This window comes from Suncus etruscus, chromosome 3 (assembly GCF_024139225.1).
Source record: "Suncus etruscus isolate mSunEtr1 chromosome 3, mSunEtr1.pri.cur, whole genome shotgun sequence".
Taxonomy (NCBI): Eukaryota; Metazoa; Chordata; class Mammalia; order Eulipotyphla; family Soricidae; genus Suncus; species Suncus etruscus.
Window position 1 is genome coordinate 82664255 of NC_064850.1, and position 288358 is coordinate 82952612.

Below are 288358 nucleotides of genomic sequence, written 5' to 3' on the forward strand. Positions count from 1 at the left end.
CCTTACCTGCTGTACTATCTAGCCCCATTTTACTAGGCTCAGTATCAGCTGTTCATGTTGAGAATAGGCAGCTTCTATAAATTGTTCAACACATTTACAAAAAATAGCATACCAAGAATAAGCAAAACATTGAAAGAAGTATAGTTACAATTGACTAGGTTTTTAGTATTGCTTTGGTTGAAAACAGCCACATACTCAAATACTGTGATATGTTGCATCCTGATAATGTATCACCCATCCCAAATCTCCAGGATCTAAAAATGAAATTTACACAAATGATATTTGGGATAATTTTTAAGTTAACTATTATAAGGTAAATGGACTTAACTATTTTATTTCTCCTTATAGGCCATAATACCAAATGAAGAATGCATTGTTAGCTAGGGATAATAGCCTAGTGGTAGAATGCATTTCTTGCATGTTTTAAAAACTTTACTGCTAGGAGTGAGTTCTGAGCACAGAATCAGATGTAAGCTCTGAGCACAGCCACATGTGGCCCAAATATGTAAACAAAGCAAGACAAAAGATGAGCTGGTGAGATAGTCCAATAGGTAAGGCATGTAATCTGCACATGGCTGACCTAGGTTTGATCCTAGACATCTCATGGTTCCCCTAAGCACTGCCAGGAGTGATTCCTGACTACAAAATCAAGAATAACCCCTGATATTGGCAGGTGTGTCCAAAAGAAAAATTTTTTTACTGCTTAACTTAAAGCTAAAAAAATAGTTCAAAGTGCTGGAACACTTTGGTTTTAATCATCCAGGAAGATTCAAGTTTGGTCCTTGGTACCATATTTTACCCAGAGCACTACCAAGAGTGATCCCAGTGTCCTCCAAGCTTTGAACCATATGACTCACCACAAATAATATTCAGACCTTCTGAGCACTATTTGGGAAACAAACAAACAAACAAAAACTAAAACTATGTCGAAACTTATGGCTATTAAAAAACAAAAACATCTTCTAAATTACACAAAGTATGATGAATTCAATGATCATGTATAAAAATTCCTCATTAATGTAACAAGCTTTTTGGAGTATTTGTTGTAATACAAAATGGGGAAAAAAAAGTATGAATGATTATACAGGCATAATTGAAAATGCCAGACTAGGGTCTGGTACCACATACATTCCCCTGAGCACAACTAGGGGTCATTCCTGAACACCTGGGTGTAGTCCAGACCCACATGCAGAAGAGAATACTCATGGACTCAATAAATATAACGCATAAATGGATTCAATAAATGAATGCATTGAAGTTATATGTAGGTAATACTTAACTTTTTTAAGGAAAGGTGTCTTTTATCATTGAAGTTCTTAGGTTTCATTGGTGCCTGCTTTTATTTATTTGAAAGGGTGTTGGGTTATACCTGGCAGTACTTAGGGCTCCTTTTGGCTATGGGGTTTGGGATATCCTCCTGCTGGTGCCACATGGGAGAGAAAGACAGGATAAACAATTTTTCAGTAGGTTACTTTCTGGGGATAAATTTTCAGCCACTCAAACACCTGCTACTCCCATTTTCACTCTTAAATCTCCAGGGGACAATTGAGCAAAGTAATTCTGGTAGTATCATTGCTGGCATTTGAAGGGCCTGTTCTTAGTGAATTTACAGTGGTTGGGTAGAGACAGATCCTAGGTATATGGACAATCTTGGACAAAGAAGCAAAAATGCATGAAATAAAAGTGCTGCCAGGAAATCCGTTTGGCCACACGCAAAAACAACTCAAAATCAAAACTCAAATTTCTTTATAACACAAAAGTCAAATAAAAACAGATTTAAAAGTCTGGGCTGCAGCAGTGTTGCTAGGGGTAAGATGTTTGCCTTGCAAGCACTAGCCTAGGATGGACCATGGTTCGATCCTCAGTCGTCCCATATGATCTTTCCAAGACAGGAGCGATTTCTGAGCGCATAGCCGGGAGTAACCCCTGAGCGTCAATGGGTGTGGCCCAAAAACAAACTAAAAAAAGTAAAAGGATTAAAAACCTTTGACTGGCCAAGCAAGTGGAAGCAAAGATAAACACATGGAATTACATCAAATTAAGTTTCTACACCGCCAACAAAACAATTGACCAGAATATAAAGAGACACCAAAGAGAGAGAAAATACTTTTCACCAGTCATCTAACAAAGGGTTAATATCAAAGATATATATTGCACTTGTAGAAACCAACAAGAAGAAAGCATCCAACCCTATTAAAAAATGGAGAGAAAAAAATAAACAGAAAACTCCCTAAAAGAAGACATACAAATAACCAAAGTATGTATGAGAAATAATCTGCAATTCTAACCATTAGGAAAATGCAAGTCAAAACAACATTAAAATCACACCACAAAAGCACATCAAAAAGAATGAAAACGGTGGGGATGCACCTTCACTGCTGGTGGGAATGTTGACTGGTTCTGGTTCAGCTTTTTAGAAAACGCTTTTGAAAACAGTTTTAAGAAAACTAGGAATTGGCCTTTCATATGATCCAGCAAATTCACTTTTTTTAATATATCCCAAGGGCCCAAGATATATAAATAGCACGATATATTATTAATAAAATATTAATTACAATACAATAATTTAGTGCTCTCAAATTTATAGAAGTGATCATCTGGACTGATCAGGTATAGGCCAAAATCATATAGTTAGTGTTAAGGTAACAGTTTTTTTTTTTTTTTCTTTCTTGGTGCGTGGGGTTGGGGGAGGGTTTTTGTTAGACACATAGAGCAGTAATCTGGAACTATCCCTGGTGTTCTGTTCCAGGAACCATATTCAATGCTGAAGATGAAATTTTGCTTAGCACTGAGTCAGCGGCATAAAAGGCCAGCACCTTAACTCCAGTACTATTATCTGACCCAATGCAACAACTCTTTTAAGTTTTCTGACTCAAAGGAATAGTTGAGAAGACAGAGTTACACAAAAGTTTTTTTACTTATTCTTTTGGAAAATTTGGATATATAACATAATTTGATCCTTCCTTTTCGTTCTTAAACTTTGCATTCTGGATTAAGAAACTTTGATTCCCATACATAGTGGAATACTACTTGGTAATAAGAAAAGGTGAGATCATTCAATTTGCTGCTACATGGGATGGACCTGGAGGCTATCATATTAATTGAAGTCAGCCAGAAAGAGAAGAAAATGATTTCCCTCATAAGCAGGAAATGAAGAAATGTAAGTGAATAACAAATGCCAAAGACAACTGAACTTGTAGAACTTCAATTATACAGAACTGAATGACAAAGGGCTGAAATGGGGGCGGGTTGCGGCAGGGTGTGGATTTGGGGTCTGATACAGTAGTGAAGAGAAACATTCATTCTGGTGGAGGTTGTGCAGTTGGATGATTGTACACACTAAAGCCTACTGTGAACAGGGAAGGAAGGGACGGAGGGAGGGAGGGAGGAAAACACCTTTGCGTTTTAATAAACATAGAACTGTTAATTGGATAAATAAAAATGAAATAAAAAGATACTGGGCATTGCTTAAAGATCAGTTCGGGAATTTAATGGAAAAGGCATGACTTGGAGCATTCAGTGATGCACATGACTTAATATATCGTTCTGTTGTCCATTTTGAACTCCCAACAGTTTAAAAAAATGCCTGGCAAGATTCCTAAAAATAAAACAATCTCTTCTCACAGGCCCATATGAGCTGGCACAGGCTGACTCCAGAGCACACTTCATGCGAAATACTTGGCATGTTGTAAGTCGTAGATTAATATTAGCTGCCTTCTAGATCTCATGAGACACTGGTTCTTCCTGTCATTTCATTTAACTATTGTTTTAAAGAACACAACCTCTTTGAGCACACCAGGATGAGTAGACAGTCATAGTAGTAGTATTCTATGTAAATAAAATGAACTCTCATTGTGAAGGTGCAGGCCTAAATATTTGGTGGTGTATTTGAAATGCTCTTTTCAATTCACTATATGTGAAGTGCCAGAAATTCACCTCTCAAGAACTTTGTGACTTGCCACAGAGGTGAGTTGACCTTGTGTAAAGCAATGACATGGGAAAAATTCAAGCATATGGAGATTTTAAAGCAAAGAAAGATGATTACAGGTAAGAATATAGAATGAAAACCGATGATTCTAATCATTGTTAATTTTTTTCCTCATATAAGCAACTCTATTTGGGTTTTTTGTTGTTGTTGTTTTGGTTTTTGGGCCACACCCATTTGATGCTCAGGGGTTACTCCTGGCTAAGCGCTCAGAAATTGCCCCTGGCTTGGGGGGACCATATTGGACGCCGGGGGATCAAACCGCGGTCCTTCCTTGGCTAGTGCTTGCAAGGCAGACACCTTACCTCTAGTGCCACCTCTCCAGCCCCAAACAACTCTATTTGTATATGCCAATGTCAGAAGAAATTACAAAAGTGTCACTTTGCAATGGGGAGCATGGGGGAAGCACAGAGAAAGCACGGGGCTAAGGCTTTTAAGCAGCTGATCCAAGTTTGATTTCCAGCTCCACATTTGTAGCCACAAAATAAGACCTAAACACTGCTGGGTGTGACTCAAATCATCACCAAAGCAAACAAACAAACAAACATGTGCTCTACCCTATGTAGTAGTATCTCCAAAAGATTTTTCTAGATCATTATAGAAAGAAGAACTACCTACGGGCCCAAGAGATACTCAATAGGATGAGCACAGGCTTTACTTGCAGGAGGCTCAGTTTTGATCCCCAGCACTATGTGGTCCCCTCAGCCGTGCTGGGACCAGCTCCAGAGCCCCGATCCGAGTGTGCCTCCCCTACCCCCAATAAGCTACCCTATTTAGTTTTGTTTTAAGATTCTTGCCTGTTTGTATGATCTACATACAGATTTACAATGGAGTTCTACTTCTTTTTTTTTTTTTTTAGCCTCCCCGGAGTTCTTCTTCTAACCAAGAAGTAACTCATACAGAATGTCTCCCACCGTGAAAAACTAGAAAACCAGAGAATATTCCAGAGTACAGTCTCCTAGAGAAGAAAAATAGTAGAAATGAATTAAGAAGTGTTCTTGACGTTCTTTTCTTTTCTTTCGTTTTTTCTTTTCTTTTGGGCCACTTCCAACTTGGGTTACTCCTGGCTCTATGCTCAGGAATTCTTCCTGGCAGAGCTTGCAGGTACCATATGGAATGCCGGCAGTCAAACCCAGGTTAACCACGTGCAAGGCAAAAGCCCTACACACTGTGTTATCACGCCAATCATTTTCTGGCTTTTGATTTAGGAGAGTTGCTAAATGAAATAAAAGATGTCTAGTTAATGTGAATTTCAGCTATATAACAAACAATAGCTTTAGAGTTATATGGTTAATACTACTATAATCGATTTGTGTGTGTGTCATTTCAGCCCTTCTTTACATACCTAATACATTAAGGCACTTTTTTACATACTTAATTTTTACTTAGATGTGGGATAGTTTTGTGTTTGCTTTTTGGGGGAGCCACTTCTAGTCCTACAGAATTGACTGTATAGTGCAGAAATTGAATCCAAGACTACTGCTCCAGCCTTTTTTTTTGGGGGGGGGGCACACCCGGTAACGCTCAGGGGTTACTCCTGGCTATGCGCTCAGAAGTCGCTCCTGGCTTGAGGGACCATATGAGACACCTGGGGATCGAACCATGGTCCAGCCAAGTGTAGCTCAGGCAAGGCAGGCACCTTACCTCTAGCACCATTGCCCAGCCCCTGCTCCAGCCTTTTGATCCATCTCCCTAACCATTCCTGAAGGCAGTTTTAATTTGATAGTTATTAATTATTTTACTTATGAGTCATACCACTCAATAGCTACTCTCAATTCTGTGCTCTGGGGTTGCCCTGGTCGCTGGGGAGACCAGGTATGCTAAGAATCAAACCTGTGCCTCCTGTTTGCAAAGCAGCATTCAAATCATTGATCCGATGTTTTTTATAGAGTTACCATGAAATTAAAGTTACTCATGATTGGGTTTCATGCATACAATGTTCTCACACCAATCCCTTTACTAGTGTCCACTTTCATCCACCATTGCTCCTCTCACCCCTTATTGCCTCCTACCCACCAGTCTGCTTTTTTTTTTTTTAATAAGTTTTTGCACTGTGGTTTACAGTACTGTTACTGATAGGATTTACACATAAGACTTTACCACCTTTTTGCACCTCCTCTTCCCAAATGAACACTTCCCTCCACCATAGGTATTTCCTATTTTCTGCCCCATCAATCTTCCAAGTGGCATGTTTTCTATTGAAGTCTAGTTCTCATATCTTTGTTCCTACCTGTTATTCCACTATATTTCTTTTGTATGCTGCATATGAGAGAGATAATTCTGTGTTTACCTCACTCTGACTAACTCAGCATGATACCCTCCAGATCCATCCATGTAATAGAAAATTGTTTGATTTTTTTCCCCCAGCAAAATTGCTTGATTTTATTTTTCCTATGACCAAGTAATATTGCATTGTGTATATGTGCCACAGTTTCTTTTATCCAGTCATCTCTTCTTAGACACTTGAGTCATTTCCAGATTTTGGCTATGGTGGAGAGTGCTGCAAGGAACAAAGAGGTGCAATTTTTAAATTGCAACCAGGATCTGGAATGTGACTCAGAAATAGAGTACTTGCTTAGATTGTGTAAAGCTCTGGGTTTGATCCAGAAAAAAAAAAAAATAGAAAAGAAAGGAAATTAACTGCAACCAAGGGAGAGAAAATGAATCTGGCCCATTCTAATTTCATCAGTATGAGGAGACCGAATGATGGTTTGGTGGGTCTATAATGACTGCAATTTGCAATGTAGAATAGTGTAAGAGATGGGGCAAGCTGCAGAGAATTAGAATCCAGAAATTCTCACAAGGGTCTCTTAGATCCCTTGACAGTTACTCTTTAGATGAAGGAGGTGAAATTCAGACAAACCACGAAAAGAACAAAGAATGAAGAGTTCATACATAACTGTGGAAACGATTGTATTTGATTTATTCACATCAAAGAGACATTTTTGCTTATGTGGGGCTTTCAAAAGAGACATGAGAAAGGACATCTTCATAGATGGCACTAGTCCTAGAATAGAAAAAGTGACACTAAATTGACTGTAACAAAACTACAAACTATGCTGAAGATCTATCTGCTAATAATCTCCCACAGAAACCAGCTTCAATACCACGAAGAAAGAAAAAAAACTGTCAGCACACAAAACTAACAATTTTAGCATTGATCAAAATACTAGACATTAGCTAGGTATACAAGAAAACAGCAAATACTGGCCCATAACTATGTCAATATCAGACCAAGATTGATAAAAATGAGAATTAGAGAGGCATGCAAAAATTATAATTATGTTTAAGGCTTTAAAGAAAATTAAATAAAATAGAAAAAAACTAAAAAGATGGAATGGGGAGATGGTTCAAGTAGTAGAGCACATATCTCTCACAAACTAAGATGCTGTTTGGTCCACGGCTTCATGTGGCCCCACTACATACAACTGACCTGATAACCTCTTGGCATTATTGGTCTGAACACCAAAATTTCCATTTGTTTGCATTGAACCAAACACAGTTGAGAGGGGCCTTGTAACCCCCAGAGCACTTCTGAGTGTGTTCACTTTTTAAAACAGAAAGCCATACTACTATAAGAGGGATGGAATGAAGGGGTGTCACTGAGACAATATGGAACAGGCCATGTGGAGGATATGGTGTTGGAATGTTGTGTCATGAAACCTTACCATGCACAGTATTGTAGAGCATGATGGCTCAAATTAAATTTAAAACATTAAAAGATGCTTTAAGAAGATATCTGGAGGAGCTTGAACAAGAGTTTGCCTGCATGCAGGCAAACCAGGTTTGATCCTCAGCATCCCTTATGGCTCCTGAACCCTCAGGAGTGACTCCTAAGTACAGAAACCTCAGCACTGCGGAATGTGTCCCTAAAACCAAAAAGAGAAAGAGAGAGATAGGGGAGGGCGAGATGGGAAGAGAGAGAGACAGAGAGAGGGAGAGGGGGAGAGAGAGAGAGAGAGAGAGAGAGAGAGAGAGAGAGAGAGAGAGAGAGAGAGAGATGTTATAGGAATTAAGGCACTTTGCATGTGGCCAATCCTGGTTTGGTCCCTAATACTGCATATGGTACCCCCAAGCACCTCCAGGAGTAAGCACTGAGCACTTCTGGTTGTTGACCCCAAACCCCAAAAATAACAAAAGTAAGTTTCAATGAAATAAATAGATAAGAACAGAACATTGGATAAAGATACACACACACACACACACACACACACACACACACACACACACACACGGGAATACTCCCTGGTTACAAGAAAAGCTAAAGTCATATAGTTTGCTACTCTAAATGAAGCTGGAGGGCATTATACTGAGTAAAGTTAGAAGGAGAGGGGCAGACACAGAATGATCTCTCATATGTGGGATGTGGGATATGAACAAACATACTAAGGGAATAGAAATTTAATTTATTTGTTGACTTTTGAGTCCATAATACCCAGGCAGTACTCAGGGGACCACTGAACCAGGTACCAGGATCACTGAACCAGGGTCTGCCGTGAACAAAGCATGTACTCAGCCCATTACACTGTCTCTCTGTCCCTCCATAGTATTTTCTATGACTGTCATTCCACATTTCCCCTGTGCCACATGAAACAACAACATCTGTGTCCTCTTTAATTTCTCAATTTCACCTCTTAACTCTTCCTTTTCTTCCCTCTTTTCTTTCAGTTGAGTTTCATTCTAAATCAACAATAGGTCATTTTAGCAAGATGTTATATTACACTAACCTGTAAGTAAAAATGAACAGTAGCCACATAAGCACCCAGGCTTATGCCTCATGATAAAATGGGAAGTTTCTGATATTAGGAAATTAACTAAGTGGTTTTCTAATTTGTTGTGAGTGTCCAACAGTGTGATAAAGTTGGGAAGAGGTATAGAACAGGTTCTACTTTTTTATTTATTTAAATTGACAGAATTTTATCATACATAAAATTCCTTCCTGCCCTTCCCAGTTACCAAACTTTGTTCTAAGAAGCTTGGATAGACACTGTCATGAGACTACATTTCATGCGAAACTGCAATGAGTTTGATAAATAAAGAGGGCATTCAAGGACATTCTCTTCACTATTATGCTCTGTTTGTTTGTTTGTTTGTTTGTTTTGGGGGTCACACCCAACTATGCTCAGGGGTTACTCCTGGCTCTGCACTCAGAAGTTGCTCCTGGCAGGGGCCGAGAGATAGCACAGCGGTAAGGCATTGCGGTAAGGCATTTTTGCCTTGCAAGCAACCAATCCAGGATGGATGATGGTTCAAATCTCGGCATCCCTGTGCCTGCCAGGAAGGATTTCTGAGTGCAGAGCCAGGAGTAACCCCTGAGTGCCACTGGGTGTGACCCAAAAACCAAAACCAAAATAAAAAAATAATTAATTAATTAAAAAGAAGAAGTCGTTCCTGGCAGGCTCAGGGGACCATATGAGATGCTAGGGATCAAACCTGGATCTGTGGTGTGCAAGGCAAATGCCTTACGGCTGTGCTATCACTGTGGCCCCTCACTATTATGTTCAACATAACACTAAATACAGCACATTTAGTCCAAGTATTCACCTTTCAGGATTCAGAGAACTTGTGTTTTATTGGCGATGGTGTGTGTTGGTGGTTCTATGTGTATGTTTTGCCTGGAATTAAACTCTGAGACTTATACACACACAAGCCGACCAAGTGCTATATCTCTGAGCTACGTTTTAAAACACAACCTTAGGGCCAGAATGATAATACAGCAGGTAGTGCAATTGCCTTGCATGCAACTGACCCAGTTTCAGGTTTCATCCCTGGCATCCCATATGGTCCCCGATCACCTCCAGGAATAATTACTAAACAAAGAGCCAGAAGTAATTCTTGAGCACTGCCAGCTATAGCCCAACCTTGAAAACAAACTAAACAAAACTGAAACCCCGACTTTAAAAAATGAGAAGATTAAGAAATAGACACCATAAATAAAATTAAATTCAAATTCAATAGCCCAAGACATTGGACAATAGCCCAAGACATTTGAGTTGCACCGTCTTGAAAGGAACAGAAGTTTCTCCCTAATTAACCTCTTCTAAATTAGAAGAAATTAGCTGATTGTGAGCTGAAAGATTTTACATATATTCTAAGGATTATAGTCTGTTTACTGCAATTCCTGTGATCAAATAGAGCAAAGAAAACATCAAAGAATATTAAATGGCAACACTAATTAGGATGGGAGAAGAGTCAAGGATAAAGTCTCAGAAAGGAACAGACTTATAGTAAGAATACAGTATACTGTTCATGGTTTAAGCTTTACAGTTTAAGTTTTGATTTTTTAATTATTGGAGGAGGAATGGATAATGGGTAGATACATTCTTTTTTTTTTTTTTTGGTTTTGGTTTTTGGGCCACACCCAGCAGTGCTCAGGGGTTACTCCTACTCAACCTCTAGACCTGCTCCTAAAACTAACTGGCAAAGGCAAGAGTGAGATTTCACAACACATGTACAAAGACTTATTAGGGTTTTGGACTATTTGCCAGGCTTCCGGTTAAAATTGTTTAGGAGTAAATATTTTGGATACTGAACAGAGTTGATTTCTAATGGCTTGAGATGAAAAGATGAATAAACTGTAATTCATAAATCTCCAGTCAAGACTTGAAATACTGAGGCTATATTAGATTAAATTGGATTGCATTCCCAGAAATAATACAAAAGCATGCCCTTGTCCTCCCAAATTGTTAGTTTCCTCAAGGACAAAGACAATTCAGTGTCCACATGTGAGAATCTCACATAAATAAGTGAAATAGTTAAATAAATTAATTAAATATAATTGAGCTAAGAAGACATATTCTGGAACAGTAAATAGTCTCATTATTGTCATTCAATAAGATTTAGTTTGAATAAAATGTAATGAGGTAACATTTACCCCACATATTAGCTGTGAAGTGCTTATAATAAGATGAAGTTTGTAGTTTTAGGATGTTGCAGAATGGTCAGTTGAAAAGATATATCATTTGTGTGGTTTCTCCAGGCAGGAGGGGTCTTACACAAATATTAATCTTTTAAAATCTCTTTGATTGATGCTTTCCTGTGTTGTAATTATGTAGAATTAAGGAAATAAGGAAATTTATAATGGATAGGGAGATGGTGTTGGGATTGAGAAAGCCTGGTCTTATATGTATGAGGCCTATATTTCACCGCTGAACTATACTCCTAGCGCAAAGAAATCATGTTTGGGTTTTTTGTTTGTTTGGTTGGTTTTGGTTTGGGGGCCACACCCAGTAGCACTCAGGGGTTACTCCTGACTCTGCACTCAGATATTACTCCTGACAGGCTCAGGGGGCCATATGGGATGCCAGAGATTGAACCTGAGTCAGCTACTGCTGATTTCATTTGGGAATCCATGTGTTGTTGGTAATTGAACACAGCTTCCTATATGCAAAGCAGGGTCTCAGTCAATTGAGCTCTCTAGCCAAAGTATATAAATGATATGAGTTTTTAGGGCATCATGTACCACATCACAACCACAAGCAACCAGTATTCTTCCATCGCTATCCTTGGCACCATCTCTACCTTTTGGAATCTTCTTATGTTTGATTTTGTTATAATAATCAGAAACAGGGGCTAAAGAGATAGCACATCAGTAGGGCATTTACCTTGCATGCAGCCAATTCGGTTGGTGGTTCAAATTCCAGCATCCCATAGGGTTCCCGGTGCCTGCCAGTAGCGATTTCTGAGCACAGAGCCAGGAGTAACCCCTGAACGCTGCTGGGTGTAACCCAAAAACAAAAACAAAAACAAAAAAAAATTAATCAGGAACCTTAATTGTGTTTAGTCCAGAATCTAGGGAGGTATGTGTCTATTTCTACCTTGTTGTAGATCTGTGGTTCTAGTCTCCCTCTCCTAGTACCTCACAGGACAGTGGTTCCAGGAAGGAAAATGGGTATTCAAGTCCATATACTTTTTATTTTAGTTTGGTTGGTTTGTTTGGTTGGTTTGGGGCCCAAACTTGATGATGCTGGGGCCTTAATTAGCTCTGTTTTTAGGGATCACTCCTGGCTTGCTGGGTAAGTATCTAGGGTGCCAGGAATCAAACCAGGATTGGCCACGTGCAAGGCAAGTGCCCTGCCCACTTTACTATAACCCCAGCCCTATCAGATCTATACATTTTAGTGCTGATACCTTATTACCTATACCTTATTATTGCCTGTATCATATTATAAACAATACCATCCCTCAAATCCTGTCTATCTGATGTATGTAAAGGATTTTTACTCCACACCAATACAATATGGATTTTGCCTATCAATGCAGACTATAAAGACCTAAATTTTTCTTGTGTTTATTCTGGTTTAGGAAATCTGGCTTGCAGGTGATTCTTCATAAAACACACCTGTAGAAACAAACTCTCTCATCTCTCATTAAGGCACTACCTGCTTTCATGACATTTTGGAACTGAACTGGCCTTTTCTTTCTTGCAGCTACATTCTACCCTAGGGAAGAAAAGAAGCCGTGCTTGCACATATTTTAGATGTACTCTCTCACAGCCAGCATAGGCACAGCAAGCCTTAAAGACCTTTTTGCTGGCAAACATTTTAAATAGCAATGGGGACTGCCACTTAGGAAAGTGCAGTTTGTATATTGCTCAAAGGCACCCAGCCAACAGGACAAAGGGGAGTTAAAATCCTGCCCAAACTCTGCTAGCCAAATCTGGCATGCACAGGTCTGCATCGCCCAGAGGGAGTGCCTTTTCCAAGCTGCACAAAGGCTCCCTAGAAGCAATCAGCTGGACTCTAAACCTAACAATAGCAGCATTGCAGCATCTCCAAAGAAATACCCTCTTGTATTCCATAGAGGCATTACACTTGAATATTCAATTGATACTCATGCATAATTCATATAATCGCTTCAAAATCATTTATTTTCAGACTTCTAGGCCCATGCAAATGAGCTCTAAATCACATAAGGTAGACACATTGCAAATTTTGGCCAGGGTCAAATTGATTTCTTAAAGGGATTTCACCTTCTTCCCCTGGGTCTGCACCTTCCTATTAGTGAAGATCTTTAATTATCAGATGCTGGAGGATAAGACAGGGTTCCTGCTTTGTGCAATTCCTGCCCTTCTATGTGAAAGAAACTATACTGACTGTCCTGAAGAGATGGCTGGCAATGTGAAGAAAATTCTCTGCCATGTTGAAATGACTGCACCCTTTAAATCTTGTAACTGAAAGCTGAAATAAGTACCGTATTTTTCATACCATAAGACGCACTTTATTTCCCCAAAAGATGTGTGGTAATGTCTGTGTGTCTTATGGAACGAATGCCACCTGGTGCTGAAGCCTGAGTGCAGTGGACTTGAATTATATATATGTGTGTGTGTGTGTGTGTGTGTGCACGCACACACACACACACACAAGGTTCTTTAAAAATGGAGCTGGAGAAATAGCATGGAGGTAAAGCGTTTGCCTTGCATGCAGAAGGACATTTGAATTCCGGCATCCCATATGGTCCCCAGAGCCTGCCAGGAGCAATTTCTGAGCATAGAGCCAGGAGTAACCCCTGAGCTGCCAGGTCTAAAACAAAACAAAAAAAAGTCTTCAAAAATGATTTTATTTTCTGTTTTGTTTTTTTGGTTTTTTTTTTGGCCACACCTGGTGATGCTCAGGGGTTACTCCTGGCTGTCTACTCAGAAATAGCTCCTGACAGGCACAGGAAACCATATGGGACACCAGGATTCGAACCAACCACCTTTAGTCCTGGATCGGCTGCTTGCAAGGCAAACGCCGCTGTGCTATCTCTCCGGGCCCAATTTTTTTTATTTTCTGATATGAAAAAGAGTCAGGTAAATGTGTTTAACCAGTTGTGGATCAGCATATTGTAACTATACTTTAGTCTTGCAGGCTGGTTTTTTTCAGCTACTGTTTCCTGACGTTTCTTGTTTTCCTTGTCTAAAAATTATGTGTGTCTTATGGTCAAGTAGACCATAGAGTGAAAAATACGGTAAGTAAACTTTTGTCAGAAGAGGTTCTTTCCCAGTCTCTTTATCAGATCTTGGTCATTTAGTGAATAGATATACCCAAAACAAGAGCATTGAATTCTCTCCAAAAAGATAGAAATTGGAATTGCTCAAAGTCAAAAATGAAGTGAAATGAAGTCCATCAAAAGGGCAAGAGATATAGCACAAGGAGTAAGGCACTTGTGTTGCACAAAACCTATCCAGATTTGACCTTGAGCATTCCAGGAGAGATCCTTGAGGAAATAGCTAGGTATGGTCACTCAAAAGAGAAGAAAGAAGAAAGAAAAGAAAAAGAAAGAAAAGAAGAAGGAAGGAAGAAGGAAGGAAGGAAGGAAGGAAGGAAGGAAGGAAGGAAGGAAGGAAGGAAGGAAGGAAGGAAGGAAGGAAGGAAGGAAGAAGTTCAAGGAAGGAGAATGTCAAACAGCCAGAAAAAAATAGAGAAAGAACAAAGAGAGAAGAAAGAAGAAAGAGAGAAGAAAGAGAGAAAAGAAAGAAAGAAAGAAAGAAAGAAAGAAAGAAAGAAAGAAAGAAAGAAAGAAAGAAAGAAAGAAAAGAAAGAAAGAAAGAAAGAGAAAGAAAGAAAGAAAGAAAGAAAGAAAGAAAGAAAGAAAGAAAGAAAGAAAGAAAGAAAGAAAGAAAGAAAGAAAGAAAGAAAGAAAGAAAGAAAGAAAGAAAGAAAGAAAGAAAGAAAGAAAGAAAAGAAAGAAGGAAGGAAGGAAGAAAGAAGGAAGGAAGGAAGGAAGAACGAAAGAGAGAGAAAGAAAGAAAGGAAGGAAGGAAGGAAGGAAGGAAGGAAGGAAGGAAGGAAGGAAGAAAAAGAAAGAAAAAAAGAAAGAAAGAAGGGCCCGGAGAATCATAGCACAGCGGCGTTTGCCTTGCTAGCAGCCGATCCAGGACCTAAGGTGGTTGGTTTGAATCCCGGTGTCCCATATGGTCCCCCGTGCCTGCCAGGAGCTATTTCTGAGCAGACAGCCAGGAATAACCCCTGAGCGCCGCCAGGTGTGGCAGAAAGGAAGGAAGGAAGGAAGGAAGGAAGGAAGGAAGGAAGGAAGGAAGGAAGGAAGGAAGGAAGGAAGGAAGGAAGGAAGGAAGGAAGGAAGGAAGGAAGGAAGGAAGGAAGGAAGGAAGGAAGGAAGGAAGGAAGGAAGGAAGGAAGGAGGGAGGGAGGGAGGGAGGGAGGGAAGGAAGGAAGGAAGGAAGGAAGGAGGGAAGGAGGGAAGGAGGGAAGGAGGGAAGGAGGGAGGGAGGGAGGGAGGAAGGAAGGAAGGAAGGAAGGAAGGAAGGAAGGAAGGAAGGAAGGAAGGAAGGAAGGAAGGAAGGAAGAAAGAAAGAAAGAAAGAAAGAAAGGAAGAAAGAAAGAAAAGAAAGAAAGAAAGAAAGAAAGAAAGAAAGAAAGAAGAAAGAAAAGAAAGAAAGAAAGAAAGAAAGAAAGAAAAGAAAGAAAGAAAGAAAGAAAGAAAGAAAGAAAGAAAGAAGGAAGAAAGAAAGAAAGAAAGAAAAAGAAAAAGAAAAAAGAAAGAAAGAAAGAAAGAAAGAAAGAAAGAAAGAAAGAAGAAGAAGAAAGAAAAGAAAGAAAGAAGAAATAAAGAAAGAAAGAAAAGAAAGAAAGAAAGAAAGAAAGAAAGGAAAGAAAGAAAGAAGAGAAAGAAAGAAAGAAAGAAAGAAAGAAAGAAAGAAAGAAAGAAAGAAAGAAAGAAAGAAAGAAAGAAAGAAAGAAAGAAAGAAAGAAAAAGGTAGAAAAAAAGAAAAGTGGGAGTGGGAGAATTTTTTTTTCCTGAGGCACAATGTCCTACCAGTTTAAGATCTGGGTGGGTTTCTTGCCATACATGTCAATGAAGTTAGAATGAGTTATACCAGAGCCTTTTTGTCTCTTTCATATTTACCAATAAATATTTTTGTGGGCTTGAAGAGACAGTACAGCAAGTAGGGTGCTTGCTTTGATGAAGCTGGTCCCAACTCTATCCTTGTCACCACTTAGGGCCCCTGAGCACTGCCAGGAGTGATCCCTGAGCGCAGACCTAGAGTAAACTCTAGCATCATATCTGCAGGTGTGGCCCTAAAATTCTAAAAGATAAAAGTAAAATATGAGGTGTATCAGGCCCCTTTCCTAGGTTTGCCTGATTCCAAAGCTCATGCTTTTTCTCTAACTTTAATAATTTCTCCTATTCCAGGAAGTTCAGAGAAAAAACCCTACTAGAGTAAACATGCAAATACAACATGTTTAATTTTACCATTATATCTATACCTTAGAACGAACTCCTTGAAAAAAATACTGACTTTTTTTTTGTCTGTGTCTGAACTCTATATAATCAGTATATATTAATTAAGAAGTACTTTTTTTTTTCTGGCTTTTGGTTTTTGGGTCACACCGGGCAGTGCTCAAGGGTTACTCCTGGTTCTATGCTCAGAAATCGGTCCTGGAAGTCTCGGGGGACCATATGGGATGCCAGAATTTGAACCGCTGACCTTCTGCATGCAAGGTAAACACCTTACCTACATGCTATTTCTCCGGCCCCTAAGAAGTGAATTTCAAGTTAAGAAGTAAATATACAAACCAGAAGCATTTCTAGCACTCAAACATTTACAAGAAATGCATATTCTTAGTCCCACCCCTTAGAATTTGAATCAAAAACTTGGGGCTGAAGCAGTGATACAACGGGAAGGTGTTTGACTTGCACACACTAACACTATCAAACCGCGGTTTGATCTCCAGCATCCCATATGATCCCCCAAACCGAGGAGCAATTTCTGAGTGCATAGCCAGGAGTAACCCTTGTGCATCCCCGGGTGTGGCCCAAAATTCAAAACAACAACAACAACAACAACAACAAAACTCTGGGAATCAGACCCAGTAATCTGTGTTTCAAAAAGCTCCGCAAGGAGGGGAGGAGCAGTGGCACAGCGGTAGGGTGTTTGCCTTGCATGCGGCTAACCTAGAAGGGACCACAGTTTGATCCCCAGCATCCCATATGGTCCCCCAAACCAGGAGCAATTTCTGAGCACATAGTCAGGAGTAACCCCTGAGCATCACCGGGTGTGGCCCAAAAACAAACAAACAAAACAAAACAAAGCAAAAAAAAAAAAGTGCTCTCCAAGGGATGGGAATCTAGCTCAAAAGATTAATGTACATGCTTTGTAGGCTAGAGGTCTTAATTTCATTCCCTGGCACTTCAAGTTCTACAAGTACCAAGTTGGATGGAGATAGCTCCCAAGCACCTCTAGGTGTGGCCCCAAAACCAAACTAAAAATAAGCAATAAAAATAAAAAGCCTTCCAAGTGACTCAGATATTTACTAAACTTCAAGAAATAACTATGCTAAACTATGTGACCTTGGAAATAATTGCAGGAATTCTGAGCTATAGCTATCAGCTCCAAGATCCTCTAGCTTTTCTATGATCTAATATCTGAATTATTTATGGAGGACAGATCAATCCCTAATTCTGAGAAATGATACATAGTAAAGCAAAGAAGCAGGCTGCAGGTGGAAGGACACAAAGGATGGACAAAATTTCATAGGCTCACAATTAGTCAAAGCAAAACAATGTATGGCAGTGATGTTGGTGACATCCCAAATTAGAACATCTTTTCTGGAGTCCTGTGAATGCAACTAGCTCTTTGGGAATTTAAAAATTTATTAGGCAATTCAGCACACAGCTCAAGTAAAGAAAGAGAATCAATTAAAAATATGCATTCTGCTTCCTCAGCTCTGCTCTAAGTCATTCAGGAGACAGTTTCTGGGAATGGAGTCTGATAGATCTTTCTTGCAAACTGGAACAAAGTAATATTTCACTTCCCAGGAGTTTACCTCTCTGCTCCCCTCCACCAGGAGATGACACATATTTCAGGATCCATTTCAACTAGAGATGATTTAATCAGCCTTCCAGGTAGCGTCAGGAACTCCAGTTCCCCGGATTAGCAATGACTCAGCGGATGACAGGGAATATGAATGGCCTTTAAGTACAGACTGGCGCCAAGGGTCATATTTTCATTATTTATTGAAAACATTTTACTTGTCCACTGTCTGTCTCAGCAACTTCATTCTTACATAGTATAAGACTGAGAGCAGAAATCTCTTCCTTCAGTCATGAGGTTAGAAAATACACGGTTTCTTAGTGATGTCATAGAAGCAACCAAATCTATTCTCAAAATGTCAAATGCAGAGTAGCCCTTTAAGAAAGAGCTTTTGAGATTAGACTGGATAAGGCACTTGCTTGTCTGTGGCCAACATGGCTTCTATCCCTGGCACTACATATGGTACCTTGAGCCTACCAACAGTAATTCCTGAACAAATTCAGGAGTAGGACCTGAACACAGATGGGTATGATGCAAAACCAAACACACACAAAAGAAACAGCTGTGGAGTGAAATGGGAAGTAATGGAAGCAGCTTTGCTTGGTTTAAAACTCACATCTGGGCCGGAGATATAGCATGGAAGTAAGGCGTTTGCCTTGCATGCAGAATGATGGTGGTTCAAATCCTGGCATCCCATATGGTCCCCTGAGCCTTCCAGGAGCAATTTCTGAGCATAGAGCCAGGAGTAACCCCTGAGCGCTGCCAGGTGTGACCCTCCAAAACAAAACAAAACAAAACAAAAAACTCACATCTATGGTGTCATGCCATCTTGAATTCATATTTTGTCTCCTCAGTGCTAGGAATTAAACTCCCTCCTGCAAGGTATGCAGTACTTCCTCCACAGCCTGGCCCCCCAATGTGCAGTCCTCATTTTTTTCCTTTCATGATGGAGAACAAAATGAACATGTTCTAAACCGTCTTAGAACCAAGCACATTCTGCACGTGTTTTGTTTTCTCTCTGAATCATCCCACCAGCCTGTGAACTGTTCCTCTCAGTTTGTGAGGACAAAACAGGCTATGATTCTTATGACAGTACTATACAGCTGGTACATGGCATAGAGTACACAGGATACAGCTCATCTTCTCCCAGTCTCCGGGCTTGCTCATATCAAATTTAGAGAGTGGGAAAAATGGCTTCTCAGAATTGGACCTCGGTCTGTGGACTAGGAATAAAATGATGTTCAAGAATCAGAGGTTAATAGGTAGAAGAGATCAAATAGGAAACTTGCCTTGCGTGCATCTAATCTGCATCTGGTGCCACACGTCCCACATGCTACCCTGAGTATTGGCAAGAGTAATTCCTAGGAATAGAGCCAGGAGTAACCCCTAAGCACTGCCAGGTGTGAACCCCTCCAAAACAAATAAGCAAACAAAAAAAAAAATAATCAAAGTTTCAAGGCCTAGGCCTGGCTTAGTGATGAAAAGCACCACCTTCTAAACCGAAGGCTGCAACTGTGATCCCCAATGATGTTCACATATGCCAAGTGTGGTCCTACAGCTCTGTTATCTAGGATCTCCATTGCTATAACAGAGTGATTGAGCCCCAACACAAATAAAGTGTGCAACCATTAGGTAGCACAACTAAAGCTGTGCAAGCAGCATAGCCTGCTGTGTGAACACCATAGTGATCACTATAACCACATGAGTGAGACCCTAGCAAGTACGGTGATTGAGTGTGAGACCAACAACTATATGTGGGGATCTTGGTCAGCACAACAAAGATAGAGGAAGGGAAACTGTTTTTTTTTTTTTTTTTTTTTTTCTGGGCAACAAATGGCTGTTTTTATGGCTTACTCTGGCTCTGCACTCAAACATCATTCCTGGCAGTGATCAGGAAACATATGAGGTGCTGAGCATAAGCCCCAGGTCAACTATGTTTAAGCTTTCCCTGCTCTACTATTTGTCTAGACCTAGATAAGCAATTTCAAGTAAAAGCGTTGTTTGTTTGCTTGAGCTTTTTATGAGGGAAACACCTGAGAGTGAGCTCAGAGCTTATTCTTGGCTCTACATTCTGTGATCATTCCTGGGAATGCTCAGAGGACTATTCAGGGCCAGGAATTAAACCTGAGTAAGCCACATGCAAGGGAAATGTACTACTGGCTATACAATCTCTCTGGCCAAGAATAAGTGTTTTTAATCTAATGGAAGTGGGGAGAACTCAAAGGGCTAATGCACATAAGGGTTCTTTCTCAAGCACTACTAGGGCCCTGAAAACCACTGGGAGTGACTCCAAGCATTAAACAGGCAGTAGCTTCTGAGTAACTCCCAAGAAAAATCCAAACAAATCATAGGTCCTACCTTGAAATAACAAAGACCACGATTATTGCAGATAAAGAGAGAAATAGGTAAACCTATTTTGTTCATTTATTATAGAAAATGCTTCGTTCGGGGCTGGGCGGTGGCGCTGGAGGTAAGGTGCCTGCCTTGCCTGCGCTAGCCTAGGACGGACCGCGGTTCGATCCCCCGGCGTCCCATATGGTCCCCCAAGAAGCCAGGAGCAACTTCTGAGCGCATAGCCAGGAGTAACCCCTGAGCGTCAGAGGGTGTGGCCCAAAAACCAAAAAAAAAAAAAAAAAAAAAAAAAAGAAAATGCTTCGTTCATATAAAATTAATTATAGTGATTTAGTTCATATCTGTAAAAGATGAGACATCACATTTGAGAGTCCAGAAGTCAACAAGAATGAGAGAAGTCTCAGAAATAAAAAATAATACTTATAGGCCATGATGTAAAAATGGAAGCTTTGACTTTAAGGTAAAAGTGAACTGAAACTATCTTTTTCTTCTTTCATTCTTTCATTCATTCATTCTTTCTTTCTTTCTCTTTCTTTCTCTCATTCTTTTGTTCTTTTTGTTCTTTTTCTTTCTTTTTAGTAATTATTACAATGATTTTGTTCCTAATTTTTTTTCCTTTCTCTTTCTTGTTTGTCTTCTTTCTTTCTCTTTTCTGTCTTTCTTTCTTTCTTTTTCTTTCTTTAGTAATTATTACAATGATTTTATTCCCAATTTTTCTTTTTCTTTCTCTTTCTGTCTTTCTTTCTCCTTTCTGTCTTTCTTTCTTTATTCTTTCTTTTCCATTTTTTTCTTTTTCTTTTTTAGTAATTATTACAATGATTTTGTTTCTAATTTTTTTCCTTTCTTTCTTCTTTCTTTCTTTTCCTTTCTTTTTAGTAATGATTACAATGATTTTATTCCTATTTTTTTTACTTCCTTTTTATCTATTTTCCCTTCCTTCCTTCCTTTCTTCCTTCCTTTCTTGTTTTTGTTGTTTTTTTTTTTTGATTTTTGTTTTTGGGCCACACCCAGCAGCGCTCAGGGGTTACTCCTGGCTGTCTGCTCAGAAATAGCTCCTGGCAGGCACGGGGGACCATATGGGACACCAGGATTCGAACCAACCACCTTTGGTCCTGGATCGGCTGCTTGCAAGGCAAACGCCACTGTGTTATCTCTCCGGGCCCTCTTCTTTCCTTCCTTCTCTTCCTTCCTTCCTTCCTTCCTTCCTTCCTTCCTTCCTTCCTTCCTTCCTTCCTTCCTTCCTTCCTTCCTTCCTTTCTTTCATCTATCTTCTTTCATTTCTTTCCAGCTGTTTGTCATTCTTTCTTTCTCCTCTGAACTTCTTCCTTCCTTCCTTTCTTCCTTCCTACCTTCCTACCTTTCTTCCTTCCTTCCCCCCCTTTCCCTTCCCTTCCTCCTTTCTCTTCCCTCCATCCCTCCCTCCTTCCTTCTTTCCTTCTACAGACAGATTATACTAGGCAAATTTTGTTGCTTGATTCTTTCTCAGGAGCCATACTGGAGTTAGTTCTAGCTCTATGCTTTGGGTTACTTCTAGTAGACCTTAGAGAGCAGCAGATAGTGTCAGAGATCAAATATGGGTCTTGCATGCAAAAAATGTGTTTAGCCCACTGAGCTCTTTCTCTCCAACCCCATATTAGTACTTTCAATATAAATATTTGGACACTGGTAATATGATTCTAAATCACAATCCCTTATCCATGTTAAAATATTAAATGTCTGGTTGGGTAGAAATGAAATAATGATTTGTGTAGATGATTATTAGAGCAATATTTCTTAAGGAATCATGAAATTTAGACTGGAGTGAGAAATTGCTCTTTGAATCGAAGGAAAGGTAGTCCTAAATTTTACCCAGGCTTCCCAGTCCTTTGCTGTTCCCTCACAGTAAAGAATTTCTGGAGGAGACAAAGAATAAATAAAATGCATTTGTTTGGGAAATATGTGGATAAAAAAAAAAAGTGTGCTCAAGAGAGAATAGCAGTTTCTTCAGAGTGAAAAAACAAAGCCCACATGCAGGGATGTGTGTGGTACATTTCCCCTCACCCTAAAGTAAGAAAGAATATAGACATCTTAGGGATATGTGGGTGGAAGTGTCTTTGTCCCTCTGCTAATTTTTATCAAATTTTTTCTCAAACTGACCCCCAAAGTCTATTGCTAGGGTGATTGCCAAGGGGGAGAGTTTGGAACTGTTAATGATCTTCTTTGATGTGTCCCTAGTTTCTCTCTCCCTTCCCTTCCTCTCCCCCTTTCCCTGCCCACATCATTTCTCTCATTCTCTCTTTCTTTCCTGGACCAAACCTTGTAATGCTCAGAGGTTATTCCTGGCTGTGCTCAGGGATCACTCCTGACAGCTTCGGGATCACTATGTGCTGCTGCACTTCAAGTAATAGTACTTGCTCCAGCTCCTGTATTTTCTTTCTTTGGGGAGCATTTGCCTACCCTGAGGAAAGTGCTGTACACTTCTGCTTGGGAAGCATATTTAGCTCTTTCCATTTCAGAGAAATCCCGCTAGGAAAAATTCAAGGAATAGAGATTAAAGTCCAAACTGAGTGGAAAATACAAAAATTTATTTGTGCCAATCAAGAGTTCAGGTAGCCCTGTCAACTTTGACCCCAACAGAGGATCCACTCCATTTTTACGTCTTTAATCCTGGAAGCAAGCAAAAGGGCTTCCACAGCAAAATTGCAGTTAAGGCTGATATGACTTGGAAGAACTAAACTAAGTTTCTATGCCTGGTGATTTGGGCCTCTCTTTTGTTCAGAATTCTTCATCACCATCCTTTTCTTATGCCCATAAATCTCCATCAGTTTCCCTCATATTCCCAGATTTCATCAATTTCCCTCACAGAGTCTGTGTTCTCTCTTGTGCTCTTCTCTCTTTCACTCCCCATATTTCTTTAGTAAAGAAGAGTAAAAAATTGGTTTTTCTTGTTTGTTTTTGTTTTTTTGTAAGCGAAGACAGCAGGTCTGGGTGAAAAGGGAAGTCATCACTATCCCGCCCCCACCAACCTTGGCAGATGTCCCGCCCGTAAGGAAGTCATCACTACCGCCCCCACCAAATAACTCATATTACCTTGGTGGATGTCCCACCCTTAAGGAAGTCATCACTACCCCTTCCTTCCCCCTCCCCCTTCTTATGGAATATAAGAAGGAACGTAGAATGCCACGTGGTCTTTTGCCTCTGTCCTGTTATAGACATGCATTAGACCCTGACCGGCCAGAATAAAGAACCCCACTTGAGCTTTTGCCTGAGTAATTGTCTCTTCATTTTTCCGCGTCGGAGTGTTATTTGGACTGCCGGACCTTTCATTGGTGAGCCAGCCAGGAGTCCTTGATATGCCCAGAGTGGAGTGGTGAATAGACGACTCGGTGGATTCTAAGCAGTGTGTCCTGTGTTGTTGGTTGTAATTTAATGTGTGTTAAAAACTAGCAGTATATCGTGTGCTGTTGGTTGTGATTTGATGTGTATTGGAAATAGAAATAGGGGAATGATGGTAGTTTGACTGAGGGCTTGAAAGTCCCCACTCAACGTGGATTCCGGGTGGTAGTGAACTGCCGTGGTGAGCTCTATTTCTTTTACTTGATGTGTGTTGGAAATAGAAATAGGGGATTGGTGGAAGTGTGACCGAGGGCTTGAAAGTCCCCACTCGAAGTGGTTTCCAGGTGGTAGTGAACTGACGGGTTCAAAAACTATAGATCACGACCCTGGAGGTGCCTCAGGAGCTCGATTTTGTCACAGCGGGAAGACATTCCCGGGCTGCTGTGGTGAACCCTATTTCTTTTAATTGGAGATCTTTGTTTGTGGTTCTGTGTTCCGTGTTTTCTTTGTCTGATTTAAACATGGAGGGAAACTCTAAGGGAAAAAAAAATGCTACCTCTCCTTAGGCCAGAACAATTGTGTGTTAAACCAGCTTTGTTATTCTAGGGACATGGCGGAGGGTGACAGAGATTGTAAACTCCAGATTTCTCAATGGCTATCAGGGAAAAATTTTCCCTGGAGAATTTCTGGACTTTGCAGTCACCCAACTTTCCTGCCATGTGTTAAGGCCAGAAAGAAACGGGGCTAATTGGCCGCTTTTTTTTAGCTGAAGAAAAAAAAAGTGCTTTTTAAACTCTCCAGCCAGAAGGAATTCACCGAGCCCCCAAGGCAATGGCTATTGTCCTCCTGGACTCACCTGGCTGGGAAATGTGGGTGTAGGCAAAGTAATCCCAGTGGGTCTTTTACATAACAAAGAAAAATTTAGCTAATGGTTTGGAAGTCAGGAAAAAAAATTTGAGCATTTAAATTTCTAACTTAAAGGTTTCTTAAAATGAACAATTGGAAAAAAAGTGTTGCAAATTATTGTGGTTGGCCTTTTTTTAAACAATATTGTTAACTTTGTGAATGCATGTATTGTTACAGTATTTCAATTCAATGTCTAATTTATGTCACCAAACTTAGTGGTGGATTTTAAGGTAGCTTAATGTGAAAATCTTGATGGTACTAGGTTGTAAATACCTAAAGAAAAAGGAATCTATAAAATCTGGTCCTACTAGGTGCAAAAATATTCAGCAAAGTAATTCTAAACTGGCAGCAGACAATTTAAAACTCTGTTCCTAGGGCCCTAAATGTTAAGTTCTAGTCTGAGTTTGGTGCACTTGGCGGTTTTTAGCAGCAAGACCGCTCCCAGAGGATGAGTGGAGAAGTTAAAAGAAAAGGAGCCAGAGAAATGGCATGGAGATAGGGCATTTACCTTTCATGCAAATTCCGGCATCCTATATGGTCCCAAGCACTGCTGGGCATGGTGGCACATGCACGTAATTCAAGCTACTTGGGAGGCTGAGGCCAGAGGATCGCTTGAGTCCAAGAGTTCTGGGCTTCAGTGTGCTATGTTGATCAGGTGTTCACACTAAGTTCATCATCAATATGGTGACCTCCGTGGGAGTGGGGGACCACCAGGTTGCCTAAGGAGGGGCGAACTGGCCCAGGTCGGAAATGGAGCAGGTCAAAGCTCCCATGCTGATCAGTCGTGGCTGAATGCAGAAAGTTTAAGAATGTGCAAAAGGGACTGAGAATCAAACTAGATGATTAAACCTTGGTTAAATTAGTTTATGTGTTGCATTAAAAGGAGTTTAAATATTTCAAAACATGTTATAGTGTTCTCATGTTATTGGGTAAAAATGGGCTAATAAGAAATCTTATGAACATCTAAAAGATAAAAGCTATTTTTAAGGAAAATAGTCAAGAACTTAGAAAAATCATTGGTTCAGTTTAAAAGTTTTTGAAAATTGGTGATTGTTAATTATTACCAGAAGTAGTGAGCATTCCTCCTGGTATTCAGAATTTATTTGTGTAATGTGAATTGCTGGTGCCTTCTGCCTATAAACTGAGGCCAGAAAACTAAGTAAAATACTATTTTTTATATGGTTAAGTAATATTTGCCTTTTCTCTTTTCCTAGAACCTTTCAATATCATTTTATGTCACGGCATCATGTTGCTTTGCACAAGATACAAGCAGATAGCTTTCCTCTATGCATGAGGAGTGATCCCCATGCAGACAGAAAATCCTAAAATTAGTGAGGGGACCCCAAAGCCCTCTTTTAGAGGAATAATTGGAGTTGAGGTGGTGTGGCAAGCAGGCACCCTTAAGCAGTTGGCTGTAAAGACTGGAAAGATACCAAGATGAATGGCCTGAGTAAGGAAATTGAAGATTTCCTAGAAGATTCTGGAGCAACACTAACTGACCACAGCCTGTGGGCCCTGCTCACACCCTCCACCCTCAGTCTCAAGAGAAAGAGGATTCGAGGTCAGTCTCTTCCAAACCTGAAGAGGAGTGGAACAGACAGATCACCTCTGAAAATTCCTACAGAGGGTGAGATGCCCACGGCCAGCCACAAGATCCTCATGTTGAACTGACTAACTCATCAGCCAAACCTGAGTGACTGTGACGTGATAAACCTGATGTGTCTACAACCTATCCTCAGAAAAGCTCTGTAAGTAATGGGGGTGCCCCAGATGGAGATTTCTCCAACAGAGCTGTATATGTGCAAAGGAAAAAGCCAAGTTATTCAAATACCTGGTAAGGTACAAGGTAGGTATAGCTGGAGAGAAAAGCTATTTTTGTAGCTAATTAAAATTCTAGTAGGCCTAACTTAAAACCCACTTCTTTGAAGTAACTTATGTGAAAATGTTCTTACTAGTTGTACTGAACCAGATCATAAACTGTAAATACAAACGTTAGTCTGGCTAAAGTAACTCAGAGCTCTGTTTATTGATAATGCTATACTGCTTTGTTTTCTGTTGTTTAATTTGTGCTATCATTACAGATAATAAGGACAGCTGTGCCATTCAAGTTGTACTATTTACTGCTCCAAGGCCTGATTGGGTTAAGTAATATTCCCCTGTCTCATTGATCTGATCCTTTTCAGGTGTTAAGACTGCAAAAGTGAACCAGTTAACTGCTCCTTTAGGGAAATATGAGATTTCACCCTATCTAGAGATTGAGACTGCAGTTTCTTGCCAGCCTGAAGTAGCTACAGAAAATTGATCTCCGACCACGTTCCCTTTAATGACTTCTAGGATGATGAAATCTCTAGGGAAAACATGGAGCAAAATGGTCATCAGAAAAAGCTATGAAGGAAATAAGGGGGAAAGAAAGGCCACAGGAATTAATAAGCCTAGTTAACAATTAAAGACAACATTATGCCTATCTATCCCAGAGGTTGAAGCAGGTAGCGAAAATAAACCAACCCTAATATTTAACAAAGATGGGTAGTATAAGGAAAGAAGCAAAAATTATGCTTCCCTTGGTAATGTTAAAAGTAAGAAAATTATTACTAAATATGAAATTTCTTCATCTCTGTCTAACCCAGTGCAGGAAAGACAACTGAAGTTTAGGGCTCTATTGTTTTTTTTTTCCTACCCCAATGGCCCTTTTAAGTTGCAGGATTAAAGAAAAGAACGCAGACACCTTATCTTCGTGGTGAAATTCACAGCATGAACAAGAGGAAAGCCCTGAAGATCCAGCTGAGTCAGCTCAAAGGCATACAGTCTTGGTCTTCCTACAGCAGCAACCATATGGCGCCCCCCCCCCAGTGCGAATGCTTTCTGAGCCTTATGATGTTTTCTCTCTCCCTTCCACTCCCCTAGCAGCGTGGCTGGCCGCCATCGTTGCCCTACGAAGCCAAATCTGGAAGGGACTCAGACAGGCATATGAACCCGGAGAACTTACGGTGCCTCACCCCTTCTAGCCGGGAGACCAGGTCCTGGTGAGACGGCACCACTCGCAGACACTAGTGCCTAGGTGAAAAGGACCTTATGTTGTCCTTCTGATCACCCAGACTGCTGTTAAGGTGGACGGCATTGCTTCCTGGGTTCACACCTCCCATCTAAAACCTGCCCCTGCTGATCTCAACCATGATGAGTGGAGAGTGGAGCGCACTGAGAATCCCCTTGAGATTCAGGTTCAGTGGGCACACTCCAGCCCTGATGCACTCACTGACTCTGACAATGCTCCTCCTGGCACTTGCTGAGGGAGGACTCAATCAGGCCATACACCCAGACGAACTGGTAAAAAGACTATATGGAAACCCCTGTGACTGCAGGGGGAGGCTATCAACTCTACAGTAGGCTTCTGTACACTCGATCAGTAGACTGTGGAACTAAAATGATTACCTCCAGTCCCCTACTTCTTTCCATGTTGTGGGGGAGCTGGAATGGGTGTGTAAAGCAAAACCTCGGCCTTTGCCTCCCTCTTCGGGGGGAAAATGCCCCGCTGGATGTGTGGAGCTTAATCAAGTTCACTTCTGGTGCTATAGGGAGTGTCGAGAGTGTACCAAAAATAACAAGGCATATCTGATGGCCAAGCTCACCGAGACTTACAGGGGAGCATGGGAGAGGAATGGACAGTTAATAGCCATAAGTCCCCCTATGGAGTTGCATGGCCAAAGTGGGAGACTTGGTCTGGTGGCCCCTAAAGGCACCCATTCACATCTCAGATGAGGGGGCGCCAACAGACCAGGAAAGAGAGAAGGAGGCCATAGACTGGGCTACAAAGGAGGTGGAGACCCTAATGCCTAAGTGGGTCTAACATCCCTCCCTCCGATCCCAGATGCCTGCTGAGAAGTTAGATCTGAATACTCAGAACATCCTAGAAGAAACTCACAAACTTCTTAATTTCTCTAACCCTTCTTTAGCTGCTGATTGTGGGCTTTGTATGAAGACGGGAAAATTGGCCTCTGGTTGTCCCTGTCTGACTAGGTAATCTAATTTTTGCTTCTTTTAGTTGTACATGTCAAACCCTTTAAGGTTGTTTCTCTTAGCTATTCGCATAATGGCACCAAATCTGTAGACCTGGGTCAGGTAGAAGCCACTCAGTGCTCAGAAGTCCTACCTGCCCCCCCCCCAGCCCAGGGTGCTTACCTCCGGGACAGGTATGGATATGTGGGGGGAAATTTGGCTTGCTCTCTTTTACCCCAAAACTGGACTGGAATTTGTGCCCCAGAATTAGTACTTCCCAACATTGACATCATCCCAGGGACAGAGCCCATCCCTCTGCCTAGCATAGATCTCTTAGGCAGTGCTCGTCTGTCTCGACGAGCCGTGGTGCTCCTACCCCTACTGGTAGGGCTCAGGGTAGCAGGTGGATTAGCGACTGGGGGAGCAGGGCTAGCAATATCAATAGACAGGTCTGACGAACTCTCGCAAAAGTTAATTTCAGATGTGGAGACAGTATATAAATCCATTAGTGATCTGCAGGACCAGCTCGACTCCGTGGCTGAAGTGGTATTACAGAACAGGCGAGGATTAGATTTAATCTTGGCAGAGAAAGGAGGGCTTTGCATGGCCTTGCAAGAAGAATGTTGTTTTTATACTAACAAATCGGGAATAGTGTGGGACAGAATCAGACACCATCAAGAGGAGCTGGCCAAAAGAAGAAAGGAGCTATTAGACGGTCCCTTATGGTCTTTATGGGGTGGGATTCTCCCCTATCTAATACCTCTACTGAGGCCCCTTTTGGGCCTCTTACTTCTGGTAGCCATTGGGCCATGCATAATCAATCGCCTCACTACATTCATTCAAGCTCAGGTTGGGGAAGTCAAGCTCATGATATTATGCCAACAATACCTAGAATTAGCTCACGCAGGAAATTCTGACCAGAAATATCAGAAGATAGAGGCCTCTATCACACTGTCTTCTAGGATTAGAAGCCTTAATACAAAAAGTGGGGATTGAAAAGGGAAGTCATCACTACCCCGCCCCCACCAACCTTGGCAGATGTCCTGCCCTTTAAGGAAGTCATCACTACCCTGCCCCTACCAACCTTGGTGGATGTCCCGCCCTTAAGGAAGTCGTCACTATCCCTTCCTTCCCCCTCCCCCTTCTTATGGTATATAAGAAGGAACGTAGAATGCCACGTGGTCTTTTGCCTCTGCCCTGTTATGGACATGCATTAGACCCTGACTGGCCAGAATAAAGAACCCCACTTGAGCTTTTACCTGAGTAATTGTCTTTTCATTTCTCTGCGTTGGAGTGTTATCTGAACTGCCGGACCTTTCATGAGAAAGATCTGGTAAAATTTAGGACTGACTTTGCTTTCTAACAAAAAGCAACTCCTTCCTTTAGTCTGGCTCCTATGGTTCTCTGAGAAATCTGGTAGCAGGGATTATTTCCCACATCAGGTACCTTCAATCATTCCTAAACTTCCCCAGGTGAAAGTAGTGCATAGAGCAGACAGTGGACAGTGCTGTCACCTCTCTTCTCCCCACTTAACATAAGCCACTCCAGGAGTCCTACATTCTGCTTTGGTTGGGGGCTTAGTTTCCACTGGTAAAACAGGAACTGAAATAATGGAATAATGGAAACTGAGTGCTGGAAAGAAAGTTCAAGGATGAGTGCAGACTTTCTTTGCATTTGTGCAGCACTGAGAGTGACTTAGTCTCAGAGATGAGAGTAGCCCTCAAGCACCACTTCAAAAATAAGTAATCGGGGACCGGAGAAATAGCATGGAGGTAAGGTGTTCGCCTTGCGTGCAGAAGGTAGGTGGTTCAAATCTCGCCATCCCACCATCCCATATGGTCTCCTGAGCCTTCCAGGATCAATTTCTGAGTGTAGAGCCAGGAGGAACCCCTGAGCACTGCTGTGTGTGACCCAAAAAACAAAAAAATCAAAAAAAGTAATTGGTTACTTAAAATAATAAGCTAATAGAGTAATGAATTAAACAAAGCAATTTATTTAATAAAATTAACTTCATTCTATATTGATACATAATTTAAATATAAGTAATACTAATTTAATTAGAAATATATGGCTGATAATGTTAAAAGGGGACCAAGAAAGCCTAGGGCCTGGGGAGGCCCAAGGTCCAGGAAAAGCCCATTGCCTCAATAAATACCACAAAACATACCTTCAGAGCATGCGAAAGCAAAGTGAGGTTTATTCCAGAGCTCTGGGGCTCCAAGGACAGCCACTTAGAATAAAACCAGAAGCCCTGAATTATCTAGGAAGGTTTCTTTTTTATAGGTTTAAGGAACCTCCCTAATCCAGGTTTAAACACAAAATGTTCAATCAGAAAGCAAGCTTGGCCTTTTTCAAAGAAAAAAGTGAGACCCTCAGGGGGGCGAACAGAAGTCCATTCCTTTGCCCAAATATGTCAAATTCCTCTTAGGAGGGGTGTTGGCTGATGGCAGAAGGCCGTTGATGCCTCAAGGCAAAATATCAGATCAAGGGGGATCAAGAAGGTGGGGCAAAGAAAGGCATCTATCACATATCTGAGTTATTATAATATCTATTTTATAAATTTTCCCCTAACAATGGACTATAGTACAATGGGTATGGCATTATCTTGTACATGGCCCTCCTGAGTTCAATCTCTAGCATCCCATATGAACCCATAAGGCTACCGGGAGCAATTTCTTAGTGCAGAGCCAGGAATAACCTCTGAGCACTACTGGTATGGCCCCCAAACTAAATAATAAAATAAGCACATGGTTGATTTAATATAATTAATAAAATAAACTAATTGATCAATAAAAAATAGACAATAATTTAACACAGATCACATAACTCATTATAGATTGAGAATTATTTGTTAGTATTATACATTTTTCTATTGATTGTTGGTTATTTAGTTTCTTTGTGTTTAAAAACAAGCACCACTCCTAAGTAAAAGGTGTAATTTAAAAAAAGATAAAATTAAAATGCACTCTGTTATAATCATTTAGTTTAAAATATTTATATATTCAGGGGGCTGGAAAGATAGCATGGAGGTAAGGCATTTGCCTTTCATGCAGAAGGTCATCAGTTTGAATATGGCTTCCCATATGGTCCCCCCGTGCCTGCCAGGAGCAATTTCTGAGCATGGAGCCAGGAGTTTCCCCTGAGCACTGCCAGGTGTGACCCAAAAACCACAAAAAAAAAAAAAAAAAAAAAAAAAAAGAAAAAAAAAAAAAAAAAAAGAAAAAAAAAAACAGCCAAACAAAATATTTATATATTCAACAAGTTCAGCAAAACATAATTAGGCTTCTTAAAATCATAGATTCTTAAAATCATATTCCAAGAAACTCTAGATTTTTAATACAATTGAGAACACTCTGCACTGGCTGGGGTAATCTTTTTTTGCTACTCTCCCAGCCAAAGGATTCTCTAATTTCTCTTTTGGATCAGAATTTCTCAAACCTTATGTGCAGATGAATCATTCGGGAATGCCGTGAAAATGCAGCCGGCTTCAGTAGCTCTAGGGTGGGGTTCGTGATTCTGCATTTCTAACGAGCTCCCTGGGGATAGCCAGGCTTTGAGTAGACTCTGAAAAAGCAAAGTTGAGTTAAGATATCATCAAGGGGGACTTCTGAGAATTCTGTGTATGGGTGATTATTCTTCCACTGTAACTTTAACTTGTCCTCTTTCTTTGCATCTTTGTTCTCATAATTAAAAATAAAAAATTAAAAAAAAGAAAGAAAGAAAAAGCAAAGTTGTAGATGAGTTCAGAACTTCTCTACCTTGATTCAAGCCTGAAAAGAGATCAGAGACAAAGACCAGAAAGGATTTCCAGAAAAGTAATTACATGGAGGATATGCAGACTTTTACCTGTTGAATGGAGAGGCAGACAAGCTATCTTGTCTTCCCACTGTGCATTTCCTTTCTTCATACAGTGCTTCACCCATCTGTTCCGGGAGACTTAGGAACTAATCCTCATCGAAGGCCAGGCTACAAAGTGATTTTTTTTTCTGTTGCTCTTCTCCTCAGCACTTCTGAAGTAGAATTTTCAACAGCTCTTTTAAGTCCTTTCCTAGAGAAAGGGCACTTGAATAGAGACGGACTAGTGAGGATAGTTGGCAAATTATATGAGGGAAGGGGTCAGCATTTCTTCCATATGAGGCTAAATCTTGTGAGGGACTGATGATAGTACAGCAGGTTGGGCACTTGCCTTGCACACAGCCAACATTCATTGTATCTATAGCATCCCATTTGGTCTCTGTGCCCCACCAGGAGTATTTCCTCAGCACAGAGTGAAGGGTAATCCCTGAGCACACCAGATGTGTCCACAAACAAACAAACAAACAAAAACAGACTAAGTCTTAGAAGGGAAGCAACATTGCCAGTCCAAGTGGTTTATCCTATAAGTTTCTACCTAAATAAAGAGGCAAACTGAGGCAAGTTTCATGACCCAGAAATGATGTTTATTTGGAAAATACAGACTGTGTAACAGAGTGGGTGGGAATTGTTCTGGGATGGGGTACGGTGGGCAATGCTGAATGCATTCAGCCTCCACCCAAGCAGTTGGTTTTGGGGTCACATCTTGTGGTGGTTGAGTATGACTCCTGGCTTTGTGCTGGGTTGTTGCTCCTAGAGGTGCTCAGGGGACCATGTGGAGCTCTCAAATCAAAGCTGTATCTTATATAAATTGGCCACTTAAGGGAAATCTGTGCATTCTGAAGATTGATTGCTCTGAAGGAACAGAGCATGTAATTCTTTATTTCATATACTTTCCTTCCATTTCAATGGAAATTCTTTCACAATGGGAACATTTTCTCCTATTTTATTTCCAGTATCTCTTTTAAAAAGACAATCTTTAAGATATAACAAAGGGAAAAAGCCTCTATGAAGAATATACACTGGCAACTTTATCTCAGCACTTAATAGTCAGATGTGGGGTGTAGAGACATTGTAGAACAAAAAAAAATGGGGGGCATGAAGAGAGATAATACATACATTAAGGTGGTTGTTTTGCTTCCCTCTGACTCTTGTTCAAAGACCAGGCACCATAAGGAGACCCAAAGTCATGACTAACCAGAGTATAATTGGGTGTAGCCCAATCCCTCTTCTGGATCAAACCCACACGTGCTTGCTTAAGCATGTTGAAATGGGTTGAATTAGACAATCTATTCAAAGTAATCATAATGACTTTTGTTTTGTTTTGGCTGTGCTCAGGGGATACTCCTGGCTCTGCTCTCAGAAAATTACTTCTGGTGCTCAGGGGACTGTATGAGTGCCAGCAATAGAACCTGACAAGCACTCTACCCATTGTACTATCACACTGAATTTATAGTCAGAAGAAGTTTCCTAAAGGGAGTAATGAAGGTAATAGCAAAGAAAAGAGAAGACTGAGAGACAGAGGGAGAGAGACAGAGACAGTGAGACATAGAGCTACTGCCTTCCTGCTCCATCCACCTTGCTGATCTGCTCTGGAAGTTCATTTGGTACATACTGGGTGAATTTATCAGTTTAAGCCAAGTTTCTGGGCATACCTGGCTTCACACCGGAGAGCGAAATTTCTCTTTGCAGGAATAAAGGTCAGACCTTATCTGCATCCTGGTCCCAAGTCTGTTATCTATTCTTGCCCCAAAGATTGTCTTCATTCATATTCCTGCCACAGTCATTTATTCTGGCTGGAACTTCTCCAGGTGGCCAAGTCTCCTGGGCTTATGTTGGTGGCCTTCTATTTTGCATCTCAATGAATTTCCAGCCTTTTGATTTTAGGCTGGTGCCAGAGTAATGTCTTTAATGCACATTGTATCCTACCCCCATCCCCATTCTATAGCCTCCTGTCTGCCAGCCAGCTTCATTATATTCTTTTCTTAGTTTTGTCTTTTATATTCTTTGTGACCTTGGGCAGGCCATTTTAGTGTTTTCTTTTTCACATGTAAAATCAAATAATGGGACAAAATCACCTGAAGTTAACTTCTGATTCTAAAAAATGTTGCTTTGATTTTGTACTCCTACACAACACAATAGCCATTCACAGCAGTGATTAGAGGATATTTGGTGCTCTGGTATGGTTTTAGGGATTCCTACATATAAAACATGAGCTCCAGCACTTTGATTCATCTCCCCAGACTTACTTAGTACGTGTGTGTGTGTGTGTGTGTTGCCGAGGATGTGATTTAGAGCTTCATTCATGCAAGGCAGGCATTCTACCACTGAGTCACATCCTGAGTGATTCTAAGGACATTGTTTCTAAACTTGTTTCTGTGAGGTCTTAGGTTTTGAACAGTAGGGACACCATTTTGCAAGGGGCTTCATGTTGTTAGGCCTCTTTTTATTTTATTTTATTTTTTAGCTTTTTTGGGTTACACGCAGCTGCGCTCAGGGTTTCTCCTGGTTCTGTGCTCCTGTTTCTCCTGGTTCTGGCAGGCTGGGGAACCATATGGGATGCCGGGATTTGAACTAGGGTCTCCTTACCACTGTGCTATTGTTCTGGCCCCTGTTGTAGACCTCTTTTAAGTTTCTCTCTATCAAGCCTAAGATTCAATTTCTCCAGTACAACATGCCATTGACCATAAAACACCACCACAAGATATCTGGCTATACCAGGTAGTTTATCTGGAAAAGACATAAGGGAGTAGTGGGGACATACCCTCGACAGCAGCCAATTGTTTTAAAGATAATAGAAAGCTAGAACTTCCTCATCCCCTTCATATATAAACTGGCTTGTGACCTGGGCATGGCTCATATCTCGCAAGGGGTGACCTTGGCCAACCAGTTTGGAGCTCTTGGTAGATGGATTAAGTTTTTGTTTTGCTTTATTCCAATTGTGTGGTCTTGTCATTTGACTCTGAACCCTAACGGTTTCAAATAATCTCGAATATTTGTGGGAGCATACTAGGCAGTATTCAAGGCTCTGTGCTCAGGGATTGCTCAGGATATTATATAGTAACAAAGATTGAAATAGGGTCAGCTGCATGCAAGACCAGAGCTTTCCCTGCTGCACTATCTTTCTAGAAAAAAAATGTATTTATCTCTATTTATCTGAAAAAAAGTTTTTAAAGCTGCTAAGTAGTTATAGTAAGAAATGAGTGGACCTCACTCATTTGAGGTGAGTGGGGCACTATAGAGACAGAGGAGGTAAGCTACAACTGTTTGGCCCATGATAGTGAAGAATTCAGGAGATCAGGGCTCCAAAATCCCCTAGAGTGGGCAATGCAGACCTGGCAATTATGTCCAGCTGCATCCCTGACCCGTTTGATGTGCTCTATGTGGGAACTTATTCTGCCACTGTGGAGCCCTGGGTTCTGAACAAGGAAGGACACCATTTTGCAAAGGATCAAATGTTGTAAACCACTTTGGCTTCTCTTTCTCAAGCCTAAGTTTCTATTAACAACACCCCTGAGATACCTGGACATACCAGGTAGCCTATCTGAAAGGCTACACAAGGGAGTGATAGGAAGGTACCTAAGACAACAACCAATCAATCTAAAGAAGATCAGAAGCTAGAATCCTTCTTATTCCCTTTTTATATAAACTGGTTTGTGACCTTGGCAGTAGTCATTTCCTCTGGATATTTGGGGCTCTTGGCTGACAGAATTGCTTGGGTCCTGAATAGAAGGATGAGACCACAAAACTGAAATGAAGTTTAATACTTTAATCTGTCAGCCAACAAGACCCCTACACTGGCCAGCCAGGGCCACCTCCCAAAGGAGATGAGCCCTGCCCAAGGTCATGAAGATTATATAGGAAAAGGATATAGGGAGGTTCCATCTTTTTGATGATTTTTAAAATGATTGGCTATTTTCTATGGATACCTTCCTACTGCTCCCTTGTCCTTCCCTGATAGGCTACCTGGTATGGCCAGGTAGGTTGGGGCAGGGTCTATGGAAATAGGCTTGTAAAGACTTACCATGTGATTCTTACAAAATGGCACCTCTCCCTGAAGAAGAAGTTTGGCATGCAGCCTTACAAAATGACATCTCTCCTTGTTTAGAACTTAGTTCCCAACAGAATAAATTTTTTTTTGCTTTACTTCAATTGTGTGGTCTTGTTCTTCAACTCTAGACTATAAGACCACCAATTTGGGGGAGCTATGATTCTCAAATTAAATGTGAAATTATATTCTTGTTTTTAAATTTAATTTAATTTAATTTAATTTTTTGGTTTTTTGGGTCACACCCAGCAGCGCTCAGGGGCTACTCCTGGCTCTACACTCAGAAATTGCTCCTGGCGAGGGAGGCTGCAGCTGAACCTAGACAATCTCACATGCCAGGATTCCTGCTGGGAATCTGGGCAGACAGCTGGCCAATGGCCTCCTGGGCTTACAACTTAGTCCAGGAGACCAAGATCCCCCCCATGCTAAACTGGTCTTCAGGGCCAGGTCTGGCAACTGGGCTCTGGGGGAAGGGGGGAAACTCCAATCCCATGCTTTTTCAAACTGGAGAGGAAGGCTGCAGCTGGACCCAGAAGATCCCACATGCCAGGATTACTGCTCCTCTTCTACTGGCATGGCTGGGAATCTGGACAGACAGCTGGCCAAAGGCCTCCAGGACTGACCAGTTAGCCCTGGAGACCGAGAGCCCTCCACACCAGGCTGGCTTTCAAGGCCAGATCTGGCATCCGAGCTCTGGGGAGATGGGGAGGAGGCAAACTACTTCCCCATGCTTTTTCATACTGGAGAGGGAGGCTGCAGATGGACCCAGATGATCCCACATGCCAGGATTCCTGCTCCTCTCTTATGGGTATGGCTGGGAATCTAGGCAGACAGCTGGCCAATGGCCTCCTGGGCTGACCATTTAGTTCAGGAGACCGAGATCCCCCCATGCCAAACTGGTCTTCAGGGCCAGGTCTGGCAACTGGGCTCTGGGGAGAGGGGGGAGGAGGGAAACTCCTCCCGTATTCTGGACCCCCTGCAGTGGTGTCTTTTCTTACTAATACTCATTTTCATAACCACGCTTTTTTTGTGTCCGTGCGACAAATAAACTTTTTAAGCATTATCTAAAAATGTTCTTTATTCTAGACGGTTCCTAGGAAAGGAAACAGAATACCAAAGATTTGAATGATAACACTCAAATAGATCTTTAAAGTCAGTCTTTATGGACGTGACTTTCTGTACTGACTCCAAGCCGAAATCACAAGCAATTCATATATATATATATATGTATATATTGTATATAGCCCCTGTCATGTATTGCCTTTTCCCTACCCCTGTGTCTCTTCTATCCCCTTATCTCCCAATCCTGATCCATTATCTTCCCCTAATTTAACCCTCTTTACCCTCAGTTCCTAACTCGGTAGGCACCAAGATTGACCTCCTGCCCCAAAGACCACCTTTCAGCTCCTCAATGAAAGACACCCTCTGACTCCCCGTTCTCATGCCTAGGCAAAGAACTACAACCAGCATGCCTGCTGACTCATGCTTGAAGGCCCCTCTCACCCCCAACAAATTGTGGACTGTTGCATGATACAGGAATTGGCCTCAGCAAAACTCCGAGCTCAAAGACACTATATGGTCTCGTAATGCAACAAAGCATCTCTCAAACTCAATTCCAAGGCCTGTGAATCAAAAAGTACCTTTTTTAAATCAGTTTTATTTATTTGTTCTATTTTAATATATACATTTTTTTTCTCTATCCTTACCATTTTTGGTGCTGCTTGGTATAAAAAGCCTTGACTGGGATAAAAGCTCAGAACAAACCCAGACGACAGAGACTGTGTGTGCAACCTGTCATCCTTACCCAGAATAGCACCAGCAACACAGTATGACACCATATGTTTTTGTATGGGCACAGTAAAAAAAAAGGGGGGAGAAACCATAGACACAGAAACAAGATCTTATCTTCTAGGGATAAGAACTCACTTTTTATAGCAGAAGGGTACCTCCCATCCTGAACATGTGTCATGTAGATACAACCAGTCCCAGGAGATTGGACAGTGTTAGTCCAATCCGAAACCCCAGATCCCTGACGTAGAAATGATACAGCTCTGAGCAACACCACCAGGAACTAAGCTCCATTGGGAGATTTATAACACTACCCTGGCACCAACTTGTGCCAGTTATGAATGACAACGAGGAAAGGAAAACTTGACCTAAGACTAGGCTGTCCTATCACATCACCTAACACTAAATGGAAATCAGAAGAGGTATCGTCCTTTAAACTGTGAAAAATAAGAGCACCAACAACAGAAAACTGACTTTGAAAACCATGACTGAACAGAGCCTACCTTGGGACTAATAGGAAAACCCTACCCTAGGCTGTAGCCCAGGACACATAAACAACAACAACAACAAGATGTCTTATTGCAGAGGTCCAACTTGGACAACAGAGACTGAGCAGAGCCTTTGGATCCATAATATCCTAGGCTTTGGCTTAGGGACTGAACAAAAACAGGGAGCAAGTGTTACAGAAGACTGAACACAAAAACAATAATGGATAGGAACCTCTAGAACCTAGACTCTATTCTAGACCCTGACCTATAACCTGAACAAATACCAAGATCACTAGCTACAGTGGCTTGATTTTCTCACACACAGGAAACTTTCCTGGCATCACAAAAAAGCCTTTGGGATGGGGTAATGAGTATATATGGAGCCAGGGGTTGATCCCATGATGGTATGCTTCAAGGATGAAGAAACCCTGAATCTCTTAGGCCACAGGAATACCCTTTCTTCCCCAATGTTTACTGTGCCTATGCAAAAAAAAAAAAAAAAAGTGGGGGGGAACGCCAAACCCTGCCACTCCAGCACCCATACTTTTTCTTGTTATGTTTTGATTTGTTAGTTTTTGACTTTATTTTCCTTCTCTTTTTTCTTCCACTTTCTCTTTCTTTTTCACTCTTGTGGTTATTATTTAGAGATTAATTTTTATTTTTATTTGCCGGGTTCATTTTTTTTTTCTTTTTCCTTTTTCCTTTCCTTTTCTTTTTTTTTTTTTCTCTCTCATCTTTCTTTGTTTTGGTAGTTGTCACCAAAATTTTTTCTCCCTTTTTTCTTATCCTTTTTATCTCCAATGACGGTGGAATAGATGCTCAGTCTACAATAAGCTGTAAAGTGGAGACCAGTTGCACTAGCATTCTCGGGGTAGAGGAGGGAGCTATGGGATGCATACTGGGAACAGGGGTGGCGGGAGGACAGCACTGGTGGTGGGTATGCCCCTCATTCATAGTCACAATGTACCACAAATGATGCAGTGAAAGATTTGTAATGCACTTTGGTCACAATAAAAATTAAAAAAGAAAGAAAGAAAGAAATTGCTTCTGGCAGGCTCAGGGGACCATATGGAATGCCGGGATTTGAACCACCACCCTTCTGTATGTAAGGCAAATGCCCTACTGCTGTGCTATCTCTCCGGCCCATATTTTTTTTGTGTGTGTGTGTGAAATTATATTCTTTGCAGAAAAAGAAAACCTTCTCAAGCTTCATCCAGGTTTCCAAGATTAATTTTCTCTTCTCACAGCAAATAAAAGGAAAATGAAGAAAACACTATTTTTTTGGTTCTATCTTGTGTGAGGACCACACCCAGCTGCACTCAGAAATTACTCCTGGCAGTTTTAAGGGACCCTATGAAATGCTGGGTATCAAACTTGGGTCAGTCACACGCAAGGCACATTGCCTACCCACTGTGCTATCACTCAGACTTCAGTAAAACACTTTTATTTAAAAATCTATGGTAGAGGATAGAGGATAAAGATAAATAAATAAATAAATAATATATTTAAAGGCAAGAAAGATATTCCAAGAGCTAAGGCATTTCCTCGAACACAGCTGACTCCAGTATCATCTCTGGCACCGCATGAGTTCCCTAAGCCTTGTTGGCTTACAACTACAGAGCCAGGAGTAGCCCCTGAGGATTGCTAAAGCCCACAGAAGAAATGTGTGCAGAAGAGAATGTCTGCTTCTTCAGAGAGAGGAGTGAACTGCACAGAATAAATAAATTATGCATGCCAACTTGGCAAATCAGTGTGACTCCAAAATAGGGCACACCAAGAAAGAGATCACATAACCCATGTTGGGATGTGGCAGCCCCAGAATAGTGTGAATATTTTACTTTGGGCAAGTTGGTGATATAGACCTCTAAGCTATCTTATATTGTCTTTCTGTGTAGGTAAAAGACTATAGGTAGAAAAGAGACTTTAAGTTCTGGAGTTCTGCATTTGTATTCAATTGTTGTCTTTCATTTTGTCTGAGTGTGGGTTAGGCAGATCTGAACAGGCCATATATAATGATATGTTCTTTAGTTTTTTTCACAAAAAAAAAAAAAAACTCCATCCTTTACCCACTTATCCCCCAACACCCACCCCTGCCTGCCACCTTGACAGGCACATTACAAAGTTTGGTAATTGCAGCATAGGTCTCATATTTTTAGTATTTTTCTGTCTGTACTTTGGATTACATCTTAATTTATGACTTAAAATTCATTGTCAGCCCCTAATCCTGACCCACACCTGCCTGCCTTCCTGCCTGCCTTATCTCATTAGCAACTTTTAAAAATAAAAATCTTATCTCATCTCATAGTTTTATTTGTGGCTGAAAACTTGTAAATTATCTTTATAAAGATATGCATGTGCATTCTGCCTAAGACATATTTAGAAATCACAAAATTGAACCACAAGAGGGCACCTGGAAGATGCAGGAGTCCATGCCAGTGACTTAAAACCATTTTGAATATTAAAATAAAAATAAAATTGATTTGCTCTTTTCTTTTCTTTTTTGTTTTTGTTTTTGTTTTTGTTTTTGGGCCACACCCGGCGGCTCTCAGGGGTTACTCCTGGCTGTCTGTTCAGAAATAGCTCCTGGCAGGCACGGGGGACCATATGGGACACCGGGATTCGAACCAACCACCTTTGGTCCTGGATCGGCTGCTTGCAAGGCAAACACCGCTGTGCTATCTCTCCGGGCCCTGATTTGCTCTTTTCATGTCAACTTTTCTCTTATATAGATAGAAAGAAATGGTGCTTTGAAGCATCTCATTAGTATTTTGTTGTTGTTGTTGTTGTTTTGTTTGTTTTGGGGCCACATCAGTGATACTCAGGGGTTACTCCAGCTCTGTGCTCAGAAATCGCTCCTGGCTTGGGGGACCACATGGGATGCCGGGGATTGAACTGAGATTCATCCTGGGTCAGTCACGTGCAAGGCAAATACCCTATTTCTGCGCTATTGCTCCAGCCCCTCTTATTAGTATTTTGGATTTAATTTTCTTCTAAATAAGCTAAAACTAAAATATTGTCACATATACTTGTATGAATGATAATGTTATAGTTTATATATAATTATATATGACATTATACACTATAATTATGATATAATTTCCATAATTATAAACTTATAAAATTAAGGTAAATCTCAGCATTCCAGATAAGGTTGAAGTGTTAGAGTATGGTAAGTCATTTCCTATTATGAATGAAAGTTAAACTTTCCAAATATGGGCCAGAGAGATAGCACAGCAGTAGGGCGTTTGCCTTGCATGCAGCTGAATGGTGGTTCAATTTCCTGCAACCCATATGATCACCCGAGCCTGCCAGGAGTGATTTCTGAGTGCAGAGCCAGAATTAACTCCTGAGCACTGCCGGATGTGACCCAAAAAACAAACAAACTTACTAAGTTTCCTCACAAGATTCCTTAATATCCACATTTCTCTGATCTATTTCTTCTAGAAAGAATAGGATACATCTAATACCTCAAAGTTGACTGCTGTGAGAATAGAAAAAAGTCAATATTTTTATGTTTTTAAGAAAGAGGCCAGAGAGCACAAACTTTGAATGAAGGCACTCTAGATTCACTCTCTGGCACTGGCTGGTCTCTTGAGTCCTGCTGGATGTGATCTTTCCAAATAAACTATTTAGAAGAATTTCACTGAAAGGAATAACATTTTTTTTTTTTTGGTTTTTGGGCCACACCCGGTAACGCTCAGGGGTTACTCCTGGCTATGTGCTCAGAAGTCGCTCCTGGCTTGGGGGACCATATGGGACACCGGGGGATCGAACCGCGGTCCGTCCAAGGCTAGCGCAGGCAAGGCAGGCACCTTACCTTTAGCTCCACCACCCGGCCCCGAATAACATTTTTTGTCCTACATTTTTAGATTCTTTTTGGAGGTGACACACCCTGCCATGCTCATGGGTTACTCCTGGCTCTGCACTCAAAAATTACCATATGGGATGCCGGGGATCAGACGTGGGTTAGCAGTGTGCAAGGCAAGTGCCCTACTTGTTCACTCCAGCTGTCTACTCTTTCTTTTCTTATAGGAGGTCTCAGGGGAAAAAAACCCTTTGGGGCCGGAGAGATACCATGGAGGTAGGTTATTATTTGTGTTTGTGGCCCTCCTCACCACCACCACCCCAAATGTAGACTGTTGCTCGATACTGAATTCAGCTCCAGAAGGATCCCCAGTGCAAAAACTCTACCTGAGCCCTTTCTGCTGCAAATTATTTCTTAAACTAACAAGACCAGGGTGTGTGATGAAAATGTGCCCTGGATTCCATCCTTCACAAGAATATCTCAAAAGACAAAGGGGAAGCCTATATTTCTTTTATAAGTTTAAAACCTATATAATATTACCTCTTAATTTGTTTATCCCCAAATGTAAGGTAGTCTCCTGCATCATTTTATACCCTTAATTAATTTTTTAAACTCATTTTATTTATTTTTTCTGTATGTGTGTGTGTGTGTGTGTGTGTGTATATATATATATATATATATATATATATATATATATATGCGTGCGTGTGTGTGTGTGTGTATTTTGTCTTGTTTTTGTTTTCTTCTCTTCCTTAACTTCACCTGTTGTTTTGGTTCTGCTTAGTATAAAAACCTACAAGAAAAAGTCTTGCTGGGATAGAAAGCTCAGGTCAAAACCAGGGCACAGAGATGATAGAGCCTGACACTTTTACCCCCAAATGCACCAGCAATATAATATAGCACCATTTCTTCTTGCAAAGGCATACTAAAAATAGGGGGAATTTTACGTATAGAAACAAGCTCTTATCTACTAGAGATAAGAACTCATACATTTTACAATACAGGGGCACCTCCAATCTTGAACATATGACATGTGGTCCCAACTTAGACTCCATGTGATTAGATAGTGAATGTCCAACCCTGAACCCTAGATCTCAGACATAGAACAGACACAGTTCTACACAACAGCTCTAGAGCCAAACTCCCTCTAGGACATTTTTAATGCTTCTTTGATACCAACACGCACTGGTTTTGATATGACATCCTGACAATGAGGAAATGGCAACAACTTGATCTAAGAGCAGGTTGTCTTACCTCACCACCTAATAATAATATGAAATCAGAAGACATGTCATCCTTTGATCTGTGCAAAAGCTAAGATCACTAACTACTGAAGACTGACTGTGACAACCATGATTGGGCAGAACTTATTCTGGGACCAATAAAAAAAGACCCTAGATTAGGCTTTGGCCTACTATCTGTACAACAACCAAGATCTCTGTTCCAGAGGTCTGACTAAGACAACTGCAACCTAGCAGATTTTCTGGAAACATAATGATATACTTTATCCTAGGCTTTGTCCTAGGTTCAGTGCAAAAACCAACTACAGGAGACTGATTAAAACAACAGTAATGGAACAGAACTTCTAGAACCATAAAGAAAGACTCCATTCTAGGTTCCATCCTATGACCTGTGCAAATACCAAGATCACTAGCTACAGAGGCCTGATTTTATCACCCATGACTGAATGGAAAGTTTCCAGACACCACAAAAGGACCTAGGGGAGAGTAAAAGAACATGTACGGAGCACATAGTTATTCCCATGACAGTATACTTCAAGGGTGGAGAAACCTTATATCTCTTAGGCCAAGGGGATTCCTTTTCTGTTTTGTTTTGTTTTTGGTTTTTGGGCCACACCCGGTAACGCTCAGGGGTTACTCCTGGCTATGCGCTCAGAAGTTGCTCCTGGCTTGGGGGACCATATGGGACGCCGGGGGATCGAACCGCGGTCCGTCCAAGGCTAGCGCAGGCAAGGCAGGCACCTTACCTGTAGCGCCACCGCCCGGCCCCGGGGATTCCTTTTCTAATCTCCCCAATATTTACTGTGTCTATGCAAGGGAAAAAAAAAGAAGCACAAAAATTTTTTGTTTTGTTATTGTTGTTGGTTTTTTTTAATTTTTTTTTGTGTGTGTGCTTTATTTTAGTTTTTTATTTCAGGACCATGGTTATTGTGTGGTTGGTGTCTTTATTGCTGTGGTGCTATTCTGGGTTTTTGTTTGATTTTTTTTGTATTATTGTTATGTTTTTCTTCCTTTTTCTTTTTCTTCTCTTAAATTGATATTTATAGCTTCTAGAAGGACTCCTGTTTTTTGCTTGTTTGATTTTGCCCCATTTTATTTTTTCTTTCCTTCAAACACAACCACATAACTTGAACTATCTTGTTCTGCCTCACAAAATGAGAGGGAAATAATTGAGGGTACCAAGACCAAACAGTCATATGAACATTGAGTAGAAATAAAAAATGATCAGACTTAAATATCAAATCCAAAGCTGATGACAACAGAATCGATACCCAATCTACAATAAGCTAGACACAGAGGGAACCACTTATACTAGCAGCCCAGGGAGCAAAAGGGGGGGGATATGGGTTGCATGTACCTAAAATATTACTGTGAGGGGCTAGAGAGATAGCACAGCGGTGTTTGCCTTGCAAGCAGCCAGCCCAGGATCTAAGGTGGTTGGTTTAAATCCCGGTATCCCATATGGTCTCCCATGCCTGTCAGGAGAGATTTCTGAGCAGATAGCCAGGAGTGACCCCTGAGCATTGCAGAGTGTGACCCAAAAACCAAAACAAAAAAAAAATTACTGTGAAAGATTTGTAATCCACTTTGGTCAAAATAAAAATTATTATGAAAAACAAATAAACAAATAAAAAACCTATGGGGCCTGAGAGAGCATGGAGGTAGGCCGTTTGCCTTGCATGCAGAAGGACCATGGTTCGAATACTGGCATTCCATATGGTTCCACGAGCCTTCCATGAGCAATTTCTGAGTGTAGAGCCAGGGGTAACCTCTGAGTGCTTCTGGAGTGTGACCCATAAACCAAAAACCATAACAAACAAATATATAAGGATAGAGGGAAAATTATTGTTTCTCCCACATAATAGCCTGGGCTCTTTTCTCATGTTCTGTAGACATTCTGCTTCTTTATTATACTCAGATTTCCATGAGAATAAAATAGTTCCTACACACACACACACACACACACACACACACACACACACACACACACACACACACACACACACACCATTTTGTAAAGGCCACATGATAGGGTTCTCAGGTTCTGAGCAGGGAAAGGTGCCATTTTGTGGGAATCACATGGTATAAACCACATGTTAGGTCTTCACAAGCTTATTTCCATAGACCCCTCCCCAAACTATCTGGCCATACCAGGTAGCCTATCAGGGAAGGACAAGGAGCAGTAGGAAGGTAGACAATAGCCAATCACTTTAAGGGTCATCAGAAAGCTGGAAACTCCCTATATCCTTTCCCTATATAATCCTCTTCATGACCTTGGGTGGGGCTCATTTCCTTCTGAAGATGGCTCTGGCTGGCCAGTGTGGAAGATCTTGTAGGCAGATGGATTAAAGTGTTAAACTTTATTCCAGTTGTGTGGTCTCATCCTGCTACTCCACACCTGGGCAGTTTTGAATCAAAGTTTGCTCCTGACAGCTCTTCCTGATGTAAAATTTTTTCCATGGGGAGGACATGAATAAATATTTGTGGTGAGGAACTGATATCTAGTAGTCATCTTTGTAACCTAGACTCTATCACCACTGTGCACCACTCGTCTTAAATAAATTTTGTATAATGTTTGTTGTTTTGTTTTATGTAAAGGGGTAGGGATAGGGTGTCTGGATGAGCCATACCCTACATTGCTGAGGGCTTACTCTGGCTCTGCACTCAGAGATCACTCCTGGCAGGGCTTGAGGACCATTCTGGGTGGCCAGAATGGAACCTGGATACATGCAAAGCAAGAATCTTATCCAGGGGCTGGAGAGATAGCATGGAGGTAAGATGTTTGCCTTGCATGCAGAAGGACGGTGGTTCAAATCCCGGCATCCCATGAGGTCCCCTGAGCCTGTCAGGGGTGATTTCTGAGCATAGAGCCAGGAGAAACCCCTGAGCGTTGCCAGGTGTGACCCCCCCCACAAAAAAAGAATCGTATCCATGTTTCTAATACTAATACTCAGGCCCTTTATTTTCTGTTTACCTTCATAGTTGTTTCCCCAACCCTTCAGTGTGGGGAAAATTACAGTTACATTAATAACAGCATATTAGTACCCACCTCAAGTTGCATTGTATGAGTCTGCTTTATTAGTCTTCTTAATCATATACTCTAACTTTATTTATACATGAAATGATTTTGCAGTTATTTAAAGAGTCATGCTATTTTTCCATTCATAGTTAGTCTGCTCATCTCAGATTTTCCAAAGATTTTGCCTGTTTAGTTCTTTCAGTGTGGGAAATTGACACATGGCAGTTCTGTGGCATTGAGAGAGAAAGAGGCTTTAAAATAATATATAAATCAGGGGCCGGAGAGATAGCATGAAAGTAAGGCGTTTGCCTTTTATGCAGAAGGTTGGTGGTTCGAATCTCGGCATCCCATATGGCCCCCTGAGCCTGCCAGGGACAATTTCTGAGGATAGAGCCAGAAATGACCCCTGATCATTGCCAGGTGTAACCCCCCCAATATATATATGCATATATATAAATCATCAAAATATGATGTATTATATATTTTCAGCATGAACTGGAAGTGCACACACAAACACACACATATACACAATGCTGCAAACATAGCTATCTTTGGGCTTAAATTGGATCGGCACCATGCAGATTCTGCTGTAGACTGAAGTCATTTTCTGATTTTGCACTGCTCAGTCCACAGGGACTGGTGCAGTCATAATTTAGAAGCAATATTCTGGGAGCAGGCCAGCATCTATATCTGTTCTGAACTGTAAGTGCATTGGGAAAAAAAAGGCTTTGAAACAAAGCCAGAGGAAGGAAGAAAAGGACAACACAACATCTTTACCCTCAAAAAGGCTAAGAAAAGTTAACATAAGTGGAGTCATTTTTAAATGGAGCAGGGCAGCCATATCAGAGGAATTGTCTTACCTGGGATTGTGCCAACACACTTTTTTTTTTTTTGGTTTTTGGGTCACACCCGGCAGCACTCAGGGGTTACTCCTGGCTTCATGCTCAGAAATCACTCCTGGCAGGCTCGGGGGACCATATGGGATGCTGGGATTCGAACCACTGTCCTTCTGCATGAAAGGCAAACGCCCTACCTCCATGCTATCTTTCCAGCCCCCAACCCACTTTCTTAATTCACTACTACACCTGTTAGATCTGTTACATCTAACTCACTTAAGGTACTTAACTCATTCTACATGTTTATAATTATATCTGTCTATAAATAAATAATTTTAGCTATCTATCCATACCTATATGTCTATATATAATTCACACTGCCTGTATATCTTTAATTATCTTTGATATCATCTCACGCTATCAGTCTATCAATACTAATATCAACTGACTCTGCCTATCTATCCATACCTATCTGTTACATCTAACTCACTTAAATTAACTCACTTAACACACTGCTACATCTCTTAGCTCTGTTACATCTATCTCATTTAACTTAACTCACTTAGCTCACTCTATATGTTTAGAATTACATCTGTCGGGGCTGGAGAGATAGCATTGAGGTAAGGCATTTGCCTTGCATGCAGAAGGTCGGTGGTTCGAATCCTGGCATCCCATATGGTCCCCTGAGCCTGCCAGGAGCGATTTCTGAGCGTAGAGCCAGGAGTAACCCCTGAGTGCTGCCGGATGTGACCCCCCCAAAAAAATTACATCTGTCTATATCTAACTAATTTTACCTATTTATTTCTACCTATCTATCTATATCTAACTCACACTCCCTGTATAATTTTAACTATCTTCGATATCACACACTTTCAGTTTATAACACATCTATCTACTCACTTTACTTGTATATCCATACCTATCTGTTACATCTAAACACTTACTTAACTTACTAACTCACATTTCAAGAAGCAACAGTATTGAAAGTAAAAGTTCACTGATACAACTAAACTTCTACCTACTTCTATCTTACAAGACCTCCATCTAGTCAATACCTCATTGTATTTTTTCTCTCTTCAAAATCTAATTTTAATCCCTTAATTCTTTTTATGGGTACATATCTATGCCTTTTTTTTTTTTGAGAAGGTCTTCCGGGTTTATAAATGATTGTGCTCAAAAATCACTTCCAGCAGTGCTTGAGGACCATATACAGTACCAGAGATTGAACTAGGGTCAGCTGTGGGCAAGGCAGTGCCAATATCTCTGGCCCTATATTTGTGCTTATACATAAATCTCTGCTTCTCAAATTGAATTTTCTTTTTTAGTGTTTGGCTATACTAAGTATTACTCATGGCTCTGCACTCAGAAATCACTCCTGGCAGACTCAAAGGACCATATGGGATGCCGGGGATCAAACCCAGATACGTCCTGGGTCAGCAGTGTGTAAGACAAATGCCCTACTACTGTGCTATCACTTCAGCCCCTCAAATTACTTTTTATCCCCAATAAAATTGTTTTGCCTTTTTTAATGGTTATCTGAGTTTTTAGGTTAACAAAGCTTCAAAATATGTTATGCTCAATTACAGTGAACTTGTGCTTAGAAAAAAGTTTTTCTAGAAATAAGGTTGTATTTTTTGTTTGTTTGTTTTGTTTTGGGGCCACACCTGGCAGTGCTCCTGGCTCTACGTTCAGAAATCGCTCCTAGCAGGCTTGAAGGACCATCTGGGATGCTAGGGATTGAACCCAGGTCTATCCCGGATTGTCTGCTTGCAAGGCAAATTCCCTAATGCTGTGCTATTACTTCGACCCCAGATTGCAATTTTTTTCCCTTCACCCATTAAGTGTATGTTTCTTTTTTTCTTTCTTTTGTATTGTGATTGAAGTTTGTTACACAGAATTATTTACAGCACATATTGACAATGAATGAAGGGCATTCCCACCACCAATGTTGTCCTCCCTCCACTCCTGTTCCCAGCATGTCTCCCACATATCCCTCCTTTCCCCCCCCCCCCCCCCAGAATTCTAGTGCACCTGCTCTCCACCTTACAGCTTGTTATAGGTTGGGTATCTATTCTGTTTGGTGTTCCAGTCTGGTCATTTTTTATTTACACTACATGTTCATATGACTGGTCCTGGTATCATTCTTTTCCCCCTCAATTTATGAGGCTGAATGATTCAAGTTATGCTATTCTGTTGGAGATAAAAAAAGGTTAAGGAAAAGAGAAGAAAAAATTTGGTATTAACTACTAAAAAAGAAAAAAAAAAACACCGAATAATATCCACAAAAGTGAAAAAGAAAGAAAAAAGTGGAAGAAAAAAGAGAAGGAAAATAATATCAAAAAACAAACAAAAAATAAAACAAAACAAAACCAGAAAAAGTGCTGCAGTGGCAGGGTTTGGTGTTACCCCACCGTTTTTTTTTTTTTTTTTTTTGACAGGCACAGTAAGTATTAGGGAAGGAAGGAAATTCCCTTGGCCTAAGAGATTCAGGGTTTCTCCACTCTTGAAGCATATTGTCATGGGAACAACCACTGGCTCCATACCTTCTCATTGCCATATCCCAGGGGGTCTTTTGTGTGTGTGTGTGTGTGTGTGTGTGTGTGTGTGTGTGTGTGTGTGTGTGTATGGTGTCAGGAACCTTTCTTCTTGGTTGTGGATGAGGAAATAAGGTCACTGTAGCAAGCAATCTTGGTATTTGCACAGGTCCTAGGACAAGGTCTAGGATAGTCTTTAAGGTTCTAGAGGTACTGTTCCAACATTGTTGGTGTGTTGTTTTCTGTATCATGTGCTCCATGTTTTTGCTTGTTCCCTAAGCTGAAGTCTAGGACATTATGGTTCCAAAGGTTCTGCTCAGTCTCTGTTGTCAGAATTGGGCCTCTGTACTAAGAAATCTTGATTTTTGTAAGAGACCTGGGCTATAGCCTAGGGTAGGGTTTTCCTTAATGGTCTCAAGATACATTCTGCCCAGTCACAGTTGTAAAAGTCAGTTTTCTGTAGTTAGCGCTCTTATTTTTCATAGTTCAAAGGACGATACATCTTCTGATTTCCACTCAGTGTTAGGTGATGTGATAGGCCCTCCTGGTCTTAGGTCAAGTTGTCATTTCCTCGCTGTCCTCGTCATATTAACACTGACACAAATATATCTCCCAATGGAGCTTAGTTCCTGATGTTGTTGCAGGGGGTTGTTTCAGTTCTATGTCTGGGATCTGGGATTTGAGAATGAACTAACACTGTCCAATCTCATGGAGACTGAGTTGTAACCACATGACATATGTCCAGGATGGGAGGCACCCTTATATAAAAAGTGTGAGTTCTTATCCTTAGAAGATAAGATCTTGTGTCTGAGTCCCTGATTTCCCCTTGTTTACTGTGCCTATACAAAAACATATGGTGTCCTTTTGTATTGCTGGTGCTATTCCGGGTAAGGATGACAGGCTACACATACAGTATCTGTGGTGTTGTCTGAGCTTTTATCCCAGGCAAGACGTTTTCTTAGTTTTTGTACCAAGCAGCACCAAAACTGGTGAGGGTAGAGAAAATATGTATATATAAAAATAGAATATACAGATATAATTGAGATATAAAAAAAAGAAAAGAAATCGAGAAAAAAAGGGGAAAAAGGTATTTGAAAAAAGAAAGTGATGGAGGAGGCTATCTGTATGTTTAGGAATACATATCTTAAGATACATTATTATAAAGATATTAAGCTTACATAGGCAATATAGGCCTCCCAATTAGGTTTTCTGAGATATTCTTGTGGGGAGTGAAAGCCAAGGTACTTTTTTGTATCACAGACTTTGGTCTAGAGTTTAAGATATGATTTGTGGCATTTCAGAGTCCTGTAGTGTCCTTGAGCTGGGAGTTTTGCTGCAGCTGAATCTGGTATCATGCAACTGTCCACGATTTGATGGGGGTGAGAGGGGTCACAAGCTTGAGTCAGGAAGCTTATTGGTTGTGGTTTTTTGTTGAGACACAAGATGAGGGAATGGAGAGGGTGTCTTTCATTGAGGAGCTGGATGGTGGTCTGTTGGGAAGGAGGTCAGTCTTGGTGCCTAATGAGTTAAAAACTGAAGGTAAAGAGGGTTAAATAAGGGGGAGATAACAAATCCGGGTTGGGATATGAGGGGAGTAAAAAGGTCTCTGGGTGTGGAAAGGCAATATAGAAGAGGGGCTATATACATTGTATAGATGAAATGTTTAAGGATAAGGCTCGACAGTCAGAGAGGACAACTATATAGAAAGTAACGTTCACTTAGACACTGACTTCAGGGATCTGTTTGAGTGCTATCCTCCATATATAGGATATATATTCTTTCTTTTCTTTTGTCTCCCTTTCTTCCCATTATTTATATATAAGAATTAGCATACTAATTAGCATACTAATTAGCTGGAGTAATAACACAATGGGTAGGGTGTTTGCCTTGCATGCAGCTGACTCAGGTTCATTCCCCAGCATCTCATATGTTCTCCTGAGCCTGTTATGAGTAATTCTTGAGTGCAGAGTCAGCACTAACCCCTGAGCATGGTTAAGTGTAGTTCCCAAACCAAAAAAAAAGAAAAAAAAAAAGAATGCAAAGATAACAGAGATATTACAGTGGGCAGGGCACTTGTCTTAAACAGTGTTTGGCTAAGATTTGATCCCCCAGAGCTCTCTGTGGTCCTCCAAACCCCACCCAGGAACGAATCCTAAATACAGACTTAAGGGTAAGCCCTAAACACCACTAGGTGTGGGGAAAAATTGTTTTAGAGATTAAATGACAGAGCTAAAGGAAGCTCAGAGGGGAAAAACATGCTGCACATGCAAATTCCCCAAACTATATGTCTGCTCCCTGCCAACCTAGCATGGGAGGGCAGAGTTCCAGTGGCCTAAGCACTTTTTAGACCAATTATATAACTGAGGCCTACATGACTGGCCAAGTGTCACTGAGAGTGGCTCACTGTCCTCTTGCACTTCTGGAGAGGCCCCTCTTTAAAAAAAAAATCAATCATAATACTTCATTCAAGAAAATTCTATGGAGAAGAAAATACATTTTAGAAAGATGAATACAATAGCCTTGTGTATTAATTTCTTTTTTGTTTGTTTTGTTTTTTGTTTTGGGGCCACACCCAGTGATGCTCATTGGCTACTCTTGGCTCTGCGCTCAGAGCCATATGGGATGCCAGGGGATCAAACTGTGGCCCATTCTAGGTCAGCTACGTGCAAGGCAAATGCCCTACCACTGCACCACAGCTCCAGCCCCATGTATTAATTTCTTGAGTCTTTTTCTTTCTTTTTTGCAGTGCCAAGGAATAAACTCAGGGACTTAGATGAGGTAACTCAAAGTCATTTCCCTAGCGATCATGTGATGAATCTCAATGATTTAAGTGAAACAAGCTGTGTTTCATCCACTAGATAATTTTTTAAATTTAAACACCATGGTTACAAGGTTGTTCATAATACAGTTGGGTTTTTACTTCACAAATAAAGTTGTTCATGATAGAGTTACAATCATACAATATATAACCTGCCTTAGTGCACATTTCCTACCACCAATGCCCCCAGTTTTTCTACTTTCTCTCTCACCCTCCCCAATGCTCTCATCCTTTTCTCTGGGGTATATATATCCCTTTTTCTCTCTCTTCCTTTTTTTCCCTTTCACATACTTTGGTTTGCAGTACAGTGCACAATTCTCACCAACAATGTCCCCACTTTCCCTCACCAGCCTGCCTCTCTGGGACAGGTATTTTACTCTCTCTCCCTCCACCCCCTCTCTGTCTCTCTCCCCTTTCCCCACTCTCCTCTCCCCTCTCTTTCTCTTTCTCTTCCTCTCTTTTTCTCTCCTTATCTATCTCTCCCCTCCCCTTTTTCTTGATACTGTGGTTTTTCACTACTACTAATTAAAGGGTACCATGTATATCACTTTATCCTCTTTCAACACCCAGTTCTTGTCTAGAGCAATCAATTTCAGCCATCACTGTCACCCTGGGCCATTCACTACCCTAACTGTATTCACCACTTTGTGGAAAGCTTCCTCCCATGTATTAGACCTCCTGATTCTCATCTCTATCATCTCTGGGTATTATCACCATACTATTATTTTTCTTTTTATATCCATTTTTTTTCTTTTTTGGTTTTTGGGTCACACTGGCGGCGCTCAGGAGTTATTCCTGGCGTTGTGCTCAGAAGTCGCTCTGGCAGGCTCAGAGGACCATATAGGATGCTTGATTCGAGCTGAAGTCTGTTCTGTGTTGCACATGTGCAAGGCAAATGCCTTACCGCTGTGTTATCCCTCTGGCCCCTATTATTTTTTCTATACCCCACAAATGAGCGAGATTATTCCCACATACTTTTGATGAATTGCAAAATAAGCCTCTTTTTCTTCAAATATGTTACATGAAACATTGTAGGATTTATTTATTTTTTTTGCATTTGTTACCTAAATGCCATTAAGACAGGAGAAAGAAAACTGACAGATATTCTACAAAGAGTTATTGGGAAATGCTGCATGTTATACTTCTTTTTTTGTTTGTTTGTTTTTGTTTTTGGGCCACACCCAGCAACGCTCAGGGGTTACTCCTGACTCTACACTCAGAAATCGTTCCTGGCAGGCTCAGGGGTCCATATGGGATGCCGGGATTTGAAACACTGACCTTCTGTGTCTAAGGCAAACGCTCTACTGCTGTGCTATCTCTCTGGCCCCATGCATGTTACACTTCTGCATTTCTTGTTCTCTGAGCACTTTGTAAGCAACTCATTATGGTTCTGAAACTAAAAAAATAATAATAAAAAAAACTAAGAGAAGAAATGTTACATGGAAAGTACAGAGAGGTATAGATTTTAAGTTTATTTGGAACAATCATAATAAATAAATAAATCAAAATAAATAAAATCATAATAAATATATAAATAAATATAAATCATAATAAATTTTAGGCCAGAGTAATAGCACAGTGCTAGGATGTTTGCCTTGCACATAGTCGCCAATCTAGGACTGAAGGTGGTTTGAATCCCAGCATCCCATATGGTCCCCTGAGCCTGCCAGGAGCCACTTCTTTGTGCAGAGCCAGGAATAACCTTTGAGTGCAGCAGGTGTTACCCAAAAACCAACCCCCCCAAAAAAAAACTTAGGCTCTTATAATGTCATCTTAGGGTATCAAAATCCAGATTCATTTTTGGAAAGTCTTTTTGAGATTTTAATAGTCAGTAAACAGATGATTCAAAATAATAGGAGTAATTGCCACATGGTTTAGAATTTATATTTTAATTAATCAGAAAAGCACATTACATTTTCTAATTACCACTAAGATGCATACAGAGAATAAAGTAGGTATTAGAGGTTCCTGGCTGTCATTCAACTTCTTTGAATCATATGTTCCTTATGTGAAATGAAATTCAACTAAGATAGATGATTTTAAGACACCTTTTAATAAAGTATAAGGTTTTATGCTTTATACTTTTTTAAATTGATGACAATATTTATACCCCATATATTAACAATCTATGACGATACTTACTGAGGACTTATTTTATCTGCATTTGCGCACTTGCTCAAAAGTGGACTTGGCAATTATTACTTTAGGAAGAGTGTAATATCATTATTGTCATTTTACAAACAAACAAACAAACAAACAAACAAAAAAAACACTGAGCTAAGAAATTCTGATACTTCCAAGATGGTCAGTTTGTAAAGCTTAGATATTCCTGGGGTCTGTCTGATTCTATCTTGTGCCTTGTATCTCTGAAGCCTCCCTGTGTGCAGCCAGCACATTACTTGTTAACAGCAAGAGAAAAACTTGATTGGCAGCAGAGAAAAATTAGTTTTAGTGGAACACTTTCTAGTAAGTAAATGATAGAGTAATAATATGTGTAAGGCTCCACACATAATCCAACTATAATCCAAACTCAGGAAAGCAGGAGTCACCTTGGGAAATAATTTGGACCAAACTTGGGGCCGGAGAGATAGCATGGAGGTAAGACATTTGCCTTTCATGCAGAAGGTCATTGGTTCGAATTCTGGCGTCCCAAGCCTGCCAGGAGCGATTTCTTAGCATGGAGCCAGGAGTAACCCCTGAGCACTGCCGGGTGTGACCCAAAAACAAAAACAAAAACAAAACAAAAACAAAACAAAGAAACAAAAAACAAAAAAACAAACTTGAGAGAGTGAAACATCTGTGGTCAGGGAGGTTTCCACCTTATGGAGAGAGAGAGAGAGAGAGAGAGAGAGAGAGAGAGAGAGAGAGAGAGAGAGAGAGAGAGAGAGAGAGGAGGGAGAGAGAGAGAGAGAGAGAGAGAGAGAGAGAGAGAGAGAGAGAGAGAGAGAGAGAGAGAGAGAGAGAGAAGCCAGACAAGATCTCAGTTTTTTATTAAGCACCTGAACCCACAACTGGCAGCGAGAAAGAGGAGGGTGGTAGACAAAAACTTATCTCTAGAGCTAGACCCATCTAAGTAAAGAGAGGGGAACCCAGGTAAAAGGAAAGGCAAGAAGCCAACTTTGCTTAGGGTGAAAAAAACTTGCAACCCAATATATCCAAATGGGACAATTTTCAGCATTTCAAACTTTCACTCCAGGGGCAGACAAACATTCTATTTGCCTTGACTCCCTCTTGCCAGTATAACAGAGACTGAGAACATTTTTGTTTGTTTGGGGCCACACCTGGTGATTGTTTGGGGTCATTCCTCGTCATTGCCTGATGATCCTTCCTGCCAGTATGGGAGAATTGCAGAGTCAATAACGGGATTGAGCAGCACTTGACAGTAGGTAAAACATGAGCTCTAGGGATCAGAGATAGCACAGGGCTTTTGCCTTGCAAGCAGCTGACCTAGGACCAACGGTCGCTGCAATCCCAGCATCCCATATAGTCTCCTGAGCCAGCCAGGAGCGAATTCTGAGCGCACAGCACTTCCAGGTGTGACCCCAAAACAAAAATAATAAAACAAATAAAAAACCATGAGTTCCAGCTCTATCTCAGTGTCTCCATTGTGTACATTTGTATTGTGTGAAATGAGTATTGTATAACTATTTTAAGGGCTAGAGAACCAGCCTTATGGTGTTTACTCCCCATCTATTTTGTAGAATAAACTGAAACTCAAAAAAGGGGAGGAGACAGCCAAGTACTCAGACTCCTAGTTCAGAGTGCAGGGCTCTTTGTACTTGGTAATCATAAGAATCAGGATCCATCATTCACAGGCTTCAAGGTTCAAGCAATCTGCTTTCATTCCTAAAATCTCATGTTTAAGCCTCTACTACACTGTTACTCATCCAGTCTTAAAATAGGCTGAGAAGTTTGCAGGAATTGCCAGCTGGAGTTCCACAAAACCCTCTTGAGAAGGTCAGAGCCATACCATGGCAAGTGGGGCGTCTGCCTTGCTCACGGCCAACCTGGGTTTGACTCTGGGCATCCCATATGATCCCCAGGACTCACCTAAGAGAAATTTCTAAGCTTAAAGCAAAGAGTAGCCCTTAAACATGACGGGGTGTAACAAACCTGTGCCCCTCACCCCCCAAAAATAAACAACTCTTGATTGTTGCAAAGAGAGGACTGTTTTTTTTCCCCCCTGGCCTTGGAAATCATTTGCCTTTTTCTGCTGTGTCTGCACAAACGTAGCTGGATGGACATAGCCCAGAGAGTGTTTCACCATCTGCCTGCTGGTTTGGAACTGATCTTTCTGCTTCTCTCGCAGGGGTTGCAGGGGTCGGGAATGCTTAGCGGCTCAGGACAGCATACTGCGCGCTCCCCCAAGTTATGGGCCCTGGGAAGAAAAGCGGACTGACTGTGCAGAGCTCCAGCTTCAAGGGTAACAAGTAGTTTGCCTGTATCTGCAGCAGCTTGTGTAATTGGAGACCATTCTGGCTCTGTTGTAAACGACTGGAAGTCTGTCCTTGCACTTGGACAGTCATCTGAGAAAGGCCTGGATTTTTAAAAAGAAATAATATTTTTCTTAATTATAAAAGTCCACATAATGAAAGGAATACGAGGGGGACAGGACTCTATGTTACTAAACTGAATAAAATCCAATGAATTGCTTTCGTGTTTGTTTTTTGGCCACACCACCCAATGAAGCTAGGGTTCATTCTTGGTATCATGGAGCTTTTTTGGTTGGGTAGATGGATGGGTAGGTGGCTGGATTCACTCCCAGAGGTTGTTTCTATCCGGAAGCTTTGTAGCTTTTGGCACTGGGCAATGAATCCAGGGCATCATACTCCTAAGGCAAGTGGTCTATTGCTTAGCTATGCCCTCACTTCAAATGAATTATTACAAAATATTTTATTTTATTTTAATTTTATTTAGTTTTTGGTTTTTGGGCCACACCCAGTGATGCTCAGGGTTACTCCTGGCTATGCGCTCAGAAATTGCTCCTGGCTTGGGGGATCATATGAAACTTTGGGGGATCCAACTGAGATCCATCCTGGGTCAGCTGCGTGCAAGGCAAATGCCCTACTGCTTGTGCCACCGCTCCGGCCTTAAGAAAGATTTTAAAATGCAGTCACACTATCTGTAGTATACTTATCTGAAACCAGACTTTCTTACATATAATTAAGAGACAAATGTATTAAAACTGCTATAAGTATTTTATAATAGATCATAAATTTATTTAGAAATTTTTCCAGAAAACAAAGACATTGCATATTATCAGAATAACTTTATAGTTTTGAATAAAACCAGTCTTTGTTTTTAAAGTATTTATGTTAGTTTTAAAATCATGAAAACTTTTTTCTTCGTTTTGAAATATGTATCACTTTGGTTAAATGGGTATTTGGGTACTATTTTATAGTAATCTAGGTAAATCAGGTCAGAAATAAAGTGGTTAAGGATCAAGTCTGGCATTGGTGCGATCCAGGTTTTATTTCTAGCACTATATAGTCCCACAGCACCATTAGGGTGGCCTGGGGGAATCCCAACATTATAGGAAGAGTTTGCTGTTAAATTCATCTTTTAAATTCTTCATGCCTGTTTTAATTCCCAAGTCAATTGTTGATTTCCACAATCTTTTGGAATTTTGTGAAGGTACAATATGATGATATGTTTTTGATTTTTTGGATTTGTTGTTGTTTTTGGACCACACCCAGTGGTGCTCAGCAGTTCTTCCTGGCTCTGCCCTCAGAAATTGCTCCTGGCAGACTCAAAAGAAAGAAATAAAAAAGGTGAATTTGAATTACATTGAAATTACATTGTTGACATAAATGTTAATAGAATTAAATCTTTAAATATACTATGCATAAAACATGAGATCGTGTTCTTCAAACCAAATGTTCGATGAATATTTATTTTCAAATTATAACTGCAATGTGGAAAACATGAATCATTGTATTGATCATATGGTATAAAAGCATAAGCAAAGCTTCTAAGTGTATTTTGGAGTGTGGCTTTCTCTCTCAAATTGTGAGACTTTAGCCAGGAGATGCTGGTACAGCTGAGACAGAGCCTGGTTACCTGACCCCCAGTCTAGGTCTGTTTTTTGTTGATGTAGGATCCTAGATTACAAACTGTCATTTTGTCATTCACCTCTAAAAACAATCCTTTGATTTAATTACACTCTTCCCAACTGAGCCAAGTCTGGACTCAGATGCTTTTGAGTGCTGAAGGAATCAAAAGCATTCCACACACAAATCTTGAAGTTCCACAGTTACTATTAGCACACCTCCAAAGACCCTACCCTGGCCTGCATTTCCATGCCCATGCCTTCTCGTTTCATTCTAACAGCACCTGTCAGTTTATTCCCTTAAGAAACCAAAAGTCAGACTCTTGATTTTAATAAATCCCTGGTTCTCTCTGCCCGGTGTGCGCATAGTGCCCTCTACCGGCGGAGTGAAGCGTTTGCAGAAAAGGGATTCGCATACAAGGGGATTTGTATGCAAAGGGCTCTGCATGTTAGACTTCAGCTATAGGTCACCCTAAGCAAAGGGATTTGTATGCAAAGGACTCTGCATGTTAGACTTCAGCTATAGAACACCCTAAAACGTTATAGTTAGCTCTTTAATTATAATAAGCTTTATTTGAGTTATAGGTCAAAATTCTTGCTTCTGGTTTCAAGATAAAGCACCTGTGTTTGAGGTTCCTAAGACTGATCCACTGCACCCCACGGCCCTCCAACATTGAGCTTCTCTAGGCTGGTCCCCTGGGCTCTCCAATACCACCTAAAGAGGCTTCTATAATTTTAATCAATATTTAAGTTATTAATGCAACATTAACTAGTTTTTAGTGACAATTTTTTTGTTTAATTTATCATACAATTCTTCTAGGCATTTTATTTATTTATTTATTTATTGTTTGTTTGTTTGTTTTTGTTTTTGGCCACACCCATTTAACACTCATCAGGGGTTACTCCTGGCTATGCGCTCAGAAATCGCTCCTGTCTTGGGGAGAGGGGACCATATGGGACTCGTAGGAATGGAACCACGGTCCGTCCTAGGCTAGAGCTTGCAAAGCAGATGACTTACCTCTTGTGCCACCTCTCCGGCCCCATATTCTAGGCATTTTAAAAATATGAAAAATAAGGCTAACTACTTTAATATTTAACAGTAATTAGAAAGGGTTAATTCAAAAAGAATTTTCTTAGTGTATTAACACACATATATATGAACCCAAACCATTAAAGAAAAATAAAGACACATTTCTTTAAAACATGTTATAAAAGAGGGGCCAGAGAAATAACACAGTGGTAGGGTGTTTGCCTTGCACACAGCCAATCCAGCATGGATGGTGGTCTGAATCCCAGCATCCCATATGGTCCTCTGAGCCTGCCAGGAGCGACTTCTGAGTGCAGAGTCAAGACCCTGAGTAACAATGGGTGTGACTAAAAACAAAACAGAACAAAACAAAATGTTACAAAAGAAACAACAAAATAATGTGCTGCACATATGTTTTCAAAGTTGAAACTCTCTTCCCTTCACATATTTCCTTTACCAACAATATAATCTGGACTTTTGATGCCCGGATGTTACTGCAAAAAGATAATAAAGGAAATGAGTTACTGGAAGCTTGTGTGTAAGACAGAAAAAAATTACACCATTAGGGAACCGAAAAGAAAATAGCAGATAAGGCACTTGGCTTATATGTAACTAACCCAGGTTTGATTCCTGGCATCTCATAAGGTCCCCCGAGACTGCCAGGAGTGATTTCTGAGCACAGAGTCAGGAGTAAGTCCTAAATATTGCCAGATATGAGCAAAATCTCCCCCCCCCAAAAAAAAGTAACATTTTAAAATTGAGACTTGCAATAATAACTGCTTGGTATCTAAAAGTAATGATTTGGTAAACGAAAACCGGAGTATTTTTTTAAAACTAAAATTAAAATGGCTATATTATCTCACTTGGTTACAGAATTTCAATTTTGTTTTTGTTTTTGTTTTTGTTTTTGGGCCACACCCAGCGTTGCTCAGGGGTTACTCCTGGCTGTCTGCTCAGAAATAGCTCCTGGCAGGCACGGGGGACCATATGGGACACCGGGATTTGAACCTTTGTTCCTGGATCGGCTGCTTGCAAGGCAAATGCCGCTTTGCTATCTCTCCGGGCCCACAGAATTTCAATTTTAAAATGCCAGGGAGATGCCTCAAAGGCTGAAGTGCATGTTTGGCATGTGAGAGCCATAAGTTCCATTTCCAATACCATATTATCCCCCAGATAAAGGTGGTAGTATCCCCGAGCACTGCCAGGAATGGTTCCAAATGAAACAAAATAATAATTAAATTCAGTCCATTCAGTCCATTCAGTTGTGAAAATCAACCACTTCTATGGTTTAGTGTAAAACATATTTGAATACAGCATACTTAACATCTAAGTGTTGGGCATTTGAAAATAAGATGTGTTTAGTCCCATATGTTGTAGTGTTGCATAACTGAAATTTATCTGATGCTTTTTATACTTTAGAATTATTTTTTTAAGTATTTTTGTTAGCTTTTGGGCCAGACCTGGTGGTGCTCACAGGGTCAGTGCCTGATGGCCACCCTTGATGGTGCTTGAGCAATCTTATGGTAATGGGCTCAAACCTGGGTCTCCTGCAAGCTCAGTATGTCCTCCAGCTTACTAAGCTGTTTCCTTGATCCTCATTGACTTGCTCTAAAAACTATCCTTGAGGCCTGAGCAGTGGTGCAAGCAGTAAGGCGTCTGCCTTGCCCACTCTAGCCTAGGATTGATCCCCTGGCGTCCCGTATGGTTCCCCCAAGCCAGAAGTGATTTCTGAGTGCATAGCCAGGAGAAGCCCCTGAGCATCACTGGGTGTGGCTCAAAAAACAAAAAACAACAACAAAAAAAAAACAGCCCTATTATTTTCAGGGGCTGGAGTGATATGATAGTCCAGTGAGTAAGTTGTTTGCCTTGCACATGGCCAACTCTGGTTTTATTCCTGGCACCCCAAGAGTGGTCGCTGAGCATAGAGCCAGCAGTAAGCCCTAAATACAGCTGAGTGTGGCCCCAAAACAAAGCAACAACAACAACAACCAACAAAACCACAGAATACTCATGTAAAATTCTGTTCCAATTTTAAATTTTCTTCTACTTTACTGAATAGTGGGTGTATAAGTCTATTATACAAAACTCTTTGTTTTATTATTATTATTGTTTTGGGGGGGGCACACCTACCAGTGTTCAGGGGTTACTTCTGGCTCTGCAGCCAGCAATTGCTCCTGCAGGCTTGGGGGACCATATGGAATGCTGGGAATAAAACCCGGGTCAGTCCTGGGTCGGCTGTATGCAAGGCAAATGTCCTACCACGGTGCTTATAGCTCCAACCCCAACTTCTTGTTCTAAAGAAGTGTTTTTGTCATGTACAAAGATAAAAAGATGTAAGCATTTCACAAGCTGACATCACATAATTGACTTTTTCCTCAATTTTGTATCAGGCAAATTTTTCCTCAATTTGTATTAGGCAAATACTTCTGTTTTTTTTTTTTTTTTTTGGTTTTTGGGCCACACTCGGGTGGTGCTCAGGGGTTACTCCTGGCTATCTGCTCAGGAATAGCTCCTGGCAGGCACGGGGGACCATATGGGATGCCGGCATTTGGTCCTGGGACGGCTGCTTGCAAGGCAAACACCACTGTGCTATCTCTCTGGCCCCATACTTCTGTATTTTTTAAAAGTCCTATCCTGGTGGGCATTGGTGGTGGGAAGGTTGCACTGGTGAAGGAGGGGATGGTGTTCTTTTTATAAGTGAAGCCCAACTACAAACATGTATGTAATCATGGTGCTTAAATAAAGAATTATTTAAATAAAGAATATTTAAAAAGAAATGTAAAATATTGAAACATCTTTATCACTTGAAATATACAAAACACTTTCACTACTTTTTTTTTTTTGGTTTTTGGGTCACACCCTGCAGTGCCCAGGGGTTACTTCTGGCTCTCTGCTCAGAAGTCGCTCCTGGCAGTCTCAGGGACCATATAGGATGCCAGAATTTGAACCACCATCCTTCTGCATGCAAGGCAAATGCCTTACCTATGCTATCTCTCTGGCCCACTTTTACTACTTTTTTTTTTGTTTTGTTTTGTTTTGGGCCACACCCGTTTGACGCTCAGGGGTTACTCCTGGCTATGTGCTCAGAAATCGCCCCTGGCTTGGGGGGACCATATGGGACGCCGGGGGATCGAACTGCCGACCGTCCTAGGCTAGCGCTTGCAAGGCAGACACCTTACCTCTAGCGCCACCTTCCCGGCCCCATACTTTTACTACTTTTAATTATGCGCTCTCACCAATAAACAATGTCTTGTGGTCTTCAAAAAATAAATAAAAGTCTTATCCCTCACAGTAATTATGAATAAGAATATATAGATTCTACAAATAATAAAAATAGAAATATCTGGGCCTTGGACAATACTAAATTGACTAAGCACACGTGTTTTATACTCAGGAGGCCTGGGTTTGATGTCCAAAACCTGATGGTCCTTAGAGCACTCTAGGAGTGTCCCCTGAGCACAGAGTCAGGAGTAGCCCCTAAGCACTTCTTGGTATAGTCCGGAAACAAACTAGTGTTTAAGAAAAAGAACACACATAGCTTATTCATTTATCAAAAAAACACTAAAACACTAAGTTGATGATATAAGTTTATATATCCATATATTCATGTACACAATATTATTCCTGACAGCCAAGAGCTGAAAATAATCTCAAGAACCCATCAGCAGATGACTATATAAAGAAGACAAGGTACACTCACCTACATTGGGTGGGAGGAGGGGATGTCATTCAGTTGAACAATATTATTAAATATATAAATAGTTGTAGCAAATCTTGTTATTTGTTATGACATAGATAGAAAAGAGGGTATTATGCCAAGTGAAATAAGTCAAATAGAGGAAGGCAGATGCCATATAATTTCACTTTTATGTGATAAAGAAAGCAAAGCCAAACCAAATCAAACAGAACAAAAATCTCTTAAACCAAAAGAATAAAATAATTTTTGTAGGAAGAAAGGAAGGTGTGCTAACTAGACAAAGATGGTCAATTGTGGGCCCGAGTGATAGCGGTAGGGTGTTTGCCTTGCACGCAGAAGGATGGTGGTTCAAATCCCGGCATCCCATATGGTTCCCTGGAGCCTGCTGGGGGCGATTCCTGAGTGTAGAGCCAGGAGTAGCCCCTGAGCACTGCCGGGTGTGACTTAACAAAAAAAAAAAAAAAAAGAAGATGGTTAATTGTGGGGCCTGAGATGTTACAGGAAGTAAGGAATTTGCCTTGCATTGATTGGCCCCTGACCCATCCCTGGCATTGCAGAGTCCCCCCTGAAAAAACACAGACTAATCCCTAAGAAAAGAGTATAGGCTAAAAATGAAAGGAGGAGGGAAGGAAGGGAGAGAGAGGGAGGAAGAGATGAAGGATAGAAGGATGGATAAAGGAAGGAAGGAAGGAAGAAAGGAAGGAAGGAAGGAAGGAAGGAAGGAAGGAAGGAAGGAAGGAAGGAAGGAAGGAAGGAAGGAAGGAAGGAAGGAGGAAGTGATAAATGGTGACTTAAAGAAACAAGACTTCTAGTAGTGAACATAAGATAGACTTTACAGATATTGATATAAAAAACCATATGCCTAGAATCTGTATAACATTATAAACCAATATTACTTGAATAAATTAAATCTATTCTTTAATGTCACTGTATTATCTTTCTGGCCCAAACCTATTTAATATGACACAGTTGAACAAACACTTATTTTTAATTTTGCATGTGACTGGACTGCATTATACAAGTCAAATTTGAGTCATTTGTCATTTGAGTTCTCGCTCCTTGAAGTCCAGGTCCCTTAGCTTCTGTACCCTCCCTCCCCATTATTCCTATAATTGTCTTTGGAATTGTCTTTGGAATTTATGTAAATTCTCCATATCTGGGTGATGATTTTCCTTTTCTCTTAATATGTTTGATGTTAATTTGACCAGTCAGAAAAGAAGGCAGATGGGTGGCTTCTTCTTTAGTAGTAGAACAACTACACTCACTTTGATTTTGCTTTCATGATGCCATTGTTGAAATATTCCCAAACCTTGACTAAGAAATGCTGTGTTTGGGGACTTAAATAATATGCACAAGCACTTAATGTCACAGGGGGATCTGAACTGCTTTTATCCAATTTTATTTACCATACAAATAATAAAAACCTACTTAAAGAAAAAGTTCCTGGAACTGGAGTTCAGTGGAAAAGCCATTTGCTTTGTGTGTAGTCAACCTGTGTTTGATTCTCGACAATCCATTTGGTCCCCTGAGCTCTGCCAGGACTAATCCCTGAGAATAGAGTAAGGAGTAAAGCCATCTCAGGCAAGGCTCAAAAGCCAAAAAAAAATTTTTTTTTAAATAGTTAAAGGGTTTCTTTGGTGATATAGAATATTCTAAATGTAGGGTCTAACCACCAAAGTTGATGGTGGCCGAGAATGCAAGTTCACTTTTAAAAGCTGGAAACTGGGGCAGGGGCCTCCTTTATTCTCTTAGTGTACCCCTGCCAACCTGGCTAAAACTCGATGTTCAATTTCCTCAAAGCCAGGAAAAACAAAAGCCTTTTATAATTCCATGTATTTTAAAATCAATGGCTTCTTCTGTGTAGCTCTATTTATGAGAGTGATGGAAAGAAGGATGAAAGATTATTCATATTGAAAAATATTGTTATGAATTTTATAAACTAGCAAATTATGATACAAATGATTTTTCATTAAAAAAGACATTTTAAATGGTCAATACTTCACAGAGACACTCTATTTGGAGATTGATATTCTCTGTGAAAACTCTGAATTAAATAGTTGTCAGAGCAAGAAATATGCACATTTTATATTTAATTCATGCTCTTCACACAGGATGTGACATCTTCAAAGATACACTAGTTAGGGAATGGAAGCAGATGTTGTAATAGTGACATCGGGCATGTCTGAGTCATGGGTGCTGTGATGTGACTTATTCTGCCCTTGTTTTGGGTTTGAACAAGTATAAACTATCATAGTATTCATGCACACCGCAAGTTAGAATAAAAATTCACTGATAGAAATTGAAACCTACAAATAAAATACAAGGCTCTCTGTACTGTAGCCAAATTCTTATTTGAACAAATCTGCTCAAAAGTTGCTGTTTATGAAATTCATTCTATCACTGTATGTGATACATTTAAAATAAGCTATTAACATTTATAATTTAAATACAGCATCTAATTTTTGTTGTTGTTTAAGGCAACACCTGACATAGCCCAGGAGATATTCCTGGCTCTGTGTTCATGAGTTACTCTTGGGTATATTCAGTGCAGTGCCTGGGGTGCAAGACTTACTCCTTGTACTAAACCTCTGGTTCTCCAATGCAGAATCCTCACTTTTGGTTGAAAAGTGCTCAGATTATCTACTGCAAGGAAACCAAGATGTAGCCTCTGCACTGTTGTAACTGGTTACAAAATCAGCATCAATGGTTAAAGTGGTAGTTCAAAGGTCCGGTGCTTACCTTGCTGATTAGGTTTTTTTCTCCTAAGCACCACATAAGATCCCCCAAGCCCTTCCAGAAGTGATACCTAAGCACAGAGTCAGAAGTAAGCCCTGATCACAACTAGGTGTTGTACTCACAAAAAAATCAGCCTGAGGACTCTTTGGCAATCTGATTGAAGTTTTCAAATGCCATCCTTCATAAAGGCGTAGTGCCATCTAAGTGCCATTACTCACGTTGGTCAAATTTTTGGATAGTTACTAAGTTTTATAGTGTTTATTTTCCTTTTTAGATAAAATTGGATGGTACCTGTTTAATTTCAAGCACTTTTATTTATTTATGTTTGGTTTTGGGGCCACACCTGGTGATGCTCAGGGGTTACTCCTGGCTATGGGCTCAGATATTGCTCCTGGCTTGGGGACCATATGGGACACCGAGGGATCAAACCAAGGTCTAATCCTAGATCTGCCAAGTGCAAGGCAAACGCCCTACCACTTTGCTATCGCTCCAGCCCAATTTCAAGCATTTTTAAAAATTAATATTATAAATAATATTTTAAAAATAAATTTTGGAGGCCCAGAGAGATAGCACAGCGGCGTTTGCCTTGCAAGCAGCAGATCCAGGACCAAAGGTGGTTGGTTCAAATCCTGGTGTCCCATATAGTCCCCCGTGCCTGCCAGGAGCTATTTCTGAGCAGACAGCCAGGAGTAACCCCTGAGCACCCCTGTGGCCCAAAAACCAAAACCAAAACAAACAAACAAAAAAAAACCAAAAAAAAAAAAAAAAAACCAAACCATTTTTGGAGGCTAAAGCAATAGCACAGTGGGTAGGACATTTGCCTTGCATGCCAGGTTTGATCCTCAGCATCCCATATGATTCCCTGAGCATTGCCAAAGAATGACCCTGAATGCAGAGCCAGGAGTAACTTCTGAGAACTGATTGGTGTGGCTCTCTGCTTAGGGATTTTCCCTGGTGTTTTGCACTCAGGAGACCAGATGTTAGTGCCCATGTGAATCATGTGCCATGTGCAAGGAAAAATATCTGCTACACTGTATCTCTGGCTCTTTGGCTTATATTGGATACTTCTTGTCTTCAACATAATGTTAACCACTTCTCCAAGAAGATTTCATTTCTTCTAGGGGAAACTAGTATTTAAACATTGCAATTTCCGGCCCGGAGAGATAGCACAGCGGTGTTTGCCTTGCAAGCAGCAGATCCAGGACCAAAGGTGGTTGGTTCAAATCCTGGTGTCCCATATGGTCCCCTGTGCCTGCCAGGAGCTATTTCTGAGCAGACAGCCAGGAGTAACCCCTGAGCACTACTGGGTGTGGCCCAAAAAACCAATAAATAAATAAATAAATAAATAAATAAGATAAAATTTGGGTTTAAGGCTACACCAGGAGGTGCTCAAGGGCTATTCCAAATCTATATTGGGAATCTTACTCAGGGTAGCATGTGGTCCACCTTTCAATATATCTTTCCACTTCCCTCTAACTCCCATTCTCTCTCTCACTCTCTCTCTTTCTCTCTCTCTCTCTCTCTCTCTCTCTCTCTCTCTCTCTCTCTCTCTCTCTCCTTCCCTCTCTCCCTCTCTCTGCACCATGATTTACAAAGTTATTCATGACTGAATTTCAGGCATACAATATTCTAATAGCAGTCCCGTCACCAGTATTTTGTTTTCTCCCACAATGTCCACAGTTTCCCCAAAAGCAACCATCCTGCTCTATGGCAGGCACTTCTCCTTTACCCTTTAGGTACTGTGGCCTACTCATTGATCAGATTGTGGGTTGTTGTAAACCTCAGGTAAACATTTTAATTCTACATTTTTTTCTAATTTTGTATGTTTTGAGGGAACGCACTCAGGGGTGTTCAGGTGCAATTTCTTGCAGTACTCAGGGAACCTGCCAATCTGGGGATCTCCACATGCAAAGCAGGCATTCAAGTTTTTTTGACTGTCTTCAATACCCTTAATTTTGTGTAAAAATGTAGTATTTTCTACTGAGAAAAGAAGGTAATAATTTGCTCTAAAAGAAATTGTTAGGGGCCCTCTGGCTTTCTGTCTCTCTGGATACTATAGGGGTTAAGTTTTTTTGGCTTGTATGTGGCTGACTCTCATTTTATCCCCAGCATCTCATTATGGTCCCCTGAGTATCACTAGAAGTGATTCCCTGAGCACACAGCCTGAGTAGTCTCTAGTTTTTGGATCACATCCAACAGTGCTGGATCTAGGGGCTACTCCTGGATCTGTGCTCTGGGATCATTCCTGGTAGGCTTGGGGACCATATGGGATGCTGGGGATTGAACCTGGGTTGGCTGTATAGCAGATGTGGTCTTGCCTCCAATTTTGTTAGGACTTCCAAAGGACTCCAAAGTCTTTTCCCCACATTCTAATTTAAAACATTCATTAAATAAGTGCATTGCTGGGAATTGACATCAAAGTCATTTCATTCATTGCATCCTGGGAGGCAAAACACATTTCTCTCAAAAATGTGTGTCATCTCATTTCCAGTCAGTCATTAGAAGGTGATATAATGTGTGACTGTTTATAAAACATTTCCGTGCTTGCTAATCTCCTGGATTCTCCTCACAACCCCAAAGCACAGTCATGTATGCATTAAGTGCGTTCTCGGTTTTATCTCAAAGAGGAAGCTTAAAATAAATTGGGTTTATCTGTTGCATCACTTTATCATCCTATCATTTAGCAACCCACACACCAAACTGGCAAAAGACTCTCTTTAGGAGAGAAAGAAGATAGCAAATTTGGTCTCTATTCCTAGCTTCACAGACAAAAGGTTACTCCAGTCTCAGCTGGAACACTATGTACCATGTCCTGATATCTGGTGACACTCAGCTCTCATCTGTGCTTACTGGAAGCACTAGAAATGGATCTCTGGGTACAATATTAGTTACCAAAGGTCTCACATCTATTTTCCCATAACTTTCCCATTATTTAGACCCCACCGATAAGAACAACATTGACATCATAGGGTTAAAAGCAAAGGAAAAGATTTTTGTGCTAGTAGAGTACACAGATTTCTACAAGAATTTCCAGTTAACACTGAAAAGCCCTTATGATAAGCAGTAAAAGGCAGTTTAACAAGCACTTTCTACAGAGGTAGACTGTCATTTAATCCTTGTAGCCACTTCATGAGATAATATTATTATCTGCACTTTACAGATGGGGAAATTGAAACCCATAAAGTTAAAGTAGCTTGCTCAGCTCACTGCTCTTGTAAACATGGAGCGGAAATTTTCATCAAGGCTCCAAATGGTGTGTCCTGTCTGTGTTTACACTAAAACTCATTTTTGGCATTCTACATTCTATGGCTTTGGACAAGTGTATAACCAAATATGTCTACCATAAATAAACATACAGAATAATTCATTGTCTTAAAATCCCCTGGCACTGGCTATTGACCCCAGCTACCTCTTTTAGTCTTTGACAACCACTTATCTTTTTACTTTATATTTATATTGCCTGTATTTATTGTCTTCATTGTATTGTCTTTATATTTTGTCTCTATATTATTGTCTATATTTTTATCTTTCCTAGAATGCCATATATTTGGAATAAAACAATATATGGCTTTCTAAGATTGGTTTCTTTCAGATAGGAATAAACATTTAATATTCTTCTTCTTCTTCTTCTTCTTCTTCTTCTTCTTCTTCTTCTTCTTCTTCTTCTTCTTCTTCTTCTTCTTCTTCTTCTTCTACTTCTTTTGTGATTTTTGGGTCACACCCAGCAGTGCTCAGGGGTTACTCCTGGCTCCATGCTCAGAAATTGCTCCTGGCAGGCATGGCGGACCATATGGGACGCCGGGATTCGAACCAATGACCTTCTGGATGAAAGCAAATGCCTTACCTCCATGCTATCTCTCAGGCCCTGAACATTTAATATTCTTTGATTTTTTTTGAAGATTCCCTACGTTACATCTGGGGTCCACTAGGGCTATCCTAAGTAGTGGGGGCTGGGACGAGCTGGGGATAAAACGTAGGTTATATCACTTAAGTTGCTTTCCCAGATTTTGATGTTTTTATACTACATTAAAGACCATTTCCTTTTTTTTTTTTTTTTTTTTTTTTTTAGTTTTTGGGCCACACCCGGCGGTGCTCAGGGGTTACTCCTGGCTATCTGCTCAGAAATAGCTGCTAGCAGCCATGGGGGACCATATGGGATGCCGGAATTAGAACCAACCACCTTAGGTCCTGTATAGGCTGCTTGCAAAGCAAACACCACTGTGCTATCTCTCCGGCCCCACCATTCCTTTTTTAATAAAGTCCTATCATATGGATGAACCATTGCTTCCAAGTTCTAGCAATTCTGAATAAAGTTGAATATTCAGTTATATAATTTTATGTGGACATAAGCTTTTAGCTATTTTAGATAAATACCAAAGACTAAGGTTATGGTATGCATAAGAGTTTATAGCTTTGTTGGGTACCAGAGAGATGTTCAGTGATCTGGAACACATGCTGGGTGCTCAGTTCTATCCCCAGCACTGCATGATCCTTTGAGCATCACCAAGAACAATCTTTAAATACTAAATTGGAAGTAGCATAGCTCTTCCACTTGCTAAGCATGCAAAACCCTTGAATTCTCCAGCCCAGGGCTATTTGTTTTCTTATTAATCTCTCATAATTCTTTGTGTATTTTTGGATAATGATCCTTTATCAGATATAATTTTTTTATTTTCCCTTGGGCCCCATCCCACAGTTCTCAGGGGTATTCCTGGTTGGTACTCAGAATTGACCCATGGCAGTACTCAGGAAATAATATGTAACACTGGGGACTCTGACAAGGGTTGTGACCATCACAGTTAAATGTAAGGCAAAACATGACTTCCTGTACTACTCCTCGGCCCTAGATGTGTCTTTTGCAATAGTTTTCTCCCATTTTGTAACTGATCTTCCTAATCTCTGGACAGATAGAGCAAAATTTTAATTTTAATCAAATTAAAATTCTCATTTTAATAAAGTTTATCAATTCATTTTTCATGGATAATGCATTTGAAATTGTGGTCATCTAGATTTTTCTTTATATTGTCTTCTGGAACTTCTATAGTTTTTATATTTTACTTTTAAGTCTATGATTTATTTTGAGTTTAGTTTTGTGGCAGATATCTGGTTTCAGCACCATTTGTCCATAAGACTATATGCATATATATTGCATTCATTGCTTTTGCTTCATATTTGACTCTTTCAATATCAGTTATCTGTGATTGCATAAGTTTATTCTGATGTTCCACTTATACATATATGTGTGTCTAGTTTTTCACCAATGCCACAATTGTCATTATTGGGCTTATTACATTTAAATGTTGTAGATGAGCTCAAGAAGAATATATATTCTGCAATTATTATATGACAATTATATCAAGTTATTGATAGTGATGCCGAGTTCAACTGTACCCTTATCAATTACTTCCCATTGATTTATTTTTGAAAGAGGAGTATTTAATTCTCCAAATAAAAAATAGTTTTACTTACATAACCTTGAAGTTCTTTTTACTTTACTTTTGTTTGTTCAGTTTTTCTGGAGCTCTGCCCAGTGGTGCTCAGGGCTTACTCCTGTGCTCAGAAATGATTCCTGGCAGAGCTTGGGAGACTATATGGGGTGCCAGGGATCTAACTGATGCTCGCAGCATGTAAGACAAACACCCTACCTGCTTGCTGTTCTATCAATATGACCCCTTCCCATTGGCAGACATTTTATTATTTGGTAGATTTATATTAAACATTGTTTTGTTTTTTTGCAAAAATTGATTCCTTCATCTGTCTGTCTTATTCTCTAAAAAGTGTCTTTGCTCTGATATCTACTCTGAAATTGATATTGCTGGCCTTGTCTTCTTTTGATTGACATCAACATCACATGGCTTCCTTCACCTATTTATTTTATTATTATTATTATTATTATTATTATTATTATTATTATTATTGGTTTTTGGGTCACACCCGGCAGCACTCAGGGGTTACTCCTGGCTCTATGCTCAAAAATCGCTCCTGGCAGGCTCAGGGGACCATATGGATGCCAGGATTCAAACCACCGACTTTCTGTATGCAAGGCAAATGCCTTACCTCCATGCTATCTCTCTGGCCCCTCACCTATTTACTTTTATTGTTGCTTTGGGGTCACATCTGATGGTGCTCAGGGACTACTCTTGGTTCCGTGTTGAGGGGAGGAATCCAGGCCATGCTGGGGATCAAGTCCAGGCCTCCTGCATACTAAATCTGTGCCCAGTCCATTGAACAATCTCTAGTTCTTCCTTCTATTGATTTTTAGTGGCAAAGTCAGGAGGCCCCTCTTAAGTCAGTCTCAGTCTTTGCTAAGTCTGTGCTTTTCAGTTTTGGTCTTTACAGATGCTTTGATCCCTGCTTAGCCATGACAGGATGGTTGGACTGAAGATTTCTTTGTCTCATGTGGAAGGCTAGGAAACCATAATAGGCTATTTAATTTTTCTCAGGACTATGCAAAAAGTGAGACTGCTTAGTTACTCTGGAGGTCTGACCACATATAAGAGGGACTGAAGCTGGTATATTTTGCAATGGTTGATTTTCTTTTGTATTTGCTAGGAGTGAATTGGTTGCAGCTTTAGGAGGTCCTCCTGATGACAGAATCCACTTTTTTTTTTTTTTTTTTTTTTGGTTTTTGGGTCACACCTGGCAGCGCTCAGGGGTTACTCCAGGCTCTAAGTTCAGAAATCGCTCCGGGCAGACTCAGGGAACCATATGGGATGCTGGGATTTGAACCCCATCCTTCTGCATGCAAGGCAAATGCCTTACCTTCATGCTATCTCTTCAGCCCCCAGAGCCCACATTTTATACAGTTACTGGCTGGAGTTTTTAATATCTCAAATCTGTATAATTGAATCTCTAGTAATCTGTCAACAACAATTCCAGCTTGCCCCCTTCCTTCCCTAGGATGTTGGCGTGGAGATTTCTGCTCTGATTACATTGCAAATCCCTGGGTCCACTTCTCATTTTTTCAATTTGAATGTTGTAGGGAGGGGCAGTAATTTGCCTTGTGACTTCATTTCTCTAATGCATTTAAGATGAATTATTGAACTTTTAGTTTGCTTAGCTTTTTACTTGTTAGGATGGAATAGCAACTTCCAATTATTTTAATATAGAACCAAAAACTAAATGCCCCCAATTATCTATTATAACTGATATATGCTAAAATTAAAGCCTATGCTTTTTTTCTTTTTTGTAAATCTAAAGTACTATAATTATCAGTGAAAGGTTTTATTCTTTTTTTGTTTGTTTGTTTGTTTTGGGCCACACCCATTTGATGCTCAGGGGTTACTCCTGGCTAAGCTCTCAGAAATTGCCCCGGACTTGGGGGGACCATATGGGACACCGGGGGATCGAACTGCGGTCACAATCTTTCCTTGGCTAGTGCTTGCAAGGCAGACACCTTACCTCTAGCGCCACCTCGCTGGCCCCGAAAAGTTTTATTCTTAAAAGAAATAGCTTAAGAGATAGTAAAGCAGTTAAGGTGCTAATCTGAGTTTGTTCCCATCACACTTCCAGGCGTGATTCCTGAGCCTAGAACCAGGAGTAAGGCATGAGAACAGCTTGGTGTGGACCATAAAACAAACACACAAACAAAAAGAAGCAGTGTGTCTTGTGTTGGATAGATAGTACAGTAGGGAAGGTGCCTGCCTTACATGCAGCTACTCCAAGTTTGGTCCCTCAAGCACTGCCAAGAGTGACTCCATCAGAGCTTAGAACCAAGATTACATTTGAACAATACTGGGTATGGCCATTACCCCCCCCCAAAAAATAAAGGGGGAGCTGGAGGGATACCACAGCAGTAAGGTGTTTGCACTGCACCTTGCAGATCCAGGAAAGACCTGGTTCGATCCCAGAATCCCCTATGGTTCCCCTAGCCAGGAGCAATTTCTGAGCTCATAGCCAGGAGTAACCCCTAAGAGTCACAGGGTGTAGCCCCCCAAAAAAGAAGAAACAATGAAACTTAATATTTATTTATCTATTTTACATAATATGTTTATTTAAACACCATGATCACACACATTCTGTAGTTTGATTTCAGTTTATGAAAAGAACACCTCTCTTCACCAGTGCAACATTTTTTCCACGAATGTCCCCAATATCCCTCCTCCCCCACATGCATGTATTTGAAACAGGCTTTCTACTTCTCTCACTCATTACCACTGTCATGATAGTTGTTAGCAGAGTTATTTCTCTAACTGCACTCACCACACTTTGTGGTAAGCTTCATATAGTAGGGCAGTTCTTCAGCTCTCATCTCTATTGTCTCTGGGCATTATTACAATAATGTCTTTTATTTATCTTAAATCCACAGATTAGTGAGATTATTCTGTGTCTATCTCTCTCTCCCTCTGACATATTTCACTGAGCATCATAGTTCTCATCCATGTATAGGAAAATTTCATGACTTCATATTTTTGACAGCTGCATAGTATTCAATTGTGTATATGTACCACAGTTTCTTTTGCTACTCATTTGTTGAAGGGCATCTTGGATATTTCCAGATTCAGGTTATTGTAAACCGCACTGCAATGAATATAGGTGTGAGGAAGGGACAAAAGCACAAAGCAGTTTTTGTGTGTTTTTAGTTTTGTGTTTTTGTGTTCCTAGGCAATTTTCAGGCAACTGGTCAGCTACATGCAAAAAAAATGAACTCAAATTTTCTTTTTTTAAAAAATTTTTTTGGGGGGCCCACACCAGTTTGATACTCAGGGTTTACTCCTGGCTAAGCGCTCAGAAATTGCCCCTGGCTTGGGGGGACCATATGGGACGCCGGGGGATGGAACCACGGTCCTTCCTTGGCTAGCACTTGCAAGGCAGACACCTTACCTCTAGCACCACTTCACTGGCCCCGTGAACTCAAATTTTCATCTAAACCATGCACAAAAGTAAAAATCAAAGTGGATTAAAGACCTTGATATCAGACTCAGAATCATAGGGTATATAGAAGAACACGTAGCTAATTAATTATTTTGATATTTAGGCTGTACCTGACAATGCTCAGGGATTTTTCTTGCTCTGTGTTCAGGAATTACTTCTGGTGGGGCTTGGAGGACAATATGGGGTGCTGGGGATAAAGCCCAGGTTGGCTGCTAGGCAGATGTCCTAACTTCTATCATTCTAGTCCCCCTCGAAATTAATTAAAAAAAAAAAAGGAATTAACCGATCTGAATAATAATGTATGATCCTAATCATTTTTGTATCATTTATTCCAGGTATCATCAAAAATCTCTGGTTACTATGTAGAAATAGAAAATAAGCTATCTTTCTCATCTTCTCTGCTTTTATGATCATCTTCTTTCTGTTTCTTTCCACGTAACAGCTGGAATGGCTCATCATAAAATATCACTCAGAACTTAGTGCCCTTCTGAAAAACTTCCATGGGCTCTGGCAAACCTGAGATAAAAATTTAAACTTCCGGGGCCGGCTAGATAGCATGAAGGTAAGGCATTTGCCTTTCATGCAGAGGGTCATTGGTTCGAATCCCCGTGTCCCATATGGTCCCCCGAACCTGCCAGGAGCGATTTCTGAGCATATAGCCAGGAGTACCCCTGAGCATTGCTGGGTGTGACCCAAAAACCAATAAATAAATAAATAAATAAATAAAAATAAATAAATAAATAAATAAATTTAAACTTCCTGGAACCAAGAGAGGAATAGCACAGTAGCTTGCAAGCATCAGATTGAGTTCATTTTTATTTCTTTTAATTAATTTGTTCTGGTTCTTGGGCCACACTCGTTGGTCCTCAGGGATTACTTCTGTAATCCCTGAATCATCACACCTAGCTGCTCAGAAGACTAGATGGGGTGCTGGGATTCAACCTGAATCACCTGGTGCAAGGCCCAAGTACTGTTGTAATAGCTGTCCAGCCCCAAGATTAAGAGTTTAATCTTTAGTACTACTGCGTGCACTAATCTTGGCAGCTCTGAAGTTTGAGTCTGGTACAGCAACATACTTCTGGGCACACCTCAACAACAATAAAGAGAAGGGAGGAGGTGGGGAGAAAATGAAACAAAACAATTTAAAGTGTAATCTCCCCACCCCACCCCCATCCCTTGCATTCTTGACATTCAAGACTATATATAACTCTAAGCCATTTCTTAAACTCCACTCTGTAATTTGTTCCCCTCCCACAAGTACAGAAGCTTCTGAGTTTTTAGTCAAATGCAAAGACCATATTCCTCTCACTGTGGCCTCTGCAGCTGTTGTTATTTTCCTGGAAAACTATCCACAGATGCAACCTGGCTCATTTCTTTAAGCCCTTCTCACATTAGTTCTGTGTCCAATTCTCACTCAGCCCTTCCCTAACTGCTCTCTCCATTGCTTGCTCCTCTTTCTTCTGTTGCATTTTTCTTCCTGGCACTTATTATAATGTGCTATGATGACACAAAAGTATTTTATTGTCTCCCACCCCCACTTCAACCAGTAAGCAAGTTTCAAGTGTCAGGCACACTGTTTATTTGGTTCCTTGTTACATCTCCAACTGCTAGAACAAGGCCCTCCATATAGTAGGAATTCAATATAGATTTGTTGTATAAATGAATGTGTCCTCAGTACTTTTTGTTACTTTTCCTCTGTAAGGAATCAAGGACTCTTGTTATTAACTACCACTTGAGACTGTACTGATTAAAACAAATTTTCTTGAGTGGCATTGTTTTCAGTTAAACTAGAAATCAGAAAAATTATGTTAACAGTCATCCTTTTCTTTCATAACTTTAAGAACCAGTTATATCATCAATTACACTGGAGATTGTCAAGATCCTTTCTGTATTTAAAACAGAAATACCTGTGTTGATCACCAACGTGTCCATGGTCACTTAACCTTTCTTAAACAATTTCAGTCAGCTCAAGAGGTCTAAACATGGAGTTGGTGAACTCAAAGAAATATAGTAATTGGGTTCTGAGAAGTTCAAGAATCTCTTGAATTTGTACCAAAGTTGTGTGTGCATTTTATTTATTTATTTATTTATTTATTTATTTAATTTTGTTTTTTGGGTCACACCCGACAGTGCTCAGAGGTTACTCGTGGTTCTACACTCCGAAATCGCTCCTGGCAGGCTCAGGGGACCATATAGGATGCTGGGATTTGAACCACCGTCCTTCTGCATGCAAGGCAAATGCCTTACCTCCATGCTATCTTTTCGGCCCCTGGTGGTGCAATTTTTATGTTTTTTTTTATTACAGTCCCTCTTACAAAGGTGAGATACCATCAATAGTGATGAGTATCACTATTCATCATGTCTTTATGATGTAAGCACTCTATCCACTACATTCTCACTCTCACCCTAGAGAAAAGATTTAAAAACTTTTACAAACAAAAGGGGGGCAAAGAAGTTTTTTACAATATCCCTTTGATGGACACTGAGTTGATCTGAAATTATAATAATACAATTTCATCCAAATGGATATCAGATTTTTTCCTCGATTTATAATCCTATACCCAAGTCTTCCTTGTCATCAGGAATTCCCAGACTATGGCACCATGAGCCTTTGTGCATCAGGTGTTTGGAATTCAGCTCATGGCTTTCTTCATGCCCCAGCCAATTTTCAGGGTGGGATTTTAAGGACAGTGTTTTGTGCTTGGAGTCCACTCTCAGAGAAAGCTGGTAGGTAGCTAAGCGATCTGAGGATGTGGTTCTGGTTTGGACCAGGAGTGCTGGGTGTACCTCCAAGGAAAGAAGCCATGCTGAAAACATAATTTGGGGCCTGGTGCCTGTCAATTGTATGCTTATCTTGTGAGTCACCAGCCTGGTCCCACATAGGTGCTTTTAGAGCTCTGAGCCACTGTTCATTTTCTTTTGAGAATTCTGAACAGAAGAGCAGGACCAAATTTGAACTTGTAGTTTGGCAAATTTAACTACTGGGCTATCTTTTAGGACATCCTTGCCCCACTACCTCAAGTATATTTTTTAATGATTTAAAAGATTAAATGTAATGAATTTTTAAAATTTTATTAACAAAGCAATAAAACATTCTGTAAGTTTTGGGTGTGCACCATTGAAAATGGTATATGTATATATACCAAAGTCCACCATTAAAACTTCAGTCTAATCCTTTAAAGTTTTCCCTTTTGTTCCCAATATATCTACTCCCTTTCCATTTTTTCTTTCTAGTAGCCATTAGTTGGCTTCTCTCTATATATATCCCTGTCCCTTCCTCTTCCTCTTTCCCCTCTTTATCTCTCTGTATCTATCCATCTACATCTACTATGACATCTAGTATTTTTCTTTCTTAGATGTTCTTCCCTTAGCATGACATCTTCCAGTACCATCCAACTTGCAAGAAAATGCATTTTTTTTTTTTTTTGGTTTTTGGGCCACACCTGGCTATCTGCTCAGAAATAGCTCCTCTCACAGGGGACCATATGGGACGCCAGGATTTGAACCAACCACCTTTGGTCCTGGGACAGCTGCTTGCAAGGCAAACGCTGCTGTGCTATCTCTCTGGGGAAATGCATTATTTTATCACTTCTTATAGCTGGGTATATATACTACAACTTTTATTGTGTTGTTGTTTTTTTGGGGGGAGGAGGTGAAGGGGAGATCAATGCCTGGTAGTGCTCAGGGCTTACTCTTGAATTTGTATTTGAATGTCTCTTTTGGTTGCTTTGGGTGATCCAAAGTGGTGATGAAGATTGAATCAGGTAATGAGATGCAAAGGAAGTGCTTTACCCACTGTTCTATTTCTGTAGCCTCTACCTCACTTTTCTTTTTAAGCACACCTGGTAGTATTCAGGGGTTATTTACTCCTGGCTCTGTGCTCAGAAATCACTCCTTGCATACTCAGGGGACCATATGGGATGCTAGGGATCGAGCTCCAGTCAGCCACATGCAAAGCAAATAAACGTTCCTATCCACTGTGCAATCACTCTGGCCTATACCTCACCATTGTTATCCACTTATCTATTATTCATTATTTTGGCTGTTTTCAGATTTCAGTTATTGTAATAGAGATACAATGCACAGAGGTATGCAAATATCTTTTCTAATTAATGTTTTTGTAGTTTCAGGATAGATGCCAAGGAGTAGAATTGCCAGGCCACATGAAGTCATATTAATTTTTTGAGAAAACTCTTGTTTTCCACTGAAACTGAATCAGATAACAGTTTCATTAACAGTACATCAGTTTGAAAGTTCAAAACTTCATTTATGTTTTACTTAAGTTAATCTTGTTTTCTCAATATACCACATACAAGTTAAATAACATGGATTTTATTTTATATGGTAATTGTTTTCTTTCTACAGCTTGCACATTGCACTAAATTTAATAATATCTGCTAGTACATCCATGTTGTAAATGACAAAATTTCATCTTTTCTAAAAATAGCAGGTGTATAGTATTTAACTGTAGATTTATTCCACATTTTTACCCACTTTTAGTCTATGTATACCTCATATTTATATTCATTCTTGGCAGTTGTAAATAATGGTGCAAGTACATATTGTTGCATATAGCAAGAGCTGATGAATTGACATTTTTGCATTTTTTTTGGATAAATACCCAGAAATGCACAACTAGATTGCATAGAATTTCTGTTTAAAAAAAAATTTTTTTTTTGGTTTTTGGGTTACACCCGGAAGTGCTCGGGGGTTACTCCTGGCTCTAGACTCAGAAATCACCCCTGGCAGGCACAGTGGACCATATGGGATACTGGAATTCAAACCACCATCCTTCTGCATGAAAGGCAAACGCCTTACCTTCATGCTATATCTCCGGCCCCATCTTTAAATTTTTTTGAGGAATCTGCATACTCTTTTCCATAGATGGCTACACCACTTTACATGCTCACAATAGTGGAGAAATTTGCTTTTCCTTTCCCTTCACACCCTCTCCACATCTAGTTGTTTCTTGTCGTTTCACATGTGTGAGGGATCGATAATTTTAAAAAAACACCCTACAAGAACTCTCTAATTCTGACAGGCGATACACATCTTTTGTTGGGGGATGGGGTAGGGCACACACAGCAGAAACGGAGGTTACTTCTGGCTCTGCACTCAGAAGTTACTCTTGGCAGGCTGAGGGACTATATAGGATGCTGGGGACCAAACAACTTCTATTCTATCTGGCACCACGATGAACACTTTCTTAATGCTAATTCCTAGCCCATTTTCAAAGTATTCTGTTTAGTTTGAAATGTGCTTTTTACAAATTTATTCAAATAACTTTTTCAAATCAAAATGAGCTCAGTTATTTGTTTCTTAATATGGTTGTTGTTGTTGTTGTTGTTGTTGTTGTTTATGTTTGAGCAGGTGCCTTCCACCACAGTGGTTATTTCTGGTTCAGGGCTCAGGAGAGACCTCTTGTCATGTTTTTAGTGCTGCTTTTAGGACTGTTTTTAGTGCCAAGATTTGATGAATCTGCTTGTATGCAAGGCAAGCTCACCACTTGCTGCACTCTCTTGCTCTCTACCTGTGTCTAATGTTTTTTTAAATATAGACTCTAGTTCTCTTTTCACTCAACTTTTTCTCTTATGACCAGCAAATAATCTGTAGGAATGTTAGAATAAGGCTGTCTTTACCTGTATTTTAACATGAACCAATCATACAAAACGATTTCAATTTAAACTGGGGATATCTTTCTTAGAGACGGACTGTTTTGAATACTACGTACTTTGACCAAGAACTTAACCTCTCTCAACTACTTAATGGGAATAAGCAAAATTTTCTGTTAACTTCATAGGTATGTTTTGAGGAGCAGACAAGACAGGATCTGCAGCATTTCACTCATGAGGAGTAAGTGACCCCGACTTTCATTACTTTTTCTAAGACTGATTTGAGAGTTAGTGGAGACTTCACCTCTCAGGCTAGACACAGGTGGGGAGCCAATCAAGGTGCCTGATCTGATTTACGAGACTCCCTGTTCCCCAAATGCAAACACCAAACCTAAATCATTTGCTAACTTTTTTTGTGGGGGAGAAAGAGGGGATACACCCAGTGGTGATCAGGATTACTCCTTGCTCTCTGCTCAGAAATCACTCCTGGTGGGCTCAGAGAACCAAACTTGGATTGGTCTCATGTACCCTGCTTATTGTATTATCTCTCTGCTCCCCTTTCCCCATGGTGCAAACTTTTAAAACCAAAGCTTTAATTATAAAATGTGTATGTGTGGGTGTGGGTGCTCAGCTCCAAACAACCTAAGGATTGTAGAACAATCAGATGTGGCCCTGGGCGAGAAAGACAGATGCTGCTGGCAGAGTGACAAGATGGTTTCTAACAGGTTGGAGCAAACACCTATCCCACATATCCCATCTTCCTCTTTTAAGCCTTGCAGCACACGTAGGCACGCCTGTGTTGCTGACACTTGTCATTTCCTGTGCAAAAGAAAGAGAAGGAGAAAGGGCCAATGACTGCATGCCCTGTCACACTGTTGACACCTCGGGTGTTTCCTAAAGGAAACATTTTGGGGCTCAGTTCGGCCTTGCATTGCCTGGTGTTCTCTCTTGCAGCAGCCCATCCCTGCACTTGCACAGAACTTGGGAGATGCTGCCCTTTTGGCTGCAGCTGATGTATAGGCAGCTATGGCTTCTCTTTGACTCTATTTTCTCCTATAATTTTGAGATCTGGACCCACAGAATCTCTAGCTGGAAGGACTGTCAAGGTTATTGACATCAGCACCTGTCCTGGTAGAGACAAATATCTTTCGCATCTTTGTTTGTATGCAATTAATGTGATGGATTCTCTGGGTGCACATTTCTGGCACTTGCTCATTGGTGTACTTACTCTCATGCAAGCGACTTATGTGTTTCAGTGCTGTCATTTCTAAAATATGAAGAAAGGATCCCCTCTCAGAGTGTTGTCTCAAGGACAAGCAAAACCAATAAAAATCTAAATTAATATTTTACTTATACCCTGAACTAAACCACCCTCTCTTTTTCTCTATGTTTACATCTTTATCTACTTGTACCTTACATAACAGTTAACAGTTCCTAGTAAACACTACACATGTTATGTACGGTACGTAGTTTCTTATAGCAAGAAGATTGGGGAAAGAAGAGAAAGGCAGTGCCATATACTTAGTGGGTTCTGCTGTATGTTTTCTGCATGTATTGTGTTCTAACTCCTTGAGATTATTTACCTAGCCCCTTTTATTAACTTTTTGCTTTGGCACAACTTAAGCTCTGAGCATTTGCAAAATTTGCCCAAGGATTAAACGGCCCAGAGAGAATTTAATCTTGGACTTGTTAGGCTTCAGTTATCTCCCAGTACTAGGAAATAACTGTTACTTACTCCATAGAGAATTTTTTTTTGAAAGTGAGTGGCACATACTAAGTTTTCAAATGATAGGAATTGTTTTGTTCATTTCTACTCATACATTTTTGTTGTTGTTTTCTATATGCATTTAGTTGAACTTTTATTATTATTATTATTATTATTATTATTATTATTATTATTATTATTATTATTAGGCCATACCTGGTGGTGCTTAGGGGTTACTCTTGGCTCTGCATTCAGAAATCACTCCTGGCAGGTTTGGGGGCCATATGGATGCCAGGGTTCAAACTTGGGTTGACTGCATGCAAGACAAACACCATAGCAGATGTGCTTTCACTTTGACCCTAGCTTTTTTTGATCCTAGAACTTTCTGTAAGATGTTTAACTTTTTTCTTAAATTATGCCTGGCTCAGATGGAGTTTTTGAGCAGTTTGTTTCATTTGAAACTTTTTCCTATTTACTCCACAAAATTTATTGGGATACAAGAATTGTTGCTAACAGTGAGTTAGGGATGGGTGATATAAGCAACAGAACAATAATTATATTTATTACGTTTTAAAAATTGGGGGGCTATGCTCAACAGTGCTCAGCACTTATTCCTAGAGGTACATATGAAATGGTATATGTATTCTGGAGATTCAACCAGAGTCAGTCACATGTTAGGGAAGAGCCTTAACCCCTGTATTATCTCTCTGACCTGAAGGATTAGGTGGTGGTGGCGGGGCACACCTGGCTGTGTTCAGACTCAATTAGTCTTGACAATACACTCAGAAATTATTCCTGGCGGGTTTAGGAGACCAAAAGGGATGCCAGTGATTGAACCTAGGTTGGTTTTCTTGCAAGGCAAATGCCCTACCTGCTGTGCTATCGCTCTGCTGCTACCCCTCCTGGAAGGATTGTTATTTATTTTTCTTAGTTACCATGAAATTGCAAAGTTTCAGCACTGATCCCTTCACAGTGTTCACTTCCCAATGCATCTCCCATTTGCCCATCATATTATTATTATTGTAATGATTTAGCTTGGGGTCACACAATTGACAATCCTCAGGGTTTACTGAGCAATTTGCTCAGTCAGGTCACAATTTTTTCAGCAACTAAGGAGTTACTCCCTAAGTACTTAGTAATTACTCTCTTAGTAGTGCCCTTGGGCACACTATAGGGATGCTGTGCATTAAACCAGAGTTAGATACATGCCCATTCCCACTATACTATCTCTCCAGCCTCTAAAGAGCTATTTTTTATCTTCACAATAATCTATTCACAATAAACCTGGAAGATAGTTTCCAAGTTTCCTGTGTGACTGATTATTTTTAAATTAACTTTCCATGAACAGCTTTATTATGGCAGATCATCTAAAAACAATGAAAGAATATGATTAATTTCCACTTTTTGACTCTCCTTTCCTTATTTGTGAAGAAATTAATGCTAAAAATGATGGAAAGTTTGCTATATTGTGTATCTTTTCTTTTCTTTTCTTCTTTTCTTTTCTTTTCTTTTCTTTTCTTTTCTTTTCTTTTGGTTATTGGGTCACACCTGGCAGGGCTCAGGGGTTACTCCTGGCTCTATGCTCAGAAATTGCCCCGGCAGGCTCAGGGAACCATATGGAATGCCGAGATTCAAACCACCTTTGGGTTCGCTGCTTGCAAGGCAAATGTCCTATCTCTGTGCTATCTCTATTGTGTGTATTTTTTAAAGCAGTGAAATGTGTGTGTCTACTCTGTTAGTGACACTAGATAACTGTACGTAGTATGCATGAAGCACTCTTCTTGGTTTTCCTGTTGATTAACTCAGTGGGGTGTATACTATGATTATCTCTCTTTTATAGATGAAGAAATAGGGGTTCAGAGAATTTAAATAATTGGTCCAAAGCTCGATGTAAGAGATGAGGTAGCTATCACTTGCTCGAAAATAGTGGGCTTTTTAACGCTCTTGCTTGTATAGCTTTTGTTTGTAAATTGGGATGGATAAGAGACTAATAATGGGAAATAGCTTAGAAGCTTGCAACATTTTTTCAGTAAGTCATACAATTTTCTGATATTTGAAGATTTTTAGGTGGCTTCTGACCTCAAATGAGATTTCCTTCTTTTCTGAATGCAGGACCCAGTCCTTTCTGGCTCTGACGCCTGTAGACTGCTGGCTCTCTTATTGCAATTCTGGATCTCAAGTCTTCATTTCATTTCCTCCTCATATCATTTGCTAATATCTTACACCTGGATCATGTTAACTAATTCTTATGACTGGTTTAAGGCAAAGGTTCCAAATGCTCTTTCTCTCATCTGTGTGGTTTTCTTGGTATAATCTGGCTTCTATCTGCCTATGAACATCATCATTCTGCCAAACCCTGGAAATGTAGTTTCAAGTCATGAATATGAAAGGAGTCTGTAATGAATATGGACGCCTTACAAATTAGTAAGCAAAAACCAAATCAAAACAACCGATAGTTTAATGTTTTCTTAAAGCAAAGAAGCCACAAATTAATTTGGGGGGGGGCAGGAACTCCTTCAAGGTGCTGGGGAGTATTAACACCTTTCCCTGTAATTCTCCTATGAGATGGGCCAAAGATGTGATGCTGCTAGGGCATGTGGTACTCAGGGTCATTTTTCATTTATTGCTTGTGTGTTTTGGGGCCACATTTGACCATGCTCAAGGATTATTTTCTGGTTCCATGTTCAGAAATCACTCCTAGCGAGCTAGGGGGACCATATAGGACGCTGGGTTGGCCATATACAAGACAAATATCCTACCTCCTATACTATCACTCTGATACTTCAGGTGCTATTCTTGAGTGTGACTTAGGAGACCATGTACTGCCAGGAGTCATATTAGGATCTTTAATCTGTGTATAAATTCTCTAGCCTTTACAATGTCTTCTTGCTTATGTAAAAAGACACCTTTCACTATTATTAAAGAAAAATATTTTGAAGTGATGATATTTTCTACTAGGATACAGATAGGTGAGTTGCTATGTATATATTTATATTAATATATATCTAGAGGTATATATAATACTGGGAGGTGATAGAAAATAATTATTTATATCTAGTATTATTTTTTATTCTTTCAGTTTTGGGGTTACACCAGTGGTTCTTGGAGCTTACTTTTGGCTCTAAACTCGGGGAATCACTTCTGGAAAGCTCAGGGGATCATACTAAACACTGGGATTGAACCTGAGTCAGGTGCATCCAAGACAAGCAGCCTACCCACTGTAAAATTTCTCTGGCTCTGCACATATACTAATTTTTTTTAATTTATTTGTTTTGGCCACATCTTGCAGAGCTCAGAGGTTAATCCTGGCTATGTACACAGCAATTACTTCTGACAGGCTTGGGGGAATACATGGGATGCCAGGGATAGAACTAAACCCAGATTGGGCCGCATGCAAGGCAAACCTTCTCCCCACATTTTAATTCAGTCTACTATTTAAAAACCCTTGGTATTAATTTTGAGAAAACACATTACCACTGCTCTGGGAAACCCTGAATGAGAGCCTAATGAAAATTCTGAATGCAGGCATGCAAGCAAGCCCATTCTTTTACTCCCAATTTCTCAATCTTGATTTTTTACGGATAAGATTTTTCTTTGTTCTGTGAATTTGGGGTTAAGATGTTTCTTTGTCTGTGCACCCTTTGACCAGGATATTCACATAATGAATTTGGTCTCAATTTCTTTGTTGCTGGTAGTGCTCCTCTCCTAGATCTGACAGCTAAAGTGGCTTCTAGACATTATTGTATATTCCCTGAATGACAAAATTGCCTTTAATCAAGAGCCACTGATTGAAGTTTTTTTTTTACTGTATAAAAACCACCCAAAACTTAGTGCTTAAAATAACAATGATTGCATTTGCTCATGATTCTGTAATCTGGACGGTGCACTCTGGGCAGCTTCTCAGCCTTTCTTGCCAGTGGTGACTCATATGCCTGCATGTATTTGCTGTAGCAGGTGGGGCTGTTCCCAGCAGGGAGACTGAGATGGCTGGATTTCTCTCCCTCCCTCCCTCTCTCTCTCAGTCTGCAGGCCAATTTTTACCACACATGCTGTCTCATCATAATGAGAAAATGAAGTAATAGTCCTCTTTCTATGTGGCTTCTTGAGCTGAGCTATTTATACAAATCAGGGGCTAGGGAGATAGTACAGCAGGTAAGACACTTGCTTTGCATGATCCAACCTGCATTTATCCCTGACACCACATATAGTGCCCTGGCAGGAGTGACCCTGGCAGAGAGCCAGTAGTTAGCCCTGAGCATTGTCGGGTATGGCCTCCAAACCTGAGAAACAAAACAAAACTATTTTTATTCAAAACTACTCTTCGTTTTTTTTTTTTGTTTTTGTTTTTGTGCCACACCCGTTTGATGCTCAGGGGTTACTCCTGGCTAAGTGCTCAGAAATCACCCCTGTCTTGGGGGGACCATATGGGACACCGGGGGATCGAACCACGGTCCATCCTTGGCTAGCGCTTGCAAGGCAAACACCTTACCTCTAGCACCACCTCGCCACCCCCTCAAAACTACTATTTAAAATCTCTTGGTACATATCTACATTTCCTGGAGGGAAATGTTACCCTTTATCTTGTGTATTTTTTTAGTTTGCAAATATCATACAATCCTCATGTAGAAAAAATTGTAAGTAGCAATATTGCATACATTGTAAAGAAAAAAAATTAATCTAAACCAACTAATGGTGGTAAAGATGCCACAATGCAACTCATTTATTTTCTCAAGGAGAGGCTCTTTAGCTCTAAAGTAAGATTATTAGAGAAATATTGCTTTCTAGTTGTTGGCCTGAATACCAACAGTAAAAGAAATGCATGAAGATGTTTGTTTACGCCTTACAGATAGAGAAATACTACTAATTCTGTAACTGAAATTTTGCTGAACATTGGGAAGATGTTGGATGGAATTCAGAATAAATATTACTTTTTTGGGGGAGGAATTCATGGTTTTAAATAAGAAAAGGCAACTTTAGTCTACTTGCCCAACAGATTTTTTTAAATTGATCAAACCCAGCTTGGCCATATGCAAAGCAAGTACTATACTTGCTGTACTATCACTTTAGCATCTGCCTAACAAAATTAAGAGTTAAAAGTCAGTTTTCTCCTTCTCTGAAAATACCATCAGTTTAAGTTCTAATTGAATCACTTGTATCATAGCTTGTAGCAAGTATACAGAGAGGTTATTTGAACAGTACAGTCTTCATAACAAGCTGATAAAGGGTCCAGAGGAAGTGAGATGCATAGAAGACCATAACAAAGTATGATTTTGTGGAGATATGGCTGGATCCCAGCAGAAAAAGGTCATGCTAACATTCTGTAAGTTATACTGGATAGAGGAAAACAATCTTCTGGATATTTATTGGCAGTGTGGATGGCAAACTACCTATCAATCCTTTCCTTGTAAAACACTTGAGTCACCTGAGGAATCATTTCCACACTTGAACATCAATGTCACAGCAAACAAGTTGGAACAGAAATCTATGATTTGGTCCATTCAAATCTCATAGAATGAAGGTCTGGGATCTAGAAATTCCTGTTCCCAGTGTGGGTGAAATAAAAAAAGTGGGAATGGGTGACGGCTTCATGAGAGTCTATCTGAAAAGAATTTCGAGCTAGAAAGCAGAGGTTCTAAAATGCCAAATGCAGCTTCTGTGCACCAACTTGTTCCAAACAGTGGGGTTTGGTTCTCGCCTCTTTCCTGAAGGTTTCTGAGAACTTGTCATTCCACTCAGCAAACTCTGCGCTTGAACATAAGAATTGAATATTAAATGAGGTTTCACCTTAAGTTTCTTATTCTTACCTTTATTTATTTATTTATTTATTTATTTATTTATTTATTTATTTATTGTTTTTTGGGTCGTACCCAGCAGTGCTCATGGGTTACTCTTGGCTCTGTACTCAGAAATGGTTCCTGGCAGGCTCGGGGGACCATATGGGTTGCCGGGATTCTGTCCTGGGTTGGCTGTGTGCAAGGCAAATGCTCTACGCTGTACTATCTCTCCAGCCCCTCTTTTTCTTTTCTTTTTCTTTCCTTTTTCTCATCCCTTTCCTTCCTTTCTGTTTTCACATGGAGAGAGGAGTGGGGAGTTGGGTTCTCAGACAGTATTCGGGAGGATTGTGGGCTCTTAGCAATCTGAAGGTCTATATTGTACCTGAGATTGAAATGTAGTTTCCAGGCGCCGGGCGGTGGCGCTAGAGGTAAGGTGCCTGCCTTGCCTGCGCTAGCCTTGGACGGACTGCGGTTTGATCCCCCAGCGTCCCATATGGTCCCCCAAGCCAGGAGCAACTTCTGAGCGCATAGCCAGGAGTAACCCCTGAGCGTCACCGGGTGTGGCCCAAAAAACAAAAAAAAAAAAAAAAAAAAAAAGAAATGTAGTTTCCAAAAAAGCAATTTACTGAACTTAAAAACAAATACCTGTTAGTAGAATGCCTGTTTCAAAAACTGGCAGGGCATGGGAAGGGGGAAGGGGGGTATTGAAAGGAGAGAATGTTACACTGGTGAAGGGGTGGGTGCTCTGTTTGTGACTGTAACTATAATCATGTTACTTAAATAAAAAATATATTTAAAAAATGTAAAAAAAAAAAAAGAAATGTGGTTTTCTGCTTGTAAGATTTGGGCCTTAATCACTTTGCTATCATGCCAGTCCTGCTATCTGCTATCTAAATCATCAGGTACCTGGTGTGTTAGCTGGTGATGGTGTGAGGTTGATGTGGTAGTGGACAGGATGAAATGACTGAGGAAAAACAAGTTGAATAATCTCAGTTCAGTGTGGGAGGGGCTAGAGTTGGCAGACGTCCAGAGCCATGGGAGACCTGGAGAGGCCCTGAAAGACTCTAGGATGTTTACAGTGAGAGTGACATTAGAGTTGTAAGGGACAGAAACAAGTATGGCAGTGAGCTGGGCTGGGCTGGTTGGTACTTCTGAGAACCAGGAAGAGGGGGCCATTTACAGCACTAGCGAGATTCGAAAGATCAAGGGAAATGTTGAGAACGACTACTGTTCCTTACCATTAAAAAGATGGGGCCGGAGAGATAGCATGGAGGTAAGGCATTTGCCTTGCATACAGAAGGTCAGTGGTTCGAATTCCGGCATCCCATATGGTCCACTGAGCCTACTAGGAGCAATTTCTGAGCATAGAGCCAGGAGTAACCCCTGAGCACTGCTGGGTATGACCCAAAAGCCAAACAAACAAAACAAAACAAAACAAAAACAAAACAAAAAGAAAGCTCCACAGGGCTGGAAAGATAGCATGGAGGTAGGGCGTTTGCCTTGCATGCAAAAGGACAGTAGTTCAAATCCCAGCATCCCATATGGTCCCCTGAGCCTGTCGGGAGTGATTTCTGAGTATAGAGCCAGGAGTAAACCCTGACCACTGTCAGGTGTGACCCCAAAACAAAACAAAAAAAAGAAAGGTCCATGCTGGAGAGATATTATAGTGGTTAAGACACTTGCCCTGCACGTTGGTCAATTCCTGATGTATGTCATAATCTAATCTTTGCTAAGAGTGATCCTGAGTACATAGCCAGGAGTAGGCCTTGGACACCACTAGGTGTGATCTCTAGACCAAAAAGAGTAAAATGAAATAAAATAATATGTATATTTTTTAAATTTTGGGCTATACTACCATCTTGGTGGTGCTCAGGGATCCTCCTGGTGGGCTCAGGATCAAACCTGGGCCAGCAGCATGCAAAGCAAGCACCCCAAACACTACTATGACTCTGATACCTTAAAGAGACATTTGAAATTGTTTTATGTTCACAACAGAATTGAGCAGAAGGTACAGAAAACTTTGCAATGCTCATACACTCCTCCCACTACCTGGTTTAGACAATAGGTGATAGTTATAATACTATCTCTTTAAGGCCATTTTTTAAATTAAAATTGTGCATATATTAAAACACATATTTTGAAGGGGGCACACCTGGCTGTACTCAGAGTTACTTCCTACTATGTGCTGGAGGTGGGAGCTAAACTTGGTCTTCCTGCATGCAAAGCATGTGCTCCAGACCTTTAAGCTGTCTCCCTGCTCCAGAAGGTGCATATGTTTTTTAAAAGGAAATGCAGAATTGGGAGATGTGATTCCAACAGATTTTTGTGCTGTGACCTTCTGAGTCCTAGTGTATTCATTTCTAAAATTGGAAGAGTTACAAGAATTACTCAAATCACTAAATTAGACAACATAGCTCACTTATGTCTGAACCTTCATAGTGACCCAGAAAATGAGCAGTTTTGTGTCAAGATGAAATGCCCAGGCCAGTGTGTATAAAATGTTTATATGCTGCTATAATATCACAAATATTGTTGCTTTAAACAAGAGAAATTCATAATATCATTCTCAAAGGCCAAGAGCCTTCAGCTTCACTAACTGCTACTAAGGCATGAGTAGGTCTTTCTTCTAGAAGCTTGGTGGGACAATCTTTCCTTGCTTCTTTCAACTGTCAGTGATTACTGCCATCCCCCCTTTTCCTGCTGGCCTTTTTTTTTTTAATCACTTGAGCCTGCAATTACTCCAGCCTCTGTTTCTATTGTCACCTTACCTTCTCCTTGTCTATGTGTCACAACTACTCTCTGCCTTCTTATAAAGATCTAGGTGGTAATTGTAGGTAATATTTGTCACTCAAAATACTGTATTTAATCACCTCTGCAAAAATTCTCCTAGTTCCTAGGAACATTTTTAAGTTATTAGTGATCATGACCTGATCTCTTTGGAAGGATATTTTTCACACAGGGTGTCATGTGTTTTATGATGCATGACCATAAATACTCCTTTTCTTTTAGTGGGGGAAGGGCCACAGTGGATAGGAAAATGGGACACTGTGCTTTGTTGAATATCTAACTGGACCTTCCTATGCAAAGTGGGTGCTCCAGTTTCTTGAGCTGTTTCTCCTGGAGGCCCTAAATATTTCTTTCACATCTGGTTGACTAAAATAGTCTTGTCTTTTTTAATATATCATTCAAAGTCAGCTGCCTTCACTGTTTCCTTTTTTATTTTTCCTTTTGAGCCACACTCAGCGGTGCTCAGGAATTACTCTTAGCTTTGACTCAGAAATTACTCTTAGTGGCATATGGGACACCATATGCGGTGCTAGGAATTGACCCCAGGTCGGATGTGTGCAAGGCCTGCACCCTACCTACTGTACGCTCTGCCTCCAAGCCATCTGTCTTACTTAAGGACCTTCCTATCTCCCTCGAAAGGACATGACCTCTCAAAGTTGACTCTCCATATTGTAATACTTCCTCCAGACACCAGCAGCATCCAAAGTTGCTATTCTGAGGCAATTTCTCACAGTTTTAATGAAATGGAGGGCACCTAACGTCTAGGAACTTCTGATTCAGTAGGTTGTGCAAGGTCTGAGAATCCAAGACTTTCCAAGAGTCTCAGGGGAATCTTATGACCAGACACGATTTGGAAACATTGATTCCCACGAAGTCCTGGACCCAAACCCTTGAAATAGGGAATTTCCCTGATTGTCCTGCTGGGTGTGTCATGATTTTACTTGACTAGAATTTTTTTATGAATTGGTTTAGGAGAAGGGACCAGAAAGTACTGTACAAACGGAGAAACCCTGTTTGCACAATGCTCAGTGTCAGGATTCCCTAACGGGAAAACGTCCAGTTCTGAATTAGAGGATGACTCGGCTGGCTCAGATTTGGCAGTCCAGCAGCTGTCACTAGCCGGGGACCTCGTGGCTCTGACAGCTCAAACCCGGGCTGCACCCTCTGTCCATCTGAGCCAAGATCAGTCCCAGTGGAGGGGGGAAGAGGGGGGGGAGAGAAGGAGAGAGAGAGGAGAAAGAGGAGAGAGGAGAGGGAAAGAGGAGAGAGAATGAGAGGAGAGAGAGGAGAGAAGAGAAGAGAGAGGAGAGAGAGAGGGAGAGAGAGGAGAGGGAGAGAGGAGAGAGGAGAGGAGAGGAGAGGAGAGAGGAGAGGAAAGAAGAGAGGAGAGGAGAGAGGAGAGAAAGAAGAGAGAGAAGAGAGAGGAGAGGGAAAGAGGAGAGAGGAGAGAGAGAAGAGAAGAGATAAGGAGAGGAGAGAGGGAGAGAGAGGAAAGAAGAGAGGAGAGGAGAGAGGGAGAGAGAGGAGAGAAAGAAGAGAGACAGAGACAGAGCTCTAGCAGCCCCATGTGTAGGTAGATGTCGCCATCAGCATCAGGGTGGGCCAGAGCGTGGCTTTCAGAGGCCCTCCCTCAAGTAACAGCCCTTTCAAAAAGTTGGGGTGCGAAATAAAGGTGGAGGCATTTATTCTGGCCTGGGAGCTTGGAATCGGGGCGGCCACAGGAGTCCAAAAACAGACAGCCTGGCTCTTCGCAAAGGGCCGAGTCCAGTGCCCGGCTTGGCCAGGTGAGGGCGGCCGAGGTGCAATAGCCCGACGCACAGAAAAATGTGTTGGAACGTCAGAAATTAATTTCTTTGGGGCCGGCTGTGTTCTGGGCCAGGCTTAGTGGAGCGCGATGAGGTCGCAGGTGCTAATGCACGATGGAAGGCTGGAGCAGAGAGCGGGCTCCGCCGGTGGTGGTCATGAGGGCGCAATGTCCAAGTGAGAGCGGCGGGTGGACAGGTGAAAGCGTAGTGCCAGGCTCCGCCGGGAAGGCGAGTCCAGGGATCGGGCCTTGCACCCGAGCTGATGGCAAGGCACTGTCCGGCTTTCCGTGGGATGCGGGGTGCGCAGGTGGAGCTGTGCGGGGATGGGGTCACTGTGCAGCAGGTTTCTCTAGGCGTGCGGGCGCGCGTGGTGTGGCTTGGCTGGGAGTCGCTGCTAGGGGTGCGCGTTGGGGTCCACTCGCCAGCGCCGTGCCAGGGCGCTGCCACCGAGGCTCCGGGTGGCCGTGCCCGCGGCTCCTGCGGGGCGGGGCGGGGCTGGCCACGGGGGCGTGACCGTCTCGCCGCCAGACCCTACCCCGCGGGCTTCAGCTCCGCCCCTGCCCCGCCTCCCGCGCCTGGCCGGGCGGCCCTATCCGCAGCGCCGGGGAGCTCGGAGCCGGGCCGCTTGTCTGGCCGGAGGAGGCTGAGCGCGACCCTGAGCAGCCGCGGCGCCCGCCCGCCCGCCCGCCCGCCCGCCCGCCGAGCAGGGGCCAGCGCGACTCCCGGGACTGCGCTCGGAGCAGTGCTCCGCCGCCTCCTCCTTCTCTCTCTCTCCTTTGTCCCGGGGACGCCCCAGGGTTGCGCCAGCCGGGCCCCGATTCTCCTCCTCTTCCTTTCGGAGGGGAAGGAGCGGAGCGGCTGCAGGGGGGCCGAGCGAGCGAGCGAGCGATCGAGCGGAGGCCCCGGCGGCCCGGGCTCGGGAACTGCTGGCCGCGGAGGAGGCGGCTGGGCCGCGGGAAGTGCGCGTCACTCCGGGAGCAGAGTTTCACCTCCGGGCTCCGCTCCCCGGCCATGGCGCGGAGGTCCGTCCCCCGGGACGCCGGGAGTCGCGGGTAGGCAGGCACCCGAGTTCGCCGGCGCCGAGCGCGACACGGCAGGTAAGACGCCTTCAGCCCCCCCTGCGCCCCGCCTTCCTCGCGGGCCCCCGGGGGCCCCCGAGGACCCGGCCACGGTTCGGGCTCCCGGCGGCCTGGCATCGGGGCATTTCTGCGGCGCTGGAAAACAACCTCCCTCCCCCGCGCGAGGACCTTTTTCTGCTCCCCTCGCCGTGCACCGCCTTAGGTTTCCCTCTTCTGGGCTAAGAAGGAGCCGGCACCCACCCCCCGCCCGACCCCGTACCCCCGATTAGGTCCTCCGGCCGAGAAAGGGTCTTTGGAAAGTGTCTGGATCTCGCGCGCTCCGCCTCCCCTCCTCACCCTCCACTTGGGGAGAAGGAAAACAATGGACATTTGGAGGACCCGGTGAGCAGCCTTAAACTTTCTGCTAGGGGGACTGAACCCCCACAGGAAGCCGGACTGCGGGGGAGCGGGATGGGGCGTGCAGTGCGATCTGGGGTGCAGCACCCCGCGAGCGTGTGCGCTTGGCTGTCTTTGGGACGATCTTTGTCCGTCGCCGATCCCCCTGGGACGGTGTCTCCCTGATCCCGCTTTGTTTAAGGTGAAGTTTGAGAATCGCGGGGGCTTTCTTTGAAAATTTGGGCTCCTGCGTTTTTTTTTTAGAGGACCCTGCTCTGAGTTTTCCTCTGCAGAGTTCGGAGATCTTGGCCAAGGCAGGGCTGCTTCACTTTGAGAGGATCCCCAAAGTCTGCCCTGAAGACGGTTGCCCACAACTCTGGAATTAAAACCGAGGCCCTGGCTGAGCTGAGCCCTCGGTGGGTTTAGAAACCGGTCACTTGGATTTGGGTTTGGAAAAAGATCTATATGTGTGCCCGCTGTATATTATTTTACACATATAAATATATTTAGTATATATCATAATTTAAGATACATACTATATATCATAATATTATATATCATATATATGGTTACAAATGTCAGCTGTAGCCACAGGTTAAAAGATGGAGCTCTTGGTTATAAGGTTTCTCACGCTACCTGGGACCCTGTTTCTGCTCCCCTACCCCCCCTCCACCTCCATCCCTGTTTCTTTGAAGTGCTGAGTTGTTGCCTATGATACAGCTCCTGGGATGGGCTCTTGCCTGTTCTAAAGGAGAAAAGGAGGTAGAAGGAGGGAGCGGGGTCTTCTGAGCTGCCAAGCATACCTGTGTGAAGGAGCTAGCAAGTTGGAAATGTTTAACTTAGTGGTTCTTTGGCTACAGTGAGGCTGTTACTGTTGAACCATGAAAGGAAGCTGGATATTTCAGTATTGGTTTGGGCATCCTAGGTAGCCTGTGTGTGAAAGCTATGCAAAGGGTTCTTAGAAGGTCCAATTTTCGACAATTTTGCACAAACAAGTGCAGTGAATTATTATTCACTGTTTTCATATTGGAGTTGTACCTTTCCTGTGTTTGACTTTCGCTGTTGAAATCACTTCAACTTTCCATGTCTTTGCACTCTCATGATAAGGAGGTGGAAAGACAAGACTGGGCTTTCAGCTCAGTGCTTATCTGGTGTGTGTTTTATAGCTCAAAAAATGAAGTTGAGAAGTGAGTTCTGAGTCATGAACTGTTTTACCTATGAAACAGCCAGCAAGTCAAAGATTTGGTTAGGTTGCAGGAACTGGGAAGTAGAAACAAAGACATGTTTAGACTTTTTTTTTTGAGAACTAATGAAGTTAACCTCTCCCTCCCTCCCTCCCTCCCTTCCTCCCTTCCCTCCTTCCTTCCTTCCTTCCTTCCTTCCTTCCTTCCTTCCTTCCTTCCTTCCTTCCTTCCTTCCTTCCTTCCTTCCTTCCTTCCTTCCTTCCTTCCCTCCCTCCCTCCCTCCCTTCCTTCCCTCCTTCCTTCCTTCCTTCCTTCCTTCCTTCCTTCCTTCCTTCCCTCCCTCCCTCCCTCCCTCCCTCCCTTCCCTCCCTCCTTCCTTCCTTCCTTCCTTCCTTCCTTCCTTCCTTCCTTCCTTCCTTCCTTCCTTCCTTCCTTCCTTCCTTCCTTCCTTCCTTCCTTCGTTTCATTCACCACTGAGCCCAGTTCCTAAAATCTCTTGGGAGGGGGGGTTGAGTCAGTGCTCCAGGATTGCTTCCAATGTATTGCTTAGAGGAACTATGTGGACATGGATGGAACTTTTTGAGCTATCTCCTTCAGCTCTCTATATTCTTCTTTTTAATCTAGTTTATAAATGGCAGATTTTTCTAAAGCTTGTTTCCACAGCAGGAAACCAGAATGGGTCCACACCTCATTAATCACATTATTATATAAATTTTTGGCCACATCCAGTGGTACTCAGCGATTACAGCCCAGAGCTAGAGTGATGGTCTGATCAGAGCTCACTTCCTTCTGTGTGGTGGGACCATGTGGTGGCAAGGATTGAACTGGATTTTGGGCCTCCAAGATGGTTCCAACCTTTGAGTTTTCTTTCAGGTCCATTGTAAATAATAATCTTAAACACTTAATTAGGCCTGTGCTCTAACAGCTATCTTGGAAAGGTATCTTGGAAGAGAAGACAAAGCCAGGGAGTGAGGTATTTTCAGTGGGCCTTTCTAAACTTGAAAAGCTACTACTTGGTAGCTCTGCACCACTGGGCAAGCCTCAGAAACTCAATGAGAAAAACACTTTAGAAAGAGAAACTGTAAGTGATCATTACAAGTTCTCAGTTTTTCTTTCACCTGGAGTGTGGCACATCAAAATATGCAGTAGTAATGAGCTATGAAATATGAGAATTTGCATCACCCACCCACACAGCATCCATTCCGCAGACAACTATTATTAGTCACTATAATGTAGCCTTTTAAGCCATCTAAGGACCCATCAGCTTTGTGGAGTGATCCTGTTGATTGGAAGAAAGAGTTGATAAAGTAAGTGTAGTTTGGAAAGAGTGTAGTGTGGGAGCAAAAGAACCTGTGTGGTGCTTTCATCCGTGCTAAGAAAGATATGCAGAATAATCTCTGTTTTTGAAAAATGTTGTCAGGGAGAAAGGAAAAGGAGCATTTAATTAGAATACCCATTAGAACAAGCCCTGAAAGTGTGTAAAAGTTGGGAGAGTTGTTCATGGAATGCTCAAAGAATCCAGAGGAGGACACAATTGGGAGTAAGTAAAGCAATTTAGTCAGTAAGTTTGCACTGGAATCAGAGGGGCCATTTGGAGGTTTGCTGTTAGAACTGAATTTAATACAAGGCTTTCAGGCATATCACATTTTGGAACTGCCCACATCCCACCTTGAGGTGTGTATAATTCCTTTCTTTGACTTTTTTTTTTTTTTTTGGTTTGGTTTTTGGGCCACACCCAGCTGTGCTCAGGGGTTACTCCTGGCTGTCTGCTCAGAAATAGCTCCTGGCAGGCAAGGGGGACCATATGGGACACCGGGATTCGAACCAACCACCTTTGGTCCTGGATCGGCTGCTTGCAAGGCAAACACCGCTGTGCTATCTCTCTGGGCCCCTTTCTTTGACTTTTGAGTTCCTCACCTCTTTCTCACATTTCGGAAATAAGACTTTTTTTTGTCATTTAAAAGCAAGATAAGGGAAGGTTCTGAAGGGCTTGAACAATACCAGAGGGAGAGTGCATTTGCCTAGTTCAATCCTCAGCATCTTATATGGTCCCCTTGAATAATGCCAGGAGTAATTCTGAGCACTGCTGGGTTTGACCCCAAAACAAAACAACAAAAAAGAAAGGCTCTGAAAATTACTATGTAGGCAGTTCACTAACTCTTCACATGTTGTTTTACCAGAGGTAAAATAACTTTAAAAATGCTGAAAGAGAAGCCGGAGGAATGGTGCAAGCGGTCCAGTGTTTGCCTTGCATACGCTAACCTAGGACGGACCGTGTGGTTTGATCCCCCGTTGTCCCATATGGTCCCCCAAGCCAGGATTGATTTCTGAGCGCATAGCCAGGAGTAACCCCTGAGTGTCACTGGGTGTGGGGCCCCCAAATGCTGAAATTGCTGAATAGGTTGATCATATCCCTTGTGTGTGTTTGTGTGAAATCTGGATGTGATTTCTAGCACTGCATGGTATCCTGAGTATACAGATACAGTCAAGAATCACCCCCTGAGTATCACCAGGTATGGCATCAAGCCCAAAAGAAAAATAAAACAACTATAAAAAAAACTCTATGAGGATTGTTGAATTTAACTCATGGTCAAAATTTATTTGCTTTAAATATGATAAAGTATTAGATAACCTAATGCCAATTGGAGTGATAACCAACCTCTGGCTTGGAGTGATAGTACAGAGTGCAGGTTACTTGCCTTGTATGCAATTGACTTGAGTTTGAATTTGATCCTCCACGTCCCCTTTGGTCCCCTGAGCCTGCCACTAGTGATCCCTGACCACAGATATGATAACCATCAGCCAGTTTTCAGACAGTGCCACAGAATTTATTGTGTAGTACTGAAACTAAGGGAGTAAGGGGTCCAGGGATTTGGCTCATCAGAGAGCATCTGTGTTGTAGGCATCTAGCTGAGAATTTCGACTCCCTGCACTATTACCCTAGAATGCTGAGTGCAGCCCTGGAGGCACTACTGTAAGTGATCCCCACTAATACAGTTTCACCTGAGAGTCACCAGAATAAGCGTCAGACACAAGGGTTGGTATCTCTCTGGTCATTGAAACAGTAAAGGCATCAGTTGAACAGAAGCCAAGGCAGGGGGAAGCCCACCAAGTGTGGTATCTCCGGTGATGCCAGCGACAACAGTGAGATCAACAAGAAAGAACAGGGGAAGGAGGAAAACAAAACCAAGCCCAATCACACAAAATTCAGAAGTTTTCACACAAGGGTCTAATTAGGTAAGGTCTCATAGTCAGTTTATGGCTCTGCAGGGACAAGAATGTCTTTGTCCCTCTTTTCAGCAATTTCTCCCCCTGTTCCTCTGTAGTATATTTTAATTTGTTCTTGTGTGGTCTTTTTTAATTGTTTAGATTTGTTTGCTTGTTTGTTTTATTTTGGGCCATACCCGGTCACACTCAGAGATTTCTCCAGGCTATGCGCTCAAAATTGCCCCTGGTTTGGGGGACCATATAGGATGCAGTGGGATCGAATGTGCTCTGTCCCAGGTTAGCATGTGCAAGTGAGATGCCTTACCGCTTGTGCCATCACTCCGGCCCCCCCCCCCCCCCCCGTTTAGTTAACTTTTGTTGTTTTATTTTGAATGTAACACCTTGCCGTGCTCAGGACTTATTTCTGGAGAGGCTTAGGAGACCTCATGTGGTGTTTGGGATTTAGCCCAGGTCTGCCATGTGCAAGGCAAGCACCCTACCTGCTGTACTCTTGCTTTGGCCCTGATTTAGTTATTTTTAATACTTTAATGATAAAATAATTTGCATTTGGACCAAGAAATTCCTTGCAAGAATACTTGCTAGACATTTTTTGATTGGGAGAATTTATGTAGAGTATATAATGTAGGAGTGTGTGATACTTCTAGTAATCCATTTTTGTCAAATAAAGAAGGCCAAAGAATGTAGCTTTGCTTGCATTTATGTAAATGACATACATACATATCTAAAATCCTGTCAAAGTACACTTTTCTTTCCCCCTGTAAAGCAGCAACTTCCTGGAGATAATCAGAGTAGTGTTGTGAATCAGATAAGAGCAGATTAATCCTGCTTGCCTTTTTTTGTTTTTCTGTACTGGCTTGGGGAAGCCTTTAATGTTGCCTGTCAGGAGCTAGGCTAGCAAATGTTTTATTGCATTCCCGAGATGTGCATGGCAGTGACTGCTTGCCTTCTGGATAATGAAAGGGGGTATGGAGACATAGGGTCTTGATTACTAGATTGTTAAAAAATGAGGGGATGCAGATTTGGAAGATGTTTCTCATGTAAAACCAAGACTTACTATCTCCCAACAAATGAGTCCTTTGATGTAGGAGGCAGAGCCACTTTCAAAGTAGGATTCCCTTGCTTGTATCAAGATGTTTCTTTTTGTTCCAGGGTGGTGGAGTATAGACTTGGGATCTCTCATTTTGCAGAGCTCCACCTTACTTAGATACTAAGAATGTGGCAGCTTATGATGAGGTTTTTCTTTTCCTCTTCTTTCTTTTTTATGATGAGGTTTTTTTTGTATTATGAAAAGTTTCCTTGGAGAGTTGGGGGTAGTCTTCATATAGTTTTAGTGTTGCATAATACGGGGCAACTTCATATGTAGTTTTAAACATCATGTAGTTTTAATGTTGCATAGAAAATAGCTTTAATGTTGCATAAAGAGTGGAACAGGAGCATCATTTCCTGAAAGGGTTGCAACTGAAGCTAATCCATAAAGAGGCTTCAAGAAAAGCAATATTGAACTCTAACATGGATATTTCTTCAAATATTTGAACATCCACTACAAACTAAAAGTCCTTGTCATGTCTGATTATCTCTTCTCCAAAGAATGAAATTGTTCACTAATTTGGAAATTAATCCTTCCTTCCTTCCTTCCTTCCTTCCTTCCTTCCTTCCTTCCTTCCTTCCTTCCTTCCTTCCTTCCTTCCTTCCTTCCTTCCTTCCTTCCTTCCTTCCTTCCTTCCTTCCTTCCTCCCTCCCTCCCTCCCTCCCTCCCTCCTCCCTCCCTCCCTCCCTCCCTCCCTCCTTCCCTCCACACCTGGCACCACTCAGGCTCAGGTTACTTCTGGCTCTGCTCTCAGAAATCGCTCCTGGTAGGCTCAGGGGACCATATGGGATGCAAAGGATTGAACCTGGGTCCACCCTGGGGCATCTGCATGCAAGGCAAACACCTCACTGCTGTGCTATCACTCTGGCCCCTGGTTTGGGAATTCTCTCTCTCTTTTTTTTTTTTTTAATATTATCTTTATTTAAGCACCATGATTACAAGTATTATTGTAGTTGGGTTCCAATCATAAACAGAACACCATTCTTCAGCAGTGCAACATTCCCACCTCCAATGCACCCCATATCACTCCTTCCCCACCCCTGCCTGTATTCTAAATAGGCATTCTACTTCTGTCACTTATTAACATTGCGGTTTGGGAATTCTTAACGAATAATCTATTTGTACTTGGAGACTGCAAGCCTTTTGTTATCAATGTGGCTTCTGTTAATGGTGACTCTGCAGAAGAATGAATTGTATTTTCCTGGACATTAGGATTGGAAGATATGAGTAACATTGGAAGATATGAGAATTTGGAAAGATTCAGTTTAGCACTGATTCCTCTTTCAGAAAGAAAAAAAGAGTCGTTTGCAAAGTGTGATTAAAAAAATACATAACATTGTAGTTATATACGACATGTATTTTTTGAGGGGTGATAACTTTTTCTATTTTATTGATTTTTATTCCTATATTATTGACATACAGTTGACATATTTAACATGTGCAAACATTTTTCAATGCCACTAGTACTCTCACTAGTGAATTAATTTTATGCAGGTTGAAAAATACCCTATTAAAAATTGTGTCTTCAGTTGATTACAAAAATTGCTTACTAACAGCTGTGTAAGTGGCACACTTAGACAATGAAGCAATACTGATGTTGAGGACTTGGTAGTTTGAAAGGAATCAGATGCCTCCGAAGGTACAGATGTAAAAAACTGAAGATGAATCCTTCTGGTTTTTACCATGGTCAGTGATACATTTTATTCATTTATTTTTGGCACCAGAAAGGCACAACTTGGCAATGCTCAAGGCTGTTTTGAGCTTGGTGCTTAGGGGAATCTGTGACTGCAGGGGCTGAGTGTGGGGCTCCTGCATGCAAAACATGCCTATATTCTGATGCTTTGAGCTCTCTACCCTGTCCTGATCCTGAGACTTTTGAATTCTGTTCATTGTTGTTTACCCGGGTCCCTGGACTGATTTAGACAGGCCTGGCCTTACCTTATGGCCAGTATCTGGTCAGCTAATGGATAACTTCTCTCTTTTTTTTTTTTTTTTTGGTTTTTGGGCCACACCCGGTAACGCTCAGGGGTTACTCCTGGCTATGCGCTCAGAAGTCGCTCCTGGCTTGGGGGACCATATGGGACGCCGGGGGATCGAACCGCGGTCCGTCTCCTAGGCTAGCGCAGGTAAGGCAGGCACCTTACCTCCAGCGCCATCGCCCGGCCCCTGGATAACTTCTCTTAGCTGCCTGGTTAAACAGGCTGTCCTGGCTTGGGCTTTCTGTTCTGGCTCCTACTCCTGATTCTGCTTGTGACTCTCAAGTTTTGCATACAGCTCTTGTTTCTCTAGCAGCTCTGGGTTGTATGCTGTCTTTATTTAAACAGTCATTTTGAGGACAGCCAGCATTCTAATGAATTGCTGCACCTTTAAGGGTTTTGCCTTTGTCTCTGTGGCACTGTAGATGAACTAATGTCTCCTCAGGTGTCATCGGACTCCATCAATAGGTGTTGTTCTCTGACATCATGGAGCAGAGATAGGGATTATGATTTTGTTGTGTGTGTGGTGCCACCAGTTCATCGGCCTGGCAGGTCTCTGCTGACTTTATTGAAACCATTTCTTATCCGTAGCACTCCCAGAATTGGTCCTTGTTAGGGGAGTGTGTTGTCATTTTTTCTTTTGGGGTATACCCAGATGTGCTCAGGTTTGCTTATGGCTCTGAGCTCAAGAATCACTCATGGTGGGTTTTTGGGAACCCCCTAGGGAGTTGGGTGTGTGCAAGGCAGTACTGTTGCTCTGGCCTTGGGTCATCTTGATGACCTTGTCATCTTGATGACAGGGTATGCCAATAGATTTTTACAAATGAGGTTGGGAAATTATTAGCAGCACTTGAGAGATATATCTGGGTAATTAAAATTACTCAAAAGTTAAAACTGTTTTATTCATAGAAGAGATTAGAGCTTTTTTTTTTAAATTGAGTTTATTAAACTCAAATGATTGTCTCTTTATTATTTATTTATTTTTGGTCCACACCTGGTGGCACTTAGGTGTTATTCCTGGCTCTGTACTAAGGAATCATTTCTAACAGGTCTAGCAGACCATATGGAATGCCAGAGAATTGAACCTGGATGAGCTGCATGCAAGGCAAACGTCCTACCCACTGATTATTACTAGCTGGTTTGTGTTGTATAAGTCACTGTTTCATAAGTGAAGCTCTAAACTAAGTGTATTGGTTGCCAATTTCCATTGGTGGAAATCATTAAAAATAGCCTGCATTGTAGGCAAAAGAGAGTTCATTTGAATTCTGGTTCTGACACTAACAGAGATTTTACTTTCATGCTGAAATGAGTAGACTTGGATCTCTTCAGTCTAGCTCCTGAGGATTCGTCGGAAGTATGTGTTTGTAATATATATCAAGACATTGGAGGTTTTCTGTTGTTTCAGTTTGACATTTCTGTATTTGCATGTGATGAAATTTTGATCTTTCTGTGCTTATTAATCATTCACATCTCTTGTCTTTTTCCTCTTCCCTATCTTTTAGCTTTCTACTGACTTTCATTGTAAAGTATTTTAAAGCTTTGTTGCTAGTGCTTGGCGGGAAAGCAGCCTATAGGCGTGATTCTGACCCTCTGCTGGGACCTTCATTAAATCAGCCTCCTGCAGGTCGGACTCTGGGTTGGCTTCTTTCTTTCTCGCACCAGCTGTGAGGCAGATGACAAATCTGCAGCTGCTATTGTCTGACTCTGCATAGACATCAATTATTAGCCACAGATCGGGCATCTCTCTGTTGAGTCCCCCCTGCTGGTGGAGAAGGTGAAGGAGTCTAGGAGAGTTGGAAGGGCAGGGCAAAAAGAAGAGTTTATTAAAAAATTAAGGAGCAAAGGTAATCCGAAGAACTATAATTGGAACAAAGGAAGCGGAGGAGTAGCGAATGACTGGTAGGTGAACACTTTCTTTCATTATCTGATTTTCCAGGTTGAGGCATCATTATGCAGTTTTAATCTTCATTTTTTTTTCCCTTTTAGTTGTTTACATCCTGAGGCCTTTTGCTCTATTTTAATCTGAACATTTCACTGGGCAGTGTTTCAGTGCAGATCTTGGTTGCCCTTTTCCTGCATGGGTCTCTGGAGCTGTTTCACTCCTTTTGTTTCTCTTTTGTGGCTGTGGCAATGTGCTGTAGCCTTTGGCTCTTTCAGCCATCTTGGGTTTTAGGGTCAAGCTTTGCTTTTCATGGATCTGTTTAAAAGAATTGAAGAGAGTCAGGATTAAGAACAAATTTGATGGCTAGAAAAAGCAGATAGCTAGTACTTGCACCTTGTAAGTAAGAGGAATATAAGAATGAAAAAAAATATTAAAATACTAAAGGCTAGACATTTAACTTTAAAATAGGGGAAATGTTACCTTAGTTAGCTCAGGGCTTTACATTGTACAACTACTCTTTGTTTTAAGGAATTCATAGCTTAACAGTGTAATTGGCCATGGTAATTTGCTAAGAATAGATCAGTATTGGTGAAATGGTAGCTAATTTGCAAATTTGAACTCCTTAAATACAGAACATGAGAAGCATGTTATATATATATATATATATATATATATATAGCATATATAGTTTTATTATTTGTCACTGGTAGTAAGCTCATTATTTTTAATTTTCCAGGAACTTTCCTATGTCATGACTACTTTCTATCAGAAGGAGTAAGAACTCAAAAGTGAAGTTTAAGTAGAAAACACATCTAGTGGAAAAGATATAGTTTAGTAAAGTTGGGTTTTTTAGCATTTGATATTTATAATGCTTATAATTTTACTAGTTTATAATAATGGAGCTAGAAAGTATAAGGAGAATTGGTTTCTCTGTTTGTATATTCCAGTAGCTCAGGTGTGAGGACTACCATTTATTGCATGTGTTTAAGTTGGCCAGGTGAAGAAAGAAGGCATGAATGAAAGTTTCTCAGTCCCCCTTTTTTTCCTTTCTAAGAGAGGTTTATAATTAAGGGTACCATCAGTTTAGTAAGAGTAAGAGTTTAGTAATAGTTTACTGTAAGTAAACTAATAGTGCAAAGTGGCTAATTTCCTGGGAAGGTGCCAGTTAGAGGAGTGACTCATCTTGATTTAGGAGTTGAAGAAAGGAAGACAATAGGGCTTTGGCAAAAGCACAGTCATTATGGAAAACATGTCTTGTGCAGTCCTATGAAGGTGCCGTCCTGGTTAGACCGCTCAGGGCAGGGTGCATGATTCTTTGGATTTTGTTTATGTAGAACTGAACTCATCTCTGAATGAGAGTAAATTGATTTCCGTTTCAATGTAACTGTTTTTGTCCAAATTACTCTATTTGTAGACCTGGCATTTATGCTGAATTCCTTTGCAGACCTTCCTCCCCCATCCCCAGAGAACTGGATTTGATCCAGTATGTTCTACTAATAAAAAGGCATATTTCTAAAAGATAATTTTTCTCCTACATTCTGGTCCCAGACTATATAATAAAACACATTTCTAAAAGATACACAAAACAATTCTACCCCCCTTCCTGCCAGACTTTTGTTTTGTTTTTGTGTTTTGTTTTTTGGGCCATACCCAGTTGTGCTCAGGGCTCATTACTGGCACTGTGCTTATAGATTACTTTTTATTGTTTTTGGACCATGCCTGCTTGGACCAGGACTGACCCTGGCAGTTCTCCGGGGACCATATTTGGTGGGGATTGAAACGCAGGCTGACTTCATGCAAGGAATGTGCTGTACAACCTGCTGTACTATTTCTTTAGCCCCTCTCAGGGGTCAACTTCTGATGGGGTTTGGGGAGCCAGACATGGGAATGGGGTCCAAACTGGGGTTGGCCAGGCAAACTCCTTAGCTGCAGTGCTGTCTTCTCAAGCCAGACTCATTGTTTTACTTAAGAAAAATTTATGCCTCTGTGATGCCTGGAGATGTCTAGAGATCACATTTATTATATATACTTGGTTGTACTGCTTATATATTGTTCACTGTGCTTTTCATTGGTCCTAATTCTCTGTACTAGGGACCCCAAAGGAAAGCCACCAAGATTACATGTGGTTGTGAGGGATGATGCCAGGGATTCAATTTATGCTTCACCAGCCCCAGGCTCGCAAGGCACAGTGCTCTATCATTAAGCTATTCTCATGCCTCCCTTGACTTTTGCTTCTGAAAATCTTTCAAAATGTGCAAATAAATATGTGTCTTTACAGGAGCATACCTGGTGATGCTCAGGGATAACTCTTGGCTCTACACTCAGGAATTACTCTAGGTAATAGATTGCTGGGGATTGAACCTGGGTTGGTTGTATGCAAAGCAGATGCATTACTCGCTGTGCGATTGCTCCAGTCCTATAATCTTCATGAGAATATTGATCAGACTTAAATATTTAATTGTCAATTTGGAAAATAAAAGACCACAAAGTTAACTCTGTTCAGTTTATTTCCTACCGAACAATATTGTGTAATTGAGGTATGGAAAAATCATCATTTACCAACTACTTATATCTTTGAAATCTAAACTCAAAATCCAACACTGTTTTCCTCTCTTCTTCCCAAAAGGGCTTTTTTCTCTATTGACATCTCAGCAGTAGGAAGTAGATGGAAACTGAGTCATCTGAAAGAGCTCCTATTAGTTTTGAACTACTGCAGCAAACTTTGTGGAGAAGACTTTTTGATTAAATATTTACTAGCTGCCAGTATAATTGCAATAAAGTAAAGGGGGCTGTTTTTGTTTTACCTATTGCAATGTGCTCATAGCCTTTTATATAGTATGCTTTTAAGACTATAACAAAACATTACAAAAGGTAGAGCTTGTCTAGGTAGCTGGCTGCTCTTGGTAGAATTTCTATTTGTAGTTATTCATAAGACATCTTTATGCCACCCTCTAGATTGCATATAGGGATTGTATTTTGTTGCCAAATTGAGTTGACTTTGAAGTGGTAATGTTCTGAATTTTTCCCAGTCCAGGGGACCTGATATAGAGAAATTAGAAAAATTTCAAACTACCTCAAATATGTCAAGAAAATATTAATAAGAAATTTCAGTGTGTGTGTGTGTGTGTGTGTGTGTGTGTATGTATGATTAACTGGTTCCCATCCTATTCAGGATATGCTTGTTACTCATTGGATTAAAGCACTGTGTCAGTGTTTGCTTTCAGACCCATGTCTGTCTAATTGCCTAGGATTGGGCCATGAAGCTTCTGCTTTATGTGTGTGTCTGTGTAGTAAAGTGGGATATGCTCTAATATGCTTTTATGAGGACTTATTATGGCTAAGAGTCTGTTGAGAGTTTCATGAATAAGAGTTTCTGCTCTCAAGAGACTTACAACCTAAAGTAGGAGATAGACAAATACATAAACTGTTAATATATAAACTGTTAATAACCAAAAAGCAAAGGTGTTATTATTATTTTTTGAGGGGTATGGTTTTGGGGCCATATGTAGCAGTGCTCAGGGCTTACTCCCAGCTCTGGAATTGGGGATCACTCCTTGTGGGTTTAGTAAACCTTTATTTGATGCCACAGATTTAACCCTAGTTCGTTGTGTGCAAACCACATGCCTGAACTACTGTATTATAGCTCAATTCCAAAAGCAAAGTTTTAAATAGAGCACAGGGAGGAACAGGACAGGAGCTATATGGTTCATGGTTCTTTTTGTTTGTTTGTTTGTTTGTTTTGTCATACCCAGTGACACTTGGGCTACTCCTGGCTGTACATTCAGGAATTACTCCTGGCAGGCTTGGTGGACCATGCTGGGGATCAAATCCTCCTCAACTGCCTGCAAGGCAAATGCCCTACCCACTGTTCTATTGTTCCGGCCCCTGTCTGTGGAACTTGAAGAGCCTTACTTCATGGATGCATTTCACAGTATTTAGAAACTTTAAATGAGAATATATTGCCTTTCTTAAAATTCTACCCTTTGAATAGAACAAAAGATGCAGTAACCATGGTCTCCTTGAATCTAAAATTTCAAACTAAATTTGCTTGCTTGTTACAGATCTGTGCTCTTAATTTTTACCAAGCTTATTAATTGAATAGTTATTGTGTGAGTCCTCCTTCTTTGAGATTCTATTAGAGGCTAACTGCTTTTCATCTAAGTAAAGAATTATATTTAAATAATAGCACTGGGCCTGAGAGTGTATAGGAGTTAAGGCACTTGTATTGCAGGTAGTTGACCCTATTTGTGATCCCTGGTGCCATAATATAATCCCCCAAGCTCACGTCTGCTCTCAGAGCCAGAAATAGCTCTTGAGCGCTGATGGGTATGGGACTGCAGTGTATGCTCACATGAGCTAGGGGGTCACAGTTCTGGCCATGCCACTCACACTCCTTTGTAGTTTGTGGTGTTTGCACACATCTCACTGTGATGAAGCTGGAAATTACTTGCAGTGTTTGGGTTGGAAGACAGTAATGCTCTCAGGATCTTGCACTTGTGATTGACAAGAGGGAACCTGTACACTTGCAAGATAGATTCTCTTAACCACTATTTCTCAGTCTTTCTCCAAGCCTGGCCCCTTTCTGATCTGTTTTCTTCCTGAAACCTCCCTGTCCCACTGGTGATACCCGCTTGTTTTATGCCATGGCTCCCCATTTATGTGATTTCATCTGTGGCTCCTCAATTGAGAATGCTGCTGTAAAGCACTGTGTTGTACAGTTTTTAGTGGCATTCAGTATTAACCTTGAGAGTCAGTGAAAATGCTTCATCTTTCCCAACTATTAGGTCTTTGGTTCTGAGGAACTCTGCCTTTTGGATTCATCATTTATTTATGATAAACCTGGGCACCATTTTCATGGTCTTTTCTTGGTTTGTTTTAGTCTGCCTTTCAGATTTGTAGTTGAATTTAGATGGCATTTCTCGGAGATGTCCAAAATCAGAGGTTCCTAAGCTCATTAGGTTTCTAAGCTTTTTGGTTCTTATGAGAACAAACTGAAATCATGCACCCATTCTACTCACTCTCAGCTCCCATCAACCTCCTGCTCAGACCCTGTGGTATTGTCACTTTGAGCAAAAATTTTTCTGTCTTGTGTCTTTTCTTTAAAATTCCTATCACAATCCTTAACAGTAAGAGCTTATAGGTATATTTTTTTATGGTATAAGAAAAATGTATTTTTTCAAGGATCATTTGGATCAATTACTGAAATCACTTTTTTGTTTATTTGTTTTGAGGCCACACATGGCAGTGCTCAAGGTTTACTCCTGACTTTATGCTCAGGGATCATTCTTAGCAGGCCTTATGAGATGGTCCATATGGGAAATCAAACCCACGCCAGCTGTGTGCAAGACAAATGTCCTACCCATTATACTATCACTCTGGACCTAGAAATAACTATATTTTAAAGAAGTTATTATATGATACCTAAAGTAGATGCATATAAGAGCTAAGTGATACTCTAGTAGTGTACTGTAGTTTTATCATACAGATAAAAAATAATAGAAGGCAAAAATTGCCATGAATGAGTATAGGGATCACCCCCAGCAGTGCTGCCTCTTACTCACCAGGGCTTATGCTTGAGGGTGCTTGGGAGCTGACCATGTGGTGCTGGAGACAGAACTCAGACCTTGTACAGCCCTGTGCTCTTAAGTTATCTCTCCATTCCAAATATGATTTTTTTTAAATGTTAGCTGGTTGCAATCAAGTTTTACTTCTTAGGGAAAGAATGCAATTGATTCTTATATATTTGCCTCTTAACTTGAGCTAATGTGTTCAATATATGGTTTTACAGAAGCGTTATGAGGAAAACATAGCCCTGAATTTTTTTTTAATTCATTGACCATGTTCATTGGTAGCAGACACACCATCTAAGCTTTCATGTGAGGAGACCATTTTGCAACCGTGAAGGCACAATTTATTCCAAGTGATTGGTGTCTCCGGTTAGTCTCTCACTGCTTTTTATTGTGGGTACATCTGGAAACACATTATTTTCTACAAAGGGCCCTCCAGTCAGTTAAGTAATTACAACCTTTCTCACCCTGAAACAATGCAATATCAGATGATTGCAGCTTCAAACAAAAGATTCCCACTCTCTTTCAGAGCAGATTATAGCCACAGTTCCCTCCCACTCTAGCAAACCTGGCACTTAATATCTAGTTTAGTCCTTTCTGTGTTATTGGATGATCACAAAGACATCTCTGTTTATCTGCACTGATTTGTCCCTGCAGGATGCATCCATTGTTTCCTTTGCTGCTTGGCACATGTCACTGTGTTCTTCAGCAGCACCTCGACTCATGTTGTTTTCCTTTTGTTGTGAAGCCAAAGCCTCATCTAAATGATTTTGTGCAGAAATCATTCCCCACAAACCAAGTCTATTTAACAGACACACTGATGCTGGAATGTTCTTTGCCCCGTGTGAAATCATTACCGCGTCTTCATTAAATTCTCTTCCTATCCCCATTTATTTCTAGGTCGTTTGCTGGGAATGATAATTTTTATGGCTCTTCTAATGATCACATTGTGTGTTTAATGAATTTGTTCAGAGCAATTTGAAAGTATCCTTACAATGAGGATCTCATTTGTTGTTTTGGCAGAAGATGAGGGGATTCATTAGAAGGGAACTGAGTGAAGTCAGGTGGCTTGAAGATGCTCTGGTTATTATTACAGAGAGAGAAAAATGGCAGAGGTTGAAGTTGAACCTAGGGCTTTGAAAGCCATTGAATGCATCCTTCTTCCTCACAGGCTCTATTGACACATTGCTCTGACAGAGCTGTCTTTCTAGACTTATCCAAGAAACAGGAAAGTGTCTTTGGAAAGTTACCCTTTTTTTCAAAGACTTATATGAGTGAGTGAGTGTGTGTGTGCATGTGTGTGTGTGTGTGTGTGTGTGTGTGTGTGTGTACTCAGATAAAAGAGAATGATGTAGGGTCTAGTGAACTTCTTCCTGAAGAATTACTGAAAAGACAAAAGAATTAACATTTTAACTCATCACTTTTTCTCATGTGTAAAATAGAAGCAGTGCAACTGACTTGGATCTGTTTTAATAATTGAATTGAAAGAAGGAGGCCTGGCTATGATCTGTGTGTTTATTTTATCTTAGTTTATAATATTGGAATGGCTGTTTTGGAGCATTGTGTTTTATTCTTTGTTTCGTTTGTTTGTTTGTTTTGTTTTGGGCCACACCTGGCTATGCGCAGGGCTTATTCCTAGCTTTGCCAGGGATCACTCCTGGCAGATTTAGGGAAATATAGGGAGTTTCATGGATTGAACCTGGGTCTGCTACATGCAAGACAAGCACCCTACCCATTGTGCTTCTGCTTCAGACCCTGAATGGCTGTTATTTTTAAAAGAAAATTTGAGGATTTAAGGAGATAATATTTTGGACTTTCTCATCAAACAAATTTGGTCTTTAGCTGATGAAATATATACCCATGTAGAAAGACTTCAGATCTTCAGGAGATGCCTCTAGTGGGAAAAAGACATGAATGCTTAGCCCTTGGAACTTGTCAAGAGTTCTTTTGTGGTCTACAGGAGACAGAAATGGCACTCACAATGTGACTATTATCACCAGAGCAGTCTTTCAAATAGTAAAATCTCAGGCCCTTTTTGCAGCATCTGAAGCAGAGCAAGCTTCCCTCATGGTTGAGAATTTGTGAAAATGGAGAGCAGTTGCTCTTAAATAGTGACTCTCAGCCTAAGTGCTCACTAGAGTTACTTGGGAAGCATTTAGAAGTGTTGATTGATTGTCAAACCCAGAGATCCTGATTTAATTGTTTCATGGTGTGGCACTGGGTATTCTTATTTACATTATATTGTAGACAGGGTGTAGTAGCTGTGGCATTAGAAAATGTTAGCAGGTGTTTGCAGATAGATCATTCTGTCAGGGAGATAAGCCAACTAGATATTTTCTTTGTGCATATTTGTGTGTTCAGGGTTTACTCTTGGCTGTGCACTCAGGGATCAGTCTGGCAGATCTCAAGCTTCGAATCAGGTCAGCTGGCTTGTAGAACTGGTGCAAGCTTTACCTGCTGTATTATATCTCCAGTTCCCAAATTTATATTTTCAAAAAGGGATTAGAGGACTGAGTGTTGGGGGAGGAATAATAGGGAGAGGAGGAATTGATGCTTCTTGGCTAGATAGTTTCTCTTTGAGATGGGGAAAAGTTCTAGAAAGGATGGTGGTAATGGTTGCACAACACTGTCAATGTTCATAAGGCCACTGTACTGTATGCTTTAAGATGACTAAAATGGCGAGTCTTTGTAAGTGATATTTTACCACAGTATGTAGTGTTACTTTTCTGAATCTTAATTTCATTTTCTTTTTTGCAGTGACTCTATCATGTATACCACTGGTTCCAGGGGCCACTCCCCTGCTTTCGTGCAGCCTCAGAATGGAAACAGCCATCGCTCATCTGGCTATGTTCCAGGGAAGGTTGTTCCACTGCGCCCCCCTCCTCCTCCAAAGAACCAAGCCTCAGCCAAGCTTACCTCCATCAGACAGGAAGCACGGGCCACCTTTGCTGTCTCACCCGAAGAACAGCAAGCCCAGAGAGACAGCCGGAAGCAGAAGAGACACAAAAATACATTCATTTGCTTTGCTATTACCAGTTTCTCCTTTTTTGTTGCGCTTGCAATCATTTTAGGAATATCCTCAAAATATGCTCCAGATGGTGAGTGTGCATATATATTTAGAATATAGTCTTGGAGGAGACTATTTCCTTCTCAGGGAAGAAAATAGAGTAAATTGAAGGGACAAAAAAACCCTTGTTATTTTTTCTAAAAAGTTAATGCCAGGTAACTAATGTGAGGTAGGTAGCTAATATGAGGAAGAGGTATATTTCATTATAAATGAGTATAATTGTTAAATTAATCCACTAGAAATTTTTTAGACGAGATGGTGGTTGACCCGTAAGCTATTCTCAGGGCTTATTTCTGGCTCTGTGTTCAGGAATCATTCCTAGTGGGGCTCAAGGGACAATATAGGGTGCTGGAGATCTAACCTGTGTCAGTTGCATGCAAGGAAAATGCCCTACCTTTGATACTATCTCTCTGACTCCTAGTGTAAATATTTCTAAAATAGAAGTATACTCTTTTTTTTATATTTATTTATATATATTTTATGGTTTTTGGGTCACACCCGGCAGTGCTCAGGGGTTACTCCTGGCTTTATGCTCAGAAATCGCTCCTGGCAGGCTCGGGGGACCATATGGGATGCCGAGATTCAAACCACCATCCTTCTGCATCTGAGGCAAATGCCTTACCGCTGTGCTATCTCTCCGGCCCCCCAAAATAGAAGTATACTCCTATGCATATTTTTGTGTGCCAGGTCAATAGACTATACTATAAATATATTGTGTTGTTTATATTACATGTAGCATTTCTTTTCTCTTTTCAGTAGAGTAGTCAAGTTCACTGCTGTTGATTCATTCTCCAAGTAAGCAAAGGGATATTAGATTAGTGGGAAATCAGAGCTGAATTAGGTGGCTTTAATTCTATCTAAGACATTAAATTACTGATAGTGCAGAAGATATCAGTGAGGAGATCGGCATGTCAAATAATTTTAGGGTCAGCTGAACCTAACTTGAATTGTGCTCTCACTGGTCAACTGGGAAGGTGGGCCTGGTGGAAACTTATTTTTATGATGATTCTAATGAAGGTTGCTCTTTACAAAACTATTGTAATGGATTCTAGGTCTTAAGAAACTGGATTTTTATCTTTTGCTTTTGTTATGTGGGGGTTACTTTTGCATTTGATAAAACATTATGGAAATTCCAGCTAGATATTTTATGCGAATAGAGAGAGATGGAAGAAATTCTCAGTTGAAGAGGGAGCAATTGTACAGAGGATAGGGTGCTTGTCTTGCATGCAACCAACTTGGGTTTGATCTCTGATACCCCTGGATGATCCTCTGATCCCACCAGAAATGATCCCTTAGCAAGTAGAACCAGGAGTCAGCCTTGAGCACTGTCAGTGCATCCCCAAAACAAACAAAAAAAGACAAAACAAAACAAAAAGAAATCTTCAGTATTAGGTTCATAAAAATTCAAGAGATTGCCTGTTTTTTTTAAATGGGAATACAACTTTAATGATTAATATTTGTTATGACTTACCAGATTAAATATCAATGAAAAATTTTAATGCCATAAACTAATTATTAAAGGAACCAGTAGCTATCACCTTAAAAAGAAAAAAAAGCCTGCACTTAGGACTTCAGGAGTCCTTAGACCAAGGTGTGGTTTTTTTATTGTTATGCAGGTTCAAAATGTGGAATCACAGGTTTTTTTTTTTATATTTTATTTAAACACCTTGATTACATACATGATTGTGTTTGGGTTTCAGTCATGTAAAGAACACCACCCATCACGGAATCACAGTTTTATTTCTATATAAAAATAATTAATTTGGGCTGTGCCCATTTTGTTTTTTCTAATATTGTTCCCTAAGAGCTCCTTGCTGTTCGAATCAGCTGAATGGACTTGAATTGCAAAGGACACTTGAATTACTAATATATTTTTTCAAAATATATTATTAAGACACTATAATTTTCAAAGTTATTCTTAGTTGAATTTTAGGCATATAATGTTCTAACACCAATACTACCACCAGTGTGAGAACCTCTCTCCACCAATGCCCCCAGTTTTCTTCCTATCCCCCAGCATTCCTCTTTAACAGCCACATTTGTTTTTGTTTTGGAGACATACCTGGTGGTGCTCAGGGCTTACTTCTGACTCTGTGCTTAAAAATCACTCTTGGAAATCTTGGGAGGAACCAAGTGGGATGTCAGGGATCGGACCCAGTTGACAGGCATTTTTTTTATTTGGTTTTGGTTCACACCTGGCAACGCTCAGTGGTTCCTCCTGGCTCTATGTTCAGAAATCACTCCTGGCAGGCTCAGGGGACCATATGGGATGCCTGGTTTCAAACCACATCCTTCTGCATCAAGGCAAATGCCTTATCTCCATGCTATCTCTCCAGTCCTTGACATGCAAATTTTTAAGAGTCTAGATCTTATATTACTTACACTAATTCTTTTTTTTTTTTTTTTTTTAATTTCTCTTTGTTTGGTTATAAGGACATACCCAGTGGTGGTCAGGGCTTACTTCTAGCTCTGTGTTCAGTGATCACTCCTGGTGGTACAGGAGGACCATTTGCAGTTCTGGGGTTGAACTCTAGTTTCAGTACATGAAAGTCATGTGCCTTGACTTTTGTACAGTCTTTCTGACTCTGCTGTCACTGATACTATTAAAGCAGTCTTAGTTACTCCAGGCCTTCCTGTCCTTTCTCTAAGCTCTTTTGTATTGAAAGTAATTACTGCTCTGTTCAGTATTTATTTATTTATTTTGTACACAGTGATGTATTTTTTTCAACCCAGACTGTAAGCATTATGGGATAGACTGTGAGCTTCTTTTCTTCTTTAATCTGATGCAGAGTACACAGATTGGTTCTTCAACAATATTTGCTCATTAACTTATCAGAATTAACATGATTCTTTCCTCCTTTTTCCAAATTAACAACAGAAATGAAAGGTCTCAGGCTTTGGTTTTAGCAGTGGTCATAGTAAATGCGTTTATATTTTCATTATCATTTATTGAGGAAGACAATTTCTAATTCTTTTTTTTTTTTTTTTTTTTTTTGGGTCACACCCAGCAGCGCTCAGGGGTTACTCCTGGTTCTATGCTAAGAAATTGCTTCTGGCAGGCTCGGGGGACCATATAGGATGCCAGGATTTGAACCACTATCCTTCTGCATGCAAGGCAAATGCCTTAGCTCCATGCTATCTCTTTGGCCCTGACAATTTCTAATTCTAATAAAGGAACACTGCCAGGAATATGCTTCATTTCTTTCGGTTTTTGATTTTGGTCTACCCCTGGTGGTGCTCGGGGGATATGCCTGGCACTCTACTGAGGAATCACCTACTCCCGATGAGGCTCAGGGGATCATGTGGGATTCCAGGGATCAGGCTTGGGTTGGCCATGTGCAGTGTAAGCACCCTACCTGCTATACTATCTCTGTGGCATTTACTTTATTTTTGAAAGGGAACTTCCTTATCATTCTAATTGTTGAGTAATTGTGGGGTTAGCCTTCATAAATCTGTTGTTTCTTCATCTCTGAAAATGAGAAGTTATCTTTGGCCATTTATTTGCCTATTACAGTTTTGTTCAGGAAGTGTACATGACTGAAGACAGTTATATGTATCAGCTGTTTCTTTTGGAGTGGAAGAGATGCTATTACTGCCTATCATGTGCAGAGAAACACTTGGGAACGTCTAATAGACATACTCCTCGTAATTTCTATTTTGTATTTACATATTCATTGTGGATATAAATATATGTAGATTTTGGGGCCACATCTGTTTATACTCAGGGATTATGCTATGCTGCACTTAGGAATCACTCCCATATAACTTAGATTGGGCATGTGCATACCAAGTGCCCTATCTGCTGTACTATCTCTCTCAAAAGTTAAGTAAATGAAAAATAAATACATTTTCTTTTCTAGATCAGCTGTATAGTGAGAGTTCAAGGAAAATTCACAATTTGGCTTCTTAATGGTTAATTTCCATATTTTTTATACCATAAGATGCACCCCCCTGAAAAGAAGGGGGGAAATGTTATGCTGCAACTTTTATTTTTTTCTTCTTTTCTTTTCCTCGCCTAAAACCCATGTGTATCTTATGGTTAGGTACTTCTTTTTTTTTTTTTTTTTTTTTTTTGATTTTGGTTTTGGTTTTTGGGTCACACCTGGCAGCACTCAGGAGTCACTCCTGGCTCCATGCTCAGAAATCGCTCCTGGCAGGCACAGAGGACCGTATGGGATGCCGGGATTCGAACCACCGTCCTTCTGCATGAAAGGCAAATGCCTTACCTCCATGCTATCTCTCTGGCCCCAGGTCAGGTACTTCTTATAGAAAAAAAAATAAGGTAATTTCCGTAGTAGAAGATACATCATAACTTTGTGGAATTTGACCTTGACTAGATGATAGGAATTCAGTGTTTTGTTTTGTTTGTTTTTTTTTTTCCTTTTTGGGCCACACCCAATGATGCTCAAGGATTACTCCTGGCTGTGTACTCAGAAATCGCTCCTGGCTCAGGGGACCATATGGGACGCTGGGGGGATCGAACCAAGGTCTGTCCTAGATTGGCCGTGTGCCAGGCAAACACTCTAGTGCTGCACTATCACTCTGGCCTCAGCAATTTAGTTTTATGGCACAATTATTATTATATGCGGTGGAAGTAAGGGATTTGATGGAATAGGATTGTCCTGCTTATGGCAGGCTGTTGAAATGTCACTCCTTTACCTGCTCATTACAATAAATAATGTAGTGCATGGATTTGGTTAAAGACCATATTTCATTAAGTTGATGGGATATCAATGTATCATTGTGTTTTAGAGAATTGCCCAGATCAGAATCCTCGTCTCAGGAACTGGGATCCAGGACAAGATTCTGCAAAACAAGTTATTATAAAGGAAGGAGATATGTTCCGTCTGACCTCAGATGCCACAGTGCATTCTATAGTTATTGAAGATGGAGGTAAGTGATGGTCCTCAACTATGGGACCTAAGGACTTATTCAAGGGCTCTGTTGTTAGAGTTCATTCCTGGTAGTGTTTGGGGACCATATGTTTTGCTAGGGATGGAACTAGGGTACAACACAAAACTCACACTCCTGTGCTCTTTCTAACACTTGATAGTCTTTAGATAGAAAATTACTTAAGATCCTTAGTGTTTAGTGTCATTTAATCATTGAGATGAGAAACTAAGGTAGAACTATAGAATTCAAGACCAAGAAGAATCCTACAAATCACAGAGTCTCAGTTTATGGTTAGAACACTGTCAGGTAACTATTATAAATAAGTTTTTGGGGAGGGGCTCCCAGCCAGTACTGAGGAGGCCCATGGGTCATGCCCAGTAATATTTAGCTAACCTTATGAGATAGCTCATTGCAAGGGCCCACCATTGAGGACCCAGCCAGGGCCCAGGTGTTACCTAGACCCAGAAATAGCACAGAGATATATACAAACAGTGGAGAGGGATAAAGATTTATGAATTATGTATGAAAATGAGATTCAGATTTGTAGAACTGTAGATATTTTCCTAGAAAGTGATTGAATTGAAACCCAAACGTAGGCATTTTCAGTGTGTTGAAGTTTGAATTCATTTCTTTGTTCTGTTTTTAAATCCTATTAAATGTTTTTGTTTGTTTTTTTTTGGGGGGCACACCCATTTGACACTCAGGGGTTAGTCCTGACTATGCGCTCAGATATTACTCTTGGCTTGGGGGACCACGGTTCATCCTAGGCCAGCGCTTGCAAGGCAGACAGACGCCTTTGCTCTAGTGTGCCACCTCTCTGGCCTCAATCCTATTTAATTTTTTAAGCAGTCTTAGCAAATTATTTTTTCTTACTGTGTAGAAATAAATATCTCTTATTGTGTCTTGTTTTTTAATTTTGGGCCACACCCAGTGATGCTCACGGGTTACTCCTGGCTATGCGCCCCTCACTTGGGGGAACCATATGGGACACCAGGGGATTAAACCATGGTCCGTCCTAGGCTAGTACCGGCAAGGCAGACACCCTACTGCTTGCACCACTGCTCCGGCTCCCTCTTATTCTGTCTTAAAGTGGACTCTTTTGGTCTTTTGGAAAGGTGAATTTTACTTGCTAACACTGTCTTGTTTCCTGCAGGACTGCTTGTATTTGGGGATGATAAAGACGGATTCAGAAATATTACTTTGAGAACTCGATTCATCCTGATAAAGGATGGGGGAGCGCTTCATATTGGAGCAGAAAAATGCCGCTATCAGTCCAGAGCGACAATCACCTTGTATGGCAAGTCAGATGAAGGTGAAAATATGCCAACATTTGGCAAAAAGTTTATTGGTGTGGAAGCTGGAGGGACTCTGGAGCTGCATGGGGCACGGAAAGCATCATGGACATTGCTGGCAAGGACATTGCCTTCTTCGGGCTTGACCTTTGGGGCTTACAGCTTTGAGAAGGATTTTTCCAGGGGTCTCAATGTGAGGCTCATTGACCAAGACACGGGCAAGATTTTGGAAAGTCTGAGGTTTGATACTCATGAGTATCACAATGAGAGCAGACGACTTGAGGAATTTCTCAGGGTCCAGGATCCCGGACGGATCGTTGCGATTGCTGTTGGAGACTCAGCAGCCAAAAGTCTCCTACAAGGAACCATACAAATGATCCAGGAGCGGCTGGGCAGTAAGCTGATTCAAGGCCTGGGCTACAGGTGGGCATCCCTTTGTCATGTTCTTCCCCATTACCTGTTCATGGCTTTGCCATGTCCTTTCCCATTACCTGTTCATAGCTGAGACTCAGAGCAGAGGGTGTGGGAAGGCAGAACCAGCCAGCACAGCACAATCCTAGTTCAGGTGCCAGAAATGGCCCTTTCAGTTTTGGAGAACTCATTACCTCTTGCTTTGAAACTTGAAGCTGGGGACTTATGGAGATGTTACATCATTTTGGGCTTAGTGTTTGAAGGCCTTTGTGAACGATAACATTTGACTTGTGAAAATTAATCAACAGGATGGTTTAAGAGTCTCTGAAGAGACTTAACACTTTCATTACCTTTGAAGATTATATGATTCTGAAGATAAGTGAGGCAATTTATGAAAAATAATGGTCCAGTACAAAGGGTTCAGAGTTAACTTAAAGATCTGAGTGGGATGGAACATGCTCTGTTTTCTTTGGTTTCTGCTATCCTTTGCATATGAATGTTTTGTTTTGTTTTGTTTTGTTTGTTTTTGGGCCACACCCGGCAGTGCTCAGGGGTTACTCCTGGCTATCTGCTCAGAAATAGCTCCTGGCAGTCACGGGGGACCATATGGGACACCGGGATTCGAACCAACCACCTTTTGTCCTGGATCGGCTGCTTGCAAGGCAAACGCCGCTGTGCTATCTCTCTGTGAATGTTTTTTTGATAGGGTGATGCTGCTTAGGAGTCTGGGGGTGGGGGGGCCCTCACTGTTGATCTTAACTAGTCAGGTTCTCAGTTCAATGCAAGGGCCTTATGATGTAATGCCAGAAATACGCTGCTGTATTGTATTGTATACTCTGGCTGTATTGGGGGACTCCCAGTGACATATCAGAGGAATCAGGTAGAGTTAGAAATCGAACTTGGATTAAGAGCATCTCAGGCATGCACCCTAACCATTGCACAACCTTTGGGCTCCTGTATGTGAATTTGAATTTAAGTCTGTTTGTGCTAGGTTTGGGTCTGTGCGCCCTGGAACTCGTGGAACAGAAGAAACATGCACAGTGAACAAGTTCACCCAGAGCATAGAGTTCAATTCTACATTTATGGTTCTTGTGTCCTAATAGTCTGGTTGATAATTTCTTCCTGCACTGTTAAGTCTAGAAAGTAACCAGTTCAGCATTTAATTGAAAAGAAAACAACAGAAGTTACAATTCTGCTGACTGTACTTGGTTGAGTCAGGGAATATCTTCCCTTTGAAGAAGACTTTAAAGTGCTTACATGTTGAAATGGTCTAGTTCTTTCTAGTTATTTTTCTTTTTTTTCAAGACTAAAATTTTTGAGGGTATACAGGAGCTGCTACTCTTTGTTCAGTGCTTGGGGGTTGCTCCTGGTTTTGATTGAACCATACAGTATGAAGAATTTAATCTGGGCCTCCTGCGTGCAGAGCATATGTTCCAACCTTTTGACTTCATTCTGTGATTAATTATTATTATTTTTCCTCTGATGGCATTTGAAATGGATTATTGGCAACTGAAACTCTAGAGAAAGTTGGGACACAATTAATGAAGTACTAGGACTTATAAACCTTTCTATTGTTTTTAGGCCACAAGTGGTTGTGCTTGGGTTTACTCCTAGCTCTGCAGGATTACTCCTGAATGCCTGAGGGACCAGATGGGACACTAAGGATTGCAGGTCAAATGCCACAAGACAGGTGCCCTACCAGCTATATTATCACTTCAGCCCCCAGGCACATACTTTGTTGAAAACTTTCCCAGTATTGTTGATGATTACAACTTTAATTTCTTTTAGTCCCATCATTGTTCTAGATTTATGTGATTATTCACTATAAATTTATATGTTTGAATTTTTGGTTCCTTTTTCTACTGGTTTCTAAATTCTCTTTAAATATTGCTGCTGATTTCTGGAGGGATTGGAATTGTTAACCTTTACCAAAATCCCACAGTAATGGTATTATTGCCAATGAATATAAACATCCCCCTTAAAGATAATATTCTGTGTTGAAATTTTTTTCAAGTGGAGGAGGGAAGTAGGAGTATTTGGGGAGTTATGTCAGTAAAACAGAGCATTGTTTTATAAGTGCTGAGGCAGTTTTGATAAATAATGGAAGCCTCTGATGTTTTTCTTTTCCCTCTAAAATATGAAATAATAAATCAAGGCATTCTTGCATTCTCTACTGTATCAAAGAATCCAAAATAAGCTATAAAGCATTCACAGTTAAAGACTAGCTAATCCATGCAGGGGTGGATGTGGAATTCATAAAGCTGTTGGAATGCTTTGGTTAACTTTTATCGGTGAATATCCTGCCATCTGTCCAGTGTAGATTACACATTTTTTTCTCCTAGAGTAGAAGCTAATGGTATCCTTTTTTATCTTTGCATCAGAGTTCTTAAGACAAATTTTCTAGCTTGTGTTGTTCTTTTTAGATTGATTTGATTCAAGCTTGGGTATGTCCCTGGCTTGTTGTATATCACAGAAATCCAATGGCATTTTCAAAATCATTGCTTTTGTCAAATTGGCATAGAACCGTCAACTTTAAATCTGTTAGATAGTGAATAGGGTTACCTGAAAACCAGTCATAACCCAGAGGTATTTATTTGCCCCCACACCTAGAAATATAAGAGAAATCTCTGTATCAGGGATCCATTTTAGATACCAACAACAAGATCCCCAAGATTAGGTTAGACTTCAGGGTAATTGATGTGTGAACTGCCCAAATTCAGGAGTTTTGAAACATGATTCTTGCTCCTGGGATTTTGTTAGAAGTGCAAAATTCCTATTTTTTAACTTAAAAAAGAAAATATGTTTATTAAAAAAATTTTTTGTAGGGCTGAAGTGATAATATAGCAGATAGGACATTCACCTTGCACATGGCCAACCAAATTTCAATTCTGGCACCCTTTGTGGCCCCTAAACCTGCCAGGAGTGATCCCTGATTGTAGAGCTTGAGTATTGCCAGATATGGTTCCAAAACCATAACAACATGTTTATTAGTTTATTTTTAAATTTGAGAGGACTATACTTTAGGTATCATAGATTACATTGGTATTAAGTTTGAACATTTTTTATGTTTTTTATATATTTTATTTAAACACCTTGATTACACACATGATTGTGATTGGGTTTCAGTCATGTAAAGAACACCACCCATCACCAGTGCAACAGTCCCATCACCAATGTCCCAAATCTCCCTCCTCCCCATCAAACTCCGCCTGAACTCTAGACAGGCTTTCTATTTCCCTCATACATTCTCATTATTAGGATAGTTCAAAATGTAGTTATTTCTCTAACTAAACTCATCCCTGTTTGTGGTGAGCTTCAAGAGGTGAGCTGTAACTTCCAGCCCTTCTGTCTTTTGTGTCTGAAAATTATTGTTGCAAGAACGTCTTATATTTTTCTTAAAACCCATAGATGAGTGAGACCATTCTGCGTTTCTCTCTCTCTCTCTGACTTATTTCACTCAGCATAATCGATTCCATGTACATCCATGTATAGGAAAATTTCATGACTTCATCTCTCCTGACAGCTGCATAATATTTCATTGTGTATATGTACTACAGTTTCTTTAACCATTCATCTGTTGAGGGGCTTCTTGGTGTTTCCAGAGTCTTTCTATGGTAAATAGTGCTGCAATGAATATAGGTGTAAGAAAGGGATTTTTGTATTGTATTTTTGTGTTCCTATGGTATATTCCTAGGAGTGGTATAGCTGGATCGTATAGGAGCTCGATTCCTAGTTTTTGGAGGAATCTCCATATTGCTTTTCCATAAAGGTTGAACTAGATGGCATTCTCACCAGCAGTGGATAAGAATTCCTTTCTCTCCACAGCCCCGCCAACACTGTTTATTCTCATTCTTTGTGATGTGTGCCAATCTCTGTGGTGTGAGGTGGTAGCTCATAGTTGTTTTGATTTGCATCTCCCTGATGATTAGTGATGTGGAGCATTTTTTCATGTGTCTTTTGGCCATGTGTATTTCTTCTTTGTCAAAGTGTCTGTCCATTTCTTCTCCCCATTTTTTGATGGGATTAGATGTTTTTTTCTTGTAAAGTTCTGTCAGTGCCTTGTATATTTTGGAGATTAGCCCCTTATCTGATGGGTATTGGGTGAATAGTTTTTCCCACTCAGTGGGTGGCTCTTGTATCCAGGGCACTATTTCCTTTGAGATGCAGAAGCTTCTCAGCTTAATATATTTCCATCTGTTAATCTCTGCTTTTACTTGCTTGGAGAGTGCAGTTTTCTCCTTGAATATGCCTGTAGTCTCAATGTCCTGGACTGTTTTGCCTACATGTTGTTCTATATATCTTATAGTTTCGGGTCTGATATCGAGTTCTTTAATCCATTTGGATTTTACCTTTGTACATGATGTTAACTGGGGGTCTAAGTTCATTTATTTTGCAAGTGGCTAGCCAGTTGTGCCAACATCACTTGTTGAAGAGGCTTTCTTTGCTCCATTTAGGATTTCTTGCTCCTTTATCAAAAATTAGGTGATTGTATGTCTGGGGAACATTCTCTGAGTATTCAAGTCTATTCCACTGATCTGAGGGCCTGTCTTTATTCCAATACCATGCTGTTTTGATAACTATTGCTTTGTAGTAAAGTTTAAAATTGGGGAAAGTAATATCTCCTATATTCTTTTCCCAATGATTGCTTTAGCTATTCTAGGGTGTTTATTATTCCAAATGAATTTCACTTCTTTGAAGAATGTCCTGGATATCTTTAGAGGGATTGCATTAAATCTGTATAATGCTTTGGGGTGTATTGCCATTTTGATGATGTTAATCCTGCCAATCCATGAGCAGGGTATGTGTTTCCATTTCTGCATGTCCTCTCTTATTTCATGAAGCAGAGTTTTATAGTTTTCTTTGTATAGGTCCTTCACATTTTTAGTCAAGTTGATTCCAAGATATTTGAGTTTGTATGGCACTATTGTGAATGGGGTTGTTTTCTTAATGTTCATTTCTTCTTTATTACTATTGGTGTATAGAAAGGCCATTGATGTTGTGTGTTAATTTTGTAGCCTGCCACCTTGCTATATGAGTCTATTGTTTCTAGAAGCTTTTTGGTTGAATCTTTAGGGTTTTCTATGTAGAGTATCATGTTATCTGCAAACAGTGAGAGCTTGACTTTATTCTTTCTTATCTGGATTCCCTTAATATCTTTTTCTTGCCTAATCGCTATAGCGAGTACTTCCAGTGCTACGTTGAATAGGAGTGGTGAGAGAGGACAGCCTTGTCTTGTGCCAGAATTTAGAGGGAAGGCTTTTAGTTTTTCTGAACATTTTTTTTTACATATGATTTACAATGCTGTTTATGATAGGGTTTCATGCATACAATGTTATAAAACAGTACTCCCACCTCTCCACTATGGTCAGCTCAGTTCTCTAACCAGCTCTCTATGGCCCTAACTATGCTTCTTTATCTCCCACATATGAGAAATCATTTTGTATCTGTCCTTGTCTTTCTGACAAACATCACTCAGCATTATAGGCTTCAGACCCATCTACGTAGCAGCAACCTCATGTTGAACAGTAAGAAGATGAGATATGGCAGAGTTCCTTTTAATTTAAAGAGGACGCAAGGTGATTCTTATGCTACTGAAGTTTGAGAATCCCTGTTCTGTTAAAATGTATGAATTCCTGACCCCATCTATAGTGATTATGACCATACTATTCTGGACTAAGAAGATTCAGAACTATTTGTGACAAGGACAGATATATATATGATATATTCCCGAAACTCCCCATGTAACTCTATGTAGCTAGACTTGAGGACATTGCAAAGAGCAAAGTTCAAAATTGAAGTTGAGGGTCAGAAAGATTACAGCGTTTAAGGTGCTTATCCTACAAGCCACCAACTACAGTTTTATTCCTGTCACTGCAAGTGATCACCTGAGCACAGAGCCAGGAGTGCTCTCTCGTCACAGGTATGACCCAACCCTCATTATTATCCCTACCCCTCAAAAGGAGCAGATGATAGAAAATATGATAATCTGTTGTATTTTCAAATTTTGAGTAAATATGTCTTTATTTATTATGATATCTAAATTTCAGGATGTATCATTGAATAATCTCTATGCATACCCCCCACTTTAATTTAATCACTAACAATATATTTATTTTATTTTTGTAGCCAGAATAATGTGGCCAGAATGTTCATGCATGTTATGGGTGTGTTTGGGGGGGTTGAGTGATGAATGGTGGCCAATGTTGTCAGAATTTCTCCTGTCATAGAGCTGGAACATCTAGAATGTGTAGTCCAGGTGCATTTCCTTGTGTGATGTGATTTTCAGTTTGAAATTGCCACACCATAGAGAAAAATGCAGTGTTGGGATTTACAGATGAAATAAGAGAATTGAAAAGCATCTGTTCTCATAGTCATGTGTGGGATTTGACAGTATCCTGACAAGTTTATCAAACACATGTGCTCTTTCCCCTAGGCAAGCTTGGGCCTTGGTTGGTGTCATTGATGGTGACAGTACATCTTCCAATGAATCTGTGAGGAACTATGAAAATCACAGTAGCGGAGGAAAAGCTCTAGCCCAAAGAGAATTTAATACTGTGGATGGTCAGAAGTTTGCTGTGACAGCTTATAGTGAATGGATTGAAGGTAGGCACCTGTAATGTGTGCTCTTGTAAGACATTGGTAAGTATGATGACAGATATTTTTAAGTGGCTTTGTGTTCAAATAGCAGTCTGAATAGACTGCACAGCATCCTAAAGAGAAATCTGTGATTTGCTCATGCTCTTCATCTTTTCTATTCTAGCAGAGTACTCCTGTACTAGACATTGATCTCTTCTAGTTTGGACACCCCAGTTGGATTTGTTTTGATTCTTGAGTCTATGGAGAGTTAAGGAATAGAAATGGATTTGCTTCCAGCAGTTAGTACCAAGTGAACCAACCTGAATGTTATGGACTGGCCTTGTTTCTATTCATACCTGTGTTGTCAAGGAGGGAGTCAGCATCATCTCTTTTTTTCCTTATTTGTTCTTGGGTCACACTTTATGCTCATCCTTATTTGTTTTTGGGTCATACTTTATGCTCAGAGATCACTCCTAGTTCTTCACTCAGGAATTACTCTATGCAGACTCAGGTGATAATATGGGATGCTGGGGATTGAACCAAGGTTGGCTGCACGTTCACCACTGTGCTGTCACTCTAGCCCTCATAATCATCATCTTTTGCTCTGATGATGAATCTTTTTCTCTCATTGTAGACACATTAGTGATTATTATTCTTGAACACATGCTGGATAACATCCCATGGTCTTGGCAGTTTAATTCTGATGATCTAGCTGTAGCAGGTCCAAATGTATCTTTTATGTTTTGTTTTGTTTTGTCTCACACGGGCAGTGCTTAGGGGTTACTTGCCGCAGACTGCTCAGCTGTTGGAGGGCAGTACTACCGTCCTCCTGGGAAGACAGGTGGGCAAGGGGTCGGCATAACAAAAGACTCAAAGTCTTGGGTGCTGGAAAGTGGCTAAGAGCTTTGGCTTGAGCCTCCGCTACAGAGCAACTGCATTTATTTCTCTAGGTTATTTGTACATCTAACAGCAGGATATTGGAAAAAAATCAAAATACATCAATTTACAGGATCCTCATTCCAACATAAATTTAACATATATTAGCAAATTTCTAGGCATGCTGACCTTCTTAACAGTCAGATTGAATCTTACTATTTTTAAACAATGGCACTCCGGTGATTGTCTGCATTTACTATATGACCTAAGACTAGTGGTTAATGTTAATATTTGCTTGATTTTAGTAACCTGCCCAGCAGGATTTTTGTTATATTTAATATGTTATAGATCCACCATTTTATTTATTTATTTATTTATTTATTTATTTATTTATTTATTTATTTTGGTTTTGGGGTCATACCCGCAGTGCTCAGGGGTTACTCCTGGCTCTATGCTCAGGAATCACTCCTGGCATGCTCGGGGGACCATATGGGATGCCGGGATTTGAACCACTGTCCTTCTGCATGCCAGGCAAAAGCCTTTACCTTCATGCTATCTCTCCAGCCCCTAGATCCACCATTTTAAATATATGTCTGGGGTCCAGATTTAGGTCTTCAATCATGTACTGCTTTGGTTCACAGCCTTTTTTATTTGCTTTTTTTAGTAAATCATTTTGTTACTGTGTAAGATGACATTTAAGAGGCATTGCTCTTATTAATATTTCAAAAAAGGGCAATATATAATGACACTCTTTTTCCTTCATGTACCACTCCTCTGTTACCAGCCTCATCATACACTCCTGTATAAAATAAGGGATCAGGTGTAGCTGATCCTATGCTAAGTGGGCCATAGTCTAGTCCTATATATAGGTGGTTCCCATCATTTGCCTCGTGTTAGATATAACCATCGTGTGCCTTACTTTTTCTTAGGAACATTATGCTTCTGGCATTTTTTTCTTAAAGATATTTGCAGTCAAGGGGCCACAGTGATAGCACAGCAGTAGGGCATTTGCCTTGTAGGCGGCTGACCCAGGACAGACCTAGCTTTGATTCCCAGTGTCCCATATGGTACCCCAAGCCAGGAGTGATTTCTCAGCACATAGCCAGGAGTAACCCCTGACCATCACACACACACACACACACACACACACACACACACACACACACACACAAATATTTGCAGTCAAAATTATTCACTTACCCATTTCATTGCCAGATTTTTTGGTTCCAGGGATGGATAGACAGCTTTCTGCCTGTGTTTGCCTACTGCCTTTCTTTTCCAAACAAATATCAGAATCACAATTGATGTGAAATGAATAATTAAGAGATAATTCGTTAGTAGTTTCATAAATACTTATACTTATTTTTTTATTTTTTGCCACACTAGGTGGTGCTCAGTGCTTTCTCTTGACTCTATGTTAGAAGATCATTTTAGGCAGGCTTGGGATGATGATGATGATGATAATAATAAGTGCTGAGAATCAAAACTGGGGAAAACAAACAAACACCTTATCTGGTACTATTTCTCTAGTCCCCCAAATGCTTAATTTAGTTTGTCCTCATACCTGGGTTTGGAGAACTAATGATAGTAGGCATGCCACTTTGTTTTCCATCTAAATAAAATATTGAAAAGACAATAGAATCTACCATGTTAGGACTACTATGAGTATCAGTTTGGAATAGTATTAGCACAGTACATATGTACTTACATATGTACGTACATAATATATGTATTAGCTGATTTTACAGTAGTGTAGTTGTCAAGTTATAATGTATGTTGTGTAATTACTATTAAGGAGAGCTAGACTTTTGCAATACAACAACAGGTAAATCACTGGCATTTTATCTGTTTTTCCTTTAAGCTACCTCAGAATTTGAGGTGGAGAAATGGTATTTGTTATGAAGGAGGAGGCTGGGATTAAACCTCTGCTTTTACCAGAAAACAGATTACTGTTTTCTCTGCAGATCATGGTGCCTCTGTCAAAAAGTAGAGGTGATGGGAAGTGTTTAGCAGGAACTTGGGCTTGCACAAAGAGTTTAGTGGAAATGTTTCCAGTAAGATTCCAGGCAGACAAATTGAGTCACCATTTCCTTTGTGTGATTTTGTTTTTATTTCCACATTACCAATTGATGACTCCTTATTTCTGGAAGAGGGTGCATGCTAGCTATCTGCTGGAGAACATTGTTTATACTTGATGTTCTCAATGTTTTTGAAAGTGATGGGAATTCTTTCCAGGAAGGATGGAGGATGTGCTTCCTTTTACACTTCAATTCATCAGTACTATTAGAGAATTGTAATTAGGATTTTTGTCTAATGTTAAAAAAAAGTGAGGAATTAATGAGGAATATAGACCTAGCAGTAAAAGTCAATGACAAGCCATTAAAACAATTCTAATGATACTTAAAGTCAAAACACACCGGTTCTGAGGCCTGAGTGATTGTGTGGCTACCCCCAGTTCATATTCCTTGCATCACATATGTCCTGAGCACAAAGCTAGGAGTAATCCCTGAACACATCTTTGTGTGGTACCCCACCTTTCCAAATTTCTTCTCCCTCCCCAGAAAAGACCAAAAAAGTCACTATTCGTTTTAAAAAGCCTTGTTTATCATCCTGTTTTTTTAGAATTCTTTTTGGATAGTATTAAAATTTTATATGAAAAATTATTTAAAAGATTATTTTGGGATAAAATATGGATATTTAGATAGTGATTATTGATATTACTATCTTTATTCTTGACTAAACTGTTTTGAGTCTTAGCAGGGCCATATATAATATAGTGGTAAAGAATTCCATTTGTTTATCATTCACTTATAAGCTCAATAATTTTAGAATTTTTTCTTCAAACTCTGATTCCTCCCCCTTTGTCTAATGCAATCAGTAATTTTTATCTTTTAATGATCGTATTGATTATATATACTGTATTGATTTTATATATGTATATGTAAGGTTATGTACGGCAAGTCTTAACAACTATGAACAACTATTACCTATTTGGACAAAAATCCATTGTATGGATAAGAGAAATATAGGTAAAATTGCTTTACATTTACTTATTTATTTTGGTATTGAGGCCACACCTGGCAATGCTCAGGGGTTGCTTCTGCCTCTGATCAGAAATGCAGTGTTCAAGGGACCATAAGGGTCGCTGGGGATCAAACTCTGGTCAGCTGTAAGCAAGGCAAACCTGCCTGCTGTATCATTGCTCTGGCCTATTGCTTTGCATTTATTAATCTTTTTTTTCATCAGTTGTGGGAGATTTATTCATTTTTTTTAATGCAACATATTTTATTTTGGGAAGTCTTCTGAAATTTTCCTGAACTTGGGTGGATGGTCTCTTATTTGATAAATTAAGAGTAGAAAGAAACCTAGGTAGAGACTGAAATATAATCAAAGACAAAGATTTGAAGGTTTGTTTAGGACAAGCTATTATTCATATTAAGGCTGTCTTAATGCCTTATCTCTTCTCTGGTGACTGGATCCAGTTAAAGCATTGGGTATTAGTTATAGACCCGCTCTGGTTTTGGCAGCTTTTCCTTGTGTGTGATGTATTACTGTTACATTTGGGGGCAGATTGGAAACTGTTAGAATTATAGCACTGAATTGAAATATAGCAAGAAATATGAATTGAGGTTTTTCAAAATTAAAAAAAAATTACTAAAATGACATTTTTGAATGCTTATTTTTTAATTAGGATAACACCTAGTAATGCTCAGGACTTAACTCTTGACTCTGCACTCAGAGTTCACTGCTGGTAGTGTTCCTGACAGTTCTTTGGTGTTGGATATGAAACTGGGACAGCTAAATGCAATGCAAGTGCCTTATCCTATATACTATATACTGGAACCCTGAAATGATGTTTTATATCCCATTATAGACAGATATGGATATATGAGGCTCTTCATCCTTAAAGATAGGGGTTTTATTTTCATCTTCCTGTTATTAGTATTTATAGAGTGTCAGGAACATGATTAGAATTAATATTTTAAAATGCTACTTGTTTTATTCTCTGGATTTGTCAGTGTTGATGTTGATTTTCAAAAATAAATGTCCTGCTAATGTATCAATTTTTTTTTGGCTTAGGAGTTTCCCTTTCAGGATTTCGGGTGGAAGTTGTAGATGGGGTGAAACTTCATTTGCTGGATGATGTTAGTAGCTGGAAAGCAGGAGACCAGATTGTGGTTGCAAGTACAGACTATTCCATGTACCAAGCAGAAGAGTTCACTCTTCTCCCCTGTCCTGAATGCAGCCGATTCCAGGTCAAAGTCAAAGGTATCAGTTTACTCGAATGCTTATTGGAAATGTTGTTCTTGGATTTGATTCTGAAGTTATTTTTTTCTTCAATCATCTTACTCTTCTTCTTTAACTTTCTCCTTCTCTACCTTCTCTTTCTCCTCATCTCATCACTACTGAATTACCACCCAAACCACTTTGATAGTCATCAGTATTGGACATAAGGACATAATGGCAGAATACTCTGAGCCCCAAGTTCGACTAAGATAAAATTATTGGGCAGTAATGTTACTGCTAATCATATGCAGCATACAAATCAATGCTTATTTAAAAATAATGTACTGTATACATGTATTTTAATAAATAAATTCTTTAATTGAATCACCATGAGATACACAGTCACAAAGTTGTTTGCAAATGAGTTTTAGTCATACTGTGTCCAGCACCCATCCTTCAGCAGTTCACATTTTCTGCCACCATGTCCCGTTTCCCTTCCCCCTCCCTCTGCCCTCACCTGCCTGCCTCTGTGACAGATATTCTTCTTCTTCTTCTTCTTCTTCTTCTTCTTCTTCTTCTTCTTCTTCTTCTTCTTCTTCTTCTTCTTCTTCTTCTTCTTCTTCTTCTTCTTCTTCTTCTTCTTCTTCTTCCTCCTCTTCCTCCTCCTCCTCCTCCTTCTTCTTCTTCTTCTTCTTCTTCTCCTTCTCCTTCTCCTCCTCCTCCTCCTCCTCCTTCTTCTTCTTCTTCTTCTTCTTTTCTTCTTCTTCTGCTTCTTCTTTCTTCTTCTCTTTTTTTTGTTTTTGTTTTTTTGGGTCACACCCGCCGGTGCTCAGGGGTTACTCCTGGCTGTCTGCTCAGAAATAGCTCCTGGCAGGCACGGGGGACCATATGGGACACCAGGATTCGAACCAACCACCTTTGGTCCTCGATCGGCTGCTTGCAAGGCAAACGCCGCTGTGCTATCTCTCCGGGCCCTCTTTCTTTCTTTCTTTCTTTCTTTCTTTCTTTCTTTCTTTCTTTCTTCTTTCTTTCTTTCTTTCTTTCTTTCTTTCTTTCTTTCTTTCTTTCTTTCTTTCTTTCTTTCTTTCTTTCTTTCTTTCTTTTTTCTTTCTTTCTTTCTTTCTTTCTCTTCTTTCTTTCTTTCTTCTTTCTTCTTTCTTTCTTTCTTTCTTTCTTTCTTTCTTTCTTTCTTTTTCTTTTCTTTCTTTCTTTCTTTCTTGCTTTCTTGCTTGCTTGCTTGCTTGCTTGCTTGCGCTTGCTTGCTTGCTTGCTTGCTTGCTTGCTTTGCTTTCTTTCTTTCTTGCTTTCTTTCTTTCTTTTCTTTCTTTCTTTCTTTTTCTTTCTTTCTTCTTTCTTTCTTTCTTCTTTCTTTCTTTCTTTTCTTTCTTTCTTTCTTTCTTTTTCTTTCTTTCTTTCTTTCTTTCTTCTTTCTTTCTTTCTTTCTTTCTTTCTTTTCTTTCTTCTTCCTCCCCTATATTTTTTTAAACCTTTCCAAGATTCTTTTCAATTCCTTCATTAGGAATTATCTACTCTCAAATAATGCATCTAGCACTAAATTATGTTTATTTGGTGGAATGAGGGGATTGTGTCACTCTCAAGCAGTCCTCTGTGGGGCTTTATGTGGTACTGGAGATTGAACAGGGATTATCAAAATGTAAGACAAAACCCTTATCTCCCATGCTATCTTGCGCAAGCTAGGTACACTTTTTTTAATAGAAATATTTCCCCTTGATTAAAATGCTTGGCATCAGAATGACAGTGCAATGGATAGCGTGCTTGCCGTGCACACAGGCAACCTGAGTTCCATCTCCAGTACCCTGTAAAGTCTCCTGACCTAAAAGGAGTGATTTCTAAGTTCAGAGACAAAAGTAACCCCCAGGCATTGCCAGGTGTGGCTTTAAAACAAAACAAAATTACACTGATTGTTTGTTTTTTTTTTGATATAGTAGGAATAGAACTCATGTCTTTACATATGTAACTTATGTGTTCTGCAATTGCTGAGCCACTTCTTTTAATTCTGAAATTCTGTGCATTTGATCCATTCTTTTTTTTTTTTTTTTTCCAAAAACATAGTTTTTAAGGGTGCAGCGGTAGGGCATTAGGTTTGATCCCAGGTGTCCCAAATGGTCCCCCAAGCCAGAAGTGATTTTTGAGCACATAGCCAGAAGTAATCCCTGAATGTTACTGAGTGTGGCCCCAAAACAAACAAACAAAAAACTTAGTTTTTTACTGGCTAAATTTAAATTTAAATTTAAATTGACCTAAAAATTAATATTTTGGGCTGGACTGAGAGTACTGTGGGTAAGGCACTTACTTGCCTTACACATAACCATCCGGGTTCAATCCCTGGCATCATATATTGTTCCTTGATCCCTCACAGGAGTGATCCTTGAATGCAGAGCCAGGAGTTACAGTACTGCCAGGTGTTTCCCTCAAACAAAAACAAAAAAATTCAAAAATGTATATTTATGTGTGTTTTCTCTCTTAATCTTGAATAATCTTTTTGATGAAGTGTAAAATCACCCTACTCATCATATCTTCAACTCCAGGTAAAAGAGTCTGAATTAGGGTTGCTCATGAAAACTGGGCTGAGGGTGAAACACAATGTAGTCTGGCAGTCTTCTATATTGTATGGAGAACAAGCTGCCTGCCAGAACTGCCGTTTTTATTGTACAGAGACCATCCCTGGATGGGGCAGTAAGGACAGATAGCTCAGGCTATCCTGAGTCAGTCCCACCCATGTTTACAAGTAAGACAATCTCTGTTTTGGTGTAAATCCAAGTTGTAAACAAACATACAAAGGAACCAGGGATGATCTTTGTTTTAAGTAAAATGAGGTGTAACCTAACAATGAAGGGCAGCACATATTATGATTTTTAATGTAAGCAGTATTTAGAAAGAATGGCTGAGTGACATTTACCAGGTATTTATTCTGAGCCTGGTAATGGGCAGATCTTCTTAATACATTGCCTTAATTATGGGATTCATTGTGCATTTCATTCATTATATTCCTTTCCTTGCTTCTGTACTCAATTAAACATTTATGGCATAAAACAGAAGTATTTACATAACTATCTAATAAGTACTCACTGAATGGGTAATTTAGAGCTTTGAAGATCAAGGAAAAAATTTTGCTTTTGAAAAAATAGGATGGTTGGCTCATTTGGCATTTTTTCTCTATACTTTATTTCTTGTTCTTTTCCTTCTTGATAATCACAGAAAACAAAAAACCCAAAAAGCTATGATACCATCTGGCCTTAATTTTGTTTGGAAATTTCCAGTTTTGTTAACACGTCTACGTGATAATGAATCCCCATGATCTCAACTCCTTTGCTTCTTTTTTTTTCATTCGTGAGTTTATATAATAGGAGTATCAGAAAAGCTCTCCCATTTTGGAGTGCTTTGGAGCTGTCAATAAGAAAACTTAAAAAATGCACAAAAAAATTAAAGTAAGCAGTGGGGAAGCTTTTGATTTTGGCTTTGAAGTAGAAACAAAAACATTTTGAAACTGTTATTAGCAATACAAAACCATGAGTTTTTCTGCAGTTCATTGTACTTTTAGTTCTTTATGTCTTCTCAGAAGAGCAGGAGAAGAGGTATGGACAGAACTAGAAAGAAAGGAAATATGGGCCCTTAGAAGATAGAATTTGCTCACTTTATTGATGCCATTCAAGAGGAATTGAACAGTTTTATGCGAGAGTCTGTTCTTTATATGTGAGATTGACATTTGGCAGTAAGGATTTAGACATTGGACAGGCAGATGAATGAAATAATCCTTAAAATCCTTGCTTCCTGGGATTCTGAGGTATTAAAGAGGTGTTAAAGAAATGGGAGCAGGTGGTGAATTTTGATAATGCAATGAAATGGGATTACAGAAGAGAGATGACTTTCTTTTCAACAGACGTTTCCCATTTCCTTTGTGTTAATGTTCTTTTTCTTGCCTCATCATCTAGAAATCCCTCAGTTCCTGCATATGGGTGAGATCATAGATGGTGTAGATATGAGAGCTGAGGTTGGAATCCTTACTCGGAATGTTTTGATTCAAGGAGAAATGGAAGACTCATGCTATGGTGAAAACTTGTGTCAGTTCTTTGATTATGACACCTTTGGAGGACATGTCATGGTGAGCAAAAGGATTTGATGATTTCTTTGAATTCCTGCTTGATGTGAGTTCTGTATGGATATTAAAAAAAATAAATTTATCTTATTTCTCTATCAAAGGACAAAAATAGTTTACATAATTAAAAGGGAGTTTTACAACTGGGCCCTGTGTCTGGGACTTTTGGGGAATTAAATTACTAAGAAATAATAGAGACACCCCTCCCCCAATTATAAAAGAAATTCTTGGGGCTGGAGGTAGGACATTTGCCTTGCATGCAGAAGGACTGTGGTTTGAATCCTGGCATTCTATATGGTTTCCTGAGCCTGGCAGAAGTGATTTCTGAGCACAAAGCCAGGAGTGACCCCTGAGTGCTGTCGGGTCTGACCCAAAAACCAAAAAAAAAAAGAAAAGAAAAGAAAAAGAAAAAGAAAAAGAAATACCAGATCAAGGGGGAATCAAAAAGGCAGGGCAGAAAAAAATTACAAAATAGATTAAAAAAAAAAAAAAAGAAAAGAAAGAAATTCTTGTGTATTAACTGTGGTTTTAGCAGAATTTTTGTTGTGTGAATCAGTGATTAGTGTTACTCTTCTGTTTTTAGTAGTTGACTGAAGATCCAGCATTTAAAGCTTTTTAGAAAATTTTAATTACAAAACTTACTGTGCTTTTTGAAAAGTATTTTAGTAAGCAATATTATTTGTTAGATTGAGGCCAGATTTTGAAATAACTATCAAATTAAAATTGTGTTTATAGAAATTAAAGAACAGAAACTAAAAATGTCCAAAATATTTGAGCAAATCCAGCCATTGTTTCTGTAAGCTCTCCTGGCTATAGTTCTTTTAATTTTTCTTATCTGTCTATTTGTCTGTCTCTCATCTATCTATCTATCATCTATCTATCTATCTATCTATCTATCTATCTATCTATCTATCTATCTATCTATCTATCTATCTATCTATCTATCTATCTATCATCTATCTATCTCAAACTCAATTTACCTGGGGGCTGCAAGAGGCAAAGTCAGGGTGATCCTTGAGTGCAAAGTCAGTAGAAGCCTTGAACATTGGGGGGTGTGACCCAAACAACTAAAACAAAACAAAACAAAAAAGATTCCTCTAGGGCAGGGTCACAAAATGTTGTATGGAGGGCCGTTTGTGGCCCATGGGCCTCAAGTTTGAGACCCCTGAATCTATCTCATTCATCATCATCATCTATCTAACTACCTATATATCATCTATCATCTAATCTAACTATCTAGGTTTTTGGGTCACACCCAATGTTGTTCAGGGGTTACTCCTGGTTCTGTGCTCAGAAATCACTTCAGGCAAGCTCAGGGGGGCCCTTTGGATGCTGAGTATCAACTGGAGTTGGTGGTGTGCAAGGCACACCCACCGTGCTATCACTCTGGCCCTCTTTATTTCCAATGAGACACATTTTCTTAGTTTTATTGAGAAATAATTGGGGGGCCGGAGCAATAGCATGGTGGTAGGGCATGTGCCTTGCACGCGGTTGACCCAGGATGGATCCGGTTCAAATCCCGGCATTCCATATGGTCCCCCGAGCCTGCCAGGAGCAGTTTCTGAGTGCAGAGCGAGGAGTAACCCCTGAGTACCACTGGATGTGACCCAAAAACCAAAAAAACCCTCTTAAAATAAAAGAGAAATAATTAATACATATTGCTATTTAAGTTTAAGATATATAACTTAATAATTTGTTATATACTTTGTGAAAAGATTACTAAAATAGGTTTAGCTAATAACCATGAACTTATGGTAAAAATAATTGTGATAAACTCCAAACTGTTCCTTTAATCTCATACAGCAATGCTTATTATAGTTAGCCTATTATACATTATATTCATAGAATTTGTTTATCTTTATTGGAAGTTTGTACATTTTGGTCATGTTCTTCCATTTTCTTTGCCTTTCCATTTCTGGTAAATTATCATCTGAGATATTTTGTCTCCCTATGAGCTTGGTTTTGGATCTCACCATAAGTAAGGTTACATAATAACTTTCTTTCCTTGTCTGAATTATTTTACTAAGTAAAACACCTCTAAGTTCCCTACATGTTGTCATAAATGGTGGAACTTCCTCTCTTTTAATTGCTAAATAATATTTCACTGTTTATATACACCAAGCTTGTTTCCATGTCTTGGCTATTTTCAATATTATGATCTGAATATAGGATGCGAGTTTTTTTTTTTTTTTTTTCTATTTTGGTTTTTGGGCCAAACCAGGTGACGCTCAGGGGCTACTTCTGGCTCTGTGCTCAGAAATTGCTCCTGGCTTGGGAGACCATATGGGATGCTTGGGGATCGAACCAGAGTCCGTCCTAGGTTTGCGCCTGCAAGGCAAACACCCTACTGTTTGTGCCACTCCTCCAGCCCCGAGGATTTCTTTTTTCAAGTTAGAATTTTTTTCCCCTTTGGATATATTCTCAGAAGTAGAATGAAATTGCTGGGTCACAATGTAGTTTTGATTTGAATAATCATCTATACTGTTTCCATAGAGGCTAGAAAAGGGTCTTTTTTTTTTTATTGCTCTTTACATTATTTGCAGATAAAAAGAAACCTCCAGGAAAAATAGGATGCAAACAAGTTTAAATATTTTCCTTCAGAATTTTTGTTCAAACTTTTATTCATTTGCTTTTCTCCTATTGTGAAATATATCATCTCAATTTAACTTAATATGTCATGCAGATAAGTAAGAATTTTACTTCAGTTCATCTCTCGTATGTGGAGCTGAAACACATGGGGCAGCAGCAGCTGGGACACTATCCAGTTCATTTCCACCTGTGTGGCGATGTGGATTCTAAAGGAGGGTACCGAACTGGCACACTCGTGGATGGCCTGTCCATCCATCACAGCTTCTCCCGGTGTATCACAGTGCAGGGCACTAATGGCTTGCTGGTAAGTAGCCCTGCCTTATTGAGGGATGTTATTGAAACTGTAACACTCGGGGCCGGAGAGATAGCGTGGAGGTAAGGCATTTTTGCCTTTCATGCAGGAGGACAGTGGTTCGAATCCCGGCGTCCCATATGGTCCCCCGTGCCTGCCAGGAGCAATTTCTGAGCCTGGAGCCAGGAATGACCCCTGAGCACTGCCGGGTGTGACCCAAAAACCACACAAAAAAAAAAAAAGAAGAAGAAAAAAAAAAGAAACTGTAACACTCTAATTTTCATGTCTTCTCACTTTTACATAAATAAATATTGCACCATGCACCTTACTGTGTTTACTAAGTCAATGTTTACTGAGAATTTTGCTGTGGTTTTTTTTTTTTTTTTTCCTCTCTTGGGTTGGGAAAGTCTATAGCAGCCCAAATTATTCTCTGAAGAGAGCAGCAAAATCTGACATCTGGCCTCTTCAGCTAAGATTAAAACTTCTTTTGCCCACTCTCTGTACTGAGCATGCTGTACTGAATAGGGCTTGTCATTTAAACCATAATCAATCTTGTTAGCAATGACATTATACACTTGTCTTTCTGCAGATCAAAGACACCATTGGCTTTGACACACTAGGCCACTGTTTCTTCTTGGAGGATGGTATTGAACAGAGAAATACTTTGTTTCACAATCTGGGACTCCTCACCAAACCAGGCACCCTTCTCCCCACTGATCGGAATAATTCTATATGTACCACCATGCGAGAGAAAGTGTTTGGGAATTATGTTCCTGTACCTGCCACTGACTGCATGTGAGTATTCGACAGCAAAAAAAAATTGTTTTTAAATTTACTGCAGCTGTCAGGGGGCATTTGACTTTTGGAGTAGATTTTGGGGGTGCAGGTGGGGCTTAGTGGGCAGAATTTTTCATGAAGAATGTGTAAAATCAACTTAAAAATGCTTTTCAGGGCTGTTTCAACTTTCTGGATTGCTCATCCCAACAACAATCTGATTAATAATGCAGCTGCAGGCTCACAGGTAAATCATGTTGAAGTGCTTTCAGATTTTTGTCTGTTAGTTTTGAAAGGGGTATTCAAATGATAAATATTCTGACATCTATAGATGTAATGTGTGGTGAATCTATTACAAACCTGAGACTGATTTCTCATGGGCTTGTTTAATTGTGAGGGGAATATGGTAGAGCTCATTCTCTATTTCTTCTAAATCATGTTTGCTCATTCGAATTTATGTGGCTAATAAGGCAGATGACAAATAGAAAGGAAAAGGGATAGTCTCCAGGTTGTCATGTCATTTCCTGGGGGTGTTTTTAGTGTAAGATATAGCTCTACAGCCCCACTCCCACCACTAGATTATTTTAACAATATAAATAAATATAAAATAAATATATTTAATAATAACTAATCATTTTGATTTTTAGTTGAAAGCCTTTAGCTTTTATTTATGGATTGTTCTATAGAATGTTGTGACAGATGTCACTGTTAAAGGACACACTTTTGTTTAATGTAGGAGATTTGAAGATCCTCTGATAAGGCAGTTAAACTTAACTGGGTTCCTTGAATTCTTTCATAAGCATGAAAATAATGAGAATAGATGAGCTATATTTATTTGAATGGAAGAAATATTTTTGGATAAACCTGGCAAGATTTAAAGTGATTAATTTTGTGGGTTAAAATGGCTGATTTTAGAATGGAATCTTTTTTGTTGTTGTTTTTGGATTACACCCAGTGCTGCTCAGGACTTAACTTCTGACTTTGCTCAGGGATCAGTCTTGGCAGGACTACGTGGGATGCTGGGAATTGAATCCAGGCCAAATATGTGCCAGGAAGTGTCTACCCAAAGTACTACTTTCCAGCTTGAAATCTTTAAGACATTATTATTCTATTGTGTTTATAACTTTTGAAAGCTACAGTTTAGAAATACTAACTTTGTAGTGATAAATATTTATACTTATGCAGCATGGTGATTAAAATCTGAAAACCGAGAAATATCTAATATTGTTTTCTAGGAAGAAAAAAGGTAAGTTGAAAGAAATATTTCTTTGAAATAATTATAATTAGAGATACCACTGGGAAAGGTGACATTTATGTCCTTGATTTTCTTAAAAACAATATAAAAATTTGTATTTGAAAGGGCAGACATCTGGACATGTTTTTACTTGTGGGTTCTATGCATTCATTTTCTTCCAATATTTGGTGAGCCTATAAGGAATTTCTGTTGAGAATTTGCAATAGGAAGATGACCTAGAGCATATAGGCAGCCTACCACAGGGTCATCTTCTCATCTCTCTTAATTCTGAAGGAACTGCCAGGGCAGAGATTCTCTTCAGTTGTTTTCTAGAACTCATGGGTTGAAGATCAAAGTAAATTGTACAGTTCATGAGAATTGCAAAGGGAGAAATGCTGCCAGAAATGCTTAGTGGGAGTCAGAGAAGCAAAGAAAGGGAGGTTTTTCTCTTTCTCATCAGATACATCTTTTCTTTCCTTTTCATCCTGTAATGCTTTATTTTCTCTCTAAAATAACTGTGTCAGTGGAATTCATTTTTTGGTAAAAGATTTCCTCAAATCCCCTCCCCCCAAAAAAAACCTTCACCAGAAACACACGCGCACACACTACACACACACACACACACACACATTTGGTAAAAGATTTCCTCAAATCCCCTCCCCCCAAAAAAACCTTCACCAGAAACATACACACACACACACACACACACACACACACACACACACACACACTCAAATCCCCTCCCCCCAAAAAAACCTTCACCAGAAACATACACACACACACACACACACACACACACACACACACACACACACACACACACACACACACACACACACACACACACACACACACACACACACACACACACACACACCCTCTCTCTAATGTCCAGCCTGTATCTTTCCACACAGCCTTTTACAAAGTGCCCTTTGTGGGTACTAACAATAACAATAACACAGGGGTAGAGCATTTGCCTTGCATGTGGCTGACCCTGGATGGACCTGGGTTCAATCCTGGAGTCCCATATGGTCTCCTCAGTCAGGAGTGATTTCTGAGCGCATAGCCAGGACTAACCCCTGAGTGTCACTGGGTGTGGCCCAGAAACCAAAAAAAAAGCAAAAACAAAAAAAAACCCCAAATTCAAAAAAAAAACCAAAGTGTCCTTTGCTTGTATTGACACTGCCCCTTTTAATGGAAAACAGCCACTCCGTTTTCATTAGCACCCCCCATCCCTAAACCTCACTGTATTCTGAGAGGTGCCCTTATTTAATGAGTTTGTGGTATAAATCTTACTGACAGTATGCCAAGTCTTCATTTGTTGTGTTTTTGCTCCTGAAAGAGGAGTTGGCAAAAACATTTTTCACATTTGTTTTGTGAAGACATATTAGTAAAATTGATTAGATTTTAAAAGATGTTAAAATCATATTCATTTTGGTATATAGCTATTTCTACCTTCTCCAATTTTTTCTCCTGTGCTCTCAAAAGACATTCTTAAGATGAAAAATGTATACATACACATATATATTTTATAATTAATTGTTTTGATAATTCTTCTAAATGAATTTTTTGAGAGGAACCTTAGGCTCACTAGCACACAACAGACACTAAATAAATGTCTGCCAAATTGGAATTTGCACCACTTAAAAAAACAGACTACATATTTAACGTATTTTAACAATCTGCTTAATCAGAGCTCTGTAATGTGAAGAACTTCACATTAACTTCTTATTGGCTGAATTTTAACTAAACTATTAAAATAAAAAGTGGTCTTAAAATGAAAAAAATTCAATTAAAAATTATGTCTTGTTTGGAGTGTCCAAAATTTTCCTTTTTTTTTTTTGTTGCTCCTATTGAGGTCTATAACACCGGATTTGGACAGATGGAATCCAGACTAAGACAGCATCCTGATTCATGCTTGTGGTGGTTAATTCTCCCCCACTTTGGCAAAAATTTGCCACAGGACAGGACGGGTATTTGAGTTGTTTGAAAGAACTTAGTGAGCTCTGTATCTTGGCAGATAGTTGTTTAATAGGTATGACTCATCTGTTGATCAACTTTGGAAGTAAACAGAAAATAAAAACTCAGATTGCTAAAAAAGACTGTGCAATCTTGGTTCACCAGGAAGGAAGGAAGGCTGGTTTGGCTCTAATGGTGCTTAACAACTTAAAAAAAGAAGTGATGGCGGAGTTCAGCTAAAAAACTAATTGCAAAGTTATTTTGAAAATAAGTTGGGGGTATCAGCTATTTATGTATATTTCTTGTCAGTTCTTGGGAGCACAATTACATTTTCTTTTTCTTTTTTTTTTTCCCTCTTTGTAAGGATAATCTGTCTATTCTATGAGTGTTAGATTTGTGCACAACTTTTCATCACGTGAACTGGATGCTGTGACAATGACTGTTTAAAAAGTTAAACTTGTTTGAAGGTTCCATACAAGGTTTTTCATGATCATATCCCTTCATTTGCAGGATGCTGGAATATGGTATTTATTTCACAAGGAAGCTACTGGGGAGTCCAGTGGATTGCAGCTCTCAGCAAAGCCTGAACTCACCCCATTGGGCATCTTTTATAACAACAGAGTCCATTCAAGTTTTAAGGTAGGTTTCTAATTGTTAAAATTAGTAAATTTGATTGGCAGTGTAAAAGATGGACTGCTATGATTACAATTGAGAAATGGCCATTTGTAGGAACTTGTGATTTGTGCCTAAGTGTGCAGGCTATAGTAACCATTGGACTTTTAAGTTAAAGACAAGTGACTCTTCATTTATATGCACATAGGAATAAATACCACTGACCATAGGCATATGTTCTATGGGTAATTGAATTCTCTTGACCCACAAGTTCTCTTTCTCTTTCCTTCCCATCCTGATCCATTCTCACCTTTTTTTTGGTTGTACATATTATTGCATGTTTCTAGGGTTATATATAATATTTCTAGGGGTTGAGAAGCACAATTTGCCCCTATTGGGAATTTAATACTGATTCAGTAAATGTATGTAAATGTAAAGTATTGCTTAAGAACATTTTACACGATTAAACTTGATACTGGTCTAATAAAGCAAGGCCATGCAAGAAGTACAGTTTCCTGATAGTTGGCAGCAATCCCACACCCTCCAGTGATAAGTACACTTGGATTTTTTTTTTGTGTTCATAAGCACAAAAGTTCATATTTTTATTGTAGGGAATCACTCCCTGATTATTTTTCTAAAATTTTCGTTCTCCTAAGGTACTTTGGTTTATAAAAAAATAATTTTTTTAAGCAGACAGTGTTAACTATGCTGCACCACCAGAGTGCCAGTAGTCCTTGTCATGGCCCATTGGAGCTTGTTAGTTCACATCTCTCTCCATTAGTCTTTTCAGTTCTGTAGTTTAAGTTTTAAGATTTTTTTCTGCTAGGCTTTTTTTTTTTTTTTTTGATTTGTTTCTTTACATGCCATCTATCAGTGATAACATCTCTCAGTTCTTTATTCTGATTTATTTTTCTTAGCCTGACTCAGTCCACTTGTATCTATGTTGCAGTAAAAACCAGATTCAATCTTTTCTAATGACTGAGTAACATGGTATAGTTTCTTCTTGAAACTCAGTTCCCCAAGTCTTTATCCTGATGGATTCATATCAAATTTCAAGTAATCCTTTTTGTTTAAGATATTAGGAAGACCTTTTTCTTAAAAACAAATTTTATTTCTTTATTTTAAATTCTGCTTTACAGAGTTGTTCATAAATAATTATTCCTGGCATTCAGTATTCCAACACCAATCCTACCATTAACGTAACATGGTCATCAGTTTCCCAAACTCCCAAGGCTTTCCCTTTGGCAGGTAGGAGTAATTTATGTAATAGTGTTTGGTACAATTAAATGTACCAAATTACAGAAAAAAACAGCATTGAAAATTGTGAAATTGTGAACATTGCTATATCTCGCAGCGAGATCGTATGTCATTGTCTGAAGATTTACTAATTGTATATTGCCAGTTGACTGTTCTGCTATTGATTCTATTTGTTGAGTTAATGTGGCTTCTATGAATATTTCACATCTAATTTGGTTTATTCCTACTGGTAAATCAGTATTAAAATCAGGGTGTGTCACATGACACTATAAGCTGCTGCACAGTTCACAAATTTGAGGATCAGCGGAGCTGGGCTGATGAGCTCATACGGGTCCCTTAGAAGGGCCTCAGTGCATTTAGCTGTGAGGTGGGTATTTTCCTGCTAGTTTGGCTTCTTTGTTGAGAGTTAGATGGTTCTATGGAGTTGGCTGCTTGTTCAGATTTGGCAGAAAGGTCTGGGATTATGGGCCTGGCTACCAGGGACTTCAGGAAGTACGGAGGTGTGGAGGTAGGTTGAGGGTGGGGAGGAGGTCTGGCCTGGGTCCAAAGGTCAGCCACAAAACCTGCTTGTTTAGAGAGCTTAGAGTATTTGGTAGCTAGGAATCTGCAGAGATGAATGTAGAAGTGCTGAAGCTGGGCATTTTGTAGGATACAGCTCCAGGGCATCAGCAGGGTGAGGGCCTTTTCCCTGCTCCCAAGACTCCCAAGAGGGGCCCATAAGGACAACCTCCACTGAGCAGAACTTTTCCTGAGACCATAAAGGAAAACTTTACCTTAGGCTCTATGCAAAAACCAAGATCTCTAATTACCGAAGACTGACTTTGACAGCTGAGACTGAACAAAACTTTTCCTGGGATCAAAAAAGACCTTAGATTTGACAATGAACATGTCCGGAGCCTGTAATTGGTCTCATGACAGTGTGCTTCACGGTTGGAGACACCCTATATCTCATAGCCCAAGAAAATTTTCTTTCTAATTTCCCCAACATTCAAAAAAAAAAAAAAGCCATATCAAGAGACCCAAACTATAACAAGCTATACACAAAATGGACCTGTTACACTAGTAGTCTAGGGGGCTAAGGGTGAAGATCTGGATGCATGCTGGGAACTATAGTGGCGGGAGGTCAACATTGGTGGTGGAACAGCCCTAATTCACTCTCACGATATCACTGAAATACAACTGCAAGACTTGTAATTCACACTGGCCTCAATTAAAAAAAAAAGCCTATAATAGTTTATATAGCTTTAAATCATATGATGAAGGGTTTGGAGATGAGACAGTTTACACAGGATTATAATTTCTCTTTTTAGTTTGTTTTGGTCCATGCCCGGTGGTGTCCTGGGAGAGCTCCCAGTAGTGCTTGGAGGCCATGTGAGGCTCAGAGATCAGATAAGGATTCTCATTCTGCAAATAAAACATGTGCTCCTGCCCTTTGAGATGTCTCCTTATTTCTAGAAAGAGTGTTAGATTGAAACAATAAGTGAATGGTTAGGTTTGTTTTTATTCATTAAATTTGGGATTGATAGACCAGCAAGAGAATTTTATAATCAAAGGGAGCCAAACCTTTCAGAGCTCTCAGAAATGGCCTGTTAATGGGTCAGTCATAAATATACTAACACTCAGTTATGGCCTGCCTCAGTGACTTTTAATGCTTGTAAATGTAATGTGTTCATTACACACTTTTTCTATTTTTAAAAAATAAAGGGTCACCCTGGTGGTACTCAGGGGACCAGAGGGTGCTGAGGATTAAGACTTGAGTTGAGTGTGTGCACTAGAAGTGCTTTCTACACTTACCTTGGGCGATCCAATTTCATTTTTTAGTTTGTATATGGATCTCCAGTTTTCCCAATACCATTTGATGAATAGACTTTCCTTTATCCATTTTATGCTTTTGGTTTCTTGGTCATAAATTGACTATCCAAATATGTGATTATTTAATACCGAGGCCTCAAATGTATCCCACTGTTCTGTGTCAAATTTTATTACTGCACCATACAATTTTGACAACTATAGCTTTATTGTGTAGTGTGAAGTCAGAATGGAATTTTTTTACATCTTTTTCTCAAATTTGCTTTGGGTACTGGGGATTTTTGTGGCTCCATGTGAATTCATTGATGTTTTGAAAGAAATGTATTAAAGAATGTCACTGCAACTTTGATAGGGATTGCATTGAACATGTGTTTGGCTAGGATACCCATATTAGTAATGTTAATTTTACTGATCTATGAATATGAATATTATTCCCATTACTTTATATCTTTTATAAAATACATATTTTCTTCTTCAACTCCTCATCTCCCTCTCCCTCCCTTTCCCTCTCCTTCCCTTCCCTCCTTTCCTTCCTTCCTTTCTCCCTCTCCCTTCCTCCCTCCCTCCCTTCCTTCTCCCTTTCTTCCTTTCTCCCAACCTCCCTCCCTTCTTACCTCCCTCCCTCCCTTCCTTCCTCCCTCCATTTCTTCCTCTCTACCTCCTTTCCTTCCCTCTCTCCCTCCTTTCCTTCCTTTCTACCTCCCTTCCTTCCTCCCTCTTTCCTTTCTTCCTCTCTACCTCCCTTTCTTCCTTCCTCCCTCCCTCTTCCCTTCCCTCCTCCATCCTTCCTTCCCTCCCTCCCGCCTCCTCTTCCTTCCTTTCCTCCCACTCTCCTCCCTCCCTCCCTCCCTCCCTCTTCTTTTCCCTCCTCCATCCTTCCTTCCCTCCCTCCCTCCTTTCCTTCCTCTCTACCTCCCTTCCTTCCACCCTCCCTCTTACATTCCCTCCTCCATCCTTCCTTCCCTCCCTCTTCCCTTCTTTTTCCTACCCTCCCTCCCTCCTCCCTTTCTTCCTTCCTTCCTTCCCTCCCACCCTCCTCCCTCTCTCCCTCCTTACTTCCTCCCTCCTTCTTCCCTTCCCTCCTCCATTCTTCCTTCCATCCCTCCTCCCTTCTTTCCTTCCCTCCCTCTTCCCTTCCTTTCTTCCTTCCCTCCCACCCTCCTTCCTCTCTCCCTCCTTACTTCCTACCTCCCTCCCACCCATCTGCCTCTCTCCTTCCTTCTCTCCCTCCTCCCTCCCTCCTCCCTCTCTCCCTTTTTCCTTCCCTCCTTCCTCCTCCCTCCCTCCTCCCTCTCTCCCTCCTTCCTTTCCTCCTTCCTCCTCCCTCCCTCCCCCTCTCTCCCTCCTTCCTTCCTTCTTCCTCCCTCCCTCCTCCCTCTCTCCCTTCTTCCTTCCCTCCTCCCTCCTCCCTCCCTCCTACCTCTCTCCCTCATTCCTCCCCTCCTTCCTCCTCCCTCCCTCTTCCTCTCCTCTCCTTTCCTCCTCCCCTCCTCTCTTCCTCCTTCCTCCTTCCTCCCTCCTCCCTCTCCCCTCCTTCCCTCTCTCTCTCCCTCCTTCCCTCCTTCCTTCCCTCCCTTCCTTCCCTCCCTTCCTTCCCTCCTCCCTCCTCCCTCCTTCCCTCCCTCCCTCCCCTTCTTTCCTTCCTCCCTCCCTTCCTCCCTCCCTTCTTCCTCCCTTCCTTCCTCCCTCCCTCCTTCCTCCCTCCCTCCTTCCTCCCTCCCTCCCTTCTTTCCTTCCTCCCTCCCTTCTTCCTCCCTCCCTCCCTCCCTTCCTTCCTTCCTTCCTTCCTTCCCTCCCTCCCTCCCTCCCTCCCTCTAGCCTTCCCTCCAGCTCTTTCTTTCTTTCTTTCTTTCTCTCTCCCCACCTTTCTTCCTTCCGAGCACATAGCTGGCTCAGAGTTTACTCCTGGTGTGACCAAGAGAACCAGGTCAGCCATATGCAAGACAAATGCCTTAGCCACTCTACTTTCTCACCAGCCCACATCTATTTCTTAAAAAAAAAAAAATACCCTAGCAACCCATGTGTCCAAACTGGAAACACATGAACTTTTATTAATTACTAGCTGCTATCAATCACTAGCAAGGAATTCTCACTCTATATCATTATTTTTTAGTACAGATCGCATTTCTGGACAGTGGCAGTTACTTCTTTCTTTACTTCTTACTTCTCTCTAATTTTGTTCCCTTTCCAGTTCTTTATTCATCTTGCAGTATTTTTTTCTTACAGTACAATTGATTTTCTTGTCTTCCCTCATTGTCCCTACTCTTGAATTAGTGCTGTATCACTGGCATTTTCTTTTCTTCCTTAACCTTTTCCCTTTTCAAAAACTTTCTTTTAGTTCATGGAAGATTTTATTTTTCATTGTACATGCTACACTAGCCTTTTTCATGACTCTTTATAAATTAGTCCCTCAAGTGCTTTCCTTCGGGTTCCTTAGCTGCTTCCTACCCACCCATGCTTCTACGTCCCAGTCTATCCTTTTGCCAGACTAATTCTTTCTCCTTCATTGTTTATTTCAGCTTTGAGTGTTTGGTAGTCTCTTCTTTTTGGATATGTTCCTTGAATTATCTCCCATCCTTGCAACAAGTATCTTGGTGCATTCCTTATGCACTACCAAAAGTACTAAATGTTTGCATTATCATATCCTTATCATAGCATGGTATATAATAAGTTGTTTATTTAGTTGCATGTCTTCTTACTATTTTCTGACCGTAACAGAGATCAAGGTTTTCTTGTCAGTGTACAATGCCTCGTGCCTACTACAAGGTTGTTGCTGAATAGTGAAGCAAATAAATACCCACCAAATAAATAAAATTATAGAAATATCCAGGAAAAATAGATGCTTTTATTTTATCTGTGTTTCTGATTCTCCCTCTTATATTTTGATGATATGCTAAACTATTTTCATGAATATGAATATATAGATAGATATAACTTTGGTTATATATTTATTTTAGTCCATTATTATATTTTCCAGGCTGGCTTATTCATTGACAAGGGTGTCAAAACAACCAATGCTAGTGCTGCTGACCCAAGGGAATACCTCTCTTTGGATAACAGTGCAAGGTAGATATGATCCCTTTAACTCACTGAAATCTTTTCTTGCCAAAACATAATTTTTTTTAGTTGTCATTGTGCTCTTTTCTCCAAAGATGTGTTTAAACTTCACTGGTCCAAATGTACAGGAAGGCATTTAAAAACCACTTATTTCTAGTGACCATTTAGTTCTTAGTGGTCACGCTTTTTATCTTACTGAGAAACCAAAAAAGTTGATATTTCCCCCAAATGTTTCACAATCATAATTTGATGTTAAGAAGAATGGCAGAAGACAGCACCAATGAAATATGTTGAAAAATGATTCAGACATGATCTGAAATAGAATATGCTTTTCTTTTTTAGCAATTTGTTTATTTATTTATTTGTTTGTTTATTTTGGGGCCATGTCTGGCAATGCTCAGATGATTTCTGTGCTCAGAAATCTCTCCTGGCAAGCTCGGGAGACTATATGGGATGCCAGGAATCAAACCTGATCCATTCTGGGTCGGCCACATGCAAGGCAAATGTCTTACCTCTGTGCTATCTCTCCAGCCCCAAGAATATTATTTATTAAAAAACAAGCTAAAATGATTTAATGTAATCCCAAAGCCTAGGAATTTATCATTAGTGGCCCTGTAGAAGATGATATAATTAATCTCTTTCAAAAGGAAAAATTTTAGATTTGATGTTTAGGCTGGTTCTGATATAATTTGTGTCCTCAGATTACCATCATAGCCAAGCTCTTTGTTACACTCCTATATAACCATCAAATGTACTTGGGATATGGATTAGCATTTCATCAAAATTTTCTTACAAGCTGTTCATGAGCCAAAATAAATAAAAGGTCTCCTATGAAAATAGAAATTTCTGGAAACTTAAAGTCTTATTCAGCATATGGTGAATATTATTTTCTTTCAGTGCAAAGTTGACTGACCAGCATGAAAGAATTCTAGATTTAGTAGGATTTATTGAGAGATATTTCAGAAAAGGAAGCCAGGCCTTCTGGTTCATAATGTAAGGCATAAATGACGAGACACATTGTAATTTTAGGTCTAAAGCATAATCCTGGTTGTATCATAAAACTGTATGAAGTCAGGGCACACTGGGGAATTCTGTTAAATAAAATTACTCAAGATTTCTTAAAGGACAAGGTGATCCTATACTGTTTTAAAAGTAGTGACCATCTAGCATGTATACTATAGTATTTGTGATACTAAAGAAACTTTGGGGTTATTTAAATAAATTACCACCTAATAGCTAAGCAAGCTATGAATTGAAAATAGAAGGGCTGAGCTTTAATAGAAAGGAGTACATATAAAGAACAAACAAAATAATGAATGCATGACTGGGGAGTTGTCTTGGTGGAAGAAGAGCACTTGCCTTACATGTAGATGGCCTGAGTTCAGTCTCAAGCAACATAACGTCACTTGAGCACAGCTGAGAGTTATCCCCAAGCACTGATGGGAAAGGTCCTAAAACCAAAACAACAAATGAAAACATTATGTACAAAGACTATGAACTGGAGTCAGATCAATAGCACTATGTTAGGGGTTTGCCTTGCATGCTGCTGACTTGGGATGGACCCAGGCTCAATCCCCAGCATCCCATATTTCAGGAGCAGTTTCTGAGCAAAGGACCACCTGAGCGCCACTGAGTGAGGCCCACCCCCCTTCAGAAAAAAGAAAAAAAACACTGACCAAAAAATTTCACTGTTGCTGGTTATCATAACTTTAAAAATTTTATGAAATTGTTGCCCACAGAACTAGAAATATATACTTTGCCAAACTGATGTCAGTGGAAAATACTTAAATATGGCATAGTTGAAATTTTTTTGTCCTAAAACAGCATAAGTGAGTGAGTGTATGTGTTTGATTATGAATGAGTAGATGGATGAATAAAAACACATATTACAAATGCATTGATATTTTATTTAGCTTTGATAATAAAATAATATTCATAGCAACCTAGGAATCCTTTGTCCAATATAAATATATGCTATGAAAATTATAATTTTTCTTCTGCTCTTCACTTTTGTTAGCAATTTTAAATCCACAGACATTAAAAAGGAATTGAATTATAATAGGAAGTTATAGAAAATAAGTGGTTATAGAATAAGAATAATAGCACATTTGGCACTGTATGCATTTATGTTTTATATAAATTTAGATATAGACTATGATAACAAGCATTCATGGAATCTAAACATGAGTAAAACAATAAAACTTCACCACAAATGATTAATAGACCATCTCATGAATTAAACATCAGACTCCTGGAACTCAAAAGATATTTTAGCTCTTTATCAAATGGGAAGTTGACTCAACAGTTAATCAAATGAGCCTTTCCCATATGCTCATTGCAGGGATCTAAAGATAGACAATTTTATACATAGGAACTTTAGGAAAGATGAGATGTCTACAGCGGAAAATCAAATGTTGCTTTATGGTGTTTATGTTCTCTATTTTCCCAGTCTTTTCTTAGAAAAATTTTTGTTGTTGTTTGGGCCATATTTGACTATGCTCAGGGTTACTCCTGGCTCTGCACTCAGGAATTATGTTTGACAGTGCACCCTGGACCTTATGGGATGCTGGGGATTGAACCCAGTCAGCTGTATACAAAATACATACATTTTATGTATGTAAAAGCTTAAAAGAAAAGTAAAAGTAAAATAAAAGTTAAAAATAAAAACAACTAAAAAACCCCAAAATACATAGTTTCTTTTCTAAATCTTTCATCTGCTTAGTTCAGTGTGCCGACTACAGGATGTTTGGCAGTTACCTTGCCAAAAGACTGGGTAAAGACTCAGTCAAGCATTTCTATTAGGTCAGAGGTACTTAGTGTGACATACATAACTGGAGTAGTAGTGCTATCTTAGTCCATGATGCCTTAGATGTCTTAGAAACATTAAAACAAACAAGCAAGCAAAAACCTAACAGGCTGGTCTTCATTCTCTTATCATTCAACAAGTAGCAACCAATTAAGAAAAACTAAATAACAGTTTCCTGATTTTATTTCTAATGACTTTTTTTTTTTTGGTGACCCCGACGTGATTTGAACACCTAATGACTTTATTTATTTTATTGTTTTGGTTTTGGAATGAAGCTTAGGAGTTAACTCCTAACTTTGTATTCAATAATTAATCCTAGCAATCTCCAAGGATACCATAGGGGATGCCAGGATTAAACCGGGTTGGCTGCATGCAACATACCTGCTACTGTACTATATAGCTCTGACCTGTCTTAATGACTTCTTATCATATATCTTCCCCACTCCTACTCTCTCTCCCTCTTTCTCCAGCCTCCCATCTTCTTTACTGACATGTGGTTGACATTTAAAATTGGTATATATTTCATGTGTAAAATCATATTTCACACATATAAATGAGTTTGAAAATTAGAACATACCTCCAAAATTCTCAGTACCATGAAGAAGTTATGCCATATGCGCATCTAAAGCCATGTCCATGATTTCTTTTAGTTTCCTTTCACCTCCTATTATTTAATTTGTTGGAATGGCAAGAATACTTCCCTCTTAGCAAGATCTTATCCTCTTAGCAAGATTTAAGCCTGTAATAAATAGAGTATTATAGCCATAGTCACTGTGGTCTGTGGCATTTCTCCCTAGCCTGCAGCCGTTGTCATCCTATTCAGTGTAAACTGCTGCATTTAAAAGTGAGAACACATCCTTGCTTGGTGCTGCCACCCTCTCTGTCATTCTCTCTTTTAGCCTGCCACCAACTTGTTCCTTAGCTATGCAGGCTTATTAGGCTCTAAGAGTCCTAGTCTATGCTGGTTTCCATGCACATCTTCTTTCCATATCATACATATTTATCAACAAGTGCTGTATGTCACTGACTATGCTAGGTGCTTCTGTAAAAATAATATTTAAATTTTCTTTTATTATTTTTATTACCATTTTTGTTGTTGAATTCTGGGCTATACCCTGTGATGCTCAGGGCTTACTCTTAGTTCTGAGCTCAGTGATCACTCCTGGTGAGGCTTGGGGTGTCTTATGGAATGTCAGAGAGTGAACCTCGATCAACTGCATGCAAGGCAAGTTGTGCTATACTATCTGTCCAACCCATACCAAATGATATTTTCTAATTGACAATCTCAATCTGAAAAATTGATGTTTGAATATATGTCTGGTTCTCACCCCTCCCACATCCACCACTAAACTTTATAAGGTTAGGTTAGAAACAATTTTATTTTTAAAAAGTAGATGACTTGAAATTATTTGAGTTGTCATATTGACAATTTTGATTGGGGCCACATCTGATGTTGTGGAGGTATGTTTTGGGGTAACACCCTTGGTAGTGCTTATGGGGTCATATGCACATCAGCCTTTGAACCATTTCACTGGTTTAGGAGTACACAGTTTTAGACATCAGTATATTTTTTTTACCTTAATAAGAGGTGTTTGCAGTTAGAAAGAAAAGGAAAAATAGGGTATTAATAACTAGTAAGACACAGCTCATTTTGAATTTAGGTATTTTTAAGCTATTGAACACAGTTTGGTCCATAGCTAAAATGTATCATTAGCACAGTACTTAATATTTGTATGTTGGAATATATGACTCATTTATTCAGTGAATTTATATTAGTATCGTAGATAAGTTAAGAATGAATGAAAATGGAGCCAAAGGGATAGTATAGGGATTAAGTCACTTGCCTTGTATTTGGCTGACTCTAGATTCTAATCCTGGCACTACATGTGGTGACCTACGCACTGTAGGAGTGATCTTTGAGCACAGAGCCAGGAGTAAACCCCAAGCACATTTGATGTCCCAACTGTCAGCTCCTTCAAAAATTGTGAAAACATGGGAATTTTCTGGTTGGAACTTTTTTGTTGGGGGAAATAGTTTGAGTGCTTTGAATATTCTGCAGTACCCATTCTAAAAATACAAATTAGTGTATAAAATTAAAGGATATGAAATATTTCTCTGGGATTTGTATATAAAGAAATATAATTTTTCTTTTAATATTTAACAGTTAAAACATTTATTTCATATGGGTTTGTCCTCTTTCTCCAACTATGGTCAAATTTAAATCCTTCTCTTTTGACACTAAAGTTTATATTTATAAACAACCAATTTTCAGCACTTTATTAAAATATTCTTTTTCCTTCTCACTGCAAGGTTTCGGCCTCATCAGGATGCAGACCCTGAAAAGCCACGTGTTGCTGCTTTAATTGATAGGCTCATTGCCTTTAAAAATAATGACCATGGAGCTTGGATCAGAGGAGGGGACATCATTGTGCAGAATTCAGCGTGAGTATTCATTCTCCACAAGGCTGCTGCTTTAAGGCATGGCAGTGTTCAGTTTAATGCTATTGACCAAAGAAACCAGTATACTGAAAGTTCAGTGATGATTTGAGATCAAATTATTATTATTGTTGTTATTATTATTATTATTAAGGACTCACTTTGAGGAAGCATTGCAGGATTAACAGACTGTAAGTATCTGCTGCTTTTATTGGAGCTGACTTTGTCTGGTAACAGGAGAGTTTGTTTGATGAGATTAACAGAAATTGGGAAGTTTACTTTATAAAGCAAGCATGGTCTATGCCAGAGAGCTAAATAAAGATGTTAAAACGACTTGGATTTTCCCCTTCTCTTGGACATGCAAAGTTCTCCTGATTCTCTGTTGTTGCCATACAAAACAGTTGTGAATTCCACCTTATAAAATCTGTTGACTTATGCCTTATCCTGACCTAAGGCAGTAAGGCAGCTCGCTTGTTTTCCATTTCTTTAATGTTAGATGATGTCTGGTTACTGTCAAGCTAAGGTTTGGTGTTAGTGAAAGTGTCTCAAAAAACTTACTTTTTCTTTCTGGTAATACCATTAGTTTGTTAGCATTTTATGAAGAGACACTGTATAAATACATCTGTATAAATAGCTTCAATATTAGTGCTATGCAGCTTGGAAGACAATGTCTTGTTCTAATTAGTTTTAGACATAATTGTAAAAACAGGACCTGGAGAGATTGGTTAAGTGTGAGTCCATGCTCAGCATACTTAAGAGAGAACCTGGGACCAGCGCGACAGTGCAGCAGTAGAGCATTTGCCTTGCATGTGGCTAACCCATGACGGATCTTGGTTTGATCCCTGGCGTCCCATATGGTCCCACAAGCCAGGAGTGATTTCTGAGCGCATAGCCAGGAGTAACCCCTGAGTGTCACCGGGTATGGCCCAGAAATGAGAGAGAGAGAGAGAGAGAGAGAGAGAGAGAGAGAGAGAGAGAGAGAGAGAGAGAGAGAGAGAGAGAGAGAGAGAGAGAGAGAGAGAGAGAGAGAGAGAGTGTTCCTATGTTTGAGTGTCACCGGGTATGGCCCAGAAATGAGAGAGAGAGAGAGAGAGAGAGAGAGAGAGAGAGAGAGAGAGAGTTCCTATGTTTGAACCTTAGCACACTAATCTCCATGTGGTGATTGCTGACCATTGTACCACCGGCCTGCACTGCCTACAGTATCATGAACTATTTCAGCACCCCAAGAAATGGCTTCTTTAGAAAGAATTATCAAGGGACTAGAGTGATAGTCTAGTGGGTAGGGCATTTGCCATGCAAATCAACTTGGGTTCGACCCTGTGCAGTCAGGAGTAATTCATGAGCACTTCTGGTGTGACCCAAAAACAAAAACAAAGGATTACCAAGGCAGGGAGATAGTACATAGGGGTTAGGGTTGATGTCTTGAACTACCCTGCAGGTGTTTGATCTTTGCTACACAAAGCCACAAGGCCATGGTTGCATGTGGCTTTGGAAGCCTCTGAACACTGCTGGGCAACAGCATATCCTTGGGTTCTAGCACTAAACAGGTGGTCAGATTATTGCTGCTAGTGATAACCAGTTCCCCTGAGCACTGCTTGGGAATCTTCCCTCATTCAGAAGTTATTGAAATGATTATAACAATACTATTTAGAGGTTGTTTCATGTTTTGTTTTAGTTTGATCTTGGGCCATGCTCAGGAGCTACTCTTTGTTCTGTACCTGAGGGTGTGTGTGGGGGTCACACCTAATCATCCTTGAGTGGAGGGATATGCTATGATAGGGATCAAATGCTGGCTTCTTAAATGCAGAGCATGTGCTCAGCACTTCCAGCACACTCTCTCTCTCTCTCTCTCTCTCTCTCTCTCTCTCTCTCTCTCTCTCTCTCAATGATCCTGTCAGTAATACTTGTTTGTTGCTTATATGCCAAGCACTATTCTAAGTAGTCATAATTAATGAGTATGTTAATGCTTTTGAATATACCAGAAGGAAGGTTACATTATTATTTCAACTTTTTTTTTTTTTTTTTGCTTTTTCTTGGGGCTACTCTTGATGGTGCTCAGGTGTTACTTTTGGCTGTGTATCCAAATGTCACTCCTGATACTCAGGGAATCATGTGATGAAAGCAATCGAATCTAGCTTCTGGGAGGCAAAGCGTGTGCTTCAGTCCATTGAGCTCTCTCTGGTTCTATTTTAGCTTTACTGTGGGAAAGCTGAGGTACAGAGAGGGTATGTAATTTGCCAAAGATCACATGGCAAGGCTGAGATTTGAAACCTGTCTCTTTGCTATGTGCTCTATACATTGTAATATTACAATATTTCATGTTTTGTCAAACAATGTTTGTGTTCGTCAGAGAATAGATATTATTGGAAGCTCTTGGATTTCATGGAAGTTGAATGTTGGAAGAATTAGCTCTCATTATATGATAAGATCTATAAATTTGTCTACTCATTTTCTTGTTGCTTACAGATTCGCAGACAATGGAATTGGACTGACCTTTGCCAGGTTTGTAATTGCTTACAAAATTCTGATCTGATGCAGTGGTCCTCAAACTATGTGGCCCGCGGGCCACATATCATATTTGTATCTGTTTTGTTTCTTCATTGCAAAATAAGATATATGTAGTATGCATAAGCTTTCGTTCATAAGTTTTGTTTTTACTATAGTTAGACCCTCCAATGGTCTGAGGGACAGTGAACTGACCCCCTGTTTAAAAAGCTTGACTACCCCTGAAAGTAAGGTGAACTCTTCCTTGACTTTAGTTTTGGTAATACAATATAATGTCATATTATTTATATAAAATACAATGTTAATATCATTGTAAGAAAAATTAAGTTAGGGCCCGGAAGGATAGCACAGTGGCATTTGCCTTGCAAGCAGTCAACCCAGGACCAAAGGTGGTTGGTTCGAATCCCGGTGTCCCATATGGTCCCCTGTGCCTGCCAGGAGCTATTTCCTGAGCAGACAGCCAGGAGTAACCCCTGAGCACCGCCAGGTGTGGCCCAAAAAAACAAAAAAACAACAACAACAAAAAAAGAAAAATTAAGTTAAACATACTGATTAATTGAATTTATACCAAAGTAGTATGTTAATATTGTTGGATTGCCCAGCAGGGTAGACACATTATGATTTTTGCTAAGAAGAAAACACTTGAACTTTAGTTTTATTGTGATTTATTTTTACAGCATCAGGGACTCATGCAGGACATATTACACAGCGTTGTAGGGAAGGAATCCCATACATTGATGTGTGGTGCTGCTTGCAACTGAATTCTTAGCTTCATATGAGTGAGGCATGTACTTTACCATGAGTTACTCTTTTATGTTCCCAGTATTTAGACTAAACTTCTAGACGAAAGATCTTAAACAAAAATAGAAGAAAAACCTAAGAAAAGTTGGGAGATTAAATATTTTCTTAGTAGCTACTCTTAACTTTGCATTGTTTTCTAAAAGCTGAGCTTTTTGTGCTATAGTTTTCTCTCCAAAGCCAGTTCATTCTTATTATCTTTTTGTTGTTTGGGCTATACCTGGCAGATTGCAGTGGTTACTCCTGGCTCTGTGCAAGGCAAATGCCTTTCCTGCAGTGCTATCACTCCAAACACCGACCCCTGTTATCTTAAAGATACTTGTCATTAGATTAAAGCCTGGACATATTTGCTATGTGACCTCTTCTTTGAAATATCATTGCATACAGCAATAGTAACAAAATAGTTCATTGTTGCTGCTATATTTCACTTCTTTGTATGAACATCAAAAATCATTTATTTATAAGAGCATGCTCATAGTTTGAAGACACTTTCTGATGACTTGAAAAGGTGCAATAGAAATTGTTAATGTTGCGTGCTCGCTTCGGCAGCACATATACTAAAATTGGAAAGATACAGAGAAGATTAGCATGGCCCCTGCGCAAGGATGACATGCAAATTCGTGAAGCATTCCATATTTAAAAAAAAATTGTTAATGTTGCTTAAAATATTTATACTTTTAGATGTATTGGTTACCTTTATTTTGCCATGCTAGTGATCCTTTGTGTTTTCACAGTGATGGAAGCTTCCCAAGTGATGAAGGTTCCAGCCAGGAAGTGTCTGAATCACTCTTTGTAGGGGAGAGCAGAAATTACGGCTTTCATGGTGGCCAGAACAAGTATGTAGGCACTGGGGGTGTAGACCAGAAATCTCGGACATTACCCAGGAATAGGTAAGCATTGCTTTAGTAGTGGATTGTTACATTTCAATAATAAACGAAAGCCTCACCCTAGTTGTGGTTTCTGAGTAATCCTGGACTAGTGTGTGTATTAGTTTATTATTATTGGATGATCACTGCTATGAATTATAGCACTGTGACCATATTCTTACTATTATCATTCTATTGTCTATATTAGTTTCTGGAATTCTGAAACTTTATTACATACTTAGTAGATTTTGTTAATCAGTTTTCAAATGAAGGGCATGATCTTGTTTCTTATTCTTTTGCAAGAAATATAAAGTATTTTTAATACATAGAAGCTGGTGATTTTTCCTCCCCTCTTCTTCAGCCACAAAAAGTTGACAAGCAATAAACTAAAATATTAGATCCTTTCTTCTTGATTTATGAGGTTGACTTTCGGGAAAAAGGAAATGACCTATTGAAAAGAGTTTGAGAAAGTAAATTGATTGAAGGAAGTCAAAGATCTATACATAACCCTGACCTTATAATGAAAAGTGTCTCAGACATTGAAGAGGGAGAAGATTTGGGTCATATTTTTTATCATAATCATAGAATTATTAAAGTAGAAAGAACTATTAAATAATTATTAAAGTAGAAAGAATAGTAGGAAACTATTATATAATAAATTCATGCCTTTTTTTAAGATAGTTTAGAATTTTCATTTTATTTATGAGAAAGAAAACCAGGTAGAAAAGAGATAAAACCCCCCAAACCAGTGTTCTTCATCAAAATTTAATATGTTTTGTTTTGGGGCCACACATAGCTGTGTTCAGGGATCACTAATGGCAGGGTTTGGGGTACTATATGGGGTCCTGAGGATTGAACCCAGCTCTGTCTTGTACAAGGCTATACTCTGTTACCCATGACTAAAATCTTTTAGTATCTCAAGCTGTGACTTGATGTGGAGCTAGGACAGTTTAGGGGATGGGGCAACTGTACTGTTAGATTTGAAGGACAAAGAATATGGGAGAGGACTTGAACTTATGTCAAAGACTACCTAAATTTGGCTCCTGTGTTATTTGTAGCTTCATAATTTTCTGTGCCCTCTTAGATCAGAGAAAAATACTAGAAAAGGCATGTCATAAATTTTCAGTATTAACATTAATTAAAAGTTTGGGGTTGGAACAATATATCACAGATTGTAGGACATTTGCCTTGTAAGTGACCAACCTAGATTTGATCTTTGGCATCCCATATGGTCCCACAAGCCTACCAGGAGTAATTTTGGAGTGCAGAGTCCCTGAGTGCCCCCCCCCCCCCAAAAAAAAAGCTTATGTTGCCAGAGGTCCTGTTCTCAGTTCTAATTGTTCTGATTGTTTAGTCTTCACAAAGTCAGTGGTGTAGAAACTTGTCATCCTTTGGTTTTATAAACGGAGTAATCTTGTAAAAGTTGCCAAGGAATGATTTAAACACTTGAGTTTTATTTCAATGCCATCCTATGGAGCAGTAAGCTATTGATGCTTCTTGAGAAATGGAGATATGCTGAAGTATGGATTGCAGTATGCTATTGGCCAGATCAGTTGGCAAATCCAATTTTTATTTTACTGAATTTTAAAGTAGCTTTTCCTATACATCCATTGCAGACATATATTAAGATAACACAAACTTTTAATCAGGGTATTATCTTATTAGCACTGCGTAAACCACTGCCAAATTGTAAACATTGGTTAATTGCTATAGAAATCCTTCACAATACCCATTGAAGAATTTAATGAGAAACCTAAGACATCCAGGATATTATGGGTCTTGTACATTAGTTATTGTTAATAACACATAATTAAGAGTTTATTTGAATGGTAAAAGAGGACAGTGGATTAAATTGTTTGAATAGACAAGAAGAAAAATGAATAAGATTTATTACTTAATCCTGAGAGCCCATTTGACACAGAGTAATGCTTGAGAACTTACATTTTATCTGTTTAAGAGTGTATTCTTTCATTTTATTATTGTTACTTGATGACTTGAATATGTTTTTTTTATTTTAATTTTATTCTAATGTTAGAGAATTTGGAACCAACATGAAGTTTTATATGAGTTATTAAATAAAATCTTCACAAAATTAATTGTAAGACTGCAAACTCCCCTCTTAGAAAAAAACACATCTCTCCTAGCCAGTATATTGTATTACTTCATCTTAGTGTCCCATACAACTTTAGCCTGAAATTTTTCAGTTTGCCTTTCCCACTTTGGTATATGTTTCCTTGGGTCAAAATCTTGTCTCAGTTGCCTGCATCATAGACTTGTGTTCAATGTGTGTAGGATGCTCAATAGAACCCATGAAGCAAATACTTTATTTTTTAAATAATGCTAATGTGAACATTTGTTTTTTCATTTCTGTGGATCAGGAAAATTTAAGTACAGCTTAAATAAGGGTCTTGGGCTCAAGGATTTGTATGATTAGGAAGATAATAAAGTGGGAAAAGTAATGGGGAATAATGCCTTGAATGCAGTCGACCTGGGTTCATTCACCAGCATCCCATATGTTTACTGAGTACAGTACCAGAAGTAACCCCTGAGCACTGCTTTGAGTGTGCCCCCCAAAAGAGTATTTTATGATGTTGTAATAATCTCATAAAGTTAACATCTCACCCCAATATGAAGCAAATACTGAAGTGTGTAACTTCCTTTGCTCCTGCCCTTTACTGGGAGAGATTTCCGGCCAGCAGCTTTCTCTCAACCAGGACAGAAGGCAGAAGGCAGATACAAATTATTCGCAAGTGTTAAGCTCTTTTGTGAACACCTAAAAAATTAAGCTGTAGAAATTAGTAGAATGGTTCCTGGTGACGTAAGCCAGTCAAGAGGTTTATTGAGGGAGAGAGCAAGGCTTTTATGCCCTGCTTCAGTGGGAGGAGCAGCAACATAGGATTGAAACTTAAACCAATCAGATTTGTACAGGTACAACGATTTTAATCAATGGGAGCAAAAACACATTTTGATGGCGGGAAGGATAAAGAGGAACCTGGCAGGATGGGGGGAGGGGAAGCAAATCCTTAAACAAATAGTTAATAGATCTTTCTTTTGTGCAAGCAATAAGGATTACAGTTTAAACCTTACAAAAACCTATCTATAATTACGTTTTTGAGAGCAGTTACAAAAACAGGTTCCATGGAAAGGTTAAGGAATCTGGTTTAAGCCAGATTCTGTGTGCCGGGCTAAATTTATTTGCAGAGTTTCTTTTTGGCTCGGGGCTAAGCAAACTTATGGCTTGAATCAGGCAGCGGTGAAAAATTCATTCAGAGTTCCATTGAATATGTGGGTGTACGGTCGCCCACAGAAGTGAAGTGTTGTTTAGGTGATGGGTCCCTGAGAATTAAACTTAATCTTGTATTTCAACAGGACATTTCCAATTAGAGGCTTCCAGATTTATGATGGACCCATTCATCTTACTAGATGCACTTTCAAAAAATACGTTCCTACTCCAGATAGGTATACCAGTGCTATTGGCTTTCTCATGAAGAATTCTTGGCAAATGACCCCCAGGAATAACATTTCCCTTGTGAAATTTGGTCCACATGTAAGTATGTTGTTATGGTTCTTACAAAGTAGTTGTGATAGGAGAGGGATAGACTACTTTCCCCAATAGAAATGAAGAATCTCCAAAGCATCTTTATTGTCAGCCAGAAGTACCCACAAGAGCAGCTTGAGCTTGATTCCATGTTCTCTGTGATGTTGAACTCATGTGAAAATGGAAGTACCAGGCACCTAAGGCTCTTTGTTATTCATGCCAAGTGTTATCTTGACTATTCTGGCTTTAAAGAAAGAACAAATTAGTTCAAGTGACCTCATGAAGATTGTGGTTTTATTGAGTGCCAACAGGACATAGGATTTGGGAAAATTCACTGTAATAACTCACAGAGAGATTTGGTTTACTTGGTCTATGATTTGGGAGTGAGGTTGTTCCTCTGTAAAACAGGAGATAAAAGATACAGATGGGGCTATTTCTAGGTAGTTTTTTTCAACAACACCCCAGGGCAAGAAAGCAAGAAAGCAGTAGGAGTATATCTCTGGAACTTGGAAAATATAATAATTTACCATTGATCAACATCTGTAAATGGATTCTAAAACATGTCACCTGTATCCTGCTTTGTCACTCAGTTCTTTGCACTCATTATTAAATAATAAAAGAATATCCTAAATTCATGAAAATTACTAAGCTGGGCTTGATTCATGTGAAGAAAGAGAAAATTAACTTACATATTTGAGTGATTCTAGTGGTTACACTAGTTTTCCAGCCACAGAGAAGGCAATATTTAAATTATATCATTATAGATTTTTTTATCTGTTCCCATGTTTTGGTGGAGTGAAATCATGTGAACAGATAACTAAGCATTTGTTTTGAAAAACAGCAACAAGATAGAATTGAGGTGTGATTTGCATACAGAAAAATATGCCAATTTTTGGTATACTGATTCTAATTTTTTAAAATATATATATAAAATCATTAAACACCACCAGAATTACTAGCATGATTGTAGTTGGTTTTCAATCATAATTTTTATTAAATATATATAACTGCAGAATCCCCTTTCCCATGACTCTGGGTTTTATGAATACAGATTGGTTTTGTTTAAAGAGCAGATTTGAGTTTTTATGTATGTGAGGGGAAATATTATATTAGTCATTTGTCTTTGGGATTTAATTTTTGTTTTGAGGACATACTCAGCAGTGCTTAAAGTTCCTCAAAGCTCAGTGATTGGGAATTGCTGGTGGTGGTGCTTACAGAACCACACAATGTGAAGGATTGGGCCTCTCACTTGCAGAGATTACTCAGTCAGTTGAGCTATTGCTATTTCTCTCTTCTCTCTCTCTCTCTCTCTCTCTCTCTCTCTCTCTCTCTCTCTCTCTCTCTCTCTCTCTCTCTCTCCTCTCTCTCTCTCTCGTCTACTCAATTAAAATGGCAGTTCTGGCAGGCAGCTTGCTCTCCATATGAGGTAGAAGACTGCCAGACTACACATGTTTCACTCTCAGCTTGGTTTGGATTATTTTATTCATAACCCTTTCAGACTCATTCACATGGGGTTTGAGATACAGTGTGTAGGGTGATTTTACAGTTGGGCTACTCCTGTATCGGTGCTCAGAAATCACTCCTGGCAGGCTCAGGGGACCATATGGGATGCTGGGGATAGAATCCAGGTCAGCTTCGTGCAAGGCAAACACAGGATTCACTCACTCTGCTATCACTCTGGTCCTTCCTCCCTTCTTATTGAAGTTGAGATAACATGGCTGCTATCATTCATATTTATGTCTTTGATGTACAAAGTTATTTCACCTCCCCCCAAATATCCAAAGATCAGCGCCAGAGAGATCATTTAGTGGGTAAGGCCCTTGTTTTCCACACACCAAACCTGGGTTTGATCCTTGGTAATGCCAGACGTGATCATTGAATGCAAAGCCAGGAGTAAGTCCTGAGCACAGCCAGGTGTGGTATCCCCCCTTTTTGTTTGTTTGGAAATACACCTGGCAGTCAGTGCTCAAGGCTTACTTCTGGCTGTGCTTTTGTTCTTTTTGTTTTTGTTTTCTTCTTTGTGCTTTTGTTCTTGCTTTTGTCAAAACAAGCACTTTTGTTCTTGCCACTTAAGAACGTAGGCTAAAAACACATTGTAATGGATGTGCAGAAGGTTCTTCATAGGGGCTCTGACTGAGCTGCCACTGGTTCTAATTAGATATACTGGTTTCTTCTCACTGTTAGGTGTCTCTGAATGTCTTCCTTGGAAAGCCTGGCCCCTGGTTTGAAGACTGTGAGCTGGACGGTGATAAGAACTCCATATTCCATGACATTGATGGCTCTGTGACAGGATACCAGGATGCATATGTGGGACGGATAGACAACTACCTGATTCGCCACCCAAGCTGTATAAATGTGACCAAGTGGAATGCAGTGGTGTGCAGTGGGAGCTATGCCCAGGTAGGCTGGATTCCTTCTCAACATGCAGGCTCCTGCCAGAAGTCGAACTGCTTTGCTTCTGTGAGAAATTTGAATGTGATTAAAATTTTATAGAGCATGACTTTTCTTTAGAAGGAAAAGAAAAAATACTAATTAAATTTTACTTTAAAGCCCTCCCCCAATCCAATTTAGAAAAAGTAACACATTATGTTTTTTTGCCCTGTTTAAATATGGATATTGTGTGAGAGAACCCACATTTTCTTGATGTTGCTGTCCTGCTGAGCTCTGGCTCCTTTACTTTGCCTCCCAAGCAGATCAACTCCTATTTTTGCATTTCTTGAGCCCTGACGTGTATCCAGCACTATTACCTTCATAGTGGGAGCTTCCTGAAACAGAATTCTCCATTGCTCTTCAGACTTTACATTGTAACACAATATAAAATTTCCACCTGCAAACAAAGTCATCTCCTTAGAGTTTATGCTATATTTTAAAATCAAAGATACATCATAACAATGTCATGATGGTATATGCTACATTTGAGGCTGGAGATATAATATAGCAGGGAAGGCACTTTTTTTTTTTTATACAGCTGACCTGTGTTCTGCACCCGAAGTTCTTCTATTCCCAGCACTACATTTTGTCCCCTGCAACCTGCCAAGAGTGAACCCTGAGCACAGCAGAAGTAAGCCTTGAGCACTGACTGCGAGGTGTATTTCCACCTTCCAAGAAAAACACCCAAGCAAACAGCTACAGAAAGGAGGCTATATTCTTTGTCTGGAGAGTTGCCTCAGGGGTAATGGGCACATACGTTGTTCGCACAGTACCCCAAGTTTGATTCCCAGCACATGAGCTCTGCCTCCCATAGTCTTCTTTGTAGCCTTGCGATGGGCCTGAGCCTGAGCATTGAAGCATCTGGCTCAATTGGCCAAGTAGCTCAGTGAGTGTTCCCCTGAGCATAGTTAGGAAACCACCCCAAACCCATTCTCTGCTGCCTCACAAAAAGAATGACAGATTCTTTAATTGAAAAACTGCAACTTAAAGGCTCTTTTGGGCCACATGATGATGCTGGGCTTCTCCTGTGCTCCCAGAGCCTTGTACTGTCCAGACCTATCTCCTGCATGTGAGGAAAGTGAGCATTCTTAAGGACAAGATAAAGCACCTAATAGAAGGTTACAATTGGACAGATTGTTTAGTTCATTTTAATGAAAAGTAAACTTTTTTGTTGAGGAATTTCTACTATCAGCTCCAAAAGAAGAGAAAAAAAAAAATAAAACAGGAAGAAATATTTGTGTAACCTTTGGGAGGGACAGGAAGATTTGATTAGAGTTAAATAAGGAGGAAATGAAAGTGACTCAAATGTGTTATCATTTTCATTTATAATATTTAAACATTTTTTTCAATTTAATTTTTGTTTAGGATCACACCCAGTGGTTCTTAGGGCTTACTTTTGACTCTGCCTTCAGGGATCACATCGGGAGTGGCTTGAGGAGCCTTTTGGGGTGCTGGGGATCAAACCTGAGTCAGTTGTGTACAAGGCAAGTACCCAACTTGCAGTGCTATCTCTCCAGGCACATTCTTTCCATTCTTAGTTAGAATTATCTCCTAAATCAAGCATTCAATATCATAGATTTTATATCTCCCTCATAAGTGGGATATAAAGAACCATAAACATGCCAAAGGCTACAAAAATTGAAAACTTGTTTTTAGTAGAAAGCTTATCATGCCAGAGCAGAATGGGCTGGGGACAGATAAAAAGAGGGGGCACTGAGACAATGATAGAGGTGAGTATGCACTATTGGGAGATGTGGTCCCAGAATGTTTTATGTATGAAACCTGTTATGTAAATACTGTTAGGGGTATATATATATATTTTTTATATGAAACCCTACCCCCAACAATATATTATATATATATGTACATACCATAAGGGGTATATATGTAATATATATATAAATCACAATGTATAAAATAAAAAATAATTGATATGTGTTACACTTAAAAACTATTGAAAGCCATAATGTTTATAGTTTTGGATTTTTATTTATTTATTTATTTATTTATTTATTTAGGTGAAAAACTACACTTGGAGGTAGTTTTCAGGGTTTTCTCATGGTTCTTCATTCAGTGATCAATCCTAGCAGTTCTCAAGGAATCATCTTGGGTACTTGGGATCAAACCTGGATCTGTTGTATGCAAGGCAACCTGGTATACTTTCACACTGGCTACATTATTTATGGTTTTGAGGTACAAAGTTTCTCTTCTGTCTAAAAGCCTCTACCAAAGTACCCAAGGCCATCTACTACTACTCTGTATTTCTCTATCTCTTCCTTCTCCTTCCTCGTTACAATTCTTTAAACCAGTGTTGCTTACATTTAAAAAAAAAGGCCATTAGACCTTTTGTAGTTATAAGTTTAGTTAAATTCCCATTAGCTTTTATTTTTTTACTATTGTAAATAGTTCTTTTTTATTGTTATTTATTTTTAATAATATCTATTTATGTACCATGATTACAAATACATCTGTAGGTGGGTTTCAGTTATAAAAAAGAACACCCCCCACTTAATCAGTGCAATGCTCCCACAACCAATGCTCCACATCTCCCTCCTCACCTACCCTCTGCCTGTATTCGAGACAGGCACTCTGTTTCTTTCACTCACTGCAGGTGTGATGATAGTTGTTCGTGTAGTTATTTCTCTAACTGCCTTCTCCACTTTTTGTGGTGAGCTTTATATTGAGGGCCAGTCCTTCTAGCCCTCATCTCTATTGTCTCTGGGATTAATTACAATAATGTCTTTTATTTTTCTTAAATTCCATAGATGAGTAAGACTATTCTGCTGTCTCTCTCTCTCCCTCTGATTTATTTAACTCAGCATAATAATTTTCATGTCCATCCATGTATAGGAAAAATTCATGACTTCATCTCTCCCGACGGCTGCATAGTATTCCATTGTGTATTTGTTACTTTAGCCACTACTCTCTTGTTGGGCATCAGGGTTGATTCCAAATTCTGGCTGTTTTAAATAGTGCTGCAATGAATATAGGTTGTGCAGAAGGCATTTTTGTATTGTATTTTTGTATTCCTAGGGTAAATTTCTAGAAGTGGTATAGCTGGATCATATGGAAGCTAATTTTTTTTTATTTATTTTTTTTTGGTTTTTGGGTCACACCCACAACGCTCAGGGGTTACTCCTGGCTCCATGCTCAGAAATCGCTCCTGGCAGGCTCGGGGGACCATATGGGATGCCGGGATTTGAACCAACGTCCTACCGCATGCAAGATGCCTTACTGCTGTACTATCTCTCTGGCCCCTGGAAGCTAATTTTTTAGTTTTTTTTTTTTTTTCTTTTGTTTTTGGGCCACACCTGGTGACACTCGGAGGTTACTCTTGGCTATGTGCTCAGAAATTGCTCCTGGCTTGGGGGACCATGTGGGATGCCGGGGGATTGAACTGAGGTCTGTCCTAGGTTAGCACATGCAAGGCAAAGGCCCTACTGCTTGCGCCACTGCTCCGGCCCCAATTTACAGCTTTTTGAGGGCTCTCCATATTGTTTTCCATAAAGGCTGGAATAGACAACATTCCCATCAGTAGTGAGTGAGAGTCCCTTTCTCCCCACATCCTCGCCAGTACTGATTATTCTTTGTGATGTATCCCAGTCTCTGTGGTATGAGATGGTACCTCATTGTTGTTTTGATTTGCATCTCCCTGATGATTAGTGGTGGGGAGCATTTTTTCATGTGTCTTTTGGCCATTTGTATTTCTTCTTCGAGGGAGTATCTGTTCATTTGCTTTCCCCATTTTTTGATGGGGTTAGATGTTTTTTTCTTGTTAAATTTGGTCAGTACCTTTTATATCTTAGATATTAGCCACTTATCTGATTAGTATTGGAAAATAGTTTCTCCCATTCTGTGGAACGTCTTTGTATCCTAGTCACTATTTCCTTTGAAGTGCAGAAGCTTCTCAACTTAATATAGTCCAATTTGTTTATCTCTGCTTCCACTTGTTTGGACAGTGATGTTTCCTCTCTAGTCTCAATGTCATGGAGTAGTTTACCTACATGTTCTTCTCTTTACCTTATGATACTGTCCTCAGTAGTGATGGGTCTGTTTAAGTATGCTAGATAATCCTGATTCAATTGTGGAAGATTATGAGTACAAGAATTTAATTTTTCTACCAGGTTTTTATATTTTGTGGCATAGTTTCTCAAAGATTTTACTTTGAATCTCTGTAATATCTATAGTGATCTCCCCACTTTTTATTTCTAATCCGTTGATTCCCCCATTGTTATGCTTGTTGTGTGGTGTTTTCTACATGTTGTGCTGGGGTTCATTGGTTAGAAAATGTGTGCAGCCGTGGAGTGAAACAGAGAGTTTCTCTAGCTCCACCCTTAGCTGTTGTGCTCTCAGGAGATGTTCTCTGTTACTGTGTTCTCACGAGCTGTTCTGGATCACGAGCTGTTCTGTTGGGTGGATCACCGCCACATCACGGAGCAGAGCAGAGGTCATTCAAAATGTCTCCCATGTGCCAAAGCACATGGCAGGAATCAGGCTCCACCCTTCATGGGCCAGTCTCACGTCAGATGAGGTGCCCTCAGGAGATGTTCTCAGTGTGCCAAAGTACAGGGCAGGAAACAGTTTTTATTTTTTAAATGTGTGGTATTTTATGCTGATAGATATTCATTAATAAGACTTTATAATTAAAATATTCTTTTTTTCACCACCCCCTAATTAAAAATATCCTTACACCTGTGTAAGAATGTAAACTTAATTCTTTCATCTTATGATGAAGAATAATAATTCAAATTTCACTTAAAGAACAATAAAGAAGTTGCTTGAGACCTCATCAGGCACTGTGGAATATAAAATCATATACGACAGGAATTTTCCTGAGAATTTGAAAGCTAGACAATGAGCTCAGATCTCAGGCTACTTATTGTCACATACAAATAGTATATAATGCTTTATGCTTTATGTTTTATTTACTTATTTATCTATTTGGTTTTTGGGCCACACCCGGTGACACTCAGGGGTTATTCCTGGTTATTCCTCAGAAATCGCTCCTGGCTTGGGGGATCATATGGAATGCTGGGGGTTTGAACTTTGGTTAAACCTGGGTCAGCCTTGTGCAAGGCGAACGCCCTACCTCTGTGCCATAGCTCCAGCCCTATGCTATACATTTTAGGCAAAAGATAAAAGTGGTGGGTCTCAAAGCAGAATTATTTTTGATTAATTATTTGTAATTGTATTTATTGAAATAAGCTTTTTTGCTGACCTATGGGATAAAGGTCCTCAGGAAAAAAGAGGTATCATAAGGAAAATTATCATTACAAATGCTACTTCAAATTATTTTATATATATGGAATAAGGCAGGTTAATACATTTATGGAGGTATAGTTATATGTAAGTAAATATAAATATAAGTTAATTAATAGATGTAGTTAAATCATAAATAAGTTAAATATCTAAAAATCAATAACCTTAACCTGTATGATTTCTACTTTATTTTAAATTGTTAAAAGATTTCTAAAGAGATATCTCCGAGGTGATGGGACACATATTTTGTGTGTGGCTATGTTAGGCTTTATTTCTGGTCATCACCTCTTGGAGTAACTCCAAGGCACATGGCTTGAGCATCACTGTGTGACCTCAAAATTCTAAAACATTTTTTCCTGGATCAAAGAAAATAGAATTAGAGAATCAGAAATTTAAAAACTGTTGAAATGACAGAAAGAAAAGTAGAAGTATCATAGATTAAATATTAGCACTTTTCAAATGCTTTAAAACTTGGTAAAATCCTGCAGGATATCAGTTGTTTGTTGTTGTTGTTGTTGTTGTTGTTGTTTTTAGGAAATTGTGCTGAGGTTTATCCTTTGTAGGATATAATTAGAGAACATCTATTTTGGCTTTTAGCTAAAAGCCATTAGTCCTTTTGTAGTTAGAAGTTTAGTTATGGGCTCATACAGGAATGCTATAGGAATAAATTAGAATGTTTAAGTTTGGGGCCAGAGAGATAGCATGGAGGTAAGGCATTTGCCTTTCATGCAGAAGGTCATCAGTTCGAATCCGGCTTCCCATATGGTCCCCCGTGCCTGCCAGGAGCAATTTCTGAGCACGGAGGCAGGAGTTTCCCCTGAGCACTGCTGGGTGTGACCCAAACACACACACACACACACACACACACACACACACACACACACACACAAAAGCAAAACAAAAAATTAAAAAAAAAGAATGTTCAAGTTTGTTGTGCTTTAATATGTTTTTACAGCTTTTATATATTTAGCACTTTATACATTTTTTTTGGAATATGACTTCTTAGACTGATGTAGGTCATGGAAAATAGAAAGCCAAATTCTAAGATATTAAAATGTTCCATTTCTTGTTTTAGAGGGAAAAATTCTCAAATTTTACTCAAGAATATTGGAGTTCAGATTGGTTTACTAACATTTTTTTTGTATGTATTTTAAGGTTAAATGATATTTTTAACAAGTTATAAACCACCAAAGTTTTATATTGTGATGAGTAGACTGGTCCTAAGTTGTGCTAGAAGAAATGAAGAAGGTCTTAGCCTGATCTACCAATTCACTTTAAGTAGGCTTATTAGGAAGTGCAGGGTAGATGGAATCAGTCATTACTCAGTTAGCCTGGCACAAATCATGAATCTCTTTTTAAACTGGAGGTATTTTAAGCTGGAAAAAAATTATTTTGCCACAATGTATGACGGTTCCCTATTCTTAGATGTGAGTATGAATCTGTAACTGCAATGTCATTCTTTTATGAATAAGACATCTTATTAACTCCTTTCTTTACAAATCTTCAACTACAAAGTACACATTATTCTCAACAAGATAAACAAACCAGATTGATAAAACAATTAAGGAGGTACATTGTAGATGCAAAGGGGACCATTTTTACAAGCATTTCATTGCAGTCAACATAAAGCTTAAATTTTGTAAATTAAAGATTAACTTATAAAAGAAGTGACAGAATCTTATGATTTAAGTGAAAACAGTTTGTTCATTCTACTTTTAAAATAAGATTGGGGTTTAATGTTTACATACAGTACAGGGGTTAAGTCCTACATATGGCTGACCCCAGTTTAATCCCAGGCATTGCATATAGTTCCCCAAGCAATACCAGGAGCCAGAATTAGCCCCTGAGCACTGTTGGGAATATTCTCACCCCTTCCCTGCAAGTTAATAAAAATAAGATCAACTCAGAATTCTGGGGGCTGGTGAGATGACATGGAGGTAAAGCAGAAGGATGGTGGTTCGAATCCCAGCATCCCATATGGTCCCCCTTGCCTGCCAGGGGCGATTTCTGAGCGTAGAGCCAGGAGCAACCTCTGAGCGCTGTGGGTGTGACCCCCCCTCCCCACCAACAAACAAACTCAGAATTATAAACTCAGGCAGGCATGTAAAATTCAGAGTATTAAACACACACAGAAACTACTGTGAAATTCAGAGTATTAAATACACACACTCACTCACTCATTCTTTCTACAAGTCAGTGCCAGAGAGATAGTGGAGCAGAAAATGCCTTGCACAAGACTGAGGTGTGTTTAATCACCAACACCTGATTTTCTGATCCTTGAACTTTATCAAAAGCGATTCCTGAAGGTTGAGCTAGGAATAATCTCTGATCATATGTAGTCCTAGAAAAAACAAATAAACAAGATGCAAATCTTGGTTGTACCAGCAAACCCCTTGGGCCAAGTTTGGCTTTGACAATGCCAAACAGAACCAACCTAGAAGCTAAAAGAGATCCTTCTCTGAATTTGAGCTAGAAATTTTTGTTCAGCTATTTAAATATTTTGTTTCTGTCCTTAATTTATATTTGCAGGTCTATGTACAGACCTTGAGCACTCAGAATCTTTCCATGACCATCGTCCGAGATGAATATCCTGCCAACCCCATGGTGCTCCGAGGCATTAACCAGAAGGCCACCTTTCCACAGTACCAGCCTGTGATCATGCTGGAGAAGGGATACACCATCCACTGGAATGGCCTGGCACCACGAACTGCTTTTCTATACCTCATAAATTTCAATAAGTAGGTATCTAGTACTGGTGTTCCATAGGTATGCAAATAGTAATTTAGTGGGGAATGGGAGCTAATAACATAGTTACTTTGGAGTAAGAAAAGAATGTCAATTTCATGCTTTTTTTCTCATCCGAGGAAACAGTACATTTTATGTTGCTGGAATTAAGAGATTATAGAAATTGAATCCTGTCATTTTGAAAGCATTCGCTTTTTTTTCCCTATGGTCAAGGTATTGTGTGCAGAAAGTTGTTTAATGATAGGTTTTAATACAGTTGACTGAATAGTTTCCTGTAGCTGGGATGAGAAATTTTATTTAATATTCTAGCTGAATACATGGCTGCCTGGCAAACTAAAATTTTTGAGACCAAGTTTAGACTTGAGATAAGAGAATTTGATTGATTAGTAGTGCCTGTCATGGGCAGGAGTCTAAGGAGTTGTGGTGTAAAGGTCTGGCATCTGCTTCCTATGCCTAAAACCATTATTCTGTTCCTTCTTGATTTCTCAGTTGTTTGTCCTAATAATATCACTTTTAATTCAAGGCTCTATTTTTACAATATTCGATTCAATACCAATTGGTGTAAGATGAATGAGAAAAGTATGAGCCTCCAAGGAACACTGAATATACAAGTCGAAAAAAATGAAGACAAAATAAATAAACCAATACTAATGTTTAGACAAAAGGTAGCACAACTAATTCTCAAAATGGATTAAGAAGTGAAATTGATTCAGAACATGAGTCAGTTCATAAAGTACCAACTGTGTGTGTTCTAATAAGAGGTCAGAAAAGGGCTGTTTGTTCTCAAGCAGTGGTGACTTTGGAGTGATGAAAATGTTGGGTGTACTGGGAGAAGAGCCAAAAAATGAAACTAGAAGATGAATGGGATTATTTGGAACTGATCTAGATATGTGCCATGGTCCATTTTGGGGAAACCAAGAGATTACTCAGATATATACCTAGAAAATAGAAGTGGCCTTTTTATGTTAAGTAATTGTAAAATGGATTTGTCAGAACACTCATACAATACATGTACAATTTGTAAGTATTTAGTGGTATTATTTTTATGGGGCCAGAGTGATAATAAGCATTAGGGTTGTTGCCTTGCATGTGGTCAACCCAGGATGAGCCAGGTTCGATCCCCAGCATCCCATATGGTCCCCTGAGCCTGCCAGGAGCAATTTCTGAGCATAGAGCTAGAAGTGATCCCTGAGCACTGTCAGGTGTGGTGCAAAAAAAAAAAAACAAAAAACAAAAATGAAAATCAGTAGTATTACTTTTGAGATAGGTAAACATGATGAATGAATTTATTCTGAGATTTTTCAGTCTCTGTCTCCTGATCTGTTTTCAATCTCTGGCAACTGCTGTTGACCTATAACATTTGTCACTGCTTCTAACTTCTCAGCTAAACCCAAACTCCTAGAACTCATCCTTGACTTTCAACTTATCCATCAATGATCAAACCCTGTTGATTCTTTCTTCTTCTCTATAAATTTTATTTATAAACTAGGTTTCTATCTCTGCAGCTTGTGATTTAATTCATTCACCATCATGTTTTGCTTGGATCTTATTCAACTCTTCGATCCTTAGACCATGCTGTGTCCATATTGCTATTTCAAACAACTCATCTGATCACTCAGATCTGGGAGCTGCAGTGAGGACAATAAAAGTAACTGGTGATTGTCCGAGAGGATAGAGAGACATATCAAAGAATTCATAGTAACTTAGAACTTTTATTTGATATATTACATTCAAATGACATGCAGTTTTATTTGTGTGACACATGACATTGGAGCAAATAGAGAGGAAGCAATGACATTTTAAAGTGGAAAAAAGGCTGAATCTAGAGATTTCAAAATTCACATGGGCTTGAAAATCAGTCAGATTTTCCTTAATGAGCTAAAAAAGTATGTAAGAAATTACAACTTGGGTGGAGAATAGAAGAGATGGACAATTTTTGTTTCAAAATTTAATTATAGAGGTAATAGATTTTGTCATAGTATTACTGCTGAAAATTATACTTTGGTGGTTATAAAAACTGTATTTGCATGGAGATGACAGAAAACCAGGGATGAGGTAAAAATATAATTAATGAAAGTGAAGTGTCATAAGCAATTACAGTTTTTGCCTCTCACTCCACCCTTCAATGTTTCCTGAATTCAAGGATCATGTCCGGTGGAACCAGGGAAACATGTGTTGGGATAGACTCTGTTTGGTCTTTAATCTCTGTAGTATGGGAAAAATTATAATTTTTAGGTGGGCTGTGGGACTCTGAGAAGATAGCCTGAGACAGTGATAGAGTGAAGTGGCTCTCTGATAAACATGTGTGTTGAAATGTTGTGTGCATGAGTCCTATCAGTAATAGTATTATGAATTATAGTCGCTAAATTATAAAAATAAAAATGTAATTTAAAAAACTATGAGAATTTTTCAAAAAGTTATATATAGAAGTCGAGTGATAGCACAGCAGATAGAGCATTTGCCTTGTACATGGCAACCCAGATTAGATCCCTGTCATACTATATGGTTCCCCAAGCATGCCTGAAGTAAATTCTGAGTGCATAGCCAGGAGTAACCCCTGAGCACTGCTAGATGTGGCCCGAAAACAAAACAAATAAACAAACAAAAACCCCACAAATGATGAAATAAAACTCTCAAAGTTTTACTCTCTCTCCCCCCATCTCCCCCGTTTCTCTCTCTCTCTCTCTCTCTCTCTCTCTCTCTCTCTCTCTCTCTCTCTCTCTCATACACACACACACACACACACATACACACACATTCACACACACAAATTTTTTTAGGTGGGGGCACTTTTGCCTATGCTCAGGGGACCCTGTGACACTGGAATTGAACCCAGGCCTTCATCCTAATCATGTGCTCAACCTGTTGAACTATCTAGGAAAAAAATCTTTAATGATTCTCTATGAGGTTTAATTTTATAGCTAAGGTCCTATGTGTAAGAGAAAAACATTTTGGCAATTTGATACAACATAAATTTTTTTTAAAAATGCATGTAGTTTAAAAATGCATGGCAGTTTTCCTAGTAGAAATGTATCTTAGCATTATGATTAAAGACACTTATGATCATGAAAATCTTTACATTTTTTTTAAATTTTAATTTTATATTGGGGGTTACACCTAGCTTAGAGCTGCTCTTGGATAAGTGCCTAGGGGACACTGTGATACTGGTAATTGAACTTGGTCCTCCCACTTGCAAAGTGTGTACTTCAGCCTATTGAGTTTTATCTGATGCCTCAACTTATTTTTTTAACCTAGTGCTTCATATATGCATGATAAAAGCCTTTCCATTGAGCTACAGTCTCAGTTCTCAAAAATATATTGGGAGGTTCTAGAGAAACTATACAGGAATCAAGATGCATACCTGGCATGCTGCTGATTCAGATTTAGTCCTTGGTACTGAATTGGCTCCTGAGTATCTTTGGTGCAGCTCTCAAGGACCCCCAACCTCTATGCGGTGCCAGGATGATCCCCTGCACTGCCCTCACATTGAACTGCTGGTCTGAATCACTTGGGAGGCCTCACCACCTCCCCACAAATTCTTTGGAGAGATTTTTTTATTACTAGTTTACTCTCAAATTATTCATGTTTCTTCTATCTTAATACACAGATATCATCATAATTTTGGTCTAAATGCACTTTATTCAACATCTATTCATATTCCCAAAGTCCTGTTAAAACCAAGGGATTTTTGTAAGTCAGATTATTATAAATATAATTACTAAAGAACTATGGGCAGCACATAAGGATGGACAGTCCATCGATATGTTTGGGTTCAGGGCTTCCTGTAGAGCTCCTCTATCAGTATATAGCAGAAATGGAAAGAGAAGGAAATCTTGGGTACAACTTCTATGTGTTGTGATACACATAAGACATTGACTCAAACAAAATGAATTTTTTTCTTCTCTTCTTCTAGGAATGACTGGATTCGAGTTGGCCTCTGCTACCCATCCAACACAAGCTTTCAGGTCACCTTTGGCTTTTTGCAGCGGCAAAATGGCTCATTATCCAGAATGGAGGATTACGAGTCTGTGAGCTCCCTGGAAGAGCTGCAGAGGAAGCAGTTTGAAAGGAAATTCTATTTTGACTCTGCCACAGGGTAATTTGGTGCTACCAGTGAATGAGAATTATTGCTATTTTTCTTTAATGGTGAAATTACTGGTTTTTCAGCATACTAAGAATAGGCTGTGATGTGATGGCTGTTAAGAAAAGCAGCTGATGTGGGTAATTCATCACTATTAGAGGCTTAGAGGAGAACACAAATGACATGTAATTATAGATGGCAGTAGAAATCGAGTGAATATGTTTGCCATATACCTATTAAGGCAATTTAAAAGGAGACAGTTTCCTTGTCAGGAGAGAACTGGTAGACTCAAATGAAAATTTTACTGATTTTTTTTTCATAACACTGCAGATGATTGTTTACATAAGGTGGAATTCTTATTTCAGTGAAAGTTTATTTTGTCTCATCCTTGAAACCTATCTCTCAAGCTGACCTTGTATTGTTGTTTTTTTTTTTAATACACTGTATAACCTTGGCATGTTTGCTTTCAACTTTCTCTAGGCTGCGTCTTTCCACATAATTATTCTAATCCTGTTCACCTGGGGTCCTGTTGACTTTGTCTGCTTTTATCCAGTTACAGTCTCTCAGCCTTTGGGTTATGGTAGGCTTGATCTCCTGTATTCTTCTAGCAAGTAGCATGCTCCTTCACCCTCCATTCCTTAAGCTGACATTCCTACTGTCTGCCATTATCTAGATGCTATAAAGATACTAATGTAAATAAGACACATGTAACTTCCTGCACAGTCTATCCTTGGAGGATTTAGGTATTGAAAGCAAGTGATCAGAGAGTCAAAGACTTAAATGCTATGGATTGGAATATTCAGTGTGCCTCGTGAGATAATCAGCCTATGGTCACACAAACCATTGCCAAGAGGTGACTCTGGGGATATCTCTTGTTGCCTGAGGATGAGGTGGTGGAAGAAGTGGTGGGTGAACTGTTCAGTGTGGATAAATGCATAGAGGCATGGAAATTTGTGGTGTGGCATGTTTGGGGCCAGATCATAAGTTCAGACTGAGGAGAAGAGTGTCAAAACTTATTGGAGATATGAGATTGACTTCATTTAGTGCCTTATTAGCCTTTGGATGCCATGAAAATTATTTGTTTTTCAGGGTCCCTTTAGCAGCCAGTGTGATCTTCTTAAATTTTCCCTTAGCATTGTTGCTGTCAATTTCTGTCAGGTTTAAACAGTATACCCAGGGTTTTATCCAGATAATCAAACTTCTACATTTACAGTTAATTTCCACAGAAATAAATGAAACAATGAGATATCCCAAATTATAAAGTCAAACTGCTAATCTCAAGTAAATGTAAAAAGATAGAAGAGTATTTTTTATTTGAATATTTCTTGATTCCTCAGCATCTGAGGAATTCATTTTGATGATATTGACTGTATTTCTAAGACTATAGCCAGTTAAGACCCTGTCATTCTCTATTTATATATGATCAGATTACTAGATTTTGGACCATTGAATGATTCTTACCTCACAATTAATTACATTGTTCATCAGCCTATGGATTCTTCATCTCTAATAATCAGTTTTTGATCAAGTTCTCTAAAATCTTGCTTCATTTGGTTTAGAAGACTGAGGTTTGCTGAAAGATGCTGGATTGCTGACTGAAGTTACTTTTCCATTTATCTTGGCAGCAGGACAATAATTCCAATTGGGTGGGACTGTTCATTTTGCTTGATTTTGGCTAAAGTACAGACTAAAGGAACCTTAGGCCCATCTGCTCCTTATAAATATCACAGGAATTGATTTCAGACTATATCTTGGACTTATCCAAATAACTCAGTTGCTGTTTTTATTCTTCTGATTTTGTGCCTGAAACAAAAATGATTTGTACCCCTCCTCCCAAGAAAAAAGGATTAAACCATACTAATTTACTGAATCCTAAACTTTACCACAAGCATAAAGTTTTCCAAAGAATTTTTGAGGCAAGCCAGAGTCTAACTTACCCAAATGCCTGCTGGACTAATTTAAACCAGAAACTACTTTTTATCCTTTTTAGAATGATTGAATCAGATTATCAGAATATTTTCTTAAGTGATATTATTTGACCTAGGTTCTTAGGAAGGAGCATAGAAAGGGCAGAGAAACATTCTTTGTTATAAGAACTCACTGTTTTGAAGGAATGTCCTCTTTTGCCATATCAATTTGAGGAATTTTGGTGTGTCTTGGAGAGTTCATCTAATGCCCAGTGAATTGATTTCTGTTCTATACAGGCTATTATTTTTGTATCTCAAAGCCACAAGTCACAGGGATGGCCACAGTTACTGTTCATCTCAGGGTTGCGAAAGAGTCAAGATCCAGGCAGTAACAGACTCAAAAGACATCAGTAACTGCATGGCCAGAGCATATCCACGGTATTACAGAAAGCCATCAGCACTCAAGCCAATGCAGTCCATGCTCCAAGGTCTCTGCCAGAGCTGTGGGACCCAGCAGGTAAAGGAGAAAAAAAATCTTTCCTCCTCCTCTTTGCGCTCCTTTCCTATTTTTTCCTTCCCTTCTCTTCTCCCCACTCTTCTTCCTCTCCTCTTTCTGTTTTGATTCTTATAGTGTCATTCTAAGATAATCTCTATGAAGACAGAAATTTTCTAACCTAATTGCCCAGCTACATTTGTTAAGAAGGTTCTTCAAAAAAAGCTTCTTCATTAAAACATTTTCTATTACTTAGAATAATTTTAATAAGTATTATATTTAATCATTTGAGCATTGGAAACATTCTAAACCTATCTTGCTAAATGACTGTGCATTTATGTTTAGCTTTCTTTATTTTTCTTTTATGAACCATTAGTCATAGTTATTAATTTTTATTTGTTTGGGGGCCATACCCCATCATACTTCTGGGGAGGGGGTCCACAATATAAGGAAATGAACTCAGGCCTCTCATGTGCAAAGCTTTTACTGCAACCCTTTATCTTTCTAGCTCCTGGAATGCATTTTTTTTTACATATGTATTGATTACTGTCTTTGTGCAATTGCAAAATATTTGAGGCATCTGAGAGAACATGACTTTTCCTTAAAAATTTGAGGATTTTTGTTTTGAAAATCCAAAGCAAAGCAAGCATTGGAGTATGTAGGAAAAATTTACACGAATTTTTTATTTGATTTTGTTTTGGAGCCATATCCAGTAATACTGGTTCTGCACTCAGCAATCACTCCTGATGGTGCTTGGGGAATGCTGGAGATTGAACTGGGTTGGCTGCATACAAGGCCAACATCCTATCTTCTGTACGATCTTAATGGCCCTGAACATTTACACTAATTTTTGATCCCAAAGTGAAACTCAAGTGTTTGGGTTGAATAGTTTGGGAGTGCAAAATGAATGGGAATGGCTTTTAAGGAAGAGGTAGAAGATGGATTTTGGAGTGATTTGAAAGTTTAGAGAAGAAAAGTGAAGGAAATTCTCTAGGGAGTGAACAGACCAGCAAAGTGTTATGAAAGGATGGAGAGCACTATGGGAAAGCCAGGTGGCTGGTGGAGTTTAAGAGCATATAGCTAGTGGAAAGAGAAGTGTTTGCCTACTGCAGGACTGCATTGCTTAAAGATATTCTGGTCAATCATGGACTGAAAATATCATGGTGCTTCTACTAGGTCATACAGTAACAAACAGCCAAGGGAGTAGTAAACTGTGCTGTCCAGTTTTGTATAATAATTACTTGCTCATATTCCCACAACAGTTACCTAATGACACAGTTCTCAGAATATATACAGCACAAATGTAGAAAGTGGGTTTCATTTATGGAATTTTTTGCACAATGAATGAAAGTTTAGGCCCGATAATTGACAGATCACTGGAAAATTTTAAACAGGGTTGTTCTTGTCATACACACTTTTTCTGGAGTTTTGGAATGACCACGTTTCAATTTAGGACAGCTGGTCTGAAAAGGACCTCTATAAAGTATCTGTGGATGGTTTTGCAAACATTGTTTACTAAGATTTAAATATAAAACAGGTTTGGTCATTTGCAGAGTTGATTTTTATCAATAAAACTATGGCTGTTTGAAACTGGGATTCCAAAAATGAGGGAAATACATTTCTTACATAAAGGCTATCAAAAGATACAATTCTAGGTTATGAGGTACTAAACAAAAGTTTAAGGGAAAAACACTGACTTCACTTGAATGGAGTTTAATAAGGGAGCTTTTTGGAATAGGATGCAGTCAAATTAAAGGTGGAACTTTTCCCTCTCTAGATGGTGTTTACAAGTGATCCTCATAAAACCTACCTCCCCGTGCAATTCCTGTCCCCTAGTAAAACAGAAACTCAACGTGGAGACCCGTCTGTTATTTCTGTAAGTACCATCTTGCATGAATGGGATTTTCATAACTCTTTGGGGACATTCATTATCTCTGGCAATAGATAGCTGTGTTTTACCACACCACATTTCAACTGTGTTTTACCACACCACACTTGGCAGGTTAGTGTCAGTATCCATAAAAGAAAGGTCATTGTGAGACAACATAACAAATGGAGTATTTGACCAGATTTCTTTAGGAGCACAGAGGTCTTTTTTGTTTGTTTTTGTTTTTAAAGTGTTCCTAATTATATAATCACAAAAATACTTGTACATAATGAAGACTTCCATTGACTTTTATTGTGGTAAGATACATATATATTTTATGTAAAACCTCATTGTCTTAACCATCTTTCAAATGTGCAGTCAATTGGAAAAAACATTCAGACTGTCAATTGGAAAGAACATTCAGAACATTCAGACAGCCATTACCACAATCACCTCTGGAGTTTATACGGTTCTTCCCAGAAACTTTGAATTAAGAATATTTCTTATTTTTACCAAGGTGGAGGGAGTTGGGGATCATATGAGAGTCAAGAGGCATACAGTGCCATTTGAGTAATATGTAATATTATAATATAAAATATATATAATATAATAAAATAAATAATAAATTAAATAAATAAAATAAAAATATAATATAATATATATAATATAATAAAGGTAATAACTTTTAAATTTTTGTTTATTTATTTTGGTTTTGGGGTCAAAGTGCTCAGAGGTTACTCCTGGCTTTGTACTCAGAATTAACTCCTGAACGCTCAGTGAACCATATGGGATGCCGGATATTGAACTCGGGCAGGCTGCTTGCAAGGCAAATGGCCTGCATGCTGTGCTATCGTTCTTGCCCCTTTAAGATTTTTCTGTACAACTCTTTCTCTATAGTCAACTGCATCACTTAAAATTTGGTAAGAGGTTGGAATTCATACTATTTTCTTTTTTTCTTCTTTCTTTTTTTTTGGGGGGGGGGTACATATCTGGCAGTTATCAGGTCTTAGTCCTGACTTTATATTCAGGGATCATTCTTAGTGAACTTGGGGACCATATAGTATGCCAGAGATCAAACCTAGTTTGGGGTCATGCACACTCGACTACCTTTTAAGCCCCTTTATCATTTGTTCACCGAGTCAAATCTTCAATCCTTTATTTCTAATACTGTAATAAAAATGTTTAAATAAAGAAAAATGAATATCCCTACTTCAATGTAGCGCAGACATTTCTCAAGTACATAATTATACCCATTGCCCCGGGGTTGGCATTTCTTCATCTTATTTTTAAAAAATAGTTTTATGGCATGAAATGTGTTAGCTTAATATCTGAAAGAGGTCAAGTACCTGAAAAAAAGCAGTTCCTAGCCTACTAGCATGGGAGCTGGTGAGAGTAATTGCACAAGGAAGCAACTATTTTGTTACTAGGTAATCAAAATGTTTTGTTCTTCCAAATGTCAGACAGGTTATATCCCAGAATATCACTGTTCCAGAATATCACCCTAGAAAAGTCATAGAACATCCTGCTTGTTATATTTATTTTTAATACTGTTCATATGTATTTCCTGACTAAACTTGCTAGAATAATGTATTGGTTGAGTATTTATATAAAGTTTTGTTTCCTTTCAGTAACAGATCTTGGGGTCATATTTCTAAAGAACAGTGAATGTATTAAAGATTACAATCTATTTTTCTTAAGTGTATCTCAGTTTTTATTATTCATATTTTCTTTTTGAGAGGGCTACATCTGGCAGTGCTCAGATCTTACACCTGGCTCTATGCTCAGTTAGGGCTCATGGAACCATGTATGGTGCTGGGAATTGAACCCAGGTTGGCTGCATCTCTCTAGCCCCTGATATTCAAATTCATTTAAAAAAAAGAATGGCCTCTAATTTTCTCAGCTACAAAATATAATTTTTTCTCAGATACAAAATATAGAACTTCAGCTCAGGAACACCCAAAAGTATTCTTGATTATAGCAATTTAAATTGGCTTATTGCAATATATTACCCAAAGTACCTTTAGATTCCTGGGAAATCAGTAGTAATTAGAGATAAAATTAAAAAATTTTCTCACATATAGGTAGAGTGTTAAGAACATTTGGGGATTTTAGTCCTTTGTAATTTGAAATACTCTAACCAAAAATAATCTGTGTGTTAAATTGATGTTATTAATAAAGAGCTGTAGGTATTTCTGTTTTTCCGAGCCGATATAAGGATAAGGAGCTCCCCGAGTGGCACTTGAATCACTATTAGCTTTGTCCTCAAGCAGGAGCCCACTTGTGTGAGAAGGGAGACTTAGCTGCTTGGAGTTACCTTGGCTGAGTGTTCTAGCTGCCAAGCCTTATTCATAGGCCCCATATTGGGATTAGCAAAGATTAGTCAGGGTAAAATCTGTAAGAACAATGGCATTATTTCAGGTGTTTATAGAGGAGCAAATAGAATATTCAATTTAAATTTTGGATATAGTTTCCATGGGTTTAGAAGATAAAGGGAAGGAATTAGAAAGACAAATCATCTCAGAGATGAGAGCAGATGCCATTGTGTGTGTGTTGTATGTGTGTGTTCTCAGCTCAACGGCACTGACTTCCCCTTCCGAACTGCTGGTGTCTTGATCCTCCTTGTGGATGCCTGTACTGTTCCCTTCCGGTTGACAGAAAAGAAGGTTTTCTCTCTGGCTGATGTCAGTAACATGGAAGCGTATCTAAAAACAGGCATTCATCCAAGGTAAGTGAGGCTTACATTGTGACACAGAAGAGCCACTTTAAGGAGAACATCTGACTCACTCATAGCTTGGTTTATCTATTTGCTTATAGACTCTGGAAGTTATTCATTCCCACCCCAGCTTGATGCACCTATGGTTTAAGTTACTTATGAAGAAGCCACCAAATAGCAAATAGCAGGAGTTTAGGTACTGATACAGATATTTTTCAGAAAAGTTCAATATTTTGTATGACTGTTTTACCCAGGTCACTTTGCAAATTCATTATAATTTTAAGCAATTCATAGACAGTGTTATCTTTATAGTCATCTGTCCCACTGACGAACCATTGAATATCATTGCGTTCTGACTCTGATATCTGAATCATCACCTGGGCCACTTATGGAAGACTAGAAAAGAATAAATTGATGTTTTAAGTAGTAACCAGTCTTTTAAGAATTGGCGGTTAGTCTCTGAAGCAGAATGCACATAAGTTAAACTTTTCCTTTTGGAAATACTAAGATATTGCCTGGAGATGAGATAAATTCCAGTACCTATGTGTGCTCCTGGCTTTGTTGTAGACATTGCTGTACACAAAAGCTTATATGTAGTTACTAAAGAAAATGTAAGTTTTCCCCAGGTTTAAATAAAGGCCTGTCTGTTTGAGCCATCTTTAGCCACTCTGCTCTTACATATAATAGAACCAGATCTAAGTAAGTCCCAGTTATTTTAATGTCACATTTAATGTCAAAAGCTATCTCTCCAGTTCACTGTCCCCTCAGACCATTGGATAAGCCCTTAAAGTTGCTATGGTTAGACCTATCAGATATTTCTGTTCATTTGGTTTTTGTTTTGAGTGCCGATGATAGAATCCAGGTTAGCCATATGCAAGGCCAGCAACCTACCTGCTGTACTATCCCTCCAGCCCCAGACCTCTAGTGTTGACTCTGAAATGAATCCTTACTGCCTTCTGAAGAATAAAAAGCCCAGTAACATAACTCAGGGATCTTAATAAGAAATGGCAAGACTCACATTAAGAAGAAAAACACAAAAAGATGACAACACAAGTTGAACAATACAACTCTTGTTTCTGGATGGAAAAATTAATATTTTAAAGATGTTACTTTGTTCTAAACTAAAACATAAAAGTAATGTGTTATTATTAGTATTCCAACAGGTGACTATTGTAATTGACAGAAGATACTAAAGTTCACATGGAAAAATAAATGTGGGAAAGTAATACAATGCTTTTTAAAGAGATTACAATAATAACAGAGACATTTCAAATTAGATAGTAAAATAAACCTCCAAGTCATAATAAGCCAGTATAATGCTGGTAGACAATAAAAGAGTGATCAGGAGAGGAATGGTCCCCAAAGCCATCTTGAGTATTTATGTTTGTATTTGTGCTCATGATAAAGAGAGCAATTTAGACCAAATCATGGACTACAGATTTTATTTTATTGCTATTTAGAATAAATATGTATCTATTCATTTATTTAATAGATTATGAAATATGAATAAATCAGCTAAAAGAAACAAACCAACTTTTCCTGCTATAAGATCATTCTCAAGCTATAAACTAGGTTAATCTAAATTAATGAGTTTGCTTTCTCTAGTTATCTGAGGTGACAGCAATGTATATTCTAGATATGGCAAAGGAATGGAAAGTTGTTGTGGCAGGGATGAAAAAGCATGTTTGCTTATTTTGGAGTTTTGTATTTTATCCTGATCTATACTATATTCATTTCAGGAAAATAATTCATGCTGAATTATTGAAATTTGCTGATTTTCTGACTTTCATAGGTCAATCATCCTGTTGAGCACAAGAGGAGAAATAAAACATTGGAATATTTCAGATTCATTAGTACCTCTGGGATTAGCTAAACCGGCTCATCTCTCTAACAAAGGTTTGTATTTTTTTTCTTTAATTCTTACAAGCCTACTCATACATGCATTTTGACAATAGAACGTGGGCTCAGATCATTTTCATGAGCCTGTTTTTCTAGAGTGGCTGTCATTAAGATAATTTCTAAGTAAGGAGACAGCTTTAAAGGAAATGTGTTGGGATGTGTTTTGTTATTTGAGGCAAGAGGTTCATGGTCAGAGTTCAGTTACTGACGTAAGAAAAAATTGTTCGTGCTTGTTTTAGTCTCATCTTCGTTCCACTCATGCCACACGTTCTCCTAATTGAAACTATTTACCATTTTCATTCTTTTTTAGGGAGCACCATATTTTTGGGATTCAGTGGAAATTTTAAACCATCATGGACTAAGCTATTTACCAGTCCTGCGGGCCAGGGCCTTGGGCTGCTTGAACAGTTCATACCGCTGCAGCTGGATGAATATGGCTGTCCCCGTGCCAGCACTGTCCAGAGAAGAGATCTGGAGCTATTAAAGCAAACTTCAAGAGCACATTAAGAACTAATTGTAACTTAAGTGCTGGGAGTTGGGGGGGGGGGGGAATGTGAACTAACTTATTTAATTTATAGTATTTTAAAAAATGACACTGTTAACCTAAGGGAACCATTTTCTTATCTTGTACAGAAAGGAGGATAAAAGAGTTTAAAGGGATTGCTTGAATGCCAGCGCATGCACCTTCTAGTTGTACAAAATGTTAAAGAATCTATTTGTATTGTTAAGTCTGGTCTATTAGGAGAGAGATTCTGGCATGCCTCACCTTCCACCCCCAGGTTGTGTAAGGACCACATGCAGTATTTTGACCATGCATAATGGACTGTGGGATAGAAAGTCTGAGTCAGCCTGAATCCTTAAGAGCATTTCTCAAACTTTTCCTGACCATAGACCCCATCCTAACCTTATTTCCTTCCCATCCTTTCCTAGTCTTGTGCAGAAGATCCACCATTTATGCAGTTTTCACCTGTGGCCCCCTTGGAATATCCTGGGGGGCCTGATGGCTCTGGGTTTAGAAACACTGTTTTAGAGGCCAGTGCTTGAAGTCCTTGGGTACTTGAAGTCTGAAGCTCAGCTGTGTCTTTGACTTTGGGCCAGTAATTGACTTGGGGCTGGCTTGTTCAGGGATACCCTGAGCCTAACTCCAAGTAGCCTTTGGGATTCTTCTTTCAAGAGATAATGCAGGCCCAGCTCATTCCCCACACCCATTTTTTTTTCCTGGACATGTGCTCATGTGCTTTTAGGGGGCCGGTGGCACACCCAGCTATTCTGGCTCTGCACTCAGGAATCGCTCCTGTTGGTGCTCAGGGGACCATATGAGATGCCAGAGATCAAACACGGGTCAGTAGCATGCAAGGTAAACACCTTGTCCACTGTATTATCATTCTGGCCCCTCTATGTGCTGCTTTTATTCATTTGTGAATCGATTCTGAGGACTCAGCTTTCAAACAGGAAGTACATTGGGACAAAGGGCTCTTAGAGATTGACAGTTCATATATCTATGACCATTGGGCAGAATTTTGACTGACACCAAGGTCTGAGGTTTTGAGACCTTTCATACAGCTTTATTCCTTAGCCTTTTTTTTGACTGTATATTTGTCTTTAAGATCCAGGGCTGAACTGAACTGTGCTGAGCTGAGCTGACTATTTACTTTTTTTTTTTTTTTTTTTTTTTAAGCGGGTGGTTTTCTTCAACTGTAAACTTGGGCCGTTTCAGTTTGCACAAAGGAAGTCTGTTTTAGGATTACTCCTACACCAGTGTATTTGGTTGATGTTTCTGTGTGTGGGATTTTGATGTTTTCCTGCTCACTATCCTGCCAAGAAAACTGCTGAAAGCTTAAGGATATCCCCAAATATTGTATTCATGGGGATGAGAAAAGGGGGGTGGGCTCTTTAAAAAGTAAGAATCATGGAGAAAATAGTCAGAAATGATTTTATTTACAGATTTAGAGAAATTGGACACTCTTAAGATATTTGAATCAATTTTTAAAATAGGTGTCATGCTGCCCTTTTTCCCTTCCCCGTGGGTGCATACCTCTTCCCTCAGTGCAGACTGCATGTGGCAATAGGTTGGCTTAGGCCTGCAGGAGGAGCCTGGAAGCCATTTTACCAAGAGTAAAGAAGTCCCAGAAGGTCTTTATCTCTTTATTAGTTCACAGGCAGGAAGTATAGTGAAGGGATTGCTATGGAAGATAATAGGAAGTATGTTATGGCTGACTTCAGCAAAGAATAGACATATTCATTCTTCTCGCCAGAGCAAAGGCCTATGGCCTGCACCTGATGTCCAGGAGAACCACAGAGCAGCTCTGACTTCTGACTTCTGTTACTTTACAAAATATGCTACCTCAAAATGTGACAATAAACCTTTCTAACTGTAAGTGCTCTTACTAAGGGCACAGGTCTTAATCTAAGTTTAGGGTGTTTATATATATATATATATATATATGAATGAGATTTTACCTATTAAATATATTATTGGATTATGGTTCCTGAAGGTGATTAAAGTTTGTATGTATGTTTTGTGTGATGAAATATATTTTGTGTGTGTTTTTAGAGTCTGTTTTTTAAAGATTTGAAGAAGAGATGTAAGTTTTCCAAGACTTTGTTTTTTGGATTTATAGGCTAATGGTCAGGACCTAAGTTAAATAAATAAAAAATGTGTGCATGTATTTTTGGAATATGTTTGCTTTTATTATTCTTTTAAAAATGTTCCAGAGTTCACTGTAAAACTATTGGCAAAAATAAGAGGGAAATTGTTTACCAAGTCGATTTTGCAAGACAACTTCTCCATCACAGAAGTTCTAACCTTGGCTGCACATCGAAATCTCTTGGGAGTTTATAAAACCTGTAGAGAACTGGGCCCCATATTGTAAGCTGTACATTCAGATTCGATTATAATAGTGTGCAGCCTGGGTGTTAGAATATTTTTAAAGCTTCCTGGGTAATTCTAACATGCAGCCTTTTATAAGAACTACTATATACTAAATTCATAGACATTTTCTTGAATATCTGTTTATAATTTTTATAACTAAAAACAATAATGCATTTATCTATATTTTTGTGATTCCTCTGTTACTTAGATAATTTCCAGGGATAAGCCAAACAGTTGCTTATCTCTTATTTGAACTTTTTACATTAGGGTTTTCAGTCATGAATCTCAAATTGTCAAATTGCTTCTCTAAACTAAGATGTACATATTAGGAAATTTGGAGCTAGAAATCTATTATTTTTCTGAGAAAATATATTCAAAGGCAGTTGATTGGGCTCCAATTAGTGCTATCTATAGATGAACCAGCTGATGAAAAGCACAGGGCCTTCTCATCTGTCTACATGCAGTGGTCCTCAAACATTTTAAATAGGGGGCCAGTTTACTGTCCCTGAGACTGTTGGAGGGCCAGACTATAGTAAAAAAAAAAAAAAAAAAGTAGGAACAAATTCCTATGCACACTGCATATATCTTATTTTGAAGTGAAGAAACAAAACAGGAACAAATACGTTATGTGGCCTGCAGGCCTTAGTTTGAGGACCACTGGTCTACAGAGTTGGGGTTTAAGGCTTCACTGTGAAGAAATCCTGCTTTTCCACCTGAGTCTGCCAGCCGTATAATTTTCCCAGAGGCTGGAAGGAGATGCTGTGAGATGCTGAAAGGCAGATGCTCAGGCTTACGGGATGTACACACCAAAGCAGCCACTAAATTGGGAGTGTGGGACAAAGAGTAGGTGGCTCTTGTTCTCTAGCTTCCTAAGAAGAGATCACATTGTTATATCACTAAACAGGTTACTTTGTTTTGAGCAGTAATGTGAAATTAAATGTTAATAGGAATTCTTTAGATAAGGTGTTCCTTTAGAAATAATGTTATGTTTGCTTAAGTCCATTTGAAAGGTATTTCACTAAGCAAGATGCTATTTAATTAAGTGAGGCATTGTGTGTGTGTGTGTGTGTGTGTGTGTGCGTGTGCGCGTGTGTGTTTAGTTGGTGCTTATAGGTGGTGCTTAGATTATATTATGCCAGTGTTTGTTGAGTCCATGACGGAAGGTTAGGTTTTGACTCTGATAGTGGGAATGGTGTTGAAATATATGCCATATTTAAGTTGGGGGTTGTCTTATACACTGGTATACGGCATGCTGAAACTTACTCCAGCTTCAGGGACAAGTGATCTGCCCCCACTCTTACCACCAGCTGCCAGGCGCCATCACTCTCTGCTTGTCCTGATTTCAGAGCACACAGAGGAGCTGAGTTAAGGAGCATCACATCTCATCTAGCCACCTGGTATGCGGCTTTCCAGTGTTCAGTCCTATGTTCAGCTTTTATGGGACACAGAGGAGGAGCGCGGTCTCCCTCTAGCTGTCCTATTAATCAGCTGCACCCTCAGCTGCTCTTGGAGGAGCCCCCTTTCCCTACTCTCAATGTAGATCACAATTAAAAAGTTACAATCACTACAAATGACAAATGTAAAATGATTGTTGACACTCCAAAGTCTAGCTTTATTAAACATATACTGTTAACCTTTGAGGGTTCTACTCTTTTTCTCTTACGTTTTTTAATTTCCATTTGGGGGCGTAGTCTTATATGGTGAATATAGCCCAAACCCTATATTTTAACAGGAAAAGTAGGGGGTCATCTTATATACTGGAAAATACGGTACTTAAAATTCAGTTATCAATAATGTTGTATATCACAGTTCCTTTATTAAATAAACAATTTTAAAATTAAAGTACTTATAAAAAAAACTTAAAACTAACTCACAAAGTACTTATAAAAAAAACTTAAAACTAACACACACATACCACAAAACGTTTTTCTTCTGCAGGTTTTACAATGCAGTCTGTTATTTATTTTAAGTGGTCGGTGTGACAAACAGTAATGAGACTGTTCCTCCACCACTGGTTAAGACTGGGTTGGTAGGTACTGCGGGTAATATCCATTTAGGCTTCATCATCTTGCCAGCTCCAGCTGCCTTTCTGTTCATTGCCTTGATATCAGTGGGCAGCAACAGTTAGCCTATGTCACTAACAGCAAAATGACCCAGATGGTAATAGTTAGAGAAGCTCTCCATACACTGGTTTGCCAAGCATCATATCACCTATACCCAGATTTTGAAATTTTGGGGCCATCTTCCAGCTTTTTACCAGCATAGCAATCTTTTCCTTCAGCTCAGCAAACTTGTAAGCAATATGGGCTGTATGGCAATACAGTACAAGTGTAAAATCAGCACTTATCTGACCTCGGTGTTTCAAGACAATCACATGAACAGTGAAGGCAGCTACTTTCACCAGGGTTCATTTTTCATATCACCAGCCACATTGCCACAATGAACATCTTTAACAGACACATTCTTGACATTTTTAACACTGGCGTCCACAAGGTCCTCAAAGGCGTTACTCTAAACTCTACAGTCAGGAACTACTCCTAGCAGGCTTGAGGACCATATGGAGTGCCGGGAAGTGAACCCAGATTGGTATGCAAGGCAAATGCAATATCCACTATACTCTCACTTTGGTCTTAGGTTTGTCAGATAGACAAATTAATGGCAAGATGCAATCCAGAGCTTCAAACAATGAAGTTCCACTGACAACACCATTTTAGCTGACTTTCCATTTCTTGAACCATGGCATATTAGCCCTTGGTTTTAGGATACTATTGCTGTTCCAAAAAGAAACTGGCACAAATGCAACAAAGAACTGTTTCACAGTCAGTGTGTAAACTAAAAGGGCATGTTCAAAGGTCTGCATGTCAAATTTATCCATGCCACCAGCAACAATCAGGACAGTGCTGTCAACCTGAGAGGTGCGTGTGATCATTATTTTTATAGTCTCTGTGTCATGGGGCATGCAGTACTTGCTGGTCTTGAACTTCCACTGGTGATATGTCAGTGATTAGGTTCATGTTTATCTTTTTTATCTGATCTTTTATCTGATCCAAGACCCCGGCATATTTGAAGGACTTTCTACCTTTTTACCAATCCTCCTCTGAAATGCCAGCCATCCTTTGTTTTGGCACATTCTACTTCGAAGAGGGGCAGTTCTTTTTTAATATACATATATATTATATCAGAGATATAATATATATACAAGTTTTTACATGATGGCTTTCAGTACTGTTGCTGATATGAACTGTCACTTTGAAAACAAACCAGAGATAATGTCTGGTTTGGAACTCAGAAAATTGCCTGCCTGGTTTTAACACTTCTGGTACTTGGTTGTTTGTATCTTGAAAGCCACCTCATGTCAGGCAGTCTTTTAGTGGGTTGGGTTAAGCAATTAGGGTATTTGAAATTATGTGTTCAATCATACCATAGCTCAGCAAGTCAGATGTATACTGGCTAGAGCTGTGAAATGTGAACGGACAGTTCTCAAAGAAAAACACATGCTTGCCCTCCGTTCTGCAGTTGGTGTGTGAAGAAACTGCAGTTCAGCAAATAGTTTGCTTTTTCCAATTGCCTATGCCATTACCTCCTAAGGAATAAAAACAACTTCTCTCTAGTTCTCGTTTAAGTCTTTAAATCCTAACAATTCCACTGTTCCTTCTTATCATGTATATAAAAAAATCTAACATGCATTGTTCATATGTGTTTGAAATGGGTCAAATCTCAGATGGGTGATGGGCAGAAGTTGAATGAGTTGCCATGGGAAATGTATGCCATTGATGCTAAATGTTGTCACATTTCTGCACCTTTTTTCTAAGTCGTACTCCCCTTTCTTCCTCATTGTAGAGTGTCTTGTCACATTGGATAAGACACATTCCCCGATCACTATACCTTTCACCTCCATCACTATTTACATGCTCCACATCTATTTTTTAGGCTCTTGAACCCTTGTTAAACAACATTAAATCAGGTTGATCCACTGGTTCAGAACAAATCTCCTTCTAGGAAATAATTCCTTTTTAGGATCTGTCTATACTGCCTTCAGAAAGAACTCAAAGTATTGTAGCTGAAAGTCTTGTTTATCTTATTTGGTGACTGAGGTGGAGGCGAGTGACAGTTTGCTATACTCAGGGCTTAACTCCTAGATCTGCTAAAGGATCACTCTTGGCAGAACTTTTGAATCATACATGGTTCCAGGGATTGAACTAAGATTAGCCATGAGTCAGCTAACTGCCTTAACTAATCCCATATTATCTTTCTTGCACTGATCCTTTAAAACATTTTTCCCTTTTACATGTTTCTTCTGCAAGCATGACTGATGCCATCATAATATAAAATATAAAACATATAAAAACATAAAATTTATAGGGACAATCTATAGGCAAGTTTATCAGCCACACCTCCTTTAGGATGCAAATACTTGTATTTGAATAGAGTCTGTTTTTTCAATCTTCAGAAAATCTGTAATTGTCCTACTGCTTAAACTGTGTACTCAGAACACAGGGTAGAAAAGTAAGTTTACCAGACTCTGCAATTTATGATCTATTTGTATACCAGACCTAGATTTGGACCACAAGAAAGAGTACCCTAACAAATCCTGGAAATTGGTTACACACTGAAAAATCCTTTTTGTTTGCAGTGTGTTACATTTCTGTAAAGCACCTTTTCCAATAATTACAATTTTTCTTTGTGGCAACTTTATATTGAAAATATATGCCCATAGGTTAAGTAAGGACTTTAGAGGATTGATGGTACACAAATAAGAAAATTCATGAGAATCAGGGGCTTTCTATGCAGTTTTATCAGAAAAGGAAGGTAAATTGTGAATAGTAATTTATAATTTACAACTTATTGTGTTCTAAGGGGAAATTTTTACTATATTGGTGATCAATATTTCCTGGATTTTGTTTCCTATTCCTTGTGATGTGTTTGATAGTTATACATTTATAATTTAAATTTGGGCCACATACATTTAAATTTATTAAAATACTATTATACAATATAAAACAGCAATATTTGTGTTATTTGAAGCAAACAAAGAAGTGTTACTAAGTAATGTTCACTTAGAAACATTTAGTATTATTAACTAAGTGTGCTAAGTAGAGTTTTTGTTTGTTCCTTTTGGTTTGAGCCACACCTGGTGATATTCAGGGGCTATTCCTGACTCTGCACTCAGGACTCCTTCCTAGAGATGCTTAGGTGACCATATGGAATTCTAGGGATCAAACCCAGGTTGGCTGTTCTGCCAGGTATATATCCTACCTCATCGGCTATTGCTCTGGGCCCATAAATAATGTCTTTCTCAGTAGAGAAAAGAGATACTGACTAAATTTGATTTTTTGGGGGTCAACATTATCAATGCAAAGTCTTGGTAAAAATAAACACAACATGCCTAATTCCAAGTAGAAAGTTAAAAAGGAAGAAGTCTAAGTTTGCTATATTCAATAATAGCAAAGAAAAGAAAAAGAAGGATGAATAGCAAACAATAATATGTAAGATGGTAGAAAATATATCAATAATTAAATTGATGCAGCATATACTCTTTTTAGTATTAGATACAAGAATATTTGGTTTAAAAAAGGTAAATTGGAGAGAGAGAGAGAGAGAGAGAGAGAGAGAGAGAGAGAGAGCAGTACATGTGCCTTACACATGACTGACCCTTATTCCATTCCAACATCCCTATATAGTCAATCAAGCACTGCCAGGAGTGATTTCTGAGCCATGATCCATGAGTAAATCCTGAGAACTACAGATATGGCTGAATAAACACCAAAAGAGTAAATTATAATTAGAAGCTTTTTATAAATATGTCCTTTGTGGAAAGGAGAAGGTGCAGTTTGGAGTAGGAACATACCCAGTGGTACTCAGGAGCCACTCCTGTCTCAGTGCCTGAGAATGGTCCCTCCCAGTAGTGCTCTTAAGACCACATGGTACCAGGAGTCCTGTGTACTCACCCTAGATAGCCTAAGAAAAATTATTTGAAATAATTAGAAACTAAGGGAAAGAAAAATATGTTAAAAATGAAGTTGACAAAGCATATAAATATTGAACTATAGTAATGCTAATAAAATACTAAGAATGCTTAGTGATAGAGGAAAGGACAACATATTAATAGGCATAACTGTAAAATAAGGTGTAACTTAAAAATGATAGTTCAAGAGGGACAAATTGAGGAACCAGTTACACTGATGAATCATGAAAATAGGAAATAAATTCTGTTCTGTTCTCTGAATCAAGATCTTCAGTGTTTTACTGTGCACGTCACACATTTTCTCTGCATTTTAAAGTATGTATTTTCACTTCTGCAAACTCAACCACATGTTCTTTTATCAGTGGAACTTCATATAGACTTTTTCCTTCCCAAAATTTTTTTCTCTTGACTAATGTCTCTCCATAGCCCCCATACCATCTCAGTTTAACTATGTGTCCCCTGAGAAGTTTTCACTAAGCCAGGGTCTCCTAGGGCATTTTCTGCTTCCCCTATCTGCACCATTATATGTAATTCTGTATTGTTGGTTTCCAGTTCTCTTTTTTTCACTAGCCTGATCACTGCTCTGTCGTCTTCCTCTTATTCCAAAAGACTCTGCCCAACATTGCTTCTTTGAGTAAGTCAATAAAGAAATGATCTACATGGAAGGAAATGTTAATTTTAGATGAAAGGATTACATCTATCCAAGGAGAAGTTTCAAAACAGAGATCATAATTAAAAATTTTGGAGAAGGACCAAAGAGATAGTACAGTAATCAGGGTGCTTGTCTGGCACTCCAAAAAATCTTGGAGAATAAAGAAGGGCAAAGTTTATTCCAAAGAGGGAAAGGTGGAAACAAAAGTTTGAGACGATGGAGCAAAACACAAAAGAGCACAGTGAGTGACTGATGCAAGCTTTCTGAAGCTTATGTGGTGAGGATAGAGGCAAAGTGAAGCAGAAAACAGAGATTAAGACCACTATATAAAGACTGAAATGACATGCTAAAGGCTGTAAACTTTAGTCTGCAGGAATACATATCTAATAATATATTGCCAATGGTACTACAATTCAATTAAATGAAACTGCACTCAAGTATGAGTCATGAGTGGAACACAGCAATGTCAATATGTTAAGTATATGTAAGATGCCTGGAGATGTGACTCAAATCATGTCACAGAGCACATGCCTTGCATGTGTGAGACCTTGGGTTTCATCCTGGATATCAGAGACACTGTCTAGTTTAATCTCTAACACTGCAGTGACAACATGAAGATATTTAAGCACAAAATGATTGTAGTTATTAAAAACCATTCACTTTTTATTTCCAATTCTTTCCATTTCAAGCATGTACTAGATGATTTTTTCCCAGCCAGTCTTTGAATTTAGATTTATGTTGACCAGTTCTAATAAGTGAAATGAATCTGGGCCACCTTAACAAAAACTTTAAAGGACACCATCTGCTGTGTTAGTCACACTTTTCCTGCATTCTTAATTATGGAATCCTGAGCAACGATGTTTGAGTGAGAATGACATAGAGAAGAGCCTTACTATATACTAGTTGGTTTGGGTTTGGGTTTGGGACCACACCTGGAAGTGCTCGAAGGTTATTTCTAGCTCATTGGTTGTGGGTATCTCTGGGAAACTATGTGGTGATCAATATCAAACCAAGAACTCCTTGATGTACAACATGCATTATAGGCCTTTGAGACTTCTTTGATCTTTGTTGTATTAAGGCATTGATATCCATGTTTCATTTATTCATTTCGCAGTATAACCTGTTAGTTGTGACTAATATCGGCTTACCCAACCACTTCTCATTCCTTTTTAAAAAATAGTCGGGCACTAGTCTTGAGATTTGAAGGAAAATAGGTCAACTGAATAAGGCATTGTTTATGGGGGAGGTAAAAATTAATAGAGTGTGAGTGTCAAGACTGGTAGCACACTGATTCAACTCATTTATGTATCCTGGTGCCTGATACAGAATAAAAGAGTTGGAGGTTGGGAAGGAATTCTTGTTCTCAGAACTTTATGAAAATATAATATTTTATAATGTATTATTTAAAGTTTCTCTAAAAGAGATGTCCAAGTCTTAGTCTAAAAGTCTTGGAGACACCACTTTATTTGGTAAATAAGGTCTTAGCAAATAAAATTAAGTATCTTTGGATGGACTTACTCTAAATTCAGATGGAAATCTGAAATCCTAAATCCAATAATTGGTTTCCTGAGAGAAAAAATATTGGTATAATGATTCAAGGAAATGTTTATGAGGTTGCAGGCAGAGACTAGAATTATAGGCTAATGACCATCTAGAATTGTCAGCAGCTATTAATAAAGATGGATGAGGGGCTGAAGAGATAACACAGAGGAAGGGCATTTGCCTTGCATGCGGCTGATCCTTGACAGACCCAGTTCGATTCCTGGCATCCCATATGGTCCCCTGAGCTTGCCAGGAATGATTTCTGAGCTCAGAGCCAGGAATAACCCCTGAGCATTGCTGGGTGTGGCCCAAAAACCAATAAATAAATAATAAATAAATAAACTGCTTAAAAATAAAGATGGATGAGGTTTTACTTGGGTTTTGGGGGCTAGACTGGTAATACAGTGTAAAGTACTTTCCCTGGATATGACTGACCTTGGTTTGATCCTAGTGCCCCACATAGTTCCCCGAGCATTGCCAGAAGTGATCCTTGAGAATAGAGCCAGGAATAAGTCCTAGTGCTGGATATGGCTCCCTAAAACAGAAACAAAAAACAAAAAGCCGTGGATTCTTCCTCAGAACCTCCAGAAATAATCAATATTACTAGCACTTTGCTTTTGGATTGGGAATTTTCTTTGCACACAGCCTACCCCAATTTGATCCCCAGAAGCATATATGGTCCCTCAAACACACCCAGGATTGATTCTTGAATGAAGACCCAGGACTAACCCTTGAGCACTGCCACATGTGACAAGATTGTGGAACTCTGGCCTCTAGAAATATGAGAGGAAAATTTCTATTGTTCTAAATCACCAAAGTAGTAGTTTTATTCTTGGTTATCCTAGGAAACTCATGCAAATTTGTGTTCCACTTTTCAGGATGGAACAGCACTATAGTAACCTTCCCAGATATAATCATAAATAACTGATTTAGTTATATCTGAATCAGATTGCTAAATGAACCTGGTCAATGAGTGTGAATTTGTGTTTTAAAAGTTTTCTAAGCTGTGGGGGTTCAAAATTCAACATATAATTTCCCAAGTGGCTGACTGAATACATATATGATTTGCAGAGTCTCCTATATTTGAGTTGCAAGTCTGGGCATGGTTATGTGTATGTGTGTGTAAGTATGTGTGTGCATGTATGGGAAAGAGTGAGAGAAAAGAGTGATAGGAGTATTTGCATTTGTGTGTGAGTCCTAGGGGCAACACATCATGTTACTTCAGACTCATCAACGATAATTTGATCATCAATAAAAATGAAACCTATTTTATCCACTCCAAGATACATTATTGCAATACTTGCTTTCCTGTTATGTACAAAGAAAGACAGACAATGATGAGCTTCATGTAAATTGATTACTTAGAAGTGTCTCTGAGGGCAGGAGAGATAGTACAGTGGGCAGGGCATTTGCCTGTACATGGCCGAATGGGTTCAGTTCCCAGCAATGCATACACTCCTTTAAGCCCAATTTCTGAGCACAGAATACAGAGTCAGCTCTGAGCACTGCCAGATGTGGCCCCAAAACAAATAAAAAAGCAATAATATAAAAGAAGTAACTCTGCTTTTCTGAGAGGTTGGCATTTTTTTTTTTATTCTTGCAGTTGCATTCACTGGTTCACATCCCAGCAATAAGATATGGTTATCTATTTATGAACAACTCTTATTCCTTTTATGCTTTTCTTTTTAAAGTGGGGAGAGCTTGGGCCACATTTGGGCTGTTTGGGACTTTCGTAGTTCTGTGCTCAGAAGTGATGCCTAGTATGCTAGGGGACTATATGTGATTCTGGATATTTAAACTAGGTTGATATGATATAAGACAAGTGCTTTAACATTTAATCATTTCCCCTGCTCCCAAGAATCTTCTTTCCTTAGTTTCTTTAAAGCACTTGGTTATTCCTTTACAACAAAAATATTGTAGTTCTGTCACTCTTTCTACATTCTTCTATTTTTTATCAACTTATTCAAAAAGATGCTTATTTCACTCATTAAAGTCCTAATCCCTTGCCATGTTTCTGTGTCTTAATACATTCTCAAAAACTTACATTTAAATGCTGAATCATAAAGAGGTATCTTTGGTTTTATTCTTACTAGGTTTATTTACTTGTTAGTCATTTTTATTAAGGTACCAGGATCTACAATACTGTCAATCATTTATCCACACTTCATTCCAATAGCACACACATCAACAGAAAGGCTGCTTCCCTCCACCAGTGTAACAAAGGCCCCTTCTAGGCATCCCTTTCTTCTTCCATGTAAATTCAGTTCTATAGATAAAATCTTCAGTTTTGATGACTAACTAGTTGTTGTTATGTTACTTTGTAATACCCAAACGTGGGATCTTTCTCTCTTTATTACTCTATAATGGAGTCTCTCTCTCTCTCTCTCTCTCTCTCTCTCTCTCTCTCTCTCTCTCTCTCTCTCTCCCTCTTTCTCTCCCTCCCTTCTTGTAAATTTTGGAGGTAATGTCACCTATGTATATCTTTATATGCATAAATAAGGGGGTATTATATGCATAATAAGGGGGTATTTTTGAAAGCATCTAAATAGCATTTAAATCCCACACAATAGCAGCAGATGTGGGTAGATGCTGTTTCTCTGAGTAGTGTTAGTAATGGTATATCACTTACTGGAGTTGACATTGCCATCAGCACACTGCCTGGCTGAAAGAGACTATGTGTATAACAATTAAGATAACATGTAAAAAAATGACTTAGACTTGTGGAAAGATACACAGAAATACTATAATAAAATTTCAAGCCATCTCTTGCCACCTAACTTCAAATTTAGCATTGGTGGGGGCCCGAGTGATAGCACATTGGTAAGGGATTTGCCTTGCATGTGGCCAACACAGGACAGACCCCAGTTCAAATCCCGGCATCCCATACAGTCCTCCGAGCCTGAGAGGAGTGACTTCTGAGTGCAGATCCAGGAGTAACTCCTGAGCGCTGCCAGGTGTGACTCCCACCCAAAAAATTTAGCATCCGTAGTAGATAACATGTTAGAATTATTATAATTGAGTTAGAATTAACTCATCATTCTTTCTACATTTTATGTTCCTGAAGAAAGTATGACATGTCCAAGGAATGCAGATATTCAGAAAGAAAAAAAATTAAGGCTTGTCTTCTATGTTCTCAAATAATTTACAATGATATATTTTCATGAAAAAATGGTCTTGCTTGTTAGTAAAGCTGAAGCTCTTTGACTTCTGAGAATTCTTTATTTAAATATTTAGGAAAAGAAAAAGGTGCTTCTTTCTGAAACTCTACAGGTCAACATCATAGAATTATACCACTGGAAGCTTAATATGCTGGTTTGGTGGAGGGCAAATACAAGGACATTAAGACATACTCATCGTTATTCTAGGAGATAAATAGCTGGTTTTCCACTTGGAAATAATAGCTCCCTACATTGCCCAGGGGTGCCATTTGTTTGGGATCAAACTCGGGTCAGCAACAGGCAAGGCAAGTACGCCAATCTTTGTACTGTCTCTCTGGCCCTAGGATGCTGCTTTTACAAATCAAAAATCTAATGCAAATCTATATGTGACAGATGATAGATGAAAAGATTTTTTATCCTTTGTTGTATAGGCAACAAAGAAGCCCAATTGAAACACAGAAACTTATAGGGTAGCCTTGTTTCAAAAGGCTTGTCAAGTGCTTGCTCTGTTACACATTTCCAATAACAATTTCTCTCCCCCATTCCCCAACCATGCTAGTCTGCTTTCCATCAGTCACACCTAACTCTTGTCATTTATTTGCTGTGCTTGTTTTTTGTCCCTCATGGGGTCAAGGTTGGTTTGTTCTGAGGAAATAACAAATGCCTGGATTTCCGACTCTTGAGCTCTTGGGTGAATTAAATCTACACTTGTTTATGAGTGTTGACAATCTCCTTGGTGGATGTTGTAGCAATACTTTTGTTTGTGAACTGGCTAGACTGAGTGATGCCAGCTGAATGGGAATTCCAGGAATTTTCTTTCATTTAGATCAGACATTTGAACCCATTGAGCCACTTATTTCTGGCTCTTCTAGACCCCTCATGAAGCCCAAATTTTGCTAATGCAACCTGAGAACTTTTTCTTCTTTTCTTTTTGGCTTTCATCTGTTGTGGTTGGGGATAGAGGATCAGAGACAATTGTTCAAAGGGAAGCTTTGTTCATATTGAGGCTCGGGTCTGTTTCATAGGAAAATTTTCATAGGAATTCTAGGAAGAGAAACAAATGGCTTAGGCAGAGAACAACATTTGCTGCCGTAAAACATTCCAGTGGCTGGATCTGCGGCTAGCGAAGTCCAAGAATTTCAGGAAACACAGCACTTTTAAAAATTGGAGCCCTCTGTCTGGCCACATTGCTAATTGTTTCACATCAGCAACTTGGTGTATTGAGCTATGGAGATGTCAACAGTTTCTTTTGTCAGCAAAAGCCTGTTAGGGGTTATGTAAAAAGTTTACTTTTTGCGTAGAACCGTGAAACAGAACTTGAGAAAGTAATCAAGGTCACCTATCTCCTCTTTTCATTAAAAATACTATCTCTTACTTGCTTTTGTTGTCTTCAAGTGTTAAACTTGTCATCTAATTTTTCTAGGCCATGACAAAATGTAACCAAGGACAGCAGATAACAGACTACTGCTGTATAAATAGTTGACATAGAAAACAGGCATTGAAGGGAGACTGCTGTTGACTTAAAAGCCCAAACATGCCTTGGCTTAACTTGACTTGCAGGAATCAACAGAAGCTGGAAAAGGACCAAATAAAAGTTTTGCAGGATAAAGGCTACCCAAATAACTAAAGTTTTTATCAGGATTTCAAAAAACAAAACAAAACAGAAAATACCCACAAAACTAAAGCAGCAAAACAGAGAGTACTTCTCATTGTCCTTGCTATTGTCCAGCTTTTGAATTCAATATGGGGACTAGTGAATTTGATGTAGAAAAAGATGTAATCAGTCTCTTTGAATACTCAGGAATCAAGTCCATCATGACATTTCTATCATTCAGCAGTATTGTATTTCTATTGCTCAAGCAAATTTGTTAATTTCTCCTGATGTTTAGTTATAGTTCAATATTTGTAGGGCATACACACTGTAAATTGGGAGTAAGTCAGATTGACATGGAAAGAGTGACTTTCCATGCTAGGGTGGACCTTGCAACCTATCATTCTTATTTGTCATTTCTGGAATAGCCATCAAAGAAATAGGACTCACTGCTGTCTGTGTGCAATGGTGATATTACAAATGGAATTTAAAAAGAAGTCAAGTAAAAACATCTTATGTAAGTAGGGTATTTGCTTTGCCTGAGTCAGATGTAGATTCAATCCTCAGTACCATGTATGGACTCCTGAGCTCCCAGGAGTAAGCCATGAGCACAGAGCCAGGAGTAAGCCCCTGTGCAGTCCTGGATATGGTCTCAAAACAAAACACAGCAAAAAAAAAAAAAGCAAATGAGCAATTTAATTTAATTTCATGGATTCTATACAGTGTGTCCTAAATATTATAGCTTCCTTTTTTTTATCAATTCATTAATTTATTCATGCAACACTGCTATGAAATACAACAATATATAGTAGGCCATAGTATTTGTTGAACAAAAGAACACTTGGTGAGAGAGCAATTTTAATTAGTATCCTCTATAGCAGAGATCAGCAAATTGTAACCTAATGCCCTCTTTCCTATATCGTTTTAATGGGCAATAGTTCTGTTTGCTGTTTACTTTGGTAAGGTTTTGCTGTCACATTAAAGGTAAAGAGTTGTGACAGAGACCATCTAATCTGCAGAGGCCAAAATACTCACTGGTCTTTTAACAAAGAAAACTTGCCCAATATGTGTTCTATCAAAAAACTTTCCTATCTTCTACATATAACATTGTCTCCATAAGTGTTTCTAGAATCACATTTCTTGAATTATGTTTCTTGGAACACTCTGTGACTTAGTAGTTTCCAGTTTAGGAAATTCCTGAATTAGAAATTCATCATATAGGGGTTGGAGTATAGTGATACTTGGTTTACATATGGCTGACATCTCATGTGGACCCCTAAACACTAGCAGGACTGATTCTTGCATGTAGAGCCAGAAGTAATCCCCGAGCATTGCTGGGTATGGCCACAAAACAAACAAACAAATTAGAAATGTATAATATATGTATATATATATATAATCAACCCTGAAAATTAAAAATAACAGGCAGTCACTATGTTTTTTCCTGGTCATATCCACAGCGTCATTCTGTTCTCAAAAGAGATATAAACCAAGCTGTAAATAATTATGAATACACCTGCCATGCAGCTTAAATTTGGTAATCTCGGAAGGAGAGGGCAGGCCAACCCACTGCCTTTCTAAAGCCACTCCTGCTGCATTCATTACACGTAATTGCTGTTTTGCTATGGTGATGCCTCAACTCTCCTCTATGACTCACTGCAGAGATACCAATCTGACCAATCTCCAGATATGCTGCTATTTGGACTGATATCAACAGGATGATTTTTGGGAGTGAGTGCGGGTACCATACCTTGCTCATATTTCTGGGACACCTGGCTGCCATAACCACACCCACAAAAACTGCAGTATCAGCAATTGTGGTTTGAATTTCTAGACTATGTAGCTGTGCAAAAACTTCATATATTTAATACTGTCATCCCCACAGGGACACACCAGTTTAGATGACACGGTGGAGCTGAAGTCACTGTATGATCAAATAAAGTAGCAGAATTATAAGCTAGAAACAAGAGCTCACTAAACCTTCTGATAATGACTTAATGACTTCATTAGAGATATAATTTCACAAATTTACTTTTGCTGTATTTCTTTATTATTTTTTTTCTTTTTCTTTCTCCTTTTTTCTCTTTTTATTCTTTTTATTTTTAGTTTTTGGTTTTCATTTTGTATTGTTTTTAACAATTTTGCCCTCATTTATCTGGAAACAAATGTATAATGATCAACTATGTCCACTATGTGGTACATGCTCTTTTAATAAAGTAAATTAAAATAAAAGACAACAGTGATTTAAAAATAAGACAAGCACACCAAATTATGGGACCAGGGAAATAGTTCAAGTGGTAGAGCACCTGTTAGTATGTGGGAGACCTTGCTTTGATTCTAGGCAGTATATACCCCCATCCCAGCACTATTGGTTGTATCTTTGGTGACCACTGAGCATCACTCAGCTAAAAATCACTGGGAGTGACCCTAGAACTCTCTGACTCCTACTTTAAAAAATATAATCTTGCATCATTTTGATTCAATATTTTTAAATTAATTTGAGCTTAATTTTCCCCAGAAATTAATGCCTTGTGAGAGGAAGCTTCCACAATTGAGGAAATGTTAGTCAATAGAATTCAATTGTTATGCTAATTTTAATAAATTGAAAGTAACTGCCTAATGGTTTTGAAAGTGAGAAATTTGCTGAGATGCCAAAGCACAAAGGGAAAAAAAATACTCTATGAATTACTTAGAGCAGAGCTTTTGTGAACACTTTGTTTAGATCTTACTCAAACTGTAGCTCACATCTCTCTGAATCTCTTTATTGATTTCTTCTGTATTTGCGATGCTACTTTGAAGATTCTTTCTTTATATGGCTTACAACCAACTTATAAAGACATTTTACAAAAAGTGAATTACAGTGAGAGTAATTGTCTTAATTCCCACAAAAAAAGTCTAGGGAAATGACATTCAATTAGACTTTTAGGTGAAATTTGATTATTACATACACTTTTGTTTCTGGCACTCATTATTTCAATATTGTGGGTAGTTCTTTCACAATTGTTGGATGATTCTGTTATGTTCTTCCTCTTCCTTTTTAGTCATTGTTCTTTTTCCATATTTTGAAGTTTCCAGTGATATATGCTCAAGTTTAATATTTCTTTCCATAGTTATGTCCTGTTTACTAATGGGGTCATAAATATTTTCTTCATTTCTTTTACAGTGTTTTGATCACTAGCATTGCTTTTAATTCTTCTTTTGGAATTTGACACTCTTCGGTTGTTCATATTTTTGTTCTTGTATGTTTCCATTTCTTTCTACTAGCACCCTTAGCATATTAGTCATAATTGTTTAATATTCTTGGTTTTATAAGAATAGGTCTAAGTAACAAATCTTATTTCTAACATACTTGTGTCTGACTTGGATACTTGTACAGTCTCTTCAGGATGACATTTGTTGGTTGGTTGGTTGGTTTTGCCTTTCTGTATAATTTATCTTTTTACTTGTTGAAAGCCAGATATGATATATTAGGCGAAAAGATCTCAAGTCAAAAAGGCTGTCAGTGAGGAGGTAGTAGGGAGTCTGTAGAAGGGAGAAGCAATTCTATCTTGCTGGGATTAGGCTTAGAAGTCTCTGGCCTTTGAACTGTAACTTTATCCATGCCACCTGTTCTTTAAGTAAATATGCTGTCAGCATTAGTTAGAACTGTGCACATACTTTGCCCCATATAGAAGACTGGAAGCAGCTGGGGCCGGACTTGCCCTTGCTCCAAGTTGGTTAGACTGATAAAAGTCTCATAATTTAGGTCCTGGAAAACAGTCTTTCTTGAAAAAGGATCTTGTTTCAAGATGGGGGCATTGATGGTGGGAATGTTGCACTGGTTATGACTGAAACCCAACAACAATCATGCTTATAATCATGGTGCTTAAATATTGATATTATTTAAAAATAAAATAACATTTCTAAGCAGAAACACAGCTGCACTTAATGAAGTAATAATGTTTTTTTCTAGAAAAACTTAATATGGTTGTTCTTTTCCCCTCCTTTCCCCTGGAAGCATAATGGGGATTTTCCTGTGATTCATTATGTGAGTGGAATTAAAAAACAAGTGAACTTTATAATTCTGACTTGTCCGTACTGAACTTCCAACAACTGATCCATTTTAGTTTCAACTCATTCACCCTAGGATCTGGTGAAGATTTTTGTGCTGGTCTTTTGGGTTCTCTGTATTCTATTCTCTGTCCTTTCAGATTGAAGAACAATTTGCCCTGTAACCTCACTTCTCTAATAAATCTAAGAAGAGTGTTGATTTTTAGTTTGTTTAGCATTTTAGTTGTGGCAAGGCTGCAATGACAACTTCTTAACTTCTTTTATACAGAATGAGGAACTGGAAGTCACATGTTTGGTCCATTTTCCTGGGCCCTAAAAACATAGCCTGGCAGATGTTGAGTGTCAAGGAGGCAATATTATCAATATATTGTTGTTGTTGTTGTTTTTATTGCTATTACTATTTTGATTTTTGGATCATACATGGCAGTGCTCAGGGCATACTCCTGGCTCTGCTCTCAGAGATCACTGTAAGAGATGCTTGGGAAACCATAAGGGGTGGCAGGGATCTAAGCTAGTAATGTGCAACACAATATTGCTGGGTGTACGATTGTTAGGTGGTTGGTTGCCACGCAGAACAGAGGACACAGAATGAAGAGGACAGAGATAGGTTTATTAAGACAGTATGAGTGCCCACAAGTCAGAGAGACTTGAAATGAGTAATTTTGGTGAGACCTCATTTTGTTAGGTGACCTTGCAGAACAGAGGACACCAAGAGGAGAATATAAGTGAAGTTACAGAGTAGAAAAAAAAACCTCAAATCTTTAGAGGTCAAGGAATCTGAGAGAAGGTACAGACAGAAAACTGAAGGGCTCTTAACACAAGTTATTGGAACACAGATGTCACTTAAGGAACATCTTGGGGCCAAGAGCCCTGTATACAGCCTCCTGTCACCCTTCCCTGGAGAAAGACAACAGTCAGAAATTATACCTAAAACCTCTTCATTCTTCATATTTCCTTCTGAGATTATAAACAGCCTTAGGCTTAGTTAGTACTGATTAAGAATCTGTTATCTATCCTTTTTTCTATGATTGATTATTGCTGAACAATAAATATACAATGGAGAGAACAGTCAGTGCTCTCTGTCCATGAGGCAGTCAGCACTCTGACCTTCATGCTTTCTCTTTAGTGTCTGTCTTGTTTTCTTAATTCTCACAGTGACTCTGCTTCAGGCCCATTCATTTGGAGCTGGACTCTGACAATAAAGATACATTTATTAGGACTCTGCACTGAGGGCCCACAAATAAATGGGACTTGGAGCTCTGAGGGATGGCAAGTCAGAGAGATTTGGAACTCTGAGGGAGCATGGGGAACATAGGGTAGGCAAGATTTCTGACTAGTATCTAAGCAAAGCAGAAGTTAGATTAAGTTATGCATTTTGTGTACAGACCTGTTTGCTTGTTATCCTAGGCCCTAGCTCTCCCAGAGACCTGGAGAGAATTTCCCTAATCCCATTATTGGCACTGGGCAGGCCTCATCCCTGGTTTATTTTCCTAGGTTCAGGCTGAAACTGTGTAGTGGCCCCACTCTGCTTCACAATATCACTCCAGCCACTCATCTTGTTTTTTTTTAAGTCCCACTTTTAGCCCAAAGGTATACTTTAGAAACAGAAAATAAAAAAGACTATGTAACCAGCCAAAAGAAATTAGGAACAGCAAACTCTAGACATTTGTCCCTGCCTTATTCTTCCTCCTCAGAAGCTAGAGATAAGGACAATCTTCCTCATTCTGTTCTTCCCCCAAAGCCTAACATTTATTTTGTTAAGTTTGCAGATAAGACAGATTGTGGCTCTGAAGCTGTTTCCATATTTGAGCCCTTTTCTTCTCCAGAACTACTAGAAACACCTCAGATTCCTCCATTAGTTGACTTAGAATTAATTTTTGATTGTTGCATGTTCAGAAATCTTTTACTGTTGCCCATTTTCACAGCACCCATATTTATATTCTCAGCCCACAATTAAGTCATGTCTCAGGTGACCAGCCCAGAAAGAGAGAATTTAATATTCATTTTGGTGCTACTGGTCAGCAACACATCTTTTTTATTTATTTATTTTTTGTATACATAGTGTTTTGAGTTTTATTCTTTTTCTATAGGTTGAGAGTCATCTTAACTCAGATACTTTTAAAATAGGAAAAATAAAAGGTCTTCAACTGTCTGAGCAGATGCTAGACAAGCACAGGGTTTGAAAATTCTTATTTAAATATTGGAACTGCAGTGGGATATTAAGAAGTCATACAAAAATGATGAGGTGATCATTTATCTTCCTCTTTCCTCCTCAAAGAAATTGACTCAACTTATTCACATTTTTTAATTGCAATGATCTTACCTGGTGCTTGGTGGTTCAGAGCAGTGCCTGGTTCCCAACTTCTCACATGATGGCTTTAATCAAGGGAAAATCTTCTAGAAGCTTCCTTCCCAGCCTCCAGAGGATCTCAGCACAAGCCCTCGGATCAGTACATTTTGGAGAAAGTCTAGTGGCCTGTTCCATTCTGCCCTGCTGTTGGCTGATAGTATTTTCCATTTGATTCCTGTGCCAAGATGAAACCCTCTCCCCCCATCTCTGCCAGAAAAAAGATGAGGTCCCTAGACTTGGGAATCACTTTCTTTCAGTTTCCATGAATTGGTAAACAGACAAGTGGGGGTGTTGTTGGGATTGGCTACTGAGAAAAGTCTTGGATAGGCTCTGGGGTGGGTAAGGAGGGAAAGTTCCTGAACACTGTCAGGGGAAATTTTGAGGCCTAAAGCACAGACCAGAGGAAAAATGATGTAGGGCAAGGGCTAGTGAGAAAAGCTGCCTGTGGTGGGAACTAAATGCCACTGAGGCAACTCATGGCGCATGCCACAGGCCAAAATCCCTGAGCTAGAAACTGGTAGATGGTACTCCTGGCCTCTGGGGCCCCTGAAAAGGTAGGGAAGGAGAGAAGACGAATTCAGTGGTTCATCTGGTGGTCTAAGTGGGGTTTGCAGGGACTCGATTTGGCTGGACCTGTGAGGGCAGTTTCTTGTCATAGGCTTTTGGGGAGATGCAGGAGAAGTGCCCACAGACGGGGGGGCGGGGGGGGGAATGACAGGGATGGGGTAGAGGAATTAAACTTCTACTCTCCTGCCTGATCATATTCTATTCCTAGAGCTTTGTCTTGAGGAGACTAGGAGTGATTCCAGGGTGTTGTTTAACTTCTTGTTTAACTCCTTTCTCAAAATCATGCTCCACTATTCTTTCTCTTGAAAAACCTCTTCCTTTATCTGGTGCTGGATGGGGCTGAGGGATCATTGAGTTATGCCTAGAGGTTCTCAGGGGTTACTCCTAGCTCTGTGCTCATGGATAACTTCTGACAGGGATAGGGATCCATATGTAGTGCCAGAAATACCACTGTTTTGGTTATTTGCAAGTAGTCTTTCCATTTTACTGTCACTCTAGCCCTGAAAGACCTCTTCTTGACCATGCAGACAAGATTTCTTTTTAGGGTACATGAGTCTGACATCTTCTCAGGTTGCAGTCCTTGAATAAACTTATTTTTCTCACCTCAATTCTCATTTCTTGAATATTGGCCTTTAAGCAGAGAGTTCTGGAACTTGGTTGGGTACCAAATAGATGAACGGAACCAACAATACTAAGAATACTATAAATATGCCATGAGATTTGGCAAGATACAGACCATATGTAATTTACTGTTGAACATAATTTTAATAAGAAAAAAGTTAAGATAACCCGTCTTTTTCAGAAACCATGTAATGTGTAATGTGATTTTGATTAACTAAGAAGCTGTTTGGAAAACATTTACAAATACACCACAAAAGCCTATTTGTGTTATAAGTATGTATAGTGGAGTTAAATGTATGTTTTGTGAACTCTATTTTGGGATGCACAAAGTATGAGGATCTCATCAATATAACAACAGTAGTTACAAGAACATGTTTTTTTTTTACTGTGTAAAGATGCAAAGGCATTTAATCTAGTTTGCTTTCTACTTTGTACCTTTTATAGCCCTTTTGCTATACTTTTAGAACTCTCAGTACAAATTGTATTTTACTTTCTTTTGAACGTTTTTTCATGAAATTTTGCACATAATAAATTGTAATATTGTAGGATTAAAAGAACAAACATATGAATAAAAAACAATATCTCACTCCACCTCCAGATATATATTAAAACAAGCAAGCTATGGTTGGGCTTGGTGCTGGGCCTTTCTAAACTGTATAAAATGAAAAAGTTAGAAGCTTTTAAAAACCAGGGTAAAATATGCCATGAGAAATAAGCCATGTGGAATGCCTTGCTGACTAAGTGTAGTCTGGAAAATTTTTTAGGGTTATTACTACTACTCCCACTATTCTCACTACAACAGCAACAACAAAAAATACTACTACTACTACTTACTACTACTACTACTACTATTATTACTACCACCACCACCACCACCACCATCACCACCACTACTACTACCATCACTACCACCACTATCACTACTACTTCTTGTTCTCATTCTTCTTGTTCTTGCTCTCCTCCTCCTCCTAGTTCTTCATCCCCTTCTCCCTTCTCCTTTCTCCCTTTTCCCGATTTTTTCCTCCGCTCTTCTTCCTCCCTTCCCCTCATTTCTACTTTTTTTTTCTCTCTTCTTCCTTCTTCATCTTTCTTCTTCTGAAACTTATTTTAAAAGACATACATATTGTTTGAAGAGAGAATATAGGCTTCTTCAGAGTGGAAAAAGTAAAGAGATATAGAGACAAACAAGTGAGATATGTGTTCAAGGAAGGACATGGGTTTGAAGACCTAGAGTCATTAGTTTTATAATACTGTTTAAAGAAGGAAAAAAACACTGTATCAGCTCTCGACTTCAAACATGCAAGACATGGCCCACTCATAGCTTCATTCTCTGCAATGCCTTCAAGGACAGGTCTCCAGAGGCAGTTGTGAGTCGTCTGAGCTGAAACTTTGAAAGGCAACATTGAAAAAGAATGTCAAACTTGGGACATTGTCTAGGAGGAAGGGGAAAAAGCTATTTCTCATCTTTTGAATATTGGCCTTTAAGCAGAGATTCCTGGAACTTGGGTGGGTACCAAATATATGAATTAAAAAAAACAGCATCTCCCTCCACCTCCAGAAATATATTAAAACAAGCAAGCTATGGTTAGGCTGAACCTAACCTGTATAAAATGAAAAAGGCTGAAGTTTTTGAAAAACAGGGTGTGGAATGTTCTCAGCTCCAAAGATGAGGGGCTGGAGAGATTAGTATAGCAGTCAGGGTGCTTGCTTTACATACAGCTAACCTAGGTTTAAACTACAGTAGTCTATATGGTCCCCTGAACCCCACCAGAAGTGATTGCTAATCTCAGAGCCAAGAGTAAGCCCTGAACACTTCTGGTATGCCTTCCACCACCACCACCCCCCAAAAAGGAAAAGATAGATATAAGTTGTACATTCCAAATCATACAAAGAAATCCTGTCTGAATAACAAAGTGAGACAAATTCACTTTAATGCATTTAAAGTCATTCCAGTAGTAGAGTAATAGGAAAAAGACTTTAACACATGTGTCTAGCATTATTGGAGTAAAAAATAAAAGTCTTCATCAAATGAACAAGAATTAATCCAACCAAAAAGGCAGGAATGAAAGATAAAATGCCTACAAAATGGAACAAATGAGGTAATTGTATCCACAAAATAGATTGAAACAATAGGATAACATCCTTATTTAACTCCTTATTTAATTTGATTTATGGTCCGGAGAGGGCCTCTACTTGCGGGTGCTCCAGGGCTACTGTTGGCATTGTGCTCAAGGGTCACTCCAGGTGTTGCTTGGGGGAATATGTGTAGTATTGGGGATTGAAGCAAGGTCTCTTGCATGCTTTAGCCGCAGTTCTGTCTCTCCAGCCCAGTATGGAACGTTTAATGAGAAAAAAAAGAAAGGCTCTGAACAATTATTTTAGAAATTCAATCAATTTAATTGAAATATTTTTAAGTTTTCTTTTCTTTCTTTTTAATTATTATTTTTTGGGGGTTTGGGCCACACCTGGCAGCACTCAGGGATTACTCCTGGTTCTGTGCTCAGAAATGCTCCTGACAGGCTCGGGGGACCATACAGGATTCTGGAAATGGAACCCAGGTCTATCCTGTGTTGGCTGTGTTCAAGGGAAATGCCCTACCACTGTGCTATATCTCTGTCCCTTGTCTTCTATTTCTTACATATCCTAATATATTAGAAATTCAGCACACAGATCAACAGAATAAAATAGAGAAAAGAAAAAACATTTATTTTGAGTTTCTATAGGTCCCTACAGGAAGTTCAAGAAAATATGCTGAAAAAATATTCATAGTAATAAAATTAAAAATCCTGATTTTAAAAGAATAAAGAAAAGAGTAAATAGGAATAAATGCATACAATATGGCAATGATGTAGAACACTTTTAAAGAGAAGAGTTTTAAAAGCCACTAGGGAGAGAGAATTCCTGCTAATGATCCATTAGTTGAACAACAAACAGACTTCTCATCTGCACAACATGCCCTGCAAAAGCAAGAGTTCCAAGACACTGTCAACAAATAACTGTCAGTAAAGAAGAATTCTAATTCCAGTTAGACTATGAATTAGAAATACAAACTTACCCCGCCCTCAAATAAGCCAGAAAGAGAAAGTTTTCAAACTTACATTAGAAAAGCCTCTTAATGATCATCAGTGAAAGAACCACAGAGGTGGTCAAGATCCATCTGGGAAAAATCCCAGGAGACTCTAATATTGTTGTTTTTTTTTTATCTTGAGGGGGAGATTTTGAGCACAGCTGGCATTTTTGGGGGGCTTACCCCTTGCTATGTATTTAGGGATCATGCCTACCACTGCTCAAGTGACCATATTCAGGGCTGAGGATTGATCCCAGGTCTGCATAAATAATACTGTCTCTTGGATGTTAAGAAGCTATTATGCTGAGTGAAATGTCAGAGGGAGAGAGATAGATGCAGAATAGTCTCACTCATCTATGGGTTTTAAGAAAATTAAAGACATTTTTGCAACAATTCTCAGAGACAAAGAGAGGAGGACTGGAAGCTCCAGCTCACTTCATGAAGCTCACCACAAAGAGTGAGGAGTGCAGTTAGAAAAATAACTACACTGAGAACTATCATAACCATGTGATTGAATAAGGGAAGTGGAAAGCCTATCTAGAGTACAGATGGGAGTGGGGTGGAGTGGAGGGAGATTTGGGACATTGGTGGTGGGAATGGTGCACTGGTGAAGGGGTGTGTTCTTTACATGACTGAAACCTAACTACAATCCTGTTTGTAAACAAGGTGTTTAAATAAAAATAGTATTTTAAAAAAAGAAGCTAATATTCTTACAATGTTTAAGTATAGACACTTTCAAAGATATACTAAAATCTGTGTAAGAATACCAAGAAAGAAGGTGGAATTAGAGGTAGAAAAGTTAGGGATTCATTTCTGGTCATCCGAAATGGTAGAAGAGGTAATTATTTTCTTTCTCTTTTACTTTTTATAGTGAGTGCTTGGCTGAGACCCCTTATTCTCTAAATGCATAAATTATCTAGGCTGAAACTTTCTTACTGCGATTACTAAAATTCAATATTATTTTGGTAGAAGTGTTTTGGTAAAACTGATTAAAGGCTGTTCAGCCTTAAAACAGCATTGTGAGGTTTTAGTTATTGTTAATTCCAGACCCTCTTCAATACTTTCTTTCTTTCTTTCTTTTTTTTTTTTTTTTTTTTTTTTGGTTTTTGGGCCACACCCGGTGATGCTCAGGGGTTACTCCTGGCTATCTGCTCAGAAATAGCTCCTGGCAGGCATGGGGGACCATATGGGACACCGGGATTCGAACCAACCACCTTTGGTCCTGGATCGGCTGCTTTCAAGGCAAACGCCGCTGTGCTATCTCTCCGGGCCCATCTCTTCAATACTTTCTAAGTTGAAAGTCTGAAAAAAAAGTTTTAGGCTGGATATGGGCTGAAAAGATGGCTCAATAAACTGAAGTGTATACATTATACGCAGGAGGTCTGAGTTCAGTCCCTGACACTGAAAATCAAGTCTTTGCTCTTCTAGATTGGCTTCCAAACAAAACAAAGAAAGTAATTTTCTCAAATAATGTTTAAATGCTACTAACACAAAATTAAGAAACTCAGAGCAAGAGGATGTGATTTACCACCTTTAGAAGCAAAAAGAAGCCAGTAGTTCATTAGACTCAACAATGCCCTTGCCCTAGCTGGATGCTCACAACACTGTAGGCCATCTCCTTCAATGAACACTTCTGAGTCCAGAACTCTTCAGAGTTTATTTATGCAAAATTTGATTGAAATTGTGAAGCATCCAATTTGGTAGATAAAAAGAGAAAGACTTTTATAAGCCAACTCATCCTAGATGCTCATATAGTACCAGCTAGCAAAGACCCAAAATAAAGCACCCTGTAGCACATCCTATAGTGATGAACACTATAGAGGTGGAATGCTAAAAGCAGCAAGGTCAAAAAAAGATAATTACGTATAAAGAAATATCCTTAAGATTTATAGCAGATTTCTCACAAGTAACCATACAGGCTCATAGGCAGTGGTGGGATATAATGAAGAAAAAAAACTCAATGAAAGGAACACTTAGCTGAGAATAATTCACTCATCCAGATTCATTCAACTTTGAAGGAATGATACACAGCTTCATGAATAAACAATAGTTCAGGAACTTGACAGATTCAAAACCAACCTTAAAGAAGAAGTGACTATGGTATTTTAAGTCAAGGTGAATTCCACAAATAAGCCAAATTTCTACAAAAATATTGCACAAAATTCAATGACATTAATCTTTATCAATATGAATAGGCTAAATACACCAATTAAGAGATTGAGTGTCAAAAAGGATCAGAAAATTGAATCAACATTTTACTGCCATCTAGAAACACATTTAAATCATTGATAAACCATTAGGAAGACTCACAAAGAAAAAGAGATGGAGAAACTTAATAAAACAAGTCAGAAATAAAAGGAGAGATATCATAACAGATATTATAGGATAATCAGAGAATAAGTTCTTTTATTTTTTTTAACTTGCCAAAGTTGAACCAAGAAGATCTGAACTCTGAACAGACCACTCATGATTGAGAAAATTAAAATGGTAATTAAACTCTTCTCAAAACAAAAGTCCTAGTCCAGAATGTTTCACTGTGAATTCTTTCAAATCTTAAAAAAAAAACACCAAATAGGATTCATTCCAGAGATATAAGGATGATTTAACATATGCATAGATATAGGGAGCTTCTTTAAGAACAGGCAGAAAATGCAGGGCTCAAATGCAGGGTCTTGTGAAAGGCACAGAATTTTGCTTAAAGCAGACAGACTTGAGAATTGAATGTTAACCATTTAAGTTTTTTTTTGTAGGTTTTTTTTAATATAATTTTTATTTTGATCATAGTGGCTTACAAATTGTTGACAATAATATAATAGGTACATATTTACATAAAATCAGGGGGGTTCCCATCACCGATTTGTCCTCCCTACACCTTCGTGTTCGTCCTACCTCCCATATCCTCCTCCCTCACCCCCGGGGCTGTGTGAATATGTGGTCCCCTCTGTACCTAGCTTACTACTTACTAGTCTTGGTCTTGGTGCCTCCCTTATTTCCCCCTCTAACTGGGAGGCAGGGCTAAATAGTTTAAGTTATGTGGTTTTATTTGAAGAAGAGAAAAGTAATAAACGGGTAAAAGTCTAATACGCTGAAAATGGGCGGAATCCTTCTAGAGGCTCTCATCGTTGGTTTGAGAGACGAAGGAGAAAAAGAAGGTGAGACACCCCAACAGTACAAAAAGAAGTGTCAACTATCCAGTGAGCACTCCAGTGATAACGATAGGCACCGCAAAAAAAAGCCGTGGTCTTGAGTTAAAAAACATGGCAGAGCACATAAAGAAAGAAAAGAAAAGAAGAAAAAAATAAAAATACAAATATAAATGGGGACAACTTCAATAACCACACCAAAACAAAGAAATCGACAAAAAGTAGATAGGTAAATAAAAATAAAAAAATAATAATAAATGAAGAAAAAATAATATATAAAAATAAAAAATGTTTTGTGCTTTTTGCCTTTTTTCCCCCTCCTGCACTGGCACAGTAAATATTGGGGTCATTCGAAAAGGAATTCACTTGGCCTAATATACACCCTTGGAGTATATTGTCACAGGATTAACTATAGACTCCATTCAGGTTCATTTACTCTCCTGGTGGTGCTTTTGTGGTGTTTGGAAGACTTCTGCTCCATCCTGGGTGATGAAATAAGACCTCTGTATCTAGAGATCTCTCTCAGTATCTGCACAGGTCCAGGAGTGGGACTTATGATGAAGTCTTTCTTTGTGTTTCTAGAAGTTCTGTTCCCTCAGTGTCATTTTAATCCATCTCCTGTGGTTGGTGGTCTTGGTCTTTGCACTGATCCTAGGATGGAACCTAGGATAGCGTCTTTCATTGTGTTTCCAGAAGCCCCATTCCGTTGCAATTGTCTCTGCCGGACCTTTGGAACTGGGGATCATGGTTGTTGTGCAGGTCGTAGTTCAAACCCTAGACTAGGGCTTTTTTTATTGGTCTCAAGATATATTCAGTCTGGTCATGGTTCTATCAGGCAGTCATCTGTAAATCACAATCTTGGCTTTTGGACCAACCAAAGGGTGACAAGTCTTCTGATTTTGTCTTATCGTTAGCTGGTGAGGTAGGATAACCTGTTCTCAGGTCAAGTTGTTCCCATTTTTCTTGTCAGGATATCATATTAGAGCTGGCACTTGTTGGTGGCCCAGTGGTATTAAGGATGTCCCAGATGGGATTTGTTTCCTGTAGCTGTTGTGAAGAACTGTGTCAATTCTATGTCTGGGATTCAGGGTTCAAGGCTGGTCGGATGGTGTCTAATCACCTGAGGTCTAAGTTAGGTCCAAGTGACATATTTTCAAGGTGGGAGATATCCCTGTATTGTAAACAAGTATGAGTTCTTATCCCTAGTAGATAAGAGCTCTTTTTTATATGTAATATTTCCCCTTTTTTAGTGTGCCTTTACAGGGAGAAATGGTGCTACTTTATATTGTTGGTGCATTTGGGGTGGACAGAGAAGAAAACAGAAACAGGTCACACATCCAATAAAGATAAAAATAGGAATAAAAGTATATGTGCACACACACACACACACACACACACATATATATATGTATATATATATGTAGAACAAACATTTAAAAATGAATTAACAAAATAATTAAAGGAATAAAGTGATGCATGAGACTACCTTACTTTTGGGGAAAAGCAGGTAAAGAGGTGGTGTAATACCGGTCTTATACTTATGTTGGAAGTATAGGTTTCCCCATTCTCTTTTGGGATTTTCTTGTGGTGTGTGGGTTCCCAGGCACCTTTTCATCACTCCCCCTGACCTTCTTGAGATTGGCAAAGAATTTGCCGCAGGGAGGTCTTGTAAGAGTTCTTGCATTGGGGATACTTTTAGAGCTAAGTCTGGTTTCAAGTAACAGTCCACGGTAGGGGGATTTGTTAGGGAGGGCTGTGCAGCATGAGTCTACAGGGGAGTTGTTTGCCTTTTCTTGAGGGAGGCCAGGTGTGGGTTTGACTGGGTGTCCCTTCGCTTGGGTGCTGGGTACTGGTTTGTTGAGGTAGGAGGTCAGTCTTGATGCCTAATGGATTAAGAACTAAGGATGAAGAGTTTTAATACGGTGGGAAGTCTGGATGGGATTGAGGGGCGAAGGGATAGTTGGATTTCCAAAGGGGGGAAAAGGGAAAGGGAAAAGTATATGGAAGGGGTAGGAAAGAAGAAAAGAGAAAATACATTAGAAAGAAAGAGAGAAGAGAAAAGAAAAAAAAGAGAAGAAATGAAAAAGAAAAAAGAAAGTAGTGAGAAGAGAGGAGAAAATAGCAAGGGAATGCTAGTTTGCTTGAATGTGTTTGATGAGTATGGCCTGTAGTATAAGTCTGTACATCACAGTTGCTACTTCGGTGGTCTGACTGGTCACATGCTTCAAATTGTAAAAGAAGGTATAACCTAGAGATAAAGCGTATGTTAAAGAGTTTTCTCGGGACATTCTCGTAGTGCAAGCTGGGTATGGTATCTCGTGTGAATGAGCCCCGAGGTGCCATCTTAGTTCGTCCACCCTTTGTATCCAAGAACACCTGTGGACAGGAAAGCTGAGAGGTTATTTTAAATATAGTAAGATTAAGGCATTAAAACATAGTGTTATGCGATGTTTCCTTTGAAGTCAGTGATTTCCCATGGTATACTTTACCAGTGATCCTGTATAAGGTCCCTAAGGGATTATTATGGGCCTTTGTAGTAGAAAGCTAATTACTTACCTGTTTTCTCTATGCTGTTGTGTCTGCTCTTGCTGGTTTCTTTGTGGTATAATGTGTAGACACGAGTTTGTGTTGTTCCTTTTTCATGTATTTTGGGCACTGCTCCTGAGTATATGTTGAGTATTACCATGTTTGAAGTTTCTACCCTGTTATACTCTGTTATTTGATTGTTGAGTATGAGTTGTATATAAGGTGTATGTTTTAGGTGCTTCAGAATAGTGCTATCATTCTGTGTTTATCTTTTGTCTTCTGACTTACTTCGTTTAACATAATATGTTCTAGGTCCATCCATGTTGCTGCAAAATCTGTGATTGTATCATTTCTGACTGCCATATAGTATTCCGTTGTGTATAAATACCACATCTTTTTTGTTTTTTTTGGGGGGGTTTTTTTTTTTTTTTTTTTTGGTTTTTGGGCCACACCCGGCAGTGCTCAGGGGTTACTCCTGGCTGTTTGCTCAGAAATAGCTCCTGGCAGGCACGGGGGACCATCTGGGACACCGGGATTCGAACCAACCACCTTTGGTCCTGGATCGGCTGCTTGCAAGGCAAACGCCGCTGTGCTATCTCTCCGGGCCCTAAATACCACATCTTAATGATCTATTCATCTGTTGTTGGACATCCAGGTTGGTTCCAAGACTTGGCTATTATACTGAGTGCTGTGATAAATAGTGGGGTGCACACATATTTTGGAATGAATGACCTTCCAACTTGGAGGTATATTCCTAGTAGAGCAATTGCTGTGTCAAATGGAAGCTCAATTCTGAGTTCTTTGAACACTCTCCAGTCTGCTCTCCATAGGTGTTGGACTAGACGGCATTCCCACCAGCAGTATATGAGAGTGCCTTTTATATCGCATCCCTGCCAACAGAGGTTATTCCCATTATTTTTGATGTGAGCCATTCTCACTGGTGTAAGTTGGTACCTCATTGTTGTCTTGATTTGGATCTCCCTGATGATGCGTGAAGGTGAGCATGTATTCATGTGTTTGTTGGCCATCCTTCTGTCTTCATCAGAGATGTGTCTATTCATTTTATCTCCCCATTTTTTATGGCTTTGTTTGGTTTTGGGGGGCTTAGCTTTCTGAGTTCTATGTATGTTCTAGATATCAGCCCTTTATCTGATATGCCGAGTGAAAAGATTTTTTCCCATTCTGTTAACTGTCTTCTTGTGTTAAGTAGGGTTTTTTTTTCACCATGCAGAAACTTTTTAGTTTGATGTAGTCCCATATGTTTATGTTTGATGCTAAAGTTCTTGCCATTTTTGCTCCATCCTTGAAGACCTTTTTGATATCTAGGTCTTTGGGTGTTCTGCCTATTTAATTCTCGATAAACTTTATAGATTCGGGTCTGATTCAAGGTCTTTGCTCCATTTCGAGTTGACTTTTGTATAAGGAGTGAGGTATGGGTCAATTTTCACTTTTGTACCAACACCATTTGTTGAATAGACTTTCTTTGTTCCATTTCAAGTTATTGCCTCTTTTATCAAATATTATTTGGCTGTATATCTGGGGGTTTATGTCTGGGAATTCTGTTTTGACCCACTGGTCTGAGGTCCTGTCTCTGTTCCAGTACCATGCTGTTTTGATCACTATGGCTTTATAGTATAGTTTCAAGTTAGGTAAGGATATGCCCCCAGCTTCTTGTTTTTCAGTATGTGTTTGGCTATCCTGGGTCTTTTGTGGTTCCAGATAAATTTTGTGATTGATTGTTCTAAATCTTTAAAGAATGATGTCTGAATTTGGATAGGGATTGCATTAAATCTATATAATAGTTTAGGTAGGATAGTCATTTTAACTATGTTAATTCTACCTATCCATGAGCATGAGATGGTCTTTCATTTCTTTAGATCCTCTTCAATTTCTTTCTGAAGTGTTTTGAAGTTTCCCTGGTATAGGTATTTCATTTCCATTGTAAGGTTGATTCCTAGGTACCTGTTATTTTTTGATACTATTTTAAATGGAATTGTATTTTTAATCTCCTCAACTTCGTTGTTTGTGTATAGAAATGCTACACTCTTTTGTGTATTGACTTTGTATTCAGCCACTTTGCTGTATTGGTTTATTGTTTCTAGGAGTTTTACTGTGGACTCTTTAGGGTTTTTGATGTATATCATCATATCGTCTGCAAGTAGAGATAGTTTGAGTTCCTCTTTCCCAATATGGATTCCTTTGATTCCCTTCACTTGTCGGATTGCTATTGCTAGGATTTCTAAGACTATTTTGAATAAGAGTGGAGAGAGTGGACAGCCTTGCCTAGTTCCTGACCTTAGTGGGAATGCTTCTAGCTTCTTGCCATTAAATATAATGTTGGCTATAGGCTTTTCATAGATCGCTGTAACTATCTTGAGGAAGGTTCCTACTAATCCTATTTTGCTGAGTGTCTTAAACATGAAAAGGTGTTGGATTTTGTCAAACGCCTTCCCTGCATCGATTGATATGATCATGTGGTTTTTGTCTTTCTTGTTGTTGATGTGATGTATAATGTTGATTGATTTGCGTATGTTGAACCAACCTTGCATTCTTGGTATAAAACCCACTTGGTCATGATGTATGATTTTTTTTGATGAAGTGCTGGATTCGATTTGCTAAGATTTTGTTGAGTATCTTTGCATCTATGTTCATTAGTGGGATTGGTCTGATTTTTCTTTCTTGGTGGTGTCTTTGCCATCTTTGGGAATGAGTGTGATATTAGCCTCATAAAAGGAATTGGGGAGGATTCCTGTTTTTTCTATGGTTTGAAAGAGCCTATGAAAAAGTGGTAGTAGGTCTTCTTGGAATGTTTGGTAGAATTCACCTGTATATTCATCTGGGCCTGGACTTTTGTTCTTAGGTAGTTTCTTAATTACATCTTCAATTTCCTCTGAGGTGATTGGTCTGTTTAGGCTTTCTAGTTCTTCCTTTTCTGGTCTTGGAAGATGGTATTTTTCCAAGAATCTGTCGATTTCTACTGGGTTCTCTAGCCTAGCTGAGTATAGTTGTTCATAGTATGATCTCATGAAATGTTGTATTTCTTGGGGTTCTGTTGTAATCTCTCCCCTTTCATTTGTGATCCTACTGATTTGGGTGTTTTCCCTCTTTTTTTTTTGTGAGTTTGCCAGTGGTTTGTCTATCTTGTTTATTTTTTTGAAAAAACAACTCCTGGTCTCATTGATTTTTTGTATTGTTTTCTTAGTTTTTATGTTGTTTATTTCTGCTCTGGTTTTTATTATTTCTTGCCTTCTGGTTGTGGTTGAATTTCTCTGCTGCTGTTTCCAGTTCCTTGAGGTGATCGTTTAAACTGTTGATTTTGTCATTTTCCTGTTTCTTGACATAGGCCTGTATTGCTATGAGTTTCCCCCTAATTACTGCTTTTGCTGTGTCCCACAAATTTTGACAAGTTGTCTCTTCATTATCATTTGTCTCAAGGAATCTTTGTATTTTTTCCTTGAGTTGTTCTTTGATACAGCTGTTGTTGAGCAGCATGTTGTTTAATCTCCAGGTATTAGTTTTTCTCCATTGCTTTTTCTTGAAGACAATTTTGACCTCTGTTGCATAGTAATCTGATAGTACTTCTAGTGATCCTTACATTTGTGGTCTTATATAGGTTGGCTTTGTATCCTAAGACATGTTCTATTCTGGAGAAGGTTCCATGTGGGCTTGAGAAGAATGTGTATTCTGCTTTCTGGGGATGGAGGGTTCTATATAAGTCTATTATCCCTAGATCTTCTAATTTTTCATTTAGAGCTCTTATTTCTTTGCTATTTTTCTTTTTGGTGGATCTGTCCAGTGGTGATAGTGGAGTATTGAGGTCCCCTATTATTATCACATTTCCCTTCATGTGTTTCTCCAGGTTTGTGAGCAGTTGCCTCACATATTTTGCTGGCTCTACATTAGGTGCATAGATATTGACCAGGGTTAGTACTTCTTGACCTAATGTTCCCCTGATAATTAAGTAGTGACCCTCTTTGTCTCTGATCACTTTCTTGAGGTTGAATGCAATTTGGTCTGATATAATGGCTGCCCCTGCTCTTTTTGTTTTCCATTGGCCTGAACAATTACTGTCCATCCTTTTATTCTAAGCCTGTGCTTATCTTGTAGTTGTAGTGTTTCTTGCAGCCAGCAGAAGTCTGGTTTATTTTTCCTAATCCAGTTCTCTACTATGTGTCTTTTAATTGGAGAGTTTAGTCCGTTAACATTTAGGGAGATTATTGAGAGAGAGGATTGTTGTGCAGTTGTGTTGTGTGGGGTGGTTGTTGTTACAACTGGGGGTTTGGATTGTGTAATTTGTCTCTGAGTAGGTCGTTTAGGATAGGCTTTGTTTGCACAAATAATTCAAGTTCTTTCTTGTTTGAGAATGTTTTTGCTTTTGTTTGTTTTTGGGCCACACCCAGTGGTGCTCAGGGGTTTTCCTGGCTGTCTGCTCAGAAATAGCTCCTAGCAGGCCCGGGGGACCATATGGGACACCAGGATTCAAACCAACCACTTTAGGTCCTGGATCGGCTGCTTGCTAGGCAAACACCACTGTGCTATCTCTCTGGGCCCTAGAATGTTTTTAGTCTGCCCTCCCATATGAATGATAGTTTTGCTGGATATTGGACCCTAGATTGGAAATTTCTTTCATTCAGTCGTTTAAATATGTCATTCCACTGTCTTCTTGCTTGAATTATTTCGGATAGGAGATCTGGTTTGATTCTTATGTCCCTTCCTTTGTACTTGAGGTTTTTTTTCTCCCTTATTGCTTTAAGGAGTTCATCTTTCTGTTTGTTTTTTTGCCATTTGGATTACTATATGTCTTGGTGTTGGTTTATTAGTGTCTATTTTATTAGAGACTCTCTTCACTTCCTGGATTTGCACTGCTATTATTTCCCCGACTACTTGTTCTTCCCCCTTCCCTATTTCCTCCCCTTCTGGTATACCCACAATTTTTAGATTGTTTCTTTTGCTCCTGTTCATTAGATACTGGACTTTTCTTTCCAGTGCTTTGCCTTTTATATCTTTGTTGGTTTCTTGATCATTTTTTGTTTGCAGTTTTCCTTCGAGTTCTTCAATGTGCTTCTCCAACTCTGTGTTTCTGCTCGTAAGGCTTGTTACTTTGTCTTTTAATTCTTTCAATTCTTTTTGTATGGAATCTCTCATGTTCTTTAACATTTCTCCTTTAATTTGGCTGATTTGTTCATTCATAGATTTCTTTTTTTTCTTTTTTCTTTTTTTGGTGTTTGGGCCACAACTGGCATTGCTCAGGGGTTACTCCTGGCTGTCTGCTCAGAAATAGCTCCTGGTAGGCACAGGGGACCATATGGGACACCGGGATTCGAACCATCCACCTTTGGTCCTGGATTGGCTGCTTGCAAGGGAAACACCGCTGTGCTATCTCTCCGGGCCCAGATTTCTTATATTCAGTAGCTAGCGTTTCTTTCATTTCTATTATAAATTCTTGCATTTCCTTCCTCATGGCGGCTTTTAGGTCTCCTTCCCATGGATCTGTGCATTTTAGTGGACTTGGAAACTTGCTAGGGTTTGTCTCCGTATCTCCAGATAGTAGGGTTCTCCTTGATTTACCCATATTTTTTTGCATTTATTGTTGTGGTTTGGAGTGCTGTGCCTCCTAAATTCAGTCTGCTTTGGTCCCCTGTGGCATGGGGATGGGCCCCCTCTCTGAGGGTGGTTATAGAGGGGGCTGTTGGGTGAGCTCACTGAGGTTTGGCTCCTCCTATGCTCTTTATGTGGCCTACTCCATTGATTTTCCCTTTTGTTGTCAGCTAGTGCAGGTCCTCTCCTGGCCACAATGTTGGAGGGTGCTGTTGAGCCTAGCTCTTTCTCCCCCCCTTTGCTACCTGGAGGTCAGCCTTCCTTCAGTGGGTCTTGTCAATTTTCTTCTCCTTATTCCTGTCAGCGGGTGCAGTTCTGCTTCTACCCACAATTGTTGCGGGCGCTGTTGAGCCTAGCTCTCTATCCTCCCTCCCCTCTCTGGGGGTCAATGGAGCTCCACCCCTTCCGAGCCTCAGCAGAAATTCCCTCAGCCAAACCCTACTGGCTGCTGCCCTCAGCCCTTAGCGAGTCCCAGGTCCACTCTGGGGCTTAGAGGGGTAGGCTGTTCTAGGTCACCCAAAGGTCCAGGTGGCCAGCCAATCTCACCCAATCTATTGGTCCTAGCCTGTCCCTGCGGCACAGAGTGAGTCAGGTGCAGGGTTCTCCTCATCCCTCCCACACTCCACTCGGGCTTGGGGTACCTGGGGGCGGGGCGCTTGGTGTGCTGGCACCGCTGCGGGTCTAGGGTCTAGGGTGCCCACGTGGGTTGAGGGGACTCACCCAATCCGCTCTCTGCTCAGGTCTGGGGTTCCTGGGACGGGGCGCTAGGGGTGCCAGTGACACCATGGGTCTAGGGCACCCATTTAGGGGGAGAGGACTCACCCAGTCCACTCTCCGCTCGGGTCTGGGGTCCCTGGGACAGGGCCTGACCATTTAAGATTTAAGGGCAACAAACACTGAGCTATAAAAGCAGGCAGCCTTGAGAATTAAAAGTAAATGTTTAAGATTCAAGGCTTAAAAGCCACCAAACAAAGAGTCATGATAAAGAGCAGGTAGCCTCGAGAATTAAATGTAAACATTTAGAAACAAAGAAGGCATAGGACGTTGGTCCTGGGAAACTAAGTCTAGTCCATAAGGTCCCCTTATCTGTATATCCCACTTGCCAGAGATATGTTCCATTATCAGTACATCCCCGAGCTGATGGAGACTGATCTCATTATCTGCACATTCCATCTCACCTACCAATAAATCCTGTTATTTGTCCTGTTCAATATATCTACCTCTTATTGACATATTTACAAGTTGAACTGTGCCCACAAAAAAGTATTTAAGCTGGGCCTTGAGTTTCAGTAAACGGAATTGGATTTGGATTTGGGTGGAATCCTTTCCCCACTTTTGTCTGTCTCCATGTTTGCACGATCTCCCTCCGAGAAAGAATACCACATCTTAGTTGGTGTCCCTGCAGGAAGGGGCACCCACACACAGAAGTCAGATCAAAATAAATAAATAAATAAAAAAAAACCTTGAGATAAGAATCAAAACAAAAGGTACAAAGGGAAAAAAGTAGACAGGACACTCCATGACATTGAAGCTAATGGTATCTTTAAAGATGAAACACCACTGACCAACCAATTGGAAACAAAGATAAACATATGTGACTACATTAAACTAAGAAGCTTCTGCACCTCAAAGGAAATATTGACTAGGATACAAAAACTACCCATGAAATGAGAAAAACTATTAGCTGAAAACCCACCTGATAATAGTTTAATACTTAAAATATATAAAACACTGGTAGAGCTTAGCAAGAAAAAAACATCTAACCCCATCTAAAAATGAAATAATGAAAAGAAACTTTCTCTAAGAAGAAATAAGATGGCCAAAGGGCACATGAAAAAATGCTGCACATCATTAATCATCAGGGAGATGCAAATCAAAACAACATTGAGATATCACCTCACCCCACTGGCACACATCACAAAGAACAACAACAATCAGTACTGACATGGATGCAGGGAGAAAGCAACTCTCAAATCATTGCTGGTGGGAATGTAGACTAGTCCAGCATTTTGGGAAAACAATATGGAAAGTCCTAAAAACAAACAAACAAACAAAAAAAACAACTAGAAATTGAGTTTCCATATGATCCAGCTATGCCATTCTTTAGAAGCCTCAAAACAGTACAGAGAAGCCCTTTGTATTATTTTGTTCATTGCAGCATTATTTATTCACAATAGCCAAAATCTGGAAATAACCCACTTACTGAGAACTAATGTGTCATTTTGCCTATGTTAAATGTTTTATCAATAGTAATACTTTAAATGTCAATTTTTCTTTTTTTTAAAACGATACTCAACAGGGCCGGAGCAGTGGCACAAGGTGTAAGACGTCTGCCTTGCCTTTGCTAACCTAGGATGGACTGCAGTTCAATCCCCCAATGTTCCATATGGTTCTCCAAACCAGGAGCGATTTCTGAGTTCATAACCAGGAGTAACCCCTGAGCATTAACTACTGAGTGTACCCCAAAAACCAAAACCAAATAAAACCAAACCAAAACAAAACAAAACAAAAAACAAATCATACTCAAGGAACTGAGAGATAGCATTATGGGTAGAGCAGTTAGCTTGCACGTAGATGTGCAATAAATCAATGGTGGTACATCTACACAATAGAATATTAGCAGCAATTAAGAAAAATAAAACCATTAAACTTGCTTATACGTGGATGAATTTGGAGAGTATTTTGCTGAATGAAATACGTCAGCAGAAGAGGGATAGACAGCCTAATTGCACTCATTTATGGGAGATATATTTATATTTAGAATATATATTTATATATGCATATATACATATATTTAAAACATATATATATAAACATATGTGTATATATATAAAGATAGTGGGGCCAGAGAGATAGCACAGTAGTAAGGCTTTTGCTTTGCACACAGCTGACCCAGGAAGGATGTTGATTGGAATTAGAGCATCCCATATGGTCCCCCAAGCCAGCTAGGAGTGATTTCTGAGTGAAGAGCCAGGAGTAACCCTGAGTGACATTAGGTGTGAGCCAAAAACCAAAAAAAAAAGATAGTATGGTAATAATATCCAGAGATATTAGAGATGAGGGCCAGGAGGACTATTCCATGGTAGGAAGTTTGCCAAATAGTGAAGGAGTAGGGAGTGCATTTAGGTCAGAGAAAGGACCATTGATAGTTGTAACAATGATAAATGTAAATGATAAATCTGGGTAAGAAGAGGACTGAAAGGAGATAAAGTGAAATGCATGATACCCCTTCAGTAATGATATTACAAATCAGAGTGACTAAAAGGGAAAAAAGAAAGAGACAAGAAAAATATTTGCTACAGAGGCAGGTAGGGGAGAGGGGCAGCAGTGAGTACAGGAAGGAAACTGGGGGTCATTGGTGGAAAGAAATGTGGGCTGGTGAAGGGTGTTGTGCATTGTTGACTGAAACTCAATCATCAACAACGTTGTAATTGTTAAAAATATGTTCCTGGAATCAGAGAGATAGTATAGGAATTAAGGTGCTTGCCTTCCATGGAGTAGATCAGTTTTGATCTCCTGCACTACATATGGTCCCACTAACACATCAGTGAGTGATCCCTGAGCACAGAGCCAATAGTAGCTGCAAAATACTCTTGTATGTGGCCCCCAAACCCAAACACATGTAAGGTGGTAGAAATAGGGAATATTTAAAATTATACTTTATGCACAAAATTTTTTTGCAAGTAAAAGAAATTAGAGTTTTTAGGATACATTTGGGAGCGATGGGCTTATATATGGTGCTCAGGGGGTACAGGAGTCATTGTTAGTGATTTTCAGACAGCTGGACTAGTAGGTCTATGAGAGAATTCGATGGTTTGGTGTTTTGGGAACAGTGTTCTCGAAATAACTAAGTCACTTTGGAGATGCTAAGGGACCTCAAGGGCTTTATTAAACAGTGCTTGGGGAACAATAAGGTGGCAGGAATGGAGCCATGTAATGCACCTGCCTTACTCCTATACTATCTCTTGAACCTGGAAATAACCAAAATCTTATTTATTTATGTGCTATGCCAACCTACAAAATTCTAACACTGTCTTCTTCTCAGAAGTAGTGGATAGTTGTCAGTAGCACTATGCTGACTATTTTTTATATAGTCAAGCTAAAAATGTACCATAAGGCAAGCATGTATTTATACTTAATGGTTTTGGCCTTCCAACAATGCAGTTTTACACACCAGCTAAGGCACATTTTAATCTGGCCTTTGTGGTTGCCTTTTGTGATTTCCTGATCTGAAATCTTTGAGGAAGATTTGCAAGGCCACATATAATAATGGACTGAAGGCTATGGAGGGACTTAAGCACTTTTACTTACTCTCATCTACTATGGAAAGTTTCCCTGTGAGGTCTGTGGGTGTGAATGCCGAGAATGAGTTTTCTTCTCCTTTTTTTTTTTTTTTTATGAGTTTCCTTCTTTAAATGGGGAAGTGGCAAGGCCAAGGGCTAGAAAAGCTTGTCAGAAGTCCCCAAGGATGTCCTGCCTAAAGAAGAATACTGAATTTTCACTACTTGGCACAAATTGGACATGTCCATGTGTGAGAAAGAAGGCATGAAAGAGTAATGTAACTTCATTTTACCTTGTCTCTATGTAGAAACTTGTCTACCTTTGTTTTAAGACTCTACACAATCATAGGGGCCAGCGAGGTGGCACTAGAGGTAAGGTGTCTGCCTTGCAAGTGCTAGCCAAGGAAAGATTGCGACTGCAGTGTGATCCCCGGTGTCCCATATGGTCCCCCCAAGCCAGGGGCAATTTCTGAGCGCTTAGCCAGGAGTAACCCCTGAGCATCAAATGGGTGTGACCCAAAAAAACAAAAAAACAAACAAAAAAAGACTACACAATCACACTAGACCTTCCCCACCTCTGTGACAATGTACTATGTTCTTAATAAATTAGAAATAATCTACATACAAACATGACAGGATTTAATCTCTACAAATTTCTTTCAGATACCACTTATCCTTTCATAAAGATTACAACATGGGGCAGGGAAATTAAACAACTTGTTTAAGGTCATTCTAAGAAATATGGAATAAAACTTGGAGTCCAGAATAATTCTTGTGATCATGGATTATTATACTAATCTTTTACTGGCTAGTGTTGGCTCAAAAGTGACTTCGTTCAATATTTAGAACTTTAAAGTCTATTGACTAAATTCCTAATATCTCAAAATCAACTCAACTTACAATGGAGCCTTTCAACCTTTTTATATCTGCAGACAAGCACAAGTTTATGACACAAATAAATACTGTATTTATACCAAAGAAGTTTGTAAATGCTGCAAATTAGGATACTCTTTATTCATCTGACTAGAGCTACTTTACAGAAATGTCTTAGTGTGTCATCTTGCCAGTGATCCAAGACCATGAAAAACAATGTTTCTATAAATGGTCATATCACAACCTTCTTAAAAGCAGTCAGATTTAAAGATTCAGTCCACCTAACCAAAGTCCTCTGTCCTCCATGTATTCTCTTCTAGGGCTAAATTTCTATGCATACTAGAGTGATAAGAGTAAAATTAGTAAAAAAAAAATCTAATATGAAGTTATATTTTACAGTTTTCACTTTTTTATTTTGCCACACCTGGTGGTGCCCAGTGGTTACTCCTGGTATGCTCGCAGAAATCGCTCCTAACTTGAGGGACCATATGGGATGCCGGGGGATCAAACTGTTGTTCGTCCTAGGCTAGAGCGCACAAGGCAGATGCCTTACGACCTGTGCCACCACTCTGGCCTCATTACAGCGATCACTTCTGTGACTGATGATTCTTGTTCTTTCTCTCACTTTATGGGTGTTACTTGTTACTAGAACAAAAGCTCTATGAGGGCAGAGACTTTATTTTTTAAGTAACTTTTTCAACAATAGTTGGAAGAGGGTCACAAAACATCTGTCTCTTAAACTACAAATGTAGTAGAAACCAGTAGTAATTTTATAAGAGATAGAGAAATGGCTATAATCTTGATAGAAACCTGTATTCAAATCTCTGCATCACAAAATTATTAATTTGAAAAAAAAAAGTATGAACACTGGTATTAATTAATGTTTTTAGTACACTATTCAGGATATGGGAACAACCCAAAATTCTAGCAAAAGCCAAATGGATAAAGAAATTGTGGCATAGACACACACACACATACACACACACAATGGAATACTATGCAGTTATAAGCAAAGAAATCATGCAGTTCACTACAACCTGGAACACTTTATGTTAAGAGAAATCAGTCAGGCTGGTGTAGTGGCACTAGAGGTAAGGTGTATTCCTTGCCACTGCTAGCCTAGGACTGACTGCGGTTCGATCCCCTGGCGTCCCATATGGTCCCCCAAGCCAGGAGCTACTTCTGAGCACATAGCCAGGAGTAACCCCTGAGCATCACTGGGTGTGGCCCAAAAACAAACAAACAAACAAAAAACAACAACAGAAATCAGTCAGGAGCCAGAGCAGTGACACTAGAGGCAAGGCCTTGCAAGTACTAGCCTAGGACAGACCGCGGTTCGATCCCCTGGCATCCCATATGGTTCCCCCAGGCCAGGAGCAATTTCTGAGTGCATAGCCAGGAGTAACCCCTGAACATCAAACAGGTGTGGCCCAAAACAAAACAAAATATACAAATAACAACAACAAAAAAGATAAATCAGTCAGAGGGATAAAGATAAATACTGTACTATTATTCACTCATCTGTGAGATATAGAGAAACAAAATAAGGAAATCGAAAGTAGCAAATAATAGAAAAGCCTTGATCCTGGATTCAGAGCTGAATACCAAATAGCAGGAGAAGATAGACTGGAAATCACAGGGGGATATTGGTGACGGCTTTTGAGTACTTTGATGAGGATGAGGTGAGGTAATATTTGTGTCAAAATTAAGGCTTAACTAAGCATTAATACTATTGTAAACATGTAAGTCAATATTTAAGAATTAAAATTTAGAAGTTTAATACTTAATACTTCTTGCTTAATACGTTAGGAGCTTAATAATTAATACTTAATGCAAAATACTTTAGGAGTTTGATACTTAAATTAGTATTAATTCTATTGTAAACATATACGTAAATCTATAATAATTAAGATTTAGAAGGTTTTTGGTTTGTTATATGCCACACCCAGTAGTGCATATGGGTTACTCCTGGCTCTGCATTCAAAAATTACTCCTAGAAGAGTTGAGAACCATATGGAATACTGGATATTGAACATGGGTCAGCCATGTGCAAAGCAAATGTCTATTCAACAATAGCTGTGTTAATGTCTGTGCCCTTAATTTAATCATTAAAATTAAAAAATAACTTTGCCAAAGGAAATGGGTAGTGTTAGGAGGTGATTGAGAGACACAGGTGAAAGGTATATTGTTGGAACACTGCATGCATGAAGCTACATTACTAACAGCATTATAAATACAAATGAAAGAAAACAAATAAATGAATAAACAAAAATAGCAGAGGAAAGAAACAAAAAGTTCCATGACTTAGGATAGAAAAGAAGTTTCCCTATCAGATCTTCTCTGAAAATGTTTTGCATATAATTAACATAACATAAGGTAATTTTGCCATGAAAGAGAACTAATCTTTAGTCCCCACCTTGACATTTTCTTTATGTCCTTTTGAATGTAATTCTATGACAAAATTTCCTACTGCCAATTTGTTATATAGCAAAAGTGCCAAGAAGAAAGTTGGAATAAGATAATTTCGGAGAGTCTATTGGACACTGGGAGCTTTGAGTCCTTTCCCATTTTCTAGAGGCAATACAAAAGGAGTGTTAACAATCTTGAAATTGTTTCAGTCCCTGCTTTGTGGAGAAGCAGAGATGGAAACAAATAGACCTCTTCGGAAAGAGTCAGCAAAACTTTTTTATGATCCTCACAGGGTTTCAGTAAAATACAGAAGGGCTTTATAGGAAATTGATCAGTCATTTGAAGACTCTGGGCTTCCTGCCCTTGGGAATAGTTTTAGAAGAATAGCGCCCCAAACTAGGTGATGGCAATTCTCATACAGAACATTCAGACTGACTGAAAAGTTTGTGTCATCAAGTCAGGTGTCACCAGAACCTGAATAGGATTCTTTCATCTTCTTGCGCCAGAGTTAATAAGAAATGAGACCTTAGAAAATTCAGTCTTTCTTCTGAGGAGAAAATAGGGTAGTCAAAGGACCTGGAAATGGTGTTGATAAAATTTTTGGTGCATTTTAGTGAAACAAAGATAAGTTGGGATAGAACTGTTCACCTGAAGCTGGCATTGAAAAAGAAGACGTGCTAGATAGATTGAGACTAGGGAAGAAAGAAAGGACAAAAAGGATGGGAAGAAGGAAAAAAGGAATAAAGAAACGGAAAGAGGAAGACTAGCAAAGGAGAGTAGGAAGGGGGTACATATTGCGCAAATCACAGATAAATAGTTCAGTTCAAATTTCTAGGACTGCTTTGGGTGATAAATAATTAGAAACAAAATTTCATTATTAATAACATAAATATATAAAAATTAAGGATTTAATGATAGCATTATTAGAAACAAAAACAAAAAATGCTCAACAATATGAGATGCAAAAGAAGATTCTGAACTAAGGGAACCAATAACCAAAACATGATTACAAAATTTACACATAAACTAGAAATAACCAAGACCAGACTTTACACAGCTGCAAATCAAATTATTTACAGACAGAAAGGCTGAAGATAATCATAACAAACACAAACAAAAAACAAGGGTTGAAAATAATTAGAATAGAGTTTTCACTGGTTCCTGGCTACAATTCACCATCTACTGGTTCTCTCATATGGGCACACAGTTTAGTGACCCCAGCCCATTTCTTTAACCCTCAAGTTTTCTACTTCACTCCTTACAATCAGGAAATATTTACTTAAACAGCATTCCTGAAATCTGAATTTTCCTTTGAAATAGAATTTGTACATTGATTTTGTTTGTTTCTTTGGTCACACCTGGAGGCGCTCAGGGGTTACTCCTGGCTCTCTCTGCTCAGAAATCTCTCCTGCAGGCACGGCAGACCAAATGTGATGCTGGGATTCAAATAACCATTGGTACTGGATAAGCTGCTTGCAAGGCAAACACCTTACTGCTGCACTATCTCTCAGGCCCTGTGTTTTTTTTAAATAATATTTTTATTTAAGCACCATGATTACAAATCTGTTTGTAGTTGATTTTCAGTCAAAATTAATTCCCTCTCACCAGTGCAACATTCCCACCAACAATGCCCTCATCTCCATCCACCCCCAACTCCTACCTGTATTCGAGACAAGCATTCTAATTTTCTCACTTATTACCATTGTAATGATAGATGTTAGTGTAGTTATTTCTCTTATTGCACTCACCACTCTTCATATCATGGCCCAATCCTTCCAGTACTCATCTCTATTGTCTTTGGGTATTATTACAATAGTGTATTTTATTTCTCTTAAATACCATAGATGACGAGACTATTCTGTGTCTCCCTCTGAATTATTTCAATCAGCTTTAAAGTTTCCATGTATGGGAATCCATGTATGGGAATATTTCATGACTTCATTTTTTCCTGATGGCTGCATAGTATTCCATTGTGTACCGTATTTATTCAAGTATAATGCACAAAATTTTCTACCAAAAAAAAGTCAAAGTTTGGGTGCGCATTATAAACGAGAGATGGGATGGGGTGGCAGTGGCAGTCTGTCCAATAAGGGCGCAGGCGAATTGTGAGTTCACACTGTGCCTTTTCCGGGCTACAGCCGTGCACTGGACACGACCTCAAGAAACCTGGCCTATCTCTTGTGACATCCTGGGTTAAAACATCATGGGAAGACATACCAAAAGAAATGATCATCAAGAGTTTTTTGAAGATAGGCATCAGCAATCAAATGGCTGGCACAGAAGACGACCTGCTGTGGAATTCAGACTCAGAAGAAAACAAAGAAACTGGAGAAACAGATGTTCCTGTCAACTGGGACACTGATGAAAAATGAACTTGAGAAGAATGGGAACTACTCTTTAGTGTATCTGATGATGAAACTGATTTTGAAGCATTTTAAATAAATATTGTTACTGATAATTTTATTTAAGTATTGTGTTTATACCAGTTTACATTGTCAATAAATGATTTTTTATCATTGCCACACATGTTCAACAATGTTTTTTGTCATTACAATGCTTGGTGTGAAACAAAATTTTATACCGATTTTTAATCAAAAATTAGGGGTGCGTGTTATACATGTGTGGCATTATACTCAAATAAATATGGAATGTGTACTACAGTTTCTTTTTTTTTAATAAATTATCCTTATTTAAACACCGTGATTACAAATATAATTGTAGTTGTATGATTACAGTCATGTAAAGAACAGCCCCCTTCACCAGTGCAGGATTCCCATCACCAATTTCCCAGATCTATCTACTCCCCACCCCACCCACACCTGTACTCGAGACAGGCTTTCTTTTTCCCTCATTCATTCACATTGTTATGATAGTTTTCAGTGTAGTTATTTCACCAACTGCACTTATCACTCTATGTGGTGAGCTTCATGCATGAGCTGCATCTACATGGGAAGATGGGGGGGAAATAAGGGTTGGGACTGAGGCAGTAAAATATTAGAAATGAGATTTGTAGGGCGGTATCAAGGTCACAATACAAGGTGGATGTTATGGATATATAAAATATATGCATACAATAGTATCAATAGGAAAACAAGAAGAAAAAAATTCCAGTGACTGTCCCAATATAAACCACTACTAAAACGGCCCTCCCACCTCCCAAAGCGCATTTTCATTAGTGTAGGGAGAGGTAGGAGGGAAGCCTGAGGACCACTAAGAGTCCACCTGAACCCACTTCTGGCCATCTGATCTGGCACCCAGGGAAGGCCTGGAGTCAGGGGAAAAAGACAAGACGGCTGGGGGCCTGCCAAGCCTCCCAGCACTCCCTAGGCCAGGGAGAAGGGCTCTGGTATGGGGCCTCTCCAAACCCCATACCTGGCAAGAGCTGTTCTCAAGAATCAAAGAGGGAACTGGAAGCCAGATGTCTGCCTGCCCTCCTCCCCATGCACCTCCCCCCTGGAGTACAGAGGGAGGGGGGAAGCCTGAGGACCACTAGGAGTCCACCTGAACCCACTTCTGGCCATCTGAGCTGGCACCCAGGGAAGGCCTGGAGTCAGGGGAAAAAGACAAGGAAAGCTGGGGGCCTGTCAAGCCTCCCAGCACTCCCCAGGCCAGGGAGAAGGGCTCTGGTATAGGGCCTCTCCAAACCCCATACCTGGCAAGAGCTGGTCTCCAGAATCAAAGAGGAAACCAGAGGCCAGATGTCTGCCTGCCCTCCTCCCCATGCACCTCCCCCCCTGGAGTACAGAGGGAGGGGGGAAGCCTGAGGACCACTAAGAGTCCACCTGAACCTACTTCTGGCCACCTGAGCTGGCACCCAGGTAGGGCCTGGAGTACAGGGGAAAAAAAGGGGGTAGGCTATGGGGCCTGCCAAACCTCCCAGCACTCCCCAGGCTAGGAAGAAAGGCTCCAGCATGGGGTCTCCCTACACCCCGTGCCCAGCAACACTTGCATAAGCTCAGTTTTTCTGATCTGTTAGTTCAATGTGAAAATTTCTAATTTCAGTTGACAAATCTTCTTGATGTTTAATTTTGCTCCAGTCAAGTCTATGCTTTTTTTTGAGCTCCCTGAACATTTTCCATAATTCTACTCTAAACTTCTTATTTGAGAGGATGGCCACCGTGCTTTATAAGTCTCTCGGTACCCAATCACATGGCAGGAAATGGCCCCACGTGCATTGGGTGGGGACATTTTACTGGGTGTGGGTCCTGGAGAGGTTATAGTCCTTGAAGTGTCTAGGCAAGCTCAGCAGAAAAGAGGCAGAGAGCATGGCCACCGTGCTTTATAAGTCTCTGGGTACCCAATCACATGGCAGGATCTTACTGGATGTGGTTCCTGGAGAGATTATTTAGTCTTTGGAGTGTCTAGGCAAGCTTAGCAGAAAAGCGTACTACAGTTTCTTTAGCCATTCATCAATTGTCAGGCAACTGGGTTGTTTCCAGATAGATGTGCAGAAGACATTTGTGTTGTGTTTTTGTATTCCCAGGTTATATCCCTAGGAGTGGTATAGTTGGATCATATGGGAGGTCAATTTTCAGTTTTTTGAAGAATTTTCATATTGTTTTCCATAAAGGCTGGATTAAACTGCCATCTGGATACCCTTAATTAATCTTTTTCTTGCCTAATTGCTATGGTCGGAACTCCTAGAACTATATTGAATAGGAGTGGTGAGAGGGGTCAACCTTGTTTTGTACCAGATTTTAGAGGAAAGGCTTTAGGTTAATCTTAATTAAGAATAATATTTGCCATTGGTTTGTGATAGATGGCCTTGACTATATTGAGAAAAGTTCCTTCCATTTCCATCTTGTTGGACCTAATTGAATGCTTTCTCCACATCTTTTGATATGATCATACGGGTTTTATTTTTTCTTTTTTTGATATGGTGTATTATGATAATTAATTTATGTATGTTAGACCAGCTTTCATTCTGGAATAAAATATATTTGGTCATGGTATATGACCTTTTTGATGAGTTGAATACTATTTACCAGAATTTTCTTGAGGATCTGTGTTCATTAGGAATATTGGTTTATAGTTTTCTTATTTTAAAGCATATTTGTCTGGTTTTGGTGTCAGGGTAATGTTAGCTTCATAGAAACTAGTTAGGGTGTTTCTATTTCTTCAATTTCCTGAAAGAGCCTGAAAAGGATTGGTAGGTAGTAGTTCCTCTTGAAAGGTTTAAAAAAATTTGTTAGTGAATCCATCTGAGCCTGGATTTTTGTTTTTGGGAATACTTTTAATTACCACTTTAATTTTCTCAATAGTGAAGGATATGTTTACATATGTTATATCATCCTGATTCAATCATGGACGATTAAAAATGTCCAAGAATTTATCCATTTCTTCCAGGTTCTCATATTTTGTGGCATAGAGTTTCTTAAAGTATTTGCTGATTACCCTTTGAATATGTGTTGTATCTGTAGTGATGCCCCCTTTTCATTTCTTGTCTGGTTTATTAACTTTCTCTCTCCCTTTTTTGTGAGCTTTGGTAATGGTTTATCAATCTTTTTTTTTTTTTCAAAGAATCAACTTTTGCTTTCATTAATCTTTCAGATTATTTACTGGATTTTCACTTCATTGATTTCTGCTCTAGAAATTCCTGTTATTTACTTCTGCCTATCTATTTTTGGTTTATTTTGTCGATTATTTTCTAATTTTATATGCTTTTTAATTTTAAGCTATTTTTTTAAGCTTTTCTTCCTTCCTGATGTGTGCTCGCAAAGATACAAATTTTCCTCTTAGGACTGCTTTTCCTGAGTCTCACAAATTCTAATAATTTGTGTCTTCATTTGTATTTGGTTCCAGGAATCGTTTGATTTTTTTCTTTGATTTAATTTTGAACCACTGGTTACACAGTAGTGAGTTGTTTAATTTTCAGGTGTTAAATTTTTTCTTCTGCATGTCTCTGTAGATCACTTCTAATTTTAATGCATTGTGATCTGAGAATGTAGTATGTACAATTTTTATCCTTTTGATTTTTTGGAGATATGTTTTATGGGCCAGCATGTGGTCTGTCCTGGAGAATGACCCATGTGCATTGGAAAATAATTTGTATCCAGTTTTCTGGGATGGAATGTCCTATATGTACCTCCTAGGCCACTTTCTTTTATTTCTCCTTTTAGAAGCTAGTATATTCTTGTTGAGTTTCAGCCTGATTGACTTTTCATAAGATGACAGGGTGATGTTGAGTTCTCCCACTATTATTGTGTTGCTAAGGATGTCTTTTTTTCAGATTTGTCAATAATTATATTGAATATTTTGCTGGTCCCTCATTGGCTGTATATATGTTTAGGAGTGTGATTTTTTCCTATTGTACATACTCATTTGATTATTAAAAATGTTCATTTTTGTCCTTTACAACTTTTCTATGTCCAATGTTTGTGTCATCTGATATTAATATGGCCACTTCAGTTTGTTTAAGGAAATTGCTTGGAAGGTTTCATTAAAATCAAAACCTTTAATTTCGAGTATGTTTGTTCTGACTATTCAGATGTGTTTCTTGTAAGCAGCAAAATGTTTTAGTTTTTTGATCCATTTTGCCACTCTGTGTCTCTTAACTGGTGCATTTAGTCTATTGACAATGAGAGATAATTGTCATGGAATTTAGTGTCATCTTTATAAAGGAGTTTAGTGTGTCTGTTGGTCTGTCTTTTTTTAATGTAGACCTTTTAGTTTTTCTTTTAAGGCTATTGAGTCTTTTTAGTTTTTTGATCCATTTAGTTTTTTGATCCATTTTGCCACTCTGTGTCTCTTAACTGGTGCATTTAGTCTATTGACAATGAGAGATAATTGTCATGGAATTTAGTGTCATCTTTATAAAGGAGTTTAGTGTGTCTGTTGGTCTGTCTTTTTTTAATGTAGACCTTTTAGTTTTTCTTTTAAGGCTATTGAGTCTGTAAAGTTTCTGAACTGTTATTTATTCATAAAACTATGTATACTTTTTTCAAACCTGAATGTGAATCTGGGTGGGTGCAGTATTCTAGGCATATCATTCATTTAATTAGTTTTGCCACTATATTTTACCACTGCCTTCTGGCTTTGAAGGTTTCTCATGACAGGTCTGCTATAAGGCTCTTTTCCAGTCTTTTCTGTTGTATGGAGTTATGTATCCCATTGTCAAGCTCATCCTAAGCTGCTGTTACTCTGTTGGAGAGGCTTTCCAGTGAGGTTTTTATGTAGTCTACCAAAATTTTCAGTACTGTTATTTCAGTTTGTAGTTTTCTATTTCTTTTTTTAAATTTTTTTTAATAATTTATATTTTAAGTAGTTTTCTATTTCTATCTTCATATCTTCTTAATTCTTATTTTTGGTTCATTCAGCTTGATCCATACTTTCTTTGAGTTCTACGAGGATACTCCATTTTTTCCTGTAAACTCCTTATCTGAGAGACTAAATAGGTGGTTAGCACTTTTTGGGTCATTCGGAGCTGCCATCTTCATTTTCTCTGCATGGTGTTGAGCTGTGTTGTTTCCTCATTGTCACACTTTTAATGTAATGTTTTCTATGTGTTGTGTTGTGGTTCATTGGCTAGAAGATGTGAGTTGCCATGAAGTGAAGCTCCTCTAGCTCCACCCTTCTTCGGTGGTGAAAACTCTCCTTTGCTGATGTGCCCTCAGAAGATATTCCTTGTTGTCATATCCTCAGGAGCTGTTCTGGGTGGGGTGGTTCAAGGCAGCTTCACAGAGCAGAGCAGAGGCAAAAGTTCAAAAAATCTCTCATGTAAATAATCAAGATGCCCTTCAACAGATGAACGGCTAAAGAAACTGTGGTACATATACATAATGGAATATTATGCAGCTGTCAGGAGAGATGAAGTCATGAAATTTTCCTATACATGGATATACATAGAATCTGTTACTTTGAGTGAAATAAGTCAGAGGAAGAGATATAGATACAGAATAGTCTTACTAATCTATGAGTTTTAAGAAAAATTATCACATTATTGTAATAAGGCTCAGAGACAATAGAGTTAAGGGCTGGAAGGGCTGGAAGGACTGGCTCACAATTTAAAGTTTACCACAAAGAGTGGTGAATGCTGTTAGGGAAATAATTACACTAACAACTTGCACGAAAATGTTAAAGAATGTAAGTTTTATGGCTTTAGATTGCTTTGTGTACTGCTAAGAAATATTATAATGTACTACAATCTGGGGACTTGAGGGACAAAGTAATTGTACATGGGTTCAGTTTTATTTTTCTTAATGTTCTTTGAAAGTTCAAAATAAAGGTATCAGCAAGGGGACTTCTGAGAATTCTGTTTATGGGTGATTGTCGTTCCACTGTAACTTTACCTTGTCCTCTTTCTTTGCATCTTTGTTTTCATAATTAAAAATAAAACATTAAAAAAAAAGAATGAGAGGAGTAGGGGCTGGAGAGATAGCACAGCAGAAAGGCATTTGCCTTGTAAGCAGCTAATCCAGGATGGATGGTGGTTTGAATACTGGCATCCCATATGGTCCCCCATGCCTGCCAGGAGCAATTTCTGAGCCCAGACTCAGGAGTAATCCCTGAGCGCCGCTGGGTGTAACCCCCAAATAAACAAAATTTAAAAAAAAGAATGAGAGAAGTAGAATGCCTATTATGAATGCCTATTATGAATACAGGCAGTGGTTGAGGAGGAGTGGGACATTGGTGGTGGGAATGTTGCATTGGTGAAGGTGGGTATTTTGTTTATGACTGAAACCCAATTACAAATCATGGTGCTTAAATAAAGATTAAAAAAAAATCTCCCATGTGCCAAAGTGCATGGCAGGAATCAGGCTCCTCCCTGTGTGGGCAGAGACATATATTTGGTGATATGCCCTCAGGTGATCTTTACTGTGCACTCAGAAGCTGTTCTAGGTGGGTGGTTATGGCCACCTCAAGCAGCAGAGCAGAGGGCTTTTTAAATATAAATCAATTTTGATTCAAAGTCCAGTTCAGATGTTGATCTAATCTTCTCTACACCTAAAAATCTCTAATCACAGTCTTCTATCCCCTTCTTCTGCCAGAGTACTACATTAACCTTCTTTCTGATATTTTAATAGATCTCATTGTTTTTTTGGGGGGAGGGGGAGGGCCATACCCAGCTGTGTTTAAAGATTACTCTAGACTCCTATGTTCAGGGGTCACTTCTGACAGGGTTTAGAGGGCAGCATGTCATGCTGCAGATTGAACCCTAGTCGGCTACATACAAGGTAAGTGCCTTATCTACTGTACTGTCTCTCTAGCTCTATCGCATTTATTTTTGCCCTTCGCATTAACTGTTCTTTGTGTAGAATAATGGTTATCTCTAAGGATTCCCAAAGCATTTAAAAAAAATTTTTTTTTTTTTTTACGGGTCAGAACTTGGAGGATACCGGGGACAATGCTTGCATAGAGAGTGCAGGAAGTCCATTACAATAGTGCTCAGGGAATCATTTGCTGTTGGGCACTGAATCCAGAGCTTCAGCCTGCAAAGCATATTTTCCATCTTGTGGCACTATATCCTTAGCCTTCTTGATGAACTTTGCCTTCTTGGGTGGCTCACACCTGGCAGCTTTCAGGGGTCACTCCTCCTATTCTAAGTTCAAAAATCTCTCCTGGCAGCCTCAGGGGTCCATATGGGATGCTAGGAATCAAAGGCACATCTGTCCTGGGTTGGCTATTTGCAAGACAATAGCCCTATCACAGTGCTATTTCTCTGGCCCTCTTGATGAAATTTTTTTTTGGGCGGTCACACCCGGCAGTGCTCAGAGGTTACTCCTGGCTCTGTGTTTAGAAATCGCTCCTGCCAGGAATGGGGGGGACTATATGGGATGCCGGCATTCGAACCACCATCCTTTTGCATGCAAGGCAAAAGCCTTACCTTCCTACTATCACTCTGGCCCCTCTTGATGAACTTTTTAAAAATAATTTGGTCCTATAAGTCTGAGAAATTCAATGTTCTGCTATAATATTCTTTTTCTTGAGAAAAGATGGTTTCAGAAATTTATGGGAGTACAGTAATAGAATCTAAGAAGAATAAAGAGAGAATTGAAAACGTTTTGGTTGGTAAAAAAATTTTGTTTGGTTTGTGGGTTAAGAATTGAGTGAGGGAAGGTTTTTAGTTTTTCTCCATTGAGGATAATATTTGCCACTGGCTTGTGGCAGATGGCCTTAACTATATTGAGAAAGGTTCCTTTCATTCCGATCTTTTGATCAATAATGGGTGTTGGACCTTATCAAATGCTTTCTCTGCAACTATTGATATGATCATGTGGTTTTTATTTTTCTTGTTGTTGATAGATTTATGGATATTAAACCATCCTTGCATTCCTAAGATGAAACTTACTTGATCATAGTGGATGATCTTTTTTTTTTTTTTTTTTTTTTTTTTTTTTTTGGTTTTTGGATCACACCTGGCAGTACTCAGGGGTTATTCCTGGCTCCAGGCTCAGAAATTGCTCCTGGCAGGCACGGGGGACCATATGGGATGCCGGGATTTGAACCTATTACCTCCTGCATGAAAGGCAAATGCTTTACCTCCATGCTATCTCTCCGGCCCCAGTGGATGATCTTCTTAATGAGGCATTGAATTCTATTTGCCAGGATTTTGTTGAGGATCTTTGCATCTGCATTCATCAGCGATATTGGTCTGTAATTTTCTTTTTTCATAGCATCTCTGTCTGGTTTAGGTTTCAAGGTGATGTTGGCTTTATAAACGCTATTTGGAAGTGTTCCTGTTTTTTTTTTTTTTTTTTTGATTTTATGAAAGAGTCTTGCCAGGATTGGTAGTAGTTCCTCTTGGAAAGTTTGAAAGAATTCATTAGTGAATCCATCTGGGCCTGGGCTTTTGTTTTTGGGCAGATATTTGATTACCGTTTTAATTTCATCAATACTGATGGGGGTATTTATATATGCAACATCCTCTTCATTCAACCATGGAAGACTATAAGAGTCCTAGAATTTATCCATTTCTTTCAGGTTCTCATTTTTAGTGGCACAGCGTTTCTCAAAGTAATTTCTGATTACCCTTTGAATCTCTGCCATATCAATAGTGATCTCTCCTTTTTCATTCCTAATATGAGTTATCAAGTTTCTCTCTTTCTTTGTTAGTTTAGCCAGTGGTCTATCAATCTTGTTTATTTTTTCGAAGAACCAACTTCTGCTTTCGTTGATATTTCAGATTGTTTTTTGGGTTTCCAGTTCGTTGATTTCTGCTCTCAGCTTTGTTATTTCCTTCTGTATCCCTATTTTTGGGTCCTCTTGTTGAGCACTTTCTAATTCTATGAGCTGCATCATTAAACTATTCAGGTAAGCTCCTTCTTCCTTCCTGATGTGTGCTTGCAAAGCTATAAATTTTCCTCTCAGTACTGCTTTTGCTGTGTCCCATAAGTTCTGATAGTTTGTGTCTTTATTATCATTTGTTTCCCGGAAAGGTTTGATTTCCTCTTTGATTTCATCTTGGACCCACTGATTATTATGTATGAGGTTGTTTAATTTGCAGGTGTTAAAGTTTTTCTTCTGTTTCCCTTTGGAATTCACTAATAATCTTAGAGCCTTGTGGTCGGCGAAGGTAGCCTGCAAAATTTCTGTCTTATTAATATTGTGGAGGTATGTTTCATGTGCCAGCATGTAGTCTATCCTGGAGAATGTCCCATGTACACTGAAGAAAAATGTGTATCGAGGTTCTGGGGATGGAGTGTCCTATATATATCTACTAGGCCTCTTTCTTCCATTTCTCTGTTCAGGTCTAGTATATTCTCATTGGGTTTCAGTCTGGTTGACCTATCCAGTATTGACAAAGCCGTGTTGAGGTCCCCTACAATTATTGAGTTCTTATTGATATTATTTTTCAGATTTGTCAACAATTGTATTAAATATTTTGCTGGCCCCTCATTCGGAGCATACATATTTAGGATAGTGATTTCTTCCTGCTCTACATATCCCTTGATTCTAAGAGCCTTCCCTCTAAATCCTGGCACAAGACAAGGCTGTCCTCTCTCACCACTCCTATTCAACATAGTACTGGAAATACTTGCTATAGTGATTAGGAAAGAAAAAGATAAAAAGGGAATCCAGATAGGAAAGGAAGAAGTCAAGCTCTTGCTGTTTGCAGATGACGTGATACTCTACTTAGAAAACCCTTAAGATAAAAAAAGAAAACTCTAAAGACTCTACCAAAAACTTCTTTCTTTCTTTTTTTTTTCTTTTTCTTTTTCTTTTTCTTTTTTTTTTGTTTGGTTTTTGGGTCACACCCAGCAGCTCTCAGGGGTTACTCATGTCTCCATGCTCAGAAATCAGTCCTGGCAGGCTCAAGGGACCATATGAGATGCTGGGATCTAAACCACTGTCCTTCTGCATGCAAGGCAAATGACTTACCTCTGTGCTATTTCTCTGGCCCTTACCAAAAACTTCTAGAAACAATAGACTCATATAGCAAGGTGGCAGGCTACAAAATTAACACACAAAAGTCAATGGCCTTTCTATACACCAATAGTAATAAGGAAGAAATGGACATTAAGAAAACAACCCCAAGACTTGGCTATTATACTGAATGCTGCGAGAAATAGTGGGGTGCACAATACTTTGGAATGAATGTCCTTCCAACTTGGGGGTAGATACCTAGGAGAGCAATTGCTGGGTAAAATGGCAGCTCAATTCTGAGATCTTTGAGCACTCTCCAGACTGTTCTCCATAGGTGTTGGATTAGGGGGCATTCCCACCAGCAGTGGATGAGAGTGCCTTTCATACCACATCCCCGCCAACACAGATTGTTCCCATTATTTTTGATGTGAGCCATCCTCACTGGTGTAAGGTGGTACCTCATTGTTGTCTTGATTTGGATTTCCCTAATGATGATTGAAGGTGAGCAAGTTTTCATGTGTTTGTTGGCAATCTTTCAGTCTTCCTCAGAGAAGTGTCTATTCATTTCATCTCCCCATTTTTCTATAACTTAATTTGGTTTTGGGGGGCTCAGCTTTCTAAGTGTTTTGTATATTCTGGATATCAGCCCTTTATCTGACATGTTGAGTGCCAAAATATTTTCCCATTCAGTTAACTGTCTTCTTTTGTTAAGTAGGGTTTCTTTTGCCATGCAGAAACATTTAAATTTGGTGTAGTCCTATTTGTTTATGTTTGATGCTAAAGTTATTGCCATTGGCATTCTATCATCAAAGACTTTTTAATATATAGGTCTTCGAGTATTCTGCCTATTTTATTCTCAATAAACTTTATAGATTCAGGTCTGATTTCAAGATCTTTAATCCATTTTGAGTTAACTTTTGTACATGGGGTGAGGTATGGGTCAGTTTTCAATTTCTTACAAATGGTTTTCCAGTTGTACCAACACCATTTGTTGAAAAAGACTTTCTTTGTCCCATTTCAAGTTCTTGGCTCCTTTGTCAAATATTAGTTGACTGTATATCTGAGGGCTTATGTCAGGAAATTCTGTTCTAACCCACTGGTCTGAGGCTCTTTCCTTATACTAGTACCATGCTGTTTTGATACTATTTTAAATGGAGTTGTATTCTTAATCTCTCTCTCCTCTACTTCGTTATTTGTATAGAGAAATGCTACTGTCTTTTGTGTATTGACTTTGTAACCAGCCACTTTGCTGTATTGGTTTATTGTTTCTAGGAGTTTTACCGTGGACTCTTTAGGGTATGTATGTCATCATGTCATCTGCCAAAAGAGATAGTTTGAATTCCTCTTTCCCTATTTGAGCTCCTTTGATTCCCTTCTCTTGTCTGATTGCTATTGCTAGAACTTCTAAAACTATGTTGAATAAGAGTGGAGAGAGTGGACATTCTTGCCTAGTTCCTGACCTTAGTGGGAGTGCTTTCAGTTTTTTTCACCATTAAGGATAATCTTAGCTGTGGGCTTTTTATAGATAGTTGTAACTATCTTGATAAAGGTTCTTTCCAGACCTATTTTGCTTAGTGTTTTCAACATGAATCGGTATTGGATTTTGTCAAATGCCTTCTCTGCGTCAATTGATATGATCATGTGGTTTTTGTCTTTTTTATTATTGATGTGATGTATGATGTTAATTGATTTACATATGTTGAACCAGCCTTGCATCCCTGGGATGAAACCCACTTGGTCATAGTGTATAATCTTTTTGATGTAGTGCTGGATTCGGTTCGCTAAGATTTTGTTGAGTATTTTTGCATCTATGTTCATTAGTGAGATTGGTCTGTAGTTTTCTTTCTTGGTGGTATCTTTGCCCTCTTTGAGAATCAGAGTAATATTACCCTCATAAAAGGAATTGGGGAGGATTCCTGTTTTTTCAATGGTTTGGAAGAGCCTGTGGATCAGTGGGAGTAATTCTTCTTGGAATGTTTGATAGAATTCACCTGTAAAACCATCTGGAACCAATCAATGTCCAACAACAGATGAATGGATCATTAAGATGTGGTATTTATACACAATGGAATACTACATGGCAGTCAGAAATGATACAATCACAGACTTGCGGCAACGTGGATGGACCTAGAACATATTATGTTAAACGAAGTAAGCCAGAAGATGAGAAACAAACACAGAATGATAGCACTATTCTGAAGCACCTAGAACATACATCTTACGGGATTTGAACCACCATCTTTCTGCATGAAAGCCAAAAGCCTTACCTTCATGCTATCTCTCTGGTCCCAACACAAACTCTTGACTACACATTATACCACAAAGAAACCAGCAACAACAGAAACAGCAGCATAGAGAGAACAGGTATGTAATCAGCCTTCTACTACAAAAGCCCATAATAATCCCTTAGGAATCTTATACAGGATTACAGGTAAAGAATACCATGGAAAATCACTGACACCAATGGAAGCATTTCAAAAAAATTTGTTTTAATGCCTTAATCTTACTATATTTAAAATAACCTCTCAGCTTTTCTGTCCACAGGCGTTCTTGGATTCAGAGGGTGAACAAACTAAAATGGCATCTCAGGGTTCACTTACACAAGATACCATACCCAGCTTGCACTATGAGAATGTCCTGATAAAACTATTTAACATATCCTTTATCTCTAGGTTATACCTTTTTTAGGACCTGAAACACGTGACCAGCCTAACCACCGAAGCAGCAACTGTGACCTACAGACTTATACTACAGGCCCTACTCATCGAACACAGTCAAGCAAACTAGCATTCCCATGCTCTTTTCTCCTCTCTTCTCACTACTTTTTTTATTTCTCTTTTTATTTTTAATTGATTTTCTCTTTTCATCTTTCCTGCCCCTTCCATATACTTTCCCCTTTCCCCCCTTTGGAAATCCGACTATCCCTTCATCCCTCAATCCCATCCAGATTTCCCACCCCATTAAAACTCTTCATCCTCAGTTCTTAACCCATTAGGCATCAAGACTGACCTCCTACCCCAACGAACCAGTACCCAGAACCCAAGCAAAGAATCAACCAGTCAAACCCACACCTTGTCTTCTGCAAGAAAAGGCAAACAACTCCCCTGATGACTCATGCTGTGCAGTCCTCCTTACCAACCCTTCTTAATGTGGACTGTTACTTGAAACTGGACTTAGCTATAAAAGTATCCCCAATGCAAGAACTCTTCCCAAGACCTCCCTGCCACAAATCTTTTGCCATTCTCAAGAGGGTCAGGTTGTGTGATGAAAAGGATTCCAGGAACCCACACACCACAAGAAAATCTCAAAAGACAATGGGGAAAACTATACTTCCATCATAAGTATAAGATCTGTATTACACCACCTCTTTACGTGCTTTTCCCCAAAAGTAAGGTAGTCTCTTGCATCACTCTGTTCCTTTAATCACTTTTTTATTTCATTTTTTTAAAATCTTTTTTAAATATATATGTGAGCACATATATTTTTATTTCTATATTTATCTTTTTTGGGTGTGTGACCTATTTCTGTTTTCTTCTCTGTCCACCCTCAAATGCACAGGCAATATAATGTAGCACCATTTCTCCCTGCAAAGGCACACTAAAATGGGGAAATTTTACATATAAAAATGAGCTCTTATCTACTAGAGATAAGAACTCATACTTCTTTACAATACAGGGGCATCTCCCACCTTGAAAATATGTCATGTGGACCCAACTTAGACCCCAGGTGATTAGACACCAACCGTCCAGCCTTGAACACTGGATCCCAGACATAGAAACAACACAGTTCTTCACAACAGCCACAGAAAACAAATCCCTCCGGGCCATCCTTAATACTGTTCGGACATCAATAAGTGCCAGTTCTAATATGATATCCTGACAATGAGGAAACTGAGAATAACTTGACCTAAGAGCTGGTTATCCTACCTTACTAGCTATTGATAAGACAAAATCAGAAGACTTGTCACCTTTTGGTCTGTCCAAATGCCAAGATCGCAATTTACAGATGATTGGCTGATAGAACCATGACCGGACTATATGTATCCTGGGACCAATAAAAAAGCCCTAGTCTAGGGTTTGAGCTGCACAACAACCATGATCTCTAGTTCCAGAGGTCTGTCTGAGACAATTGCAACAGAATGGATCTTCTGGAAACATAACAAAAGACGCTATTCCAGGCCCCGTCCTAGGATCAGTGCAAACATCAAGGCCACCAACCAAAGAAAACGGATTAAAATGACATGGAGGGAACAGAACTTCTAGAACCACAAAGAAAGACTTCATCATATGTTCCACTCCCTGACCTGTGCAGATACCGAGATCTCTAGATACAGAGGTCTGATTTTATCATCCAAGATAGAGCAGAAGTCTTCCATATGCCACAAACGCACCAAGGGGAGAGTAAATGAACTTGAAAGGAGTCTATAGTTAATCCCATGACAATATACTTCAAGTGTGGAGAAACCCTGTTTCTCTTAAGCCAAGGGAATTCCTTTTCAAATGACCCCAATATTTACTGTGCCTGTGCAGGAGGGATGAAAAAAGAAAAAAAAAGGCAAAAAGCACAAATTTTATTTATTTATTTATTTATATAGTTTTTGCCAATTTATTTGTTTTGGTGTGATTATTGAAGTCGTTCATATTTTTTTCCTTCTTTTCTTTTCTTCCTTTATGTGTTCTGCCATGTTTTTTTTTATCTCAAGACCATGGCCTTTATGTGGTGCTTATCATTATTGTTGGAGTGTTCACTGGATGTTTTATTTGACGCTTCTTTTTGTACTATTGTGGTGCTCCACCCCTTTTTTCGCTTCATCTTTCAAAACTAGGATGAGAGCTTTCAGAAGGACTCTGCCCATTTTGGGCATATTCGATTTTTCCTTAGTTTATTACTTTTCTCTTCTTCAAAGAAAACCACATAACTTGAACTATCTAGTCCCGCCTCCCAACTAGAGCGGGAAATAAGGGAGGTACCAAGACCAAACAGGTGTAGGACCACTAAGTAGTTAGCTAGGCACAGAGAGGACCACTTATTCTGGCAGCCCCCGGGGTGAGGGAAGATGATACGGGAGGTAGGACGGGAACGGAGGTGGAGGGAGGATAATTCAGTGGTGGGAATTTCCCTGATTTTATGTTAATATGTACCTAAAATATTATTGTCAATGATATGTAGGCCACTACGATTAAAATAAAAATTATATTAAAAAAAGAAAACAACTCCATTCACAACAGTGCCACAAAAACTCAAATATCTTGGAATTAACTTGACTAAAAATGTGATGGACCTATACAAAGAAAACTATAAAACTCTGCTCTAAGAAATAAGAGAGGAGATGTGGAAATAGAAACGCATACCCTGCTCATGGATCGGCAGGATTAACATCATCAAAATGGCAATACTCCCCAAAGCATTGTACAGATTTAATGCGATCCCTCTAAAGATACCCATGACATTCTTCAAAGAACTGGATCAAGCACTTTTGAAATTCATTTGGAATAATAAACACCCTAGAATAGCTAAAGCAATCACTGGGAGAAATTACTTTCCCCAACTTTAAACTTTACAACAAAGCAATAGTTATCAAAACAGCATGGTAGTGCAATAAAGACAGGCCCTCAGATCAGTGGAATAGACTTGAATACTCAGAGAATGTTCCCCAGACATACAATCACCTAATTTTTGATAAAGGAGCAAGAAATCCTAATGGAGCAAAGAAAGCCTCTTCAACAAGTAGTGTTGGCACAACTAGCTAGCCACTTGCAAAAAATTGAATTTAGACCCCCAGTTAATATCATGTATGAAGGTAAAATCAAAATGGATTAAAGACTTCGATATCAGACCCGAAACCATAAGATATATAGAACAACATGTAGGCAAAATACTCCAGGACATTGAGACTACAGGCATATTCAAGAATGAAACTGCACTCTCCAAGCAAGTGAAAGCAGAGATTAACAGATGGGACTATATTAAGCTGAGAAGCTTCTGCACCTCAAAGGAAATAGTGCCCCGGATACAAGAGCCACCCACTGAGTGGGAGAAACTATTCACCCAATACCCATCAGATAAGGGGCTAATCTCCAAAATTTACAAGTCACTAACAGAACTTTACAAGAAAAAAAAAATCTAATCCCATCTAAAAATGAAATGGGGAGAAGAAATTGACAGACACTTTGACAAAGAAGAAATACAAATGGCCAAAAGACACATGAAAAAATGCTCCACATCACTAATCATCAGGGAGATGCAAATCAAAACAATGTGAGGTACTACCTCACACCACAAAGATTAGCACACATCACAAAGAGTTAGAACAGCGCGCGGGTTCGTGCTCGGGTTTCCGCGCGGCCTCTGGCCTGCGCCCCCCGGCCCTCTTCTTGCAAGTCTGGCCTGCACTGCTGCGGCGGGAGCACCATGCTCTTCTATTCCTTTTTCAAGTCTCTTGTGTGCAAGGACGTGGTGGTGGAACTCAAGAATGACCTGAGCATCTGTGGAACTCTCCATTCTGTAGATCAGTATCTCAACATCAAACTAACTGACATCAGTGTCACAGACCCTGAGAAATACCCCCACATGTTATCGGTGAAGAACTGCTTCATCCGGGGCTCTGTGGTCCGGTATGTGCAACTGCCAGCGGATGAGGTTGACACACAGTTGCTACAAGATGCAGCAAGGAAGGAGGCGCTGTAGCAGAAACAGTGATGATCCCCTGCATCAGTGCCCTTTAACCTCATGCCCCAGGCAGGACCCTATTCCTACAGATTTTCCTACATATTTGAGGTGCTGTGCTTGATTCGGGAGAGAACGCTTTTTAAAAAAGGAATGAAGAAATGAAAGGAATAATAGTAGGGTGGGAGCAACTATCCTCTGTTGAGAAGGGGAGGATTGATCTAATGGGGTGGGGGGCTATAGTGCCTGTCCTATCCCCAGCACCTGCCCTTCTCGTTCTTCCTCTGGAGAAGGGGATGTTTCCCCTAGATCTCTTCAGGGCAGGAGGTGATTCATTTTTGGGGATGGAAAGAATCTGTCTCCCGCATTGGGAATAAAATTTATGATGCAAATTTGAAAAAAAAAAAAAAGAGTTAGAACAAACAGTGTTGGTGGGGATGTGGAGAGAAAGGAACTCTTATCCACTGCTGGTGGGAATGCCGTCTAGTTCAACCTTTATGGAAAGCAATATGGAGATTCCTCCAAAAACTGGAAATCAAGCTTCCATATGATCCAGCTATACCACTCCTAGGAATATACCCTAGAAACACAAGAATACAATACAAAAATCCCTTCATTACACCTATATTCATTGCAAGACTAATTTCCATAGCAAGACTCTGGAAACAACCAAGATGCCCTTCAACAGATGAATGACTAAAGAAACTGTGGTACATATACACAATGGAACATTATGCAGCTGTCAGGAGAGATGAAGTCATGAAATTTTCCTCTATATGAATGTACATGGAATCTATTATGCTGAGTGAAATAAGTCAGAGAGAGAACAACGCAGAATGATCTCACTCATCTATGGGTTTTAAGTAAAATGAAAGACATTCTTGCAATAATAATTTTTAGACACAAAAGAGAGAAGGGCTGGAAGTTACAGCTCACCTCATGAAGCTCACCACAAACAGGGGTGAGTTTAGTTAGAGAAATAACTACATTTTGAACTATCCTAATAATGAGAATATATGAGGGAAATAAAAAGCCTGTCTAGAGTACAGGTTGGGGTTGAGTGGGGAGGAGGGAGATTTGGGACATTGATGATAGGAATGTTGCACTGGTGATGGGTGGTGTTCTTTACATGTCTGAAACCCAAACACAATCATGTATGTAATCAAGGTGTTTAAATAAATATATAAAAAAAGAATTGAGTGAGGTGGTGGAAAAGAATGCAGATCGTGGAGTATTTGGACTCCTTTTTTTTTTTTCACTGTGAAAATTAACTAGTCGGAACATTCAGAAAGCCATTCTAGTTCAGTTTGCTCTGATGTTCTAGTTGATACAAGCTACTCACCCATGACTCAGTTTCTTTATCTGAGAATAAAAAGGTTGAACTAGATTGGCATGTATCAAGCTTTAGTGTGCACATGTATTATTCAAGAATCATGTTAAAGTGTAGATTCTGGTTTTGTAAGTCTTTATTAGTAGTTTTTGGGGTTTGTATTTTAATAACCAATCATTTGATACTGATGTTCTAGTCCATGGACCAAACCCCGAGTAATAGGGAACAGATGAATATTATAGGCTTCAAATATTTGTTAATAAATCTTGGACTATTAACTTACTTCTACCTCCTGCTTGATGTCTTTTTCTGAGCTTGCCTAATTCATCTTGAAACCAAGAGTTAGGACACTTCCATAGATTTCCCTTAACTGAACAGGAAGTAAATAGACAAAGATGCAAATCCCTCGGAATAACCAACACCCAGAAACGGAAACAGACAGTTCTGATGACGTCCTATAGCTTGTGCTTGTCTGAATGGGGATGAGTGATATTGCCTTTTCCCAGACGTGTGGCACGTCAAACAGGAACATACTATCTTGCAGGAAATGATTCCAGAACACACAGGGACACCAGGGACTAGAGTTGGACAAGAGGCTGATCACAGTTCATAGCACATTATAGATAGACACTCAGATCAGTTTCCTTCCTTTTGTCAAGTCAAAAGGTTTTACTTTGTCAGGTTTTCTTTCCTTAAAAAACGTGTTTTCAGTCTAATTGGCACACAATGCTGACCACAAGTCTCCTTTATTCAGTCAACTTTAGGTTTCCATTTATCTGAAAGCTGAAAGCTACAGGAAGATCATCTTGTGCAGTTTTAAAGAAACCCACTTAACTGACTCCCCATACCTTGCCTCTATCCCATAGTGTCTTTCTCATTTCAAAAGAATTCTCTACTAGAGAGATATTTATTTTGGACTAAGCATGTTTTTTACAGGCAATGAATTCATCTTTCATTCATTAGAAAAATAGCAAGTATTTATTCTACTGAATTTGATACATTAGGTCCAAAGGAAAATTTATTCTAAAAATAAGGACACAGAAGAAGAATAAAAAAACCCAAAAATGTTTATAACAGTTCTAATGAAAGATAGATTTTATTAAATAGATGAATGTTAGTAATGGTAGGAAATGCCAAATCTGAGTAATGGGGAAGAGTCAGTCAACATTTCCTTTCAGGATCTTTTTTTTTTTTTTTTTTTTTTTTGGTTTTTGGGCCACACCCCGCGGTGCTCAGGGGTTATTCCTGGCTGTCTGCTCAGAAATAGCTCCTGGCAGGCACAGGGGACCATATGGGAAACCGGGATTCGAACCAACCACCTTTGGTCTTGGATCGGCTGCTTGCAAGGCAAATGCCGCTGTGCTATCTCTCCGGATCTGTTTGAGAGGAGTGGAAATAATTCTGAGAAGTTCTCATATTGCACATAAAACTGCCCAGAGGCCAAGTTTTGAAGTGTTGAATAGTAGCACTGAGGATCCAAATGTTAATTTCTACCTTTCTCCCTGTGGACCAACCTGCTTCCTTAATGGAATGCTGTCACTCCAAGGACTGTGCTATTGCTTAGGTTATCTAATGGCACTTCTTATTTTCTGGTAGATCCTGTCCTTGAGGACTGCACAAATAAAACAAGATATATCTTATCTGAGGTCTGTTAACTTTCTTTAAATATGCTGACTTTATTTAAGAAATGTTTTGAAATATGTTTTCCATTGTGCTGTAATCGAAGCCATTTTTATCTCCAGGAAATGGTCTTTGAGACTCATGAATAAAAAGTAAGGGTTTTTCTAATAGTAAGCTAGACAAAGAGGGGACCACCTACTCTAGTAGCCGGGGGTGGGGATGATGGGGTATATGGATTGTAGAAAGGGAACTGGGATGGGGGGAGGACAAATTTGGTGATGGGTATTCCCCTGATTCAGTGTTAATATGTACCTAAAATACTACTGTGAAAGATATGTAACCCATTATGATCAAAATAAAAATTTAAAAAAAAGTAAGGGTTTTTATTGATAGCAGCCATTTGTAGCAGAGCGAGCAAGTTAGTAAACTATGGACTATAGTGGTTACAAAAACTCATTTCTACAGAAAAAGAACATTGTTTTTATAAGAGCAAGAGAACTCCCTACTTACTCTTCATCCCCTCTTATGTTGCCTTCATGCATATTATTGAATCCCTAGACCCTAAAATAGGGGGGAGTTTTAACTAAACTGATATATTCTAAGATCACTTTACCAAGTTAGAGCATAACTTTGCTTGAATTATATTAGCTACCTTTCTTCAAAATTAAGAAATTCCAAGGATTTTCATAATTAATGAAATTCCAAGAACACTGAAATAAGTTTTTTTCTGAGGGCTTGGAGTGGTGTGGTGGTAGTGTGCTTAATGGATTATAAGAAGCTATCAATTAATTTAAATAAAGAGGGTTATTTTTAAATAAAAAGTTTCTAATATATCAAGCTGGAATGGAATACATATATTCCAGCTGTTTATAGCTACAAAATATCTACCAGATGCCCAGACATGTGCTGGCTGGGAGTAGTGATAGCAAAGGTATTAAGCACCTGTTCAGAGAGAACCCTTCTTCCTCACCTTTCTTTATTGCCCGTTTTTGTATGTACTTACATTTTAATCATGCTGGAGCAACAGAATATTTAGGACTTACTACATAATTTAAGAGGCTAAGGAAATTTCTAACATTGTTAATTGCTTTAAATGTTAATTAAGTCAGTGAAGACAGCGTTTCTACTAGGACATGTTTGAAGATTTACAAATTAGTTTCAAACATGAGCTGCATTTTGGATACCAGGACTCCAGATCAAAGAATCCAATGGAACGACCAAGATAATACAACTTAGCAATTAAGTCACCGGGTATGGCCCAAAAGCCAAAAATAAATAAATAAATAAATAAATAAATAAATAAATAAATAAATAAATAAATAATAAATAAATAAGTAAGTAAGTAAGTAAATGAAGATTACTGCTAGATAGTAATTCATTTTCTAAAAAGTTCTAGCATTGTAGAATCTTCACTTTCACAAGTCATAGCATTATCTGTTTGGTTTTTTTTTTTTTTGGTTTTGTTTTATATTTTAATTCTGTAGAAATAATAAACTCTGTGTTTTCAACATAATATCAAACCTTGGAGCAAGGCACTCCCAGATTGTTGGACCTGGGTTCTTATTCAAGTGATTAAGAACCCAGGTCCTTTGTTGCCACATGTTAGCAAGAATGTCAGTTTAAGTTCTGTGGTTTGTGTTTTATGGTAAACTTTTTTTTTAAATGACAGAAATTGCTGCATTGGAACAAAAGCTTTCATTTCTATTAACTCAGTGGGAATTAAAGCTTCATGTAATGAGATGATAGTCAATGGTTTGCTGCTTGGTAGGAGGTTGAGCAAGAAGAAAGGCATAAAGTGACTTCTAACTATAATATCACATAAATCACTAATATATTACCACAGAACACACAGCCCTTTTAGAGAGCAAGAAAACTTTCTTTTTTCTTTATTAATTTTAAAATCTTATCTAGAAAACATTTATCAAAGTTTTATGTCAACAGAATAGTTATAAATCCAGACTCACATAAATTGAACCTACTTATAACTTTGATATCTTGTATTCTTGCTAATCAAATTTATCATCTATCTTTTTTCCTTGCCATTACTATATATTCTGGGATAATGGTGGAGAGAAGGAGCACTTTGATGGAGTGTGCTAAAATGTTTTATGTATGAAACCTTACTAGTAATAGTTTTGTAAATTATGATGCCTGTTGGGGCTGAAGTGATAGTACAATGGGTAGGTCATTTGCCTTGCTTATAGCTCACCCAGGGTTGATCTCCAACATCCCATATGGTCCCTCGAGCCTGCCAGGAGTAATTTCTAAGTGCAGAGTCATGAATAAAACTTGATCACTGCTGGATGTGGCTCCAAAACAAACAAAAAATTCTTGATGCCTAAAATAATATTTTTTAAAAAATCCACAATGATAAATTTCCACTTTTCTGACTGTAGCAAGAAAATTTTAAATACTGAATTTCCATATCTTTACACATTTAATTTCCAGTAAACATGAGTTAAATTAAGAAATCTTTTAAAATAATATTTCATTAAAACACCATGATTTACAAACATATTTTTAGTTGGGTTTCAATTATAAAAAAAAAGAACACCCCGCTTCACCAATGTAATCTTCCTACTACCAATGCCCCCCTCTCACTCCTCTATCCACTGCCTATGATTAAGACAGGCATTCTACTTTCTCACTCACTAGTATTGTCATGATAGTTGGTGGGGTAATTATTTCTCTAACTGCATTCACCACTATTTGTGGTAAGCTTCATATTACAACTGGTTTTCCAGCGCTCATCTCTATTGTCTCTGGGTATTATTACAATAATGTCTTTTATTTTTCTTAAATTCCATAGATGAGTGAGACTATTATATGTCTATCTCTCTCCTTCTGACTTATTTTATTCAGCATAATAGTTTCCATGTCTATCCAAGTATAGGAAAATTTTATGGCTTCATTTCTCCAAATGGCTGCATAGTATTCCATTGTGTATATGTATCAGTTTCTTTAGTATCTGTTGTCAGGCATCTGGATTGTTTCCAGATTCTGGATATTGTAAATAGTGCTGCAATGATTATAGGTTTACAGAAGGCATTTTTGTATTGTGTTTTTGTGTTCCTAGGAATTGTATAGCTGGATCAAATGGTAATCAATATCCATTTTTTTGAGTACTCTCTATATTGTTTTTCATAAGGCTGCATTAGACGCAATCCCACCAGCAATGAATTAGGGTTCTTTTCCCTCCACATCCCTGCCAGCACTGATTGTTCTTGGCTGTGTGTGTGTGTGTGTGTGTGTGTGTGTGTGTGTGTGTGTGTGTGTGTGTGATGTGTGCCAATCCCTGTGGTGTGAGATCATACCTCATTGTAATTGTAATTTTGATTTGTATCTCCCTGATGATTAGTGCAGCCTTTTTTCATATGCCTTTAGCCATTTGTATTTCTTTTTTGAGGAAGTGTCTGTTCATTTCTTCTCTCTATTTTGTGATGGAGTTAGATGTTTTATTCTTTTAAAGTTCTGTTATCATCTTGCATATCTTAGATGTTAGCCCCTTAGCTGATGGACATTGGGAGAATAATTTCTCCCATTCTGTGGGTGGCCTTTGTATCCTAGTTACTATTTTCTTTGAGGTGCAGAAGCTTCTCAGCTTAAGATAGTCCAATTTGTTTATCTCTATTTCCATGTGTTTGGAGAATGATGTTTCCTCCTTGAAGATACCTTTAGTCTCAATGTCATGGAGTGATTTACCTACATGTTTTTCTATATATCTTTTACTTTCTGGTCTGATATTAAGGTCTTAAATCCATTTGGATTTGACCTTTGTGCATGGTGTTAGATGGAGGTCCAACTTTGCTTCTTTGCATGTGGCTGTTCTGGGCGGGGTGGTTCACTGGAGCTTCACAGAGAGAAGCAGAGGCAAAAAGTTCAAAATATCTCCTGTGTGCCAAAGTTCTTGGAAGGAATCAGTTTCCTCTTTTCATGGGCAGAGACAGCCTACCTTTGCTGAGTGCCCTCAAGAGATGTTTTCTGCTGTTGTGTGCTCCAGAGCTGTTCTGGGTGGGATTGGTCATGGTAGCATCACAGAGTAGAGCAGAGGCAAAAGTTAAAAAAAAAAAACTTTTAAAAGACAGTGGAAGGTTTTGGAGCACGTTGGTGTTTAAGATTCAGTAACTTGGTGTCAGAGAGATAGTACAGTGTTAGGGTACTTGCTTGCAAGTGACTGACCAGATTTGATACTTTACATCTTATATGGTAACTGGAGAACCACCAGTAGTGATTCCTAAATGTGGAATCACAAATAACTCCTGAACCCTGCCAGGTGTAGCCAGCAAACAAACAAACAAACAAACAAAAATCAAGATTCAGCAACTGTATGCCAAATCTTGAGCATTAAAAGGACAACATCAGGGTAAGTAAGAGCTGGCTGGGCACTGGGCAACTCTGCTTTACTGAAAATAAACAAGAAGTAAATATGGGCAAAGTAGATCCTAAGAAATCTAGAGAAAAAAATATTGTATGTATTGTGTGTGTGTGTGTGTGTGTGTGTGTGTGTGTGTGCATGCAAACTAGCCAGGAGGAACACCAGAAGTACCAAGATGCTTTTGTCAACCTTTCAAATTTTCTCAGAAGTGTTCTTCTAGGTAAAATGTCTGCTAAACAGAAAGGAAGTTTGAAGACAAGGCAAAGGGTGACAAAGTCCATATGAAAGAGAAATGAAAACTTACATCCCTCCTAAGAGTTATCAAAAAAGTTTGAGAATCCCACTGCACTCAAGAGAACTCCTTCAGCCTTTTTCTTAGTTTTTTTTTTTTTGTTGTTGTTTTTTCCTGAGTATCATCCCCAAGTCAAAGAATAACATCTTTGCCTGTCTATTATTGATGTTGCAGAGAAACTGGGAGAGAGGTAGAATAATCCCTGTATTTGAGACAGGGATTGTATTTCTCTTTCTCACGGTTTATCATTGTCATGTTAGTTGTTAGTGCAGTTATTTCTCTAACTGCACTTACCACACTTTTGATAAGCTTCATATTATACATAATCTGGTCCTTCCAGTCCTTATATCTATTGTCTCTGGGTATTATTATTATACTGTCTTTTATTTTTCTTAAATCCAACAGATTAGTGAGACTATTTTGTGTTTATCTTTCTCCCTATAACTTATTTCATTCAGCATAATAGTATCCATATCCATCCATGAAAGGCAAATTTTGTAACTTTAGTTTTTCTAACAGCTGTATATTATGTTTTCTCTAAACTGTACAGTTTTCTTTAAAATGTACAGCTTTCTCCAAACTGTATAACATTTTTTGGTATAGCTAACACCCTACCAAAAATGTCTTTAGATAGTCCTGTTTGGTGATATTTTCAGTAGCCACTAACTTTGCCTGATGCAGTATGGGGGATATAAATTAACACGAAGAATTAAAGTAGATTCTTATTGGTGCACAGCACAAATTAGCTATTTATGGAATGGTAAATTTATTTTATATTCAGTTATCTTAGATACATCTTATACAAGTTGTTCTATTGACTGAATACCAACCACTCTTTAATTGTAGGAAAAAAATAAAAAAAGATACAGCTAATTTGTTGATATTCTTAAAGATTCTAAGTAGATGGATTTTAATTAGAAAATAAATAACAAGGGATTAAAATGATAGTACAGCAAGTGGGTCATTTGTGTGGCCAGCCTAGGGTCAGTTCTTGGCACCCTATATGGTTTCCTGAGCCAGTCAGAAGTGATCCGTGAATACAGAGCCAACAATAATCCATGGGCATTGCTAGGTGTGCCCCCAAACAAAAAAATACAAAAGAGTCCCCCAAATTATAAATAAAACCATGTATAAACCATGTCACTCAAACAATAAAAATGAACATAAAATAACTGTTCAGGGCCAGGAAGATAGCTTATTGTGGTGAATGTATGATTTTCACACCGGAGTCTCTAGTCCTCCTAACAGTGGTGAGTATTGCTAACTCCTATCCAGTAATAGTTGACCACCAAATAATAAAAATAACTCAAGCTTTGTGAAAAACTTGGTAGTTACCCAAAGAGAAAGATTTGACAGGAGTAGGTAGAAGGGGTCATCTAAACAGTTCATTGAGGCCAGGTACTAACTTATGGGCAGTCCAGCTTGGGTCCATCCCTTCCAATCCATGAAACAGAGCCAGAAGTGAGCTCTGTCTACTGGGTATGTACCACAGCAATTAATATTTGGGGTCTATACTAGTGATGCTCGTAGCTTACCTGGCTCTGGTTCAGTACTTGATGGGACTTAGGGACTGGCATTCAAACCATAGTTGTGACAGCCACATATCAGGCAAGCTCCTTCTTAACCTAAGCCTGGAAGTCATTTGATAGTGACGACAGTAGAACTTTGTTGGAGAAAGCAAAGAGTTCACTCTCTCTCCCCCCTCTCTGTCTCTCTCTCCCTCTCTGTCTGTCTGGTTTGATCCCTGGAGTTCCATATGGTCCCCCAAGCCAGGAGCGACTTTTGAGTGTATAGCCAGGAGTAACCCCTGAGCATCACAGGGTGTAGCCCCCCACCAAAAAAAATTCTTCAAGGTTTGCATGATAAAGTTAGTCTGAATTTATTTTATAATTAATCAGTCTTAAGTTCACAATAAATCAGGAGTAAGTATATAATTTCCAAATTATATATATATATACATATATATATATACATATACATACACTCTCAGCCCCTAGGATCCATCCACACTCTGTAGCTTCTTTCCCATCTATAGAAATTCTGCACCAGAATGCTACATGTGCTAATATTGATAAATTCACACTAACTCAAATATCAGAGTCTGAAGTTTACATTTTAGCTCTGGGTTTGGAAAAATGTATAATGACATATATCATCTACACTATTTTTATACAGAGTACTTTCACTGTCTAAAAAATCTTCTATATTCTATTCATTTCCCTTTCCCTTCTAGCATCTGATATCTATGGATCTTTCTGTCTTCTTTGTTGGTTGTTTCTTCTCTACAGTGCCATTCAGTTGAAATCATACAGTATGTAGTATATTTACAAGTAGACTTCCTTCACTTAGTGATGCACATAAGTTTTCTCCATTTATCCCATGGATGAACTTTTTAGCCATATAAAATGTGTGTGTGTGTGTGTGTGTGTGTGTGTGTGTGTTAGAGGGTGTTGGAAAGAAAAATGAAAGTCTATGAAGATCACAAGATGAGTTTCCAGTAATGTGGTACTAGACTGAATCATGTTGTATTGTGAGAATTTACCAATCAATATGGAAACTTGAAATAATTTTTTAAATTAAGGTACAATGATTTACAAAGTTATTCACAGCTGAGTTCAGGCATATAATGTTTCACTATCGATTCTATTACCATTGTCAATTTTGCTCACTAATGTTTCCAGTTTCTTCCCAACCTCTAGTATGCCTACTTGAGAGGCATTTTTATTTTTTATAATAATATATTTATTTAAGCACTATTTTTATTTTTATAATAATATATCTTTATTTAAGCACCATGATAACAAACATGTTTGTAGTTGGGTTTTAGTCGTAAAAAGTGCACCCCCTTCACCAGTGCAACCTTCCTGCCACAAATACCCAATTCTTAAAATTCAGGAAAGGCATTTTTAAGTTTGGTTGTTATAGTTTGGATCTCATGCTTTCAAATTTGTTGGTTCTGTGGTTCAGATATATGTAATATCACACCTGTACACTGTCAATGTTTTTTAGGCTTCTGTCCTTTGCTTCTTACTTCCTGTTCACCTCTTCTTACTCCCCCTCAATTTCTTTACTTCTAAACCCTTCTCAGTTCTATAATATAGGAACCATGATAATCTAGACACCCTCTGCCCTCATTTTGTAATTTGTATTACTTTAATCTGTTCTTCTATACAACAAATAAGTGGGATTATTTGGCATTTGTCTTTCTTCTTCTGACTAATTTTGTTAACATATATTGTTTCCATCTAAGTTGTAGCAAATTACATGATTTATCCTTTCTTGTAGCTGCATAGAATTATGTACATATATAGACACACACATACATATATAAATATATACATCCTCATTATGTACTCATACTTTCCCCCCCTATTTTTCTTCTCCTGGTATTCCTATAATTCAAAAGTTTATTCCTCATGCTTCTATCCATTGCCTACCTTACAATCTCTTCCATTCTTTTACTTCTGTTCTTTTTTCTTTTGCCATTTCCTTATTGATGCTGATTTATTTTCTGTATTTAATTTCTTTGAAATGATTAAATTTAACATGAGTTCATAATTCTGTACAGTGAATTGCTTCTTTGATTTCATTTATATGTATTCTTTTATATTCTGAGTCAACTCTTCTATGGACTGATTGCATTTCTCTCCTACTGCTTGTTTAATTTCCATCACCATTGATAGAGTGTTCATTTGAGATCCTCCTCCAGTCTTGAGAATTTTGATGAACTTGAGGAATTTCCTGGACTTCTGTCCCTATCTGCTAGTTCAGCTGTGTTCCTTTGTTTCCCATTACCTTAGAGTTTGATGGTTTCTAACAGTGGGGCTTTAGATTTCTAGTTATCCGAGTATTGATCTAATTTGTATTTTTATACTAATGTGTTACTGATTTAGGCCTCTGTTTAATGTTTATTTTCATTATCCTATAATAGTATTTTAGTAGGACAGGTAACTGTGGATATTGTCCCTACTTCTTAGGTACCAGGGCATTCATGGGGTATTCTGTCTTTGTATTTAGACTTTATAATTTCCCATCTGCTTATAGAGTGTATGTGGGATAGGTGGAGTATAGCAGTCCCATGGAAGCATTAGCATTCCTGGTTTTCATATGGCCACAAAGCTGGGCAGGTGCCCATAGTGGCCAGGGAGAGAGATTGAGGGGTCAGAAGAGAGAGGTTGAGGGGTCGGTGAGGTGGCACTAGAGGTAAGGTGTCTGCCTTGCAAGCGCTAGCCAAGGAAGGATCGTGGTTCGATCCCCCGACGTCCCATATGGTCCCCCCCCCCAAGCCAGGGGCAATTTCTGAGCGCTTAGCCAGGAGTAACCCCTGAGCATCAAATGGGTGTAGCCTCAAAAACCATAAAAAAAAAAAGAAGAGAGAGGTTGAGAGGTTTAAAGTACTTATGCTGGAGTTGGTCAGATGCACAGATATTAACAAGCCCAGTTCTCTACCCCTTGACAAATGAAAATTTTTTGAGTACTACTTACCCTGACTTTTTACCTTGTGACATTTTCCCATCTGATTTTCTTTTTTGTTTCTCTTTTATTGCCTTCCAGCAGCATAAACATATGAATTTAACTAGATGAGTTGAAGTGTGAGACCCCAAGTTCTACCCCTGGTTCTATACCTGGTATCAGGTATAGCCCAGATGGCTCACTGTTAGAGTAACACGTTTTTACCTTATTCAGGATAATTCTTCCTTACTTGTGCTTGTCCTCCTGAGCGGGAAGTACCTCTGATTGGTCCCCTAGCCCTACCTGGTCTCTACCCATGAGGGTGGTCCTATTCTTCCCAATAAAGACTCTGGTCAGAGAGATTATTTTTGGTTTTGGACCCACAACTCGCCTGTCTTCCTGCCCGTGTCTTTTACCTGCTTGCAGATAACTTGTGGTGGAAGTTTTCTGAACCTGTTTTATCTCCTTAACCTTGTGTAGACTGTTTCCTGTGTTGGTGTTTGCTTCTAAAACCCCGTTCCCCAAACCCTCTGTGATGGGGGTAGGGGGAGTGGGTATGAGGCTTCCACTACAGCTTACAAGCAGAGACAGGAGTGGCTCTGGAGATCCATGTCACTATCAGGCTGGGCTGCATCAGCCCCACAATACTAGGCCCAAGCAGGTAACTTCATGTGCAAAATGCCACTGAAGTCACTCCAGGGTCTTCTGAGCATTGCTGGGAAAGTCCTTTCTTCTCCCCATAAAAGAATCAGTGTGGCTCAAAAACTATTGTTAAAAAAAAATACTTATTTTTATATACAATAAAAGGAGACTGGGTGTGTTTTTATCTAGACAAGATATTGCCTTCTATTTCTAGCTTTCTGTTTCAGTAGAGGGCACTCTGACCTTACATAGAGTCTAGTGGGTCGTCCCCCCCCCCCTTTTTTTATTTGATTAGTTTTGCAAAGTAGCTAGGTTATCCATTCATCTATTTAAACATCATTTAGTAGATCCTCAAAGTAGAAACTAGGTTAGGATTCTGTCTACTTAATGATTCTATTGTTTTTTGTTAAGTCTCTTCTCTAAAGCTCCTTACTGTTCTCTAAAATAAGTCAGAATTTATACATAGCCTTTCTGATCACATTTCATGAGTTCATTATCTCACTAAGGGACCCATTATTAGAGGATAGCATGATCCTGGGCACACGCTATTCAATAACAACCAAATGTATTATCTCCCAGTTCTGAAACTTTTGCATTATATCACTTTCCTTTTAAAGAAGGTCTATACTAGAACCCATTTTTGCTCATTTAACACAATCCAAACAGTTGCTTTACAAAAAATACAAAGCAAAAATCACATTTCTTTTGTCTTGCAGAAACAGTTCTGGAGGCAGTGTTAAATTATTCTCTGAGCAATGATAAAAGAATTACCAAATTCCTTCCTTCTTTTTCAGAGATACATTTTTCAGGTTATATATTTATTATGGTATTTCTGCTTTTACTATTTGCAACTATTAATTCAAGTTTCATGTTTGACATTTTTTTTTTTTGGTTTTTTGGGCCACACGAGTTTGATGCTCAGGGGTTACTCCTGGCTACGTGCTCAGAAATTGCCCCTGGCTTAGGGAGACCATATGGGATGCCGGGGGATCTAACCGTGGTCCTTTCCTTGGCTAGCGCTTGCAAAGCAGACACCTTACCTCTAGCGTCACCTCGCCGGCCCCCATGTTGGACATTTTTATCGGTTATTATTTTATGTCCAGAAGTGTTATTTTTCTTTCATCTATATTAGCAATAATAATTATTGCTTTACTTCATTTGACTTAGTTTGAGTTATTTTGCACTCTCTGATATCAGGGAAAACTTTGGGAAAAATTCTTTAAAATATTATTCCAATCATATTATAACAGATCAAGGGAAAATTATGTGCAGAGTTGTTATTTTTCCAGATGCACTATTTTGCCTTGTGGATATATTTACATTCCTACTGAGGTTATGCCTTTTATGAACATGTCAAACCTGTCATCTCTTTAGCTATATACATCAATAGGTAAAATTGCATCTGTTTTAGATTCAAATGGGAGGATGCCATCTTACCTGGTTTGGCATTAAGCTTGGTAAAGGTCCAATAATATCCAAAAATGTAGGAAAAGAAATACTAATTTTATTTGCAACATTTATATAAGCAAAAGTCTAAGACAAATTCAGCTTTTCGATTTGTATTGCCTTTTTCTGCCACCCTTAGCCCTCTTCATCCCAAATCTCAAAATTCTACAAAATATTCAGTCACCTATTCAAATTCTTCCTCTTAAGTACTGCTCAGGCTTCTGATAGAAGTAAAAATTTTAAAATATTTGAACAACATTCATGATACATACTTATATTTTTTCAGATATGTGTTATCTTTCATTTGTAATATTTTCTTGTTAGGGGAAATTTGATATTTCTTGAGTATCAACTTCATTTATTATTGTTTAATTTGCTTAATTTGAAGCGACACTCAGCGGGTACTCAGGGCTTCCTCTGGAGATGCTCAGGGAGCCACATGTGGTGTTGAGGATTGAACCCAGGTCAAGCTTCATGCAAGGCAATAACCAGGACTATCTTTCTGGAACCTATGTGTATAGGTAATGCCAGGCGTCTTTTTGGAAATTCCTCAACCATCCACGCAGGGGGAAAAGGCATCCACAGTGGGCCTTTTGAGGAACCCCATGGGGATTAAATTAGTTCTACCCACCAGGAAAATCTGAGGATACATCTGGTGGCCAGAGCCCCCCTAAAAGCTTAGGCATGCCCTGGCATAGTGGCAAAGAATTAATAAACAAAACCAGTCAGGAGAGAATCACTTTGCTTCTCACCTCATGGTCTCTCTGCCTGCTAAGCCAGACTGACTTCTATGTAGTCTCTCAGTACAAATTCAGCCAGGTGGGGCAGGGTAGAGTGAAATCTAGGTGGACTTTTGCAATATCAAAGTGCTAGGTGAAAAGGAAAGAGAAAATTGGGAGAACAACTTGTTTTGGGTAATAGATGGGTGTCATCTAACATATGTTGTAAAATCTCTCCTCGGTTGTGAAATCACCCCACGTACTATATTTCCAACCCCAAGTAGCAATGTAGAATTAAAAACCAGCCAGTCAAGAGAGAGTCATGGAGTCAGTGGTTTCTCTCCTTATTGTCTCTCTGCACACCAAGCCAGACTGGCCTTTCTTTATTCTCTCAGTACAAATTCAACCAGGTGGGGGAGGGTAAATGAGATATGGATGGATTTTTACATATCAAAGGGATAGGAGAATAGAAAAGAGAAATATGAGAGGACACCTTTGTTTTGGGTAATAGCTGGGTGTCATCTAACACTTTATGAGATTGTAAATCCCCTTTAGGTTTAGATAACACTGATTGAGAATGTGCTTACTATCTGCCCTTCTTTCTATGGCTGATTATCACTGAATAATAAATACCTTGTGGAGAGGACATTTGGGACTCTCTGTCCACGAGGCAGTTAGCCTTCTGACCCCCATGCTTTTTCTTTAATGTCTGTCTTTTTTTCTTAATCCTCATGGTAAATCTGCTTCAGACTCATTCACCTGGATCTGGGTTCTAGCAATATATTTATTTCTAAAATAGATATTATATACACACACACACACACACAAAAGTAGCAAAAAATGAGCAGAGCCCAAAATATTGTACAAGGGTTAAAGTGCTAATCTTGCATGGAGTCAAAACTACCACCTCAACCAAACCACATATTGTCCCCTAAGCAGCATTAGAAGTAGCCCATAGTATGTGGCCTAATCCCCTTGCCCCAAATAAACCCTAAAATGGAGAAAGAAAATAAACAAACACTTTAACAAAGAAGATAGATGTATGAATAGTCAATAGGTATATTAAAGCATTCATGGTTATTTACTAAAAAATGCAAATCAGGGCCCGGAGAGATAGCACAGCGGTGTTTGCCTTGCAAGCAGCCGATCCAGGACCTAAGGTGGTTGGTTCGAATCCCAGTGTCCCATATGGTCCCCCGTGCCTGCCAGGAGCTATTTCTGAGCAGACAACCAGGAGTAACCCCTGAGCACTGCCAGATGTGGCCCCCCCCCAAAAAAAAACAAAACAAAAAAATGCAAATCAATGGGGCCAGAGAGATAGCATGTAGAAAGGTCTTTCATGCAGAAGGTCATTGGTTCGAATCCCAGCATCCCATATGGTTCCCCGAGCCTGCCAGGAGTGATTTCTGAGCATAGAGCCAGGAATAACCCTGAGTGCTGCTGGGTGTGACCCAAAAAAAAATGCAAATCAAAAATAATATTCTCCTCAAAAAAAAAAAGATATCTCACACCAGTGAGAATGGAATACATAAAATAACCAACAACCAATGTTGGTGGGATTTAGTGAGAAAGAAACATTCATATGCTATTTATGAGATGAGTTTGTTTTGCTTCTATGGAAAGTGTAAAGACTGCTAAACAAAGTAAAAAATATAGTGTTTTCATATGCCCAGTAACTACACTTCTTTTTTTTTTTTTGGGCCACACCCATTTGATGCTCAGGGGTTACTCCTGGCTAAGGGCTCAGAAATTGCCCCAGGCTTGGGGGGACCATATGGGATGGGGATGGAACCACTAGCGCTTGCAAGGCAGACACCTTACCTCTAGCGCCACCTCACCAGCCCCGTAACTACACTTCTTGACATCTACCCCTAAATACAAAAGTGTTCATCTCTTTCTTTCTCTCTACCACTCTCTCATATATACACACACATCCCACCCGCACACACCTTATTGCAGTACCTAATATAATAGTGCTTAATGTAATAGCCAGTACATTGAAACAACTCAAATGCTCAATGAGGTTAATGGATAGAGCCAACGACAGTAATAAGACCTTGACCTTAAATGACATAAATGAGAATTGCCAAATATTCCATTGGTAAATGAGGCACCAATGCTAAGATAAATTGACTAGAAGCCAGTGTAGGATCTTTGGTACTTTTGTGGTGGTGAGGTGAGGTAGCCATATTCATCAAAACTATAAATGTTAACTCTAAAATGAAAAAAAAAGATTTATTTTGTTTGTGTTTGGTTTTGGGGTCACACCCAGTGACTCTCAGGGGTTAATCCTGGCTGTGCATTCAGAAATCACCCCTGGCTTGGGGGACCATATGGGATGCCAACTGTGGTCTGTCCTAGGTTAGCACATCCAAGGCAAACACCTTAATGACTGCACCACCACTCCAGCCCCCCCCCCATAAGATGTATATTTTATTTTGTCCTTAGCCTAGTCATCTTATTTTTGAGTTATTCTAATGGTGACTTATGTTGTTATTTTTGTATGATTTATAATTTAGAATTTTTATTGGTCATTAAAATATTAAGTTGATGGGGACTGAAGTTATAGCACAGCATGTAAGGCATTTGCCTGGCATGCGACCTACCCAGATATTCACTGCCATGTTTTCCTGTAATATATGTTGGTGATTTTGGAATTTGATCTTAGATGTCCTCTCTTTTCTTGGCTTCTTCTTGTAGGAATACTGATACTACATGGGCCTTGCTTATTTGTCTCCATGAACTCCTATTCTGGAATTATGAATATAGAACATTTCTTTTTATTATATAGTTTGTGGATTTTGAACTGTTTCTTTTTTGGAGTGACCTAGAAAGATTAAAAAAACACTATAATCTTTCCACTATCTCCTCACAGTTTATTTTTATTTTAAGTCAATATACATTTTTTAACTTTTTAGAGTATTTATAGTTTAACTGTTACCTAAGATTATGTAAAGAAACATATGTCTCCAATTAAAGAACTTCCAGGGAACAGAGTTCAAGTTTCTAATCCCTTGAACTGATACTCTGATCTACAGAGCCTTTATTTCAGCCTCAGAGAAAAAGCTGATAAGAACAGATAACTCTGTTTTCCCCCTTTTCTTTTCCTTTTAAAAAAACAGTTCCTCTACTTCCTCTGCTTATTTTACTTCCCTAGTTTGAATTTCTGTGAGAACAGTGTATTCATTTCTTATGTAAGGGGCAGCTTAATAAAAGAAACATCTTAAATTCTTTTTTACTTCCCAAAGCAATAATTGACACAGGTACAGATTTCAATTAAAACATATAGTGGAACTCAGGGGACTGTTTGGAATCTTTGCATAATTAAATTTCTCCATGGGAGCTTTACTTTCTTCCATTTCTTTTTGTCTCAGGCTATATTGCATTTGGATAATAAGCCTGATTCAGGGATCCCCCTCCCCTTATTCTATGACTAGTGATCAATTTTAGATATATTTACAACTTGTAGAATAAGCTAACTATATAATCCAGGAGTTCTATGATTTTATCTAACACTCACATAGGATTTATGGATCTATAAGCTGGAGGTTTATATAAAATATTAGAGAAAGGGTCTAAGAATATGCACAGTATTTACATTCCAGTAGATAATTAGGTGGTACAGGGCCAGTTTAAAAAGCAATAGTATAAGCCAAAGCTGAGAGAACAAGTTTGCACAGATGAGACTGAAAACTAAGTTTTATTGTGATTTAACAAAAACAGGTAATGGGATGTAGATTAGTGATAGTCTAACTGGCTTGCATTAGTAAAGATGTACAAACACCCCCACAGTGACATTTATCATTATTGCAACTAAGTGTGCAGGCCCCATGAAACAATTGTACCTCATGCAAACAAATCTGTAGCTTCTGATGCACCATTTCCAAGTATACCAGTTCCATAACCCAGTGTGTCAGCACTGCAATCAAGTGTATAGTTCCAGCAGAAGCAGGGCAACCATAAGCAGCAGCAACAATATAAGGGAAGGTGAAAGGAAAAATAAATAAAATAAAATAGGTAGTCAGTTTTTAACAAGAAAATGCTCTATGTATCCAATATTTTAATATTTGTCTTAGTCATCATCATAGATGATGGCTGTGGGGCAGGGACTATGTTTATTCATTCCAAGATGGTTATATAAGATGGATTAAGGCTTTATGATAAAAAATAGAGAGAGGAAGAATCCCAACAACATATCAAAATAATCAAAGTACTGGCCCATGTTCAACTCTAGGGAAATATCTATGGCTTTTGAAATTAGTAATTTAATTTTCTCTCAAAAATATATTTGTTGTCAAGCACAAAGAGTGACGATCTCAGTGAGATGCCAAATGTGGGCTGTTAAGCAGGTTCATTTTCACTAACTGACCTCCATAGGTTTTGGTTCTAATTTTGTTCTGTAAAGTGGTAGCTTCATGGCATTGACCTTTGAATCTGCCAAGAGTGTTAAATCCATAGTTTCCCAAGGTTATTTGAGATTAAGCTATGACACAAAAGTACTTAAATTTAAGCAACTTGTGAAAATGCAAGTTATATATAAATATATAATATATATACTCATTAAATAATTCAAATGTGGGGAATATAGATACCTTGTTTTCATAACTCCTAAATACTGCTGCTGGTCTAAGAAGTACATTTAAATAATCTTTTCTAAGCAGACAAATGGTAGCACTCAGGAGCATAATATTTGGATATGGGGTGTGATAGAGTAGAGATAAAGACATTGTTTACAAATGACTTGAGATTGGAATTATTTTTCCCTATTTAATTTTTCTTTTCTTTTTCTTATTTCTGACTTATTTCACTCAGCATAATAGTTTCCATGTCCATCCATGTAAAGGACTCTCCATATTGTTTTCCACAAAGGCTGGAATAGACAGAATTACTATCAGCAGTGAATGAGAGTTCCTTTCTCTCCACATTCCAGCCAGCACTTACTGTTCTTGCTGTTCTTGTTTTTATGATGTGTGCCAGTTTCTGTGGCCTGAGATGATACTTCACTGTTGTTTTGATTATGCATCTCCCTGATGATTAGTGATGTGGATCATTATTTTCATGTGCCTTTTAGCCATTTATATTTCTTCTTTTTTGTTTTTTTTTTTGGGGGGGGGGGACACACACGGTGATGCTCAGGGGTTACTTCTAGCTATGCACTCAAAAATCACTCCCAGTTAGGGGGACCATATGAGATACCGAGGATCAACCCAGGTCTGCCCTGGATCTGCTGCATGTAAGGCAAATGCCCCACCACTGTGTTATCTCTCTGGCCCTGTATTTCTTCTTTTAGGAACTAACTCTATTTCTTCTCCCCATTTTTGATGGGGTTATATTTTTTTCTTGTTAAGTTCTGTCAGTACCTTTTATATCTTAAATATTAGCCCCTAATCTGATGGGTATTGGGTGAATAGTTTCTCCCATTCTTGGGTGGCCTTTGTATCCTTGTCACTATTTCTTTTGAGGTACAGTGTTTTGTAGTTTTCTTTGTATATGTCCTTTACCTTTTTAGTTAAGTTAACTCCAAGGTATTTGAGTTTCTGTGGCACTAATGTGAATAGGCTTTTTTTTTAAGGTCCATTTTTTGTCTATCATTATTTGTATCTAAGAAGGCCATTGATTTTTGCTTGTTAATTTTGTAGCCTGCCACTTTACTATATGAATCTATTGTTTCTAGAAGCTTTTTGGTAGAGTCTTTAGGAATTTCTAAATATAGTAGCATGTAATCTGCAAACAGTAAGAGCTGGACTTCCTCCTTTCTTATCTTGATGCCCTTGATGTCTTTTTTGCCTAATTCCTAATGCAAGAACTTCCAGCACTATGTTGAATAGGAGTGGTGAGAGCTGATGGCCTTGTCTTTTATGAGATTTTAGAGGATAGGCTTTTAATTTATCTCCATTGAGAATAATATTTGCCATTGGAGTGTGATAGTTGGCCTTCACTATACTGAGAAAAGTTCCTTCCATTCCCATCTTGATGAGGGCTTTTTTAACATGAATGGTGTTGGACCTTATTGAATGCCTTCTTTGTATCTATGATATGATCATTGGCTTTATTTTTCCTTTTTTTTTGATATAGTGTATTATGTTGATTCATTTGTGTATGTTAAGCCATCCTTGCATATCTGGAATGAAATCTATTTGCTAATGGTGTATGACCTTCTCAATGAGGTATTGGATCCTATTTGCCAGGATTTTGCTGAGGATCATTGTATCTGTATTCTTTAAAGATATTGGTCTTTAGTATTCATTTTTTCCAGCATCTCTGTCTGGTTTTGGTATCAGAGTGATGTGAGCTTCATAAAAACTATTTGGGAGTTGTTCTGTTTCTTCAATTTCCTGAAAGATCCAGAAAAGGATTTGTAGTATCTCTTCTTGAAAGGTTTGAAAGAATTGGTTAGTGAATCCATTTGAGCCTGGGCTTTTTTTATGGGAAGACTTTTGATTACCATTTTAAATTCCTCAATAGTGATGGGTCTGTTTAGATATGCTATATCATCCAGGTTCAATTTTGGAAGATTATAAGAGTCCAAGAATTTATCAATTTCTTCACGTACTCATGTTTTGTGGCATAGGGTTTCTCAAAGTAGTCTCTGTTTACCCTTTGAATCTGTGTAGTATCTATAGTGATTTCCCCCTTTTTATTTCTCGTCTGGTTTATTAAGTTTCTTTCTCTCCCTTTCTTTGTAAATTTTTCTAGTGGTTTATCAATCTTGTTTATTTTTTTCAAGAACCAACGTTTGCTTTTGTTAATCTTTCATCTTGTTTATTGGATTTCCACTTCATTGCTTTCTGTTCAGCTGCATTATATTTGGTTCAATTTGTTTATCATTTTCTAATTTTATATGATGTGTCATTAAGCTATTTATTTAGGCCCATTTTTACTTCCAATGAATACTTACAAAATTATAAATTTTCCTTTTAGTACCCTTTTTGCTGTGCTCCACAAATTCTCATAGTTTGTGTCTTCATTTGCATTTGTTTCAGGAATCTTTTGATTTCCTCTTTGATTCATTTTGATCCACTATTTGTTCAGTAGTGAGCTGTTTAATTTTCAGGTGTTAAAGTTTTCTTATGTGTCTCTTTGTATTCTATCCTTATCTGTGGGTTTCATCATTGTGACTAGAACATTTTCCTTTGAGTCTCTTTTAGCTGGAACTCTTCAGGGATGCAGGTTTTGGTTGCATTCCATCTTTAGCTTTTTGCAATGATGTCCTTGACGTTTGATTCTTCCTGGGATTTTTCTTTTGGGTTTCTGGGACTCCAGTGAGTCTTATGTTTTTCTGTTGAGTTTATCAAAAACACTTCTATTTTTGTTTGTTCACAGTCTTTGAAGATTTTTTCCATTGTCTTATCATTTATGTTAAGACTCTTTTTCAGTCTTTTCCATTGTATGAATTTGTTGGGCATCTCATCATCAAGCTCAAGGATTCTGTCCTCAGCTGCTGCTGAGGAGAGGCTTTCCAGTGAGATTTTCAGTCCTATTATTTCAGTTTGGAGTTTTCTTATTTCTATCTTCATATCTTCTTTATTCTTATTTGTGGTTCGTTCAGCTTGATCCATGTTTCCTTTAATTTCTATGAGGGTCCTCCATATTTCTTCTCTAAACTCCTTATCAGAGAGGCTAAATAGTTGGTTGGCACTTTTTGGGTCATCATAGCTGCCATCTTCATTCTCTATATTTGGTGTTTGTCTGCTTTGTTTTCCCATTATCACACTTATAGTGTGGTGTTTTCTACTTGTTGTGCTGAGTTTCATTGGCTAGAAAATGTGTGGGACCTTGAAGTAAAGCCGGTGTCTGCATCCCTCTGGCTCTGCCCTCCTCTGGCTGGGATTGGAATTCTTATTGCGAAAAAGGGCTTGTTGCTGGTAAAGAGACGACTTCCAGGCACACTGTTTCTAAAAGCACAGAAGCACATATTGTACAGGGATCTAGCTCTAGGCCTATCTCTAATGTCTAAATACTCACAATGACTCTGGAAATAGTGAGAAAAATTAACTTTCCTCTTGAGCCACAAAGAAAATAAAAGCATTGGAAAAACTAAACTCCTTGTTGAACAGCAGAGGAAATGGAGACAATGGAGTTTGAGCCTCGAGGAAGCCAATTGTGCCAAGAGATAGCAGGATGCTTAGTTTGGGGTGTGATGTCCCCTTGAAACAATTCTGAGAATTGTACAGCAAGTTGGTTTCTAGTAAAGTCTGGATTTCTGTTTGTGAGAGTTAAACTCTTAATAGAAATTCTGATTTGTGACATTTAAAATGGATTTGAAATGTAAGCAAAGGAGGAAAAATGCTAAATATTTCTAGTTGATTTGAAGTATGCAGATGTTCTCTCAAAGGGAGTTAAACCTTCCAAAGTTCTCTCAATATTTTCAAATATATACACTTGTAGATTGCAAGTTCAACGAATACTAGAAGTTCTTTTTTGCAGGGAAACACATACCCTGTCATACACAGGGATAACTTCTAGCTCTGCATTCTCAACTTACTCCTGGTGGTGGTCATGGGACCAAATAGGGTGTTGGGGATCAAACACAGGTCAGCTGTTTGCAAAGCAAGCTTCCTTCTTGCTTTAAGTAAACAAGTAACACTGTTATGAAAGTGTTAGCATGTATGGTTTTGTTGTACATAGTTATTCCACTTTCACTGTGAGCAGTGTCAAAGACAATCCACCACTTTTAGACTATAAGTTCTTGTTTTTATTTTTGAGCAAAAACTTCCTGCATAAGCTACGATTTTTATTAGACCAAGCTGTGAGAGAATATTGTATCAGTGGGTTGCAAAAAGCACTGCCTCTGGTTAATATGTGTAATAACTGGATATTCTCATCTGGACAAGAATAAACTGAGAAAAAAAAATTCTAATTGTGATCTCATGACTTTTATATTGCTAGATCTTCCTTTCTTTACTCAAGAGGACTGATACATCATTCTGCAAAGAAATAATAATAAGCAAGTTCAACCAAGCCAGTTACTGTGCTTGTTAAAAACAGAAAAGGAATTACTTAGGCAGTAATTATTAACTTTCTTCTTTTTACAAACTACATTTCCTCTACCTTTCCACCCCGACCTACTCCCCAATTTGTATTTAATAATATAGTTTAAAGTACTTTTGCCCTAATAATTACATCTTATCTCTCAGCAGCAACTAATAGTAAACCCTAAGCATCTATAAGTAGCCAGACATACTCTTTTCTTATTTTAATTTTAACTGTCCTGATACACATGCTAAATAGCACTGCAGACTCAGCTGCAGAACCAAAACCAAAGACTTTATTTGCTATTGATTGGCTTGGTAAATGGATTTATCACAATAATCCTTTCTGAAAAGAAGTAACCTGCCTGCTGGCTCTTATTTACTTATTTTATACCAATAATTGGATTTTAGATGAAGTCATGACATTTTCCTATACATGGATGTACATGAAATCTATTATGCTTAGTGAAATAAGTCAGAGGGAAAGATATAGACACAGAATAGTATCACTCATCTATGGGTTTTAAGAAAAATAAAAGACATTGAAATAATTCCCAGAGATGAGGGTCAGAAGGACCTGCTCAAGATATGAAGCTTATCACAAAGAGTGGTGAGTGCTGTTAGAGAAATAACTTCACTGAGAACTATCATAACAATGTTAGTGAGTGAAGGATGTAGAAAGCCTGTCTCCAATACAGGAGGGATGGGGGTGGGGGAGGGAGAAGATGGGATCATTGGTGATGGGAAAGTTGCAATGGTGAAGAGGGGTGTTCTTTTTATGACTGAAACCCAACTACAATCATATTTGTAATCACGGTGTTTAAGTATAGATATTATTAAAAAACAGGATTAGATTTTACTAGTTTTTTTTGTTTTGTTTTATTTTTATATAAAAAGAGAATACCTACACTTCATTTGCTTGGTAATTTAATTATACAAACAACTATGGAACCTGTACAATGTGCCTGCCACTGTGCCAGGCACAGGGTTATTAAGAATAGTAATACATGGGGCTGGTGAGATGGTGCAAGAGGTAAGGTATCTGCCTTGCAAGCGCTAGCCAAGGAAGACCACGGTTCGATCCCCCCCCTGTCCCATATGGTCCCTTCAAGCCAGGGGCAATTTCTAAGTGCTTAGCCAGGAGTAACCCCTGTGGCCCCCCCAAAAAAAACACAAAACAACAACAACAACAACAAAAAAGAATAGTAATACATGACTCTAGATAATTAATCAAAATTTCCTGTTGAGATAATTCTCATAATAAAGTCTACCTGGAGATATTCTAAGTGTAGGGCAGTTGATAGTTGATTTTTTGAAGATAAGAACTTTATCTCACAAAAAAAAAGGTTTTCTAGCATTGGCCAATGCTTCTGAGAGGCTGAAGAATTTGACAAAAGCAACAACAAAAACAAAATCTTTGGGGTTATTTTGAGAATTGACTGTGGATCAAGACCAGTAGCACCAGAGCTAAAGTAGATATAGAGGAGGGACCACACAATCTGATACACTTGGCATGAGGAAATATCTAGATATCCATGACAAGTTGATGGGTACCTTTAAACACAGGCAGAAAATGCAGGGCTGAAATTCAGGGCCTTGTAACAGCACAGAATTTTGCTAAAAGCAGGCAGACTTGAGAATTGAATGTTAAACATTTAAGATTTAAGGTCAACAACCACAGAGCTATAAAAGCAGGCAGCCTTGAGAATTAAAAGTAAACATTTAAGATTCAAGACTTAAGGGGCACCAAACAGAGAGCCATGATCAAAGCAGGTAGCCTCGAGAATTAAATGTAAACATTTAGAAACAAAGAAGGCACAGGACTTTGTCCTGGGAAACTAAGTCTAGTCTATAAGGTCCCCTGCCAAAGATAGGGTCCATTATCAGTACATCTCCGACCTGATGGAGACAGATCTCATTATCTGCACATTCCATCTCACCTGCCAATGGATCCTGTTATTTGTCCTGTTCAATATATCTACCTCTTATTGACATATTTAAGAGTGGAACTGTGCCCACAAAAAATATATAAACCGGGCCTTGAGTTTCAATAAACGGAATTGGATTTGGATTTGGGTGGAATCCTTTTCCCACTTTTGTCTGTCTCTGTGTCTTTGTGTTTGTGCGATCTCCCTCCAAGAAAGAATGACCACATCTTAATTGGTGTCCCTGCAGGAAGGGGCACCCACAACATGCTATCTCTTCTCTGTACACCTTTTGTGAGCAATGGGACAACAGTTGTGCTTCCTTCTCAGGACTGTAAGGACTGTAAAATGTGCCATGTTGTGGTAATATGTGAGTTCAGTGAAGCAGTTACAGAAGCTATTTGTGTCAGGTATGAGAGTGATCATTTTTTCAGGTACTTCTCTCTTTTGTGCCCATGATAACTATAGAGAATTTATTATTATTATTATTATTATTATTATTATTATTATTATTTTGTTTTTTGGGCCACACTCGGCATTGCTCAGGGGTTACTCCTGGCTGTCTGCTCAGAAATAGCTCCTGGCAGGCACGGGGGACCATATGGGACACCGGGATTCGAACCAACCACCTTTGGTCCTGGATTGGCTGCTTGCAAGGCAAACGCTGCTGTGCTATCTCTCCGGGCCCCAACTGTAGAGAATTTAAAGGTAAGTCCTGGGTGTCTGTTACTTTTCTTACTGATATTGGAAAGGTCAGATAATGAATATTGGGAGAAAGTCAGTCTCCTGTTTTCTTCCATGAACTAAAAGTGAGCAAAACCTTGATGAAAACAGTGAATGCAAAGAATTTAATAACAAGATTGTCTCCCAAGTATCCATCCCAAGTAGAATTGGAACTTATTTCAATTATGGAAGATAAGAAACTACAGAAGTTGGGACTAGAGAGATGTTACAGCATATAGAATACTTGATTTGTACACAGCTCACCTGGGTTCTATGCTATCACTGCTTATGGTGCCCTGAGAAATACCAGAAATAATTCCTGGTCACAGAGATAGGAGCAATCCTGAACACAGCTGGGAATGGCTCACCCCCCAAATTATTAAGTTGCCAAAGTCAAAATAAAAAATTAAATAATTATGACTTTATAAAAATATGTCTGAATTGTATATTTATAAATAAAAGTCATTTACAAAATAATCTAGACCAGTGGGTTTTAGACTAACACTCATTTGGTGAGTACTTTCTAAAGGTAGACACGTGTTGAACTACTGATTTAAATGACAGAGCTCACGAAGAGCCACTCAGAAAAGAGAATCCTGCATCTCTAATACAAATTTATTTATAGGCTTCTCTAATTAATTTTTTTCCCTCAGAAGTCTATAGTATCACATCTAAGTCATGGTGTTATGTTCAATGTGGATAGGAATATATTGAGTTATTAGAGAATGATTGTACAGTACAAATTTTCTTTTTTGAAAATGAAATGGTTGGAAGAATCTCTAAAAAACCCTAAAATTGTTTTCTTTTATTTTGTAGCAAAGTTCATATGTGATAAAACTAAGTCATGATCTTCAGTGACTTTTAGTTTACTTTTATGTAAAAAGCATTAAACATTTATCTGAAGATGTTAATGGAAATGTGCCATAGCAATTCAGTGTAATAGAAAGATACTTGATTTGGATAAGAGTTCTGTCACTAGATATGTGAAAGTTTAGCAAATTATTATACTTTTGCTGCTATTTGCACAATGGAGATAAAATCAGAGCATAACTCATTGGTTTGTTGTGAGATAACTGAGATAAAGTTTTAAAGAACACTTCTGACCTTTAGTGTTTATTTATTTATTCAAGAAATAAATAGTACTATTTTGTGCCAGGCTCTGTGCTGGTATTGGGGAAACAGATCGATTCAGGCAGTAATATAAACCTATAGATCATTTGAGAAGACAGACAAATCTTATGGCCATATAATAAGTAATTAAACATTGTTATATATGATGAGAAGAAAAGAGAGATCGAGAGCAGAGAGAGGGGTAGGATGAGAGAACGTGATCTGATAATGGGTCGGGGGAAATTTTTCTGACTAAGAAGGATCTGGGCAGAGATATGAGGCATGAACAACAGTGATTAGTTAAAGCCAAGCAAGCAATTTTTTAGACTGTGTCAAAAGTGTTCACAAAGCCTGAGGCAAGAGAAAAATCATTCATTCTAGATGAACAGTTGACTAAATATCAGCTACAAGTTCTTTAACCAACCCCATACTAAGTTTTCTCAAGATACCTATTTTTCAAAGTACCTTTGGGTCTTTTGAAGAAGAAATAATACACATATTATTATAAGTATTCTGTGGATTGATTCAGAAATGTATTTAAAATGTGTAACACTTAATAAATGTACAGTGAATGTCTCTCCTCCAATAGCTAAAACTTACCATTGAGATGATTATGCCAATCCAACATTCAATTAATTATTAATTGACTATGAATTAGTCAATTATACACACAGATAATTGTTTTATTTCCTAGGGTCATTGCTGAGATCTGATTTTGTTTGAAAAAGGTAAAATTTTATTCCACCCAGAATCTGTACTCAACAGTTTTGAACATCATTTAAAGAGTTTTGAGTCATCAAATTCTCTTGTTGAAATCTCAGGAGCTGATGAGAATGGATGAAACAACATTGGACACTCATTCTGCAGTCCTCAGCACTGCTGGCAATGATCTCTGTTATTCAGGGTATAGAGGCACTAATTTCAGTGCACTACAATAACATTATGTAATGTGTTATATTAATGGGATAAGGAAAAGTTATTAAGAACCCTTTTGAGAAAAGGCAAATTTTGTGTAATTAATATAATTAGTCTTTAAATTTTTTACTTTTTTTCTGTTGTTTATGTTCCTGGAGAGTACAAACAAGTATTAAACCAAGTTTTAATGCTACCAGTCAGAAATAAAACAATCAGAGAGATTGCTCTGATTCTGTCAAAAGTTATTCTCTTGCTGTGAAAAGTCTCTCCTCACAGGGTGATAAAGATTAATTTTGCTGTTAACAAAGATTCAGGGAGACTTGAGAGAATGATTCACTTGAAGTCTTTTGAATTCTGAAAATTTCCTACTCTAATTTCTGAAGTTCCACTTCTCCACATTTTTACCCTGACCCTCATCCAAGACTCTTGGCTAAGGCTGCTTCGAATTTTTTTGTTTTGTTTTGTTTTTCGTTTTTGAGCTACATTGGAAAATGATCAAGGTTTATTTCTGTCTCTGTACTCAAAAATCACTCCTTATGGAGCTGGGGAGGTCACAAGAATTCAAGGAATTGAACCAGTGCTGATAGCAAGGCATCACTGTATATTCTCTTTTGTGCCCAGTTTTAACTTAGAAACCCAGAGAATCAGATCCTACAAGTAGAAAAGTATGGTGACATCTGCTCATTAGTTAGAGAGAATTTTTTAATTTTTGTTTGTTTTTGGAGACACACCCAGCAGTATTCAGCTCTTCTTCCCATCAAAGCTTTCAGGGATCACTCTCTGTAGTGCTTTGGGGCTACTTGAGATGGAATCAGGTTAGTCATATCTAAGTCATATATCCTTCCTACTATACTATCTCTCTGGCCCCGTTAGAGAGGGAGAATGTTACTACATTGATGAAGAGTTCTTTGATTGTGCCTTTGGCCAAGAAATAAAAGGTCATTTTAAATAAATTATCTCTGATTAATCAATAAATTCTTGGGTTTGGCACCACTCCTGGTAGTACTCAGGATCAACTGCTATTTCAGACTCAATCACTCTGGTGTTTTTGGAGGACTCTACTGGGTGCTGTGGAGCAAACCTGTGTCAATTGTTGCAAGGCACGCTCTAAAGGTTACTTATTTATTTATTTCATGGTGCCAAGGAGCAAACTTGGGGCATCACAGAAGGCAGACATGTACTAAATAGCTTAGTCCCTTCCAGACTCTAAAATTACTACTTATTAAAGTTCTCCAGCATAATCAGAAATAGCTTCCACATAATTATTGTATGTTCTATGTTCTTCAAACTACTGTATTATGTAAAAGTTTGACCCACAAAAACTCTCTAACCGCTTCTTCATCCAAGGTTATCAGTGTACTAATGTGAGGCTGAATTCCATGATAAATTGATGAATCGTGTCCTGATGACCAATGCTAACTGGCACTTTCTGACTTCACATAGAACCAGAACAGATAACTCTTATAAAGTAAAGGTTTGTATCCTGTCGTCTTATGTGGAAGCCCTAGTCCCAATACTGTGTGCATTATTTAAAGTAATTAGATTTGAATGAATTCATGAGGGGGGGGGTTACCTGTGAGGGATTATGTCCTCTAAAAGAAAGATCAGGTTTTTTTTCCTCTCTCTCTCTCTTTCTCTCCCCCCCCCCCTCTATCCCCCCTCTCCTTTTGGTGCTCAGGGGATACTCCTGGTTCTAAACTGAGAAATCACTCCTGGCAGCCTCTTGGGACCACATGTGATGCTGGGTGCTATCACTTTAGTCTTCCTTTTCTCTCTCTTTATGTCTCCTTTTCTCTCTTTTTCTCCCTCTCTCTGCCTGTGAGAATGCAGTGGGAAGAAGGTCATAATAAGGACCATAATTAGCTTACAGTTTAGTCTTAGATTTTGTAGTTTCTAGAACTATGAGAAAATAACTTAAAAAAAAAAAAACAGTTCCTGATAGTTTGGTATGACAACCTAAGCATACAAATAGCAATATGAATTTCCCAGTTCCTTTAATGGGTCCACATTTACAAACATTTCATCAGATATACATGATAGTAGGGAAAATTTTTATTAACTATAGGAAACACAATTTAATATTGTTGTTTAAATAGAAAGTGATAAATTTTAGAGCATTTAGTAACATACTAAGAGTCTGTGTGTGTGAGGTTGTTAGAAAGTTGAGTTTTGATATATTCAGTCTGGAACAACATAGGTAAAAACCTCTGAGCACCTTGAAATTGGTCTAATGGAAACTTTTTTGATGCTGTAGTTTGTTACTTGACATCTTGGAAGTGAGTGGTAAAAGACTAGAACTTCTGTTACTTCTGTCCCTGAATATCAAAATGTTCCTTTACCTTGTGTCTACCTTTCTCTTATAGAAACCTGATCATTCTATATGGCAGCTGCCTCTTGTGGTTTCATGGATTGACCGTGCATGTCTTATAAATTTATATTTATAAAAGCATCTATGTGATATAGATATTAACTTTCTAGTATATGAAGGCAAATAATAGAAAGGCCTTGAAGTGGGTGTCTAGCAGATTTATCTGTAGAACTAATGGGAATTTCCATAGAGTCTAAATGAGACATAACTTGTTAAGAAATACGTAAGAAATGTTCTCAGTCTGGTCTTTAGTTCTACAGTTTGAAAATTGGAAAAGGCCTTCTATTTTGGGAAGCTTTTAATTGAATCACTGTTGGAATACAAGTCACAATTCTTATTCTATTCCATAGGAGACACAGAAAAGTATCTTTCTATTTTAATGAACCACCCATTAGAACTAGTATGTTATTGGGCCTGGATGCCTCATTTCCTAACTAACTTGAGAAGCAAGCCTTAGTGAGGAGACTATACAGAATACTGACTATGGAGTAGGTGGTGGTGGTGATCTAGGTTGAATTTCTAGCTTGTTTTTCGTGTTCAAGCATTACTTACCATTTAGAGTCCAACTGGTATACCCTCATCTGTTCTCTAAATTCAAGGGCTTTGTTTTTGCTTCATAGCAGTGAGTCAGGTTATGGCCCACTCACTGTCTTGCTCTCTGCTTCTCCTGAAGTTTGCTTTTACAATTGCATTCCTTCTTTCTAATCATCCCAATGAGAAACTGTATTTAGCAGCAAATGCTGTTTAATCTTCCTTCCTCTGTGGAAAGGCAATTTGTCTTCTCAAGTACTAAACCACAGGAAATCTTCCCACATGCCATTTTCTCACATTCTTCTTAGGTCTGATTGTTACAAAAAATTGACATAATTTTCCCAAAAATATTAGTACAATGCATCTCTGAGAGTTTTAGTGCCTTTAATATGAGCAATGTGGCCTTTGGCTAAGAAACAGACTATAGGGAGCCTGAAAGATTTGATGTCCGAAAGACCTGTTTTTGTGTGTGTATAGGAAAAAAGAAGCATCAAGGGGGAAAAAGCCTCACTTAGTACCCTTGCTGAAGCACTGTGGAAGGACTATCGGCCAAACCTTAATAAAAAATGTATTCTACTTAGAGAATGCTTGAATAAAATAGCCAGGCTCATTTTGTTGTTTTTCTTTTTCTACAGCTACCTATTATATCCCATTTTTCAAAAATGTGAGTTGAGTCACTTAATCTTTGCTTAAGTTTTTAAAAGCCCTTCCATAGCTACAGAATATTTTTTTTTATATCTTATTCATACTAGAAAATTTTCTGGCAACTTGATGAATCTGTAAGTAATTTTGTGAAAAAAAAATTGTTAAGTGAGTTTTACCAAAAAAAGCTGACCTCTGGTCTTGCTTCACTGATACAAGTTTTTTGACACCTTTGTCCATAAACCTCCCAGTCTTACTCCAGTTTTACATATATCACCATATGCTTTAGTTTTATTTATTTCCTTGACACACTTTACCCCTTTCCTTTTGTTGTGATGTATGCAGATGGTGCTTGCTTAGTTGTGGCACTCTTCATTGATGTGTTACTTTCACACATTGTCTGAGGTGTGTTAGAGAGCATATACTTGGCTACTGTGTGGGGTGGTCAATCAGACCACACTCCACATGTGGAGCTGTGTGAGGTTCAAACTCAAGTTCTCAAATCTGCAGGGCAGATATTCTACCATTGTGGTCTCCCAGAGGCCCCAGTGGAATAGCTTATTTGCTTATTAATCATTTCCACCTTTCTAGGTGCTTTATAAAGGCAAGGATCTCTTGTGAATAATAATGGCTAAATATATTTAATTTGAATATATAAACTATAAATTCATAATGGCATATGCTGAATTTAATTTAACTCTCTAGCCTCTGCATCGCAGGCATACTAGTATTGCATTGCTACTTGATTTTTCAATGCTATTTTTTGTTTCAAATTGTCTCTCTACTGATGGTCAGCTAAGAAAAGAAGTCTTCCTTTTTATAAAAATAATATCTTTACTTAAGCACCATGATTATAAGTGTATTTGTAGTTGGGGTTCAACCATAGAAAAGAACACCCACCTTCACCAGTGCAACCTTCCTACCACCAATGCTTTCCATCTTCCCCAACCTCTCCTCCTGTATTTGAGACAGCATTCTATTTCTCTCATTCACTTCCATTGTCATGATAGTTGTCAGTGTAGTTATTTCTCTAGTGAACTCAACACTCTTTGTGGTAAGCTTCATGTCTTGGGATGGTCCTTCCAGCCCTCATCTCTATTGTTTTTGGGTATTATTAACATACTGTTTTTTATTTTTCTTAAATTCCACAGATGAGTGAAACTATTCTGTGTTTATCTCTCTCCTTCTGACTTATTTCACTCAGCATAATAGTAAGTCTTCTTTTTAATGTTGACTTACACAAGGTTTAGAAAACCAAGTCTGGCTTATGTAACTGTACATGATATTTGAGGCATTTTCCATTTTAGTTTTCCAGATTTTGTTCCTCGCCAAACATCAAAGGTGACTAAACCCTTTTGGCATTTCTAGAAAAAAAGGGGGAAATGCAGTTACAGAGCTTGGTAATTAAAGGAGTTCCAAACATTTAAATAGTTTTGAATGGTGATGCTCAGAATGAACTTTGGCAGGAGTGATTTAATATGATACCAGAATTAAAGTTAAAAGTTTTAAACACCAACCTCATGGTTGAATAATTTTCTTCTATTTGCTTAGCAGCAGAAAGCCTTGAAAGCTACTTGTTGAACTACAAATAGTACCTTGTTCCATGCCATAAACAAAATGTCAGAATGTTTTTTAGTTTAGTCATCACTTTTTCCATAAGCCTTGGGTCCCACTAAACAATTCTCTTATTGAAATGATAATTTCTCCTTTGTCTTGCCAATGTTGACACATATTGTGAAAGGTTAGCAACCAGAATTATGCATCTGGTACTTTACAGAGTGTACAGAATGCCTGGGAAGAGCCTTAGGCTCAGAACCAATTGGCAACTACAATTGGTTGGTTCCAATTGGTTGGAACAGTCAGTCTCATTTAAAGAGTTTTATTTCTTAGAAAATCATATTCTAGGAATGATGAGAGGAAAAGGAATTCTCAAATTTGGCTACACTAAAATTAATGTCATAATGGCAACCTACCCTAAAATTAAAATTTTAGAGAGAAGATATGTTATAGTTTTATTGATTATATATCATTATTTACATAGCCTGGCTTCTTTTAGCTTATAGTTATGAAACTTGAACCATGAGATTTTCCTCCTCTCTCCCCCACTTTATTTACTAATCACAAATTCACTTTGACCTTACTATTAGAGAATCCTAATTAGAATTTATTTGGTGAAGATTCATCTTGCATAGGTCACAGAACATATTTGTTTTCTTCTTTAACATACCACTTTAATGAGTAAATAAACGAGCAGATGATCTAATGTAGGGAAAACCACGTCAGTTTCGGTGGCAAAATATGGTTAAGGCATTGCAGTGAGATGGACTCTGTGCCTACTACAAGGAGGAACTTTTCTCTTTCAGATCAGATTGGAAAATGTATGTTCTGAGTCACATGTTACATTATGTAACAACTACATTCCACCTCATATGCAAATTATATACATACTTTTTCCTGTTTTTATGGTGACTATGTATTAGATTTTTCAATGGTGTGTTTATTTTGTGTTACTTATTAAGTAAAAAAAACCCTCAGAGGCAATTTGGGAGAAATTGGACAATTTACAAGAAGCAGGGCAAAAGTCACTTCTCTCTTGGTACTTACTCTCTTTAATCTATATGTGACTTTGGTTTTTCCCTTGTATTTCATCTATTGGCATGAGAGAGGATACATGAACAAAAAACTGCATCCTTGACCTGTGTCCCTTTTTCCTTCTTTAACTACCACTTTGTTGTTTTTTGGGTTAGGCAGCACGTTTGACTGTTCTGAGGGTCTACTCCTGGCTCTGCACTCAGGGATAATTTCTGGTGGGCTTGAGGGACTATATGGGATGCCAGAGATTGAACCTGGATTTGGATGGTAAATTCTCAGGTTTGAGTCCCACTGTCATAAAGAATATCCTTTATATTCCTGCAGAACCTCTCTGAGGCTATCTAATGAACCTATCTTGAAGCCATAGAATAACTTAATTATTGAAAAGAGAATGGATTGATGTAGTTGCTCCTCTTTGTAAATCAAGCTCCAATATATACATTAACAAAAGAATTTTTCTTTTGTAACTATTTAAAACACATGGGATGGCTATTTTTCTGGGTCCTCTAATATGTGTCTTTATTGTCATATTATCCACTCTATGTTATTCTATCTATAGGATATCTAATTTACTTGACTTTTCTTTGTTGATACAGAAGAAAATTATTTTATCTGGAGCTTTGTAATAGCTCATAGTGGTTGATAAGATTTATTCCAGAACAAAATGTTGCTCCCTCTTCATTTTGGTATATTTCTTTCTGAATCTTTAAAAAATTCTGTCTTTCTCCATTATGGTGGGGTGTGATGGAGGATTTGGGTCACACACAGCAGTTTACAGGGGCTATTCCTGGCTCTGTGTTCAGGGAGTAACCCCTAGTAGTTCTCTGGGGTCAAATGAGGTACCCAGGAAAATCTTAGTTTATATACTTTCCACATACTTCTAAATAAATTTTAAGCTCTTACCAGCTATTAGGAAATATTTGTTGGTGAGATTAAAAAACCAACAGAAAAGACTTGAATGTATTTCCAAAAAAATTAACTAATTAGGGCCTGAGAAGATAAAAACATTAAGCTTTGATGCCATAAGGACTCACCAGTGCTGCCTGGTGTCCCTGGAGACCTGAGGCACATAGGGCCTCCGACAGCAGTACCACCTCCTAGGGCTCTAGCAATGAAATCAGGTTCTTGAGTATTGCAGGAAGTGGTCTTATCCCCCTTCATGTCCCCCTCCACCCATCAAGCACCTTCATCCAGTTCCTTAACTTTCAGCATAAACTTTCTGGAAAATCTGAATTTAAATACGTTTCTCAGACAGGACATAGCATTATCACAACATGTAATACAGCACTACCATTAACTCGCTTGATGTCTGGTTGAGTCATCGGTGAAAAGTGTAAATTTCTGTCTTACAAGGAGGGTAGGGGGAATTCTCACAATCCATGGCAGACATTATGAGGCATTTGAAGAAAAAGACTGGTTTTCCAAAATAAAACAAGATGATACGCTCTTGAATAGTTGATAGTTGACCGGGAATTTCTTTTTTGTTACAAAGGATGGTGAAATACGCTGCCCAGAACTGGTTTCCTGGCAGCTGAGCGCCCCCTAGGGGATGCTCCTAGGAAAAAAGTTTCGATTCTGCTCTTTAGTATCTGTGGGCTCTGTCTGATGCCTGGGAGATTCATTTTCACTTGGCATTAAAGCAACAATAGTTCCAAGTCTGTTTATATCCAATCACATTGAGATCAGTTGTGCTTATTCTCTATGACCGCCTGAAACTTTATTAAAAGGGAGATAACTTTCATTCTCACAATACTTCTGAGAAGGGAATAAAATTTTCCAAAGCAAAGCTTTATGTTCCATTATGAAAAGTATACCTACATAATTCATTAAAAATATCTTCTTCTTCCTCTTTTTATTCTTCCACTTACTTCCCCTCCTGCTCGTGCTCCCCCTCCCTACTCTTCTCCGTTTGTGGACCATAACAGGGTTGTGCTCAAGGCTACTCCTGGTTTAGTGCTCCAGATTTGCTCCTGCTTCTTCTTTTTCTTTTCTTTTCTTTTCTTTTCTTTTCTTTTCTTTTCTTTTCTTTTCTTTTCTTTTCTTTTCTTTCTTTCTTTCTTTCTTTCTTTCTTTCTTCTTTCTTTCTTTTTTTTTTTGGATTATTTGGGTTACACCCGGCAGTGCTCAGGGGTTACTCCAGGCTCTATGCTCAGAAATCGCTCCTGGCAGGCTCAGGGGATATGGAATGCATGGATTCAAACCACCGACCTTCTGCATGCAAGGCTAATGCCTTACCTCCATGCTATCTCTCTGGCTCCATCTCCTGCTGCTTCTTGAGGGATCATGTGTTTTCAACGATGGAGCCCAGGGCTCCATCTTCACAGCATGAACAGCATGCACTCTTGTTTGTTGAGCTATCTTTCAGGCCCCGTTTTCCAACAAGAGCAATATATAAGGTAAGTAGGGCACTTACCTTGTATGCGACTGACCTGGATTCCATCTCTGACACTCCATATGGTATCCACACCCCACTAGGAGTGATCCCGAAGGGCAGAAACAGAAGTAAAACCCAATCATTATTGAGTGTATCCCCAAAACAAATAAAAAAGGAACAAATCCCTTTATGGGAAGCCTATTTTATTATTTGGAAGTCTGAGGTGACTTTAAGCCCACATGTGTTACAGATTTTAGACAGCAAGTGTAATCATCAGTGCCACTGCAAGTATAAAACATGATCTAACAATTCTACTGTTTGAGCTTGACTATAATCTCTAATACCACAAATTATTTCTGCACCACAGACTGTTGACTATGGACAACAAAGTTGGGAAAGTGTGACCCATGAGAGCTTTGTTACTGAAAGATGTAGAGGTAACAGTTTCAGGAGATATGATCCTTGGTGAGCATGTGTGACCTTGACAGTGACTGAGAACATACACTGTGGCCAGAATGTGCCTTGGAGCCAAAGAGTGAGACCCCTCCCTATCAATTATGCATGTAGACAGCACAACTAAAGAACATCTCCTCCATGAGCATATTGGCTGAGTGTATGAGCACAGAACCTGAAGTAGGAAGGACTACTAGCAACAACATAATGAAGAAACCAAGCACCACAACCAGGCAGAGTGTCATTTTGAGTCATTGCAACAGCATCAAAAAGGAATAGGTGGAAAGAAAAATTCTAAATCAAAAACTCTTTGTGTTAAGAACAACACTATTTTATCTATGAATTCTGGTTTCTTGCCATGTATAGAAAAGCTTTTCTCATTTAAAGACGTAAAATGATTTGCTGACATTTATTTGAAAAAAGCTTAACATATGTTTGATGTCTATGTGTGGTAGGAGAAGTATAATTTAATTACTTTTTTAGCAAATTCTCATGAGGTAGGTGTTCTTGTCATTTCCATCTTTATTTTCCCCTGAGGTTCTATTTTTTTCTTTTTAAGTTCTATTAATTTTTGGGGGGGCATACCCAGTGGTGCTCAGGGGTTACTCCTGGCTCTGCACTCAGAAGTTACTCCTGGAGGGCTCAGGAGACCATACTGGATGCCAGAGATTGAACCTAGGTTGGCCATGTGCAAAGCAAATGCCCTACCTGCTGAGCTATTGCTCCATCTCCTCTACTAATAATGTTTTCTGTGGCTTGTATAGTAACCCTTAATTAAGCTGAAGCTATCAAAATTTCTTTCCGCAGGGGGGAAAAATCCAGTACTAGAAAGAATGACAGCACCATGTAGGCTGGACAATGAAACAATAGGGATGATGACCAAAGAAGTTTATAGAATAAATTTGATTAATTTTTATAAAATTGAATAAATATACATTGGGGCTGGGGTGATAGCACAGCAGTGGGGCATTTACCTTGTATGCAGCCTATCCAGGATCTGTGGTGGTTAGAATCCCAGTGTCCCATATGATCCCCCAAGCCAGGAGTAATTTCTGAGCACATAGCAGGAGTAACCCCTGAGTGTCACTGGGTGTGGCCCAAATCCAAACCAAACCAAACCAAAACATTGGTAGCATATTTTGATTATTTAAATATCCTAATTAAAATAGATTTCAGGGCAGTAAATATTTCTATGAGTCAGTAGATGAGCTCTTGGTCCTTCTTGGCCAGAAATTATACTTTTTTCTCTAGTAAAAAAAACTTTACTGAAATAAGCTTGTTTAGAAAATCTGTGTGAGAGGAGAGAAAGTATTAATGTTCAAGAGAGATCATGGCTCCTTCTCAGTAGTAAAAGAAGAGAATAGCTTTATGAGAAGATAATAAACCATTTTTCCAAATTATTTTGGCCTGGAGTTCTCTGCTTACATGAAAATCTAGGCATTGCCACATCACAAGCTTTGAAATATTGATGGTCCTTTCATATTTCTATAAGGAATATTAACTTCTCTGTAGTTTTCCTGTTTTTGAGGAAGTCCATCATTCTCTAGTTTCCACATCTAAGTGGTGTCTCAGTTTCTCCATTTTTTTTTTGTTTTTGGGTCACACCCAGCAGTGCTCAGGGGTTACTCCTGGCTCTAAGCTCAGAAATTGCTCCTGCCAGGCTCAGGGGATCATATTATAGGATGTCGGGATTTGAACCACCGACCTTCTGCATGAAAGGCAAACGCCTTACCCCATGCTATCTCTCTGGCCTCCCCCCTTTTTATGAAGTTCTCCATTTTTAAAGAATTCAGAATTGATATTTTAAAGATCTGTGGACCGTATATCTTTGGGCTACTTTGGAGTTAAATATTTTCTTCTTATTCCATTATTTCTCTAGAAAACCATCACCAGATTCTGTATTAGCCTATAGTTCTCCATTTTTAAAAGGTTCATGGGTCAGGTTTAGCTGATTTGCACTGTCAAAAACAGTGGACCTACTTATCTAAGGGAATAAATTATATTTTGAAATTATATTATGAAAAAAATTAAAGAATTTTATTAATTTTAATACCTTCTATATTATTTAGGTACTATGGG

At 39.1% G+C, this 288358-nt stretch overlaps 2 protein-coding genes and 1 non-coding gene across 4 annotated transcripts; all 3 read left to right on the top strand.

The window, feature by feature from the left end:
- The first annotated feature begins 96420 nt into the window (after positions 1-96420).
- Positions 96421-185510, top strand: CEMIP2 (cell migration inducing hyaluronidase 2). 2 transcript variants are annotated; one of them, XM_049770923.1, is made up of 24 exons: positions 96421-96521; positions 111938-112278; positions 117000-117140; positions 118294-118855; positions 125277-125446; positions 130376-130564; positions 134476-134645; positions 137323-137532; positions 138110-138315; positions 138472-138541; positions 141998-142126; positions 148143-148231; positions 153339-153470; positions 155931-155966; positions 157502-157657; positions 161003-161180; positions 163356-163571; positions 171390-171598; positions 175519-175701; positions 177891-178110; positions 179864-179962; positions 182524-182678; positions 184459-184562; positions 184876-185510. In XM_049770923.1, exons 2-24 carry the CDS (start codon positions 111948-111950, stop codon positions 185070-185072), a joined length of 4152 nt encoding a protein of 1383 aa, XP_049626880.1. In that variant the 5' UTR covers positions 96421-96521; positions 111938-111947; the 3' UTR covers positions 185073-185510. The 2 variants fall into 2 exon arrangements, with proteins under 2 accessions (XP_049626880.1, XP_049626881.1); XM_049770924.1 differs by lacking the exon at positions 96421-96521 and adding an exon at positions 103530-103630.
- Positions 157301-157407, top strand: LOC126005623 (U6 spliceosomal RNA). Its single transcript, XR_007494667.1, has one exon. It is a non-coding gene; the product is annotated as a U6 spliceosomal RNA (small nuclear RNA).
- A 63026-nt stretch (positions 185511-248536) lies between the features above and the next one.
- On the top strand, positions 248537-249140 carry LOC126004571 (U6 snRNA-associated Sm-like protein LSm2). Its single transcript, XM_049771001.1, has one exon. The coding sequence runs from the start codon at positions 248544-248546 to the stop codon at positions 248817-248819; it is 276 nt and encodes a 91-aa protein (XP_049626958.1). The 5' UTR covers positions 248537-248543; the 3' UTR covers positions 248820-249140.
- The last annotated feature ends 39218 nt before the right edge of the window (positions 249141-288358 follow it).

Bases quoted from the DNA above. Each gene is read 5' to 3' on its own strand.
- LOC126004571 (XM_049771001.1), top strand. From the start codon at position 248,544: ATGCTCTTCTATTCCTTTTTCAAGTCTCTTGTGTGCAAGGACGTGGTG.
- CEMIP2 (XM_049770923.1), top strand. From the start codon at position 111,948: ATGTATACCACTGGTTCCAGGGGCCACTCCCCTGCTTTCGTGCAGCCT. The intron at 118,856-125,276 runs GTGGGCATCCCT...TCTTTCCCCTAG, and splicing joins ATTCAAGGCCTGGGCTACAG to GCAAGCTTGGGCCTTGGTTG. The intron at 125,447-130,375 runs GTAGGCACCTGT...TTTTTGGCTTAG, and splicing joins TTATAGTGAATGGATTGAAG to GAGTTTCCCTTTCAGGATTT.